Source organism: Lutjanus erythropterus, chromosome 15, assembly GCF_056507025.1.
Source record: "Lutjanus erythropterus isolate fLutEry1 chromosome 15, fLutEry1.hap2, whole genome shotgun sequence".
Lineage (NCBI taxonomy): Eukaryota > Metazoa > Chordata > Actinopteri > Lutjaniformes > Lutjanidae > Lutjanus > Lutjanus erythropterus.
Genome location: NC_139331.1, coordinates 20,084,960 through 20,373,317, shown reverse-complemented (window position 1 = coordinate 20,373,317; position 288,358 = coordinate 20,084,960). Strand labels below are relative to the sequence as shown.

Sequence of the window (288,358 nt, the reverse complement as noted above, 5' to 3'; positions counted from 1 at the left end):
CGCCCTCTGCAGCCAGCAGAAATGTGCAACACATGATCTCTGTGATCTTGCACATACTGTACATGTGCATTTTCATGAATGTAGCACAAGATACAAACAAAACAAGAACCCACCCAACATTTCTTCATACCACTACTGTTGGTTAAAATGTCCACAGAGTAAATGTAAGATGACCTCTTTCAACATTACCCTGCAAGCTTAGAAAGGACAGAACACACAGACAAATAAAGTTGAATACCAAATTTATCATTTCAGGCTGCTCAGTATATTTTAGTTATATCTATGTTGTAATTTATGTCCTTACTAACTTATTGTCTTGTACTGCTGTTAGTTGCTTCGGCTCATTGAAAGCCTTCAGAGGATGGGTGTGTTACATTCAGATGTTTTGGGAAGCAAAATATACATTTGGGCCTTTACTCAACATGTCTTGTCTCTCAGTTCAGATCTGTTGAAGCTATGTTCTCCAGGTTACTCCCGTACGTGTAGATAAAACGTACATGATTTACAGTCTCCCTGTGGCTATCACTACAGCCTCATCTCTAGCTGCCTGGAGGTCCATCTACAGAATGTAAATTCCAGGAACCAGGAGTCTATATGAGCTCCATATTGGTTTTTATTAGTACTAAAGCCTTTAACAGTCTTCCCAGACAGACCTCTGCTCTAGCAGATCCTCAACGCTATTTAAATCGGGAAATAAAATGGTAGACTGACAGTGGTAATATGCAGCATGATTCTGATAAGTTCGGAAATGTGTCTGGTTGGGTGCGACTCCGACATGCAGTGGCATGTGTCACATTATACTGACTGCCAAGCAACAAATATTACATGCCAGAGAGATGAAATTATGTTCATAAGGTAATTATTTTCAGTATGGGCCCTACTTTTGAATAACCACTGACAGAGACCAAGAAAATAACACCTAATGACTTAGTGGTAACTTTTGACAGCGTGTTATTGGGAACAATACTTCAGCCATGCTAGATTTCTGTGAAATGTTTCATACCTCGCATCACCAGTTTCTGGTTTTCACAACACCAGAGAGAATTGCACCTCACCCCTGCTAAGTCATCCTTCAACTCATTTATAAGTCAACATCAATATTTTTGGTCAGAAAGGGACACTGTATGCAGTTTAAGCCTGCCTCCTCTGCCCCACCCAGCCCCTCTCTGACACTGTTTTTCCTCTTACCTACAGTACCTCCTGTGTTCTCTGCCCTTTGAAGCACTATTTTGATGAGGAACGCTGTTTTCCGTGTGTTAAACGTTTCAAAGCCAGGGTGGCGAGGACGATCAAAGCGAGTTTGTGGGCACACAAGTCCCACTCCCTCCAATCTGCCTCCTCAGCCTCGTAAACCTGAGAGGAAGATGTTTTGGTCAGATGCTTAAGACCCTTCTTCCTCCTTGTTTTTCAGTGGCTGTGGCCTGATCCAATGTTGATGAGACAATGGTGATGACACTCACTCACCCTGCTGCTGTCTTTTGATAGTAAAGTCAGGGCTTTCCTGAGGAATCTGCCCAGGCAGGGCTCTCTATCCTCGTCTTTGAACATGCAGCAGGTTCCCATTAGGAAGACTTGTGGGGGGGGGTATGACTGTTGGGGGGGATGAGCCCTTAACTTTATGAGACCCACTCCTCACATCCTATTGTTTTAAGATAGAGACGAAAAGGAGCGGGGTATAATTTAGGAGATTCAGAGACAGAACAGATGCATGGAAATCCTCAAGCCTAAAGATGTTTGAGCTCTGACATGTGGAGGAAAGGGAATTGTGGGAAGAATTTATTACTCAGAGAGAGATACAGGGAGGATCTCTGCACGTGGCTATTGGAGTTAAGGAGGATCTCACATCATACATTCTCCACGGAGTTAAAGTATTCAAACCATTCAGTATTTATCTTCATCTGAATGTCCATAATGTCTCTTTATCCAGAAGTATGTGAAAGAAACACTGAGAGTGTGCTTAAACAAGTGTAAGACAAAGTTTTTCTCCAATCTCCAATCTTTTCGTGATGAAGATTTGTGCATGTATCCAGTTGTGTCAAGAGGCATTTTGGAAATCAAAATTTAACTGTAAGATTGCAGACTAATACGTATATTTTAAAACTGGTCTAGCAATACTAGAAAACAGCTGTCTGGCAGTCTGGGAACAAGAGACAATAATGTTGTGAATGTGTAAAACCAGACTGACAAGAAGAGAAAGGCTAAGTTACGTTTTGCTTATTACTCTTTTAAAAAGTAATAATATTACTTTGCTTATTGATATGATATCAAAAGTGATTAGTTACATTGCTTATAATATTACTATATTACTTTTGTACCTTGTTGGCAGCCTTGTTGCGCTCTACAGTTGAACTTGTGATACAGTGAACTGTTCATACCCATGAAATCTGAGTGTGGTCTTCAAATTAGATTCCATTGCCACATATTCTCTCTTGAGGAGCCAGACAAACTCAAAAGAAGGACAATACTTCTACGTGTTGAAAGTACGCCTCTCTCCATCTCCCTCATCTTCCATCCTTTGTTTAGCTTCATCCTTTGTTTTTCAGCTGATGTGACTTGTTCTGACCTGCTGCACGTCATCATAAGATAGCCTACCTAGGTCAAAAAGTAAGTCAGTGTCTCAGAGTTACTTGGAATAGTAACTGTAATCTAAAGATTCAGTGTGTTCAGCTTTCACGTGTCACCTTTGCCCCTGCAGGCGACATAAAAATGTGAGAAAGTCTGTTGGAAAACGCATCTTCCATCGACCATATCCCTCAAGGACGGGCAGAGAATGTTCTCCAAAAAATGAAAAAGCCTTCAGGACAACCAAAGTCTCCTCACACAAAAACACTTTTGAGTGTGAGAGTGAAAACAACTGGTGAAGTAAGGCTTAGCTTTGTCAGTCTGGCTGCATATGATAGAGGTTATCCACCGTTCCTCCCACAGCAATAATTACCATCAATAAGAAATTGATGAATAGACTCCAGATGTTGAATTAAACATTCCCAGCCTTCCCTTTGTGTTGATTCTCATGCAGGATTTGCCGTTTTGCAACCTCTCGTTGTCATCCCCATTCACCGTCTCCTCCCCACAGGGACCCCGGTGCTCCTGCTTAGTCATAACAGAAGATCAGATGATGCTGCGTGAAATGAACCGAGGAGTCTGAAATTTACTGAAATTAGATGCCGTGGTGACATCAACACATTGTCCTCTTACTGCCTGATCAGTCTCAGTTAGCCCCTTTCTTTTGTCATGGCGTGTCATTTTCTGTGTGATTGTCTCTGACGGTTGAGTCCTTGTGAGAATTGACCACTGAACAACAGGCATTTTGGGATGTCATTGTTAAACGCCATAATGCTGTCAGTCACAATGTGTGAAGCTGTCGTCGCAACAAGCACGTTAAGTTTGTGGACGGTCTCACACTCACTGAACTGAGCAGCTCAACAGAGAGACAGTCGCAGTTTTGTGACTTTCAGCTGGATCCCATGAGATCAAAATTGGTAAAGTTAGCGGTTCCCAACTTGGGGGCTGGAGTCTCAACTGGGTCCAGAAATAAATCTGAGGGGCTCTGAGATGAACAACAAGATGATGAATAGGAAAAAGACTTATGTAATCTTTGAGTTTTTATTGTGAAATACAGAATTGTTTACCACTTCTGGCCTCGAAAAAAAAAACAATTCAAAGGAACTAATCTAAGAAGCTGTTTATGGTTGAACTGTTCATAACTTGTAGACATACTGTTGGCTTTGGCTCAGGAGTGGGGCGCCCAATAGTAGCAATGCCCCGCTTCAAAATGCTGTTAAGAGTCACCTATATGCCAATCTCTAGCACAACAATGGCAAAAAAGTGGTTTTGTAAGTATTCTTGGCTATCCTTAATAGTATTCTAGAGTTTGTCACTTCCTGGAAAAAGATTTTTTAAAAAGTTGATGACTTTTGTGTCCAATGAAACACATCCTCTAATTCTTTCATATGATGGTGTTTCTGGGGGCTGAACCTCAATGTAAAACACAACCTTGTAAGTGTATTCATTGATCTGGGAGAAAGTGGATAATTTCTATGACAAAAATACTGCTTTTCTCTCTAAAGTCCTATGGCTGCGTGCTCTGCCTCAGCCCTCGGTGATTTGCAGAGTTTCCTGACGGACAGATAAAGTAGCAGACCTGCCAACACTGTTTTTCCCCATGATTCTCTCGGATTTCATGGCCATCTTCCAGCCCCCTACCGTTTTATTGTTTCTCCTGGGGAACTGCCATAATTTACAGGCCCCCAAACTGTATTATGAATAATCTCCATGAACAGATCCATAAGTTTTGTATGTTTGTCTGACACAGGCCCAGTTCAGGGTGCAAAAGCATGCATTGCACCTTCAGTTTTAAATTTGAATAGTGAGTTTCTCTAACTGTAGTTGACTCGGCCCTCGGGTGCCAGGAGCCAAACCCGGCAAGAAAATCACCTTGGTACTGTATTCCCTCTCATCAAACTGGCCTCAGCTGGTCTCCGAGGCAGTATTTGGTCCCAGTCCAGCTGTATTCAGTGTGAGCTCCCAGTCTGGGAAGAGTCTGCCAATAAACTTTTTCTTTAAAACACCATAGACCCTTATAGCTGCATGGCTGGGGTTGTAACATGCATTCATGCTATTGGCTACTGTAAATGCCATTCAGTATCTGCAACATGTTTCTCCCTAAATGCATATTTGTAAATGAAACACTTAAATATGCATAAGCAATAAGTACTCCAGTAGCTGTTTCATTGGAACTTTAAATGTCTTGTCTTGTCCGATCAACAGCCCAAAGCACAAATGTGATGCGATTTATCGATTATGAAAATAGTCCACTAATTGATTTATTAAGTAGTCATTCCTCTTTATAGTGTATAATGCTGCCCTTTAAAGGCTCAAAAGCCAAAAGGGTTCCCAAAAACAGCTTGGAACCACTGACTAAAATCACTGTCCTCATCTTGCATTAACAGAAGGCCATGAATGAAATGCGGTGAGCACTTGATGTATCGTCTTTGCTGGCTCATTCATCTGCAGCAGGCTATACAGTACCAATCCCAGACACTATATGTACACTTAAATTACTCCAAACCACCAGAGTGAAATTTACTAAGTCTGAAATGTGGCTTTTTTGTATTTAGCATCCTGTCGATAAGGACAGAACGAGCGTTGTGAGATGTGAAAACCCGCTTTGCAATCTTGACTGGAAATAGATGTTTACTTAAAAGAGTTGCCGAAGGTTAGCAAAATACTTTCCATGAGCTGCAGAGAGAGGGGCCTGTGCATCAGACTGGGAACTGGATTTACCTGCCCGACTTTCGGCCTGTGAAGGACAGACCTGATAGTGTGTGAATGAGTTTACTGCTGAATAACATCTTACAGACATCTCCCTCTGGTCATAGATGCTATTGAATAATGACGCATTCATACACGTACATTCCTGTGTACATTAATTAAGTCCAGGCAACAAGTAAAATTTGCTTTTTAAGTTTAAATGACTTCGGGATACATAGATAATACATGGGGATAATCCACAAAGAATTATGCAGCTATAAAACTAAATGCATGACATGGAGGCCAAAGGCAGGTTAGGTTCTACAGAGAACATGATTTTATATGACTGCTGCGTGGATTATCATACAGCACATATTATATTTTATTATTTATTATATTAGAGCAATCATATGTACCTTTATTGAACATTGTCAACCTTAGCATGGACGTTGCTTTGTTACTCAAAAGCTTAGTAACAATCAAAACGAGTAGCCCTCAAGTGATGAGTATTAATTTACAACAGTAATCTGAAAATAATGAATATCTTCCACCAAACAGAATCAAGGACTGAACACAGTGTACATGATGGACCCCAAAGCCTTCGATGTGCCTCAGGGAAACAACTGTCTGCCAACACTATATGATACTGTACAGTACATACATTGTTTTTAAGTTTTTATTACAATAGTGTCAGTCTTTGTTTGGTTAACCTCACCTGCTGTCATTAGTGTAAGAGTATCAGGGAGCTATAACTCTGACAGATGAATGATTCTGGCATCCTTCCATGTCACGTTCTGGGACTTTCCCAATTTGTGTAGGCAAAGTGTCTGCTTAGGGAGCTTGGAGAAACATCCCACAAAGGGGGTAAATAATGGGGTTTTGGGTTTGTTCTTTCTCTCAGTTACAGGCAGTTAGATACTGTCAGTTTTGGGAAAAGGACAAAAGAAACTAAGTGACAGCAGAGATAAGATGGACAGTCAAGCAATCACTGTATCTCTGATTTAATAATAGATCTTTTGGACCAATTTTTTTTTAGAAACTATGGAGCCACAAGAACTCAGGAACTAAACTAATCTGCCTAATCCAAAGCTGAAGAAGGGAATGGCATTTGTAATACTGAAAAATGGTAAAAGATTGAGACCTCTTAGTTTTCTCTTTGCCTGGCTCTGACAACCATCCACAAGTGTCAAAAAGTGTATTGTTCTACTTTTACCTATCGGTCTATATGTAGCAGCATGTTTGCCATCTCCGAGGTGGATCCTCAGATGTACAACCAGGTTAACGGACCCACCGACAAGCTAACAGGTCAGCTGCACTGGCAAGTTAAGAAGCAGCACTAACTACTAATACTCATGAGTTTCGAAGCAGTTTGGTCCGTGTGGTAAAAGTATTGCAGTTTATTGGCTTTGTGTGGACCAATCAGAAACATTTAGTATTTCAGAAAGTCCTACCCCTAGGGCACTGGCTATTTTGGGACCAGGAACTGTAGCTAAGGACATGAGACCTTGGTTTTGCTGTGTTGAAACGCAAGTAAAAGTCACATGACCAAATGGTGGAATTTTGGGTTTGTTCTATTCCTGTTTCAGACTGCTGTACTGTTGCTTTTTGACAAATGAAAACAGAGGGACCAAAAAGAAAATGATGAAGACAGAGAGAGACGGTAGGGAGAGTCAAGAAATGATTTATTTCATGAGAGAGCTGTCAGTTCAGCCTTTCGCTGAGTCGTGCCTCAGCCAGCAGAGCATGTTTGACTTCACACAAAGTATCTGTACAGCTGATAAATCAATTGCGCCCTTTCACATTCTCATTATGATACATTTCTGCTGTTTTCCTCTCCAGCTAAAGTGAGTGTGCAGTTTTTCTGTTGCAGCTCACCAAACTAAACACAACCTCCCTGTATTCAGGTTTCTTTGGCTGCGCAGCATCAACTCGGCGCCCACATCCAGCAGCAGTTCCTGTGCGCTCTGCCAGGAGTCGACAGCAAGAGGCATGTATTCGTACATACTGTAGGTCCGGACCTCCGGCTTGGGCCTCAAAACCCCTCTGTGTCAGGCCTTTAAGCCCCCCCAGAACCGGATCAGAACCTCTCTCTGGAGCTCTAAAGGTTAAGTCCGTGATGTTACCTGTGGGAGGTCTTCCTGGGTGTTGGATCGGTGCTGCAACACCGGAGAAACGGACGAATTAAATTTCCATATGGATATGTGAGGTTTGACCTGCTTCCTGAGAGCGGCCTCACAGAAGTTCCCATTCAACATTTTTGAGCTCCACATGACACTGAACTGTGGTAAACAAGTCTCTCGGCACAAACAGATTCATTCAACATGAGTCCTCCTGTCTCCTCTTGTTATCATCGCCTAATGCTAAACCAAATTGCCTCACACTTGTCTGAAAGCAGATCTCTTGCATTTTCATTGGCTGAAATTTGGTACGTTATGTTTAGAGTCTCTAGTCCTCTGCCATATTTTCTCCTGTCCTTTCTCTCTTCATTTCCTGCCTCCCATCGCGGTGGTTGTTTTCAAGGATAGCAGTCTTTTTTGTTTTTGTTTTTGGCTGTTTCATATTATTTCTTGCCACTGTGAAGGCAGCGGCCAGCTTTACAGACAACTGATGTGGTCTGTATCTACAGCTGGGGCATGCTGAAGCCATTGAGCAGTTTTCCTGTTAGGAAAATCGATAAAAGATGATAATGTTATGAGCGATGCAACCATTTGATCCTGTGGCTTCAAAAAGAACAAGTCACATGTCATGACACGTTAATGTTTTTAATGTGTGTTTGTGTCTTTATGAGTAATTCAACTCAAGTTCCAGTTGATTTGCAGTATTAAAACAAAAACACAGAACCATATGTATGAATGTATGTTCCATGCCAGAGAATTATGGGCAATATTTTACTCCAAGCATTACTGTATAAGCCACATCATTAGCACTCTAACCACAGGGGTTATAAATGACTCGTTTAAACATGCTACTATCTAAGGCTTGGCTATGATGCACTTTAGACATTATTGTTATATGCCACTGCATCCTGGGAAATCTTGCAGTCTGAACCAGGTGTGTAAGGAAGGACAGGTGTAGGACAAAAGTTGACCCTAGTTAACATTGACAAACACAGTGTTCATGATGCCTTAGCCAACTGATTAGAGGCACTCAGCTCCAAGTCTGTTCTTAATCAAGATGTAGACTAAATACTTTAAAATGGCTCACATGTGAGTTGTTTCATTTCATACTAAAAACAAATGCTGATTGCCAAAAAACAAATGCAACGTACTGTTTTTTGTTTTTTTTACTGAAAGCAGAGTTTAACATTGATCATGGCTTGATGGCCACAAAAAGTTGCAACCAAATATTTTATGTAGGAAGTTTCAAACCCTTTGTCAACACAACATTAGAGTTCCACATCCATCCTGATTCCTTCACACCTGTTAGATTAACGTTCCATGAAAACGAGGAACAGGGCCTCTGAAGTATAGGTTTACTAAGCCTACTCAAACTGCAAACATGATCCTTACAGAAGAACCAGAACCACGAAAAGAGGACTATGACAAAACGAAAAGGCAACAAAAATTTTGGAGTGAATGGAGGCAGGAGTTTAAGTGGCTAGAACATGACACAAATGAGGAAGTAATACTGCAGTTTGTGAAGCCAATTTCCTTGATTAGCTTGTTTCTTATCCAAAACAATGCCTTCAAGAAACACCACATGACAGTTCATTTGAAAACTGGAGAACACAAGTGTCAAGGGGGGCTGAGTTCTTATTTTGGCCACCAAAAATGTACTTTGGCTACCAAATTTAGGGGCTTGCTGGCCTGTGGGGCCAGTGCTTAAAAGTATTAGCGTCAGTTCATGCAAACAGTATTAAATACTGCATTTGTTGGGGACTTTATCCATCAAGTATACCCACTTGAAGCTCATGGTGGACTGGAGCCAGTTCAATCAGGTTTGAAACCCCCTGATAGAGTCGAGACATTGGATATGGTTCTGATGAGTTCAATCTGGGCCCTGGATATGAGGAACTAGAGGTGAATGGGATGGATGAGGGTCGCAACGATTCCGCACTTAAAAGACAGCTGACAGCAGAGAGGAGAAGAGATTTTAAAGTTTGATGGTACCGTCATGATTGGCTGACGAAGACAGCGGCTACTTCTGGTTGGTTAACTGAGAAGTAAAGTTGTGAATAAATGAGGCGTAAAGATCGTCCTCCTGACTGAACTAATGCTGAGTTTCATTTGATGGATTAATACCCGTTTGATGCTCTGAGGATGTATAGCAGCTGGACATTCTGTGTGGAAGTCGAAATAAACTGCAGTGCTAATGTTCATGGTCGTTAAGGAACATGTCACGGGGTATAACAATGTGCTTCACTGATGCATTTTTAATACTTTTTGGATAACCGTGAGGGTCTGTGGCACAGTGGAATGAGACAAATTTAAAATCTTTAAATGTGCAGCGCTTCTGCTGATTTTCAATCACTATCTTGTTACAAAAATGCAACTTTAGCCGCAAAGTGATTATTTCAGTGTTAGAATTCCCACAAGTCAGTAGACTAAACTGACAAATGTTGCCTGGAGAAAGAGACATATTGTCAATTTCCTCCACCATTTCCTGCACATTTTAGCTGTGAATTTATCATTCTAATTTCTTTCCAGGCCATTTGATCTGGATTATCGCCATCTCTACTGAAAGGGAAGCATCAAAACAGGAGATTCGAAATGTTGGACAGAGCTCTCTGTCACGATGCCCATCGACCTCCAGCAGGTTACAGAGTTTTGTTCCAAAACGGAAAAAATCCTGGAAAATCTGTTTTGTTTTGTTTTTTCTTCTTAACCTGGTAAAGTACTTGTTGAGTCACTGATCTTGATCAACAACCACATTAACCATCCACAGGAATATTATGGTCAATTTGAGTTATGGGGCTCTGAGACCTATTTTTCCTTCAAATAATCCCAAATTGAGTCAAATCACATGCAAAGTCACGCCCGTCAAAATTGTCTGTGCAAACTAAATAGCTGTAAAAAAGACATTTATGACATGTATGTATGTTTTAGTCATTCAAACTTCTATTCTATGAAGTGAAGAAGATTTGCAGCTGAGAGAAACAACTGACAGTGACTTCATGTTGGTCTTTGCCAGATCAAATAAATCATAATAATTTCAAACTTTGTTTTTGAAGCTCCTCTAATTTAGATGCATTGATCTCTGGAGGATGATTCTGGGAGGAGAGGCAGATTATTCTCCTGGAGTACTCTTCACCCAGCCAGCAGGATGTTATCTCTTTTTCAGTCTGAGAGCCAAACTTTAGGTCACATCACCATGAACACCAACCCCCGAGACACTTCTGGTAATCAATTGATACAGAAAATAAGAATTTGCCTACAACTCTGAGAGAGAAAAACAAGTAGAGGTCTTTTTGCGGTAACATCTTGGATTGACGCTTTATCGGGAAATGTGATTTAGTTGCAAATTGAGCAAATTGACTGTTTGGTTAGCCCGTAGTTACTGTTGCCTGTCAAGCTGTCTGTTCTCACAACTATTATGAAGGGCAGATTTTCAACTTGAAATTCTTGCTAATTTTCCAAACAATAAGCCTTTCATTTCAGGCATAGGTCAACAAAAGCAGACTTCTCAGTTTTAGTCAGCAACTTTTTTTTGTTTCCACCTGACTTGTTTAAGATGAGAATCTTAGAAGCAGAATCTAAAAAAAAAACATGTGATAGCTACATACATGAGATCGTGTTCAAAGCTGCATATCCCTGATAAAAAGTCAGCATCCTTGATGATTAATATAGAAAAGGAATAAAGAAAGGGTAGAGCTAGTTAGTCCAAGTATTACCACTAAATACTTTTGGAGTAAAGAGAAAACTATGAGACAAGACCTTTATTTCATTTTAACATACACTTAATTGGACAAGGAAGACAGAGTTGAGATTCATGCTTCTTTATTATTTCAAAAAGTTTCACTTCATGTGACGAAGAAAAAAATGTTATGAGGAAGAGGACTAGTGTGTTTGGTGAATGTACAACTATCTCAGATAATAAATTTGTCTGGGATTGCAGGAGTGTAAATTTCCCTAAATCCAATAAAGAGCATTATGCCTTGATTCTATGGCTCTATGACGTTTTGTTCTGTCCTCTAAGCGGATTACGTCACCACAAATGTTTCAGAAGTGGAGCACTGTGCCTTTGTCAATTTGGTCATTATTCCTTCATTTGTGTGCTTCTACTATGGATAAATAAGCATAATTTGAAATCCCATGAAAAGTAGTTAGCTAATGAGATTCTTGATTGCCTTTTAAGTAACACGTAGTTACTGCTGTAGTTAGTAGGCTGGTTAGCCTTGCATGTTAACATTTGTAGCTTACATCAGAGCCATTGGCTGTATAAAAAAAAATGAACAACATGACAGCTCCACAAAGGAGAAGCCAAAACATCTTGAGCATCCCCTGGTGGCAGGCTGCAGTATAGGTCATAAACTTCGCTCTTAGGACATGGGCAAAACTAAGAAAAACCATAAACATTGTATAGATTTTTCCCCAAAACGGTTTCTGTTAATTTAGGTAGCTCTTAACACACTGATATATGCTTAAGTTTTATTTTTCTTATCAGTTTGGTTTTAGTTATTGATGCCGTCAAAAGGGGTCGGCATCATGATTGACAGCTGAGCCCATCAGCTTGGTAGCTCAAGCCCTGATCACTACTGCACAGACTCTGGTGCATGTGGTCCAATTTACAGCAGTACCAGCCAGATGGCAGTGCTTGTATCTGGGATATTTTGACTTCATTTTTGTACAGTGGAAGTATGGCGTCCATCTTTATTTGCAGTCAGTGGTCAGAGCGGACAAAAACAATGTTTAATTTTGTCCTTACACTTTTGATCTTGTGTTTTTGGTTTTTGAAAAGCTAAAAAAGACACCGCCCTGAGAATGCTATGGTCCAATTTTAGCACTGTCCAATTTCACACCACTTCAACATGTGGAGAATATGATTGGACAATCACTGTTTGAAAGGGTTTTTAGCGAGCGGTCAGTTCACCTCATAAACTGACAGAGTGTTGTCCATCACTGAGCAGCACCTGGGTTTGAACATACAGTAGCTGCCCCTGTGTCCTGCAGTGAGGGGGAATACAGGTCCACTGTTGGGGGATGTTGACCCCAGACTCCTCCACCTACTTCCCCTGATGGACAGTATGTATCCTCTGCAGGTGTGCATCAACCTCATAAAGAGATGTCTGTGTGCGTCATGTTTGCCCTCTGCCCGTTTCATCATTAAGGTATCGGAATGAGAAAAAAAGTGCTGTGGTGGGGGGGAAGCAACTGGCCTTCTAGGTTTACCAATTTATGAAGCTGCTTTCATGAGTGAGGGGGCCCCCGCTGCAGTTCCTGTTGAACACACGGCTGACTGTTTGCGAAGGGAGCGCTCGCGGTTTGCCCGTGCTTGGCTTGTTGCCCCGTGTCCGTGCACTCCCCCCTTGCAACCCCTTATACATACCACTAACTGCACATTCACTCTTTTTTTGTCTCTCATGCTTCCCCACAGCCGTACAATCCCTTTAATTCTCCCTCATTCCCAATCTTTCGTCTGCCTTCACCCTCGCCTCGAATGTTTTTACACAGAGGGAAAATAAACTGCCATATACCAACGCCCGGCACTCAAATCTCCTCCATTCAGAGTGTGATTCAGGGCATTAGGGTCGAAGAGGAGAGGGGAGGACGAGTGCGCGGCAGCCGACATGCAATTGTAAACTTAGCTGCCTTGGAAATGTTTACCTGGACATCTAGTGTCATACTTTCCTTGGGTGTTGCTGTTTCTCTCTCTTTGAGTGCAGAATGGTGCCTTTGTGAGTGAGAGTTCAGCACTTTCCTGGCCCCTCGGCTAGTCTTTCAAGCAAATGCTTCATCATATGCCGGCACGAGAGGAATGGTTCTTACCTGGGCCCCCAAAAGTCCATGTGACGATCATCACCCCTGAAACTATTTGTCTTAACCCTGGGGAAACGTGTTTTTAAATCATGCTAATCCACTCCTCTCCTGGTGTGTTTTCGTGTGTTAAATTACGAGGAAGTGCATTTCAATTGCATTTACCTGCTCGGGCCACTCCATGTACATTTGCTTTGGCACCCACTGAGCTGGGTGTTTCTTTTTACAGGACTGGTTTTCGTGTGTTACATAAGGAAATGACAGATGAAGGAGTGAAAGTATAGTCAGAGATGGAAAAAGGATTTATCATTGCCAAAATCATTTCCACGCCATATCCATTGAGTTGAAGTTGCAAACTGTTCCAGAGGGGGTTTCAGTATTTTTGTCACAAGCCTTTGGCTGCACCACTCTTCTGTGGTTCATTTTGGATCCTTCCACATCTCTGTTCTGCTTCCAGTTCTTATACTGGCATTTATAAATGTACAACGTCAATGTAAATTTAGTAATGTTTTTTGTTTTACATGCATTTTTAACATGTAATCAGAAGGCAAAAAGGAAAATGTGCAAGCTTTTGGGTTTCTAGCAAAAGGTCATAGGGCATCTATAAAGAGGCCCAGTTGGGGAATTTCCACTGAGAAAGCTTCATTTGTCTAGTGGTATACTGTAGGACTAGTCCTCCAAATTGGAAAAGTTGTAGCGCTGATAAAGGACAAGATTTTGAAGAACTTGAGAGAAAAGTGTAAACTGTGTGCCCAAAACTAGAGCTGTGTGTTCAGGTGTATACTGAGGACATCTACATTTATTCTCATACCAGTAATTGTGTTGGATGATTGATTTAGCACAAATGGGTAAAACTCTCAGGTCTGGAATTACATCATTTTTAGGGCAAGGCAACTTTGGCCTTTGATAGATGCAAATTTTCAGGGACATTGTGGCCAAAATGTATGGCACCAAGGCCAAAACCAATGGTGTTATAACCATAAGTGATAATTACATTGTACGAAGACAAACAGTATTAGTACAACCAGCTGATAATTACCCTGATCAGCCACTGACAGTAATCAATACAAACCCTTTCTGAGTGTAAGCCATTAAACCAAGACCTACTAAAGCAAAGAAACGGGAAAGGGGAGTACTTGATGCCGTATTACCTGAGGGTCCTGCTGTCACTGAAATAAAGAAGAAACGTCTCGATATGAAAATAACTTCAGAGGAAAAAAATGACTCGCCACAGCCACGTTAAGGGGCGAATGATGACTGCAATGAGAGGAGAGGCTAAATGGGAAGTTTTCATCACGGAGACAGAGGACAGAATAAGTGTTGATGTTCGCCTGGACAAATACTTCATAAACCTGCATGTACAGATATATGGGCAATACACCTGACAACAGGTAGTAATAGATCATTGAATGAAGGATGAGAGGCTTTATATGTAAATGTATAATTATATTTTAATTTGAAATGTAGTCAAACAGAATAATATCAACATAATTATTAGGAGTAACTTGTAATTTATTTTTCAAACTTAAAATGTCTGCAAACTAATGAAATATACAGTCATTAGTGAAAAACTTTGGTTTGGATACCAGCAGCCTGACAGCACACGACTCTATGACTATAGGAGACACATTTCATGTTGCTTGTTTTTACATGCAGCTTTAAAGCTACTGCATGCAGAATGGGGGATGTAGCGTCTTTCATACTACTCTGATGGTTTCAGTTTTTGTTGTAGTAAGATGAGACAGTTCTGGTCATTAATTTGACCTCTAGTTCACATGTGACCACAGAGGTTTATGGCATCCCTGATGATGTGACAGAGAGAAAGAGAGAGAGACCCATAAAGTTACATAACAAGGAAACCCAACACACAGGAGACACCTCTGCCGGTGGGAATTCTGTGTGAATCGTTCAACTTGTCGAGAGCTTCTGATGGATATCAAACTCTGACTGATGCTGGGACCAGGGGCCTCAGGGACGATGAGGCTTCAGGGGCCTTCAGGGGCACCAAATGCCCCTTAGGCCGGGGCCAACTGGGGTCAGTTTACCATGCACTATAGACCCAAGGCCCATCAGATAAGATGTCCCAGGACATTCCTGAGTGGCGGGCCCCCTCCTCTAGGGCCCGAGCAGGGATTCCTCCTGAGCACTGGGGAAACGGCTCCCTCTGGAATGCTGGGATTTGATTGATCCATTGGGGGATCAGGCTAAACCTACAGAGGTTGATCCAGACTCTGGTCCAGCTAGTCCTACTCTCCAGATACACGGGCAAAACTAATATTATGAGGGATTAATTGTTCTGTGTTGTCAGCGCGATTACACCTAATAATGCCCTTTGTTTTTGTTCTAGCACTGGAGATTTGTTGGACATGCTCTGATTCATTATAAGCGTAGTATATCAGAGCTCTTGTTGGAAAAATTGTCAAACTATTGAACCATTGAATCAGATTTGGCTGTTAAATATGAAGATTTTACGACTCATTCCTATGTTTTTTTAATACTAAACTCCTATATCAGCCTCCTTGAGTCTTTTTTACCTCTATACACTTCTACATACACACAGCAGTATGAATAAATGGCATTAAACCGTGAATATTTCAGAGGCAAATCTTCTAGATAAGCTTCTAAGCTTCTAAATAAATCACACTGTGGCAAATAAGATGTAATCAACATCAAGTGAACATGACCTGGGGCTCCTTTTACTTAATAAATAGGAGAAAAAAAATAACATACCTGAGTACAGCCAATACAGAGAAAGACGACGGTGAGTTTCATTGCTCAGTTCAGGAGCTGAAACTGATCCATAGCCGTTTTAGGACGTATTTGAGGATTGCACCATGTTTGAAGCAGCAGAGAAGTGATTTCAGAGAGTTGATAGACCCGGAGCAGCAGCTATCCATAGATAAAATGTATTACATGATTTGTAAACAGTTCCAGCTGTGAGCGGTGCTCATTTGGTTCATTCATACTATGACAGCAGGGAGGTTGCCCAGTTGTAAGTTGTTACAGAGATGTTTTCCACACACTGTTGATGCTTAAAACTACTGTCACACTAAAGCTCACTGTCCATTCCTCTCCACATGTTATGGTTGAAATCACTGGGCTGCATGCATGAATGTTTTCTTACTTTTCTATTTGCTCTTAAACAAAGCAGTAGGAGGAAAATACGAAAGCCGTGCGTGGGATTCATGAAGCACACGCTGACAGCCAAATCTGTTCTTACCCACCTAAGTATATTGATGAATCATGTTTGATCTTAAATTGGATGTGCATGCCAGGAAGTGTGCAATTAGCATATGGAAATGTCCCAATAAAACCATATAAGGGCAGCAGAGTTAAGTGTTGTGTGTAAACCTCAAAGCAAAAAGTCTGTGACATTTGACAGGTGATGTTAAACTAAGAAAAATTAAGAAAAGTAAGGGACACAGCAGCCCCAGGCTGACAGCCTGCCAATAACAGCCATTCCCGCCACAAGGCGGTGCTTTTAAATATGACTTCCTCCTCACACATATCTCTCCTCTGTACACTGCTTCTGCTGCCGGCAAGCTTGCTGCCACCACAGCAGCCTCCACCTTTTTGATTTAAAGCCAGCGCTCAAAGTTCAGTGTTGTCAGTGTTACATAGGGCTCCCTCTAGTTTAGCCTGGGGGGGTTTGCATTGCGCCCCCCCATTTTGGATCAGCATGCTGCTTGGTCAATTCAGGGAGCATCCTAAGAGTGGAGCCATTAGCACCAAGCATAGCTGTATTTCCATTTGTTTCTATAGATGGTTAAACTTATGACGAGACTGTTCCTGACTGAATCTACCTTAAAAAAAGGGGGAAAAAAGTGAAATTTGAAGGAGCCACTGCATATAAATAAATATGTAGTTTTTGCAAATTTGCATGTGTTTATTCTGTTGTAGAAATCCTTTAAATGGATGGAATAATGTATTCAGTTATATTAGTGTTTTTTTGAAAACTTATTTGTTGTTGGAAAGTAGTAGTGTATAAACAGAAAGTAAAGGTTAAAGGGTTGGTGTGCTACTACCAGTCTGATACAAGACCAGAAAAAAGGGCCACTGCCACTGATCAGTTAACACCCTGAGCCAAATTACAATAAGAATAAAATTTATAAGAATAATAAATCAGCTCCAAGCTCATTGGATTCTTGTCTGTTCTTTGAAGCAGCCACAGCTTATATGCACATCTTCCCTGTGCCAAAGGATTTAAGCACCAGACAGCAGAAGTTTAAAACAACAAATGTAAAAGATGTCATGTGCTGGATATGAACTGTTATGTAATGAGTAAGAAAGAGTAAAGTTTCTATGAAAATGTCAGATTATTTCTGTAAACGTTAAGTGTCTGTGTCAGCAGCCAAAGACTCCACAGCGTACATCAGTTTTCCTGTGTTCTTGTAGCACCATGCTAGAATTCAGGTGCAACACATTCTGTGATAAAGGAACACTTGATGATGTCTGTGTTACCGGTGCACACTTGGATGTCTGTGCAGAGACGGGGCTCTTCCTCTGTCTGGATCAGCGGGTTCACGCCATGTCTGCTGTCTGGCCTCTCCCTCTCCCATGAGCCCTCGAGCTTACAGTCTGCATAAGAGTATCTTTGTGATAGCGGTGTGTGTGGAACAGACTGATACTGTGCTGCACTGGAGCTCCTGCAGACCCAGTTCTCTCCACCACCAACGTACTATTTGTCTATTTTTACGTTTCTTCCTTTTCCTCTCTTTTTATCCTCTCCTTCTCTCTGTCTCTATCTTCATTTTCTCATTTTTTTGTCTCTTTTGTCCTGTTTTTGCTGCAGAAAGACGACATAGGGCCTTTAATGCTCCCAGCAAACACACATATCACCCTCTCCAGCCGCAGAATTTGTGTGAAAGTGAGTGTGCTGGAAAGGATATTTTAGCTCAGCGCTGATGTGTGCTTCAACAGCTGAAATCCCAAAGGAGGTGATGGGCACGCAAATTTGTGTTTTTTCCATCACATTTACTGGAAAATCTATAATTACTGCAACAAAGTGGATGAATGTAAATATTAGTGCTACCAAAAGCAGCAACATCCAGCTCCATCCCTCCACAAATTGTCCCCTGCATGTCAGCGCACCCACAAACGCCTGGAGACTCTTTCTTTTTCTTTGTCCAGCACATGCCACAGTTAAAACAAAAGGGCACAAACGTCTAAATAAATCTCCATCATTTAGACCAAGCCTGTGGTTCAACCCCAGGCGGCTGTTTTTGGGTTCCAGATGCCAAGCCTGCGGCTGAGGGCTGTTACTGACCAGCATCAGGAATTAGCTTTAAGTAAAGCTTCGCTCAGACTAAATGAGTTTTAAAGTCCTACTTTTTAAATGGGTGGCATCAAACACAAGCACAAAGGAGGAACTTCACAGATGTTCTTCTCTCTAATATCTAACTTTACAGAACATTACGCTTATATATTATATATGTTTAGATGATCATTCATGAACTTCCCTTCTATCATGAGTGATAACATGAGTAATGATTATTCTCATTACTGATTATTCTTATTATTGATTGATTGATGACTCACAATTGTTAAAGTTGAGTTATCTGTCGATGCACCAGTTGATTAGTTGTTTTAGCAGAAATTTTGATGCTGCATATATGAGATCTGAACAGTACTTCAACACAAAACAAAACAAAACAAACTGATAAACCAGGACAGTCAAAGCTGCTGAGAAATATTTCTGAAAGCACTGAAAGTTCAAGGACCTCAAAAACTGCTTTGTTCACAACAGTCAGGAACTCTTAGCTGTTGAGGTTTTCAGAAAGCTCAATTTTTAGGCTCCAGCTGGTAGAAATCCTTTAATACTACACATAAGACTCAGTAAAAACCTGTCTGAGGTGGTTTATTTTCTTTGCCCACCAGTAAGTCCAAAACGCCTGTAGACATAAAGTTATTCTTTGTGTGTAAAGATTAGAATTCTTGCATAAGACAGCATTTAGTTAAATCACAGGTTATTTTAAGTCAAAGGAAGTGGTATTGTTTCTGGGGTTTTTTTTAAAGCAGTGAACACAGATGCTTGTGATATTTCAAGAAAGCCTCGCACTAACCTGAAACAGCCCGGCCCTGTGTGGTGAAGCTGTGTGGTATGAGCTGTGAAATTCAGATCAGCAACGTCTCACCACAAATTAACTTCACCTTGGATTTTAACCATGGCTGCGAGCACTTTATCTGTTTGTCCAAATACCCAGATTTACAATAAAATATTAACAAATGGAGCAAGTTTTTACCATTGTAAGTTAAAGCAGGCCCCAGATGGGCAGCAACATTGTTTGTTTGATTTTTGCAAAGACATAAATGGAATCAATAACGTAGGAAGCAAACAAAATTTGTACTTGTTTTGTTTGGTAGAAGTGAAGAAGAACTTGAGTCATTGCTGAAGAGTCCACTTTCTCTTCTGTTTGAGTTGACTCTTCTCTATGCCCCGCCCCTTAGTTAATGTTGCTATGCCTGTCAACTTTATTCATACAACACATTTTATATTGAGGGAAAATCCTAAGTAGGTAATCGACTGACAAAGCAGAGGGACATGAGGTCACCTTGTGCAGCCTGATGTTTATAATGTAGATCACTGACATTAGGTCAGGCAATACAAGTAATTTAGTGCTAAATCAAAACCTAGTCCACACATGTCCAATGAAATGATATTATAGGAGTGTCTAAGTTTGAATCTGATCCAAATCATACGCTTCCTAACCAAGTAAACCCCTCCCTATTAAGAAAAAGTGAACGATGAGCCATTTTATTTAACTGCCCTTCTATTTTTCACTTTCTGGCAATAACACCTGACACACCCGAAAGTTACAATTGGCCAACAGGGAAACGTTTTAGTTAGTGCCCCCGTAGGCAGGGAAGACAACATGTAGTTCACATAAAAATTCCTGTATTATTAGTTTTCAACTCACTGCTGTTCTCCAGCCTCCACTCCATCTTGCGCACCAGGTGCCAAATATTGCACAAGCATTGTGGCTTTTTATGCAACGTTAGTTTCATATTTGAATAAAACCATAACGAACATTTACATAATGAAGACCTAAGTCTGAATAACAAAAAAGCCATTACTTTAGCTTTGTCACGTATTCCATTTCTGAAAGGGGCTTATATAGCCTAAATGCAGAAGGTTTCCATCAGATATATCTCAATTTCTAAATCACTGTAGCTCCAATTGCTGACAAACCAACCCCTGATGTAAAAGATTTAGAATGGCAGCATCAACTTTAGTGTCTTATCGTCAGAGACAAATTTGCCCGGTCCTTGTTATGAGCTGCAGTTAAGACAGAGGACGGAGGGAGCATGATCTACTGTGTCTCCAACTTCAGAGACAGAGAAAGTGCCAAAAACACAGAGGCTGCCAAAATACTTGCTGGATGTCATCATAATCACTAATATCCATTCATGTGTTGGATGGTAGAACATTACTTTTAACAGACGCTGATATAATTTAAGAGCAAGTCCTTTCTCACTGTCCAACAGGGAAATGGGAAACTAGGCAGGCATAGCTAGCAATTACTTTGATGGAAGATTTTCCACATTAATGCAAATGATAGCGAATAGGACTGGATAGTGTAATTTGAGCACAGAGACCTTTTATATAAAACTGCAGGATGTCTTTGTGGATGGCTGCAAAAGGAGAATACATATATTTTCTCCAGCACCTGGAATCTCTGCAGTAAAATCTTGAAATCAAACGGTGTAGAAGTGAAGACAGAGCTTGGCATTCTCCTCAGGCCAAACATCCGTCTTTGCCAGTGACGTCTGGCCCTCATGCATCAACGGCAGCATTGTGCAGGAAGTGCGCTGCGGCCTGTGCGGCACAAGTAGGTGTTCCAGGTGACGTATGGTACTGTAGGACCTCCTGAGCTGTCTGTAAAAAGGTCAAAGTGCCTGTGAACAAGCTGAGCAATTGTCAAACAGCAGCAGCTGCTTGCAGAGCGACACGCCAGCGTCAGCTGAGGCCAAGTCTCAGAGGGGGTCACAGGGTGGACAGTTTTCTTTTAGATGTGTGAAAAAGCTAAGGGAGCCTTCTCTTTATTGGGAAGTTGATGTTTGACGTGTTGCAGGCCTCTGTCCTGGCTAATGAGCTGCTACAACCCAAACTTAATATAACTGACATTAGCCTTCACTTAAAGACTTTGACCTTTCGGCGTCTTATCCCTGTAAAATCATCAGCTACGTGCTCCCAGACATTAATGAGTGTTGAATAATACAGGTTACATGATGTAATCTCACACAACATTAACCAGTTAACACCTGGGAGACTGCTGAGTGCATGATGACAGTATTTATCATTTTAGTAGGTGTTAACTAGTACCACAACATTAACTACAATAGTTACATCACATGGAAGGCAATTCATTAATAATGTTTATATCACAGCTCCTGTTTGTTGACATTGGTCATTTCCTTGTTCAGTCTTTATGATGTGTTTTTTGCAAATGTGTTGATGTTGAGAAAAAAAAAAAGCACGAGAGTATTTCATGGTCATGCTGACACTTGAAACAACATGTCTGTCCACCGCAGCCCCTTTGGTCTATTAATGTAAGAACTATTTCTTTCTGAACATGGCCAATAATGAAATTTTAGATTGACATCATTGTTTGTTCATCTCGAAATTAAAAGTGGCAGGTAGCTGCATAACCTCTCAGGGGAAACAACTGCTGTTGGATATAAATGAAATATTGATAATTTGTTTAACTGATTAGTTTTTCTGATACCGACTTGTGAGGACAACATTTAATTGACCAGCAGACTAATTGTGCACATCCCTACTACATGACAGTATTTTCAAGTTTGGCCGTTTTGATGCCAACATGCTGTCAGAAAACCTTAATTATTTTTTAACACACAAAAAAAATCTAATTTTAATATTGAATTCTTTTATTTGAGTCATTGGTTTCTTGACACAGGCTGATACACTAGCCCAATATGATCATTTGAACATTCAAATAGTAATGAAATGTGCAAGAAAAGGAAGATTTCATTTACAGAATTATTTATAGTGCTGTGGCCAAAGAGGGATTTCTATCATACCAGCAGTGGGCCACATTGATTAATGGCCAAGACACAATTAATAATCAGCCCAGCAGCTATTTGAGCAGATTGCGAGATCAGTCTGACCCAGCATGTTCCTTGGACAAAGTGAATTTATTTTTGTTGTAATTAGTGAAATCCAGTCTCTGTTTTACCTCCTAGCCCAAACTGAAGAGAACCGTTTCATTTGATTTGAGTCGGGTCAGAGCAGATGATCGCATCCTAGTGGTGTGGCACCGACCCAGTCCTTCACATCCTCTTCCTGCGTTCGGCGTGAACGGCATATGAATTAGATTCTGTACTTGTGAGGCTTTCTGTGTTCGGATCTGTGTCGGCGGCATCGTTACTGTGGCTCATATCACTCTGCTGTATTTACTCGCTGGTACTGAGCCAGGGCTCGTGTACATACACTCTACAGGCCCTAAAATATACCCATACTCCCCTTCTCCATCCTCAGAGGGCCAGTGTCAAGTCTGGATCACTTGGTCTGTACGTCTGGCTCTGTAGAGCAAGGTACAGACACCACCAGGTCAAAGCTTACACCGAGTGGTATGTGTTATCTGATATAAATCAGCCGCAAATATTTGAGTCTTATTATCACAGCAGACGAAGCAGTGTCTGTGCCTCCTGAATGCTACAACACCCACTCCGCTCTGTACAGACACAGTCACTGAGTCGTTCATTCGCTCGCTCACACCCCGCGACTGTTTGGCAAACGTCCCTCTGCCCGCTGACAACCACAAGCCTGTCTCACAGCTCTCCCCCGCAGCCCTCTCCTCCTCCTCCTCCTCCTCCTCCTCCTCCCTCCAAATGTGTTGACTTTACCCACTTCGTTTGGGAAGGAGGAAAAGAGAGCAGTGGGCCAGGGGGCCTCCAGAGAGACAGGGAGTCACGACCCAGCCAAAGGCCTCAGTGAGGCAGTCTGAAGGCCAGCCTGTGTTCCCTGAACCCTCACCCTGACAGGAGAGGCACTGAGGGACAGTGGACAACAGAGGAGATGGAATTTAATGGAAAAATGTTCATTTAACTTTCCAGTGACGGGCACAAACACTGTTACTGTAACAGAGTAGCTTTTTATCTACTTTTTGAGTACCAGGGTATCACAAGTTGTAATTTAACCTAACCTGCATTAATTGTTTTTTGGTCACTTGGGGGCAGCACAAGCTGTAAACAAGACTTGGGCATACTACCACCTCATAAAGCTGATATGGCGAACGTGTTAGCAAACAGTTACTTAATTACACATTAGCATTCATTTAGAGTTGTGTTTGTTGTTGTTTGTTTCTCCTTTTAGCTCTGTTTTGGTCTCCACCAGCTCCTGAGGGAAATATCTGGCTTTTTAGCTGCTAAGGGCTCCATGTTGCGTGCTGTATGTACTTTTTGAGTGTCTGGTTAGGTATTCTCCCCTTGTAGTTTAATTTATGAATGACTGAATGTGCTCACCTGCTTTAGGAATTACATGTCCTGATATCTGTTGAAGCAGAAGCTAATTTCCTTTACCAAGTCTGTTCTGTTTGCTATCAGAACACCCACATGTATTATCACTCTTGTACCATGGGCACTTTTAATATAGTTAAAGACAAACTGTGTTTAAATCACCATCCATTTTTAATGTTTGTATTCAGGACTGCTTCACTCGTGTTAATTAACTGCTAATGAACCCAAAGGTGATGTTCTTGCTGCCATGGTTACCTGCCTTGGCCACTAAGTTTGAATGGTTGCTAAACTGTTGACTGAAACTGTTTGACATGTTCTGTTATCGAATGTTAACCATAGATATATTGTAAGGAACTACATCGTGAATGCAAAGATGAATCCCATTCAGGCCTGTGAGGGTTGCTGAAAAAGTTTTCTTGTTTCCAGGTTTACCTCCTGGTTATGTTGTCCACAGAATATGTGCAATAGTGTTTCCACCGTTGCCCCTGCTGTGAGTTCTTGCTCAGCCCATAGACTTTGTCTGTGACGATGTGACAGGTTTTCTAATACCTTTTTAAATAGGAAAGTTTTACAAATATAAAAACTCCATGGATCAAATATTCATCATAGAAAGAGTCATACTTGACTGTGTTTGCAGCTCAAGGTGTTCTTTCAACAGTTTCACCGACATCTCTTTTATAATCATGGCTTATGGAGGAAAATGCTTTTTGGCCGGTGGGGAATTTTTCGCTGCAATACCGCAAGTGGCTACTGGGAAAAATTGGCGGCAAAGTCCTGTCTAGTTCTATTAGACATCTATTGTGACACCTGCCAGCCAATGAAAGACGAGCATTTTTTATGACCACTGAGTCAAAATTGAGATGTTTCAACTTCATCGGTTAAAGTTTGCACTTTGACCAAAATTCCACACTATGCACTACATACCCAGTATGTGTTCTGTCATTTAACATACTTCTGTGTAAATATATAGTAGTATGTATTTCTTTCAAACATTTGTTGTGTATCACATCACTTCCTGAGAGCCCTTCAGCAGTTGGAAATGTGTAACCGTGGTAACCTGTGCCAACAATGAATTAATTAAAAAGTATATATTATGCCTAGCAAAATGAAACCTTGCTTACAATTGAATTGAAACATAATTGATGTTACATCAGAGCTGTGTTGGTCACTGCATTGCATTGTGGGATATTCATGCCAGTGAAGTGTCCACTGCTTGCATAGTGTAATATAAACAGGAATATATTCTAGACGATGATTAAATATTAAAGCCATGGCATATAGTTTTTGAAAATGGTGCCATCTACGGGTCGTAGTAAAAATGACACTGTTGCAGACGATTATGTGAACAGCTGCACATATGCATCACTCGATCAACTTTCAACAGTTTCATCTGTTTTTACTTATGGCAGTACTTTTTTATGAAAGGTGTGAAAACCACATTAAATTCCTCACATGATACCAAATAAAAACAAAAAATAATTTGTTCAAATTTACTCAACTTAGCATTACTTTTTCAGGTTTCCCAGCACTGATCCTTCATTGTGTAGAGTTCAGTGTTTGTGTCTGTCACATTTGTTTTTCTACCCTCTCAGACTGCCTCCATGCTGGCCACCTCCAAGGTTCTGTTTTCAGAGCTCCAGGGGCTGAGCACACATGTGACATATACACAGTAACACACACTGGAGGGGTCTGTTTTTGGAGGTGTAAATTAAGAGAGTACAGATGAGTGAAGTGAGGGGTCTTTACTGTGTCTGTATGCTGGACACCAGCTGGCTTTCCTTTTTTTTAATTTGACATTATTCAGCAGCTTATTGCACCATGGTGTAAGGCTGTCTCCTCTGTCTTTTACCATGAACATAAACAGTGCACATCAATACATGCCACACACTTCTTTAGCACAGAGCATACACACATCACAGCACGGAGTGTGATGCTTTGCCATTCAAAGCTGTTTACAATAAATATGCACAGTTGTATGTTAGATTTTACATGATAGTGACAACTATGGCTTCTTCACACAATGAGGTTTGCTCTTTTACCTTTTTTTGTGTCTATTTCAACAGCCACCATGGCTGAACAGACAAAGAGAAGAGAAGGAAGAAGATGAACGATATAAGGAATGAGTTCTTAGCTGTAAAGTTTAACAAGTTAAAAAAGTTCAAGTTAAAAAATCTTTGAGGACTAGTGTGATTTATTGGCATATAGTGGTGAGCATGCAGATTGCAAACATGTTGCCTCACCATCCCCTTCTAGGTGTGTAAAATTTTACAGTGCAAACTCACAACCTGTATCTAGAGCCTGTGTCTGGTTTGTCCATTAGGGGCTACTATAGAAAAATTTCAGTTTAACATGGCGGCCTCCATGGAAAAGGACCCACACCCTCTGTAGATATGAACGAGCCATTCTAAATTAACAAAAACACAATGATTCATATTTTCAGGTGATTATACACTAATGAAAATTAAATTCCTGCAGTATTCTGCTAATAAACCCTTGTTAATTTTACACACTTCACATCAGGACTTTTAAGCATTTTGGAAATTATTCTGAAGCAAAAATTTTCTCCTGCTGTTTATTTAAATTCCACTGAAGCAGGAAACACCCAGGAATCTCCACCTTTAGCCAAACATAGAAATGGCTGGATTTCTTCTGCACAAATTTAAATATGGGTCTACTCTCACCGTATCAAGTGCTTCATGTACATTCTTTAAAACATGAAAAAACACACAAAGCTCTCAAACATTGTTTGCCATTTTATGGTATCTTTGACGGTCTCACTGTGTGGAAGTGTGGGTAGGCTGCTCCTCACTGACTCGGGAGAGCTCTCTGCTGATTACAGCAACCCAGGGAACAGAGACCAGAACTAGCCAGACACACTATTATCAGTCAGTCTCTGCTCCATGGGTGAGACTGTCCTCAACCAAACAGGAAATCTGTCAACACTCAGAGAGGAGGAGAGAACTGGAGCAGAGAAAGATAAAACAGTAATATAACAGTGAGAGGAGCCAAGTGGAGAATACGTCTATTGGTATGATTCATAAGCTTGGATGTTTTGGGCACGGTTATCAAAGATAACTGCAATTAAACTGTGTGGAAAGTGTGTTTTGTTACAGTTAACATTTTAGTCAAGTGTAATAAAAATAACAATCAGACGGTTTGGGAATATCAGAATAGCATCTCTGCTTTTTGCAGATCTCTAAATTGCCCGTAGGTGTGAGTGTGAGTGGTTGTCTGTCCCTATGTCTCAGCCCTGTGATGAACTGGCGACTTGTCCAGGGTGAACCCCGCCTCTCACCCAATGTCATCTGGGATAGGCTCCAGCCCCCCACGACCCTTCGGGAATAAGCGGTTACAGAAAATGGATGGATGGATGGATAGATCTATGTTCCAGCTCTCACCTGTAGTCATGAGCTTTGGGTAGCAACCAAATGAGATTGTTGATACAAGCAGCTGAAATTAGTTTCCTCCATAGGATGACTGGTCTCAGCTTTACCCCTTGTCTAGAATCAAACATCACATCAGTATCACACTTGCATGATGACCTCTTCATGCCACACTGAAGCGTCTATCTATGTAGGATCCGTCTTATATCAATGCATCCTGCAGCAAATAAACGGCCAAATTTTCTGTGCAGTGTGCAGTTTTCGGTTAATATGTGTGAATATTCCTGATCTATATTTCCACCAACCTAATACATATGACTTTGGTATGAGCACAACAGTGTGCAAAAGAAAGAAAGAAAAAAGTGTTTGCACTCAGGACAGATAGGTGTTAGTGATCGGAGCAGAGGAATTAAAATTCAGTGTTGATGTTGTCAAATGGCAGTAAATGTACAGTTTGCCCGAATTTGAGTCTTAGATGAGATCTTGTTTCCTAGCTGCTAGGTAAAGTAAAGGAAGAATCTCTGGGATTACAGACCAGATCAGAGTTCACAGTTAAGTCTGACAGAAGCAGTTGAAGTGGAAGACACACGGTGCAGACAGCTGCATGGATTAAAATGAGAGTGATTAGGTTGCATGAGACATGTGCAAAACGCATCCAACTCGTTTGTGGCGGACACAGGGAGAGGAGGTTAGAAATAGGATGAGGAGTTTGGGCATCCGAAGTGAGCTAAGAATAGAGCCACTGCTTCTTCACGTTGAAAGGAGCCAGGTGAGGTGATTTGAGCATTGTTTCCCAGACATGTCCAACTGGGAGGGGACCCCGGGGTAGACCCAGAACTCACCTGAGGGATTACATATCCCATGTGGCATGTGAACACCTCGGGATCCCCCAGGTGGAGCTGGAAAGTGTCACTGGGGAGAGAGAGACATCTGGAATACCCTGGTTTACTGAGACTGGGAAGTCTGCATGACTATGAGTCAGTTGCCTTGACAAGTGTTGTGTTTGTATTGTGATATTTATTCTGAACTTCATAAATCTTGCCCTTTAAAAAAATATTATGGAAACAAATAAAAACTAGAGTAAAACTAAACAATTCTAAACAATTAAAAACTAAACTGATTCAAAACAAAAAATTAAAATAACATCTTATGAAAAATACAAAACTATAATAACTGTGGTTGTAGGAGAATATTTAGACACATATGAAAGTAGTGTGTGCTTGCCGTGTCTGTGTTGGTTTGTGCACATCTGTCATGGAGTGCTACAGAAGGTCACAGAGGCAGGTATGACAGGCCAGTACTCCTCCATCCTCAGCACAGCACTGCTCTGTCCGAAGCCAAACCCTAAAACCGCAGCCTCATTAAAAGTTACATAACTTCTCGACAGATGCTCACTGTGACAGTCCTTTTTACGGAGCTCTGCTGCTCCTCTAATAGACACTGATGGATGTCCCTGGAACGGCCTGATCACACGATCCCCTCATGATTGAGCACATGTTGGGAATCCACCGAAAACCTGGTGCATCACCCACGTCTCATGCTAACAAATGCTCTCTGTAGCTAGGGATTAAAATATCGTTAGTGTATACCTGAAATAATTATCAGATAGCATGCGAAATGATATCTGACACTGAGCAGCTGAGGTGTGTCCAACCCTGCCTGCCACATGAATGAAAATTAGCCTTTTAAGCATTGAACAGTAGCTTTGGATACCATCCCAGTCTGCAGCAAAAGCAAAAAAGTGGCAGGTAAAGAGGAATGATGGGAGCTCACTTGGTTTGCACACCTGCAGATATAATCCAGTGTTAGAGTAGTTGTTGTTGCCAACACCTTCATTGAAACCCTGTGTAAATACAGAGCCATATTAATGATGGAGCTAGAAACACTACCTACAGGTCTCTGTAAACAAACAGTCTCTTTCTCTTATGGCCACTTAATGCTGGTTAATGCTGGTTCTAAGAAGGTCAGACTGCACCATAAAGTCTTTCTTCAGATGTCTACTTAACTTCAACTAGAAGAGACCTTGCCACATCAATATACGATAAACATGATTTATTGAGGACATGGACTTTGTGACTGAGGCTGGTGCGCATCCTGGTGGAGCGCTCTGCACAAGGCTGCCTGAGCCTTGCCTGTGTGGCGGGGTGTCAAGCTTTCTGGTGGAAGTTGGACTAGAGTTGGACTAGTTCATGAAAAAGAAGAGGCACAATGAGATGTAGTGGGAGGTAGAAGGAGAGAACAGATGCAGAATCAGAGAGAAAGATGAGAATGAGCCTTCCTCAGTCTCTTTGTTGAACTGTCATTTCCTTTAGCGTGGCTGTGAGAATGTTGTGTACATGTTAAAGTCCAGTTTCTACAACTTGTAGTTGTATGGTGTCGCCACATACCCTACACCATATGTGATTAGTCAGCTTGGCAGCATTGCATTTCCTCCTATGTATCTTTGGCTGCTCATTAAACTTGACTCAATGACTCAATGAACATGGACCAAATGAATGAAAAATTGTGTTTTGGTGACGTTATCGCAGAGGAAGACCTTTTTTTTCCTCCTCAAATTTAGACCCCTGAGCTTCAAGATCACAGCAAGCGATGAAATACAATATAAAGTCAAGTTGTTTGGGATGACACTAAACTTGCACGTTGTGTCAACCTTATTAGTTAGATCTCTTCTGGAAAGTGTCTATCAGTTGCCCACTGTAGCAGTGTGAGAGCCTGTACAACCAGAGCTTGTGACATGTGTGTCCAAGTGAGCATGCATGTGCACTTCATGTGATTCCCTGCACCAAGCACAGGTGGATAATGTTCATTCTTGGAAGGATATAACTGTGTTTGCCAGAGCAGGAAAGGTAGATTTAACCACAAGGTCACCAGACGGGCCTTTTTCTCTGACGAGACCAAGTTCAGCTTGAAAAAAGAAATATGCAGAGGCCCGGGCCCCCCTGTTTCTGTAGCCCGGGAGCATATCTGGTGGTAAAGGGGGTGGTGACGGGGTATGTGAGGGAGTATCGGACCATAGCTGGCTGAGCGGTCCAGACAGAGAGGGGCATTGTATGAGTGGACTCACACAAACCCACACCACCCGAAACCCTCCTGCTCCCCCTCGTACTGTACCTCAACGTCTGGCTTCTCTTCATTACACAAGATAACATTAATTCAATATTAAATAAACTGGGAAATGAGGCCTCGTTTGAAGTGCTTTGCCGCCTTCCTTCTCCGTTTTCCTTCATATTCAACTCTGTCTCTTCAACAAACCCTCCTGCATCCTGTCTTTAACTTCACCCTTTACATTCCCCTTGTACACTCTTAGAATTATAAGTGCCAGCTAGAACCACAAAGGGTTCTTCACACTCAACTCTGTCTCTAAAAACAAACCTCCCTGCATCCTAGTTTTAAATTCACTCTTTACATTACCCTTGAAATAAAGGTGCTAAAAGCATAAAGGATTCTTTGGCTTGTCCCCAGAAAAGAACACTTTTTGGTTTCTAGTAGAATGTTTTGTAAATAGTAGAGGTAGAACTCTGTGAAAAGGTTCCAGGTCAGCATGTAAAAAAGGTTCTACTAGTAACCAAATTCCTTTTGGTTGCTAGCAGAAGCTTTTATAGAGTTCTACCTAACATAAAGGGTTAAACCTGAACCATCTGTGAAAGGTTTCACCCAGAACCTCCTATGAGAGGTTCTATAGGGGCCCCTCTATGGTATAATAGCTCCATCCAGAGCCCTCTCTGTGGGTTCTATCCAGAACCTTTCCACCTTTTAACGGTGCTAACAAGAACACACACAGGAGGTTCTACTAAGAATCCCTTTATATTCCAAGGGTTTGATCTAGAACCCACCCAATAGGTTCTGCCACAAACCCTTTTATATTCCAAAGGTCCTATCGAGGACCAACCCAGGGTGTTTACTTTTTTAGATTATGGAACAAAGATCCCTTGATGAAAGAGTTCTTCAAGAATTTCAGTAGTCCTTGAAGAACTTTGTTTCAAATGGGGTCTTTGGATGAAGAGGGTTCTTAATTAAACCCTTAAGGGGCCTTCACACGATAAGAAATTTATTCCCGACTCACCATGAGGTAGGACGCACAGAGGCAAAGCACAGCCCTACAACCACTACGTCCTGTCTGCCTCACATACAAACGGCTGAGCTACCTTTAGCTCTGGATGTAGCAAAGTTCATAAACTGTATGATTAACAGATCTTATAGCCTGACCTTGGCCTGACATTTCACCAGGCCTTATGTTTACTGGCGAGATCGTAGTCTGCTTTTAATGTTGTGTTATAGAGTTTGGGGAACCCTGAAACACTTCTCTTCTGTCGTATCTGGAAGGGAACCCTTGATTTGCAAAACTCGCACAAGATTTTTGTATGTTGTTGTTTGATTGTGACATTAAAATGATCACTCTCGTGAGATCTTCTGTGGGTCTGGGGTTCCCTTCAAGACTCGAACCATCAGGTTCTCCCTCCTCTGCTTGTGTCACTTCCACACACCTGTGGTCTCTTCTGCCTGTGTCGTAACAAGTTCAGCGGCAAACAAGGTTAGAGTTCAAATAATGTGAACTCTGAGTGCAGCGGTCAGCAGCAGATCCAAGCGGTGTGCCACACTGAGGGCAGTGGTGCCACTTGGTCGGGTGCAACCGCTCTCTCCATAGGAAAACAATGGGACAGCCAACGCAAAGCGTTTTTACCACTGATCATGTTTTGAGGCCTTTAGTCTTATGAATCCATAAAGAGCTTTTTCTTCAAAAAAGGGTTCTTCAGAAGCAAGTGGTTCTGGGTGGAACCTTAGCCCTTCAGGAAAATCCTTCTTTCTAAGAGTGTATCCCCCCTCACTGTGAGTCTCTCTGTATTACTTAACTCACTCTTCTCCTCCTTTTAAATAAACAGCTGCTTCCTCAGACCACTGACCTGACTGAGTGACACTCTGGTTTGACTGTAACTGATCACTTTAATTGGTTTTGGAAAGATTTCCTTTCCTGTTTTGGAACACCTGAGCGGTACAGGAGCGACCCACAGTTCAGACAGACTCCTCTGCAAGTGGAAGAAAACTGAGCACTTTACCTATTTGTTCATTTTCATCAGGGAGCCATCACTGAATTTGGACAGTTGAACTCTGATCCTTGGAAATTCAATATTTAGAATTTATGCAGCACTTTACAACCCTTGGGTTTAGACAGAGAGCCTTGCCTGTAGATTTTATATACAGAAGCTCCACTGCCAGATGATGCAAGATGGCGAATGCAAGCCAGTGACAAAACCGTCTGGCCGATCCCGGCAGGATTACATCACGTTGCCTGGCAATCTGTGGACCAGCTCGTGATGCTCGGGGAATCAGAGAGCAGTTACTTAAAATCTCATTGCAAAGCTCTGAGCCATGAGTTTGGCTTTCCTGATATAATTAGTTACTCAATTCAACCAATACTGAAATTATCACGGGAACTTGTCTGTTTTCCTCAACAGCTGTTAGTTGAAAACCTGCTGTCACTTGCATCTGGAAGTCTAAAAAAACACAATTCGACAGAAACCATACACATATGTGCAGAGTTAAAGGATATTTTCCCCTTTCATTCCAATGCAAATGAAATATTTTCCAACCTGTCACTGTGGTGAGCTTCTGGCAGATATGATTGAAAGACAAGATGTTTATCAAGAACCAGAAGTGACCTTTTTCTTCTCATCAATTTGCTTGTCCTCTCTCACACATTGCTTTTATTTTGCTTTGTTTTATTACCTGGTTTGCCAAAAAGAGCTTTTTGTTAAAGAAAGAAAGCAGAAATGATCAGAAACACATTTGATCTGGAAGGCAGGAATCCTGGAGACGGATGAGTTTCACTCTGGTCTCAGTTGGACGTCTGACTTTAGTCTGGTACACAGTAACGACACAAACTTTGAACAATAATTACTGTAGTGAGGTTGCAACATCAACATCCAGTGAGAAATTCCCTCAAAGATCCAAGAACAATTTTAGCCCATCTGAAACCACTCTGGAAAAGTTTGAGTTTTATAGATTTAATAATCAACTAAATACATAAATCTAATTGAGCTCATATAATAACTATGAATGCACTGACTATACATAGAACTACTGATCTATATTCATCCTTTTTGGGTGTTTCTGTCAACTGTAAACATTGTGGCCTGACCACCATGACTCAGCCCGGACAGTCAGCGCTCACATTTCCTCGTGGAAAAAAACGGACTGTGAACATCTTCTGTAAACTCTGGAGTAGATGGGGTGAAAATATGTCAGATTTTCCACAATATTCTCTTTCTCAGCTCGCTCTGGTGTGCCCTCAGACTGTTTCAGGGTGGGACTGAAACAAGCTGTAGGATTCAGAGAGGAGGAATGCTGAGGCCTTCCCAGCAGCCTCTCTGATGCCTTCCCATTTGCATAAAACAATATTTGAATTACAAATATCAGATGATGCACATGAATGATGCATGCTCATTCAGCATATATTGGCTATTTTTTTTAAAACAACATTATTGATTTATAACCAAACTTGCCTTTAGGAAGTCACATTAATTAATTCCGTCTAGTAGGAGAGCTAAGTAATGTGTGGTCACAGGAGGTGGCAAGGAATAACACATGCAGGTGTGTGCAATTTTTGATTAATATGTGAAAAATAAAACTTTACTGCTAAAAAGTAACAAGAAAAACATGAATACTGAAGGCTGCTTGTAGGGCAAAAGGTACAAAAATAACATCTTCACCTCAGCGGAACAAGGAAAAATACTAACTAAATAAAGTAGAAACTATATTTTGCACTCTTGGTTTTACAGCTCTGGATGAATGAGGACGACTTTCTTTTTCCTGCATCCAGAGGCGGATGACACATAATGTTGATTAGTTGTTTTCAGTGTTGGGAAATGTTACTTTTAAAAGTAACTCATTACATTACAAGGTTACTGCCAATAAAAAGTAACTTGTTACGTTACAGTGTTACCTTCTGAGAAAAGCAACTCTTTAGGGTAGTTTAGTGTCAGAAAAAATGAAAACCACTTAGCGATTCCTGATGCATGTTGATTATATTGTTTTGATGATCTAACAGCAAACCGGACAGAGACATAACAGCTGAAAACAATAAAACATGGCTCATTTAGCCGACAGTTCATCATGTTTCAACATGCAACTAATGACCCAGACTCTCAAAACACATGCCTGCATACAAACTATAACAGGCTTTTCAAATCACAAGGACTCATTCTCTGTGTTTTTGTCTTTTATAATACAGGAGAGGTTTTTCGAAATGTGCAGAAAGTCTGCCAAGGCTAAAATGCCTTTCCACAGATGCAGTAGTCTGGATGGTGTTGGAGTATTGAGTCGAAGAAAGATTTGATCGTGGCAAATTTGTTTAATACGTCCATCTCGAGAACCGACTTGAGGTACTCGATTTCAGTGTCACTGGCGCTGTAGGCTGCCAGTAGAGCCCCTTAAATCTTACACACTGGACCTTTAAACATGCAAACAGTGAAACACATGTAATACTAATAGCAAGTCTCAGTTCATGTTTGTCTCTTTGTTTATGTTCCTAAACCAGTGTGGTCAACAACAACAACAACGACATAATTTAATTTCAGTGCAGATTTTTTTCAACTTCATGAATGGATGCAGTCACTGGGGAGTTGTGCAAACCACTAAACAAGAATGTTTACACAAGGAAACCCCTTGAAAAGCATCATGTCTCCGTGATCATCCAGGAGTTTTAAGTGACTCTTTGATGAGGCGGTTGTGCAACTTGCCGATGCAGGTTGAATCTCTGATGGAAGGTAAACAGCAAAAGCTGGCGAATAAGGCAAAGCTTTGAGTTGATTTGGGTGCAGACAGAAAAGATTAGACCTACAGACAGACAGAGGTGAAGGAAGATGTCCTCTCAATAGACCTCTTCAGGCCCAGGCTCCTTCATGTGCTCCATATGAGCATCAGTCAATGTTTGGCTAAGAGGGTAACATGCTACTTTTAAACAAAGTGAGCCAAATGTTTTGGTGAATGTAATACTGTATGAAGGAGGAACTCCGCTAAAAACACTAAGTGTCTAACTTTTTTTTTTTTTTTTTTACCAGCAAGCAGATGTATGCAACTTACAAAAACAACACACAACACTGGAAATTCTTATTACAATTTTTACTAATGTTCCATTATGTAGGAGGACAACCAGAGTTAATTTTAACAGTAAATTTTGTTTTAGGTTTAGTTATAGTCTTTTGAATAAAATGTCGTTCAGTTTTAGTCATATTTTAGTCACCTTTATTGTTTTAGCTTTCGTCCAGTCATACTTGTAGTGGTGCTGGAGCACTCGGGAGCACACCGGAGTGATACTCCTTCACTTTTTTTTTTTTATCCAAGTGATAAAATATAATATTTGCAGTTCCAGTAATCCAGAGAGGCATCTTTTTCCAGTTGTTATCTATATTGATGAGAAAAGCGTGATGCAGTCCCCAGTAGGGGAAAAGAAAATTGAAAATTATTAGTCGAAGAAATTAGCGTAGGTCTAAAACAACATTCCCGTTCTTAATCCCACCCTAAACAGTGATTGATCAAGAAAACAGCGGTCAGTAGGCAGAACACCAAACCTATTGACATGCTAAACCAGTCAGAGAAGTGGATGGTGATTCAGAAGTTTTGACCAAGTTTGTGTGGGTAACAAACACCTGCCAGGTGTCTCCATCCACCATCTTCACATCTGCAGCATCACATGGCCTCCGGACTGTCGCCATCGTCACTTACATCATGTTTAATCATCAAAAAGGTCGACCTTTCATCAGCTTCTGGTCATGAGTTGATAACATGTACAGTATACGCCACATTCCTGTGGGCTTTACCTGGGTAATGTGATCCCCTGACTGCAAAGATCCCGGCTCCATGAATGTCACTGATTAAGTCACGTGTGTTTTCAACCCAAAGACCCATGGGGGCGAGAGTAACATGAGATCTGCCTCACTGATGAGAGCCACGATAACTCACTATGAGCCCATTCCCCAGTATTTTAAGAGCTTATCGGCAGAATGCTGTCGTCTTTATGAGCAGGATGGTAACTGTTATGCTCTAGTGCTGTTTTTTTTTGCTGTTAGTATTCATGAGTGACAACTGTGGTCTTGTATGTGCATGTACATGTGTTTTTCTTTGCACGTGCAAGTCTGCAGCATCTGGCTGAGGCAACAATAAGGAACTGTCATTGTGCACAATCATACTGTCAGTCAATCTTAGGCCAGTTAAATTATAATTGTTATAATTAAAGCATAGGCTCACAAGGATAGATGATTATACAGGGAGGAATTTGGAGGTTGTACACATAACTGGTGGCTAAAGAAACCAAAATATCACAATATCAGGTGTAATATGACGTGATTGTTGCCATATTTTCATAGAAAAACTCTAAACATGAAGTGAAACCACTAAAGCGGCCCTCTGATAGTCAAAGATTTGAATCATTCTCATTTTGACTGAGAGTCTTCCAGTTGACCATTTGTTTTGTTTTTCTTTGTTCCTCTCATTCATAACATTTCAATTAGAAATGATAAATAAGGGGCTCGTAAATATGTTTTTATATTAGCAGGTGCACTTGAAAAACATTCTTGTGACAACATGCACTGGTGGTTAACAAGTTTCAGCTCTTGTTTTTTAGCTGCGTCATTGTACACGGAGCAATACAAGAGCATGACAGGCTGTAAACTTGAAAAATCACCACAAAACTAACTCTGGTGAGACACTGCATCAGCCACTTCACCAGAGCAGGTGACTCTTGATTGTTTGCTTGTTTTTGCCGCTGACAGCCTCAGATTATTATTATAAGTGTCTGAGCACATTATGAAAAGGACCACTACTGTGAATGTTCTCATTTGTACAGGGTAAGATTATTCTGTTTAACCAGGAACAGCTGTGTCATGTCTCGCAAAAACTAGCCAGACTTCCCTTTGAAAAACCGCAATTATCATCAGCTTCATTCAAAAACACAATAAAACTCATGACAAATGTCTTGTTTTGCCTTTCTACTTTTCAACAATCGCCAACTCTGGTTTGGATTAAATGAGTCCGTAATTCATAGGCAGGTGACACTGGACAGTGGATCCTCCACAGGTAGGGATGCACCGATCGACCAGCCAGAGACCATGCAACGTGCCGCATACACTGACCATAATGTCACACCCAGAGAAGAGGGGAAAGAGAAAGAGAAGACAGACAGTCTACAACGAGACAGAACAGCTGATGGTGTCACCAAACAGTCATAAACTTTCGAGCTCTTCAGGCTAATGTTTGCCAACAGCAGACTGTTCACAGACTGACAGTTAAAATCTCACCTCTTGTTCTGGCTGAAAAACCTGCGTCTCCATTTTCTCATTCAGATGCGTTTAACTTCTGCTTCTGTTTTTCTCATTGCAAAGCTTTACTACAGCAAACTGTTGCACCGTGTTTGTTTACATCTGCTTCTACACAAGATCATGTGAAATCGCATCCCATGAAATGTTGCAAGATTGCATTCCCTCTAGTACATCATATTAATATAATCATATAAATAGGCTTGGCTGTAATCTGGACCACATTCGGAGAAAATCTTTAAGTTATTTAATAGTCAGTGAACATCCAATTTAGTTTTACAAGAAAAGTTGCGAAAGAGAAAGACTGAAAATCGGAATTGGCCAAAATCAGAATCGGCAGGTCAGACCCTTAAAACAATTGGAATTGGTGCATCTCTATCCAGGAGACACACAGACACTTACTGGTAAACATACTCACCTATAAGCTCATGCAGGAATTTAGTGTGGTTCACTGAACTGAAAAAAAAAGAACAAATCGTTGAATATGCATATAGGACGACAAAATCTGATTTGACTGAAAAAACTGTTATTTCTTCACATTCTGCTGATAATTTTTGATTCAGTTTTTAATGTTTCAGACTAACATATTGCACCTTTAACTGATATTTTATTTAATGACAGCCTGTAAACCACAGAGCAGGAACTGTAGCACTTCAACAAGCCCATGTGTCTGGACGTTCATTCTTCTCATGCTTGAGATAGCTCGGTAATTCACGGTATTAATGGACAGAACCTAACAGGGGGGACAGGGGGTCCAGAGGCCAGGAATTTGCTGGTGTTTAAGTCTCATGACCTGAGATACTCTTGCAATAATAACAGAGCAAAAGGCTTAGTGACTAATCAGGGCCAGGAGGAATGTAGGACAGCTAAAGTGTGAGGAGAAGGGAAAGTGTGGGCGAGTCCGCTGTCATACGAGAAGAAGTGAATATATTTTACTTCAAGATGGAGGCAGCTGTGGTGTAGAGGACAGCTCATGAATTCATTCTTTCAGCAGAATGTCTTCATCATCAAAATTAGAGCTGTGTGATCAATTTGTTGTTACAATCATAATTTTTAGCAGTTAATGGTGAACTGTCGCTGTTAGAAAAAGATTAGACAATTCAAAATTTCAAGGCAACTCAAGCTTTTAATGTTTGAAATTAAAATTTTTTTAAAAATGCCAGTTTAGTTTTTTTTATTTAAAAAAAACTTGAATTTTTGAGTTTCAGAAACTCAAACAAACAGTATTTTTTAATAGAAAATATTAAAATATTAACCATTATTCACTTTCACTTCAATAAGTTTACTCAATAATTCTTTAAAAAATACAGTTTTGGGGATTTCTAAAACCCAAAGATTCGAGTTTTTCTGTAGAAGAAAAGTACATTATTTCCTCAAAAAACTTTTTCAAAACTTAAGAGTTTGATTTGGACTTGAAGCTCAAAAATCTATTGCAGTAAGTTGCCTTGAAATTTTTAGTTTAGTTAAGATGATTGACTCATTAATGGGATGAAGTGTCTTAATTTTAACCCAGCAGCACTAATTTCCTGCAGACTCCTGTCCATTATCATGACTTTGAAAAAGAAGAATAAAAGGTCTTGAATGTAATATGACTGGAATCAGGAATCTAATCCGACCTGTCACAATCTGATTTTCAAAATATGCATAAAAAACATAATCAGCTCCTTCTGATGTATCTGTATCTGTTCTGTTCAAATTCACACTTTGTTTATTAAAGCAGTGTCAATTGACTTTTTGGCAACTTGCATGCATTCAGTTGCTTGTCTGTGTCTGCATGTCCAGCAGACACAGAGCAACATTAGCATATATTTCAGGCAATTTTTCTGTCCATCAGATGTAAGTCCCATATTTACTGTCCTTGTTGCTCTGTTTTGGCCTCCTATTCCTATATCTGTTCTAACCAGTGAGGATAACCCTCTACAAGTTCACATACTGACAAAACCACATATAGGTGGTCTGTTTTCCTCCTTGGGTTTCTGGTGCTTGGAGATTAACTTCAGCAACAGTTCAAAGAGTCAGATGTTTGTTATTCTATACTGGGTCACCAACAGTGTGAAAATATGCCCCAGTAACTGAGACATGACAGAGTCTTTAGCTGTCAGGACTGGAGGTCTTTCTGTTGGGTAATTAACTTTATGAAGCACTAGAATTCTGGCGTTTTAGCTGGCAGTTTCCCACCATCCACTACCTTAATTCCTGACATAAATAGTCCCTGTCAGGTTGAAAGTGTATGACATTTTTTCTGGTTCTCTTCTGTACAGTGCTGGACCAACACTGAAGCAGAAAACATTCAAATATGTTCACATATGCAGGAGCTGATGCTGCATAAAACCACCAGAATTTGTCCTTAACTGTTATGAGCCTGTTATCACTCAACATATTTTATGTGGAAGGATCCACACTCTGCATTGCAACTTCTGGGAGCAGCATGTGAGGCACACGGGCCCAAAAAGCATTTTTCCCATACACAATTATTGGAAAAAGAGAGGCTGTAAAATGGTAAATTTTCGGATTGTCCTGAAATGACTCCTTCTGTTATCAGAATTTCATCCATTCAGTCCAGTTCTATATGGAAAGTCTGAGAAAAGTGTGTGATTAAATAATTTCATCCCATTCATGAGTGCAGGGAGCCAACAGCAAGTCAGCTGCTTCAACCAGAGGAAGTCTGCTCGTGTGGGCAAGTTGTATGTGTCCAAAAACACAAACGCGTGAGGCAGGCCGCAGAGGCATTTTTGAGGTGTGTACCCAATGAGCAAGTTTCATACAAATGAATGAGATGGCATCTTTGAATGCAGTATTCAGTTTCCCTTAATATATGCTTTGTGTGCGGTTTTACTATCATGACTTCAGATCACATGATTGTGGTGTCTGTCCAGAAGAGAGACAGGCATCCATCTTAACACGTCTACAAACATCACGGACAAAGACAAATATGATGAAAGTACTCAAAGGACTTAATAAAACTGACAAATACCATAAAAAAACAAACACAATACACATGTACTGGCTTGGCTTGTCTCAGTTTGACTCTGCACGTCAGCCCTGTGTCTTTTAACTGAAGACAAGCTTAGCTCAGGTCGAGCAGCTGCAAAACAGCAAATAAACACTCCATTTCTTAGAAATTCTTCACAATAAAAGTCTTCGGTTATTTTGTTGTATTTTATTATGAAGAAGCAAAATCAGAAGCAGTAGCCTACTGACTCCTATAAAGCTGAAACAGATATCTCCAAGAACAAACGGGGACGCAAAAGAGAAAATAAACTTCAAACCACAGAGACTCTGTTAGAAGCTACAAAATACTGGGAGCTGAACAGATAGACACTTTTTAAAACATCTTCCTCTATGCTCCCCAGAGACGTGAGCTGACAGACATGAGTCTCACAACACATGCTTATTTGAGGGGGAGAAAGAGGGGGGTCATCACAGGTTGGCTGCATTTAGTAAGACACCATCGCAGCCTGTTTGGGGGCAGGAGCGGCACGCTTTGGCAAAGGAAACCTTTTGGAAAAGGTCCATTTCAGACATGATTTTGCACAGCTTGGCTGATTGAAATCAGTAATGGAAACACAAATCAGCATGGCATGGTTTAACTTATGGCCAAAAGTGACAATGGAAAAGCCCCAAAAGTGGATCTGGGGAATTATGTGTTGCTGGGAATGAATAGCATCAATGTCAGTTGCTTAAATTTTTTTTTACCATTGGGCTTAGGGGGAAGGTATCAAGATTTTTCAAGTCAAAAGGCTGAAGTCCAAGTGAAGTCAAGAGTAATTGGCGTTAAAGTCCAAGTCGAGTTGCAAGTCTTTTTTCATTTTGTCCAGCCAAGTCTAAAGTCATCAAATTAGTGACTTTGAATCTTTGGTCTGACCTGGGCTTGAAGGATAAAGGTTTAAAGGAACAGCCAGGTGCCTTTACTTTACCTCGTGGGACAGGAGCTCGGCATGCTGCAGAGAACGTGACCAGCAAGTATTTTCTTCTCCTTCACATGGCCATGTGTTGATGTGCAGAGTGTTATTCCAGCAGCACAGGGCGAGCCACGGGCGGGTTTCTCACATCTGCTCAGCATGTTGCTGTGTGTTCAGTTCCAGTAGGAGGCCGAGCTGACCAGTAGCTGGTGGTGACAGTGCACAGAGCAGAACCAGTGTAATGTGCTAGCGACCTGGTCAACTGGAGAGGACACGGGGTCGGCCCACACATGTTTAGACACTTGTACTTTCACCCACACGCTCAACATGGCTCAACAAGCCATCCTACCGAAGTACAGCTCCAGTCTGTTCCTGATGTTTCCTGATGTTTCCGTGTGGCTCATTGACAGAGCTGTTTAGTTCTGCATGGGCAGTTGTAGCGTTGTATTCACTGACAGTGTCCTCTCTCCCTTCAGCTGTTTATTCCCTTTATCTCTGCCTGTTGCTTCAAATCGTACTCAGATATTTTTTGGTTAAGTGGTCCGTGATTCATGCTTTCTCCAGGTGTGTCCAATTACTCCTCATTGAGAATTGAAGGGTGAATGAGAGCACAGTGGAAATCTTGTTATAGTCCAGCTGTGGCCGGGTGGTACAGTGGTAAGAGAGCGCAGCAGCGAGGAGGACGAGGAGGAGGAAGCAGGAGGCTGGAATGTTTGTGAGGCCGTCATCCATCAAACCAATTTGGAGACTCTAATCACAGACAGATACTATGCAGATGGTAAAAGTTACTGTAGGGACAGAATTTTGCCCTCTTTTCTTTTCATTTAGGTTGTTTTGGTAAGAACTACAGCTGAAACAATTAGCCAATTTAATTGATTCAACGGTTTAAATGATTACATTTTTCTGTGTTTTGTGTCATTTAAAACTGAGTGCAGTCAGACAAAACAAGTAATTAGAAGCTGTCACACTGGGCTCTGATGAAGTTATTTTTGAAATTATTATTAATTTTTTAGACTTAACAATTAGGTGATTAATAAGAACAAAATATTGCCTCAAAACTGACCAGTGATCAAAAGTGACCGGCCTTTTTTGACCAGTGTCAGTGTGAAATAGTGGGGTAAACACCGGTGTTACCGATGATATAACATTTTTGAATCCTTTCAAAATTCATTCATTTTTCTCTCTCTGTAAAACAAAATGACGCATGCTTATGTCAGCTATAACCAACCAGTTTCAACCAGTAACATCACGGCATCCGCCTGTCAATCAGTCTTCACCTTTCAGTGGTGAAAAGCCGCACAAAAGCCGATACAATTCGCTATTAGTTGGTGGTCGGTGTGTCTTCCAAGATGTTTGTTTTGGGGAAAGTGGTACCTGTGACAGCAGATTATGCACAAGTTATTTTACAGTGGACAGACAGCATTCTGATTTTCATTTCATGATGACTTTAAGGTTCAATTCAACAGGTCAGATTTTTCCTGAATTGGGTCACAAAGGTTTTTTTTTGTCAAGGCTACTTTAATTCATGAGCTGTAGGCATTATGGCATTAATTAATTATTATTATTATTAATTAAGCGGCTGATTCTATCAGAATTTGGGCTTCTTTCAGTACTTAATGGCATAGCGACAAATTAGCCAAAATGTTTTGTCTAAATGTTTAAATTGTGTCATTGATGTTCCATTGACACTGACTGTATGTTTCGGTTAGCTTCACTGTTTTTTGTTTTTCCAACAAACCATACAACACACATACAGGTAGATGAACTGTAACGGTTAGGTCAAGTTAAACTATCAGGTGTTAGGAGTGAGTTGTATGATGACTGACCTTTACTGACTTTTACTGATTGGTGTCTCCATCTTTTCTGCACTGGAGAAATGAGCAATAAAGCTATCATTAATGTTATTAAGAGATTTCTCCCCATTTAGTTCCATGGGGCCCCATTTTTATTGTTCAAATAAAGATGTTACACAAGACAATTGTGTAACATCACATCTTGAACATATAAAACATTTTGTGCATGTTCCCGCAATCCCCAAACAGCATCTTGCTCCTGAGCTGTGATGTAAGCCAATTAGAAATGACAGACTGTGATATGTGCGTGTGTTTTTCTTGTGTTGTGAAGCTATTTTCCATCAGGTTGAAGAGCTGACAGGACAGTATGGTATATGAGCCTTCCCCGGCTCTAGTTTGGACTGAAATGTTATGAATAGCCATGTAGTTTGAGACTGAACTCAGCCAAAGAGATTAGCACCTGCAGATGGTAGCTCCCTCCAGAGACCCAATGGAGCTGTCAGGCGAGGCACGTATCAGTACTGGGGAGGTATCCAGAAAGTAGCCAAATGGAAACGTTTTCCTACTGGCGTGCAATGTTTTGTGAGTGAAACATACACACGCACACTTAGACCACATGCAGAGGGGTGTAGTGTTTCAGGGAGGTAAGACCTCTGACGGGAGCAAGATCTGCTTAAAATGTCTCAAGCCGTTTAATCATGAATCTTCTTTATTGCTTTTACATACCTCCTCTGACAGCAATTTATCCAGCTATACAGGACTGTTAGCACATGAAATTCATACAGTATTTTGTTAACACAGTTAGACACAAATACATATTAGTACATGCATTTTTTTTTTAAGATAAGAATTGCATTTAAGTAATTGAGTTGTTTCTGTTTCTGTTTGTTGTAACTGAGCAGCTTATAGCTCTGTCTCCTTCGGGGCTGCAACAGCAATGACTGTCATCAATTTATCTGCAGATTATTTATTGATTACTTTATTTAGCACTTAATCTAAATGATAACATATTATATAATAAAATGTATCCCATCTTCTTTTGTCCAACCAACCAACCAAATGTACAAGAGCCAAATATACTCAATTTATTATCGTAAAAAGACAGAAATAAGCAAATATTTGCATTTAAGAAGCTGCGATTTCTGATTTTTTGTTTTTTTGTTTTATTTTGTTTTGTTTAGCGATTACTGTGTACAAGAACAGCAGATTTAGGTACACTGTGTGCAACATTTTCTTTTTTATTATCCTAAACCTAAATGCTTGTAATTCATGTATTTTTCCATTGACAGACAAGACTCTTCCCATGCTTTTTGCTACTTTATAAACAGCTTCATGAGTGTATATGTGTGCACGGTTGCATGCATGCATGAGTGCATACATCATCATCCAAAGCCACATTTTGAAAAGAGGAAAATGCTGACTGGTAAAATAACAATAATCATCAGTGTCACTCAGTCCAGGACCCTCTTCCTGTCCAAATTTTAAAATTAAAGACTGTTTAGTGTAGCCAGTGGTGCATATCACTCTTTTAGGAGACACTAGTAATGTTTATTCATCCGTACATACTGTCAGCTGTATATAGTTGTGGAATACTGACTTCATCTCTGAGTACTGGGAATGGGACAGCTAACCTCCTGTATGGGGCCACTCTTGCATGTCTCCTTTGGCATGTAGGTTAGGGAGCATGACAGGGACAGGGGTCCATGCGATTAAGGGTTAAAATGGAAATTGCACTGCTCTTGTCAGTTGCTATAGAGCCTAACACTCAGGCTTCACTGCCTGCTTGTACCCATGCATGACAAATACTTTGTTGAGCTTCAACTAACCATCATTTTTTAATATTGAATAATCTGGTATGCATTTTTTTTTTTTGATTAATTGATTAGTTCTTTGGTCCATAAAATGTCAGCAAATGGTGAAAAATATGTCTACTTATTCTTAGACAACAGATGGAGCAAACTGTTTTAGAGGATGGAGGATCGTAGTGGGAGCGCTGAGGTGTCAGGTGTGACTGTGCGGCAAGAGTAAATGGTTTACATGGCTCACGGGTCAGGCAGGAGGGCCCTTCAGCAGAATTTTGCTTTAGGCCCTGGAGAGGTCAGGACCAGCTGTGACGTTCCATATTAGTGGGAAGAGACTATCACTGCAGTGCTGTCAAGTCTCAGTCTGGTTGGGAGCCTCCTGCAGTGTAAACACTTGTGTCAAGTGACAGGTCAGTACTGAGGTCGAGGACAGAAGAGCCCCAGTGAACTAAATGTTTTATTGGCCTTCATTCATTCATGCATTAAACATTAGACGAAATTCAGCTGCGTCACCAAATTCTCTGACACACAAAGAAGCATGACATCTATCGCACCTGTCCTCTACATCTGGATCTATTTCAGATAGCCAGCCTTTAGAGAAGTGAACCCAGTGAACTGTCCGAGTGCCAGCCTAGAACATTTTAAGAACAAACCTGAGCTGGAATAAATCTGCTCGATGATAAATCCTGTTGTGCTTTAAAGACTAATAAAGCACAACATTTGCATGTATATTGCCGTCGTGAAAACAGTCAAACTCTTGAGGCTGGTGGATTTTACTTTGTATTTGAAAACTGGCATGGTCTGCCACCGATTGGCAAAAGTCTCCAAACCTCTTGATATATATATTCTGAAAGGCTGGAATGTAGAAGGTGAATCACAAATCAAATTACCTCATATTCTAAGAAAAAGTTCAGTTGGGTTTCAAAAATTAGTACAGCTGCAAGTTAGAGCCATAGACAGTATATTAAATGGGTTGAAATCCTATTTTGGGATGATAAGATGATTTATTTTGCACATGCAAACCCAAACAGACCTGGAAATGTACCACTCGAAACCCAAACAGACTTGTCTATTATTTCAAAGCTGGCTCCCATGCAGAACTGACAAATGTGGAACTGACTCAGCTGAGAGACAAACCTGATCAGCACCAGCTTCCCACCTGATTTATATGAACAAATGTATATAACATGATGTAATTCATTTACAATTTTTCTGTCGCTCCTCTCTTGCTGATTGAAACAACACGGCTAATCTACTCGTTATTTCAGCTTCAAAGTTCACTTGCCGTCATGGTGAGGGATGACGAACGCAACCCATTTATAATCAGCTGTGCAGTTTTGTTGCATCTGACATAAAGATAACTTTCACTGTTTGCCCTTTTGAACCATAATAACAATTGTTCATGAGCTGCTATTGTTAGCATTGCTAATTTGCTTTCGACTCCTTTCCATGTTGAGTTTGACCTCTGTCCTCTAATAACTCACCTCCTATGAAGGAACACACACATGATATGGCACCACCTTGTTGCCACAGATGGACCTTGCAGTTTGTTTGTGGTTGCTGAGCGTTGCATGCTACAATGCATGCACATTCACACAGCACTTTAATCATGATCAGAGCTGTAAAATTATGGATGGATGGATCTTCTTGGATCCATTCGGGTGTTATACATAATGTTAAACAGGCAAAAGACCTGCAGCAAAAACAGGAACTGTACTGGATCTGTTTGACTGTTTAACACCTGATTTTAACTCATACTGGTCCGGATCGAGTCTCGTGTCCTAGAGTTTGGGTGGAGCAATGAAACCCTCTAGCAAGTGATGTGGAGTTTTTTGGGGGGGGGGGGCTGAAACAGATAACAAAGATTCTAATTACAATAATTGCTCAGTGTCGGTCATGCAAGGAAGAGCAAACATTACTTCAACACTACAAATTTAATTGCTGATCTTAAGAGCCTTTATCCTGATCATTAAGACAAATTTGTGAAGAACAAAAAGAAATGGGCACTAGTGAAAAAAAAGACTGTCAGCAATACTTTTCTTGCTTTCCTCAGTGAATGTGTACATTTTGAAAAGCACTGTATTTTATGTCTACATCTGCCACCATGATAAGAGTAAGCATAAAAATATGTTAACACCACTACAGGAGAGACTTGATGTTCTCTGAAATTTGATGGAAAAAATATGTGTATATATTGGCATCTGCAATCCACCCGAATGAGTTGGAAAATATCAGAGTATTGGATATTGGCAAAAATCCAATATCATGCATCCCTAATTTTAACCCAAACCATTATCATCAAGTTGTTTCTTTTGGCTAAATCTAACCAAACTATGTCATAAAATGAACATACAGTGCAACATTGATTTGGAAGGCACAGAGAAAATATACTGTCCTGCCAACAGTGGCATCAGATCAGAAACTGCTAATGTGTGTTGTGTTAGAGGGCATGGACAAGCAACACATTTAGTCATTTATTTTTTTATTCAGTTCTATAGATTATGATAATAGTGCAATCACTAAAGTTGTTGTAATTGTGGAAAGCTACCATTTTTGCGGCAATAAAGCTGGTAGTATAAGTACATTAAGCATTTGAATCTAGAAGTTGGTCAGTACACTGTGATGGATGTTTACAAGGGACAGTTTAGGTAATGATTTTACCGTTCGCCTTCAATTTCTCTTACAAATAAATGTAACTAATCTGGAGTTTTGTTTAAAAATTGTGCGATCAACTCACTGCTTGTGTTTGTCACTCTGTACAACCTAATCTTAGTGATGTTGCAGAGGTCCAAGATCTCAGCAGTTACATTGGTCAGTGCATTCTTGTTGTAGTAATTAGAACCCATGATGAGTTATTAAAGTCATAGCCTAATAAATCTGATGACTTCTTTATGCCTACACAAACTGCATATGTGTCCTGCTAAACATACCACAGCCTCTCACCCAGGTCAATCTGTAGCACTGCTCAAAACATGTGTCCAAGCTGGAGGGTCAATCTGCAATACAAATAGACCTGGCCCTTCCAGACATTCCCGTCTGAGAGGTGCAGCACGTAGATGCATCTATTTCCTGTCAATTTCATGCTCTGTGCTCTGAACGACCAAAGTACAGAACATTTCCAAAGACTGCAAGCCAAGACACACACTCGACAAATTCAATCTATAAATCTCTGGCTGAAAAAATACAAATATAAGGAGAACCTCAGTACAACCATGTGTTCCATACATGCAAAGAAATGTGGTTTGCAGCCTTCAGCATGAGAGCACTTCATCATCGTTTAGTCTGTGTAAATGCCGCAAAGTTACACAAGTGTATTTGTACTGGCCAGGCACTCAAACAGTTGTTGTGACTAATGTAGGCATTTTATAATGCTGTACTCCCCACTAACACTCAGGCAAGAGCTCAAACTGAGATGTACTATCACAGAATAATAAGCAGACAGAGTGGAATGGCAGAGGAGGTTTCCACTTGTGGAAGGCTTGAGTCGGGTCAAAAGGTCAAAAATGAAGGGGGCAGCTGAGATTCAGGGTCACCATGCCTGTGATGGTTTGATGGAGGTTAGGCTCTGAGTTATCACCTGTCAAGATCTGCTCTCATGTTGGTTTCTGATGTGTTTTTGATTGTTGTGTTGTGGTATAATTGAATTACTGAAACCTTTACCCTTTGCACTGGTTGTAAATGATAATGGCAGACACTTGCATCCTGCAGCAGATTTCATGCATGCCTGGTTAATGGATTTTCGTTCATCCAGATTCTAAGAAGTAACAAAATGTAGCCATCAGTAGAATCACATCATTTCTGTGTTTTTATGCTCCGTTGCTCACAAGAGGAAATTGTTATAAAAGTGTTCAACATTAATTCTGCGTTTGATTATCAGCCAGAGTACTCAAACGTCCTTTTAAGTCTGTATTTCTGGTTGAGCACATGTTCTTAAAACCCAGCTTATGGCATGATGTCAAACATGGATTCCTGATTAGTCCTCTTCTCAGGACTGTGTGGGCGTGTGCAGACTTTTCTTGACTGACAGTTGAGTTATGCTAAAAAAGAAATGGATTGTATGACGCGTTGTGTAAAGTTGTTCTGAACGGACACGCTCGAAGATGAGTGACAGGCCAAACATTATAAAGAGGGGAGAGACATAATATTGTTTAAATATAGGCACACATTTTCAGACAGTCTCTCCCGTTAAGAGTTTTTAGTGTTGAGAGAGATGTTGAGACTTTAGCCCCTTGTCTGTACACAAGTGCTGGCTTGATTTGACTCAGTTTGACTCGGCGTGTCAGCCCAGCACGGCAAGGCTTTTCATCTTCATTACAACAAGACTACCTGTTTGAAGGTGTGTCTTTTAACTGATGACACACTTATTTTGAGTCGACTGGTTTAAAAACAGTAGATAAACACCTTTAATTTCTTGCAAATTATTCACGGTAAAAGATATATGGTTTACATTATGAAGCATTACAATTGGGAAACCACAGAGTTTCAGTTAGAAGCTACAAAAGTAGTGAGAACTGAACCAAGACACCAAAAACATCTTTCCTGCTGCTCTCCTGCATACCGCTTGGAGGCAGGTCGTGCACGCTTTGACCCTACTCTGGAGATGGTTCATCATGGGCATGGCTCGACACAGCTCGGTGTATTAAAAGCGGTAATGGAAATGCAAATCAGCGTGGCGTGATTTGGCTCAGCATGGCCAAAAGTGACAGTTGAAAATACAACCTTGACAACTTTTTTTGCCTCCACACACCTGGCCAATCACAGCACAGTAAAGAATTACTTCTTTAGCTGGAAAATGCTGAGCAGGTAGAGTACAGCAGAGCATTTTCACTGGAACTGTGGACTGAAAGAGAGTTGAGGGGAGCAGCAGAACCTCGTGGTGATTCCCTCAGTATTCATCACTACAAGCAACACCTTTGAAAATACACATATTAATTTGATCGATTGTTTATATAGAAATATTAAGATGCATACATGTTGTCAGACATAAGTTATACATGTTTATTACACTCTTCATATTTATATTTATCTTAAAAGCCACTCCACCTGCTGGTGACCTGCCACCATATGTGTCAAATGAACATCTTTTAAACAGGTTTCCTTGTCCTTTTTTTTATTAGTACACAGTGTTTGGTGACATCATTAAATTCATTGCATAACTCCCCCAGATGTCAACCTGAAACTAAACTCAAACTGAAAACAGGCAGGGCAGTCAGCTTTTAAAAACATTTGAATTTTAGTGTGAAATTCAGTTAAATTAAAACTCTTCTGTGTTCATGTGTTTCCCACCTTTGGTGGAGCTGGTAATATTGCATTTCATACTCTTGACAATCAAAGAATCAAAGAATGTAGTATTAGGCTTCTTATATATATATATATTTTTTTGTGTGTGTGTACTAAAGCCTGTTTAAAGAAAAGATATGTTTAAACCTCATAAAGAGTTTTAAGGGCCCATGAGAGAGCAAACCACACCACCTTTTTCCCTGCCATGTCTTGTGAAGCTTCTTCCTTCACTCTGCACACTGTGTGACTTTCTTTGCATAAGCTTTGTGGCTTCTTGCGGATAGAGACTTTGGCAGCCCTGTGACCGTGTAAAAATCTTTGTGAGACCATCCGAGGTGGACTCATCTGCTGGATCCCACAGCCGCTGGCAGCAAACCCCTTCTGTCTAGACACCCAGCCAGATGTCCAGAAGCTACAGACACACACTGCCATCTAGTGTAGGAATCGCAGAGGATACATACCATCAGCATCTGTTTGCTGTAAAGGGCCACCTACATGGACTCACTACAACAAAAGGGATCTCCCACTCATCCAAACTCGCCTCCCCAGCGGACGAGAGGCTCAAATAAATCAGCACTTCTGCCTGAAATTGCAAACAAACTTGGCAGAAAACAGACCCAGACAGGCTGGATGACGAGTCACTCATACAGCATGAAGTAAACATTCAACCTGCAACTTTGTGGCCTTATTGCGGATGTTTTGAAGCTGAGACACTCAATGCATGTGTTTGGCTTCTCTATGAATGATTGTGGTTGGTAGAAACCCTCAGTGCACAGCTGACCGTGGTGGTAAAATGACACATAAATTTGACTGTTTGTTTTTAACAAACAAATGCAAAAGCAATTTGTCCACTGAACAAATAAATCAAAGACAAACCCCAATCATATGAAGATTTGAGTGTGCAAACAATACAGTGCAGACTGTTTTTTCCCCAAACAATGGGCCTTGTGCAAGAACCACGTGTATGAATAGATCCATTCTTATGTGCACAATATGTAAATTCTGATACCAGTGGTCTCTTGCAATAATAAAAGACATAGTTTGACGACATTTTGAAGTAGCATGGGATCATGAGAGTTGTTATGTTCATTATTAATTAACCATCATCTGTCTATGATGAAAACCTGAAGTCATGTTCATGGATAAAGTAAAGTATTAAAGTTTTACTTATGTTACATTAGTCTCATGCACTGACTTCCTTCCTCAGTCTCTGATGTATCAGACATATTTCATGTTTTCCAAGGTTTCTTTTGTGTTTTCCAAAAAGTTATAGCAACTAGCAGCTAGCTTGGCTACCTCAAATAAATTTCAGATTTTTCTGTGTTTAAACATTATTTGAAGCATTTGGGATAATGTAAGAAAGCAAATCAACAACATATATAACATGGGTCTAGTTGTGAGATATTATAGCTCTAAGTGGTTTGCATTAGGAGAACTTGTTGCGTTCACCAATTTTCTTTTATTTCTAATTTTCTCTTAAATATGAACACAGTTTTGAGTGTTCCAGACCTGTCTGAGTCATGTGCATTTAGTCTAGTTCCAAAAAGGTCCACTGAAAAGCTGCAACTGAACCAAAACTCGACTGTCAGACTGCTAACAAAAACAAAGAAGAGAGAACATATCATTCCAGTCTTAGCCACATTGCACTGGCTCCCTGTGTCCACAAGAATTGATTTTTAAGTGCTTCCACTTGTTTACAAAGCTCTCAACGACTTAGGACCGTTCTGCATCACAGATTCCCCATTGTTTTATGTTCCCCCACGAACGCTTAGATACTCTACTGCTGGCTTTCTGGATACCAAAAACCCCACCAAAAAAAAAATTGGGAAGGAGAGAGAGTGGGGGAATAATATGCAGCAAATGGGCCCCTGCAGAGAACTCACAGCCTCAGTACATGGGGCAAACGCTCTACCAACTGAGCTACCTGACCACTTTCTTATGCTGTTTTCAGTTGGCTATTAAGACAAATGTATTCAGTCTTGTATGCAGTTTTTAGATGGCTGTTTATGTCTTAAAAGACCTTTAACACCTTCGGTTTTTCAAACATGTTGTGCACTCAGCTATGCACAGACGGATCATTACACACTTATCAGAAGTCAGGACCATTTGCTGAATTTGATGTGGCACGCTCGCACAAACCCACCGTGCAAAATTTGCTGTGAGGAAACTTAACTGTACTAAGAATGAAGTAATGCTTTAATGCTGGTTGAAATGTGTGAGATAAAATCTGAATTTAAACAACTTGAATCGCGTGATTCCTTGAAGTCTTTGATTATTTTGACAAAGTATGGGAACATTCCTACAGTTGGCTGTACAGCTGATGCGTGTTAGACATCATTACTTCAGTAAAATTACATCAGTATGTCTCCTGCCGGTCCTCTCTTGGGCCGCCTCATGAGAAGCGGTAGGACAGATCAAAGGATCTGTAGAAGATGAGGTAAATAAGACTTCTACAGAGGCTCTGCTGAGAGGTGCAGTTGTATTAGTTGGAGGGGTTATTAGACGATTCCCCAGGGAACTTCATCCCAGGACTGATGAGTCAAAACACTGGACCGGTTTGAGAGATCCTGGGCATCTGTCCCTGGATCATATGACAGGAATGTTCAAACTGCTGCCACCTCTCCCTTCCTGAGATCTCTGCCATCCCTTTGATTCCGTTTGGTCTGCGGTCTGTGGACGAGGACGCCGATTCATTCGTCGTGCCAGAGAGCCGCGAGGAGAACAGAGGTGCTGTGTGTGTGAAGCACCTCTCAAAACAGTCTTACATAATGTCAACACAATTACCCACATTAAGCTCCAGTGGCTACAAGTAAACTCAAGGGCAACAGGCCAGAGCCTCTTCATTCCCTGATCTGAGGGCTTTTGTGACGGGGTAGGGGCATGGGGGACAGGAAAAGACAGATTAGGGAGTAAAGTTGATTGGTCTTAGCAAGTTCAGTAGTGCGTCCTCTCCCTCTCCTGATAAAAGAAAGCAGCAGATTAGTTTCCTTGTTTGTTGTCGGCCCAGAGGGAACGCGCTCTGTGCTGAAACTTGTAAATGGTTTCCACTGTTTCACACTTTGTACTTCATGTTGACTTGAGATCATAGATCTGGCTGTAGGATGGACTTCACTTATAAATAGATTTATTTCTTATTCGTAAATCACAGCAGAGATCTGATTAATGAATGTCATTGTAGTTTAAATGGGCAACACAAGGAGTCTGTAGATCTGTCATTATACTGGCTTTACATTGAACCAAATAACATCATAACGCAGAATGCTGCCCCACTGAGAAGCAAAAGAGGCGTAACATGAAACAAAACAGCGTTGTGTCTTGTGTGATCTAAAACAAACACAATAACTATGGACTTTACTGTCCCTGTTGTTCTTGTCCTGTGGTCAGAGATTAAGGAGCTCCCAAACCTCGTTGTCTCCCAGTTTGCAGACATTTTCAGTTGCTCTTCCTCTTCTTTCAGTTAGCTGCTAATTGCTGCTAGCTGCTTTTGTACACTTCACATGTCCTAAAAATGTGACACAAATGTCTAGTGTTGTGCAAGTTCACACTTTACAAGAGCTAACTCAAAGTTCAGTTAACATAAATTAAAATGAACAAGTTTATATGATACTCAATGTTTTCGAAATGTTAGAGCTTCACCCTGCAAGGTAACACATTTAAGATATCATTTTGCATGTTGCTAATAATTAATAATCAATAATAATCACTATGTTTGATGTCATGCTAAATGTTGATGTTATGCTTAATCTTGCCAGAGGCTAAGTAAGTGCAGGTTTGGATGAAATAAACACACACCTCATATGTTTTACTGCTGACAGTGATGGTGATGATGAAATGTGCAGACAGAGAGAGACTTTTACTAACTAAGTATAAACTGTTGGTTACATTAACCGGTACTAGCTGAATAACACAGTTCCATTCATGGTTTTCATTTTTATCCATCCATTTTGTGCCATTACAAGCCACGCTTCTTAGCAATAAGTGCATCCTGTTAAAAGAGACTTATCCCTTCATAATTATGGAGAGAATTTTCAGCTCCAGCTTAAATTTTAAGACTCTAACAAATATTGTGTTTTTTATCTGCAGGAAACCTTGTCATATAAATCCTTCCTCTCTAATGTAAATCTCCTAATACTCTTACGGACTTTGTGGGTGGTTGCTTTTGTCTGAGAAAATCTGATTTAGCGGTCCATGTTTATCTCTAACTAATTTTTAGGAAGAAAATATGTTAACAAATAAGGGCCAGAGGACTGTAATAAACAGCCTATTTTAATTCTCTGTGTGAGCCGATATACTGTAGACAGTTGTCTCAGCTCATCAAGCACAATGCACGACGTAAAATATGTGCTCTAATTAACAGATTGACTAATTATCAGCAAAGAAATACATCTCTGACAGTCTGTGTGAACTCTAGTCATAAAACATATTACATATGCAGAGGGCTTGGGGCAGCAGTAAATATTTTAGCATTGCATCATTTTTTACAGCTTTGACATATGCATAAATAATCCATTTCAAATGGACCATAAAGTATGACTAATGTTTTTAATGTGCATATTAGAATTTGCCAGTGATCTTTTGATTTTAGACCCTTTATTACCTCGTGCTTGTACATAATATTTTCATTCTCTGCAATACAGAAGGCATGCCTGTCTAACTGGCTGAGGGTTAAACTGAGAAATTGCATTACTCCGTCAAGATAATTAAATCTGTCTCAGTCTGTAAGCTAAAACATCTGTATGCTAATTTGTTTCAAAGCAAAATGATGCACTCTGTAATGTCGAACATGTGCTGAGGAGACTGCCCTGCTGCTACATGATACTGAACCACCACAGTGAAGTATACAAGGGGTGGACATAATATCATAAACACCTGTACATCTAATGTAATGGTGGAGGACTTCTAATGCTGCGTTCTTATCATGTGTGAGATATTTTATGTTTAGAAGTTTATGACCTCTGAGAGTTTACATCATCAGGTTGCATTATTGCATTGTTGGTGTGGTGAAAGTTACAAATAAATACTGTACTTTGACCATATATACAGTAGCTATCTATGCAATTTGGATTTAATAACCTTGAATGATGCTGCTGTCAAGTCAAATCAAGCTGGGTCAAATTTTGAATGTGTGGCCCGATATCACAAATTACGATATGCCTCTGGAGAGTTTACAGTTTGGTACAATGTGAGACACCCTCTGTCCTGTACACTGAAAGAGTACAGGACAGACAGGGAAAAATGGAAGAAACTTGGATGTTGACATGAACAGAATTTATTATTATTTTATTTTATTATTATTTTTTTAGTCAGAAGCTTTTTGGACTGGTGTGGGCCAAGTGGGGCGTACACACCTAAACACACATTAATGTCCCAATTCTCTAATTACAGTCTTTTGTTTATTTTTTTTTATTTAAACCATGAATAGCAATTGCAACACAAAAAAGTGGCAACATAAACATTTTAAAGTTACCATACTTTATTCATTAAGTCCTCAAAAAGCAACTCGTAATCGTAACGCTTTTGTCAGGCTGCTAAATTCATCTTCAACAGTTCATCATAAAAAGTGCTTTTATTTTAATGATTTATTATTTAAGGTAATTGTAGTTGGTCCAAAATAAGGTCCTGCTCTCACTGGACAGATGGCCTGTCATACTTGAGGGTAATGCGGTAACTCTTGGGGTGGCCAGTCAGATTTCAGGAGTGGTCAGTGGCCCCGCTATTACTCGTGGCTCTAGAGATGGACATGTTTGTTGGTCAGCCACTTTAGGCTGGCACAAATTCAGCACAACAAACATGTTTTCCTCTGGATGTATTCGAATAACTTTGGCGATCCTTCGACCTTTCTTCTAGCGCCATCATCAGGTCAAGATTTTTATTATTACAGTATTAATGAAAAACTGTCTACAAAACTGTAATGACTTTCCCATCAGTCTCAGTTGTAGCTTATGTTTAGTGCAAATGTTAGTATTTTGACACACTAAACTAAGATGGTGAGCGTGGCGTTATATTTGCTTATAACATTCGTATGTTAGCATTGTCAATGTGAGCATTTTAGAATTTTAATATTAGCACTGAGCTTAAAATACCACTATGCCTTAATGCAGACTCACAAAGTTGCTAGCAGCAAGACATCTGATGAGATCTGAACTGTTGGCTAGCAGAACTGTTGTGCTGATCTGTATTTGACCTTTGTACTGCACAGCTAACCGTCTGAACATTTTGAACATGCTGTTTCAAATATCCACAACATTTCACAGTGACTTAAAAGTCATTTAATGTCTTTGCCACTGCACGACAACATTTACCAAAGATTTACCTAAATGAAATTATCCTTCCATCAAACGACTGGGACATTTTGTTTGGATATTGTTCATACACAGCAAGGGCACAACACTTTGAATTTCTCTTTCTTATGTTTATTTAGATTTGTATCTCCAAGAATTGATATGTTTGGGTTGGTGTGTGCAGCTGCACTCTGATTCGTAGACATGATAAACAGAAACCACCACCAGACATTTTAATTTCTGTGGCTGTCTGGGGAAAGAGACAGACAGGATTTTGAACAAAGATAACTACAGGTAGCTGCCAATATAAAGGAACATTAAGTCTTCTAAAGGAGTGGTGGACCACTATGAGCTCCTTTCTCTGGTGTAGCGTAGATTCCGCAAGTTTCAGAAATATAGTAACACCAATATACTCTTTGGGAAATCCTGTTTTCCCTATTATTCCTTGTAACTGTGGAACATGCTGCTTCTTTTGCCACCTCACAATGCTAAAATGACTTGAAAAGTGATGAAAGCACCGACCACAGTGAGTGATTCACATTGTTTTCATTTTCATCCGTCCTTTCAATGACTATTCTATCATCCCGAGGATGTTCCACTTCCACTGGGATAGAAATGTGTCACCACGAGGGGATAAAGCCAATTACTCAGAGTTGCTTTGTATTTCTTTTGGCATTTTTTGAGCTTCAATATGTGCCAGGAAATTGTCCTCCTTCACAGCATAATAGAGCTGTCAGAACTATTCACTCAGCTTTATGAAATCAAGGATATTGTGAAAGGGATCTTCAAGCGCACGATCATGGGTCTGCAACAGCTGTCTGTGGCGAGAGATGACATTCACTCCTTAAGGGGATACTTTGAATTATTTGAAGTGAGGTTGTATGAAATACTTTTCCATGTCAGTGTATTACCCAGAGAAGGAGCAGCAGGAGTAAAGGTGGAGGAAGCTACACAGCAGCAGCTGCTGCATGTACACCAGCAAAACCTATTTTGGCCACCTAAAATTTTCACTGCTTTACCTTGCAGCTTGTGCGACTTTTGTGTTTTAAAAGCATAGTTTGGATTCGCTGAAGCCACACAATGACACCAACTAATTGATCCAGGCAGCTGTAAACCAGCAACTCCTGTGGTCTGCGTGGTAAAAGCACTGATTTTGCCAGTGGAGACTGGTTGAGCAAGAGAGAGGGAAATCTGGCTTATGTAACGATGGTTTCCTGTCAGAAAGGCTGACTGATGGTAAGGTAAGGCAGTGAAAATATTCTCAATATAGCTTGTACTTAAACTGATTTTGATTTCTTTAGGTGGCTACAGTACCTTTTGTTGCTGACCCTGTCTACAGCAGTACACTGCTTAGCTTCTGTGCTAGTGCGCCTCCTGCTTCTCCAAACTGGGGACATCCCTGTCACCATCTACTGTAGGCAATACACTGACTATTGATAAGTACCTCATACAACTCCGCCTCAAATAATCTGAACTGTTTCTTTAAAGAACTTAATATATGACAGCCGTGTCCAAGGCAACGGACTGTGTTTGAGTCTTTTTAGCACTTAAAGCAATGAGCAGTAGTGTGACAGTTTTGGGGAAATAACCAATTACCTGCTTTCTTGTTGAGAATGAGGTGAGAAGATCTACACCACTCTCAGGTATATGGTGCTTATATAGCTGAAGCTAGCAGATGTATATCTTAGCTTTGCATAAAAACAAGAAATATGTGGATTAATCTTTTCTGGTTCAGATAAAACTCAGTAATTTATGCATCTTTATCTTTCCCCAAAATGACAATTCTCTTTTGTACAGGCTTTACGTGCAGAACTATTTCTTGGCACAGAGAAATAACTTCCAGTCATCCCTGCTGGTTGTCTGACACCTGCTCCAAAAGAAAGCAAATAATCTTGTATCTCAAATATCAATTATTCCTTTAAGAAATAATCATGCACATAATCTCTTGCTAGGGTAATGACCATATGAAAAAAGTCTTACATAATATGAATAATACTTTAATGTGACATTTCAACACTCTGTGGATCCCCTTTGGTGTCTTATTTTTATATTTTTAACCTTTCCATTGATCATGTAACACTCTCCATGACTGAAAAAGTTCCACAATCTCTATCAAACTGATAAGGATCTTTTCTACACAGATATTTCTGTGTGTGCTCATACTTCAGCATTGAGATTGTGACAGACTGACATAAGCAAAAATCTATTTGTAATCCATTTCTAGAGAGAGCTGCCGAGCAGGTGTGTCTTGTCAGGAGCCAGAAAGCTGTAAATAGACCTAACTAAATATTTCCAAAACAAAATACTGCCCACGGCAGACTGAGAAATGATGCTTAGACAGATTTGTAAACTCTAAACTGTCAGTATCTATCTGCTCAAGGCTCTGCTGTGAAGAAAATCAGAAACAATGTCCAGACTCAGAGTATAATTCACGAATAAGCAAAACAAAACACATTAAATTCACATTCAGAACACTAGAGAAAACTTAAGTGCAATATGGCTCAGATCTGTACTCTTTTTTTTATAGATAATAGACAGACTGATATACACGTGGAGCTCCATGTGCAGAATTTACAGATCGCCCTGCCTGTTGCAAAGAAAGCTAGAAAGAGTTTTTAAATCAGACCACATTGGAGGTGACAGGAAAACATTTTGTTGTCTAGACTTAATCGGCTCTTTTTCCTTCTTTAAGGAAAATTGCCGAGGGTGCTTTATTGTGATGAAAGGACAAGATGATTCAATTGAGAGACACAGAAACTGTATGGAAAAACTTTGTCAGCAGCAGAAATTCAATTCTGAGTGTGTATCACAATGAAAAGGTGAATGTAAGTGTACCATTGTGAAGGCAGCTGACCTCAGGCTTGTTAATGCAGCCTTATCATTCCAAGGTCATGCTATATCCCAGATTTAAAATGTGCCATAATATACAAAAGTAAAACTAAATGTTTTAATTGTTACCAAACCAGTTTAGAGGAATGGCATTTCTCCAACAGTTTTTTGGCATTCCTCTTTCTTTCCTGCTGCCACTCTTGTTTGAAGAGCTCTAAAAGCAGAAGCTGCAGGGTCAGGATGGTAACCTCACTTTTGTTTCCAACCATTGTGCTGCAAGCTCTTCTATCTCTATTCTCTTGCTTATTCGTGGTTTATTTCATATCAATTTTATACAACGTTTTGGCCTGAAATGACCTTCATGAAGAGATCAATAATGTCAACGCAATAAGCAACACAGCCTGGAGTTTAGAATATTATTTTATTGTATTTTATTACTTTTATTCAGGATCTGCTTGAATTGTGGAGTTCTGCCCTGTCAGTTATTCAGAAGTGTAAAAACATATGGTTATTTATCAGCACTTTGACACCAGCTGTCAATTAAAAGGAAGAAAAAAAGGGTAGAAAACAAAAAGGTTGCTGGTTACATAACGTTGGTGAATTCTGAAACATGTCGGTCTCCAATGGGAGCAACTATGGCCTTGAATCATATGATGCATTTGGCTTGTTTAGACAGAATTTTTAGTTATATAATATTTTTTATACTCCATCTACCTACTGAGTCTGACAGCTAAAGAATTTTCAGGGGAAAAATAACTTGTGTTAGCCGTGTGACTGGGGAGAAGAGGTCCCAGTTTCTTCTGTATTGTACAGACTGTGATGATCTGAGAGGCGCCACAAAACCATGAAATATCCAGGTGTGCATATATTCAGATAATTTATTAGTTGGTTAATTTTAATGAGTAAGAAGTTGATAACTTTGTCTCCCAAATGTGAAAAACAAGTCTTAATTAGCCTTAGCAGATTAAAATTCTATTAGTATTTAGCCATTTTTTTCTTTTATTCATTTGAGATGCCCACAGATGTGACTGTCTGATTGTGTGTGTGTGTGTGTGTGTGTGTGTGTGTGTGTGTGTGTGTGTGTGTGTGTGCGTTCCAGGCAAGGACTTGTCATTGATCTTATATATGTTTATTAGCAGGCCTATTTTAATATTTTCTATTAAAATATTTTAGATATATTTTTTTTTTTTTGTTGTATGTTATTTAAGATAATTAGAAAATGTGTAAAAGTGTAAGTGTAAAAAAAAAAAAAAAAGTAGGCTATGTCAAGTTATTCCAAGGGACACATATTTTCTTTAAGGGGTCCTCTGCATTACTGCCTACGTGGCACTGGGTGGCGCCATGGCACACTGGGGTTTAAACTAGTCTCTTAATGTCCAGCAGTCGTCGCTAAAACTCCAGTTTTTCTTTGCCAAAATCAATCCCACAATCCCCGCACACCGGCGGTGTATTCATTTGAATGGTAAACTGTGAAACGCTAGCGAACCTGCACACACAGTGAGGAGTTGCTGGAGTTCAACCAGTTTTTCACGTTTTGGATTTACACACCTGAGGAGACCTAATGACACTTCACAACATGAGTCGGTTGGTATTTAACTTTACTGTTTAAAAGGTGAAAGTAATCCCTGAACTGCCATATATGAAACATATGTTGCCTGAGTTGGGATGCTAACTAGCTAGCTGGCACTAGCGGCCCAGATAGAATACTTTCAACGTCTCCGTGTATCCTTGATAGTTGTGCTACAAGCTAACAGTTAAAGCTAACGGTAGCTAGTAACATGAGCTAACTTTTAGCTAAGGGACGTAACGAAATGCAGCGTTCCTCTCCTCCAAACATCGTCTGTCTTATTAGCAAGACAGAAAATATGCTATCTTAACTTCAATCAACGTATAGAGACATTTGCGACTTGTTGCAGCTAAGCAAGCTAACGCAGCAGCCAACGCCTTTGTAACTCATATGTAGCGTTTTTGTTTTGTTTATCTCATTTGAATGTTTGCTTATAGTCTATTTTTATTCACGCAGCTGCTTCTTAAACCACGTACTGTGTATGGGAAGCTAACCTTTAAGTTGTTGTTCCACAAAATCTGACTACAAGTCTTGCATCTTCTCTCCTTAAATTTAGAATTACTAATGATTGTTCTACAATTGTTTGTCCAACAGTGTCTCTTATTCTGGCAGCTGGTAAGCATGAGCTGGTTAGCATGTTTGGCAACGAGACGTCTTCAACCAGAATAAATCCAATGGCTTTCTGCAATCCTGCCTGCACCTTTCTGTTGAAAAGAACATGAAGCAGGTATGGAGACGTGTGGAATCAAATGTATATAGTTTATTGTGAATAATATATCCAGTGGTGACTGTGAAGTACAGTTCAGTGGTATTATAGTAGTAGTGGCCTCATCCCTTATCCTTTTGTTTTAGGTGGATATTATAAATAAGGAAGAATTAGATAAAGAAAGGTGAGTCTCTAATCCACATCTGTGGGGTTCATCTAATTATGATCACTCACTATCTGTTAGGGGTGTAACAGTATACAAAATTGAATGTATGTCTGTTTTACGGTCACCATTCAGTTCATTTTTAGCACAGCAGGGAAAACAAACAAAAAAGGTAGAAAATGAAATGAAGGCACATTGTCGCTCAGGATGCCGTGGTTAGTAAATTTTCCCACCGGTTAATAAACTCGATTACTGTTGAAACTGGACATGAAAAGATATGAGTGATAATGCTGTTAGAGGTCTTACTTAGATCTTTAATATTAGATTTTTAGAAGGCTAGTTCATAGAGTTGTAAAGTACACATTGGTTGTAATATTAGCTGCTTGTGAAGACTGGTTTAAACAAGTAAGCCTCAGTTTTAAACATGGTAGCACTAGTGATTGCCTTAATATTAATGTACTGAACAACTTAATACTTACTTTTATGTCAGCCTCTGTGATTAGGCAACAGTGCACCACAATGAAGTTTGTGAATGGCTGTCAAATACTCAGTATAAAATTAACTTAGCTGAGATCAACATCATTATGCTTAAAACCAGACTCCTGGTGCTCCTGTGCTATGACTCTGCTGCTGCTGTACTAGCATAATGGACAATAATCTGTGCAGTGCCAAAACATAGGTGAAACTCGCACTCCATAACTTCTCTTCCATGTCTGCAAGTAGTATATATAAATACACAACTTTGACAGTTGGGGTCTCAGGGTGTGCCAAACCAAGGAAGTCGCATACCGATCCTAACATCCTGTACTGAAAGGGTTTGGGAAGAACATATGTACTGTTACACCCCTACTATCTGTGTCCCACAGATCATCCCCCTCAGTCACTGGACCATTAAGGCACCTTTTCCATAACCATTATCACCGTGTCTGTGGCTTTGAATTGTGTGGTTTTCCAAACATAAGTAAGCTTTGCATCTGGTTGACTTTCCTCTCTGCAGATTTCAAGTCCATTACGGAGTACACAGCCCAGGCAAAGCAAAATTATCTCACAAGAGGAAGGGTTGTCCAGTGGCGGAGGTGGGCTTAAAGCTGCACCGCAAAACATCAGATGTAGCCCGTGTCCAGGACCGCGGCATGGCCAACAAAGAAAATGAGCTGACGTGCTCCGATGATGTGCGGGGCATGCACTACAATGACAACTGCGGGCTCCCTGTGAACTCTGCAGAGGCCTCCAAGATGGCAGGGGCCAGCAACAAGTATAGTGACTTTACTGAGGTCAGAGTCACACTTAAAGCTCTGTTGTGGTAAAAAATAATTGTTTCTCTGACTTTTCTTCACTTGGATTCACTGCTGCAGACTTGATTCCCTCTGTGTATTGTGTGTGTGATTACACAGCTATCAAAGGACCATGAAGCTATGACTCACGTCCTTTTTGGAAGGAATCTACGACTAAAAGTTGCCCAAACACTATGGCGAAGAAATGCCAGTGAATTAGTGGCTTACCTAATAAGGTAATAAGTAACAGCTAAAACTGCATTTTAGTAATTTGTTATTCCTCAATTAAATAACATGCTTCACCTAAATCATTTTTTGCTTTCCCAGAATTCAAGACACAGGGGTGCTGCTTGACTGCTTACCTGTCTTAACAAACGAGTGAGTCTCATCTGGGTGCTGGGTGCATTTTCGCTTCTTAATAATTCAGCTTCGTCTGTACTGACTGTACCGCTGAATACTGCAAATCTGTATCAAGCAAGTTTATGTAGAGTAATTGGTGCCTCAGCCAGGGCCCCAAATTATTTATTTTTCAACACCTGCCACCTGCAGGTCACTGAACATTTCTGCCAGCCACAAATTTTTTTTTGCCTGGCTGAAATGTACGTAGAAGGCATCAGAATTGTAAACACTGAGTCACTGGTTCCTGACAGTAGAACATGGAGTGTTTCATGTCGTCATGTCACCTTAATCCCTGACTATTCTTAACTTAAGTCAAATTGTATTTATGCAGCTCAAAATCAGAAATCACAAATTTCCCCAGTAGGCGTTACCATTCTTTTAAAAGATAATATTTATTGATATAATATATTAATATAAAATATAAGCGAAACTCTACCATGGTGGCAGGAACCTGAATTTCTTACCTGCTAGAGATTACATTTACCCTGTATTTGACAGGTGACAGATCATAATTTCATTCCCATGCTACAACTAATAATTTCTATTTTTTTTATTATTGTTATTAATTTCTATTATTAAGCCATCTGTTCTTTTTGCAGCAAATCTGAAAGTATAAAATGTCATTAAGTGGTGAAAAATATGCAGCATGGTTTCTCAGACCCCAAGATGACATTTTCACGCTTGTTGTATTGGATGACCAACTGTTGAAAACCTACAGATATTCAATTTACAACGATATAAAACAGAGAAAAGAAGCAACTGCACACCTCTAAAAAAAACTAGAACCACCAAATATTTGGCATTTTGCTTGATAATTTATTTCAACAGTTAACTGATTAACAAAAGTACTGTGTGCCAAATTTAGCAACTCTGAATTATCCTTTCTTCTCTTTTAATGTTCACACAGAAGACTTTAGCAGATACTTAATTTGTGTAGAGATTGTATGTATGTGAAATCTGTCATCGATTCAAACTAATTTCCCCCAAGTGCTAAAAAGCACAAGTTTCAAATTGACTGAACAGGAAGAATAACAAACAATCTTCTGTAACTCTCTGAGAGCTCATGTTGGGGTTTAATATTGTTAATATTTCTCCTCATTGTGATCCAGTGACCATCAGAGCAAGTGTTAGACTGAAGTTAAGAAATTTGAGTGCAGTTTTCCATTTATTTTTTCTGTGTTTGGCCACATGACTGCTAATCAGCTCACTTTCTTTCTCTCGTGTGTGTTTTCCTGTTTCAGCCTTCAAACCGAAGCACCATGTTTGTCACTTGGCTGCTGCGTTGACCTCCTGCCCCAAGTGAAAGTGATTCTTGCCAGCAAATACGAAGAGTAAGTGTCATTTATATATGTTTAATCGTCCATCTTATATCTAGAAGTACTGAGTTGAACGTGGTTAGCTGTTTTAGTTTTGAAGGCTGATCCAAGGAGCTTCAACCAGTCTGATGAATAACTAATGAACAGATGAAGCTTCTTGGATGAATGATGAAACATCTAGCACTTGTATCTAATGACCTGGGTGACACTTATGTTGTGACAAACTCTTCTGCTTTAACCGTCTGTTTTTTGTCTTTTACAGACACATAATGGTGGGTTTACACTGGGTTCAATCCGTCATCAGGAAATGGTGGCCAGAACTTTCAAAAAATGAGAAAAGACTGCGGGACAGTCGTTCAGAAGACAGGTGAGAACTGCATGCCTGAATGTAACCTAATAGTCCCTCCATGACTCAACCAAGACTTAAAGTGTAGCTACAGGTATTTTTACCTGTATTTTCCCAGGTTTCAAATTTTCTATTCAAATCTTAATTGTACAACCAATGAACAGTATTACAATAATGCTCCTTTATGGCAAACCGAACACTTGATAGGCATTTTAATTCCGTTGGCACGAGTCTGTTGCCTCCTTTCATTATCTTAAACATTTACCTGTGGATGTGGTCAAGCCAGATATGATTGTATGTTGGTTGTATTACGGCAGTTCATTTCCTGAACAGAGTTTATAATCAACCTTTAGTCACTTTGTTATATCTTTTCAATTATAGAAATTCAAAATGGGACTGAAGCTTTAGTTTATCAAATTTTTACAATGTCTTTAACTTCCTTTATTAGTTGTTTATGCTCTTCTGTCTTGTAATTTGCTGTTCACTTGCTTATAAACAAAGGAGGTATTTCAGCAAAATATTATGTTAGGGGTAATGTACAGTAAGTGCGTCATTATTGTAAAATAAACCATGATACAAAGCTTACAAAAGGACAATCATTTGACACAAATTCATTTAAAAATTATTTTATTTATTCAAAATTGATTTTATTGCTCCTGCTAAGTCATTCCGTGTCTATGATCAGAACTGTGTTTATAGCAACAGTCTGTTATTCATTGCAGCGTTCTTCTATTCACAAATAACAAACCACAGCATTCCATAACTGACCAATCAGAATCGAGTAAGCAGCAAATAATGTCTTTGAACATTGAATAGGTTGTTTATGTTCTCACATGTGGACTGAAATATTGATTCTGGTATCACAGTGGTCATAAGAAAATGCCATAAACACTGTGACTCATACAGTAACACGTCATCAATTCAGACATTTATCTCACACGCTTTTCTAGTTACAGCTGATTGTGTTGTGCTGCTGAGGTTACCATGGATGTTTTTGGAGTTTATAAATCAAATTTTGTAAAAAGTTGCATGAAAAAAACTGCCACATTTCTGACTAAAGTTGTGAACTTGTAGTGGGTAGGGGGCTCTGAGCAGGGATGGGGATTAAGGGTGTCGTGGGCTTTTTACAGTCACTGTCTGTGAGGTCCTGTGTTCACTCATAACATATTGAATCGTTGATGTCTGATGATGTTTATTGCAGGAATATTGAAGTCATGAAGCAGCGGCTTAAGGACTTGTGGAAGGAAGGAGCCCGGTTATGTTTGGTTCCAGGATCCTCGGGAGAACTGGCAAAGGTAAATGGCTGTAAAAGTTTGGTCAGTGCAGGGAAAATTACAGATTTCTTTTTGTAAATGGCAGTCCTTCAAAATATGTTCAGCACTCAGGTTTTTTTTCCTTCTGTTACAGACAAAACTACATTAAATGATTGCAATACAGCTGACTCAACACCTGCCTGTAAATGTTTTGAAATGAACATTGTGTCACACAGTCATAGATACAGGTGCTCCCTCTGTTTTTCCACCCTCTGTTGATTTTGGGTGGTCACAGCCAACCGCACCCATCTTAAAAATAAAACTCCAGGTCCACCAGTAGCGTTTGTAACCTGAGTTGAGAGTCTGCATTTGGTTTGTGGTTCATTTGTTTCCAACTTCACGTCCTGTTTCATGGTGAAAAAGCATCAGACCATTTCATTATTTGCTTCATAACTAAACAAGTGTACTGACGACATCCCTTTAACTATTGTTAACGACATTGTATATTGAAAACTATATTAAAAACAACTTAAATTATCAGAGACACTTGGGGACCTGTTGTACAAGAATATGGTTGAGTTTGCTAAATATAATTTCATAAGATTTTCTTAAATAGACTTTTGAAATCTACTCGTATACAAAAGATGAATGCGATATTGTTATGATGTAGGCCTATGCACGTCAACAAAGGAAAATAAGAAAACATGTAAACTTTCCCATTTTGAATATTTGTGAATGTATTTCTGAGTTTGTGGTGCATTTAAATTCACCACAAAGTCCTGTCTGTGTGTGTGTGTGTCTGTGTGTGTGTGTGTGTGTGTGTGTGTGTGTGTGTGTGTGTGTGTGTGTGTGTGTGTCTGTCTGTCTGTCTGTCTGTCTGTCTCTGTGTCAACCTTAAAACACAGCAGAGCAGAAGCAGTGAGCCTGTAAAGCCTGTAGAGCTGCAAAGATTAATCAATTGTTAATTGACTACTGAATTAATCAGCAACTGTTCTATACTCAATTCATTGTTTTGAGTCTTTTTTTTTTTTTTTTTTTTTTAAGGAAAAAAAATGTTCAAATTCTCTGATTCAGGCTCTTGAATGTGAATATTTTCTAGTTGCTCCAATAGTTTCTATACTTTCTGACAGTGAACTGAATAAATTTGGGTTTTTGACAAAACAATACATTTGAGGATTATCTTGGGCTTTGAGGAAACAGTATTTATCTTTTTTCACCATTTTCTGGACCCAACAACCAATCAAGAGAATCGACAGATTAATTGATTATGAAAAGAATTGTTAGTTGCAGCCCTACTCAGCTTAAGTTTTTATTACATGTTTGGCAGATGTTCATTTTGGACCCTGCCACTTCATTATCTGATCTGCTCTTTGGATCAGTGTTTATGGAGAATGCCGATCAAACTACAACAATCGTTGGCTGATTGATCAGAGCACTCTTGAAGTTTAATAAAAGAAATGTTTTGAACTGTTACGTTTATAATATGAAAAACAAATATTATTCTAATGTATGGAGACTGTTTCACTGGCTGTGATGACCACTAACGTGTTATCTCCGCTTCATGTTGCAGGCCATTGAGGCTTATCTCTCACAGCTGCCCTGACAGTTGACAATGTAGCACTCTGAGGATGTGACCACTACTGCCGGATCATGGCTGTGTTTTGAACTCATCATGATGAGAAACGGACTGGTTCATTCAGCCTCTTAAACTCAAACCTCTTACTGGGACTGAACTTGACAATTCAGACGACTCCCTCAGTGAGAACTGGAGACTCTTAAGGAGGGTTGAAGAGAGCCTTTCTGCAAGAAAAAAAAAAGAAAAAACACAGCAAATGACTGCTTCACATTGAAGTGGACCGTCTTGTGAAGGGGCATATTTAGTGGACCTCCATGAGACTGGGTGTACTGTCGCTCTATGAAGTGCCAAGCTCTTTGTCTCTCACTACACCACTCTTTGCCATTGAATTCAAATGCACTTGTGGATGTAATGAATGCTCCGCCGTTTTGATGTTTTGCGCCTGGGTCCACCGGAATCAGGAACTTGAATCTTGCAACAGTCTTAAATTATTAGAGCTCCTCTTGTTTTTGTTTTGCCTCTTCATATGACATTTGACTGTATAATGTAAAATGTAAAAACAAGTGATTCTTTTAATCTTCTTTTAAATAAATTTGATAAAAATCATACCTGTATTCTGTTCTTTTCATTGTTTGCATATAAGAAAGGGTACAATAACAATGAGCTGTTATATTGCAGGAGAAATAAGCTGTGACGTAGGCTCAGAGAATAAATCTTTTATATATTAGGACAAATATGGTATAACAAATATGTTTAAGTCAACATATAATTGTTTTCCCTCCTGTTCTTGCTTAATGAGTCATCCAAAGTGATCAAACAAGTTTTTCAACTTTTCTTGTTTGGAGATGGTGTGTGGAGTTTTTTTTTTTTTTTTTTTTTCCCATCAAAGCTTTATCTATCAAAATATTTTTCAGTTTTCTGTTTATCAGAACAATACCAAAAGTCAGAAGTAGAATTGATCAGAACAGAATCAAACAAGATAAATAGATTAAAAGGACAATAAACATTATCACAATAAAATAGATTTAAAACCTACAATAGTAATTAAAATGGAGTTAGATAAAAGCCAAACTAAAAACAAGATAAAAGACAGTAAATCTGACGATGAACAAAAAATAGTAATAATAAAGTGAAATAGAATACAATTTCACAAGACAAATAAGCAGAAATAATGAATAAAATTAAGGTAGTGTTAAGAAGGTAGAATTATGAAAGTAAAATAGACAAGAGTGGTAAAGGAGACAAAATAAAAATAATACAATAATACAAAAGTAGATTATGTAATCTAGTAGAATTTTAAAAATGCTATTGTAACATTTAATTATGAATATGTCTTTTCTAGATGTAACTTTGGAAAGTTAATCAAATATGTAATGACTTGAAGGAAATGAAAAAACATGGGAATTAGAAAAAACATTCCTGAATTAAAAGAAATCCAAATAAAATCACATTTTCAGAAAACTACTTTTATTTCTTAACATTCAAAATATAGTACTTTTTAACTAACAGCTTTAAATAGGGGTTTTCATGTTAATTTCCACAAAAGTACTTTACTGCAGAAATCAAGTAAGTTTGATTGCTGTTTTTGTTGTTTGTTTATAATTTTAGAAATAATATGTACATGAAAAGTGTGTACACAAACACTAGGGATAAATATACAAAGGTAGAGAGAGAAAGAAAAAAGAAAAAGCAATACAAATTCAAAGAAATGTATTATCAGTCCATTAGAAATTTATCAAACATATGAACATTTGTAACTTCTTATTCTCAAGGCCTCTTAATGTGGTGTCATATTGATGCTGTTCTTGATATTATAGTCAAAAATTGGGAGGAATTTCTGCAGAATTTCCCTTTTAATAAAGGTAACTGCATAAAAACCTTTATCCATATCATTACCTTTAAAACGTATAAAATCTCGCAATTCATTGTTAGCTCAGTTTTTCCTCTCATGTAAAGTTGAACCAACCCAAAATATTCTGGGAAACATAGCAATGATAAAATAAAATAAAATAAAAAATAAAATAAAATAAAAAACAGATTGTTTCTTCTTTCAGTTCACAGAAAATTCAAGAATATTCAATATCAATTCTAAATGTCGCTAATGTGTCTTATACTGGATAAGGAAACTTTATTACTAAGACAACAGTCGTAACCAACAAGCCAAGTTTCCTGTCAATTCATTTCTTCCTTTGGCAGAGTTACAGCTTGTATGGATTTCATGATAGATTTATTCAAGCGTGTACGCCTCAACTTCTCCCTGGAGTGTGATTGTCGATCGGTATAAATAAAGTTTTCGTATGTGTGACGTCATTTTCCGCAGAGACAGCTGATGTGCTGAGTCTTCCGCTCCGTCTCCAAACGGCTCCTGAATACATGTAGACGTACACACAGTAAGACAGTCAGATTTTAATTTAAAAGAAGGCAGCATGGTTCACAGAGACAGAATAGCGCTGCTGTGGCTGTTTCTGCAGGCCGGACTCGTCTTGGTGAGCTGTTTCACGGACATGGAGACGGGGCCTGGCGCAGGTGTATCCACACAGTCCAATGGAGATCGGTTCAAAATCGAAGGAAGAGCGATAGTTCCCGGGATTAAAACACAAGACTGGGTCTCCGCGGCCAGAATCCTGGTGGAAGGAGAAGAATACGTGGGATTTTTGAAGTAAGAAACAGTCACAGTTCTAACTGTTAGCCAGTTAGCCTGTTAGCGCGGCTAGTTAGCATTAGCTTAGCCAGATCGCTTAAACGGTTGGTTGACGGTAACCGCACATACGGCAGCTGCTGTTGGCAGATGGCAAGTCTTAACCTAACTGCTCTAACTCGTTTACGGCTTAATAATTGTCATGCCAACCGGAACCACAACATGGTTATTTAATTACTACTTAGCTGTCATTGAACTTTGTTGTTAATTTTATTATGACTTCAACCAGGGCAGGCCTTTCTGTAGCAGTACCTGTAACCAAAACAAACCTTGGCCACAAGAGATTGGTCTGTTGTTGCAGTTTTATAACCGCTTACTTCTTTCAGCCAAATCCCACACTAGAATTATTATGGATTTTTAATTTTGTATAGTTTTTAATTTTTGCTTTCAATACAGTGTAGTCTCAGTTAAGCTAGTTTCTAGAGTGGGCTTGCTAATTTCACTTGGGTTTTTTATTGTTTAAAAAATATATTATTTTAGTTGTCATTAGTTATAGTCTTTTTTTTAGTGTAATATAAATGGGTATTTATCTGGGGCAAGACTGAAGAAGTTCTGAATAAGTATTACAATACAAATCCTTTGTGAGAGCAGTTGAATGACTGTCATGTAGACATGCCAAGGTTTGTATTGATGACAAATGTTACCTGATTGACAAAGACTGAAACCTAAGACATTTCTAGTTAGTTTTGTAAGACACAATGTTAGTTAATCAGTGAGGGGTTTTTTTTTTATTTCAGTTACCTCACATGTTCTTTCACTCATAGTTTTAGTTTGTACTTCAATTTTAGTTGACTGTGTAAACCTGTGCCACAAAAATCACTAAAGTTTACTGTGTGTTACTCATTTGTGACTATATATACTATATGGTATGAATTTGTCTGTAGAGATGTTCTGATACTATTTTTTACTTCCCAATTGTGGGACATTCTGACAGACGGTTGATAGACAATATAACTATTATAGATGCAGATGGTCTACTTGAGTTACTTAACAGTGATTTTTTTTTTTTTTGGAGATGTCTGCTCTGCTTTCATAAGGCTGAGCCTCAACAGTTAACCTACATAAAACCACTCAGTTTCTAATTTATTCTGTACACATATCATAACTGTATACAGTTATACTGTTTTTGTTTCCTGAGAGATGTTTATAATATTTAGTCTGCCCTCATTGTTATAAATAGGGTGGATAAAATATATATGTAACAGTAGAATATAGAGCTGTCACAATGCCAGAATTCTAAACTGTGATACAATACTGTTACAAAAAATGATGTATGATACCTATTTCGGTACTATGGCAAAAAGAAAGTTCCAGGTACCCAAAATAGATCTCTTTTTTTCTTTCTGTATTTTTAACAACCCAGAGACTGAGCTGAGTTCTTGAGTGAGCACCTGCATTATTTTTGTTATAGCTTCAGTATTTATAATACCATAATTAATGGATATTTATATTTTAAATATGTGATATTGAGATATTGATCTGTTTGACAACCTAAACCCTCTATGAACTACAGCCAACAACATGTCCATAAAGTTGAATCAAGACCTCTGTCTCCCTGACACTACCATTCTTGACAACATCTAATTTTTGCTGCATTCTCGTTACAGAACTGATGGAAGTTTTGCCGTGAATGACGTCCCCTCAGGATCCTACGTTGTGGAAGTTGTCAGCCCTAGTTATAGATTTGAACCAGTACGTGTTGATATTACATCCAAAGGCAAAATGAGGTAAGATTTTACTTTTAGTGAGAAGACAAAAAAGGCATGCACAAATCTTTCATGTTGGTTGGTTGAGTCAACCTTAGCACACTCCCACTAAAGAAACTGTGTGTCATTTCCCAGGGCACGTCATGTGAACTACATCAAGACTTCCGAAGTAATTCGCCTGCCGTATCCTCTTCAAATAAGGTCTACTGGCCCTCACAGCTACTTCACGAAGAGAGAAACCTGGGGCTGGACAGACTTCCTCATGAACCCAATGGTAAACAAAAAAGATGTTGATGCATACACAGATATGTAATGTATACCCTTGTGGGGTAGTAGTTTCAATTGAGGCCATTTAGGCCAGGAAATGCCAGGATGGTTGGACAGAAATAGTCTTTGTGCTTCTGGCTCTCTTGTTCAAATGGATTGTCTTTGTTGCGTTTGCAGGTTATGATGATGGTTCTGCCCCTGCTGATCATTGTTCTACTGCCCAAGGTGGTCAACACCAATGACCCAGAGATGAGAAAGGTAAGGAAACTTTAATAACCTAAATTGTTATTTCGGATATATTGTGTGTACATTGAGTTTATCACAGTTTCTCTGAATTGTATTCAATATATTCTGATCAGTTAAAAATGAAATTATGATGACACCCACATCTGTGATGCATTGTAAACATATTTAACGATCAATCAAACTAAGGATTTTTTTTTTAATATTTGATTAATATAACAATTAATTTACCCAAAATAAATATCAACAACTTGTGTCACTAAGATTTCACAATTTTACTCAATAATCCAGAAAAATAGACACGAAAAGCATTTTCGAATAATGATAATAGTGACATATTTTAAAATTTGTCTAATTTCCACTCCATTTAATAGGCTTGTCAGATTCCTGATCAGAAATATACTGAACCACAAATTCATTAGACTTGCTGTGACAGATTTTAATCTAATCACTGTGGCAACACTCTTACCTGAACTGGACAGTCAGTATTTTTAAGTACTTGACTTGTCTATGAAGGTTCTCAGTCATCCAGGTCATAGTATGTGTAGCAAGAGTTGTCGTAGGCAACCAGACTTGATAGAGTTGTTGAAGACGTTTCGCCTCTCATCCAAGAAGCTTCTTGGATGATTTGTGGCACAAGTTTACACAGTCAACTAAAAGTGAAGTTATGGCAAAATGGCATTAAATGAATAGTAATTATGAAGTATTATGATATTTGGCCTTGTAAATCATTTGAAAAATGCTTTATAATAGGTTATTACTATGTTATAAAGCATTGTGAATATTTATGAGTGCTTAAAAATATAAATTTACATTGCTATGAGTAGAGAATAATGCATTATAAGTATGTTTATAATACGTTATAGATGTAGGCATCATAGAAAGTGTTGGTAAATTGGCACTTGACAGTCTAAGGTCCTGAAAGAACACAGTGTGTGTGTAATGTCAGTAGTCAAAGGAATACTTTAAATTTGTGATATCCTGTCCTTGTCTTGTGTTGTGTGAGAACATCATAACTGTGAGAAATGTCAGTAAAAATCAGTTTTCTGTTCAAGTCAGTGAGGATTTCCAGAGTGTGTCCCCAGCCTTTAATTCTCCATCTCCAACTATTTTCATCTCGCTTTTGTCTTTACAGGAAATTGAGCAGTCCATGAACATGCTGAGCCCCAACCCTGAGCTTCCAGACGTCTCTGAGCTTGTGACCAAGTTCTTCTCTGGCTCCAAGGGCTCCAGCAAGGCAGGCGGCAGCAGCAAGGGCACAAGGCCGGCTGCCAAGAGGAGGTAGTACTGTACGTGTCTCCTCAGTCTGCCTAACAAAGCTTGAGTTATGCCATGGAAGCAAGATTTTTAAGTGTCATTTTTCCTCTGGGTCTGTTGTACAGTTTTCTTTATTGATAGATGTTTTGAGCACATCATTATTTCTAATATGCTATTGGAAACTGAGAAAAAAAAGATTTTTTCATACTGCACTGATAGAAATTTCTTAAACCCTGCGAAAGCTGTTATCCTTAATTTTTTTTTGCTCTACACTTACTTCATGTGGCTCTACTACTCATCAATCTATTCTGTGCTAACTCTCCAGTGTGCATTTTTCCACTGCTGCTAATTCCACTACCTGAAAGAGAACATATATACAGAGATTTTCTTGTTTTTTCAATTTCAGTAATACGACTGTGAATGAAGATTAATTGAATTTTAAGACTGATAAATTCTTATTTAAAAGCCTAGATAAATAAATTGCAATGGTATATAACAACTGTGTTTTTATTTCAGACCATCTTATTGGTTTGAGAGTGAACACATGGCCTTTTCATTTTTTTGAATCATTATGTGGCGTACTGTATGGCCAGAATTCACATACTGTACATTACGTGCCTAAGGTGTATAAATTAAAATGGTTATCTTTGGCAGTTCAAAGGATGAAAGAGCTGTGTGGTTGCTTTCAAGATCTCTATAGTGTAACTGGCTTTACTTTTAATAAAGCGGACAGTCAAGTCCATATTAAAGTCATAATAAAATGTGTTTGTGATAAATGTCTTCAGTTCATGATAAGTCACTCATATTTGATCATGTGACAGGATGGCGAATGATTATTTAATATCATTTGTCAAAACAATTGGGTCAAGCTTTTTCCAGGGCTTTCAGACACTGACATGGTTTCTATCAGGGGAGGTGTTGTCATGGAGATGGGTCCATGGACATGCTGGCTTATAGTACCTGTAAAGATTTTCGAAATATGAAAGTACTACTGAGCTCACACATCAACAGATTAAGGCAAGATACTACAGGTGAAAAGGGTAAAAAAAACATAACAGACATACTATCAAACTTCCCTCTTTGATGACTTGCATCACAATTATTTATTTAGTTAGTTAGTTATACAGATTTTCTGAAATCTTATTTTTTTAAATGCAAATGAGGCATTATCTAATTAAATTTGCACTAATTTGCTCAAATTTCCAGAACAGAAGTCTGAACATATAATGGATAAAACTAGGTTAAACATTAGGTTCATTTTGTTACACACATTAGAGTCAAAAGATTTTACAGAGGGAATTTTTTATACCTATTTTAATCACTCCATAAATGTCAAAATTCTGTTAACAGCCATAAAAAATCTATATCTATCAAATTTTTAGTAATAAAATATTATATAAATCAGGCTATGATCAAACCTATCTTAAATGCCTTCATTTTTAATAATCTTGTTTACTGCAGGTGAACAGGGTAAAAAACATGAACTTAAAAAGACGTTTATCATCTGTAAACTCCTCAAGTTGATTACTTACATTACAATTCTTTTTTAACAGATTTTCTGTTTTTTGTTGAAGTATGCAAATGATGCCATGTCTAATTAAATACTTGCTAATTTTCATACATTTCAATGATGAGTCTAACCAGTGTTGAACACTGGAAAACAATACACTTTAGTTTACAGTACAGTTCTGTTATAATGTTTCCCGAATTAGACTACGGAGTCTAATAAGTGTTTGACTGTGGGAAATAATACATTTAAGTTTACAGCACATTGCTGTTCTAATGTGTCCCTTATTACCCTCAAAGTTAATAATACACTTCAGTTTACAGTGCACTTCTCTTGTAATGTTTTCCTAATTCCCCTCTAATAAAGTCTGCTAAGGGTCTAGAAAATGGTCTAATGCTGTCTAATAAAGAAAAAAAATTTTTTTTTTTTTTTGCTAATTTGATACGAAGTACAGCTTATTATTTTTTGTTAGTTTACTGAAAATTCAAGCGTGACCAAAAAACTGTATTTATTGTGGACTATTTTCCACTCTCGAGTTGGTGCACCAGTGGCAGCAGGACAGTGTATGTGGGATAGACTAAAAAGAAACTACAGTGCCAGTGTTCATTGTAATAAAGGGCCAAGTCACCCAGTGGAACTGTGCGGTTTATTCTTGAGTTTGTCGTAGTTTTTGGACAACAATGAAAGTTTGTGAGTTATATCAAAATTCAGCTACACAGACAATGCCTTGTAGTGGGATCAATCCATTCTTGGTTTTCGTCTTTTAATGGCTTGACAATAAAAAAATATAAAACATGGCGGGACTTATCCTTTAGTAATTAAACTGTATCAGATTGTTGTGATGCAGACTGTCTGCAATGACACGGACCAGATCTGTGAAGTCTGTTCGCTGTTCACCAACAGTCATGCTATTTGTACATATCATCTATGGCACGTTAAGTTTTATTACTCAACTGTTGGAGCAGGTAATGATTTGCATCATTTGTCAAAAAAAAAAAAGAATTTACAAATACAAACCAAATCAGACCAGATTCAACACATTTGATGCTGAAAACGCCCATGCTGACAGAACGTATAATTCTGCCTCTGACTTTGTATTTCACTGTTCATATCAGTACACACACAGACTCACTTTCACAGAATTGCACAGACAGACAAAGAGCACAGATTCATTCACAAAGCACTTTTGCCTCCGAGCAGAACAAAAGGCACACAGTTCAGGGAGATAACATTTGACATTACAGCATTAAAACACACATGTGTAATAATTTACAACAGCATCACTCGTCCCTCAGAGAGAAGTTGCTTGAAATATCACGTGTCCCAAGTTTTTCTTGAATATCAACAGAAATAGAGCGACAATCTCATATATCTTGTTACAACTGTGGAACTAATGCAGCTGTAAATGCACAGAAAATGTACAGATTAGCCCTTGAACACAAGGTCAAATATTGATTGCAAGAGCCAAGATAGAAAACAAAAAAGAAACATTCACTAAACACTGATATACACTAAGCAATTTACATTTACCATTTGTGAGGTGTAAGTGAAATATGCTCTTTGTACCATTAATTACTTTGAAATGTGTAAGCCTACAATATGTCCTTTATGTACAGTGCAAGTGAGCAATAGAATAAAGGAGGATTATATGAGGTTTAAAGGACAGGTTCAGAGTTTTTTACTCATGCTCATATGGTAAGTATGCTAATGTATGTTGTTACTAGTGCATGTAATAATTCCTCCTGCACACATTGGCCCTCAAGTGAATCCTTCATACAGTGACTTTAGTTTAAGAGATTGGGGACATCAAATTTCCTATGGAAAAATAGGAAAGCTAGAATTAAATTGGAAAAGAGAAGAGGGTTGCATTTATGTAGTTAAAAAAATTAAACCACTACTGGGCAGCACAACTTAGGGGTATAATTATGTGGATAATTAAAGAGACAGATGCAGTGTGGGTGGGAATGGAGCAAAGATCGTGGCAAAAAGTAACTTTGGAATCACTTTCATTCTCAGCTGAAACTGCATGGAAGAAACTCAAGACTGGTAGTGACTGAATAAGGAAGAGAACTAAGATAAGGTAGCTATGAAAATATGGTCAGTATTGCAAAAAAAAAAACCCTGAATTTGTCAGGCCACTAATTAGCAGCAAACCCAGAGTTGTTATCATCCATGATGGATGTAGGATGTAATAAAGTTAGATGGAAATTTCTTCTTCTGGTGTCTGTTCAGTGAGAAGATATCCTGAAATTTACAACACAGATGAAAGGTATAAAATAATTCAGTTGAAAATGTTACATACAGCTCATCTAAGAGCATGTAGATTGTAGAAAATTAACCAGATTTTATTGGCAATGTGCCGACATGGCTGTGATGAGTTTGGTGCACTCGTGCACATCTGAAGATCTTCTTGAAGGATGTAATTGATTATCTGTCCTCAGTGTTAAATATACAGATTCCCCACAGGCAGACCATGCGTGTACACGGAAAACAACCTGAAAATGTAAAGCAAAAGCAAACATGGTGCAAAATAGACGGTCATAATACACTGGAAATACAGAGAAGGGACTATAACAGGATGTTACAAAGTTCTATATACAAAGTTTTCACCCTCCTTGCAGATCATTTAAATGACTTTGTAGAGATCTGTTCTCACTTTGACATTAAAGGTATATTTCTATTGATGTTGAATGTCAAAGAGCCACAAGAAAAAAATCTACTTTGATTCAATACTGTAAAACAACTTCCAAAAGCACTGAGTTCTTTTTATAGGCAGTTTACTGTATAGACTTATTGGCAAAGCAGCTTGCAACTCGTGCCCTATAGTAGAATATCACTTGATGTTGGAAGAAGGACGTGACGTCTTTTCCTTCATGAAAAAATTACGGTAGGAAGGGATCACTTTACCACAAGTATGAGAGGAGGAATAATTATCGCAACCAGTAACGTATGTGAGTATTATCTGGAAAGAGTACTCTACTGATTTAGTATTACACACCTATTAGCATTGCTGGACTCACGATGAACAGTTTAAAAATGAATGCAGCAGAACCAGGGATGTTGTTTTTTACCCACAATGCAACCTGACCGTTGTCAGTTCAGTTAGAAATTGAGGTGTGTTATGCTAGTAGCTGCTAATGTAGTCTGGAGTTGCTAACCCTCAGTAGAGACAAGGAGCTAGATTATTTTTGTAGTCTTCAGCCCCAACTAATGCTGACTCAAGTGACACCACTTGAGTCAATTCATCAGACTTTGTGCTGCTTCATACAACTTTTTTCCTATCCAGTAGTAATCCTCACGACCTGTAAACAGACTCTGATGTGTGAAATTGCTGTTGAGTGCCCCCTTAAGACAGACCTGAAATAATCTGAACCCAGTTATTTGAAGTGGGGTTGTATGAGGTACTTTTCTACATTACCTACAGTAGATGGCAGTCGACATGCTCCCAGTTTGGAGCAGCAGCTGGAGTTCTGGTGTAGGAACATAAGTAATGTATTGCTGTGGACAGGGTCAGCAGCAAAACATATTTTAGACACCTATAAAGGCCCACCTCAAAAACTCAGTAGAACAGCAACACCTGTTTCCTTCAAGGTAAAATGACTGATTTTCTGAAAGGAGACTGATTGAGTGAAAAAGAGTGATATTTGGCTTATATAACAGTGATTTCCCAATGGAAAAGACTGTCTGATGGCATGGTAAAGTGGGGAAAATATTATAGTGTACCCATAAACTGATGTTTTTTTTAAAGATGTGCCTTTTTTAATTGACTACAAATATATTTTGCTGCTGACTCTGTCCACAGCAGGACATTGCTTAGCTTCCATCCTGGCACTTCTGCTGCTTCTCCAAACTGCAGGCATGCCGGCCAGCGACCGCCATCTATGGTGGGTAATACACTTAGTATTTATAAGAACCTCATATATCACCACATCAAATAATTCCAACTATCCCTTCAAGATAGACTTGAAACGATCTGAACCCATCCTTTAACTTTTAACCTTCACAAGGCTTCTTTTCTGTAAATCTGGAACAGCAGTTTAAATGCTGCGTCAGGTTCAGTTAATTTTCCACCAACATTTTGTACTTTAACACAAAAATCACATGCAGCACTTCATGCTGAGGATGACCACTGACTACAGAATATATCAAGAAACTCCACATGTGGGCAAAAGCAATGAGTGTACTGCTCTAATACTGTGGTGCCACATCAGGTCATCTTATTGTTAACATTTTGGTTTTGTCCACACCAGTACAGTTTGTCTTCGCCTCTCCGCCTCCTCCTCCACTGGCAGAGCAGCAGCATGCGGAAGGTCTTCTGGAAGGTCTTGTTGCAGAGGGCGTAGCACATGGGGTTGATGGTGCTGTTGACGTAGCATAGCCAGTAGCCCAGGTGCCACAGGGACGTGGGGATGCAGTCGGCACAGAAAGTGGAGATGAGCACCATGATGTTGTACGGCGTCCAGGTGAGGATGAAGGCCAGGAGGATGGCGCTTAGGGTCTGAGCCGCCTTCTTCTCCTTCACCAGCACGTTCCTCTTCCTCTTGGTGATCTGGTTCTTCAGTGCCGGGTCCATGGGTTTGGAGGTGGTGGATGAGGCAGGGGAGGCGTTTTTGGTGGGCTGCTCTGCTTCAGCTTCAGGTGGGCAGGGTATTGCAATTGTAGGGTTGCCGTTTTTACCCTTGGAGCCAGGTTTGAACTTATAAGAGATGTGCTTTTTACTATTCTTCTTCTTTGGAGTGGAAAAATACGGATCCTCTGTATAATCAGCAACCTGCCCATTCTTATTACTTTGTCCACTACTTTGCTCTTTGAAAGATCCCTGCGGTGTGTCTATTGAAACATGGTGCTCCTCCTCCTCAGATGAGGTGTAGCTGTTAAAGGAAGTGATCTGATCTGCTTTCACCCATGCATCCTCTGATCTCGTGGTTGTTTTAGTGGCGTTACTTTGGTTTGATGAGGACCAGGAGGCCTGACTACGGTCTCTCCTCTCTCTGGTGAAATGAAAGCAAGAATGAATGATAGTTTTCTGTGGTTTAGCCCCCTCTGGAGCATTTTCTGTAGCGAGCCCTTGCAGCTCTGCCAGATCTTTGGTCCGTTTCTGCGTCTCCTTGTAGATCCGACAGTAAAGGATAGTCATAACAGAGACAGGGATGTAGAAGGCAGCGATTGCTGTCCCGAATGTGATCACAGGCTCTGTTAAAAACTGGATCTGGCACTGGTCAGGAGGCACTTTTCGCTCTCCTACAAAGTGCTGCCAGCACAGAATAGGTGGCGCCCAGAGAATGAAAGACACCAGCCATGCAAGGCCTATCATGATGGCAGCTCTTTTTGGAGTCCTTTTAGCTCTGTAAGTCAGCGGCCTCGTGATGGAGAAGTACCTGTCAAAACTGATGACGAGTAAGTTCATAACTGAAGCGTTGCTGGCCACGTAATCCACTGCCAGCCAGAGATCACATGCGAGGTTTCCCAGGGACCAGTAGCCCATCAGGATGTATGTTGTGTATAAGTTCATGGACAACACTCCTATGATGAGGTCAGCGAAAGCCAAACTCAGCAGATAGTAGTTGTTCACAGTCTTTAGCTGACTGTTGACTTTGAAGGACAGCAACACCAGCACGTTACCAACAATAGTTATCAGGCTGACGATGGCCGACACTGTGGCGATGGTTATAGCCTCCCAAAGGCTGTGGGGAGCAACCTGGACTTGTGACGTGTTGGCAAAAGTGCTGTTTGAAGGATCTACACTCATGGTGCTGTGTTATCTGAGATAGAGTTGACAGGTTAGAGAGAGGTGCCCTTCTGTGGCTCCATTAAGAGTTTTCCTGAAATGAAAAGAAAAAATTAATGAGACACAAATACACATAACATTTTTTTTCTATTTTTTTTATTATAATAGGGTAAACCCCTGTAGATATATCCGGTTTTAAAGGGGCCACCAAACATGTTGTCATATACAGTCATAAACAGTACTATTAATACTGTAGTAGTAGTTTTTTTCAGCATATTTAATCATTTAAAGTCCTCAGTCAACTTGTTTGGAGGCCACAAAAGCTATTTAATGTTGCTTTAAAAAAAGATAAATCAAATGGATACACTTCATATGATAAAACTGCTAAAGAACTGATACTTAATTATTTGTGATATTTACATTATTTGCTGAATTTTGTAATTATCAGAACGAAATGACTTAAAACTGTATTGAATTTAAAATTTATTACAGTGCGATATCACAAAGTATGTCTCAAAGGGCTGTACATATAATAACATAATGAACAATTAGCAAATATTAGCAAATACAGTATATTAAAAACGTAACAGTGTGCTAAACTACATATCAGATATTCTAATAAAGTATTTACAAATTCATACAAATTGAGATAAAGAATGACAAAACCCAGTATGCATAATAATAAATAATAATAATAAAATATGCACATAGAATAATAAAATAATATGCACATAAAATAAGTCAGTACATTTAATATGATTTAATGCACAGGAGCAGCTCAAAACAATGATAAGAGTTTTATTTTTGTACCAAAACCCTGTGGCTGTAAATTAAGTTGTACAATGTACTTACTTTAATTTAATTAATTAATTTATTTATTTTCCTAACGGAATATGCGTGTCGTTCATATGTTCTGAATTGTTATATTGTTAAAACTTTTGTTTCTGTTGCAGTAAAATAATTAATTTGTAAATGTTGAAATTCAATTGTGAAATGCAGAGTCAACCTTGTTCCACGCAAGTAAGTATGACATGAATTGTTTTGGTCCAACTATGACCCGGAACCATCAGACGCCATATTGTCGAAGGACACCATTCAATGTAACACTCATTCCGTTCAACTCTGAGGTGTCACATGCTAAAGTGTCCGGTCACTGTTGACAGTAATGGAGGATAGACCGAGGAGAGGCAGAGGAGGCGGCTGGAAAAGAGGTGGCCGGGGTGGAAGCGAAGGCGATAGCTTCGGTGGTGAACACCGGGGCAGAGGGAGAGGAGGCCACCACCGCGGCCGGGGTAAAAGAGACCACCACCGCGGTGGACGTGGACGAGGGGGAAGCGCCCACGCAGCGGAGTTCCATCACCGGGTGAGACAGCAAGAAAGTTGGGTTCTAACTGGCGACCCCCTTTATCCCGCTCTACCAAACCCCATTGATAAAAATACTAATTTTGTTGCTGCGTCACTGAGAAAATGCACACAGCTCCGGGATATTGATGTAAAATTTAATAGCATCTTGTCTTCAACTCGGCTTAATTATCACTAGTTTAAACGTAGTGTCAGAAGAAAAATAATTTGCAGAGGCTGCTGCCGAAAACTTAAACATGCCGTCAAATAAAGTTGGATAGATTAGTGTTTCTCAATCCTGGTCCTCAGGGACTCCTGCCCTGCATGTTTTAGATGTTTCCCTGCTCCACCACACCTGATTCAAATGATCAGCTCATCATCAAGCCTCTGCAGAAGACTGATAGCAGCCTGATCATTTGAATCAGGTGTGGTGGAGCAGGGAAACATCTGAAACATGCAGGGCAGGGGTTGAGAAACACTGGGATAGATAACCTGGATAACCTCAGTGCCAAGTTAGACAAAGAAATATGGTATGAAGTCAATACGTTTGGCAGGTATGGGACGTTTTTCCCCTTAAATCAAAACAGATTCTCTGCAGCAGTTGTTGAGTTGTGCGTTTTCCTTAATATAAATAACCATAAAGCTGTTTACACCGGCTGCTTGATGGATATTAGAAAAGTGGGTTTGTGTCAAGCAAGGTTATTAACTCAAAACTCAAACTAAAACACTTTGCGTCTACATGGCTGTGTGTCAACTGCCCTCACACAATGTTGTGTGTTTCTGTGATAATACAGCTGCTAATTGATTGGTTCTCAGCTATTTTGGTTATTGATTAATTGGTTTTTAGTAACTTTGTAAGAAAAAAAAAGTAAAACTTATCTGATTCCAGCTTTTTAAATGTGAATATTTTCAGATTTTTTTTACCCCTGTGTGAGGATTTGACATTTGAGGATGTCATCTTGAGCCTTGCAAAGCACTCATCAACACTTTTCACCATTATCTGACATTTTATGGGCCAAATAATTAATCGATTAATCAACAAAATATTGGACAGATTAATCAACAATGAAAATAATTATTAGTTGCTGCTTTATGTTGTAATGCCTGTTCTGGACTTCTTAAATCCTTCCCCTGACAAATACCCCCATTATAGTGAAAAAACCTAAATTAATACTGACCTAACAATAAAGAAACTGAACTGAAACTAAACTGAACTGAACACAAAATTAATAATGAAATAGGCTTAAAAACTTTAATAAAGTATAATAACTCTGGTGTCAGCATGATCACAATCACATTCTCTACTGTACATCCACATAATGAGATCCTGTGAGAGAGGCGTTTTTGGTGTATCATCGCAGTGATCAAGCACTTGAATTGTCTTCTGCAGTGCTTTAAGTTTTTCATTGTATCATCTGGGCCTTAGTTATGACACCAGAGGGTTCATCTTTAATTTCCACCAGGATGTTCTGTCAGTTGATGCTCCCGCCATGGTAACTACAGAATTAGAAAAGAAACAATGGGGGCTCTGTGATTGCAATTATAGAAATCTCTTTTGGTATAAAGGGGCTCCTTGATTGCAATCATGAAAATCTCCTTTGGTGCATCCATAGCTACCATGGGGTCTTTAATGATTATATTGTGTGTTTGTGATTTTTGACAAGGTACCAGAAAAACTGAGCAAAGCCACATGTTGTCCGCTCATGCTGCACATTTCCATGACAGCATTATTAACGGTTTGTGTCTCTCTGTCACAAAGCAAGAAGAATTTGATGTCTCAGACAAATTTAATTAGTTCAGTTTTGGCATGGACGTCAGTTCTTTGTCATACAGTGCGATGTGCCATTTACCTTGACACTTTTGTTGGCCTTAGCTACCAGTCATGAATAAGAGCTATGTGTTATTGACCTCTTTACAAAATGCTTTTTGAATTGTGGATTGTTGGAGCACCGCAGAAGTTTAGTTAGTAAAAACTAAGTTTTGTATGAGCCAACTTTTTAACACAGTCTGCAAATTCTGCATGTGTTGTCATCTAAGATTAGATAAATGATACAAAATCATTTAATATCAAAATACTCTTTGTCTCTGGAAAGATTTCATGTTTCTAAGTAGAGCCGCAATGATTAGTCGATTATTCAATTAGTCGATCCCAAAAAAAAAATTAGTTGCCAAATGTTTTGATAACTGATTAATCATTTCAGAAATGTTTCAAACCAAAGTGTCAAACATTGTCTGGTTACAGCCTCTTAAATGTGAGGATTTGCTGCTTTGTCATTTATGACAGTGAAGAGCAAAAGACACAATTTAAATGTCAGTTTGATCTCTGGAAAACTGCGATGACCAATTGATTAATCATGAAAATAATAGGTAGATATATTGATGATAGACATAATGATTAGTTGCTGCCCTATTTCAAAGGTTACATCATGGCCTGCCAGTTAGTGCACGTACATTTTCCAACCAACAGTTCCAGGACAGATTTTTGAACAGTCTCCTTTGACACTTCATCATATGAAACCCGCTGTTTTAAAACTTCCAAGGTTGCATCTGTGGGAAGATGGTAGAGAAGAAAAAGATGCCATAAGTTGACCTCACATTGTCCCCTGGAACTGTGGAAGCTTTCTGTGGTCTCATTTTTATCCAAATATGGTCACACCCATGTAGAATAAAACAAGAACTGGGAGCTGCAGTGTCGTTTTTTGCAGATTAATGTAAATCACTACCTGCAAACATTTTTGGGATGGGTGTCGGCCTCCAGATAATTGCAAGGAGATACAGGCATATATTTGTTTCTAGTGTTCTAGGGCTGCAACCAACAAACCAACAATAATTTTCATTATCCATTAATCTGCCAATTATTTTCTTGATTATTGAGTATTCATTTTAATGTATCTGCCAGTTTTCCAGAGCTCAAGGTGGCGTCTTTAAATCACCAGTCTAAAGCCAAAAGATGTTCAATTTTAAGGGTGATGCAATTTCAATATTAATTGAATTGCATTGTCCGGAGCATGTCCAAAGAAAAAAAAAAAACATTACTTAAAAGACAACATAGTGTAGCTTACCGGCTGTTATATTACACATGATACAGACTGTCACTTTGAAAATAATTTGAAAATGTAAGTGACCGTTGTCAGGCCATTAAACCAATGATCTGTTGTTCTTTACAAATCAAAACTCGTAGTTTACCAATGACATAGCTGTCAGTGCAAAAAACAAGTTGAAATTGAAAACTGAATTGTGAACTTGGAAGTCAAGTTGAATTATGGATTTGAAGAATTGTGACATCCCTATTCAATTTACATTATATAGCTGTATGTTATAATATATAAAGCAGAGAATTGTATGAGATTCCCAAATTTAAGGAGCTGGTACCAGCAAATTCTGCTTGAAAGTGAACCAGACATTTATTTGATTAGCAAAATAGTGGCTGACTAATTTTCTGTTGCTCAAGTAATTGATAAATTAATATACTTTCTGCTCTACATTGTTAATCTCTTTTTGAACTTCAAAACATTTCCTAAAAGTCCCTCCTCTCTCTGTATCCCAACCATTGATTAAAGATGGATGACATGACAGCTCCCAAAAGTGAAGCCAAAGCGTCGTGATCGCCCCCTGGCGGCCGGCTGCAGTAGGTCCTTCCTTTCCATGTTTTCAGATGGGACATGGGGCAAACTAAAACATCAAAGTAGACATCAGATATATTTTTCCGAATTATGTTTTCTATCATTTTAAGGCAACTCTTATCACACTTATGTGTGAAGTGTTCATTTTTCTTATATTTGGTTTTAATTAGTTATTTTATGCCATAAATAAACTGAAGGAAATTGTTGAATTATGGGTGCAAGATATAAAATTCAGCTTAATTTTGTGTTTAAATATTCAGTTTTACTAACTAGTGCTTGACTTACTGAAGCTTCATGTAAAATGGTTAAATTAGGCTGCTGGAGTGAAGCAGATTCAAGATAAAGGTCAACAAAATTAAGTGCTTGTCAGACCATCTAACCCCTTGTTCAACGTCAGAATAAGCCAGGTTTGAACTTCTCTCTTTCAAGCTCTCTTTTTTCATTCCTCACCCAACTACTTCTGTCTATTTTATGGTGTATAATTGAGTGCAACACCATAAATGCCTTTTAGAGGAGACTGTCTGAGAGTGTGCGCTGTTTTTCTCATTTGTATGAGTCATTGTGTCTTGTCTCTTTCTATGATAGCTGGCTTTTCAGGCGGCCTTCCACTTAGGCCATTTAAAACAGGTATAAAGACTTTAGCCTTTAGTCTTGGCCTTGAAACATCACATGGGCCTAGCTTGTGCCATATGAAAAGCACCCCTGGTGTAATTTTAATGCATCTTAATTCACACATTCCTCCTTGTGTATCCCACCATGTTCTCTTTAAGGGCCAAGATGAAGCGGACAACTTTCAGGAGGAAGATGAGAGGATGGAGGTCTTCTCCAGGAGGAAACTGGAGTCAAACTGGGACCGCTATGCGGAGTCAGAGCGACAGGCACCGGATGATGACACACCCACTCAGAGAGGAGCAGACTACCACGTCCTGCTGGAGTCAGCAGGTAAGGTTTCTGCTCACAAAAAGCTGGAGAGAAGTCGGGCGTCTGAAAAACTGAAATACTCCTATAATGCTCAGTTTTTTGGCTTTAGATTTGAGCACATGAAGGAATTTCTTTCAAAGGAAGAATCATGTAAGTCAGCACAATAATGTGACACTGACAAATAAATGCGTAGGGGTTTGAATTTTTTAATGTCCTCAGTCAGTTTTTGCAATAGAAGCACAGTCAGCACAATAAAGAAATTAAGCCAATTTGCTCCCAAAGCTTGCTTTAGTTTTCACAAATAAACCTTGACTCATTTTTTAACAGGAATGATCAAACCCTCATTGGATTAAAGGAACAACACAGGAGAGATTGTGCTGTTGTGTTGGCTTTTAATTTGTGTATTAGACTTTCTGGGATAATGAATCCAGTTGTATTTTTATGGTTTTGACGCCGTTTCCTCATTAGTTGTAAAGGAATTAATCTTTTAATTGCTTTGCATGGATGCTGCTGTCAGATGGCTGCATGGAAGCTCCTTGTTTGTCTCTGTTAGCTAATTTCAGCCTCAGTCGTCAGTATTTCTCCTCCTGGGCTCATCCTTATTTCTGTTGAGATTTCTCTCCCCACAGGAACATGAGTAAGAAGCCCAGTGCTGTCTTATTAGAGCAGAGAGAGATTTCACATTAAAGACTGATTAAATTTGGGGAGTCAGATGTAGCTTGTTTAGCTAAAGGTAAAAAGAGCAGAGGATCAACCCCCCCCAAACAAAGTTTTGCCAGAATTTTAATCTTTTATTTGTTTTTTGTTTTTTTTTTAATTATTAATTGCAAGACAAAAGACAGAAGGTTGACAGGATGGTGCAGACCAAACAAAACAGTAAATACAGGACAGGACAGTTGGCCATGAAGCAAGAGAGCAAAACATCATTCGCAGTCTGGTGTTGTTTTGGTTTTGTGTGTGTGTGTGTGTGTGCATGCGTGAGGTGCATAGGGAAGGGGGTGGAGGAGGAAAGGGTGACTGTGGGGGGACAAAAATGATTGAATAAGGATAAAATAATGGTTGTAATTACTATAATAACAACTAATAGGGTGTTTTTTAAAACAATAAAGGGATGATTGACAAAACTTGTCCCCTTCACCTCACTCACTCATCTCTCCCCTCAGGTTGTTGATTTGTAATCTTAAGCAGACACTATAGTACCACACCACATCACGGCTGGAAGAAACTTTTTGTTGCCACTAGTTGGCAGTGTAAGTGGGATTATTAGATTAGGGTGAAGTAAAGTTGCTATTAGAGTTGGTTATGAGCAGGTGATTTCTGCAGATCAGTAGTAGAAACCATGTATCAGCAGCATCCTTAGTTCGCAGCAGGCTTTGTATAATGTGAATTATGAAGCTTTGTATTTCCTGGACTGATGGCAGTGAGTGAAACTTCCCTCTATTTGCCTCTTATTTTCATGAGCTTTATTTATGTCATCTATTTCCAAGCAACAAACATCCCTGGTGGTTTGGCAGGCAGAAGCCTTGTGTCTGTGTGTTACTGTCAGGCTGTATTTGTACTTCGTCTGTCAGCTGCACCAGAGGAACTTAATGGAAATGTCAACTGTGGTTAGTCAGTTTAGGCTGCTTATCTTTCATCCTTTATCTTATCTGATGCTTTTAGAGATTGTTTAGGTTCAGAAACTGTGGAGCAAGTTGAGTAAAGACTTAGTCATCTTTTTCTTTGTCAATTTGGAGTCATCACTTTTGTCTTTAAGAAACTGTCATGTAATTTTTCAGTTTCACCTAGCATCTTTTAAACTAAACAATAATTAAATTAGTAGCTAATAGAATTGTATTTGTGATATGGCTGCATTTTCAGTGCAGACCTTCCTTTATATGCACTATATCAGAAAGGAAATGGGGCTGCAGCCTCTACCAATTATTCCCTTGATTAATCGATTAGTTGTCTGGTCTGTAAAATGTCTAAAATTGGTGAAACATGTTGATTAGTGTTTTCATAAGCACAGATAACATCCTCAAACGTCTTGTTCTGTCCAGAACTCAAAAGATATTCTGTTTACTGTCATAAAGGACAAATGAAACCAAAAAATATTCAAAGTTAAGATGCAGGAATCAGAGAAATGGACTTTTATTTCTTTAAAAATTGCTCAAATCAGTGAATCAGATATCAAAATAGTAAATCTAGGTGACCTGGTAGAGCATTACAGTAATATGAAATAGAGAAAAGCAGAAAATCTTAATATTTGATATGTTGAAAAGGCAATTTTGTTTAAATTACTTAATGATTGGCCAATTATGAAAATAGTTGTTATAAGGAACAGTGTAGGTCAGTTTCTACGTGACACTCGTCATTATGACAGGAATGCTTAATGGATTTGATGTACAAATCTGGTGTCAACTTAGCGGCCACTTTCACCCAGATCCCTTCTCAGCCTGACTGAGTAGATTTAATAACATACTGTAGCACAAAGTGTATATCTCACTACATTAATGTGTTGTGGGTTAAAAGTCTAGAAACGTTTGGTTTCATATTATCGAGCGCTGGGTCATTTGAATTTTATAAATCAGCAGGATGTAATATGTGTATTAGGATGCCATTATTCAAAGTAGGGTTACACCAACACAATGGCCTTGTATTAATTAACTGACATCATCCCGTGTTTTTGTGTTCCACTGATGTGATTTAGTTTCCTTTTTTACCAAAAATGGCATATAAATGAACTGAAGATTTGACTTTTTTCATCATCCATTTATATTTTGGTAAATTAGTTCTTTTAAAGGCCTGTTGTGGGTGGAAGATGAGTTCCACCATGTGATAATGGTCTCAATATTTTAATCTGTACAAGGAGGCATCTGAAAGGTTTTTCTCATAGTGACAAACTCACAGGATTATCAGCTGATTCCGCTTTTCTCCTCAGCTCTATGAAGCATCTTAGTGTTTTCAGCTCTTTGTTTTGGTTTTGCAGTGATGGTGCTAGTAGGATGAGGTGATATATCAATAATATATCGGTATCTTGATATTTATCATCTTAGATTTTGAATGTTGTTGGATCATGATATGGTATAAATGTTGTGTTTTCCTGGTGCATTACTGTAAAGTGATAATTATTTGTCTACAAACTCATTGTGTTGATATTTTGTGAAAGCACCGATGTCCATATCACCCATTCCTAACTGCATTATATAATACTGGGTAGTTTAATCTACAGCAATGCATCCTATTATATAGAATGTTCCTATATTCATTTGTATTATTTGAAAATTTTTGGTATGTTATTTTAGAGAAAATGAGTATTTAGAGATATATATTGCATACAGCAGACCAGTCTAAAAATATTGGGATATTATTTATAAGCCATATCCTCAAGCACTAGTTGCAAGACACGTGTCCTGCGTCTCTGACGCATTAAAATATGAAATAACCCACTGAACTCAATATTGATGTATCCAGCTTTTTGCTTTTTTTTTTTGATAATGCTACTTTGTGAACAACAAATCCATGTTGAAATCATAGAAATAAAGTGGAGATGTACATTATTATCGGCACATCATTGGTGTCAGCAGAAAAAGGCTTTAAAATGAAACACTGGCAGTTCAAGCCAATGCTGACAGTCTGAAAACCATGACTTTAATTACATGCCAGTGCTGCAAATATGTCTTTGTTTGGAGTTTTTTTTGTCTCAAACCGTAAATCAAAGTTTCTGTTTGCGGTGATTGCTGATGCTGCATCAGTCATAGAAGGACCCAGATCACATTCCTTCAACACTATAAATTTAATTATCATCTTAAGGACTGTCATCCTGATCATTGCAAATAGAAAAAAACTATAGTTTTCTTATTCTGCCCAGTGAATGTGAACATTTTGGAAAAGCATTGTGTTTTACGTCTGCATCTGCCTGTGGGCCATCACAATAAGAGCAGGAATAACTTCATTCACTACAGGGGAGACTTGATTTTCTCTCCACTTACGTGGAAAAACTGCAGAATGGTATTGGCATCTGCCAAAATGATTAAGAAAATGTGAGCATATCAGATATCTGCAAAAATCCAATATCATCCTGTGTTCATAGTTTGAGTCATGCGACATCCTTCTTTTGCCACCACAAGACTAATACTCACCACACATTTCATTTCAACAATCAAGGCTGTATTTGGTGTTGATAAATAAAACCATGTGGCCACATTCAAGAACAATCAACTTTAATTGTTGATTTATTCGCTCATGTTGATGATGTGTTACTGTCCAGGTGACGCACCGTGTTAAAACCATAGAAATAAACCAAACAAATGTAGTTTTTCTCTTTCACCCAGCCACCATTTTCTTACCATTTCTGCATGCTTCTTGTGTACTTTGTTCCAGAAAGGAAAAGAAAAAAAGTTTCAAAATATCATTAAAGAAAAAGACCATGTTGTTTTGCTTTAGTTTTATAGACTTGTATGTCTTGTTTTGTAAAAAAAGTTTTCTGATTTGGGTACATTTTCAACATAACCATGAATACAACCATACAACAAACACAGATTTGTCCAAAAAAACAGAAGTTTTATTGGGCACCCATTCAGTTTCCCTGGGACCCACTCGACATCACTGGTTTTACAGCCCACAGCTTTACTGTTTCAGTTCATTCTCTCAGCTCTAGTCAGCATTATTTTCTGACGCAACAGACAGTTCTGACATTTTTTGATCAAGTCCTCTGTTACATGATATTGAATATCTTTCAAAAACAATCACTTTGGGAAGCAGTGATCAACATTTTTCACCATTTTCTCACATTTTATGGACCGACCAACTAATGAATTAATTAAAAAAAAAAGGTCGACAGATTAATTGGTCATGAAAATAAGTGTTATTTGCAGTTTTTTATAAGCCTGAATTAATACAAAGGATCAAATATACATAAAGTGGTGCCTATAAAGCTAAGAAATAAAACACGATCTGCATTATTTTCTCTTTGATAAAAGGTTTTCAGTGCTTCTCAGATGACATGTATGCTGATGCCATAGACTGATGTAGCTGTCATAGGAAAATATTGGGTTGATAATATCAGTTGACTGATATATTGGTTGTGTTCTACATGGTATCGACTGATACACAAAATTCAGGTATGGTAATCGGTATTAGGAAGGAAAAAATGGACCATTTCTGCCATCAGTGGATGCAGGTTTATGGAAACAATACTTTTCTGACTTACATTTTTGGCATTAAAATAAATTTACAAGATAAAAAAACATATCTAAAATAACACCTATCATTTATATCCTAGAATATCCATTTTATTTATGAAAACCTAGTTAGTTAAGCAATTATATAAGATTTGCTGATGGATGTGAAAAGTTAAATATGCTATATTTGGACCAAAACTCAAATTTTTTGAATTCAATATGCTATTAAATGCTTTCTGAGCAAGTGCTTTATGTTATTCAACAAAAAGTCTGATCAGATTTCTTTGACACTGACTGTCTGTGCGGGACTGTGTTTTGGGAGGAAGTTATAAGGCCATTTTTACCTCTGGATGAGTGTTTAAGCAGCTAACTGTTTTTATAGACCTGTTGTTTTTTTTCTCACGCCATTAGAGAGTTAGAGAGTGTTGCAGCAGCGTGTCTCTCTTCTCTTGTAGCGTAAATGCCAAAGGTTCTCCTGTGAGTTGTTTGACTCTCTCTGTATTTTGCCCACATTGTCAGATTAGTCATGCCGTACAGCAAGAGGCTGCCGCTCTCTAGAGGATACTTAATTGTACGTGGGAGGTGATGCTTTCAAGAGTCGTTTTTCTGGCCAATTAAGGTAGCTGTGAAATCAGGAATTTGCCACAGAAACCTCCCTTTACCTCTCAGCTAAAGGTATTATAGAATACTTCTTATTGTGGGGCTTATATCACCATCACTTATTGTATCCAAGGTGTTGAAGTGTTGCAGTTCTCTGTTTGTTTTGTTTGATTGGGCAGGATGTACAGGTCAGAAGTACGTGCAGATGTTATGTATTTCAGGATAGAAATGGCCTAGAGCAGCAATTCTTATGAGATTCAAAGTCCCAGAGCAGAAAGTCGAGAGCACAGAGCTTTACCTACAGCGTGTTGGAGGCGTTAGACACGAGTGAGACGACGACCCAATTTCACAACATTTTAATCTAATAGGTACAATGTTTATGCCACAAAGTCATTGTTATCTAACTACAAGGATGCTGGATGTCATAAGAAGACACTTTCTATCTAATAATGTTGCCGTCGAGTGTCGGCAGAGCCGAGCACATATGAACATCCTAAAACAAGACATAAATAAATATATATGTGAGTGGGTGGGGGTTGTTTTGTTTCTGACATTAAAGGGCAGGAAGCATTGAAGTTTTGTTATAGTGAGACCATGTAACTTTTAAAAGAAGATTTGAAACCACTAGTCCATTGATCAATTGATAGAAAATTAATCTGCAACGAGGGCTTCAACTGACATTCTTTTCATTGTCGATTAAACTGATGATTATTTTCTCGATTAGTCAATTAGTTTTTTGGTACGTAAAATGTCAGAAAATTATGAAAAATGTTGTCTCGTGGCTCAAAAGGTGACATCCATAGAAAACTTTTGGTTCGTCTTAAACTGGAGAATCTGCAGATTAATTCTATACCCAATCTGTTATGATCCACTAGAGTTAGGCACGATACGAGACGATGGCGATCTCTGTTATACCGATCTCTACCAATCGCCATATCGAAGCGTTAAAGGTCCTCCAGTAAACAAATGAAAGATGCGGACTTCATTACAAAACAACTGCAAGTCGCTTAATTGTCAGCTGATTTTCGTGAAAGTTGTTTTTTATAAACCTGAAAAACTGAACAAGTGATTACTTGTTTGAATTAAATTGTGTGCGATCTAATCAGCTATATGCCAAAACATTAACCTTGTGAATAACCACAACTTCCACTGGGACATGCAGACTTAGAAATAAAATGTTCTAAATAAATAACAAAATGTTCTGAAGAAATAACAATATTTAAATTGAGAAGTTTGAAGTTATTGTCCTGTTTATTGTTTCCTTATGAGGTTATTTTGGCGAGGCTCGATTACAATACCATTACACTATTCTATGCTTCTTAAAGAAAACTGAAACTGTTCTATACAAAAACACCTTATTAAAAACCTTGCATACATCTAATTAAGATCATTTGTTGTCTGACATTCTATGGAGTACAATCTTATGTTTACCTTGCTATTTACTTATTTATTAGATATCTTGCTTTTAATTGATTCTGCTATAACACAGCAAATTTCCACATGTGGGAATCATAAATGATTATTTTATCTTATCTCAATATGCCAAGTTGCACTTTGGGGAATTGGGATGCACATTTTCCACAATTATCTGGGATTTTATAGTTCAAATGATCAGTCGATGATGAAAATAGTCATTAGGTGCAGCCCCGAAGACTCTTCTGTTTAAATTAAAAGTTACATTCATAATCAATACAAAGCACCCTCGCTCAGTTTAATACATTCAGGGCTTTTTCTGCTACAGTCTCACTGTGTCTGTATGAACAGTAGCTTATGTTAGTTTAAGTTGGCAAACTTTAGATCGATATTGCAGTTTAACATTACAGAGTCGGTGCGCTGACTCTTCTCTACTTGAGCCTGAGGTAAGGGAAAAAAATTGATTCTTAGATACATCACAGTTCTCCCTTGAAAGATTTTAAATTGATACAGAAAAGTCAGTCACAAATTTAAAACATAGTTCTGCAACAATTTCTTAAGATTGGACTAGTTAGGGGTTAGTTAGTTGTAACCGAGTTTCATTGTTTATCTGGTCTGGCTGCACATGTGTGTTAGTCCAAGTGAGTCCCTCTTAGTCCTCCCAACGTCTGTTTTCATGGCGGCCCGGCGAGTAATTTCCTCATATTCGCCTTAGAGATGCAGTGATTAAGCATTTATTATGTTTTTATTAAAGTTTTTTTTTAAGAAAAAAGTCCAAATTCTCTGATTTCAGCTTCTTAAATGTGAATATTGTCTGGTTTCTGTACTCCTTTATAACAGTAACCTGAATATCTTCGAACTGGGGACAAATTTGAGACATCTGAGGATGTCATCAATGGACTCTGGGAAACACTGAAAGGCATTTTTGCAATTTTCTGACATTTTATGGACCATTGGTCTGAGATGCTGGTGCTGTGTTGCAACTTTAACTAGTATGGTAAAAGTTATTACCACACTGATTATTATTCCTTGGTAGATTCCTGTAAAAACATGAGACTGAGGGCTGGTGGCTCTTGGCAGTCAGTGTAAGTAAGTATAATATAATCTAATATTTAAAAAATCTTGTGTAGTAAAAAAACCCCCACTATTCTTAGCTCTTCTTCCTGTCCAGGAGAGTGAAAATACACCTGTCAACACTTTTAACATGAGCCTGGTTCAAGACCTGTGAGTCGCTGCCCACATCTCTGATTTTAAACTGTGAAAAAAGTGTTAAAATTGGAGTGGAGATTAACGGTCTTCTGTGACAGAGAGAAGATCTTCAAGTTCCCTTTTGACTGGCAAGAACTACTGTTGCTTCACAACTCCAGTGCCAGGCGCAACAGATGGAGAGAGGCAGTGATTTTCTGGCTTAACGTCAGGCCAGGAATAACTATAAACAAAGCTGTTATTCATCTAAATTCATGATTTCGTGTTCAACACTTTAATTTAAAAATTGTGATTCTAATAAAGAATTTAAAGTGTTTGCAAGAAGTCTTAACAGTGTTCCATAACAAGTAGTCAAACTTCCTCTCTAGATGAAGCTCATGTGGTATGATCGAAAGCCCCTGAACAGCTACTTACTGGAATTTGAGGTGAGATTGTTTTGTCAATATGAAATGAAATGAAATAAACCTAAATCAGGAAATATAGATAAATGTTACAGACTTTAACAGTTGAAATCTGTTGATCAACTTTGTACTTTACTTTGGCATTTCCATTTTCTGCCACTTCTACTATGAATACTTCGTTACGTCCATTGTACTTTTACTACACCACATCCATTTGGAAACTTTTGTTACTTTACAGATATGATAAATTATTATCAAGTAAGATAAGTCACAGTGAATATTACATGAGCCAGGAGATTTTTACTTCGATAATTTTATCTTTGATGTTATATTTTTTGATTATAATAGTGGAAACACAACTGCTTTGCTCCACAGTGGCCTCCAAAACCAACAAAATAGAAAAGTTACTTGTAGTAGCTTTAATGCATCAATAATCATAGTCCAATTATATATTGTACACAATGGTGAAATGTAACTAAGTAAATTTATTCAAGTAAATTTTGGGGGTGTTTTGAGTTTGCCATTCAATGCTTCTTTACAATTCTGCTCCACTATGTTTTAGAGGGATATACTGACTAATTACTTAATATATGTATATAAATATGATCTGATGTAGTTGTCTGATACAGTTTTACTTATCTACAGTTTAGTTACTATGTATACAGTGGTATCATAGTATGGTCTGACTGATACTGGACTTTTTGGGTCAGCGATGACAACGATATTAGGGAGTAAAAAAAATCTAAATTCTAATATAGCTTTACATTTTGCTGATGATAGAGTATTAATAGAGTATTTTTAGGCTGTGGTCTTTCTTTTATTTAAGAAAAAGGATTGAGTGCTTTTTCTGCCACTGACTATGCATTATTCCACAACGGGACACTCTCCATAGTGAGTACTTTGGATGATAATACTTTTACTTTACTCAATCATTTTTTCACTTTTACTTGTAACAGAATCTCCACTGTAGTGTTGGTAGTTTTTTACTAAAGTAAAAGACCTTAGTGCCTCATCCACACTGGCACTGTAATATACTATAAGAGCGGCCCATACATCCCACTCTTTTCATTTTTACAAATCTACCCAACATGTTCTAATGCAGAACCTGTCACTGTTGTTTATATAATCTCCATTTATATAACCTCGGTCTGTTTGACCAGTTCCTCTGTTTAATGTATCCAAATGCATTTGGTGCTCCAGTGAATGTAGTTTCCCACAAAGAGCATTAAAGGAATAGTTCGGATCGTTTGATGGTGGAGTTGTTACTTATCGATAATCAGTGTATCATCTACAGTAGATGGTCGTCAGCATGCCTCTAATTAGGAGACAAAGTAATCTTTTCTCAAGTAATCTTTTCTTCATTTATATAGTTATTCTTAATGCCTGCCACTGGATTGAAATCTCCTTTAATTCAGATTAAATGAACCTGTGTTTACATTTTTCCACGCAAATTTATAGTGAGTCGTGTGTCAGTCAGTTAAGAAGAAGCAGGCGGAGATTTTTAGTTTGATAATTTTATTTTTTATATTATATTTTGTGGTTATTATGGTGGAGACAGTATGGCTTTTTCTCCACAGGGGCCTTCAAAATCGACATTGTTCATGCATACAATAGAGATGAATGCATAAAACTTGAATTGGCAATTGGGAAATTAAAGCATAAGCACCGTAAAGAGTGTCACCTTTTCATTGAATTTGCCTTGCCAGTCTATTTAAAGATATATAATTGAGCTGGAAGCACATACAGTGACTGACTTTCTATTTGCAAAAGCTCTATTGAAAGCTCTACTGTACTGTACTGAGTGTGATTAGGAAAAATGGAGCCTGACAGGGAAATTATGTAAACAGACTGTTTGATTTGAATTGAAGGTCATAGTGTTTTCTGTTGTTTTCTGGCCTCCTGGTTGGCTATTATGAAGCTGGACCGCTTGTCCAAACATCCCAAGTGCTTTTAGCATTCATGTGTTTTGATTGACTCTTGATTACACGTTCTATTACATTCAGCGCTAAGAATTCAGCGTGTCCGGAAGTGAGGACTCAGTCGACCTTTTTCTGTGACGTCCAGACTTGAGGCTTCTTTTCAAAGATGAGACCTCACGGTTTTGATGCTAGAAATATTTGAGGACTAGCGCACTTAGAAACTGCTGTTGTGCATAAAGATTTTCATCACCTTGAAAATCTCAAAGCAAAGCAAAGAGGTGAATTTAGTGAATAAATGGCAGCTGCATTGATTGAATTAAAACAATTTGCCAGGAAGCCTTAAGGCATGAATTGCTGTCGACTACTTTGTAACCTGAAGGTGATTTTACTTTGTCAGGTCTTGTCTCAGTCTTTGCATTGTTGGGGGTTAATTGTGCTGTTGCTATGGGTAATGCACACATGGTGCAATTCTCTTCTTCTTTGTGTGTGCTTGTATGACTTGGGGGAATTGCTGGGCAGTTATTTACATCCTAACACGGTCATCTATCTGTACACATTAACACAGGGATCAATCCTCCTCCCCCGCAGCCGTAGTTTACCAAGGCCGCTAATGGGCACCTATCAAGGCTCAATCATAATGAGACAAAAGGAAATCGCATTAGAGCCTCAGTGATTCAGCTAACTAGATTGACAAACACAAGGACGTTTTCTTAACTGAGATGAATAGTCCCAATCATGCCATTAATTTATATGTTCCGGTGTCGTTATGGATACTTGATTAGCCATCCACGCTGGAAGAGACTGGCGTCAAAGCAGAGGAATGAGGCAAGTCGTGTACTGTCTGCTTGGCAAAAATAGGAAAAGGAAGTATTATAGGTGCTCGGTTTGTTTCCCTGCAGTTTCTGATCATGATGAAGCCAGTGGAGGATGGTGTAAGGTTAAATAAAGCAGCAGGTGGATCATAGACACTTCAAAGAGAGATCATCCCACAGAGCAGTCTACCCACTTTCATCTTTAAATACCTGTGCCATTGTTTTAGCGTCGATATGTTAACATGGGAGTCTTTATTATGTGTGTGTTTTCACTATCTGTTAAACTGCGGTGCAACTTCTTAATAACTCAGTTAATCATTAAGGTTTATAAAATGTCAGGAATTAGTAAAAGATGCCCATCACAGTTTCTCCGAGCCGGAGGTCATGTCTAGGGCTGCGACTAACAGTGGTTTTTCATTATTCTGTTACTTTGTTCATTTTCTCCATGAATCGATTAGTTGTTTGATCCATAAAATATCAGAAAATGTTACACCCAAAGAGCTGCACCCAACAGTTATCTCCATCATTGATTATTCTGCCTTATATTTCAGAAGATGCCCATCACAGTATCCCAGAGCCATAGTTCATGTCTTTATAGTGCTTGTTTTGACTGACTAACAAACCCCCAAACACCAAAATATTCAATTTATGATCATGGAAAAAAAGAGGAGAAATGCAGGAATATCAAAATCAGTGATCTCCATTATTGATTATTCTGCCATTTATTTTCTCAATTAAATAATTCAATGTTTGACCTAAATATTTCATAAAATAGTCAAAGATGCTTCTGGTAGTTTCCCAGAGCTGAGAATGTTGTTTTCATATTTCCTGTTTTGTCCAATTTGCTGTCCAAATCCAATAATATCCAGTTTTAGGGCACACAGTTAGCACCATGCACCAGTCAAATGCTGCTAAAATAAGGAAGTGACTTGTAGATTTACTTAATTCACCTGCCAAAAAACACCCAATGTAATCTATTGAGTGGCCGGTGGACAAAATAGTAAATTTTGCACCCTATCCAGTTCACTACATGGCTGCAACAATTGTTGAAATTAATGGGCAACTATTCAATGAATGAAGTAATTTTCAGGAAAAAAAAATTGGCTCCAACTTCCTCAGTGTGAAAACCGACTGCTTTTCTTGGTCATGGACATTTTTCACTGTTTTCTGATGTTATAAAAAATAATCATTAGTCTCAGCAGGTGCAGAAAATCATCAAGACTAATATTTATCTATCTAGACAGAACAAGTGAATTTTTAACATCATTAATCGTTTAATTGCTGTAACAATTTAACTGATACTCTAGAAATGGCAATATGTGCACCCAATTTGACACTGTTGTTCTGGTAGAGCCATTTATTTTATAAGGACACTTAAAATGAGAAAAAAATGTGAAAAATCAAGGGAAAAATTGGGGAAAAACATGCCTTTTGTATCCATTTAGCATTAATGATTAATCGATTGTTAGGGTTTCAGTCAGTTTAGGAAAATGCACAAAATTTGCAACCCTACTTGTACTTAAAATATTAATTTCATCCATTTTAACTAATTGCTGATTGTTTCATTTCTAGTTCATTTGTAAAACCTGTTTGGAAAAAGCTCTGTAGTGTTTATTTTTAACACAGTGGCACAAGTGTTGGGATGCCAGTCATATGACTTGACATCATCCCCATGGTTTTTAATGTTACCTTAAATCAAATCATCTCACTTGTTGTACCTCCTACTTTTTCCTGAGTAAAAAAAAAACACACAAACACTGAGCACCATTACACACCCATAATCAAACTTACTGAAGTGTATTTTAACCCGCAGGATCAATTTAATACCCTTTTCCAGATGTCAAAAGCTGCTCTTTTAAATCCATATTGTACAAAATGTTCTGTAGAGCTCAGGAGTCTGAACTATAAAAGCACTGCTGACAACTGATGAACCCCAGCACTTGTTCCATGATTCATTTAATATAGTTACTCAGGCTGCATTTACTGTTCAGCAATAAAAAATTTATAATGTTAGAATTTATTATTTTACTGAACACTCAGTAAGTTGACAGCAGCTGCTGTGAACTGCCTAATTTCTTGCCATAATAGGCAGATCAAACAGAATACATACTCACCCCTGTATGGCTCTGACAAAACACTATCCTCCAGCATTAAAGGGGCGTTTGGCAGGTCTTTGATACGCTGCTTTTTTCCTTTACTCCTTCTTCAGTCTGGCAGAGTTCTGTCAGTTTCTCCTCCCTGTGTCTTTCTCGGCTCTGCTCTGTTCGTCTTCTCCTCTGTTTCCCTCTCACAGCTTCACACCTTCCCTCGCTGGCTCACTCTTCCCCTCCCCTGTTCCCTCTCGCACTGACTTTTTTCCCTCTGTGCTCCGCTCTCCAACGAGGTGAAAAACACACTTGTCAAATACAGGTAGGTCATCACACTGTCTCTCATCCTCCTCAGTTGCTAAGTACAAGGCGCTTTGATGCAAACAAGTTTTTTCAGCATCGTGGTGTAGGACTGTATAGCTCCTAAACGGTCCGGTCTCTCTCTGAGATGGTGAATGCAACAGCTGTTCAGTGTCAATGTCCATGTGACAGAGCAGCTTAGGTGCCTCGTTGGTCCTGTTCTGACCTCTTTTCACAGAAGAGTGAATTACTGGAAACGGCTCCTGGTCCTCAGCAGTGATAATCAAGAGTAGATGTCATGAAAGCTTTCTATTTTTTTTCCCACTGAAGATAATCTCAGCATCTTCTGAGAAATCGATGAAAGCAGCAAAAGTGACAGTTTCTCATTCTTTGTGTAAAGTTTGAGCAACTCCAACTGGGAAGGAAAGCGGAGTAAAGCTTCTTCGATCCTCAAGGCTGCACAGATTGAATGACTTTTCGTCTCCTGCCAGGCTTCTGTTTGCTGCCTGTGATAGAGCTGCTTGGATGCACGACGCTCTCACGTCCTCACAAACATGCAGATTCAACCGTGAGCCACTATTAGGAGAAATTCCCACATGGCCGCGAGCCTCATCCTGTATCCGAGCACTGAGCAACATGTAAGAGGAGGGAGGAAGAGGTGAGGAGGTGGAGGAGTAGGATGAAGCAGAGGAGGGGGAGGAGCTGGAGGAGGAGTCGATGTGGGTGTCAGCAGCAGTTCAGACAAGGCCGACTGTTTGCCTTTGCATCTGCAGCACTTACAGCTGTGTGTCTTCATCAGAGAGGAAATGTATTCACACAACTGCTGGCTCCTCAAACAGCCTCACACGTCCCACTTCATGGTGACTTGGTTAATCCCTGATGTGTTTGACCGTGCGCCCTCTTTAAAGCGGGGTGAGTTACTGTGGGAGCAGTCAGTGGTGATTGGTAGAGTTTTTAAACTGCTTTCAGTCTGACAGGTAATCTCAACTGACCCTATTGGCCTCACGATTTTCACTGTCTGTTTCTTTTGGTTCAGATATGCTTCCTCCTCTTGATGTAACCAGGCCTGAGTATTGAACTTTTTATACTTTTCAATACTACAGAGTATTGAAACAACTGAGGAGTAAATCTCATCGTCACTGAGCAAATAAGCACACGGCATACTTCTACCATGATCTAATAAAGCTGGTGATTGGCTTTTGAATATTACACATAGCACAGACATGCAGGCAAAACACTACCTTACGACCAGGGACAGGGATCATTGTTTTGTTTTTTCACCACCTGGTCTTTGAACAGCCTCCTCCTTTAAAGTGAGTAATGTGATGTGATAAACCGTAACGTGCCATTTAATTTTCCTTTTGTTAAAATGAATTTGTTATCGAAAAAAAGCTATTGTTCAAGAATTGGTATTGGTACCACTGCTGCTACTGAAAATATTTTCCCCGCACTTTATGTAACTATGAAGTGAACAAACAATTTTTTTTAAATATTAAAAAAATACATTTTTATTTGTGGCTGAAATTAGGGCTGTGATGGTATATTTATTTATTTACATATTCATGGTACATTTATTTTTAAATATTCCAGTGGGATGCTAATTTACTGCGAATGCCTTAATAATTGCATTTTTAAAAACTTTACTGAAGAACACTGTCATGTGTAGTGTAGCTCCAGTGGCCAGTGCGGAAGTGTGTGCAGTGTGCAAATGAGGGAGAGGAAACAAGCTGCAGACTGAGAGAAACAGTGCTATAGTGGAGCAGAAAGTTAGCAGAAAGCTGCCAACCTGGCAGTAAATGTACAGTACATTGTGTCAGTTTATAAAAGCTGAAGCTTCTCAAGACCAAGAAAAGTCTTGTCTTTTGTTTCCCAACCTCTGAAAGAGTATCAGGGTTAGCTCACAAGAAAGCCGAGCAGGAAAGGCTAACGTTAAGCTAACGTTAAACTAGCATTGTACCTTTACAACATCAGCTTTAGTGTGATAGCATCCCACTCAGAAACTTTGCAATCCAGTCTTGAACTGCAGCAATACAATGATAAAATCTTACATTCAGAGTCTTCTGTGGAAATTTATCAATCTTCCCATCTTGAAAACCGTTGTTGTTGTTCTTGTTAGCTGCTCACTTTCCCATGATGCCTTGGGTTGAGTCTGTTAACCAGTGAGAGGCTGTGTTCTTGTCTTGTGTGTGACAGCGCTGACTCACAGATGTATAAATAGATTGATGCACTGATCTCAACATGAGATTGAACCTTCAAAATAAAATTTGCAGTGATGACGGTAATGACCTCCACCCCACAGTAGGCAGCACATGACACATGTGATACTGTAATAATACGGTAATCGTCACAGCCCTAGTTGAGCTGTAAATCCACTAAATAACAGCGGAAAGTGGTGCTCACTGATAAATTGTATTTTTATCATTTATTTTCGATATCAAGATGCCTGATAAAGACTGACTTACTCTTTTTCACTGTGTTTCAAACGCCATGCATTATTACAGTTGTCACATTTTACCTCAGTAACAACTGATAAACAAGATCTTAGTTTTTTGGGGTTTTTTTGTGGGCAGAGCTCAGGTGGAGGCCAAATAATTCCCAGTACCTGTTACATCACCTAACTTTAGCCAGCAAGTTTTGTTTGCTTGCTTAACAGAGGGTGAGGAAATTATGAGCTCTTCTGAATATGCAAGGTCACTCACTCTTCAGGACTGCAAGGTTAGGTCCCATTGGTTGATGTTCAACAATAGGACCATACTGGGCAAACTTTACATGCTCACTCAATGGCACAACCACTGAGCCGGAGGGCGAGTGGGAGGAAAACAGCCTGTAGATACAGAAAATTTTCACATCTAACGTGGTGAGAATTGGTGATTGTTATGACAGTGGAAACTGACTAAAATGGTTTTGATGAGTTTCATTTTGTTTCTGTCTTGTTGAGTTTAAATGAAATCTGTTTTACAGAGTTAACAAGGCAATTAAAGCTTGTTTTCATTTGATAAAAGAGAGAACCTGAATTCAGAAGGTGATAGGTATTTTTCTAATAAGCAAATAGATGTGAGAATATTTCCTTTATTGACATTTTGTGAGTGATATTGTGTCATAGCATCCCACTCAGAAGCTTGGCAATCCAATCTTGAACTGCAGCAATGCAATGATAAAATCTTACATTCACACTCTTCTGTGGAAATTCATCAATCTTCCCATCTTGAAAACAGTTGTTGTTGTTCTTGTTAGCATGTTGTTAGCTGCTCACTGGCATTCCCATGATGCCTTGGGTTGAGTCTGTTAATCACATTTTGTGAGTGACATTGTGGTAAATTGTGGAGCTCTTGTTAATCCTTTGCAACAAATAAAAAAATGTGTAACATATTCAGTAGTTAACATTTGCAAGAATTAATTTGCTGAAACAGGAAAACTAAACTTAAATCGTCTGTATTTCACATCTGTTGAGATCATGAATAAATCTGAATAGCAGTTATTTCGTTCCGTCAGTGGTATGTATTTGGTCTTTCTCATCTACACCCGCCACCAGCTGCACATTTGAGTCATTTAATCTATCTGTATAATGGAATTAATGTATCAAACATAACAATGTGACTACACAAAGGTCTGATAGAGTCATAGTTTCAGATCTAGTAACTCGCCCAGCCCTGCTCTAACAACCAAAATGCTATCCATCTTTTCTGGAGGCAGAATTACTTCTGTGACTTCCGCCTCCCCAGAGCCATGTGGCATCAGAAATCAGTTGGGAATGTGAGTATCGTTATAAGGATGAGGAGAAACATGAAAAAAGATCAATTGCAAGATATTGATCTATTATTGACAAGAACCCAGTTAAAGATAATAGCACTCTTAGCCCCAGCAAATTCTCAACATGCGTTGAAATCAATGCCTCTGGCTTTTTGTTGTGTTCGGTTCTTAAGAGCGCCTTTTACCCTCTTGTTGATGGAAATCAAGCTAACATTTTCATTCAGGATGTAATTTGACAAGATTACAAGGCCCAGCAGTTTAAAGAGCTCTCCTGTTTCCTGTTTGTTTCTGGGCTCACAAGCAGCTCTTCATATCCGTAGGCAGCGTCCACTCCAGTGGAGAACAGCTTGGTGACTGCTTTTGACGCAATGAGACTAACACATTGTCACATGTTGTGTAACATGGCATCAGCACACACCACCACACTTGTAATGACATGAAGCCTCACACAGGTGAGCAGCAATAATGATGTTGTTGATGTTGATGACATTTGTGCTTAAACTTACTGTACAGTTTTTAACTGGTTATGAAACACTCAATTTAATAATGGCACCTCTATAAGCAAATGAAACCCTCTGCAAGGCTCTATCTGTATAGTTAATGATCATGGCTGCCATTGAGTCGTGTGAAATCAGATGAAATTATTTATAGCATACAGATCAGAAGAGCCTATGTTTAAATTTTCCCTGGCAAAGTTACAGTAAGTGATATGTTAGCTGATTAAAAAGAAGCAGGAGGAGGTTTTTCTTTAGATAATTTCATGGCAGTGCTTTTGTCCACAGGGACAAATCAACACAAAATGAAAGCTCCTAATATCTGCTGTAAACTATAATTGATCATTGTTGTTGCTAAGTTGTCAGTGAGTTTGAGAATATCTTAGAAGACTGTTGTCAGCAGGATGTTGGAGCTCCAGATGGTGAACAAAGATAAAATATCTGTCAAACATAATTAAACCTAAAGCCATACACTTTCTTATGAGGCGAGAGGTTTACAGCAAAAATGGCAGAGTAGTTCTGAAATCATGCACGTAAACCTGGTGTTTATTTAAATACTCCAGCTGGCAAAGTCTGATGCTGCTGGGTTTGTGCCATTGAGTTTGGTGAATGAAACTCAATTGTGTGTGAAATGTGTCGTTTCCAATGCATTGGTTCGGTTTTTTAACATTTTACTGGCATTGTAAGCAGGGATGAGTTTGTCCCAACAAGTGGATGAACATTTTTTGTTTTAATAAAGTATGAAGGGCATCTCATGATGAACACCAGCCTTGATATATATTTTTTAGAGAAATAAATTTAACAAATACAATTTCTTTAATCTCCTTGAACACTACTATCAAAAAATGAGCTTTGTGAAATTAAAAGAAATTAATGTATTGACATATAAAAAAATAATCCTTCCCAATCATCACTTATGACCCACTAGGTTTGTGCAGAAACCCTGCCCTCTGCCTGTATTTTCTCATATTTGTCTGTGCTTCAGCCTGTTTGGCAGTGGGGTGCAGCCCCCACTTAATTAGAGGGTGCAGGTTTTGAGCTTGGGGCACTTTGCTGTCTCAGTCTGTTTCCTCTGCTCTCTGTCTGTGAGGGCTGCTGAAAGAGTTGTACACACATCCACGCGCACAGGCAGAGCGGACTGAGGACACAGCAGCAGGATGAAGGTTTTCCTTGGCTGTGTTCACACAGAATCTGGCATTGTGTGGAGGCGTGGGTGTATTTATTTGTGCTTTAGAATATAACCACTGTAAAACAATCAGAAAATGTTTCTCAGATTCACTGCTTCGTTCTCACTAACGCTGCTCCCTCATTTCATTTTTGTCAATAACTGACAAAACCTGCATGTTCTACTGTCAACATGTTTTTTATTCCCTAAATTATATAATTGAGTGCATTGTGAAACTTAATTTTGTGCATAAAATCAGTCTTTCCACTACAACAAAGGTATTGAAAATTCTTGCTGCTCCTTCAGTTATTATAATGGAGTATTTGGTGACAGTTTCTCATCATCTTCCCGCCCCAGCAGCCTATAGGAGGACCCATTGAAGCGCCGCCATTATTCAGGCTCCTTCAGAAATCACATCTTGGCTGAGCGTCCTTAAAGGACCACAGCTGTTTCATCCTCACTGTGATTGAACCGGCTGAGTAGAGTGTGTGCTGTGCGTTTCTTTGAAACAGTTTCCCTTTCATCTGAATATATCATGCATGTTCCCGTGGACCGCTAAGCCACAGGCGAGCTATTGATTATCAGGAGAATGCGGTACAAAGGATATGAGGCATGTCTAACGTATCCCTCAGGGAGTTCATGTAATGAGGCACACAGATATATGGTGATTGCTCGATTTCCGTAGATTTGGCACATCCACCTACACAGTTGACCCCAGTGACACCAGCAGTGTGTCACTATGCTGTTAACCACCTCTGTTATTATGAATAGAGGTTAGTTATTGTAGGCTTAAGTGACTAATTGGAGACAATACAGAAGGACATTAATTATTAGTTGTATTTATTAACATTTTAAGTATACAAGAGTCAAGGTCTTAAACAATGTGGATTTATTTTGAAATTGAAATGTCATTTGCATTTCATCAGCTGTTTTAATTTTTCAACAGAAGAATGGCTTGAAGAAAGAGAACTTGAAAGTAGCTTTTATTCTTTTTGCATGGATTCTTGTCAACTTATAGTTCAAGGTGGTGGGAAAAAAATCAATTCTTAGATGCATCGCAATTCTCTGTGGCAAGATCATGAGATCTATTCTACACCACATGAGCGCTTTCTCACTTTCTGTACATAAATTACTATTGCAGTAAACCAATCAGAACCAGGTTTGCATTTGCACTGCAGTTTGTAGTGATGCATTTAGTGACCCAACAGAAATAAACAAGAAACAAATAGTCAACCAGTGACTAAAAAAGTAATGAAAACTGATTATGTCCAAACACCTGGGGTGATTTTATTTCTTTTTATTTATTTCTATATATGTGCAGGGAACAATTAGCAGAACTTCCATAGTGGTCCAGAGTCAACAACAAGTGTTACTGACACTAAGTTATCAAACTATATTTATTATGTAGAATGTAAAAAGGACCTCAATTTGGGACAGTGGTTGTTTGAGACAGGTGAAAGTAGAATTCAGGACAGTTTTGGGACGCTGAGGGGGAAAAGTGATCTTCAAGCTTAAAGCTAGTCGCGAGCTTAAATGCTAGAGTATGGAGGCATTTTGGCTTCTACGATGGTAAAAGGAACCTGAACAAGAGCTACTCTTAATCTGTTGATTATTTTCTCAGTTAATCGATTAGTTGTTTTTTGACCAATGTCAAAAAAATGGTGAAATCACTTTTGATCACTGTTTCCCAAAACCCAAGATGACATCATTAAATGTCTTGTTTTGTCCACAATCCAAAGATAATTAATTTACTGTCTTAGACAAGTAACGAAATTTCAACATTTTTTCTAAAAAAAAAAAAAAAAATTGTCACAACTTAACCACTTTTGAGGGATCATTGCAAAAATTGTGTATCTAATAGTCACATTTAAGAAGCTGAAATCAGAAAAAATGACTCAAAACAATTAACCAATGATCAGTATAGCTAGCAATTTAACAGTGGATTAATAATCGATTAATTGATTACTTATTGCAGCTCTAGTGAGCTATGTGGAACCCTGCAACCTAATGTGTTAATGAGATATAGGTTATCCTTGTTATCTGTGCAAGCCTTTAAAGTTGTCTAAATATCGATATTGAGGGTGACCACTGATTTTTCTCCACAGATGATACATAATTATGTCAGAGCTGCATTGTCAAACAACCTATATTTCTCAAAAGCTGGGCCAATTATTTAGAAAGAGTGTGGTTTTGAAAGAAAAATCAAATTAGTCATTTAATGGTGTGATTCTGCACCTCAATTAAAGATAATTGCTTTGTGTGCTTCACACCTCCCACACTGTGCTGCTTGTCTTGCGGTAAATAACAATCGGGCAGCTGATGATAATGGCACATAAAGCTTTCCACCAGATGCATGGTTTCCAAAAGCCTTTGGTTGTCATCGCCCTGCTGCCTCAACATTTATGAATTTAATATGAACTCCGGCTGCTCATTAGCTCTGACCAACCAAACGTAACATTTGTTACCAGTCAAATGGATTTTATTCCAACAAACACCAAACCACCCTATTCTGTCCACAGGCATTGCCATTATTAGCAAACCAAGATGACCTTCACTTCAAGTAGCATCTGAATGGGTTTTTACAACTTCAGACCGCGGATGTAATGTTCTCGCCAGTGAAGATAACATAGGGATCAATAGCATTTGATAGACAGATTGGCTGTTCTGAATTGGCCCTGTTACTCACGTTGAGTGTCCGTAAGATTCTGCCCTTTAAATATGAATGCGACCTCAGTCTGCAAGTCGGGGAACCAAGATGAACGAGAGTCATTAAAAGCTCCGGCTGAGCACAAGCAGAGAGTTGACTGTTGGGCATTTTGTGCCTCACAGCATCTCACCAAGATGCTCTTGAGGAAAAAGGTCCTCTAATGGAAAGCGGTAGCAACTTAAATCTATTGATCACCTCGTGTGTGTGTGTTTTTTGTCCACTTTGTCTTATATCAGGAAAAAAAAGCATGGAAACTATAAAATCCGAGGAAGATATGGACACCTCACCTCCTAATTGCAGTTAAATCTGTCATTTATTCACTGAATCTTTTGACCATCCTATGGCTGCCCAGTGTCAGTGTGCACTTTGTGGACGACATAAACTCAATAGCTCATGAATACACTGATGCATCTAATGCTTCCATTAACATCAGTGTTGAATAGTTTTTAAACTATAAATTGAAGTCTTCTGTTTATGGTCTTCACATGGCATCTGTTAGCGATTAGTGATCATACCAGTGCAGCATGTAACCATGTGAGGCAGTTTTTTTTTTGTAAAATGACGTGCCTTCCTGTAGCCTGGGAACAGACGAACTGGCAAGCTCAGGCTTTATTTGCTGTGACGCATGCATCACCCTTTCAGATAGACTTTCAGCCAACCTGGATCTGGCCGTGCCAGTCACAATTGTTTATTGGAACAGTGTAAAAACTAACCAAGACAGTTTTGGTGTGTTTTAGTTTGTTTTTGTCAAGATTGTTTTACGATGATCTGCAAGATAAATTTACTGTTTTTATCCCTTTGCAATGACAACAGCTGCGGCCAGAGGCATTAAGTTTTTGGGTTGTCTGTCTGTCCCATTTTCATGAACCTGATATCTTAAGAACATTTTGATGGAATTTCGTCAAACAAATGTTCACTTGGACTCGAGGATGAACTGATTAGATTTTGGTGGTAAAAGGTCAAGGTCGCTGTGACCTCATGTCTGTCCCATTCTTGTGAACACGGTATCTCAGGAAGCTTTCTTGCGGTGCTTAATACAACTTAAATTGTCATTTCTCTTATATCTCAAATGTATTATCCACTGTAGCACAGTGGCTGACATTAGCGTATTGTACATATATTGGCATCTTAGTACATATCAGTCTCAAAGTAAAAAGAAACGACGGTACAGAAATTCCAAATGGGGGATTTATAAAGTAATGCATGGGCCTGTGTTCAGAGGGCGTGTGGCTTCAGGTACAGGTCAAACAAAGTGAACTAACAGAAACATGAGACTGAAGGCTTATCTGATGCCAAAACATGACATAGACGCCTTACTGGATGATGTTGTGTTGTGGTCTTGTGACACTTGATCAAATGACGGTTCTGTGTTTGTTTTGTTTGAGCTCTCTGCTTTTGCAACCCTGCTGTGTTAACAGAGGGATGCCGTGCAACTGTGATCAGTATATTATCCTCTAAAATCCAGAATTAGTCTGACTCTACTTTATTTATCGAGGCTAGTGTTTAAACAATTAGTCTGTTAATCAACAGATAATTAACACAAGAATTTCCATAATCAATAAAATCTTTTTAGTCATTTATTGAGAAAAATATGAATAGGTTTGAACCTCTTAAATATGAGCATTTGCTGATCTTCTTGCTTTGACAACAATCTAAATTAAATATCTTTATCCCTTTTTAGGGTTTGGACTTGGTGTTCATGTCATTACAGATCTAATCAACAGATTGATTGATTATAAAACAATTGTTACAGCCCTAATAAAGGCTAGAGCTCATCAAACTGAAGGCTTGCACACAATTTTTTGTTCATTCATTCATTACAAAGAAGCCTTACCGGTGAAAAGAGCTCTTCCGTGTTGTGTTTGTTCAGCCACGAGAACACAATGAGTGATCCTATAAAATGTATTTATCTCGTACTGTAAGTGTGTCTTTACAGAGTGCAGGTGGCGATGTGTGTTTTGTGTCTTTGAGACTGCAGCATCATGATTCAGTCAGACTCAGACAGTTATGAGTGTCCTCTGATGAATTCACCACGAGAACAGAGGAACTCTATTCACACTGGAGTGAATAGATCGACGGGGTGGCGGCTCTCCTCTGGATATCTTGTTTGGATTGTAGTTCTGTCATGTTTCATCTGCTCAAGTCTCGAAGGGACTGAAATATTCATGCTTTCTCACAGTTTGGTTGCTTATTTAAGGGGATTCACAGGTCTTTATTTAGCTGCCAGTGGGTGCGTTGTTCTTATCTTCCTGTGCACTTTGTGGCCTTTTTTGTGAAGAGAAAAAACACTGCAAATGCTTCGCCCGTGGAAAAAAAAAAACACTTTTATGTCCATCAATTTAACAAAATGCATCAGTTTGTCAGTAGTGTGGACAAAACTTTCTCACACATTGCAAGGTGAACGATGACAGCTAAAGCTAAAGCAGCTAAACATTTAAAATGTTCTGTATGTTGCTGAAGGATGCTGATGGATTTATGTTTACATTGTAGTCATCTTGTTTCACATTATTGATCTATATTTAGCTCAGTGTTGATTAGTATTAGCTGCTAACTTGTCTGCTCAGCTAACCTAATGGCTGAGGCTCCTTACATCTTTATAATGAGGGACCCAGATGCCCCCACACGCTCAGACCGAGGGTTATTTCATCCACCCTCTCACCTGATTTGTATTCTCACTGTTGTTTCTTTGTTAGAGCTAAACAATTTCAGACAGCATGAAGACAACAGCTTTTGTTTTTAAAAAAAGATGTTTGTTTGTTTGATCTGAAGGAAGTTATAATAGGCTGCCTAGCTCTGAAATTGATGTTTGTATTGATTATGCTGAATTTGCGGCACACCGGGGAGTCTTTGGTGAACACTGAGTCAGTCGGCGCTGTCATCTGTCAGTTTGTGTTTGTGTCTAATTATCACTTTATATACTTGTTACTGTTGTCATGTCAGGTTTGTTTCATGCCCAACAGCTGTCCAAATCATTGGAGTGTAAAGTTTTTTTTATTATGATGCACTAGACTGGCTGATGGACCAGATGTTTTGAATTGATGAAGTTATCGTTTTACAACCTTTAATCAAAGGTGATGTTACTTTAAGCCATGCTGGTACCGTGGTGCTAAAGATTTTGGTTGTCCAGACTGAAATATTAGGATTGCCATGAAATTCTGTGCAGACATTCATGAACTCCTGAGGATAAATCCTGGTGACTTTGTTGAATTGCTGACTTTTCCTCTAACGCCACCATGTGGTTGACCTTGGTTGTTATTAGTGTCTACTAGCTGCTGAATGGACTGCCATAAAATTTGGTACAGGCATTCATGTCCCTCTCAGGAACTGTAATAACCACCATCGGGTCAAATTTTTTAATTTGCCCAATAAATCCCATCCGTCTCAGCTGTAATTTGAATTCACTGCTGAAAACTAATATTAGCATGCTAACACACTAAACTAAGATGAAAGACAGTTCACCCCAAAATAAAAATACATATTTTTCATCTTACCTGTTGCACTATTTATTCATTCACATAGTTCTGGTGTGAGTTGCAGAGTTTTGGAGATATCGGCTATAGAGGTATCTGCCCTCTCTCAAATATTACTTGGTAGCACTTGACTTGTGGTGCTCAAAGTAAAGGCACTTTGAACACCACACTGAGAGTGCCATCTAGTTCCCTCATACTGGAGAGCATGCAGACATCTGTATGGCCGACATTTCCAAAACTCTGCAACTCACACCAAAACAATCTAGATGGATACATAAAATATGTATTTTTTTTATTTTGGGGTGAACTGTCCCATTAAAATCACACTTAAAAGGTGAAAATAAATCTATACACATCAATCTATATTAAGTACACATGTAAAACACAAAATAATTAAATGGCCAAGTATTCACTCCCTTTACTACCTACAACACATCGACAGTAAGTCATCACTGATGCAGACTGTTGCTTTTTGAAGTCGCATAATAAAATGAGTGTAATCAGGATGTGATTTTTAAGCTCCTAGTAAGAGCAGCCAAAATTACGCATGACTTCTTTTTATAACAGAGACAATTTATGCAGCCAAAATGCAGCCGCATTGCAAGCCCTCAGTTTCGCTTAGCAACGTCAGTATGCTGCCAGCCTGTGTGGGAAAACTGAAAATAATATGAGTATAAATTTATAATTATCTGTAGATTTCTGTTTGTGTGCCTTGTGTCTGTAACATTTTAAAATGTTTATCATTTTCCCTTTTGTCAATATTACTTTATACTTTGACAATGGTGATTTTGGCTTTTAGTTTCAAGTAATTCTCTGCATTATCCTCTAATACTATTGTATAGGAATCATATGACACGTCCCACACAAACGGCAACTGTACTAGTCTGATAAATATGTTCTTTATAACAGATCAGAAGTCTTTAGAAATCTAAGTGGGGCAAAGTTAGAAAAATATTGAAGTCAGAGATGAAACAATTTCCTATTGCACCCACGTTAAAAAAAACGATTTATGCATGTCTTCTGGTCTGATGTCCACACGCCATGTTTTAGCTGGTTACAGGAAAGTGACTGTGCAAAAGCAAATTCTTAACCCTTAGATGCATAAGTGGGTCAAAATGATCTAGCGGGTTTGTTTTCTTGCAATGTCTTTGTAATAAAAACAAGTGTTACTTAAAAGCAAGCATGTTTAATATTCATCATCCTTAGTGCCAGTTTGGCAGTCTCAAATATTTTGAAAGTAATATAAAAGTGTTATTTTAAGTGATATTTAAATAATTGAGTTGTAATCAATGGCAAAGTTTATATGGATTTATGCCTCTTTATGTTGCCTTGATTATAAATATCCTTAATTGGTGATATTGATTTAAATTATTATTTTAGGAAGCAAAAAAGCGTCAGCAGGGTATGGTTAAGACACACATTTAAACCACCACCTGGATATCTTAGATATGTCTTTATATGTTATAGAGGAGACTTTTATGAGCAATAAAAATTTGTCACATTTTCTGTTGCAATTTGTGTGAGGTTTAACCTTTTTTTTCTCACAAAAAGCCTGTTCTGAAAAAAAAAATAGTTAGTAGGATCACGTTAAGGTGATTTTCAAACTTTTTCCTTCATATGATTCTTTAACACTTTTTTTTTTAAGGACACAGTTTGTGTGAGGTTGACCAACACTTTTGGTTAAAATGCATGGATTGGATCACATCATCATATGAATGTATTGAAGTGACGACTACGCTGACATGGATTACAGTAGGATTCCCTGTGTGTGCTCCACTAGCAGTGTGATTTAATACACCACATATTTCTTCCTGACAGTATTGATCTCAGCCCTCCTTAAATTCTTATAAAACATGAAAAACACCACCCATTGTTAACTAATAACACCCAGCAAAGAGCTTAATTGGGAAATTAGCCTGGATGTCTAAATGACCTGATGGAATATGATGGATTAGATCCCAGGTAGGCATACAGAGCCTGAGCTGCAGCTTTTCCTCCAAACAAGTCAAAACACACGCCTAATGAGAGGAAGGCCTCGAGTGGATTGGAGCTCTTCTGATATGACTTTGACACACATAAACACGGCCTCACACAGCCACCATTAAAAGTTAAGAGTAAATAGCTTCAGCCCTCTTTATTGTCTCGCCTGGTTTGCTCAGGATTTTAATTGCAATTAGTGCAGACAGTGATTTATCGACGCGTAGTGGGTTTCAGCGCCGTGTCGTGTTAGGCTAATTGGTTTGGTTAAAAAGCCGTGACGGGGGGATGCTGGAGGGTAGCTCTCAGAAAGAGGATCAGATCGCAACAAGTTCAACTGAACGCTCTTTCCTGCATGTTGCGAGGCTGTTTCGAATTTTTCTTCCTTTTGTTGCTTTATTCTGGCCATCTTTTTGTCTTTTATCTTTCCCTCTGTCTTTTTCCAACACTTCCCATCCTTTCTCTCCTCTTAGTGCGACCAAACACATATCAGATGGGTTGTGTCACGGTAATAATAACACTCGATTGCTCTTCAGTTTTCTATGAGCCACCTTGCTCCATCCCCTCTCTTATCAAGCGAGGATCTGCCGCGACAGGCGGTTTAAAAGAAGTAATCATTCACTGATCGCACACCATTACTCTACTGGCAAATGGAGGAGGAAGACAGCGCGGGGAATGTGTGTATTCCTCGTCCAGTCAGATAAAATGTCAACATTTCAGCGCAGGTGTTAGTGGAGACTGAGCAGCGGCACTGTTGCTCCTTAAATGTCCCTCCTGTTCCTATTCAAGCCACCAGTGCTCCAAGAAAGAAGGATAATCAAGGTTCAGTCCAGGCTGCAGCCTTTTACAGGGAGGTGTATACTAAAGGTGTGGCCCAGTCAACATGGGTGTGTGTCTGTGATGTTTGCGGTGTGTGTGTGTGACTCTGTCTGCACCGCAGCCAACGGGGCAACAGCGTCATGCTCTGGCAAACAGGATGACAGTTCCTACAGGGACACACAACCCAGGACACTTTCAGGATTATATTTCTATGCATATTAAATGTAGGGCTGCGACTAATCATTATTTTCATTATAGACGAATCTGTTTACAATTTTCTCAATTAATTGATCACTTATTTGGATCAGAAGATTTCAGAAAATGGTGAAAAATGTTGACAAGTGTTTCATGAAGTCCAAGATGATGTCCTCAGATGTCTTGTTTTGTCTACAACCTAAAGATATTCAGTTTACTGCCATGGAGAACTAAAGAAACCAAAAAATATTCACATTTGTGAAGCTGGAATTTTGACATTTTTTCTTTAAAAATGACTCAAAATGATTGATTATCAGCCTTAGTTTTCATACTTATTTTCTACTCAGGCTCCAACTTTGTGATTGGTTAAAAAAGGAAATCAATGAGAGATGGAGGCCTTTAACTAAAGTAATCAATAATTTATTGAATTTAGGAGTGTAAGCATTGCTAATATGTTGTGCATGCAGTGGAAGATTCAGGGGATTTTTCATGCAAATTACTGCAAAAAAAGATTTTTAATTTTTGTGTGCCTAATGTGAAAAAAGGAAACATGATTAAGAGGCACAATTATTTTCCAAATATCATCTTCTAAAAATATGACAATTAATCAATGGTCTTAAAAAACAAGAGTGAAAATGCCTGTACATGAATATTCTGGAGCCCAAGGTGACATAATCAATTGTCTTGTTTTGTCTGACTAAGAAAACAAAGCAAATATTCAGTTAGCAGTAAATAAAAACCAAGACAAGAGTCCTGAACCATCAACTGTTTGGATTTTTTTTCTTTGAAATAGGACATAAATGATTAATTGACAGAATCAAAACAGTTGCAGATTAATTTTCTTTTGCTTGGTTAATCCATTAATTGATTAATTGACTCATTGTTGCAGCTAAATGCCCTCATAATTAGCTTTAAAGTTGGGGACAAAAATCCTTGCTGACAACAACACGTTTATATTCTGTATCTGCTCCCTCCAACCCTTGAGTGAAGTAGTGGATCAGGAGTGAGTAAATTATTAAAAGCCAAGATGCAAAACTTTTCATGCATCTTTTCACATACGCACAGACGTTATACACATGTCAAAATTCAGCCTGACATATTTGCTATCTTTGGAAACTTTGGCATCTTGACTAGAATTTAATATAAAGTTTCAGGGGTTGAACAAAGCTTTGAGTCATGTTTTAGTTATAATTGAGCCACAGGGGAGTGTGGATGGTTTGAAGATGTTAGCTTACACTCCCTTTGAGAAGTTATTGCAAGCTACAGGAAAGGGCTGCAACTGAACAAAAGGTTGATTTCAGTATTGATTAATGTGTAGATTAGTTTACTTCACGAAGTAGCAATTACTCAGATGCCAATGACTTAATAAACTTCTCCTCTACGTCCGGGCTGGGACCCAAGGCTGCAGTTATATGCTGAACTTTGTCTCATTCTTTGGCCTGTGCTTCTTCTCATGGACACATCTTTCTCAGCTCCGTCAGCACTGTCCTTCACACGTAGTGTTTGGGCTGCCTCTCTGCATATATTAGCACTCAGAGCCTAACAGAAGGACAGCCTTTAAGTTGCTGTTACAAAGCTTGATCTTAGTTTTGAGGCTCTGTTGTTTGACTTCCACATGTTTATGACCTCTGGTTTTGTTAAGATGGGTCTTGATGTCTTCGGGCGCTGTTTTCATTACTTTCCTGGTTGATGCGCACGCCAGCTCGCTTCTTGACAGCAACAGTCAGGGTCTCCTGGATTTCACAGTGATGGTCTGATGTTGTTTGATGCATCACTCATTCGATGGTAATCGGAAACAGGATTGAGTAGAGCCTCGTTTTGCTCCAGACTCCACATCAGAAATTTCAAGAACACTAACTTCACATTGCTTGTTTGGTCCAAGCAACAGTCCAAATCCCAAAGATATTCAATTTAAAATGTTGCAAAACAGAACCAACAAAACCTTGAACCACCAAAAGGTTGACATTTCTGTTTGAAAGATGACTATAATGATGCTTCTGCTCAAATACAGGACATATAAATGATACAAGTATTAATGTTGGTGGCATTAATACCACAATTAGGTGCATGTTGCTATTAAAAAGAAAACAGGTTATAACAGTCCTGTCTTGTCATCGGCTTATATGGATATCCTCGATCCTTCACCCTGTTCAAATAAAGCAGTACAGATCCAGCACGTCTTATCTTCTACCTGACTCAGAGCCAGTGCTCGACAGTCTCACAGAGCAGAACGAGGGGAGAGGGGTGAGGATGAACAGCGGCGGGATGAGAGCAGAGTGGAGTTGAGTGGAGCAGGAAAAGAGAGCAGAGCGGAACAGAAAGCCAGCGACGAGGCCACAACACATCCCAGATATAAAAGATGAGAGCGGGACGCAGCATTAGCAAGCCATAGATAGCTCAGTGAAGCCGGCATTGCAGGCAGAAAAGCCACATTTGTTAATGTGGGGTTCAGCCAGCAAGATGTCAAGAGACAGGATACCACATTATACAGGAGTTACACAATGCCAGTCGAGCCACTTAGCACACAGCATGAGTAATGCAGTGTTTATTCACTGTGGAATAATTCACAGAGGTTTGCCGGGCCGACTGACGCACTCAGACAATCATTTGAACTATGAATTGATCTTTAATCAGTTGTTTACAGTGAGGTCAGGAGCTTTACGGGTAGTTTTCACAGCAACAAAATTCCTACACCGGACAGGAAATGTTTTCAAAGCAAAGTTGATCTTTTCCAGGTTGAATTAGACGAATACACTCACACTAGAATACAGATCCCTGCCAGGCAACGGATGGTGAAGCACCTTCTGCAATGCCGCCAGAACTGGCAGATGAGATTCCAAGAGAGAGTCCTGCCATGACCCCCGCATAAGTCCTTATCTGAAACAAGATTTCAAACTGAAGCAGTTGTTGATCTCTTCAGAAGAGTGAGTAGTCAGCTGTCAATGGTCGAATAAAACGGAGCAGTCAAAAACTAAATGTGGAGCCGTAAAAAGAAACCGAACAACAAGGTTTTTCAAAAAAAATGTGAATCCCAGAGGTCTTCAGCATACAGTCATTTATGTGCACAAAACATTAGTCTGATCTGTCCAGTAGAATTAGAGATAAGCTCTGGACAAGATGCAGGTCTGTTGATCACAAACACACTCACTCACACACACGGAAGCGATGACATGATCCCTAGTTGAGATAATAATAATAATAATTAGAGAAAATGTCTGTAATATTAACAAAAATGCTGTTGCAGCTCAATAAACACATAACTTCATGCTGTGTGTAGCTGTGGATCTTCAGTCCACGTCTCCTGCTGACATTTGTGCTGAAAGTGTTGATGAATTCAATAGCTGACAGACAGAAAATGTTGGTATTTGATTAATCATTTCAGTCATTTCTCCAAGCTAAATGCCAAATATTTTCTGTTCTTCTGACTGTCTGTGGGTTTTGGACTGTCATTTGAACAAAACTGGCAAGTTTAAAAATTCATCTTGGGCTCTGAGTGTGATGCTGGAAATTTTTCACTGGTGGAAAATCTATCTGAACGGGAGGGTGGCCAGACGTATCTGCCAGAGCAAAGGAAACATGAGCTCACAGATTTGTGTGGTTCCTAAAAATGAGCCAAGATAAGTTTCATTGAAAAGTTGTGGTATAGCCTGTTCAAAGTGGCGCGCATTTCTTGATTAAAAACTTCTGATTTTCACTTGTTTGCAGCTTTGTTGTAATCTTTTCTGTACCATACATTTACTTGGCATTTTCTTTCTTTCCACTGTGAGATAACACTTGTGTTTTCATAATTGTTCCTTCAGTTCTCCAGATTTTTGCCTCAGTCATATGCGACCCCTTTACAAACCTCTGTAAGTCTCCAGTTTGAGAACCAGTGATCTAAAACAATAACTTTTAAGATTAACACTTAGATTAACTTTTAAGATTTTTTAAAGCCAAACCAACAGGCCAAAACCCAAAGATTTTCAGTGATAAAAACTGGAGGAAAGCAGCAAATCTTTACACTGGAGAAACCAAAACAAGTTTATGGTTGGTATTTTCCAAATAGCAGCTGATCAGGAGCCTGTACTGCAGAGCAAGTTCAACATACCCAGGATATATGTTTGTTATCTGCCTTCACTAAACCCAACAAAAAGAAACTGATATCATCGTGTGTCACAGTGGACATCATCATATGCCAATTTGGTGAACTAGCGGTAGTGTTCAGCAAGTTACCATGGTGATGAACCTGGTAAGAGGTGAACCACTGTTGTGGGACTGAAAGTACCGGTTTAAACCTGAAGTTACCTCGCTAACCCCATATCCTCCCTCATAGTTACAGGGCCCAGTTTTCAACTGATCGACTGATAGACTCATCACTTAAGCTCTCGTTCCAGCTACGATCTTCAGATCTCACCAAGATATCAGGGTCTTCCATATGAACTGAGCCCACGTACCAGAGTTTATTTAGTGGAGTACAGTTTGATTCAGAGTCATATCGGAAACAGCCTGTTTTTCACACAGCTCGGTGACACGTCTGAGGCTACAAGTCGAACTATGCACTTAAAACAGTGTCAGCCAAGAGCAGAGAGGGGATTTAAGTCTGTTTGGACGACAAGCAGGAATGAAGAATCTGCTTCGCTCTCTCTTTCATTTTTCTTCATTCCCTTCTTTCTTCTTATTCACACACACCCCTCCTCCTCCTCCTCCTCCTCCTCCTCCTCCTCCTCCTCCTCCTCCTCCTCCTCCTCCACCACCTCCTCCTCCTCTCTTTCCCTTTCTGTCTTCTGGTGGTTTGACACAAGTTTCGCTCATCCTCACTGGCAGCTGTTGCCATGGTTGTGTCAGCGCCTGCGAACTACCTGGGATGGTATTTCCATGGACACAGATCAGGATGGCACTGGGCTCTGAGGTGTAGGAGGGAGGCAGTTCACTGGTGTCAGCAGTTCTGTGTGTTGGAGACAGACTGACGGAGACAGAGCAGCAGCAGCAGCAGCAGGAGGAGGAGGAGGAGGAGGAGGAAGAAGAAGAAGAGGAGGAGGATTAGGGTCTGGGAAGATATTAAACAGAGAGGAGCAGGAGCCGGAAGAAGAGTGAACATGAGAGTGAGCAGTGTTTGACTGTAGCCACTGTTGAAGGGTGATTTCTAACTTTTAACACGGAGTCGTTCAGCTTAGATCCACGAACAACAACAACAAAACAAGAGGAATGAACCGAGGCACCCCGGGGAAGACACACACTAAATCCTGCAGCTGGTCCATTAACACTGAAGTGGACATGATAACATTTGAATGACGTGATTAGACAGGTTTTCCTGCACTTCACGATGAATCACAAATTATGGCCTAAATGAGAAAGTGACTGTTTAATGCATCATCCTGTTTTCATTGGTGCCCAGGAAGAACTGCAGTGTTTTCGGCTCATACTCACACTGATATTTGAGACTAATACAGACCCGACAACAGTGTATCAACTCTGAAATAAAATTATTAGAAATATTTTTTAACTGTAGCTGTAATTTGCTTCACTGCAGTTTAGTTTTCATCTGCCAACATACAGAATATACAGACGCCAATATGTCAGGCCAGATTATATATCAGTCAGGTTCTAGTTTATATTCTAAAATTAACAAAATAAAATCGTCGATGGCCGATGTATTCATCCGTGCGCCCAACCCAAATAGACGTTCTTGAGATCACAATTAGCGATAGATCAATTAATCGGTCGGCTGATGAGGTGGTATTTTGAGATAATCAGTATCAGTTGATCCCTGCGTTCGTGATGCTGATAAATAGTAAATGTCTGCAGAGACATCGGTGGGCAGATTTGTCAGCGTGGCAGCTGTGGGACGATGTTAGCGCTCCCCCCCTGTCATTTTTAATGCATTCTGCTGTAAACGTTGCTTAAATTTCCTCACCATCGTCTTTTCTGAATGTCAACGTGTTTCACCTGAATGACGGCAGATCGAATCTAAAACTATTTATGTTATAATGTACAGAATAATGCAGTTGAATGACATCACTTTACCTTGTTCTCCCATAAACAGCAGTCAGTGAAATTTACAGCATAACTCAGTATGAAATTCCATCAAAAACATGTTACTGGCTAAGATAATCATGTATATTGGATTTTATAATTATATATGACTCTTCTTTGTTGTGATATCAGCCATCAGCTTTTCGCTGTCGTAATCGGCTATTGAAAAACCCGTCTCAGTCGACCACCAATCACAATACTTCATCATATGACAGACCTGTTAACACTGCTTGTTCTTGGTAAAGAATGGCCGATCTCAATTAGAGGCCAAATCATTTCAGTTTATCATATTTTTTTCTGCTTTCATTTGTTTACTTTGCGTCTGTATTTAGCTTTCTATTTTGATTCAGCAGGTCTATTTATTTGTTCCTTTGCTTTTTCCTTGCCGTTTCTTTGTCTGGTCTGTTTCTTGTGCTGCACCAACTAATTAACCCCACTGGGTTCATTCAAGTGTTGTTTTATTATTGATTATTAGATTATAGACTGACTTCAATACAAGACTGAATCTCTGAAGTCATACAGATATAATATCTACAGTTTCTGATGGCAGTACATTGACAAAAATTCTTTACTTAACCTTTTCAGGGCTCCTTAAATTTATTTTTAAATAATTATCACCTAGATATGTGCTGACTGCGACAATTTACAGTTAATTAAACTCAGCCCAACCCCACCTGTTGCTTTGTGATGGTCAATTAAGTTTGGTTGAAGGTTGAATAGCTACAAAATACAAAATACAAATACAACAAGCTTTCACATTAAAGCATTTGTGTACTGATCAAAACTTCACAATGTATGCACAGAAATATGGATAAAGAGTTGTGAAATGTATCCATAATAACCTCAGGAACAGGATCTTCATGGGAAACAAGCTGACAAATGTTTTTTTCTGCAGGAGTCTAGAGAAGAAAACTTTCTTCGGGGTTAAATTGAGAGGTGACAACGCAAAAAGATTGGAAATCACTGCTTTAAAATATAGATATGCTTTAATTAGCTTTATGAAGACGTATTAGATAGATGGTAATGTTTCATAAATGACTGTGATGATTGTCAGCACATGTCAGGTGTTAGCTGAAAAGCATCATCATGTCCACCTGATTGGATCTTGATTCTTGTCACTAATGGTTCCCAGGTTTCTTATTCAGCAGTGAGCAGCTCAGGATATCAGTATCGTGTGATCTTTGTGAGATAACAGCAGTCTTGTGAGTTCGGTTAAAGATTTCGATTTCTCGTCCATCAAATCCAGGTTTTACTCGCCCTGATTGTTCCCTGTGAGGGTGAAAATCAGTCCATCTCACTGATAACAGACACCCATGTGGCCCAACATAAAGGCATCCACTCCCTCAGCCGTCACATAAAGCTGACATTCCCACTCCCCTCTCTTATCCGTCTGCCTCGCAGTCATTGTAACCTCTATAATGCTTCTATTCATAAATCATCTTTTCTCTGCCTGTTTGACAGCGGGGATTTGGCCTGCAGACTAAAAGCCCTCCTGCTGCCTCTCCTTCTTGACCCCCGTCACTTCCCGTACACCCAAGCAATCAAGGACAACTGCAGATGGCGCTGAGCGTCCCGCCTGAAGGGCAGAGTGTCTTTAATTTAATGTGCAGGGACCAGAGGAACAAAACGAGAGGCTGCGACTGGCTGTCAGGGCTCCTGCTGACCGTCCATCTGTGTGTGACACACTGACAGTCTGCTCTGTTTGTGACTCTGCACCTTAAAAAAGTCACACTGTGCAGCATCAGTTTGCTTTGATTTAAACAAGTGCAAATAAGGTGTCCGTAAATACTGCATCAGTTGTTAACCTTGTTGGTTATTAATTAGTTTTCTTTTAACAGTATTTTCCTCCACGGTTGGCTGTGTGGTCACTGTGAAGCTTCAGGCTGCAAACTCATCAGTTTTCTGACTAAGGCCCTGTCCCCACCCACATGAGTATTTTTAAAAACAGCTTTTTTTTTTAAGCGTTTCTATGCGTTTGAGCCTTTTGTCCACACACAAACAGCATTTAAGGTCACTAAGAAAGAGCTTTTTGAAAAAGTGAAGATGGTTTAAAAACTCCCTTTTTAGCGTTGTAGATGGGGAAATCGTTTTTATTCTCGTAACGTCCAAGTGTCTGTCATTGTCTCCTTTGTTTGACATAAATGTGCTGTTATCTCCATGGTTACTCTGTTCACAAGAGGGGATGTTTTGTCAAAGACGAGGAATGAAGAGAAAACTTCATGGAAGTTGTTGTCCATAATGGTTTCATTCTTAGGAATCAAATTTTGCCGTATTATTTAGCGTTAGCCTCACCAGCTAAATTACTGTCTTTGTGTTAGCGTTTGTTAGCGTTTAGTTGTGCTGCTTGATACAAACATAATGTAAGAATACAAATTCACATGCAGTTTAAAGAGCAGCCCAACTAAAAAGACTACCTGTGTGTGAAGGCTGTAGGCATTAACTCAGAGTTTGTGTTATGATACTGTGAAATATTTGAGATCAATGTTGTATTGTCTAACATAAAATTAGAAAGACACAAAAAAGCTTTGACAGTACAATAATGGAAAAGATCCACAAAACCAGGCCTGCGACTACTCAGCCTGTTTTTAGACCAAATGTGCGTAAAGAATCATATGAGCCTGTAGGAGACTCTTTCATACTTTATGTGCATTATTGAAATTCAGTATTTAACAGTAAATATGAAGCTGCAGCTTGGAAGAGTTAAGTATTGTAGAAAATAAATATTTGGGGCATTTTTGCATGTATTTGACAGGTGATAGTAGAGACCTTGGACTGCAGCCGTGTCTACAGCCACCGGGAAGCCCACAAAAAACAATTTAACAAGTAGTGGGAGTTTCAGTCCTAATTGTAAAATTCACTGACCTTTTCAAGGCTTTGTTGCCCCAGGCCTGTGTTAATAATTCAGTACAGTGTTGCCATAATTCAGTTTATTTATGCAATTCTGTCATCATTTTGAGCTCAGACCTGTGTCTCTTTTGTAGATGCATGACACCAGTCTGCATCCAACCAGAAAATTTGTTTCCAGGGGAGGAAAAATATAATTAAATAAAATGAGAGGAAAAATAAATAGCTTGTGCTTTCAGGGGAACTTATTTGCTGTAAGTGTTGACAAACAATAGTGAATTCATTTGCTGAGTTCTTTTGTGCAGTTTCTATGTTGGTTACCTGGCAACCTGTCGGTGACGTCAGAATTCCTCCCAGCAACAAACACATGTATCGATCAATCAAGGTCAGTGATTTGTCACTTCACAGCAGTCTTGCAAAATAAAATGTAAGCTGGATCCCTTTCGTGTTGCACACAGAACAAATATACAAAGGACTGCACATATTTTTTTACATACTTTTTAAGTTTTTAAATAGTTTCTCCTAATTGCTCTATGCAATGTATTTTTCTATTCTTGAATGTGAGTATCTGTAATGTGAACCATTTCTCCTCGGGGATCAATGAAGTATTACTGATTCTTAGGTTGCTGCTAGACATTAACACAGACGCCTCTGTCTGTGTGCAACAAGCAGGAGAGCAAATAGTTTTGACCGCAGTAAAAATTTTGTTTTTGAAAGGTTAAAAGCCAACAAATATGTATTGAAGCCAAATATTTTGTTATATAAAACATATTGTGAATTTTGGAGATGATTAGATTTATACTAAATAAATTTTGAGTTCTGGACTCTAACAACACTCCATAGTTATAGGAAATATTGGGATCATACAGGTGTGAAACAGTCCATCCATGCAGCGACCACAAGAATATCACACAACAAATAGTAGAATACTGATAATATTAGTATAGCTTAATCTTTATCTGCAACTGTGCAGCAATACCAGGTTTAAACAGAATAAATAGGCATGCACATGCAAAAAAAAAAAAAAAAGCTGTGCAGCACTTTAGATTTTGAATGTCAGTGTTGTGAATGAAGGCATGGAGGCACTGCGAGGGGGAGGCAATGGGGCAAATATGATTTCTGTAGGGGAAATAAACAAGAGTTTCCTGATGCTGTCATTGTTGACCTTTATTTCACTAAAACTCAGCTTGAATCCTTTTTATCAGTTGCTTCCTCAATTATAGTCAATGACTGATTAAAAAATGTGGGGCGGTGTAAACTTTTTTTTGGCTACTTGATGGGAGGATGTTAGAAAAATCTTGGGAACCACTGAGTTAATGTTGTGTTAATGTTCATGTTAATGTTAGCAAGATGTTAACCAACTATCTTGTTACTCTGCATCAATCATTAGCCAGCTAGTTGTCTACTTAAGCTAACATTAGCTACCTTAAGAAAGTTGACCGAGGTACCAGGTTTTCTCAACTGTTATTGGTGCACAAAGCAAAAAGCAGCGGGACATAAGAAGGGTCAATTCTCCTCCCTTGTTAGCTCTAAGAAAGGACCGGCTAACTGTTAGCGTCATGTATTATATATCAACCATTTCTTCCCGCTGTGTTTGAACAAAGATAACCTCTCTCCACTTCATCTAAAATTATTCACAACCACCCTGTTATTCCACCCAAAATGACACACTCCTGCTATGTTGTGGTGAAAACCACATCCACAACATGAGGAGTTTTAATAGTGGTGCTTCACACCTGACACTGTGCGGCCGTGCTGAGTGGTTGTATTGGATGTTGTGTTTTGACTCAGCGCTCCTCATACAGAGTCTCCCCTCTGTGCCTCACTCATACTACACAAGTTTCATCTGGACATTTTCTCATTTTCTTCATAATAACAGCTAACAGCTCTGCTAACTTTCTTTACCTGATGGTGTGTGTGTGTGTGTGTGTGTGTGTGTGTGTGTGTGTGTGTGTGTGTGTGTGTGTGTGTGTGTGTGTGTGTGTGTGTGGCACTGCCGCTGTTTGTGCTTATTTATAATACAACCTCAGTTCCTTTGTCGTTACAAGAGCCCTCAGCCACTTGATGTTTTGGAAGCAGAGTGGCATCACATGCTCGCCCTGCTTTAGCTCTCATACCGATCAACAGTTTACACAAAGCGATTGACCGCTTTCCAAAGAAACGCCGGTTTAGCATCTCAGACATTTTAGGTGTGAATTCCGCTCGCTTGGCTGCTACATGAGTGTCGCAGCCGTTTCAATCACACACAGCCTGGAGTTGTCTTTGTATATGAGAGGAATAAGAGGATAAGTGTTGTTTTGAGTTGAACTAAAACAGACTGTCTGGTTTCCAGCAGCAGTCCTGTAGGGAGTTGACTGAAGCAGTTATATGTCAAACTCTGTCTCTGTCTCTCTCTCTCTCAGGAGATTCCTTCACTCAATTCCGGTTTTCAGAAGAAAAAGACTGGGGGATGGACTCATTTGCAGCAAGTCAGGTAAATCCATATTTTACTCGTTCTCCCACTCTGCATCGCTTCTGTCTTTATGGATCCGTGAAGTAGACATTACATCTGGACTGAAAATGCACAGCAGTTAGAAAGCAGAGAGAGCTGATGATCTGTATTACTGTTTCAGACTTTCATTATCCTTAAAACCATTGTTGATTATTGCGCTTTGAAAAACTCAAGGCAAATATAACTACAGGGTTTGTTTTATTTGAGTGAACACACTGACATCAACAAGGACGTGATGCCATTTCAAATTGTTGTAAGGTTTTCAATATAAGACTTGGTGAAATTATTTCATTTTGTGTATCAGTACTTTTTGAACATTTCCAGCACTTTTTTAACAAAATCTAATAATACTGATAATACTGGTCAATATAATCTTAATGTTAAATTTTCACACTGTTTCATCTTTGACAGTTTGATCCAAACCAAACGTACAGATGTGAAACCTCCCCCAGACCACAGTTGGGACCAAACAGCTGACCCTCGGTCCAATGAAAAAAGAGGTCTTGGTCTGGATCAAAGTGAACCATGGTTTGGTTGGTTCGGTGTGAAAAAATGGGAAAAAATGCAACAGAAAAGAGACACAAAATTAAAACTAGTCGCAATTTAAGTTGGTGCTGTCGGTAGTACTATGGTGCTCATACTATTATAGTGACAACAAAATTAATCTGTCTACATTCATTCAAACTGTGATCCATTTGCCTCTACTATCACATAAATTGTTTAGCTGAACCTGGTGTTATCTGTGTGGAAGAGTTTAAATAAAATGAAGCAGCAGTATCGTATAACTTAGTCATGTAGACTATTTGTTTCAGTTTGAATGTGATGTTTTTTTAGATGGATGAGTTTAGCAAAGTGTATCCATTAACAGATAGTAATACATTAAAGGTATTAAAAGCGGGATTGAGCTTCTCTGACTGTGACAGAAGGCTACCTGCTGAATTAAGAACACACCACACATCAGGAGCACATCTGTCTCCCTGTAATTGCAGTTATAGGGAGCTGTAGCTCACATAGGTGGTGATAAGACATAGTGTGTAGTTCTTTAATGTGTTCATATAAGTACAATGTGAAACCACAACTAACCAGATCAAATTTATACTCGGTTCGGACGTTCAGGTATGAAAAGGACCTTCGTTATCTTTCATCATGTCTGTTGGTTGCTGGGTCCAGCACTTTGGTCCAGATTCAATAATTATTAACGGCCATTTACACCGAGCAAGAGAACGATAACTGTAATGACAATATGAGCATCCACACTGCTGAATGATAAAGTTGTGTAAACCGCAGCACCAAGCACACGCTTCATGCTCCAGCTGTGTCAGCGACTGAGGAAAATGGATATTGATGACCTGTTACTGCTGTTTGTTGCTCAGACAAACAACAACAAAACAAGAAGGATATGGATTCACAAAGTTCTTCAAAGACGAGAGGAGTAAAGAGACTCTAACACTCTGTTATGAGAGCTGTTGTCTTTTAAAGACACATTTAATTCAGTTTATCAGTAGGGACCAAACAAACCGAACCAGGGCGCAACATTAATTTATTTGTCCCTCAGCCAAATGGCTGATGAATGTTCACATTTTACCAACCATTTCTTTACCATTGTCTTTTTGGTTGGTGCTGATTTTGGTGTCTGATCAGCTTCAAAGACCTTTTGGCAAAATGACATTTTCCAGTGAGTAATTTGTAGCCTAATAATATGTTATACAAACATTTAATCAAACATTTAAGTTGTAGGCTATAACCTGTAAATTCAGGTGCCTTTTGATTGGCTGTCAGTGTTTCTTTATCAAATCACTCTGACAGCGATCCATACAATATTGTACGCCACTGTCATTGTCGTTCTAGTTGTGGTGTGAACAGCGTTTAGATGTGTGTACTTTAAGGGTTTGATACTTGCATATCATATTTACTATGGAATTGACCACCATAGAAGTAGCACTGACCTTCCTGACGAGATGATTGCAAAGATGTGGTACTTGATCATTTTGTCATAAACTTCTCTATAATCTTGAAATTGATAGTAGCCTTTAAATGTGTCATCATGACTCTGTGAGCACTCGTCTGTGGATATAAAGCAGTTGCATCAAACAGATTATATAACAGCCTTGAACTCTTTCTACTTCTTGTGTACAGTCAGAGCTGCAATGTGTTGTTTCACTTGTGTGCAAGTACAAAAGAGTACTGACCTCCACTAGCAGGCTACTTAGAACGATTACAAAAGATTTAACATGTTGTACTCAAGACTTTGACGAGGAGTTTTCACAACCTGGGATGCAGAATAGATCTCCCAGTGCCTCAGTTATATTTTGAATTATATCCTGATGAAGGTTTCTCTAAATTCTGGGTATTATTTTCAGTTCTGAAAACACGCACATTTAGATTGTGGCTACAGACACTTTTAGGATTTGTTTTCCTGTTTTCCTCTCTAGATGTCTGCAGTGTTTGTGGACCTCCCCGCGCTCGCCCAGAGCCTCCAACAAGTGCCGCTCCACCAGAGACTCAACCTGGAGGCTGAGCTGGTTCAGGTAGGCTGTTTGACTGCAGGATTTGAATGTTTATAATCTCGCTGTGAGCCATGTTGGAGTCATTTTTCCACTTTCCGCTTCAGGTGTCGACACCAGTAGAGCTGCCTGCTGTGACCCTCGCACCTAAACAGGAGACGCCCAAAGCGGCCACATTCACTCCTCCGCCTGCGGCTTTGAAAGTCGTCAGCACCAACCAGAAAGTCCCTGTGGCTGCAAACCCCGTGTTGGCGTCAGACTCGAAGGTTTCCTCGAGCGCCGCGGAGCCATCGGTGGAAGATGATGGTGGTGATGATGATGAGCTGGACCAGCTGCTCAGTTTGCAGAAACCAGTCTCGGGTGTCACGGACGAGGACAGCGTGGTTCCAGACAAATGTGAGTTCGAGCTCACTCTTATATTTCTCACCAATTTAAAAGAGTAGTGCAACATTTTTAGAAATACGCTTTAGTTTTTTGTTGAAGAGTTAGCTGTAGCTTCATGTAGGGTTGTTATTTTCATTTGTCAATTAATCTGTTCACGATTTCCTTGAATAATTGATTAGTTGTTTGGTCTATAAAATGTCATAAAAATTGTCAGTCAAAGTTTCCAAAATCCCAAGATGACGTCCTTAAATGTCTTCATTTGTACACAAACCAGATAAATTCAGTTTACTGTCATGAGGTAAAGAAACAATGAAATATTCACTTTTAAGAGGATGAAATTAGAGAATTTACTTAAAAAAAAAATATATATATATATATATATATTCATAATCAATTAATCATTGCAGAATTAGCTTCATGTTTGCCACTCAGATACGTAACTATTCCTTTGACTAACAGCTGCTTATCATAAAGACTGGAAATAAGGGGAAGAAGCTAGCCAAACAATCTGCCTACCAGCTCATCAAAATTAACTCTATAACATATTGTATTCATTTGTTTAATTTGTACTAGTGCTTAAAATAATTGCCCTCTGTTTTGAGTCATTTTTTGAGAGAAAATGTCCAATTTATCTGATTTCAGCTTCTCAAATGTTAATATTTTCTGTTTTCTTGAGTCCTGTCTGACAGTAAACTGAATATACTTGGGTTTTGGACGCAACAAGGACATCGCTTTGGCCTTTAGGAAACACTAATTGACATTTTTCACAATTTCCTGACATTTTATGGACCAAAAACTATCTATCAATCATGAAAATCATCAACAGATTTCTTGGCTCTGAGCTGTTGCCAGGTAACCAGTGGAGACCCTACAAGTTATTGAGCCTGGCCAAGAAACAGAAAAGCTCTTTTAACATTTAATCAGCAGGGGAAATTAGTAACAGTTTAGTTAACATTAGTGTAAATAACATTTGGACATACAGAAATGTCAATTCAAGATATGTGTAAAAAAAAAATTAGGTTACAAAATCTATTTTCACTGATATCTTTGATTTCTCGTAGGTATAAGTAATTAATTTTTCACTAATGACCACTGAAGATTTGAAAAACTACTGTGACCAGTGGAAATGTAATTTCACATTTCAGATGTGACAGAGTAAAATTTTTTCTGTAGATCAACGGATGCATCAGGTGCATAAGAGAAGACCATGAGTCGACAACAGAAAGCAAAATGACTCCTGTACTGTCCTCTGCGCTGGCAATCAAAGATTTAACAACAACGGTTCGGTACAACGGCTTCATCGGATGATTTAATTATTTTTTATTTATGAAAAATAACCTGATTATGTCGATGTACCGAACCGTTGTTATTAAATATTTGATTGCAAGCACAAAAGACAGTGTGCGGTCGACCTTCTACTTTCCATTGACGATACTACAACAACAGTCTGTAATTTAAAATTTAATTCTGACTAATTATAAAAGGAATTATAGGTGGTACAAATTTCACTAGTTACACTTGGATTCTAATTCTAGATATCTGATATTACATTCTTACTTGTACAATTTCAAACCAACATTAGTTAAGAATTAAATTGCTGTTAAGAATTAACATTTTGATTAGTCAGAATGAGTTCTAGATATCAAAATGCACCAAATATAAGCAGGTTCCAAACTTACAACGGAAAGAGTCAAAGTTTTTTCCTGTTATGTGTTCTTTTAATCTGCAGTGTGTGAGGAAGTGAAGGAGGAGGTACCAGAGGTGACAGAGGAGAAGATGGAGGAGTTGAAAGACAAAGACTTCAAACTTCCCAAGTCTGCCTCCATTAAGAAGGAAGTGACAGAGGAGGACCTGGAGGACTGGCTGGACAGCATGATCTCCTGACCTCCAAGGACGGACTTAAAGACAGGAGAGACGTGCAACGGAAACTGGACTTCAGTTTCAAAATCTCTACTTCAGCTTGCGTCTTTTTAAAAAAAAAGGTATCAAACTTAAAACTTTAAAAGTCAATTATGAAGTTTACATGCTGGACAGACATTGTAAAGGACTGATAGTTGTAATTTTTCCTCCACTTCTTCCCTTTCAAAAAGTGGTGGTCAGGTTACGTGTCTACCTGGTTTCTGGGGTTGAATGAGACGGGACAGTACATCTTGAACGTTTGTGAGAATGTGTCATGATGTTCTCTCTGTACTCCGTGTTCTTTGCGAGACTGTGAAAGTTACACACCACAGGGAGTGTCACCGCTGAGCTGCCAAAGGGACGGACAAGACGTTTGGTTTATTGCGTCAATTACTTTATTCATTTCCTCCCCCTCATCAAAAGAAATGCGGTTTACCAAAGCTACTACATACATACAAATGGCCATACAATAGCAGTTTAACCATTTTGTCGTCAATAAATCCTTGAACCAAGTCATGATTTTTCATTTTGTTGTGGGGCTCTTCTACTGTGGACAGAAGTGCAGGCGGGCAGGACACCACAGCTTCAGAAACAAAACCAAACTAAGCAACATTTACACAAGGATCATCTAGATTTTATACAACAAATGTTTTCTGTTTTTTTTTTTTTAAATGTACTTAAAAGCCACAAAACTAGCTTGAGCTAAATCTGCTTGTAACTAATCCAGAACTAGAACGCACTGCTTGTGTCAGGAGGAACAAAAATGATTAATTTTTTTTTTTTTTTGCATAGTTTCTCATAAGGCACGTTGGCACTTGATAAACAACTAAAGTGAGTCGTCTCTGGAAGAACCATCTTCTGTAACTCTTGGTTTCATTCGACAGATTTGAAAGGCAGATCAGGTCTCACTCATGTCATGTGATGTTGAACTGGATCGATACTAGCAGCACACATCCATTCAGTTGGTTTGGTAAGAAGTGACACTAACATCCCGGCATTAATCTAGAAATTGTGCATATTCAGACATTCAGTTGTCATGCTGTAACCCTTCACGTGTATCAAATGTCTACACACAACAAATTGTGCAACAGGTTGGGGTTAAGCAAGTGAAAAGGCAATGTGAATCAGAATCAAAAGAAGGATTTGCATAAAAGAGGCGTCGTGGCAACAAGTGACTATTTTCAGTAACAAGGAAGAGGACTTGGATGCACAAACCCGAAACGTCCAATCGTCCGTCTTAAAATCGTTTTCTTGATGTTTTGTGTATCGGAATTCAAAATGAATGATTTTTGTTTTTGTTTTGTTTTTCTTCACATTTTTCGACACCATGGCAGCAGAGAAAGTCCAGCAGAGTGTTCAGGTTCTGTTAACAGTTTGGTGAAGTCAAAGTTCAGAGTCTCTTTCAGATAGACGGAAAGTAGAGAGGGGTGTTTGGGGGTGTAGACGAGGAGGCTGTCCTCTCTAACCCAACTGGTCCTCATATTGCTTACGGAAGCAGTCTCCAGTAGGGAAGAAGTCCCAGCATCTCTCCTGGTACATCTTCCACACATAGGACTCCTGGAGAGGAAAAAAAAACCCACATCATGTAGAGCAGTTTATTAATTAATTTTACACATAAGATCAGTTTACTAGTTATGGGGAGTACCACTTGTGTCGCAGTTGTAATTATGCTATTACTTAAGAGTACCTCACCAATTAAGGATTGGCCTTTTATAACATTAATAATAGTATGATGTATCAACTATTAAAATTTATGCAGAAGCTCAGAGATTTGGAGCTGTGGTTGTGTCCGAGAACCTAATTAATTGCAAAATAACATAATGCCTTTAGTTGTACACATGGTGGGTTTGTATTTCCATTTCCTGTGACAACTGAGTGATATTTAAGAATGGTGGAATAAAATAGAAATCAGGAGCCTTTTCACAAAAGCAATTTGTGAGGACTGCTGCCCTGCAGATCCCAGCGTTACATTTAACAAATGATTTTTGAAATTACAGATAAAGCTGTAAGTCTTACATGCTCATGCATGCGTCACACGCATGGCATTTGTTTTGAATAATGAAACATGTCACACTGAGCGACAGAAAATAATTTCATGATGCAAATTGCAGGTTGCATGGTACAAATTTGGAACAAGCCTCAGGGTTTTAAAGTAAAGGGTAGATATGAACTGTGTAATACTGTATGAACCCCAGATACTTCACTAAGTTAAGACAGAAGTACACTTCATTTGGATTCAGAACTTAAATTAATGATCAATAAAGCCTGTCTGTGTTCCCTGCAGAAACACGAGAGAGTTAATTGTGATTAAAACATTACAGCTTTGGGACATTTTCTCTACAAGTATCTCCATTTGATTCTTTTTGTAGCCTGGAGGAGCTGCAACAAAGTCTTTGTGCTAAATGTGTGACAGAAAAACAGTGCATGCACATCAAATAAAAACAACTTGCATCTCAGGTGCTCGACAATAACAAGTTAATATCAAAAAAAGTCAAAGTGAACCCACGCATTGCTTCTTCCTCCTGCTACGCTGCACTTATGCAACATAACAAGTGGGTTGAAATGTTGCACAAGTAAAACCTACTGAAGTTTCTGTAACCTTTCTTTGCTGTCTTGAGATTGATCAGACGAGAATCTCACAGAACAAAGTGTCGAGGAGAAGAACTGAGGTACGTACCTGACCCGTGTGTTCAGTCTCGTCCTTGTTAATCAGGTACATCAGGAAGAACCTGTACACAGGATGACATAAAGGTGTCATCAGAAATAATCAGAAATTCTTCACAATTTGGTCATTTTCTGTTTGTCACTGCACTCACAGGTAGTTAGCTAGGTTGTGCTCTTGTAAGGTGTGGGTTTCAAACCCGTGAGGCGTCCGGTCAAAGTAGTCATTCCCAATGCCACAGATGAAGCATTTGGTCTGAAAGAAGAATAATTACATTTTAATTCAGCTTGTACATCACACTCTTACTCCTGCTGTATTTCAGTGACTGTAGTTTAGTTCTTTTGCCCTTCGGCCTGAAACAGTTTTGAGGTTTTCAAGTGAAGCTTTGAATGTCTGTCAGCATATTTTATGAAATTATTACCCTAGAAAGTCCTTGAACAAAATCCTCAATTTGAACAGTCATTCAATTATTGAATGAGTTTTTCTTTTCATTAAATTAATTATGTTTAATGAATATAACTAAATGAACAGATGCTGCGCAGCATTTGAATGTTAATTTAGACTGTGAATGTCAACACTATGAAGGATTCTCTGAACCCAGTTTTTACAAACAAACCCAGAGCTGGAAGCATAAAGTGTTAAAATGACACATAACTCATTGATTGGACAGTTTTGGTGATCGTCATCCTGCATTATAACCACGTTGAACCACGTGGAGAAGCCAAATTAGCCTCACGTTCAGCGCTCTCACCGGTGGTGTCTGATGTAGATGGTATGTCAAGAGTCTCTCACACGAGTCATTGTGGTTCACGAGAGTGTCTGTACACTTGGGCTAATAATACAGTGTATTGGCCAGTAATGTGTAGTTAAGTACTTTGCAGTTGTGGATAGGTGTCGCAAATTAATGACTTAGGATACATGTGTAGGCTTTTTGGTAATTTTGTATAAATTACGGTTGGTTTGTTATGGTTTCTATGTCGTTATTTTTTAAACAAATGGACTGATTAATCTTTTCTAATTATTTGTTTCAGGCGGTCACAGAGCTTTAGTTTAGTCTGCACGAGTTTTACACCTGACCACACAAACTGCACTAACCAGGAAACGCACCAGAGTTGGATTGTTTGAATCAAACAGGTTAGCCGTTAAAACACCCTTAATATCAATAATTAGCCTCCATATGCTTGCCTCAGCTTATGACTAAAGGAAAATGTTTCCTCCTGATTTACAGTTTTGGAACCGTGTCTCACCTCCATGTCCTCCTTCACCTGCTCCTGCTGGTCTCTCAGCTCACCAAAGGCATCAATGATCAAACCTGAAGGACGGAGAAACAGTTTGTCATAAAATGAGTTATAACACATCTATTTGACTGATATGAATACATGACAAGACTTTGGTGCATGGCTAGAAATGTTTTTTTTTTTTTTCAGTTGCTTTTACGCTTCAGGATGCAGAACACAGACAAATGTGATCTGTGTTACATGTCACCCAAAATAAATGAAATGAAAAAGTGATGATAGTGTACCCTGGATAATGGCCAGCAGGATGACAATGACAAAGAAGAAGAAGGTGATGTCAAACAGGATGCGGTAGAGCTCATAGGGGTCTCCAGCTGGGTCTTCCAACTCGTCTCCAATACCACCTCCAGCTCTCACGCCCACGTACATGTGGAACAAATAGCACTGCCAAGAGAAAAAGCGGAAACCAACTAAGACCTTCATATCTCACGTTTTTAAGCTGAATGATGAGTACAGTATTCTGCGGTATCTAGGGGACGGAAAATGAAAAACTAAATTTAATTTTCAGCTTTCGTTTTAGACAAAAAAAACTAAATTAAGTGTACTTAAAACTGGAAACAAAAAGTATGAAGCCTGAAGAAGTAAAACATGTCTAATAAAAAGTTAAAAAAAAAAAGGACTGTACTTTAAAAACTGTTGTAAATAGCTTGAAAAGGATTAATTTTCAAAACCATAATCATTCCCAACTTGTGCCAATGAAAAAAATCACACAGTTCATGAATGAAAAATACTTTGTGCCCAGAAGTCATTTACTGCATTCATTCATTCATACCCTGATGAAGGACAGTAAGCCAATATGTTCCAGTCAACTATTCAAAATAAAATCCTTTGCAGTCTTTTTTAACTCCAAATATTTGCCCTTGCTGAGGGCTGCAGGCTTTTTCTTACACAAAAGGACGCTATTTTCAATTTTCACCAATTTTTCACAAATTAATAGATGCCTGAGGTGGTTTGACTTACCGTCATCATGTCATCACACTTCATGTCAGGCTCATCTTCATCCTCACTCTTATTGTAGAACTTCCTGAAGAAGTTGAAGGCCACCACGGTGTAGAGATACACAACCACGGCCAGCAGACCCACAGTCAGCACAAGCTGGAAGAGAAGACAGTTAATTAAAATATGGTACTAGCATGCGCTGAAACATTTTATTTGACCTTTATTTGTTGCCGGTGACAGTTTGAGATGAGAGTCGAGGGGGCAGCAGCCTCCTTGGCAGCACAAATGACTGCAGCTTTCCTTGTTTAAATGTAGATTTTGTGGGAAACGCTTGTAGCTTTTGTCAGAGAACTGGATCCACATGTCAGTGAAGGTTTTAATGTAGAAAATGGAGCAAAAAAGCACTACAACATTTTCAGGACCTCTACAGTTGAAATGAGGGTTTACTAGCTTGTTATTCTGCATTTTAAATATACAAACTGCATACTATTAGTTAATTTAAACTAATTTTACTGGATGTTATTTAACAGTATTCATTATTAGTAATTAGTATGCAACTAAACTGCAAATGCAATAATTTATTCACAATCAGCATCAAGAGTGAGAAAAAAAGAAAAATCTCACTCATCTTTCATTTGAGTGATAAACAAGGAAAGAAACTAGATTCAAGTTAGTTAAACCTATTTTTTTTTCCCTTGGTGAATGACCCCAAATTCAAATAAGGCAAAAGAAATGAAAATGCTTTCATAAGTGGTGAAACACCCTCAAGAATAAAACACTAAATTCTGTTGCTTTTGACTTTTTCCATTTAACTCCTTTAATCTGTTTCTCATGATCTTTATTTCTTGACATCCAGTGAAGTGTAGGACTGTGAATCTTCACAAACAAGCAGTTTCTATTTCAAAGCTCTCTTTTTTTTTTTTTCCAGAGGATAATTTCTTGATTTGATTATGTTCAGTATGAATCACAATGCTGTTATTCTCTCCCTATTATCTATCACAGGGATAATGTAGATGCAGATTAGATTAACAAGTATTTCAATGTGAGATGAGGACCTAAACTAACAGTAGCACAATATATCTCCACATTTTTCTAAATGTGTAACAATTCAAAACCACCTAAATACTTTCCTTAATTTTCATTTGAAGGCCTTCTGGTAGACTAGAAGCTCGGAAAAAGGAGTAGCTGCTCTGCCATAAGATGTTGAGTGAATTTTGATAACCTCCTTATATGTACTCTGCCTCCCTCTGCTGGTTAAATTACTTACCTGCTTGCCATTGTGAGTGACAGAGGACAGGATGGTACGAAGGGTCTTGAAGCCCATGGCGATGTCCAACAGATGGGCAGCAAAGAAGAAGTTGTTGAAGTGTCCAAAGATGGACATGGTGGTGTACCAGATCAGATACAGGAAGTTCTGCAGGAAAAGAAAAGGAACTTATTAGTAACAAATAAAAATGCCTCAAATGTTTATATATATTTGCCCTTGAGCTTGTACAGTTTTATTGCATAGTTTGCAATACTATAATGACATATGTAGATGTTACAGTTTCATAAACTGAACCCTAATCCTTAAGCCAATATACACACAATTTTTAATTCTGTATTCTTTATATTTCTTTTTTCTGGTTCTTATTTCTACTCTTACATTAATTTATATTATTAATGGTTGACTGGACTCTCAGCACAGCGTTAAAAGTATCCCAGCCTGCATTTCACAACACATACTTGTGCACATGAAAAATAAAACCACTGAATCCTATGACAAATAACATCCAAGTTGTTTGCTGGGTTTCTCTATCAGAGCACTAAAGTTGTGGTAAAGGTTAATGATGCACTGATTTTGCTACAATTCAAGTCCATTTAGAAAATTGTTACACAAGTTACAGAATAACCCTATCGACTAAAAACCAGCTTAATTATGTTTTTTTCACTTGATTGAATACTAAGTGCTTTTTGTACACATTTAAATAAACTTACATTGTCAGTCAGAACGACTCCCAGTTTCCAGATGTGGTACTTTGTGTCAATGGAGCTCAGCCTGTCAGTGAGGAAACAAAATGTTAAATCACAGCAGTAAAATATCAACTGTTCCTATGTATCTATCATTCCATCTATGTCATGGCAATTGTCGATAAAATGTGGGAACTGACTTTAATACCTGAATCCAGGCTATAGTCAGTCCCTAATTCAAAAACCCTTTGAATTTTTAAGTAACCTTTAATAGAAGTAATAAATAACATCTGTCTATTTTCAGTGGTTGTCAATAGGGATGCTGGTCAGTACCAATAAGTCAGTGATTGCTTCATTTAGAGGTAAACTCTTTTTTTAGCCTAGTCTCTTGGAATATTAAAGGAGGAGGAAAGAGAAAACAAGGGTTGAGTTCTCACCAGGAGACCAGGGAAGCTTCCTTCTCTACAGTCTCCACTGTGGGGTCAAAGTCCAGAGCACTCTTATCCAGGCCTAAGAGCTCAGCGATGCGTTCAGCTCCATACAGGTCACCGTATTTGTTGATCACCTACACATTACAGAGGGAGGACAGCAGAGATCAGCTTAGTCACTCAACATCAGACTGTGAGAAACAAGTCTAGTCAGTTTAAGAGACGATGTAGCAACAGAGAAGAGCTATAACGTTTGAGAAGGCTAATACATACTTAAGGGTGTCCCCTGCAAAATTAGTATAATTTTACAATAATTTCCCTGCTCAGGGATGTGCCAATCAAATACTCAGTGTCGTATCAGTCCAATACTGGCCAAAATCACTGAATCAGATGACAGAAAAAAAAAAACAAAAGTGTAAGAAAATACTTGAGTATTGCGATATGTTTTGTGACACTGTCGATTGTCAACAAAAACTGTCATGATATTGTGATGCATGCCAAGATTCATGGCAGTGGTTCATTCTGCGTTGTGTTTAAACCCCCAACCACTAGATAGCAGTGTTGTTATCTATCGTGTCTGTTCTAACTGCACGAAAAAGTAAACTGTTTTAACTCAGATTTTATGCATATGAAGGTTTGTTCTTTACACTCGCTATTACACAATCTTAGAAAAGAAGAAAAACTATAATCTGATATGAGCCAGTAGCCTAAACTATTACACAGAAGTTTAGGTCTAACTAAACTTTAAATGACCTGCTGTACAGGGCAAAGTGTCACAAATAACACAGATGAAATTCATTTGAATTTTGAATGTTTGAATGGTGACAACCAATCAGAAATGTTGCAAAAAGTTCTGTGTGTGGAAAAAAAAAAATCTTATTTAAATTCTTACCTTTACATAACATCAACCAAACAACTGAAATCTGCATTATAAAAGCAATACTCAAATCTGTAACAAAATCTTGTAACTCAGATAACTCGAAATCAGAATCGACAGTTACAATATTGCTACATATTTATTTACATCTTGATTTTTACATCTGATAAATTACTGATTGACTAGCTTTCATTATTTTGCTTAATGACACACATAAGTAAATCATTTCAGATCAAAGTTACATTACTGTGCAGACTCACCTTGCGCTTGATAAACTTGTCCCAGTAGTTGTTGGGGAAAGACCTGTAATGTAAAGTAGAATTGAGACTCTGCTCAGCTCTGATAATAAAAATAGTTTGATCAAATGCATCTATTAGAGAAGCTTTAATAGAATTCCCTTCCCAAGTCCAATATATACAGAATGTTACTGTGTCCAAATTGTGTTAAGTTGGGATGATCAAGAATTCTTTTGGCTTCATCAACAACAGTTTAAATAGATTGTGTTTCATAGTGTACAGGTGCTAATCAAGATTGATGTCATCACTACTTTTATTACTGTTTCATCTATCTTTCTTCTTCCCTTTTTGAATAATTTCACTGAACAATGTAAAGAATTTTAATGTGACACTATTTATTCTGATAGTAATTTTTCTTTTACTAAAAATGAGAACATCCAGGTTTTTAACTGATGCAGTTTGTTCAATCTCCTCATTCTGTAGTCAAATAATTGTTTATTTGATAAAATGTCAGAAAATAAGGACACATGTCTCCTACAGCTCCCCTCAGCCAGTGCTTATTTAGTCCAAACAAAAAGGGCAGTGTGCAGTAGTTCTGGATATTTTTTCTGTCCAAACAACAGTTAAAAACCCAAAACAGACTCAATTTATTATGATACAACTTTCACACTGGAGACATTAGCAATACAAAGTGATTAATACATACAAATTGCTTCACATAATACTTTTAATGATTAACAAACTAATCATTCCCCCGAGTCTCTGCTCTGAACTTTTTTATGACTCACGGGGTGTTGATGACGAGTCGATCCCACTGGCCCTTGATGTCATCGTCAGACGGCTGTTCAGTGATGTAGAGACCGTCGAATTCAAGCTTCCTGGCAATCTCTTTCTCCCTCTTGAACACCACCAAAGGAACCTCGAGGTAAAATATTAAGACGAGTAACTAAAACTGCAACTTACACAACAGTATCATCTGCAAAGATATTTTGTGTCAGCTCATTGAGGAAGTCACAGTATCATGGATACAGCTACCTTCAGACAGTAGTAGCCCAACAGACAGAGGAGTGAGATGACGGTGTGGAATACGGCCAAAAAGCGCAGGGCTGGTAACATGTAGCCTGTGCTCTCCTGCAGGACAAACTCATCCATGTCGAAGAGTGTGTCTTCATCGTCCTCCTCATCGGCACCCCAGCGATTTTCATCAGGTACTTCTTCATCAGCTTCACCAGTGACCTGAAGACAATACCACATACAAAATGAATGAATTTCCAGTATTCTTTCTTACATTTGTTTCTAGTTTTAGCTTTACTCTTTGCCCTTCACTTTCCCTAAAATGCTTGATCATGATCATCACACTGAAATCGAGACCCACCAATATAAGTTTCAGGTTGCTTAAGCACCACACAGGCTGAACTTGTATATGTAATTTTTATATGGGATGAGGTTGGCATGGAATATCTGGTCTTGAAACTTCTTCAGTATGTTTGGCCAATTTGGATCACACTCTTGTACAGATGCTTGTGTTATTATTATTATTAAAGAAGTCTTTTGTTAAATTTGTAGAGTTTATACTCTTAATGAGAAATTGAAATGATCATGACTGAAAATAACAGACAAAGTTTTCACCTATCCACCTGTTTTTACATGACTTCCAGTTTGAGTGGATCTGAGCTGAAACATCAGACATTTGTAAAGTCAGAATGCCACAAAAAGGTTTGTATTCTTGGCTAGGCTAGAAAATTTGGATGTGAATCTTCACTGCCCTCACGATCTGATCTGATTATGAGTTACCTGGTAATGATTCCAATGTGCGATAGCTCATCCTCAAATTTTTATATTCATTTCATCAGTTAACACAAGCAGTCAGATAAATCTTAAGTCTCTTCTTATTTAGAAAGTGCCTTCAAAATCACAACAACAAGAGTCTATGATACTCCATAAAAAGCAGCATCTTTTCAGTCCCAGTATCTGCCACAGATTGGGTGATTCTCTTCCCTCTCTCAGAGTTGGATGGCAAAGTTCAAAGCGCCTCCTCTTTTCTTGGCTGCAGTTTGTGCTTCCAAGTAAGTTAATAAAATCCAAAATGTGCCCAGATGGTGGCTTTTAAAATACTGGGTGTATTTTTTAATCACTCACTGCTGATTTCTGCCTCCCATAGGTCCCAACAAATAAATTTTACATTAGACTTATATTCACCCACCTTTCAATAGAACAGCCTGAGCCGAAACATGTGGGCTGTAAACTCCTGATTATGTTACGTCACTGCATTGATGCAGAATTCTCTCTGTCTGCATCACGGTTCATCATAGAACCCTCTATAACCCTCTTCTTTAGCAGTAGTTAAATGGCACCCACTGCGGAGTTAGTGCCACCAACTATTTCTCTCAATGCATCCAACTTATATTAATATTCAAATAACAGTGGTAGAAGGAAATGTGCATCTCTTCAAATTTCTGTTAAAATTGGCACTTGGACAGAAACTTGACTTGAGTTACCTTATAGAAGAGAAGAATGAAGTTGATGGCAAAACACACAAACAGAGCCAGGAAACGCAGGTTGTAGAAGTTGCGAGCCAGATAGTTCTGTAGTGAACATTGAAAACAATATATATGAGTGCTGAATACAGGAGTGTTGAACCAAACAATATTGAAAAAAAACGAGGGCTCACCAGCATCTTGGTCACGTAGACGTCCAGAAGAGCAAAGATACTGGACATGAAGGCGGGCGCTGCCTCTTTAGGCTGACTCGATCTGGTCTTGGGCTTCTCCTCCACCACTGGCTCCTTGGCCTCCTCTTCCTTTGGCTTATCCTCCTTCTCCTGGTTCTCTGTGCTGTATTCAAACACAGTTCATTTTATTTTGTATGATGAAAATTAATTTTCCTCTCACTTAATTTTACTCACTCTGCTTTCTCTGGTTCACTCTCTGGGGTTTCAACAGGCTTGGCAGCAGCTTTCTGAAAAATGAGGAGGAATACATTTTCTGAGAGACTGAATGGAGGTGATAATGAAAAGTAGACATCTACTGGGTTTAAAGGGGTAGTTTGGATTTCTGAAGTGGAGTTGTATAGCAACAAATGACATGAAAACAAAACAAAAAAACAATGTATAGACTCGACATAATCCCTTTCAATCCCTTATGACCTACTAGAAGTGTGTGATTGTTATGTCTGCAGAGAGCCGATCCTTTGTCTGTATTTCTCATTATTTTGCTGTGATTGGAAAACTTTACCAACCCAGCTTGCAAAAATACAGCTTTCCGTTGGAAAAGGTGGCCTGACAGGAAGGTAAAGTAGTGAAAATATTTTGAATAAACTGATACTGATTTTTTTGGCTGGACCTTTTTTGAAGTCTCTAAAATACATTTTGCTGCGGACCCTGTCCACAGCAGTTCATTGATGATTGCCATCTGCTGCAGCTAACTGACTATCAATAAGTACTGATCCCACTTCAGATAATCCAAACTATCTCTCTGAAGTCTTTAGCCACACAGAAAAAGTTATTAGAATTCGACTGCAAACCTTCTTTTGATCGGTTGTGGAGGTCTCTGCACTCAACTCAGAAACATCACCCAGGCCCGGCTCCACATGTTTTCCTCCTTCCTTTTTCACTGGTGCTGTCAGCATCTCTAGCATCATGTCAACCTCTGCGATGTCGCCTGTTGGGGTCATGGCTATATCTAAGCTTCCCGATGACTCTATGGCCTCCACTTTCTCCCCTTCAACCGCATCTCCGTGGATGCCAAACTGGGTTGGATCAGGCATGTTTCCAAGGATGTCCGTCACCTTCATGTTCTTGGCTCCTTCAACCAGGCCACCGCCAAACATGGAGGACCAGATGAGGTGGAAGAACCCAAATATGACGCCATAGATGCCCTTAAAGAAACCGGTGAAGAGCATCCAGAAGAACGAGAAGAAGCCTGTGATGATCTCCTTTATACTCAGTTTCTTGATTTTCTTGAACTGCTTGCGTGCATTTTTAAGAGAAAACATTTCCCGGACAGAGGTGATCTTCCTCTTAACTGAGCAGCATGCGGTGGTGAAGGCTGATGCAGACTCCAGGGCGGCCTCTTCCTCTCCAGATAGGTCATCCAGGATGCTGTGCCCGTCTTCCTCTTCCTCCTCCTCAGGTTGTTCAACCGCATCTGGTTCAGAGATCTGAGAGGCCAGCTGCATTTCAAAAATGGTGTCCTCACAGAAGTTCACAAACATCTCCATCTTCTCACTTTCTCCGCCCTCGTTGACCACGTCAAAGATGAACTGACGCTTGGACTCTTTGACCTGCGGCTTCTCCCACTGCTCGCGGCTTGACTCACTGATCTCAAAGTACACCCTCTCGATCCGCTTGGCGCTGCCCATGATTTCAATACGACCCAGATATGGCTCAAAGTAGCTGAGCACACTCTCCGCCAGGTCTAAGAAGGTGGCGAGCCTGGAGTCGTGCGGCATGTGTTCTGACAGGTTGGTCAGCAGCACGGCCACATTGAAGCCGATATCTTTGGCTGGCTCATGGAATCTCTCCACAAACTCTTTGTAGTTGAACATGTCGTTCTCGTCGGCCTCTGCACACGAGAGCAGGAATTCGATCTCAGATTGGCTGTACTGCTTCTGGCTTTCCATCGACTTCTGGAACTCCTTCTTTGAAATAATGCCTTTGAATTCAGGGTCGTACTCCTTGAAGTTGTCGGAGGTTGTCAGGTCCTTCAATTTGAGGAACATATCGAAGAATTTGAGGATCATCTCCACATTGTTAGAAGATTCCACCAGGGTGTCAACCATCTGTTTTCCAATTGTTCCATTCACAACGTTACCTAGAGGTGGAGCACATGCATTTGAGTAATTATATTCCTCACTTCCGCTGCACAACACGGCTTGACTTGCTTGCAACCTTTCTGTTTTTTAAGGGTATTCCCAGGGTTCTCCAAGTTAAATTTAAGACTTTTTAAAATCTATTTAAAACTACTTAGAACTAAATTTAAAACAAACTTCACAGTCATACTGGTAAAAGTATTTAAGATATAATGTAAAATCAATTATAATTTTTAAGCCTTAGAAAATAATTATCATTATTATGCTCACATTCACATTGCCTGGAATAGGCTGAAACCCACTCATTTTGGATTTTGCTCCCACTGAAGGTTTAAACAACACTTGTCAGGAAAGAAAACAAAGACGTCTCTCAATGAACAACTGACTGATTTGCGCTATAATGCACGCACACTCCACAGTCAAGAGTGTTAATACACTCATGTAAACAGTTCCTCTACTGTCAAAACATCCAAGTCACCCCAGAGTTGATTTTTACACACATAAAACATTTTACATTTATTTGGCCTTTTTTGCCTTGATTTCAATAGGGGCACCTGCAGAGATGACAGGAAAGGGAGCAGCAAATGGGCCGCAGGCGGGAGTCGAACCAGCCTCACTACATGGGGTGCAGACTCTATCAACTGAGCTACAGGGGTGCCCCATTTACAATTATTTATGACGTTACTGCATTTATTTAATCCTATGAAAGGGCAAGTAATAAATATCAGACCTCTGAAAATTAAATTCAATTTTAAGGCCTTATTTTGAAAATAATAAATTCAATGCTTTTTAAAATTACATTTAAGACCCTGTGGGGACCCTGTTGTTGGTTTTTCAAAAGATGGAACCTTGTACCCTGTACTTTATTTGGTATAACTTCAGTCATGATCCACGTGAGCTGAGCCAATACTGAAAGGTGAAATGAAAACACTGCAGATACTGATTGGCCAGAGAGAATCGGTACTTGAGTTGTCACTTGCACAACACAGAGAAGCCAGTCGTCTTATCTGCGCTGTGATGTAGGATTTCTCTCCTGTTTCTTTAAGCAGTCTTTTGTTTTGCCACCCTCAGCTTTTTCTGAAACACTGTCTCCAGGCTGTGACAAACAGCCACATACCAAAGCAAGAACACATGACTACTACAGACAAGGACTAGAACTGTGTCAACATGTTTGTGTTTTTTGTCATTTCTTTGAGAAAATGACAGCCTCAGGGTCTTACCCTCTAGCAGAGACAGCATCATAACAACCATGTCCTTCTGTAAATCCATCAGTTCCTTCAGCAGCTCAATCTGACTGGCATCCTACAAGGAAATCAGATCATTTTATTAATGCTTTGCTCTAAGAGAATTTCTCTTAAACAATCTGTTTCTTTTCTCTTCCCTTTGTTTTTTCGTTGTGAAATACTAACACTTTCACCTCTTCAGGCCTCTAAAACAAACCTTAAATTTAAAAAAGATTTGCAGGATCCTAATTCCAATGCAGTCTTCTGATACTTACTTACTCCATTCTCCTTCATTGCATTTAAACAGTTCACTTAGATTTTTGTAGATCGTTTGGCTAAATAATTTTCCAGTTTGGTCATTATGAGTCACTGTACCTTTTGTGTGTATCCATGACAATACCACTGAACATGCTCAGGTTCAATCTAGTTCACTGTCACCTAAGAGGACTTGCTTAATGTCCAGTATGTTCACATTGTGATCATTCTTAATAAACGGTTATTCCAAGACAGTGAGATCACTGACTCACACACAAAAGAATTAATTTCTAGTTTTCATCCCATGAAAAGTTTTGAAGATTTTTTTTTTTTTTGAACACCTGCCAGGCCTACGGGATGGCAATGCCAATGAAGTCCTCTAGTCACAACACAAAAAGGCTGGGAACAACCTGCCATAATGTGTTAATCTACAGAGATAAATCTGGATCATCATACTGGATTACTACATGCTATTCAAATTATGGTTATCAAATCATAAATATAAATGCAGATTTCTTATTTTAACACATACTGTCTTGCCGTCTTTGTAGGTTATTAATTGATGCACTTCTAGACATCTTATTTGCTTGTTTTAGTTATAGCCGACCTCATTTGTATTGTCAAAAGAAGATAGTTTATAAGGAGAAGAATGGCAAGGTTTATTGTACCTGAGACAGCTTCATCTGCATGTTGGCAAATACATGCAAGAAACCCACAACTGCATCCCACAGTCTGCTGTGAGCTAAACTCTGCTGATTCCCAATACACGGGCCCTGAAGGAAAGACAGATGATGAAAAAATTAAATATGTGATGAAAGTAATTTGCATCTTTAGATTGCAGAATTAACAGTACTGACTGAGAGATCATCTCGTTACCTGAATATACTCAGTCAGTGAATTGAATATCTGCTTGGCAACAGATAAAGCTTTGGAGAAGTTGACTTTTCCAGTGTCATCAATGACATCTTTTCCAGAGTAGTACCAGTAGAAGTCACTGATAGATTCCTAAAGATCAAGGAAACAGTGGATGACAATGAAGATGGCAGAGTGTGTGTACATTTTGCAGCTTTATATATGTGCCTTACACACCTGAAGACGGAGCAGATAGTCCACAGTGCTAATAATAATGTTGACTGTGGTTGTGTTGCCAGTTTGTGTTCTCAGGAAGTTCTGGAAATCTAGCAGAAGGAAATATTCTCATTCTTATTATACCCCATGTTCTTCCCTCCTCTTATGAATCACTGTGTCGTCATGGAACAGCAAAAAACAGCTTATACAAACAAAACAACGCTCCAGTTGTCACTGACGAGACACTTGAGTGCACCTCACCTCCATTGTGGCCCTCGCACAGAAGTTGCAAAAACCGGAACAGATCTTTAGTAAACTCATCATTCTGCAGCACCTTGGAACCTTAGAAAAAAAGACATGTTGGTGAATAAAACTGTGACCCTACACAAAGGAATTTAAAAGGTAACTTCTGTATTTTTCAACCTGGACTCTATTTCCAAATGTTTTTGTGTCTAAGTGACTAAAGGGGGATGTATTTTTTTTTAATTGATTCAGTATTGAAGGAGACCATTGCAGCTGTCAACATGCTACAACGTAATCATTGTGGACAATTCAAAAATGTCACAATACGTCCAGTAAAAGTGCTTGTTTTGACCCTAACAGGCTCAGATTGTTATTGTTTGTGTCTGTCGAGGTTTATCTTTGTAGGGATCCTGTCCAACCAGAAACAGCTCTTTTATTGTTCTTGCCAAACATATCATCTTTACAGAAACAGTAATTTTAACAAGACAAACTTTATTTAAGCTCAACATAAACAAAATAAAGCTCGCCAAAAATAATCCTGGTTCACTTTTCCACTGTTCCAACAATCACCACCTCTGGTTTGGTTATAATAAACTGTTAATTCACCACATTAGATGTGAAAATATTCTGGCTTTACATTCCCTTTTCCCCTGTTGCTTCTCTGATGTCTAGCATCAGCAGCTCTTCGGAATGGGAACATTCACATCTCATGTGGTGAATTTAGGGTTTATTTAGACCAAACAATGATCAATGGAGCGGTGGACACAAAAACCAGGACAGTTTGAGTGAGTTGTATTTTGTTTCCGTCCAATTTGAATGAATTCAATCTTTAATAAAAAGCAATGCTCTACATAATGTTGTCAGATACTTAGAATAACAATTTCAGTGGCAAGAACAAGCAATTTTAGTGGAAATACTTTCATGTTTCGTAATTGCCCATGAGGCAGCAGTCTCGCTCAATACTTAACCAAGTTTTAAAAACTGTTGTCATGATCATGGATGCTTTATGAGAACTGAATTGGACTGAAGTTCTATGAACTATGAAAGCTGCTGCTGAGGCCAACAAATCTTGACCAATTTTCCACATATGCTTCCGTCGTGCAACTCATAGAGCATGCACACTAGAGACTTTTGCCAGCTGACCTGTAGTGGCTAGTACTTCACTAACCAGGGGAATATGGTCCTCTTTGACTTTCCAAATGTTATCGCATTAAATGAATCAAATCCTGACAGCGAAACTAGTCATTTTGCGGGGGTTTGAATGCTCAAAAACTGTATTCACCGCTTTACAGCCGCTTCTTTCATAATGTAAGCATCTTTTTGGACCACTGTACATCATGTGACTACATGGTTTGGTCATGATGTCAAATTTACTTCAAAGCCCTGCGCTCCATCTGGGGGTTTGATCCCCAATAGCCACTTAAGACACAAAAACATGGGAAACAGGGTTCAGCTTGAAGAATACCGAAGGTACCCTTTAAGTCTTTATTTTCTTAAAATAAAGAAGTCTAATAATATGTGAAACTTCCCTTTAGAAGCAATTAATATGAGGCAAGCAGGACACGTTTCATGTTCAAAACATTTTGAAGTCCACGGCCTTTAGATTGCAGGTTCAAAACTGAATCCAAAGTGTTTGGATTTTGTTGTAAAAATGCTCTTACGTTAAAAAACAGTGAAACACTAGGACATTTCCATAAGCTGGAGGAAGCCTGATAACTTTCACATGCAGGCCGTGTTTGGGCCTGATGAAGGGTGTCATTTCAGAAAACCGCAGCGGACAGACGTTCTATTTAAAAATTTACCAGATAATCCAGTCAACAGAGCTAAAAGAAATGAAAAAAAAATACGTTTCTGTGTGCAGATAAAACCATGTGAAAGTTAGACATCTGTATGGAAACCAGCTTTGTGAAATAGGCCCAAAGTCCAAAGCAAGACAAAGCTTTGCTTAGGCTGTGGACAAGTCCACAAACCTTCAGTCAAACTCTTGGGAGGTGGCACTGATAGCCTTAGAACAGTTTGGAGCATCAGTAATAGGATTTGCATTAGTAAATGTTATCGTGAAGGGAATGGGAACAAATAACACACAAGAAAAGACAGGCAATGGATTCTGATGATCCACTTTCTGTGTACATTCTAACAGTCTGCATGCACTGTGTGGCCCTACAGACATCTGTGGGAAGGAGAGGCTGGGTACCAAATAAAGCAGGGAGTATGGACCACAGATATGGAGAAGACATTCAGGGTGGAAGCATAGCCATATCAGGATGATCTAAATTTGCTATTTACCCCGCTGAGTGTGGACTGCCATCGATGGGTTTTTAAAATGACAGGAAGGAGACAAACAATACACGAAGACATAAGCAAAAAGAGAGGACATTGAGTTACAATACCAAGAGATATGAATATATTGGCTACGAGTGAAAAATAAAGTCATGCAGTTAAAAAGAATAAGTTTTAGACGAGGGAGGGAAATCATAGGCCTGGGTTGTGTCTATGCTGCATCTAATGAGATGAAATAAGAATTCAGTCATGGTGAAAAATTCATAACAGTAACGGAGACACGAGTAGTAACAGTGAATTGTTAAACACAGAACTCAGTGGAAATGTTTAGCAGAGGACTGAATGATGAAAAGACGGACATAGTTTGATGTGAAAAGCATTAAGTGAAGAGTGTTTGTATTTATCATTGGTCGGAGATGGAAGTTTTAATGCTGGACCATGTCCTCTAAGACAAGTTCTGCACCATTAACAGCCACTCACAGACCATTCCTCTGAAAAAGATGACACTATACATAGCTACCTACCTCAATATCATCACAAAGGTTAACAGAAAGTTAGTTTATACTTATACTAAATCTAATGCTGTGAATTAAAGGAACAGTTCTGTTTTTTTTTTTTAGGGTTTGGGGGTTTGAGGTAATTATCGATAGTGTATTACTTACAGTAGATGGTGGTCGGTGTCCATGGTTTTGAAAATATTTTAGGCCTTTAAAAACATTTTTTGTAATGGTTAAAACATGTTTTGCTACTGACCCTGTCCACAGCAGTACATTGTTTAGCTTCCTATATCAATACTCCTGCTGCTTCTTCAAACTGAGACTGTGCCGACCGCGATCTACTGTAGGCAAATACACCAACTATGAATAAGTACCTCATCACTTCAAAAAAAGTCAAACTATCCCTTTAACAGTCTCATACTATACTCAAAACTCCCATCTGCTTTTTTTCCTCCTTACTGTAAAAGACGACATTAAAGACACCACACCAACGACTTCAGTGACTTCAAGACTGTAGCGCAAGCAGCAAACTATTTGAATTAATCAAAATTCACATTGATAGCAATGCAATTTTGATCAATCGTTTGATCATGTCATCTACAACGGCCAGACAGCAACTACCAATTAGAAACTACCATTTATCAACAGCTTTGACTGGACATTGAGGGTATTAAGTTGTCATGGTTCAGCATTACAGAGGCTTAGTGAAGGGAAAAGGATCTTTTGTTGTTGTTTTGTAAGACTGAGGTAAAAAAGAAAAATATGTAAAGGCTTGAAAGACTAAGGAAGGGAACTTGGGTAGAATAGCAAATATCCCATCTAATAAGATATCTCTTTACTTACTTGAACCCTCCTCTGTCACCATGCCAAGTCCTTCTGCTTTGTTCTGCCTCTCAAATGCATTCAAGTCCAGGACACTAGGGAAAGAAACTCAGAAGTCAAATACAAGCATTCAGTGTCTGCACAGAAGTTCCTTTTACAGTATAGATAATATAACAGTACCTGCAAGACTGCATCAGTCCTGAGAGACTCTTGAAAAAGCCTGCATCTCTTTTCTCTTTCAGGTAATCAAGCATTTTCTGAGACAAGAGACAAGGAAGGCATCAAATATCCCACTGTCAAAAACAAATGCTCAGGATGTGGAAATATAGTTTGGTGTGATGTTGAAGCTGAAAGTATTGTGCATTAGGCTTTCCAGATGTAAAGATGCCTGTAAACTACTGGTTCCCTGGACTCCCACTTTTTATTTCACCTACTTTTGTTTTGTTTGGTTGTCTGAGCATTATGTTGATTAATTTTGTCTGTCTATAGTCATTTATTCTGCTTTGGAAAAATTAGCTTGAATACACATGCAAGAATAAGAATACCACACAGATTATGATTTAAAAAAATGAAAACAAATGTTGAATATATGAGCTATATAATCTGACCTGCTGAACTTGCACGTTGCCTCCATTTAAGATGGAGATTCCCAGTTTGAGGGTGCAGGTCACCATGGGGCCCAGACGACCTGATGAAAAAACAAATAATGTAAGAATGTCTGCCTGTCCATTGATTTTCTCAACAATACTTCATCCTATTAACACTTCACACTTGGTGGTGTATTGCTTATCACCCAAGGAAGCGCAGTGTCAGTGGCAAGCTCTTGAGATCCTCAGGACTTATTTACTAGGAGTGTGTTACTACTACCAGAGGTACACACTATGTAGAGCTTTGAGAGGAGACCCATATTAACTGTTACAATGTTGAACTGCATGCTGGGTACAGCCATTTCTCCCTACATTCAACAACAGATGAAGAAAGAGAGACTGGCAATGTTACACTGTAGCAAAGTCTTTTAAGTTACTATTTTTTTCACTACATTCAAACATTTCAAGCATCAGTGATGTAACCCTCAGAATTAATGCTTTTGTTCCCAGAAGCGGCCTGCTTCCAAATGACACATATACTCTAGCACTGCTAGAAGACGTTAACTATGTCATGTCGGGTGTATTGCTCAGGACCCAAGGAAACACAGCGTGAAGTTGTTTGGATGAGTGGTCCTCGAGAAAGCTGCAAGAGTAATGTTGAAGGCCAAGCAATCAGTCTGTTCCGATATGTTTTGAACTGGCAATGCACCAGTTTCCTTTAAACTGCTCAGAAGATTTATAGCTAAGAAACAATCAGCTCATTGTTACCTTTACTGGCGCTGATCATCTGCAGCACCATCTCAGCGGCCCCACGGGCGTGCAGCCTCGCTTGCTGATACAGAATCTTTTGCTTTTCCATCTCTTTTTCCTGAGACACACACAGAGCAGTCATCATCAGTGAACATTTTATTTTACCTGTTCTGAATTTTTTGCAAAAAGTTACTGGCAAAAGGAACATTATTTTAATAGTCTGAGAGCCTTCTGACTGAATGAGAGCGTACCTCAAAAGTCTTTTCTTTCCCTTCCTCCTCTTCTTCCTCCTCATCCTCTGCACAGCTCTGAAGACAAAGGTCAAAAATTCATGTCTCATTTTTCATGTTTTTAACACAAGCCTTACTGAAGATATTTGTACATAAAAAGAACGTTAAGGCCACTACCTTTGCCATCATGTCTGCATACGCAATATACAAAGGATCTTCTTCCAAGTGACTGAAAAGAAATTAAGTCACAGTTACCGTGTGTGAGCAAGTCAACAAATGCCAAAAATAGAAGTTGGACTACTGTAAAAAGAGCATAATGCAAATCTCCTTGTGAAATATACTCAAATATACTAAAAATACTCTATCCTCATTGACATCAAAACTCAACACAAAACATCTCTACTAAACAATTTAATTGAATCACTGTTGAGTAAGATACCTGATACAATACAACAAATTCTTTTCACAAGCTTACTGTAACATAGACTCACTCCCATGTTCTCACCTTCTCTCTGTCAGAGCGTTGTGGCTGAAGTGAAGGATAAGTTGGTGGAGAGGGTCTGGCTGGATCTCAGCCACCTCCTCTTCCTCCTCCTCCACTATTTTCATTGGGGTTTTCTGCAGGTCCACAGGTGTGAAATGTTAGCTCTGTCCAGGTCCCATATGATCACTAATCATCTCTCTCATGAAACATCATTCCACCACAGCTTCAATCAATCCATCAACATTTTCTTTTTTGTATCTCCACAAACTCACTGACAAATTGTGCCCATTCACACATTTGTCAAAAACACTGAAATGAGTTAGTAACATTCAACTAGCACCGGCATGCATATGAGCTTTTGTCATGTCCCGGTGATCCGTGGAAAGGACAGGACGAGGAGAATTAAGAGTGGGTGATGAACAGCGCTGGAACCAGTTTTCAAACCCATGCATGTTACAGCAAACAGATGCAAGCAGTAAGCCATTTGGTGGTATGACTTTGAACATGAAGAATGATCCTGACTGCACAGGAGCCTGACAAAGAGGGACTATCACAACTACACAAATCTTCAAACTAAACTCACAGATTTGTAGAAGAAAACTGAGGATAAAAATAATCTTCACCAACAAGAACAGCAGAGAATAATCTGTTTTTTGAGCTACTGTATCTAAGGCTGTACCTTCATTTTACTCAATGGCACAGTTTCAGTGTCTTGATGAATTTGCTGCACATCTGCATACAGAGATCTAATATGAAATGTGATCTTCACATGACTACGCGAGCATGCCACTGACGTCACGGCCACAGAACGCACTGTAACGTCACCTTCACACTCACACTACAGACTTACAGAGTACAGCGAAAAGACAACTGATGGGTTGGATCCAGATCTGACAGCCAAACAGCTAGTGACTCCTAGTGAGAGGCCCTCCTTACCACTGCCGTCAGAAAGGCATAGCCTGCTTTTCTAGAGCTGTGAGCGCCGGAGCTGGCCCTGTGTCTCCTGAGTTGGTCATGCAGCCTCTGACCCCTGACGGATCTCTGTTTGAAGGGTTTTGCACGCCTAGAGCGGGGGCCCCTAGGCGCTTTGGGCGAGGTCCCCACCCGGGCGCGCTCCCAAGGCTCGACGGGAGCGGAGCTAAAGAAGCATTCGGCAGACAGGACTGGCAGAGGGGTGCCAACGCAGGGCACGTGGGGCAAGGGCAAGGCGAGCCCAGTACTTACTGCCAGATCCTGAACTAGCTTCTCCTCAAAGGAGTACTCCTCTGCCTCTATCCAAAGTCTCTCATAGGCCGGGATGAAGAAGTTGATAGCGCGATGCCTGGGGAGGGGGGAGGTGAGGGGAGGTGGGGAGGAATGGAGGGGAGTGGGGAGGGAGGTACAGTGGCATTAGGGTGGGTTCTGGTGAGTTTTTGGAGGAGACAGGAAGGAGAGATGTAGGGGGGAGGAAGGGGTTACAGGAAGTGCATTTCAGGCAGGGTGGTGATTGGTCAATGTGGGACCCACTGGCTCTTCTGACTGGTCACGTTTGGTTTCTAAAACTGCAGTTACTTCCATCAGGTTGGAAAAATCATTAGAGGGACATGCACTTTAGGGGAGATATGCAGTTTTCCAACAAATCAGTGGATCAACAACTTCTTTTCTTGCAATTATTAGACTTACATAACATATTTCTTAGGGCTGTACCAAATAGTTTGAAGCTTCGTTCATCATGTTGACATTTGAATTCTGAATCACCATTTGAATATTGCATTTCTATATATTCTGTTAAAACTCAGGATTTCTGCACAACTCCAGATAAAGATTAGGCTACACTAATATTATTAGTACTATATAGTGCTACTCAACAAAATCTGCATAAATTGCAACACAGTTTTCATTTTCTAAGCTATTAAATTCATGGGGATGTTACGTTTGTTGTGATCTGTGCTAAAATACATCTTTTCTTATATCTAGAGAATGAAATTTGTAGGCTGGGACATATCTGCAGCACCACAGTAGTACATTACAATACATTATAATACATATATCACATATTTTCCTGTATCAAAAATTGCAGCTTGTGCAATTTGGATGTTGCACTTGCCCATATTGCAGTTTTGATATTATTTTTGATTAACTGTGCAATCCTAGAGTTGTACTATTTGGTGAGTTAGATTGCACCGGTGGCTGTGTAGGATTATATCAGAATCGTGTGATCCAAATATTTACAATAACTACAGCAATGTAAAGTCTAAGAAAATATTCTGCTTTAATCCATATTTGTTGGTGTTTAACTCTTCAAAAACATTTTCACCGCAGTTAAAACTGCGTGGTTTGTTCTCCCGCTTGTCAAACACAAAAGGAGACACTCACCTGTATTAATGAGGCAGTCTAGCAGGGTATCATGATTTAAATTCTAAATCTAAAATCAGTTAAGCTCAAAAGCAATATTGGAGAGTCTCCCAATATTTATGGTTAAGGAGTGTTTCTCTCAACTCACTAACAAACTAATTCACTACCTAACAGGACCATTTTAAACAAGAATTTAAAAATATAAATGACAATTGCCAGGGAATAAAACCAATAATCTGTTCATTTTTACAAATCAAGAAGCTTCTAATGCAAAAAAAGAGATTTGGAACAGCCCTAATATTTTTCTTACCAAAGACACACAGATGTGTTGTAAAACTGCACAGCCTTTGGCAAAATGTCAAATGAAAAACAAATATTTAAATCATCATAAGAGCAGGAAGCAAAATAACATGAAACAACTTTTATACTGTATATTATTACTGTAACCAAGCATACTTTTGTAAACCAGGTAGCCGACTAATGAAAGTCAAAATTGGATTAAATAATTTCTTTCTTTCTTTCTTTCTTTCTTTCTGTCTGTCTTCTTTCCTTTCTTCATTCCTTCCTTCAGGGTTCGCCTGAAATGAGACAAAGGCCTGCAGCTTGCTGTGTGTGTTTCCATTTTCCAAATAAGTTTGTTTCAGTCAAATCTTGGGCTCATTCTAGCTGACCAATCAGAATCAACAGTGCAGAAACAATTGGTTGCTAGGCAGAGATCGGTCCACAGCCTGGTGGATGAAGGAGGGGTTGAACAGATGAAGCATTCGCCCCGTAGTTTCACTTTACCGTCAGCAGGGAGAACAGGCGGTCAAAGCTGGAGGCTTTGAACGCCCTTTCCAGCCAAACCTCCCGATAGCCATTCAGGAAGTAATTATTATTTTTGTATCTGAGGGAGGATGAGGTAGTGTTATGCAGGAAAACAACACAGAGGAGAGAATGTCATTAGGGAGGTGAAGAGGGATTTACATGGGCACACAATCAAGAAGAAAAATGCCCCACACCCCCATGACTACTTGGTGATTGATTGTTACGTATGGTTAGATTGAGACAAAACAATGTCTTAATTGGGTTTTAAATAGTTCATGTCAATATTTAATTGACATTTCAAATCTATTCCATATATGTGACAAGTATGAAAGTGACTCACCTGGGTAGATTGTAGAGTGGAGCCATACGGAAACAAGCCACTACGGCACGCTTACGTTGTTTGGACAGCAGCTTATGCCACACACACTTCTTATTCCTCAGAGGCTGCTCCACCTGAGGGACAGGAAAATGACCAGTGTATGGTGGGGAACAATTCTGTACAATAAAAATGCTATGTGTTGCATTTCATCTAGACAATACCTTGTTGATTTTTATAATGTGCTAAAGCTGAGTTGCACCAACAATGATTTATTTTTAAACATGGTTAAATCATGGTTTAACTTAAAATTATGCAGCATCAAACAAATCAAAATTAATTCAGTTTCACCAAAACTTTGAACTCCAATTTTTAACTGTGATCCAGTATTAACTTTACACTTAGACTTGCCTTTCAAAATGGCTGCCCTTTCGGGATAGATTGAGGAGAAAAATCAGATTCATTGAAGAAAGTTAAGGAAGGGACTCAACCCAGTTAAGTTTTATGATGCATCTCTCCTTTACTCCAGCTGACCTGTTAAAACAGTTAACCAGTTGCTGCCAGGCAGTCTCTTTCTTTCTTACTGTGCTGTTGTCCGTTTTTCAGTCTTCTAGTATTTGACTTCTGTTATTGTTCAATTCAGGCAACAAGTTTTTTTTTGTTTTTTTGTTTTTTATTAGAGCTTCTCTGCCATCATGTGTAGGCTAACTAGGCTAACTATCAGGTTGTTACTGTATTATGAAAAAGGTCTACAAACCATTATACTCATTAGCAAGTAATCTGGTTACTTTTTTGATTAAATGTTTAGTTGTCAAATCAAACAAAAAATGGCCATCACAATTCACCACAGCCCAAACTGACTTATCAAATTGCTTGTTATGTCTGTCCAAAAGTTCCAGAGACAAAAATATCATATTTAAAATGAAAAACAGCAAATTCTTTCCTGCGTCACATTTTATGGGCAACTCCATTATTTGAAAAAAGGCTGCTTTTCATGCCCTGGAAGCTTTTCTAACAGTGTATTGCTTGGGCAAATATATCTGTCCTTTATTTCTAATTCTCAAGAGCAGTAACATCTATGCTTATTTTTTATTTTGTGACGTATTGTTGACATGTGGGTTTAAATGAAGATCAGAACTGTGTGTTTTTACCTGCTCCAGGTGGAAGACTGCTGCTGAGATGCTCTGCACTCGGTCCACTGTGTGGTCTGGGTTTGCGGGTTCCTCGCTTTTCACCACCACGTCCTTGTACAGGTTCAGCTGCCACTGGACCGCGGGGTCATCACTCTGTAACATAATAACAATTAAATCAATAAATAAACAACATCATACTAAATGGTAGTAATAGATCAATATTACTTAAATTGCTCTTCCTGCTCAAGTTATAACCAAACAGAACATTATCTTACCTTGTCCTGGAGATGGAGATTCTGACGCAAGTGCTCCTTGACCTCATCATCTGTGTCTTTCTATGAAGTGAAAATTGCAAATGTACTGTTAATACACTATTGTTATACATTAAAAGTAAATACTCTTGTACTTGTACTTGTTCAACAACACAGTCTACATTTCAAACATATTTATAAAACTATAAATACTGTACATCTACAGCATCAAAGAAGGAATTTGAAAATTCTTCAAGTTCCATCAGGACAATATTCTGTCTTTAATGTTTTTAACTCTTTCTGGATACTGACTTTCTGCAATGCTGTGAGTTACAGCCACAGTTACATAAGTCTAGCCAAGAGGCAACACTCTGGCTTATAGTATATATAATAATATACAGTCATGCAGCATCTCTGACAGAAGATTTACAAAGTTGAATATTAGGAACTTTAGCTTTGTTTGAGGCCCAGCTTCATTAAAATTATCTAAGAGTGAATCAGACCAAAAATTATTTGGCATCTGAATATAAGCACAACATAATAAGACAAAGAGCACATGTTGGACCTAGAGCACAGAAAAAAAAGTAACCCTAAAAAGTCTATTTCATTTTTTGTATTTAGGTGGTCTAAAATTCTTTGCACCATTTCCTGTTTTTGTCAGCTTACCAGACTGTAACGTATCTTGGCAAGGGAGATGAGCTCCTGGTCTCCTGGGGTGCACATGTTGAGGCCGATGGGCAGCATCTTCTTCAAGGCGGCTACAATCAGAGAGGTCTGGATGGAGTAGTACTCGCCACGACGGCGCTTGTGTTTCCTCTCCTGGTCCCCCCCTGACTAAAGACAGAAAGGAGACAAAATAACTCTATGATCATGAATTTCTGATACTAAAAACTCAATTTTCTATTTAGATCTATTCTCCATTTGCATCAGACTGATGCTTTCATGTAATGTAGGTTTTCCAGCAACTACCAGGCGACATTTGAGAACTTACCTCTTAACTAACTGAAATATTTTCAATTTATTGCTTAAATCAAATTTAGTCACCGAATCTAAGATTAAGTTTCCAGTGCTATTGCTGTCAATGCACAGAAAGTGTGTTTCACCTTCAAACCATTGATTAAGATGAATCACAGACTGTGGAACCAAAGTGCTTCAACATAAATCAGTAAAATCCTCCAGGATCAGGGGCTGAAGAGCTTTTCTTCACTGTGAGCAATCGTGTCAAAACACCCAAGGAGTGCAAACAAATAAACTGTCCAGCTCTGCCAAAACAAATAAACAACAAACTCTCACAGTGACAGCGGGTTGAGCCGCCCTGTCAACATCCAGATATATGACCCAACTTTATTGCGACAAATATCCGAGTGAAATGTCATATGTCGTAAACCCTCAGTGTAGAGGCGAATCTAGAGCTGTGAACTCATATAGTTGATTTGTAGTACGTCTCACATCTACATATTCAGTATGTTCAGCATGTCAGGGGATCCATTAAAAACACAGGGAAAGTGCTTATAAAGTCTTTCCCTTTCATTAACAAAGAAATACAATAGCAAGAACTGGAGCACAAGGGGGCTCCCGTCAGGAGAAGAATTCAGGCTGAGCTTTTCTAAAGTGCTGACAGAGTGAAGGAGAAAGCAGAGAGGAGCGAGATAAGCCCAAATTAAACCCAGAGAGGACTAAGATGTACTCTCCTCCATCTCTTGGGTTCATGAGAGCAGGACGGGTGTTACAGAATGAAGACATCCATTTCTAAAGAACAGAGTTATGCTTGGAAGGCCTGTGAGTCGCCGTCATACTGTCTGATAACCCAAACTTTAAGAACAGTGCTAATAACTTCAGGATTTCTTGGCTGGATAGTGATGTCTCCGATTTACAGTGTACAATTTCTGACCTTACTGTGTTACCTAATAAAACTCAAGGAAAGAAATTACTCAATGCTTGTTTCATTTATCTGATGCTTTAAAAGATAAGACAGGCCCTTTTCTCTTTTTTTTCCTTCAACAAATCCTGGGAAACCACCAAAATAGTGATATACCAGTCACACAATACTTTTGAACTCATACGTTTGTGTTACTCAAGATTACCCATACTATTCATTCCTACTCAATATAAATATAAAATACAATTTTGGTGGTGGGCCAGTGGGACAAAAGCAAACACCAGTATTGTGTTTAGTTTAAAAATGGTGCCAAGATCCCAAGTTCCCTTAATTACCAGACTTTCTGCGTAAAGTGTCACTCTGCCTGCCATGCTCAGATTATGAAAAATAATTAATTTTTAAGGATTCCACATATTTGAAGAACATTTACCTCATAAAAATAAAACAGCATGAGCAGCATTTTCTTGCACTAGAAGTATCTGGTGGGCCAAATCAAACCCCACTTTCTGTATCAAGCAAATCATGTATTCATCCATATCATTTGTAATATCACATATATTTACCTTGGACATCTTAGTCTTGCCCTCTCCAGTCAGGAAGCCCAAATTGTTGATCTCATTCTGAACAACAAAGTTTTGCTCCTCACGCTTAAAGTTCTGGGTTCAGAGGACAAAGGCATTAAATCAGGAAACACATCCTCAAGACCAACATTCTGGTGTCCAGCATCATTACTGTGATAGTACAGCTGGACAGAAAGGAGAGACTTACATGGGACTTGCACCAGAGGATGAAGATCTCAGCCACCATCCTGAAGAGCTCAGTGGAGCCCGCATCTGGCTCTTTCAGCCACCTGGACCTGGAGGTGAAAACGACAAGAACCAAGGACTTTTTATATTACTTTACATTAAACATACCACAAGGAGTTTAACTGGTTATGAAACAGTTTAATAACAATGCCTCTGTATGACCTGCATAAGGAAATGAAACGTCAGATTCACTGTTTCTATACAGTTGCTTAATGCCTGCCACCGGGTTGTATTCAGATTTTCCCAGGAGTAGTGCTTTAACCACTAACAAAGAAGCAGGAGATTTATCTCTAGATAATTTAATTTTGATGTTGCAGTGGAAACACTGACACTTTTGTCCACAGGGGCCTCAAAAACCAACACAATATGAAAGTTCTTTGTAACTCTTTTAAGCTGTGGTGCAAAAATAAGATAAATTTATAAAGCAGTAAAGCAATGTATATAGAAAAAAATAGAAAGAAGAATTTATAAAAAAATAAAAAATAAAAAAATAGAATTATGAAGAAATGTGCTTCACACTAGAATATATAACAATGTAAATAATAATGCTGTATGTATGGCACAGTCGAGTCATTGCACAGAATACAGGACAAATATAGAAATACTGAAGAAATCCAATTAATATTATAAATCTAATGAATATTGCAAAAATATAGGTGGATAAAACTAAGAGAATACAAGAAAAAACTAAACCCAATGCCCTGTAAAATCCTTTAATATAAACTAATCTTTTATGCTTATATTGTACCTGTTGTTATCCACATAACGGATGAGCATGGGGTAGAAGGCATAGAGGTCTCTGCAGAGCACAGCAAACTCATCCAGGATGAGCAGCTCGGCCTCCTGGTTGTCACCTTTACTGTCGGCCTTCAGCAACTCCTCTTCAGCGACCACCTACGTTGGAAGCACATCAACAACTCATCTCTGGCAATCAATTCATTAGTATAAATGTCCTCACATGACCTCGTCCAACTCAGTGGTAATAACCTCGTCCCTGTGTCCTCTCACAGTAAGTGACAGGAGTATTTTTATTCTCAGTAGGGGATGTGAATGAACATAGTTTTCTTGGACTAGCCCCTCTTGACCCATGACAGCTCTGTATATACAATACAGGCTTCAGCAGCTTAGAATGAAATCAGCAAAAAAAAAAAACTACTTTAACCACAGGTACTACTGAACAGTGGATACAATTAGCTGCTGTAATACCACATACAGTATATTCTCCTCTCACCTTCACTGTCTTCTTCCTCAGTTTGTCCAGTGTGGGCAGGAAGTGGGTTCTCAGCAGATCTGCTCCAGCCTTGCAGATGATTGGCTGAGAGTAGACTGGGGACAGAGACAGTGGGAAATGTATTCTGGACATGTGCAACTGAGGAACTGATGCTGTCAAGAATAAGATGGGTTTCTGGAAGGATTTGCACTTGTTTTGATTACACTGAAATCAAAATCTCTCCTCAGTCCCTGGAGATCACTGGCTCTGGTGTCACAATTGTCAAACTATATGTAGCACTTCGTTTTAGAACAACTACAAGATTTTAAGTTACATCAGCAATTTCACTTTTTACCCTTGTCTCTCAAAATACAAAAAAATGAAATATTGGTCAATGAACTTACTACTTACTTTTAGAAAAGTGAAGGGGAAAAAAGACAATCTGACCAAAGGGAAATCTTTTCATATCCTGTTCTTTCTATAATAACAGCCTGACAATTACCTGCAATCCTCTTCATCCACGGGGCATCATCAATGCCTAGGTTGCTGTTGAGGATCTTGAGGATGTTTCCCAGGATGATGCTGAGGTGTTCAGAGGTCACCATAGTGCAGCACTGGGCATCTGGAGGGGAGTTCTCTGGACCTTTCTCCCACCAGTAGGACAGATAGTTACACAGCATGGGGAGGATCACCTCAATGACCTGTGGGAGACGATACAAAGGTGAAACAAGTGCACGACAGAAGGTATGATGACAGAAGAGGCCATCAGGATCAGTGTGTTGTGTTTGAAACCAAAGGTTCCAAGTAACATTCAGGAAGACATACCATAGCTTCCAAAGTCATGTACGTCTCAATTATGCAACACAGTTAAAATCACATTTCAGTTGAACAGCAGAGGCTGTTTAGGTGTGAGATCCACTTGCTAAATCTACAAATAAATTTACAATGGAGTTTTGTATTCCGGCTATGATACTTTCAAACTTCATGAACACAAATGAAAAGATAAACTGTGTCTCTCAACTGTAATATAATTATTTTAAACCATGGATGTCACTTCCAAATGTTCTCCATCATTTACACAAGATTGTATTATGATCCTCAGCACTCACTGTAAAATTAATGATATCTTCTTAAATTATTTAGCTCTTTTTAAGAAAAAAAAACTGTAATAAACAAAGTAAATAAACCATTCATTAAAGGGGGAATCTCACAGCTTAGTATTGCACTTGCAATAACTTGAGCATCTTCTTATAAAAATATGGTCAGTCCACTCCTCAGTTTGTAACTCAACTAATAAATTCCTGAAGGTGTGGTAACTTTTCCTGAGATCCTGACTTCCAGCACCCTCCTGTACTAATCCAAGGATGAAGTATCCTTTTGGAATTGGGTATTGTAGATAGAGCTACTGGGGTAAGTGGGAAATTTGGATAAGTGGATTATTTATTATGTATGTGCTCTACAAAAGTTTTTTTTTAAGCCTTTTCCCTATCCTTTTTACACATGATGCAACACAGTGGCATACAAGTAGTCACCATAGTGTTTTGGGACCAAATGCTTCAAAAATTTAGATGTTTGTATACATTCAAATATCCCATCAGCCCTCCAGACCTGTGGCATGTCACTGTAGCGAGCACCAGACTCTGAGACATCATTGACGTCCTTAAGCAGTCTGTCGAGACGAGGCATCTCTGGACACATCTCCTCAACTGTGTCGGGCATACTGAGGACTAGAAAAGAAAAACACAAAGACAACATAAAAATTAAAAAAAAAAGTAAGTATAAGTATGTCATAGCTAACTCCAAATTATATGCACTGCATTTTCAGAACCGTAGGAAGGATCAGTTGGACACTCACTGGCTCTCTCTCGGGGAGTCTTGGTGTTGAAGACAGACAGCGGGTTGTAGGCGTTCAGGTCAGGTTCCAGGAACGCCACAGGCATGGCTCCCACCAGGGTCGCCAGGCTCTCCCCCAGTGCTGGAAGATGCCTGCAGATCAACATGTAAATTTATATAAAACTACGAAAAAAAAGTACACCAAAAATAAATTGTTGTAACATTCAACATGGCTACAAACACTTGTGTTTGGAAAGAGTCCACACACACAGCCTTCCTAGAGCACCACATGCAATCAGGACTAATTCGTAACAGCTGAGGTAAGGTTGTGGTCAAACATTGTCACTGCTATTTTACAGCTAGAGGTGGTTCAAGGTGGGAAACTGACTTTTCCACAACAGCTTTCGGAGGATTTATTGGCGTGAAACAGCCAGTGAGGGAATGATGCCACAGAATTGCGGTTTTAATGAAGGACATTTCACAGCACAGTGTGTTTCTGTCGTGTCCTCTCCCTCTGGGCCATGAAATCTTTTTTCTTTTAATAGATAAAATATGATCGTTATTCTGCCTGGCCAACGTCCAAACATCTGTCTTCATGTTGTAACACATACTGTGTCACAAAAACTGTGGCATATGTGTCATAGATTTTTTTAATAAGAGCACATAAGGTACCATACATCATCCCTCAAGTCCTGAATGCATTTTTCACAAACTACAGAGTTAACCAAAAAGCTCTGCAGCCACATCCTATTTGTCAGTGACAAGCATTATGTTGTTTAGGAATTGTTTAGGAATTATTGCGAGCAGTCAGCAAGAAATCTTAAACTTAATGATCAAATATACAGCTCTGCTCATGTGTTGTAGAACCAGAAGACATTTTACATCCTGCTGCCTGCTTTAAGAAAAGTTACCTCTCCACAAAGATGTTCTTTCCTGTTCCCAGAGAGTAGAAACAGGTCAAGATTCTGTAGCAGGACAGCTGCACATCATCCACTGGAACAAACAAAAACGTCCATAAAGCACACATCTATTTTTAAATCAACAGCAATCTTTGTACTTATGTAAACACATGAAGGTTTCGTTTTATTGCAATTCATTTTATTCTGTTCTATTTTCTTTTAGAAACTATGTAGTGTGACCACGGCATGAAGACAAGAAGAAAATGTATTTCATATTTCATTTCATTCATATTTGTTGTGTTTGTATGAGAGGCAAGAGGTCTTATATATCAATATTTATGCACTTGTGTATCATCTCTGGTGACCAAATTTGCTCTGTTATTTTATTGTATCTATTGAGTTTTTTGTATTTTTTATGTTACAGCATATTTCCTTTAAATAGTGACCAGGGCCTTTACTTACCTCAACTGCAGAAGGTAACAGGAATTTATTTTATGAAATCTTGTATTAGAAGTAGGCCTTTGTTTCTTATTCCCTCTGTTTTATAAGTATAACTGTCATATTTTAGAACAAAGCAACACATGCTCAACTAGGCAAGTGGGTCAGAAATGATCAAATTAATAAAAAACGACATAGACTTAAGTGTTTGTCATGTTTCATCTAAGGCTACAACACATATAAAATGTAAAAAAAAAAGTGAAAAATGTCCATCCAAGTTTTTCAGAGTCCAAGGTGATGTCTTTAAATGTTTGGTTTTGTCAATCCAAAACCCAAATATGTTCAGATTAATATGATAATAAACTGAGAAAAGCATGAAATCTCCATATCAGCATGATTAATTGATTGATCAATTATTGAAACGCTTTTGTTCTTTTTCTTATGGTTTAATTTTTAATGGTTTAATTCTTTAATTATTATTTTTTTTTACCATGCTCGGTGGAGCAAGTGACTTACTAGATTTACTTGCCAGATATGGCATTTCACTTCCCCCAGGCATGCAGGCCATCCTTCCTGGGGAATCTTGTTAACAAGGCTTTTATAGTGAAACATTTGCAGAAACATGTCATGGAAAACTCACTGACTTGCAAAGTTTCCATACACTACTTGAAATGTTGCTACTGCCACCTTTTGGCGCTTGTATGTTACACACACACACCCACAGTGACTGGAATCGGACAATAAGGCTTTAAATATGTAATCCAGAATGGCAAGGTGTTGAAAATAGTGATTATATTTTTGAATTCATCATATTAAAGCAATGAAAATACACATTATGCCTAGTTGGCATTAGGGATAATAATGACTAACCAATCAAATCTGATAGATCATGAAAATTTGATAAATCTACTATCAAATTAAGATCTGAAATAGAGCGATTATAGATTATTTTTTATAAGCATGCTCCATATGATAGCTGTTATTCAATGTGTTTAATATGTAAGCTGTCTTTATACACTTCTTAGACCAATGCTGTCAGGGAATATGTGATCTATGTATGGAAATAAAGCTTTAACTGAGGGCAAAAAATGCATTTGATATTGTTTGGTATAAGCAAAAATTTAATGATTTTTTATGGCGGGGATGCACATAAAATGACAGCCATGAAGAGTTTATCCACTCTTGTTTTTTTCCCTGGCTTGTATGTGGAACCCCGCTTATATTTGTTCATGGTTAATACGCACCAAGCCATGATCAGAGACCTGGCTTTTATTTGATGACGGTATTCACGTTTTTTCACATTGTTTGTTTTTGTTTTTTTTTTCAACAATACAAGCAACATAAATTAAGTTAAAAAAAAATCCGAAATTGGAGGATATGGAAACAAACTCACACAGCAGATCAACTCCAAATTCATATGTCCTGATGTGCTCAAACAGAGCAGTGAGGATGGGCAGCAGCGCAACAGTCACATAATTGATGCTCTGGCTGACGCTCTTCATTTGGGCGCGAGACTGCATGAACTTTCCCAGTTTTAGCATCTCCAGCAGCTTCTCCAGGTCCTCCGATGCACTCTCAAAGAATGACCGAAACCCGGCTTTGACCAGCTCTGAGCCAGACTTCATCACCGTTCTGCAAGAGGAGAGGGAACACAAGGCCTGATGTGAATGTACAAGACTTTCTACTTGATGGATAACTATGCACATACAGACGACAATGTGAGCTTACCTGGTGTCGAGTGAGTGAGTGAGGATGTGCAGACAGCTCACCATGATTGCAGAGTCACTTCCTATAAGAGAAACATTTAGTGTACACGTTGAAAGAGACTCAAAGCAAAGAGGCACAAGAGCATACAGACAGCCAGAGGCAGTCAAACCTTACCAAAGAGAGAAATCCTGTGTCTGACAAGAGCTGCCAGCTTACAGAACAGGCTGGAAAAGAAAGACAGTAAGGGAAAAAACGCTTCAGAGAGAACAAAGAAGAGCCGAAGAAAGCAAAGTAAGCAAGGAAATAAGAAAAGGTTTAATGAAAATATGAAAGACAAATTCTGCTCTCTTTCAACTGAGATAAAAGGGAGGGCTTCACATAGGGCAAAAACATGATGAGAAAAAACTTTTTTTTTTTTTTTTACAAACATTGCTTCTGCACAGTACCTGGTGACCATCTCCTTCTCTTTGTTGGAGGCACAACCACAGCTGCTCAGGTTCTTGCTGGGCGTGGACAGGAAGTAGAGACAATGGTTCTTAAAGGTTTGATCTGTCAGAGGAAGCAACACCTGGGGAGAAGAAATGCAGCTATGAGACTAAAACCTCAACAAAGTGAGGTAAACTCATCAATATTTCAGTGGTTCACTTGCAAAAGGTGTTACTGGACTTCCAGACCTTGGCAAAGAACTTAATTTCCTGGTCATGGGGTGATTTGTCCGTCTTCCCACTGGTGGCCATGGCCTCTGGATTAACAACAAAAAGGTCAGAGTCATGAAGAAGATCTCAAATTTTTTAGTAGTCATTGTATTGGTGTTTCAAGTGCCACACACTCACCAAGATGAGCGATAAACTCCTGGGCAGAGTCGACGTACTTCAGCATCCTTTTGAGGAACTTGTAGGCAAAACGCTTCTCCATGGATGATGAGTCCTGCTCCATGTCCTTCAGACCTCTGTCAGATGAAAAGGATCACAAATGACATAAACCACTCTTTTTCCCCGTTACATTTTAATGAAAGCAAAGTCTGTCAACGCTGATAAGGATTTAAACTAGAACAACCTCATTAAGTTTAAGGAAATACTGTAACTAGAAAGATAAAAACGTGAAGCCAAATTGCAATGTTAATCTGGGCCTAATATTGAGGGAGCTACAAGAATTCAGAAAGGACTCCAGTCATCAACTAAAGAGAGAGGATATTAATAAAATCTACATAAGAGTGGATAAAATGCAGGTGCAAATTAACACAGCAGAGGCCTGAATCTAGTCAGTGGAGGAGTTGAAACTTCACTTCACAGCTGAAGCTTCATAAATTCACTATTATGGAGGGACATTTGAGATGTTGACAATGTCAGAATACACAGTATGGTCTGAAGAAAGCACAACATTAGAGATCACTTTCAGGAAAGATTTGCTATTGAAAGGTATTGAGCTGCTTTCTTCTAAAATCTAAATATCAAGAGAGCGCACCAGGCACCTGCTCTGAAACACCTGACCAAAGCCCCGCCACGATCAATTGTGGTCAAGATTTCAAGCTACAGAATGAAGGAGGTTGTGCTCAGAGGAGCTTGGCAGAAAAAAAGGATTCGATTTCCAAGGGAAAAGAGTACAGAAGCAGAAGAAATACTGAGAAGGCGGAGCTAGTATGCAGAAGCAAAAGCTGTGCTCAAGGAAAGAAATGTAAGATTCCAGACTGTTCTCAGCCAGACTGAGAGTGTTTTAAAAGAAAGGTATGATGATTTATAGCTTGGCAGAGGAGGTAACAGCAGACATGCCAGAGAGGGGGATACCAGTGATGGTTCTGAAAAAAACAATTTTCCTATTGGATCAGATCAACCAGCTGACTCCGTACAAAGCGAGGAAACCAAGAGAAGACAAGCTATAAGCAAAACCTTGAGGAAAAGTTCTGAGCATTCTGGCATCAGGACACTTAATAAGATTTGATAAGTACTGTTTCTATGGCAAAAATACAGAAAGAAAGATGAATTGAAAGTGGGAGGAGGTTAACCTTGTGATGATATAGCCACTGATCTGCAGAAACTTGAAGAGCTCCTGGGCCTTCTCTCGGTCTCTGTACTTCTCTTTAGCTGTCAGGGTGTCATAGGGAACCAGCAGCGGGTGGGTCCCTCCTCCTGGTAAGTCAAATCAAATTAAAACAAATGAAATTTCAGATGCATTTCACTCAAATCACCAGACAGAATTACTGCAGCTCAAATTATTTACCCTTCCAGGATCCACCTTAAATTGAATCAGGTCATGCCTGGTACATATTCATAAGGAGTGTACATCAATGACGGTTTTGTACAAGTCTATTTTTTAACCGTACATTTACACACCTTTGCTAATGAGTTCAGTTTTCTTCTTCTTGGCCCAGATGTTGTGGTAATTTTCTGCAACCACCTCCACCATGCCCTGCAGAATCAGTAAAATGCAAATGTCATTAAATCTGAACAAAGACAATTCCCACACTTCACTAAATATGTAAAAACGTACTACAACAATTATTATATTATTTATTACCACAAAAGTGATAAAGAGTCAAATACATACAAACCTGTAACTCTCTAGACAAAGTGACATTGTGCAAGTCCATTGGAGTCGGACTGAATCCAGTGACCTATAAAGTCAGAAAGAGTCAATATGAGCACAAAACCATATTTGAATGTTAAAATAACAATATAATATATAATATATATAATAATATAATAACAATAAATGCATCATGTATTCCACAATATTTCCACTTAATTCAATATATAGTTTACAACATTTTGGCAGTTGACATAGTCCAGCTGCAATTTAACTGATATCTATTTATATGATAAATTAATTATAACATTAAAGGGAAACCATTATTGATACAAGCCATTAGCTTTGTTGCTTTGCTGCGTCTGAGGAAGTGATCCTCCCATTTAATCTTTTAATGGGGCCCTAATATAAATTACCTCTGCTACACGCAGTGCAAAAACACCACAGCAAAAGCTGAGGCTGCTTAATGACAACAACACAGACAGCTTTAAGAAAGGTGAATCTTCTCTCTAAAACTGTGATGAAAAGTATTATGACATTAAGAAGATAATACATCAGGCTGTCTCACTTGAGAGTCTGAGATCTTTCGTTGTTTTTCGCTTTCTCGTTGTTGGAACATGGCTTCTCCCTCCTTGGTCCTCTCAATGTTCCAGCCCATAGACAGCATGCTCTTCAATGACTCTCTCACTGGCCAGCGGTATGTTTCTCTCTCCTGCAGATTGAAAACACACAGTCAGTCTGTCAGTCAGTATTTGGCTTAACATTTGACACAGAACTGTGTCACCATCAGATGTTTTTACAAGTTAGACTCACATCTGATCTGGAAATTTAACAACTTCATTAATTTTCCAAAGGATGTTTATTTCTAGGTTGTTTTCCTACTAGAGTGTGATGTTAATAAATAGTTTGGCACAGGACAGGCAAAATGTGCACTTTTTATTTGTGAGCAAAAAATTAAAACCATGGATTTTTATGTTTGATCAGTTTTCAAGTTGGTAAACATTAATTTGTAGAGATCCACTGAATGCAAGTTTCTTCAGATTCTTGTTTTCTGATTTCCAAATCTCCCGTTTCAGATTTTGGGTGATTCAGATTTGAAGTACAATTGACTGCTAAACATTTTTCTAACTTTTCTTCATTATGTTCATAATAAAACATTGACTATTAAATAACTTACATTTTCTCTAAAACTGCTCTAGGTTACTGCCAAGCCTTATCCTCTTTTCTCCCTCCCTCTCCACCTTTTCAAACCTTTCTTTTTCGCCTCCAGTCTTCTCTCACATTTTTTCATAATCTGACCGGCAGAGAATCAGATATATCTGACACTGATTCCAGTTGCTGGCTGATCGATCGCTGCACTGAACACTGGCTTTGCCATTAATGCAACCAACACAATTATTTAACGTACCTTCTCACTCAGAGCTTTGTAAGGCTTCAGCAGTGGATGGGATTTAGCCTGCTCATCCACACTGTCTCCATGTTTCCAGCCTGCTGACACCTGCAACAACAGGTCATAGTAGGCCATGTAGCATTCTGCATTTCAGAGATATACTGTGAATAACTGCTGGTCAGGCATGTTATTGTAACAGACAATGTAGAAAGTTTTTCTTCAGCAGTTTGTACTGAGCCTTTCATTTGTATCTACATAGTTTATTTGAGAGAGGACATTAATTAAATGTCAGTAAAAGGGGGGTAGACACTGAAACCACATAGATGGGGACTAACCTTCTCTGAGGACCACTTGTCATGGGAATGCTCTGCATATTTGTTGGCAATGTACTCAAGTTTTTCAGGAAGGGAGATACTAGAAAGGAGAAAGTTAAAATATTTATTGTTATTTCAATGTCAGTTTTACTTGAGCAGGTAAAAGCTTTGTTGTATAAACAAACACTCCAGGAAAACACACAGATTTGAAATAAAAGCTAACACTGGCAAAACAATTCATAAGTTTTAGATGTTAGATTAATTTCAACATCCTGCCTCTTATGCTACTTGACTAAAAAAAAATATCAAAATTGTCAGATCACTCACTTGACAGTGTTGATGGGTTTGGGATCAAAGTTGCCCTGTGCATCCACGGATGCCTGTTTCTCCAGTGTTGCTCCAAGACTGGCATCCACGAAGTCAGGAGGCAGCGCTCCAGCGATGGCACACAGGCATGACTTGGCCATTTTGAAAAGTTCAGCATCATACTTCTGCAGAGCAGACAGACACAGCAGGCAGGGGGGTTACAGACTGGGTTTCTCATCATTTACTCTGCAATGAGGACATGTCTGCCTAGCTATTAGATGGACAGACTGAGCAGAGCAAGCCGAGGAAAGGAAAAAAAGTAGGAGGCAGAAAACTGGAGAAGTCTGCACCAAGCGATGGCCTGTCACAAACTGATAAATGATTCATCTGTTTTGGTTTTGCCTCAGCTGCACTGCTCGCACTTCAGCATTTCATTAAGCTTTCACTTCACTACCTCTGACAACCAAGAACTTTTCTCTTGTGAGAACCACACTTAGGTGTTAAAAACTCAAGATTTTCTGAAAACAGAATATGAAAAAAACAGGAGCAAACAGAGGAAAGCTTTATGAGGGAAAACAACACCAGACTGCTAAACATTTTGTTATGTAACAAATAGGGATGTAAGGAAAATATTGTCTTGTCTCCTGAAACTTTTAATCTATTCTCAGAGATCAAAAATGAGCAAGAGGAAGAATACATTAAAAAAAAAAAACACACACAGTGTGTTTCTGGATGTACCTTGTGAGAAAGGGAGTCAAAGATTCCCCAGAAGAGTTTCTTGGTTAGGAGGAGCTCCTCCTCAGAGGCTGTGCCAAAGGTGCCCATACCAGAGGGCAAGCAGTAGTACTTCCAGTTCTGCTCATAGTGGTTGGTCAGAAGCTAGAGATCGGAAATACAAGAAAACATAACAATTTGAGAGTGAGGTTTTTACTGCTTCATAGCCCAAAATCAACATTATAGTGTACCTGTAGGCCTGTCACAATTATCACATAATCAACTGATCATGATTATTTGAGCTGACTGCAATAATCTTCCATAATCGTTAGAATAATTTTAATTCACCTGTATGAAAACAGCTGGATGAAACTAAAAGTAAAGAGCAGAATATTCTCATATTCTCATCACTAATTCCATGTTGTTTGAGGTTTAATGGGAACCCTTCTAATCATTTTGTTTCCCCCACAAACAATGTTGAAATACATGATGCTTGTTGCTTTACACTGTATGTCTGGATGTTCAACACTAATCAAACGAGATAAATGGTGCCTCTGATTGCTTGTTATAATTATCCCATAACTCTTTCAGTTAATAAATCAAGCACAAGAAACTGAGTCCAGTGTCTCACCCGGAGAGGTATCTTGCAGTATTCACTGAGCACAGGAACGTCAAACACCAGCCGTCTGAGCAGCTGCTGCATCATTGAGGGACGCAGATGCCTGTGAAATGTGAGGATTACATTATTTAAACATATAAATACAGAAGCAGTGGGTAGACAGTCCCATGATATTGAAAGTTTGTTTTTTTTTAAAAAAAAACCTGCAGAATAATTACATACATATGCGCATATCAGATATAATTCCCTCACGTGCAATTAAACAAGGCTGAGCACCTGAACAAAAATATTCATGTACTCATATCTAAGAATAAATTTAGGTGAAGAGGTTCCACGGTATGAAGGGGAACATCATATAATGCGACTTTTAGTATGTAGCACAAACATGACCCGCTGCTGATCAGCTGGAATAGTGTCGTGTTGTTTCCCATTTACAGAGCAAGGGCTGTGTAGGAACACCAGATTTTCTTTCCACACAAAAACAACAGACAGCTAGAGGACTGTGAGAAATCCTAGAAAATAAGTTTACCTGCTTTCACTGGGTAAACGTAACAAAGCTAAAAACACAGTACATTATTTGAGCCTACAAGTGCAAAAAAGCTTGGTTAAATCAGCCCTCTCATACTATTGCCCTAAATCTATTGTACTGTTATTGATTCCTGCAATTTGTGATTTATGGTGAATAGACCTACTGTAGTAGAACAGAGGGACTAACAATAAAGCCCGGGACAAGTTTGACACTGTTTGACAGTAGCATTGTTTGAAAAATAACAAGGTGCAGTCTTTGTAAATCCCCAGTTTCCCTTCAATATTTTCACTCAGCTGAGTCTGAACAAAGCTCTGCAGGCCTTACTTGCAGACAGCCAGGAGGCACTCCTCAATGGCGTCCCTTTGGGCTTTGGTGAGTGAGCGGCCTTTGGACAGCCGGTAGATAGTCTGCAGTGTGGAGTCAATCAGCTGTGCGTAGTGCTCCGTGCCAGCAAAGAGAGCGGCACAGCGGGTCAGCAGAGGCAGCACGGCCGAACCGATGTACCTGTTCATGGCCAGTGCCGTCTCAGTGGTGCTCAATGCCTCCTGTGGGTCAGCGAACAATACATGTAGCATCAGGATTAACAGAAAGTTGGAATATGTGCTCCTAACAACAGCAAAAGAAATATGATAAGGTCATCGGGTGAGGAAAACAGTTAAGAAAAAGTAGAGCTGAAAAAAATGTAATTTTCCCTGATGCCACAGTTGGGAATCATTTTAATCATTCAACAAGGTTTGAAAAGGGCATAGACTCAATAGAGATAGTCTTTTTTTAAATTCTGTGTGCTCTTACATGTAAATTTTCGACTTTTTGTGGGTGAAGGGTGGTGGGGTGGTGCTGCAGTTTACTATATGTATGCAAATTAAGTTGCATAGGTAAACAAGGTTTAACATTTTATTAGCATTTTGGACTTTACTGCTCTATGTTTGCTCTGCAAACACCACACAATGATAGCAGAAAATGTAATGTTTTTCTAAAGTTTTTTTAAGAGTAGTACACATGAGATGCACGCATGAGAAGCGCTTTTACCATCCATTTCGATAAGTTCTAATTTGATATTAAGAGCTGTAATAGCCCACATGAATCATTTTGAGCTTCTTTTTATTATTATATGCTACATGTAACTGTGTTTATGTGGTACTGAAACAGAGAAATATCTCCAGTAATACGATTTCTGTCTACCAACAGCTCTGTCTACTATGCTGCACTACTAGAAATTGTTTTAACAAGGAAGATTAGGTGTCTGATAATTGTTTTCTGATGGACTGGGAGATGAATACAAGACAGTCCATTGCTGATCCTTTGTTTCACTGCAAAAGCCCGCCTTTAAAAAGGCAATGCCATCAAGCTACCCATCTAGCCACCATATCTCGCCTGCTTCGTCTGGACTAAAAGCAAGATGGAGCTGGCCTCTGGGAAGGCCAATGGTATTAATTTTTGGTCCCACCCAACCCCCACACCCATCACTTTTTTCACCTGTTCTCAAGTCACAAACACAGGAGAGAAATCCATTTAGATTAGATGTCGAAAATGTCACCACATTTTTTTTCTCACTTGTCTCTCATGGCTTCCGTAAAAATATGATCATTTGAATACCAATCAGTCTCATGAGGATGAGCAGATGTTTATTGTCTCCAGCCTGCTAAGTTTACCAGTAATTATGTTGATGTTTCTGCAAACCCAAAGGCAGTCATGACAAAGCTTTGTTCTGATTATAAAACTGAGCAATCCGTGCTCATGTTTGCTTAGATTATCTCCCTCTGTCACACATCTAATGAGCAAACTGGAAATACAAATTTAACATGTGTTCTGAAATTATCACTAAATGACAGAAACATCATTTCAGTTTGAAATGTAATAGGAACAGATATAGAGACAATGATCAATATGTAGCAAGTGCTTTTACTTTTACGGGTTAAAAAGACAAAAACAAAACAGAGACACGTTTCAATAACAAAATGGGAGTTCGAAGGTAAAGGTTTCCTGTTGATATGTGGTGAAAGTTGTTTGGGTTTACAGTCACTCACTGTGTCCAAAGACGCTGAGGCTCGGAGGTCAGGCAGAAAGCCGACCTCCAACATGTGGAGCAGGAAGCTCTGGTCCTCAATGCCATACACTCGCTCCAGGAAGAGCACCATGGAGGCCTTATGGTCCGGACAGAAACAGGCTGACATATCGGGCTCCGTCACTGTGCCATCTGAGAGTTGAACACATTTCAAGTGGGAAATTTTCAGGTTAAAGTATACACTTTAAAAATATTGTATATGTTATTTCTATTTAATCTGATACTTTTCTAGTATTCTAGACTATTGAAGTGTATTTAGAAAGGCATTAAACATTTTGTTAGGAGGAGCAGAAGAAAAAATATGCTTAAAATAAAAGGATGCTGGGGAGTAAATACAGAATTCAGGAGGGAGAGGAAAAATAGGGACATAGAGAAACAAAAGAACCTAACAAACAAAGAATCTTTTAATACACTATCGAATGATGCATACATATTTATGACCAAAATATATAGAAAGAAAAAAGATTAACAGTGGGAGTGAGTGTCACGGGTATATTTAGAGTAATTCCAGTAATGATGATCCTGGCCTGTGGAAACTTATTACAAGAGCAAAATACCATGAATTCTGTCACTTAAGACACAGATTGCTTTTTTATTAGAAAATGTCACAGAGAAAAGCTGGATATGAAGTTATTTTTCTGGTGAGATTGTTGCTGTTGAGGACAGCATTTTTTTTAAGGATTTTTTTTAATAAAAATGCACTAACTGCAAAGATGCAAGACACATTTTGTGAGCACAAATTTCCCCCACAGTAGAAACACAGAGAAAGAAGTGAACGGATATTCACTCCCGAATGAAGCCTGGCTGGTGGGACAGAGTCATTTACATGATATATGTCCTGCAGGCAGAGCTGAGATGATTTTGTGCAGAGATATGAAATTATTTCAGTTGCCTTGGCAGCATGACTTACTGTACATACCAGTCAAATCAACCTTTTTTCAGATTTCTAGACAGTAAAGTAATATGACATGTCAGTTCAGCAGGCAGCAGAAAAAATGCAATTCTGATGTATTGCAGCTTGTGTGTGTATTCACAGCACTCTGATAAAACAATTTAATTTAAATTGTGAGACCAGTTTCTGACCAGTCTCAGCCTTGAATCCATTCCAAAGACCATTTTTCTGCTTCAGCTGGATGCTTTTCTGTCACTTTTGGCTACTAATACAATTTCCTTCCTCCATTACATTTTAAAACTTAACACTGCTTGTTTTTGTTGCTCTTTTGGGTTCATTTTTTTCTTTTTCAACTATCACCCTCTCCATGCATGATTTCATATACCACCAAACTAATAAAACAACAGCCACAGAGACCAACATACCTTTATTAACCACAGGCATTTTGAGGGGGATGCTAATGACGCCCACCAGGTCTGTAGTAGGAACCAGAGAGCGCAGGATGGCCCGGATACGCAGTGCCTCACCTTTACCTGCATTGATAAGCTGGAAGAGACAAAAAAAAAAAAAGAAAAAGAAAAAGAAAACCAATCAGAATCAAGTTTACTGCCAAATAGGTTTTCACATACAAGGAACTGCCTTGATGTTAAACAGAGAAAGATGGATAAAAAGCAAGCACTGCAAGTCAAAAGTATGTGTAAGAAATTGGCAATAAAATATGAAAAAATAATATAAAGATATGTACAATATGTTATAAGGAGAGCAGTACAGACCGAGTACGGGTATGTATTCACCAGGGACAGTGCAACAGCTCACAGTATGAAGTATAAGAATATTTGAAATTTGCAAGATAGCAATCTAAAGAAAAATGTGTGTCAATGCATCACATTTATTGATATGACACGACAAAACAATGTGTACCAACACACCAAAGCAGCCATCTGTAGCGCCATCTTGCTTCAAATGGGAAATATTCACTTTTAACTTTTAATTTTCCAAATCGGATGATATTGTAAAGCTACTCTACTTGATTTGACCCCCCATATTGTAAGTTACTGGCCACTATACGGTTTGTTCTTCATATTGTGGGGAGCCTCACATGCATCTCTGGAGCACAACGTCCCAGCAAGTCAATAAGAGCTGAGTAGAAGGACATGATGGCATTGCCCATGTGAATAACTTCTCCTTCTTCCTCACCAGACCTGAAACACACAAACATAAACACATACCACTCAGTCACTGTGACATACTATTTTGGGAGACTGCAAACCTCCCTAGGAAATCAGGAACCATAAACTCAAGGCAGGAATATTACATGAGCTCCTTATAGGCCACTATATTTGACATATTGATTCTGACCTGCTTCCCAATCCTTCTCCTCACTTCATGCAATAATAACTTTCCCCATTAAAATGCAGCCAGAGTATTACAGCTTTTGCATACTGATGTGAGCTGGCAGGCACCAACACTTACTACAAATTGGCCACAGCTTTGATCACTTTCAAGGCTACTACACTGTTTTCTCAAGTATCTCTGTATGAAATATCTGTCTTTATATTAAAATAAATCAATTATTCCAAAACTTACTTAAAATCTGAAGTAAATGCATGAGTAATAACCACCACCACAAGTTAAAATAATAAAATATTTCTAAAATATTCTTGACATAATTTGATTTGCACTGGAAACATTAATTAGGACAGTTTCTCTAAGATCAACTTGAATCTCAGTTAAATGTGTGCAGCTGTGAGCGTGATGTTTGTGACCTTGCATCTAGTTTGGAAGCCAATCATGGTCAAATGCAACTTAAACAAGTGTGATGTCGAAACTTGAAATCTCTAGAGCACACATACTGACAAAAGCCTTTCAGTTAAGTAGGAGACCACTTTCATACAGCTACTAAAGTTTTGAAATGACTCACATTTGCAAATTGTGTATAAAGGAGACTGAGATTTGCTATTGAGAAATTTGTTGTTTGTTTTTTTTATTGAGGATGTATTACTATATGGTTTTTACATTTTAAACATGTCAGGAGAAGAACATTAATCTCAATTAAAGTACAAGGTATGTTGGACAGGGGTGAAACAAAGAGAGTCTGTGATGAATTTCCTGTTTTGGAAGATCCTTTAGTGAAGAAATTCAATGGGATGATAAAACTTAACATTCAAACTGAGAGCAAAAAACTCTTTTCCTTACAGTTCCTTTGTGCCGGCTGACACAAAGAGGTAAATTTCATTTACTTCTCTGTGAGGTGAATGAACAATATATAAAATTGAGAGTAAGAATAATGCTGGTTTAGCAGAGCTCAGAAACACACGGGCGAAACTAATTAAATGTAACAATTCACCACAAAGACACAGATAATGGGAGACTTTATCGCTGGAGGCTGCTTTCGAGACATTCAGTGGGTTTTTAAAAGTCTCTCATAATTTAAATTCACAGGCTTTTCAAACCAAAGTAGAGCAAAGAAAGAAATCAGTATGGATTCCTACCCAGTAGTGACTCCAACAGGGGTCTTGGGGAGGTCCAGGGCAGGATCGTCTGAGATCTTGATGGCTTCATTCATGGCAGCCAGCAGACCCTGACCTCCCTCTCCCCTCAGGGCAGGGCCAAAACACTCTGGACGTCTGATCAACAGCTTCACCACCACATTGGCATTTTCCTCCACACTCTCACCTGGTAGACAAATACAGCAGGGCAATGGACGGGTGATGATTCGAATCAGATTTATTCAACCTCAATAGCTAGTGGGCCACAGACAAAACTGGGGGGTTCTGGGCCACAGAGAATACTTTCACAAATACCACAAATTAAGTATAATGGTCCCTAGAAGGTCAGATTCACTCTGTCTCCTGGAAGGAACTTCATTTCCAGGGAAAGCTGACTAATATTTCCACTTAAGCACTTCTCCAGTCCTGGGTATAAGACAAAAGTTAGAGGTAGAGCAGGTTAGGGTTAATGAAGGGGGAAATGCTGCTAAGATGCCTTCTTCTGCCAAAATTTTCAGGACGACTCTGTGATTCTTGCCAATATTGTTTCATTTTTTTACCTGTAACTTCAGTAAGTGTCACAATATCATCTATTATGCCATGCAAACACAAAGCGTGTGTACAGACCACTCACAAAGATGAGTTTTAAACAGACAATGTTTCTTCACAATTAACGTTTTGTAGTGCTGAACATGTTCCTGTCTTGTGCCACAAAGGCCCCTTTAGGTCAAATGTAGAAAATGTAATCTATCTGTTTTTTGTTGATCGCAATTTCTTAACATTTATCATCATTTATTGATATTAAAATGTACCCTTAAAGTTGTAAAGTATTTACAGTGTGCGAACACATTTTTTTTTACTTTCAATTCTACTTGCCAAAACAAGCAGTATCTTTCCTTAAAGACTGATAAACATTGGTTAGTCAATTACTAGATTTAATTGCCAAATATTTTGATAATGGATTAATCAGTTCAGTCATTTTACGGGCGAAAATGTCATGACATTTGCTGGTTCTAGCCTCTTAAAAGTTGTGATTTGTTGCCTGTTTCTGTCATTTATGAGAGAAAATGATGTAAATGCATTCTGAATGTCACCTGCACAAAATAAGCAATGTGAAGATGTCACTTGGGGCTCTGAAAAATTGCAATGAATGCAAATGCTTGTGGTATTACTTCTCATCTTTATTGCTGCATTGCTACCTATGCACATTGCCACCACCTCTGCTGTAGAACATGGACCTGCAGCGTATTGTTGTTCTGAAGACAAAGTCCACAGGGTATCTTTAAAAGGCAGCAGTTACTGTATTCATTGTATAAGCCATGTATGAAAGTGGACATACCATTGCAGAAGACGGCGAACCTCAGGAAGGACAGGTAGCGTTCTCCCTCTATAGGGTTCCAGCCGAGGTCAGGGTAACCCTTAGCAACCAGCATGGCACAACTCTGAAGACCACAACCTGCCAGGTATGTCACCACCTACACAGACACACACTTTGGTTTCACCTATAATGGCACACACTGTCTTTTTGACTGTTGGTGTCAGTGACAGCTTGAAAGCATTTGCTGAGCTAGCTTGTTCAAACAGGACAAAGTTGTACTTAATTCTTTAAGAAAACTTGGGTGGCACAAGGTTTCTATTTAAATCTGACTTACTGTCACCATAAGTCAGCAGTGAGCCTTTATAAATCTCAATGTACTCTTACTACAGAAGTATCTGGTTCTCTTACCTCAGCATATTTAATTTAATTTGATTCCAATTCACAGTTTTACAGTGTCTGAAATAGTATTTAACACTAAAATAAGTCAAAGACAAATCCATGTGCTACAGCAACAAATACCTTGAGGTCATACTGAACAGAATAAACACTGCTTAGTCATCTAATCAGTCTTCGACCACTGTGCCCAGCTGAGGAACAGCCATGATGTGTCTATCTAAATATGTTTTCTGGGTTAATTTCTACCCACAATTGTACTATCAGCCCCGGTCATTTAGATGTAGTCAAATATGCACTATGGGGCCGTAGTAACCAACCTTCTCAAGATCGGGTTCCTCCAGGGCCAGAGCCAGGCCATTGTTGTCCATCACCGAAGATGCTGCAACATCCAGAGGAGTGGAGCCCCGCATTGCTTCAGAGGCTGCACACAAACACACAGATCCACACACACAGAGCGTTAGCAGTGAAGGAAACATTTGTTCTTTACTAAACAACAGGGGGCAGTCTATCTGCATGTGCTATTGTGATGTTCTCTTGTCTCTCTCTTACAATTCCAAAGAGCAGGTAATATTTAAATGTTACTGATATCAACTGAATCTGACCTTTAAATAAAGGCTGATTTCTTATTACATGTTACACACTGATTTATACTGATAATTATTGTTAAAGGAAAACAAAAAGACATATTTTCTTACTTTTACACTCTCTTGTTAATCTCAGCAGAATATCATTCACATTTAGTAAAAGGACCTATTTTTTTTAGAAAATTACCAGCTCTGAACTTAAGAGTTGCAAACATAATGAAAATTGTCAGAAAAACATTAGGTTGTGTCGGCAATGCATCGATACATATATTGTGTGAGAATAGAACAACATTTCATATAATGCTCTATGGTTTATTTTGTTGTGCCACAGATCAAACCCTTTACAGAAATATTCTTCATCATTTGGTTAACAGTTTGTGTTCTTCTGCATGGCATGGATGAAGGCGAGATTTAAAATGAGCACAGGGAAACGGGATCCCCAGGAATATCTATTTAAACAGTTTCTCGGGAATAGAATTAGAACCTATGGGAAAATATTTAGAAAATATTTAGGCCTAGTTTACTTTCTTTAAAACATATTCTACAGCTCAAATACAAACAAAATTAAGCTAAATATGTGGTCATTTTATATGAACCATTTAGCCTTATAATTAAAAAAAAAAATGTGCACACTGTTGCAGGGCAATTCAGATAAAAATATATATCAATAATTGGTTTATAATTATAACAATGTCCTTCATGAAGGCAAACATGTCATTTGGGAAAATAAGTTTTTAAATGGACAAACATACAAGAAAACACAAGAATGTCTTCCAGCACCTTACAATGATGCAAGTGATTTATGAGTAAGCATATCAAATGTTTCATGTTCAGCATAACAAACCGTCGTGTTTGCATTCGCCTGTCCTCTCCACACCATGTGAACCTCTCCTCTTTCAAAGGCAGTTGCTTTAGTTTAAGAGTAGCAGCAGCCACAGCCCAGTGACTCATCAGTCCTGCCCCGCATGCCTAAATAACCCTCGTTTTCCTGCCTCCCTCTCTGCCATTCTTCTCCCTCCATCAGCTTCTCTGCCCCTCTCACTCTCAAGCTGATACCCTGCAATAATGTGGGCGCTAAGTTTGTGTCACACTCCAATTAGCTGAAAAACTCTTCTCGCGAGTGGCACCTACTGCTTTCAGTGAACATTGTGCATCATTTTGGAAGCAGCAGATGGCCAATTTTTCAGTTCCTACAGCGTGGTAAATACTTGAAGAAATTCAAAATGTAAAAGAATCTCTTAAACTCAATATTTCTCTTTTCTGCTTTTCATTTTCTCTCAGAATCTCAACACACAAAATCTTGCCTCTTTTTCTTCAATACCTTCTGCTCACCCTTTTTATGTACATTTCTAAACCTCTATCTTCTTCTCTCAGAGTGATATACACTCAGCCGTAATAGAGAATGCTGCAAGGCAACTGTCAGCAGATAAGAGGAGAGTAGACGGTCTCATTTTATAAAGTCAACCAATACTTACCCAGCCCGACACTGCTGTTCTCCAGCAGGTAGCTCAGGTGGTCAAACATGGCTTTTTGGTTCTGGCGGCTAATGCGACAGAAGTAGCACAAGAAACGACAACAGCTGGCCACCATCTTTGGGAAGGCGATCTCCTGTGGACAAAAATTAAAACAAAATGTATAGATGTACATAAGTCAAAGCAGACCCTCATTTTTTTTTTACTTTAATATTCATTTTGCCGAAAACCACAAGTATGTGAGTAGTCGTGAGTATCTTTTTTAGCAATCTGTTTCCAATACGACAAAATTAAAGGGCAAGCCCCAAAATATGGAAAACTTTAAATCAAATTTTGGCCCAGAAATCATCCTGTTTCTGATAACCCCTTTGAAAAACTTCAAATTTTGGAATTAAAAAATATCATATGATCTTCTTCCACTGGAACTTTCTCCAGGACCCCTAGCTGGTAGCCTGGTTTGTTCATCTGACCAAGCCTCATTCCTTCTTCCAGTTCTGTTTGACGCAGACAGTAGTGTAGGTTCTTGGGGTTTCAGACCCACAAGTTTTGATGTAAATCTGAAACGGTGTAATATTCTCTACCGTATGAGTCATGCTGATGTTAGGAGAGACAAGAAAACATTTTTGATGATGATACTTAGCCTTTCCCCAAAGAAATTACAGCAGCAACTCAGACAAATTTTAATTTATTTTGATATGTCTGGAGGTCTTATATGTTTGGCTCTGATAAAAGCTTAAAGTGCAGTCAATAAATAAAATTTATTTTCTGTTTCAAAACAGAACATTTGGAGAATCATTTCACCTTCAAGCCCTTCTGCATTTAATGCTGTTACCTCTGTGTCATCCTCATTTTTGTAAGCAGGGTTCAGTCTCAGTTCAGTTGGAATATAAAATCTAAAAGTGAAGTAATTTTTGTCCACACCAGAGATGAAAGTAAACATCCAGAGGAATGGATAGACACTAGAGGGAAATTGTCATCTTACCTTGCAAACATTACACTCTGTAAATATGCACAGCACAGAAACTCAGACTCATCAGACAAGATGCCTTTAACTGTTAAACTTTCAATCATGCCAAATTCTTTCACTAGGAGCAGATTTACTATGGTTTTTGATAGCTAAAGCCAGTTAATCTTTTTAATGTGTCCAAACCTCACGCCTTGTTACTCAGTACTAATGTTACCTGTGTGGTAATGCTGTGCATGATTGGGAATCATTTTTTATTAAAATAGAAAACCTAGCTTCCCTTCTTATTTTTTAAATCTGTTCAGAAGAATGATTTGGGATTCAACATGACAAAAGACCAGTGGGAGGACACCTTGGAAAGTGTAGATTTAGCTGAACAGGCACTAGGTATGGGCCAATACAGTTTAAAGTACTATATTGTCTTCATTATTCCAAAGTAAAACTTCCCATAATATATCTTAATACAGGCTTCTTTTGTATCCAGGGAGAGGTTGCCCCTTTTAGAGGACCTAATTACAATTGCAACTTCTATAAAGCTTATACCACACAGACTAATTCTCCTAAACTGGTAAAACCCTAGATGTAATATAAATCTCTAGACAGGGCATTGCTGGCCAGCCTTGCTTCCAATTTTCTCCACTGGTCCAAAAGCATTTTCTGCTTAACCCATCGTTATAAAAGACAGATCTCTCAAACTGTTCACTGAACACCTCAAACTGCAAACAAGCTATTATAACTTTTTCTGTGATGAATTTTCTGTGATGTTATGTAAAGTCTATGGGCCAAGTGAGAGCTCGCGCGGGGAAACAAAGAGGGAAAGACTACTGTGTATACTCTGTGGGCCACATATCCAAGAATTAAACCCAGACGCTAGACAACTTTTTTGACATAAGTGCCAGGCAGGCAATTTTCATTGTACTGAATGGGCACCATCTTTGCACAGACTATCTAGCTTATGGGAACAACCCACAGCCTCCCAGTCATATTTTATGGTTAAGATATTTCATATAGCACTTAAAACTAGAGGTGTACGAAAATATCAATATACTTAAGTATCACAGATTTGTGGCAGTGATTTGTTTTGTATTGTGTTTAAACCCCCAACTGCTAGATAGCAGTACTGTGTATTGCACCACTAGATTCTTGCAATACACAGCCCTACTTAAAACTAATAATAACAGTGGCCCAGTGACTTAGTTGGTAGAGCGTGCACCCCATGTGCTGGGGCTGTGGGTTCAGCTCCCCCTGTGTCCCCTTGGATGTCATCCCCCTACTCCCTTCCTGTCCTCACTTCAGCTGTCCTATCTATATTATAGAGGTAAAGTTGTTGTTTTTTTTAACAAAACAAAAACTGATAATATCAGTGGATTACATTTATATTGCCCTTTATCTTGGTGCCCAAAGTGCTTTACAGTGAAGGGGGTTACTCTCTGTAACCACCACCAATTTGTAGCACCCATCTAAGTGATGCACTGAGGGCCATTTTGTACCAGAACACTCACCACACATCAGCTTGAGGTGGGTGGGGAGGGAAACACTGAGCCAGTTACACTGGGGGATGATTAGGTGGCCAGATGGAGAAGGACAGTTTGGGACTTCAACAGAGAAATGCAGGTTTATATTTGTCCTGCTGACAATTTCCTTGACTACCTTCAAGTTAAGCTTTAAAATCTCCTCATGCAACCTGCAGACCAAGAGTCACTGTTTTGGACACACTGCAGCAATTAATCTTTTCATATTAAATCCTTAAGTGACTTGAACCCATTTTTTTTTTTTTGGTTTGTTTTTTAACCTCTGCCAGGCATTTATTCTTTTTTTTTTTTGTCTGTTTCATTCTTTTGATGGCAAAAACACAAAAATGTTATTTGCACTGAATTCCTGATCTGTAAAACAGAAAACCTATTCTTAAACTTTTTATTGTAAACTTTATGCCTTAATTATGTTCTATGCTATTTTTGTTCTTGATTTTGTGAGTAAAGATTTGAGTATAAAAATCCATTCCCCAACTAAATCATGGTTTGATGTTATACCATGCCACGATTTAAACAACATGTGAGATAATCCAGGAGTAAATATTGCAAACCTGATAAACACTTACAAGCTGTGGTGCTGCCACTTTATATGGCCACAGTAAGTGAAGGGCACATATCAAGTGGCAGTAAACTGGTCTGGAATTTATGTCTAAGACTGCGTGATCAGACTGCCAGAGTCAGATGTGAAGGCCTGAATGTTTCCCTGAGGTCTTTATGTCTGAGGTTCAATTCATGCTTGGCACCGGCTGTGGCATTAAATCACAACCGTCCCTTCCAGCTTCTGTCAGCACTGCCCAAAAAGGACAAACTTGAGAGGCCTCCTTCTCACCCCTCTCATGCCCTCCCAGGCTGAGTTTACGCATTTGCCCTCTGCACTACCCTCGTGGTTTTTCTAGGTAGTACGTTGTTGATCTTGGCTTACTTCACCTTCTTAGGGTTAAATTTGTTTTCCTGAGATCACCATACAAGCTATTAAGCATAAAAAGTAAGCAGCTGAAAAATAAAGGCAATGAGGAAGTGCCAAAAACTGCAATTCCTCAAACAGCCACTTGAGGCTACCTCCAAAATGGAGTCAATCCCCATAGACTCCCAGTAAAATGCCCAACTTTACAGCAGAAACAAACATGTTTACAGTCTGGTACAAAAAACACAGTTTTGGTCTCTATAGCGATTTTCCCAGTTCTTGACAACTGCACAGGGGATTACTTTTATACAACTGACTTATTTAAATTATATTAAGGCTCAGAGTTATGCATAATTAAGGGCATGACTGCTTTTAGATGACAGGTTGGTGCTGTCACAGATGACTAGCTGCTTCATTCGCCCACCTCAGCTCCACTTCCTTGCCCATTTTTGGATTAGTCAGGAGTTAATGGGAGTCAGGCACTGCCAAGATGATGACGGCCGGAGCCACGCCCTGTGAGCTTCACAATAGCTCTTCAGAAACCTATGGGTGATGTCACAGAGGCTACGTCCAAGTTTTCTCCAGTCAATGATAAAAAGCCTCCGACAGGGCTTTTTAATTAAATGGTCCGAGGTTCAAAACTCTGGCTCACTTCCTCTCACATCTACTAATAATAAATTTCATAGTGACATAGTGACAAGATTTGCTTGAAATTTGTGCAGTGCAGTAACAATGAGGCTTGGTGCTACGGTACCAAGGTCCCACCCAAACACCCAGCTGACTAACTATTTACTATCATGAAAGCAACAGCTTGACAGCGCTGGACGGTACAGATCACAGCCAATACAGAAAGTTGTTGTGAGTCTGAAAATGTCAATATAGATCATGTCTTCATACCTGTGACTTGTCTCCTCCCAGCACGTTTACCATGACCTCCATGACGGTCTCGTGCATGCCCAGCACTCTCATCAGGTTGGGATGTTGGTAGAAAACCTTGTTGTTCATGATGTCACTGGAAGAACAAGAAGGTCATGATATATTTTACATGCTAACTTTTTGCGGCAATATAAAGCACATTTGAGATACTGCGTGGTTGTGGAAAACTAAGTGAGTAGAAATGTGGAAAAAGGAACAAATGTGTAATAATAATGATTATCTACATGTCACTGTGTTTATGGTGACAAATTTTCGTACCCGAGTCCATCAATCATGAGTTTCTCCTCCTCCTTGCCCATGCGTACTGACAGAAGAGACCTGATCTGACCCAGAGATGCTAACAGGTTAATAGCATCCTGCACCGAGGCGGCACTGATGGTGTAGGATTTCTTCATGGCCCGGAGCAGCTCGCCAATGCCGTCATACTGCCTTCTTAACAGGCTGAACATGACTCTGACCAGCTCGGGGTCCTGGATGTGAGACTCCTGAGCCCAGCTGGTGATGGTCTGTGAGATCAGCTCCTTCAGGTTGGCTGGAGAGGTGAGAATTCAACACCCACAAAGTGAATAATCATGTAGAGGTAGTAAAGTCAGTGCTAATGGTGCCACCACACTTTATCACCACTAAATGAATAGTGTGATCTTATTACAGGTTGGGTACAACTTCTAAAGAGTGCAGCAACATAGGTAGCAAAGGGAGCAACGTGACAGAAACAGGTGAATCACCAGCAACATATTGGAAAGAGAATCTTTCCTCATCTGATGATAACTCAAAGGACACAACACACAAAACTAAAGACTACAACACAAACTTCTAATTTCTAATTGAACAGCTGGTGCACTGTGTGAATCAACCAGATCTCACCAGTGTGATGGATTACATTTTCTGTCTTTCATGCCCCTTGATATTCGTTGGTATAAAACAACCAGTCAGGATAATTAAACAGATTTATGTAGCCTGTTTGGGGCAGTGGAAACAAGCTGCTAACACAAGATTGATATACAATAATTTTCTAAGTTAATATGGCAAATTTGTTGGCAAAAAATTGGGTATTTTCAGTCACATTTCCAACCACCTGGTGGATGTGAGTCATATGCACTCTTCTTTTAGCTCTTGTTTTGGTCCCTACCAACTCCTGAGAGATACGGCTGGATCTTTAGTTGCTAAATTTCCAGCTAGTTGCTAACTTTGTCTGCTGTGTTGTGCTGCAATCAATAGTTTTAGTCTGATTTCAATTTGTGAAAAATGCTTATCACAATTTCACAGAGCCCAAAATGATGTTTTCTTTTGTCCAATTAACAGTCCAAAACCCAAAGACTCTTCATTTACTATCAAAAATGACAACGAAATGCAGCAAATCCTTAGACTCAAGAAGTTGGAATAGGCAAACATTTGATATATTTGCAAAAATGATAGGAATGATGAATCAGTTATCAAAATAGTTTGCAATTTACATTCGTTCAATCAACTAATCAATTAATCAACTAATTGTTGCAGCTATGACAGTGGTGAATGTGAACCAAAAAAGTAAAGTTGCAGCCAGACAGCTAAACAATGAGCTGAAACTCATTGTAAAGCTCTGTAAAGTCAAGGAGGGACAGAAGTTTCAGGTGATAATTCTTCTTAAGTTCATAACTAAGGTTTCATGCTGTCATTTGACATGTCATCATAAAAAATATTAATTATAGCTGCTTTAATAAGTGCAACAACAAATGATTTAACTCTCACTTTTCAGTGTCACTTGGAAATTCTGACATGGAAAGGTGAAAATGAAGCTTAAAAAACCCAATGCCTGCAGATAATGCAGCAACAATTAACAGCATCATCCTGCCATTTCTAACAAACTGGAACTAATTGGAGCTTTGTGGGGTATAAAAAAGTGCCAACACAGACAGCACCTGCAGCTATAGTCAATTGTTCTCTATACCTCTGCCCTTACAGTGTCTTACAATAACATGCTGTGCAGAAATGTACCAGATTTATAACAGGTGTCCAGTGGTACGAGCACAGTGGAGTAATGCGTTTGGGCTTGCAGTCCTATTGTGTATATATGCTTACTGTTGATAAATTAAGGTTCTGTAGTCGGGTTGGTATTTTATCCTCTTTATGAATCAAGGGAGTACAGAGATACAAACACACACACACACACACACACACACACACACACACACATATATAAGAAAAACAATTTCGAAAGGCTATAAAGGGGTAAAACCTGTCTATATGGAATGACTGTGTGGAACAACAGCGTCTGGATTTAAACACCACACAAGCTGATTTAAACTTGTCTCGCACCTAGAAAATGCATTATTTTTGTGTATGAAAACAAAATGCTGAGGCAGCTCTGCTCCAGGCCCCACCATGTGCTGCATCAGGAAGACCATTTTACACCTTCAAACAATGGTTCACATAATTTTAGCATTCTTAAAAAGAAAAAAATATATTATTCATACCATAATTCAGAAACAATACCAGCTCAAGCCTATGTATGCATTTTATTTTAGTATTCAGTGCGATTTTAAAGCTTTTTGGTACAATGGTTGTGACTGCCTATTTCTGGTAGCTGTTTTTTTTTTTCAACTGAGTATACTCTTACCTGTTCAGAGGTGAAAAGTAATTGTTTTTGAGTAAAATTAAAGTCATAATGACCCAGACACTCTCAGCATGAAATCAAACCTGGATGATCAGAAGCATCAGGGTTGGCTGTAACCAGTGCTGTGATTTTAACATTTACATTCAGCAAACAGCACAATTTGAAATTATGTGTATAATGTGTGTGAAAGGTGGATGAAGCTGAAATGTATGCATCATTCGCTTGAAGAGTATCCAATAAAGAGATCGAGAGGTACTGTATGACAGCAGTTCAGGATGGAAGAATAATTCAAACATTTTGTGAGATCCAGGAGGATTTTGTATAATCAGCAAGAAAAATCCCCAACCAAGCAAAAAGCACTCAGTTCAGAAATAGAGTCAGGCAGAAGTACAGTGTATGTATTTCTTAAATCGTGTCACAAGAAAATCAGGATCCGAGTTGAATATATGTGATCTGTCACTTTAGAAAGCATGAGTACAGTTACTAAAATAACTCACAAATCCAATTTAATGTACCCACAAATGAGCAGTAGGAGAATGATAATTGAAGCATTTTTACATGCAGTGACCATATATTAATCTAGGATTTTTGGTTGTTATGCGTTCAATGAGGCTGTAAATCTCAAGCATTTTACTTATATTCACTCTGAACATGTTAACAAGCTAATTATTTGTATTGCTCCCTTGTCCCAGCCTCTTCCAAACAATGCAAAACACAATGCAGTCACTAATACTCCTGCACTGCCCTGCCTCATCAAGACTTGTCAACACTGATTACATTCATTTATCATTGAGGAAACTTTGCCTATAAATGTTAGAGGATTAGAAGACAATGTTTTTTTAAGCAAAATGCAGCTACTGAAATAGCTTCTACTACCCTCAACATTCTTCCTCTGGCACTAAGTCGACTTATAAAAGGTTATGGTATCATTGAAATTTGTTTGTCTTTCAAACTTTTGTCTCCAGACAGTACATTTGGAAGAAAATGTCTAAAAGTGTTTCCAAGGACTGCTGTGGGCTCTGCTCCCCAGACACTTCAAAAAGGTTTTCCATTTAAAAAAGGAATTGCATGGGTCTGCCTCATGCATTTCATCCACATTTGTAGTAAATACAAGATCGATATACAGAAACAGATACAAGAAACAGATGAAAATTAAACTGTATCCCAGGAGGGGAGGTTTTGAAGGGGTAAAGCCTGGGTGATCCTTTGAAACTTAATTTTAAGGTCCCATCAAACTTTAATCTAACAGACAAGCAACAACAAAATAGGCCACAACAACAGACGAACTCAGTGACCTGTAGTGATGAATGTAGAGGCTGTAGCTAAATGCTGCACCTGTCAAAATGATAACATTATTATTCCAAAGCTATCGCTGAACTTTGAGTGTTTAAGTCAAACAGCCAAACATCTGTAGCAAACAAAGGGTCAGTTTCAAGCAGAATCCCAATGAGAAACGAGACAGATACAAAGAGGAAGAGGGAGGGAGCCAGCTGCCCTGAAGGTGAGCGTTTCACAGATTCACATCTGCTCCACATCGTCTCAAACAGTGGCTCACATGGGACTCATCACAAACACAAAAGAACTACTCTGTCTGCAAGCTAATTTGCAATGACTACACACAGTCAGTGTTGGGTCTTTTAGTAAAGGAAGGAAAGATCAGGAAACGAGAATTACGTATGTAACTGCGGTCCTATGAATTCTGGATGACCACCACAGGCAGTGCTTCACACTGAAGGATATCTGTCTCGCGCTTGCACAGGTCGAGAATTTAATGTCAACAAAGTCACAGGTGACCTGGGATAACATCAGTTGTAGCGTATATAAGCCCACGTCATCATGAGAACGATCCTGCAGAATCTTCTGCGGCAACCCCCGTAGCCCTGCCCAGGAGGTGGAGACACTCCTGGTGGAATGGCCCCGAACATGAAGAGACAAGGACAGCCCCTTTGACCTGTATGCTTCCTCAATGACCTCAACAATCCACTTGGAGAGCCTCTGTTTGGACAGGGAATGCCCTTTCCTATGGCCTCCATGGCAGACAAACAGACTATCAGAGCGGCGAAAGCCTGCCGTTGCCTGTATGTAATGCCTCAAAGCCCTCACTGGACAGAGCAGCTCCACTGAACCAGTCCTCCCCACCCTGTAGGTACGAGGGGTCATAGGTGGCCAGCTCTGCTCTGCCCACTCCCGGGACGGAACACAGATCAGCCAGTCATCTAAATACGGGAGTATCTGCATGCCCTTGGCCTGCAAATTTGTTAACATCTGGAATTGAAATAGTTCACATAAGCAACTCATACATGGAGCTCCTCCACTGACAATGAACAGCATTGATTCAGAGGATGTTTTATTTTTCCACAGTTCATAAAGCTCTATTTTGTGAACTTTATTGAGATAATATTGGTTCTTTTTCTAGATTTAGGAATGAGTCAATCAGTTTTGTAATACTGAGTCATGAATTTACAGTGATTATGTTATCATGTACACCAATTTTCCACTCTAATTCCAAATTTGATACAGTTCATGCCATGTAAACAGCATCTTCTCTTTGGATATACCTAATTAAGCCGCATTCTGAACCCAGCACTTTCTGGTATTATTCAGGTATTAGGAACATTCTCTGGACATGTTTACAGCACATTCAGTATATGCGTCTCAACTGGGGTTTTTAGCCAAGTTTACAAAACACTGGATCTGTGCTTTGCAAACAAATCAACTAGCCAACAGTTTGAAGGCTGGGGTAGAGATACAGTCACAAAAGAAAAGCCAAACTATCTATTTAGAAGGTGAAATACACCTACTTTTAAACATTAGGAACTGTGAATATCAACAGGTTTTGGATAAGTTTGGTATGCTCTGGATATCATATATAATAGGGCGCAGGGCGTATGTCATTACGATCAATGGCTGTGTATAATAGGAATAATAGAAGAATATTTAGTTTCATAAGTCATGTAAACAGCTTAGTAAGAATATTGTCATTAGACTAAGGGCAAAAACCTGAATATTTTGTGGATGTAAACTTAGTCAGTAATAATTTAAATCCCAAAGCCTTAAGTGATTTGACTGATTTTTGCAGTTATTAGGATTATACACCAAGCTGCATAATACTAAATTTAAAGATCAGAAAAAGTAAGTGTAGAATAGACTGGAAGCAGCTTGTTTTATTGCCCATCACTGAATATGTCTACTTCAGTGTGTGCGCAATATGACATACTGTCGAAAAGGTATAGTAGGTCTATCAGAATCACATTGAATCACATCATCTGTCCACTTATGAAGCTTTTCAATAATGTAGGCTGGGTGTGGGAGGCTGGAGTGAGGCATTAAAATTTATAGCACAGAGTCTTTCAGTGGCTGTCCATTAGTCCTCTATTATTTGAAACAGAACATAACCATGCTTTCAGCAAAGGGCAGGAGAAAAGAATATTGAATCCACTGCCACCAGGTTGAAACAAAGAACCTGTAGCTGCAGCTAAAAACTAGTAGATGAACATTGTCTTATGTTCTTAAATATACCATTATCATATGCCAATGTTTTTGACTTAATAGTTCAGAGCTTAATCTGTTTTTTAATCTGATCCTTTTTTGGAGAATTTGGTACAATTAAGCGTGAATTTCTTGATCTTTTAGATCACTAGTGCATTTGAATAGGTTACAATTTCTCACAAATCACTGTGCTATGATGTGTTCAGAGGCTTACCACACTTTCAGGTTACTAGGCCATTTTTCACTTTGCTGTTCAAAGTTACTTACTGGGGGCAGCCTGCTCCTTTTCAGTGGGTTCCTCCTCTGTCTTCTGAGGTGGACCTTTGATTTTGTAGAGTAAAGCAAGGAGACGGCCTTTTATTGAAGTATCCTGCTCTTCTTCTTCCTCCTCCACGGGAATTCCTGCAAGGAGAAACACATTTCTGTAAGAAATAGTTCATACTAAGTCCTTAAATGTTCACAAGTTAGAAGTACTGTAATCCATGTATGCCAAGTTTGTTGGTGTTGTATTATTTCTGATACCAGAGGGTTGTACTACAACGCAAACTCGACGTAGCCAGGCTTTCTTTAGGTTAGCTGACACGACAAAACCTAAATCCCCAGTCAGGGTATCATGATGGTGGCTATCAACTTTCTTTGTTCACCCGGTTTCCTTCATTAGGCTCAGTGCGTGTTCACATAAAAGGGAGCATTTGGTGTGTCATTTGACTATTCTTCCACACAAAATGGACCAATGATGTGCTGCATTCTTCGGTCAAAAGGAACAGGTTGTAATTATAGAGAGTTATGACAAAGAAGAAAAAAATATTATAGCAAAAAGCAACACTGTTGCTGCAACACTTGCTGCAAAATATATTTTACTACTCAATGCCTGCTGTTAATTTCTAATGTGAGTGCATTTTATAGAGCTTATAAATTGATACATGACACCATCCCAAAAGTAAGGATATCTGGAAATCACTTTAGTTTTTGGCCAAAGCAAAGCGAAATTAATTTTAAATACCAACTGATACCAATAAATACCAATAAATAAACACCATAAAAACATCATCCAAGCTTGTATGTAGTTGCAGTGCTTTCATAATTTTTTCAGTGTATGAATCATCTGCTGTGTAAAATTTTAACTGTTAATATCCTCCTATGACCTGGCAAGTCATAACTGTCCTCTATGGAGGACATGACACTGAGGCCTTTATTTCAAACACCATGCAATGAGTTCATTTGAGTCATAATGCTCTCTAAAAAGCATATGCTGGAATTTCTAGTAATACAACACACTTGGGGATGTGGTCAACAGAGCACATCTTCTGTCTTTTTAAAATGGCAAGAACATCAGCTAAGATTGTTTCTGGTAGTAATGGAGTAAAGTGATCAAATTTATAAAAATATATTGTTCTGGTCTTCAAAAGGATGATGTTTTTATTTATTTACTTAGGCAATAAGTAAATAAAGGACTCACTTCTGCTCATTTTCAACAATTTCCTATAGAAAACAAAGAGCCTCCTTTGTGACATGGAAAAGTTTAGGCTTTAGGTTCAACATACGTCATTAACCCATTAATCTCGCTTCAAACTGCACCCTTGTGTCCCTCAAGCCAAGGCCAAGGTAAGTGGTAGCCTCCATTTCACACCAGACCTGTGATAAAGTGCTTATGAGTTTACAATGATACCCCAAATAACTGCTGCTTTGTTTTATGTCAGTTTGTGTGAGAAAATACCTTCACTGACCCTTCACTGAGTATAAACATCTATGAACCACAATCAACAATAAATAAATATAAGAACTGAGGGAGCAGTTGGACTCTACCACAGTGCAGCCGCAATTCTTCATGGAAAGAGGTGAGTTCATCTTGGATCTCCTCGGGACAGGGACAGTCCTCCCCTGCACTGAAATTCAACAGGATATTGATCTGTGGGAAAAAGACAAACAGAACAACATGGTTAGAAAAGCTGAGAGCGAAGAGAATGATATTAAGACAGCAGGAGTAGCAAGGAGAAGGAGGGAGAAATAAGCAAACAAGCACACAATCATGTAAAAGAATACAGAGAGGACAGCACCATTATTATTCTAGTCACACTCAACAGCAGAATTACTTATGTAGTCCCCTGCATTGAGTGCTCACATTGGCTTTTCAGATAGCATCTGCCTGATCCATGAAGAGAAATAGTCAGATAAAGTGAAAATTAAAAAAATCTTGATCATATAACTATAGCTTTGATTATAAATTATTCCAAACAGCTATAAAGCTGCTGTGTTTGCTGTGTGTCACAAGCTAACTATAAACCAGACTGAATATACATGAGGTACTACTTCATGCAAATGCAGAGCAAATGCAGAGTCCAGTTTAGGCGATTCTGATGTCTATTTTTGGAAGAGCTTTTTAATAAACCATGGGAGGAACATACAGCAATCTTGGAGAGTTGAGTGTACACCTGCTGCTGACCACTACACTCACTTACTTTTCAGGGATCAGAGGGTAGCTCTGAGGCTGTGCTTATCTGCAAGGTTTAGCAGCTCAGAGGAAATGTAATTAAACATCCTGAAAAGAGAAAGCTTTGCAGTCGTGCAGATCTTAAGTTTTGGCTCACTCTTTGAGGTGCTGCTGTGCTGTATGCAAGAATTCTACTTGGCACAAAAGCAAGTGATCTGAAACAAAAAACAAAACGACTGGGACTTTGTGGCTACTGGGCAGAGAGAATAACGTTGTACCTCTCTCTTCCTTTCTACTCTGGCTCAGAGACATAATGAAAGAAACGGATGTTAACTCATTAGACCTGAGCCCCTGGTGCTTCAGTGTGCTGACGCAGTTATTACACACAAAGCTGAAAAACACTGAAAGCATGTGGAGTCAGAGACAGCACAGATGAGATCCATGAATATGTTTTTGCTTGTGTTACAGTGAGACACAAAGCAGCTAGATCCAATCCTTAATCATAGGGTCTCAACAGTAGATAGAAGTAAACCAAGAGTCTTAAAATGAGCAATAATAAAGTGTAAATAACTGTACGATCGTCCAGCACTTAAACCTGGGGTAGGCAGATTATTTTTGGCATCCTGGGCAAAAATTCCATAATAACGTCAAAATGTAATTCAAACGGTCTGACAGAAAACTAGTCACATGCTCTTCCTCTTGGCTTGATTTTCAGGATCTAGAAAATCTAACCCATGTCTTGAGACTTCAGTTAATCACAGGTCACGAGATAGTTGATCTCTTCTCAAAATATCAGTATTCGACAACCTGGAAATAATAAAATCAACTATTTTTCTCCAAAATTAATCACTGCACCTTTTAAGTGATAACGTGAATGCAAGCTGATCTAGTAATTACCTGTATGTCTCGTATTTACAGTTCATACACATAACAAAATAGCAGTGCTAGTCCAATATCTCAGCCGATATTAGTTTATTGATTATCGTAGGCATTGCCATTCAGTCCCAATTATGCACCTTATGAAGACTAGCTGTTACTGGAGCAACATCTAATTTAGAACCAAATAAACAATAAGGGTTACACAGTCCAGTCTGGCCCCCTGACTGACTGTTGCCCTGATGGCAGCAAAACCTGAAATTTGACCTCTCAAAAGTTAAAACTGCTGATTGCTTCAACATCTGTCGTGAGACTGATTAAACCCTAAGGAGGATATTTTGGTCTGAATGGTTCAGATGGCACAGATTGCTGTGTCTGCTGCTTTGATTTAGGTTTCCAAGTAGCACCTATGTGCTGGTCAAACAGGCATTTTTGTAAATCCGTCTATTATTTATGGCACATAGTGAAAAGTGCATAGTGCAAATGCAAGTAAGGCGTGTCCAACTCCACTTTTACTAGTTAAACTGCATGTAATCTGCGTACAAAGTAAGATGCAAGGTGCAAAGGGGTTGCATTTAGTTTTTAATTAACCATAAGTGTGTTTTGGGTGTAACATGAATTAAACCAATCAAAGTTCCCTTTAAATGCCAGGTTTGCCAGCATCTTGTGCATTGCTATTCAAATGGCACATTTGGCAGGTTGGAGAAGCAAAAGTTTTCTGCTGAGGAAACAAATCTGCTCATGCGTGAGCCCAGGGGATGCTGGAATGACCAACTTGCAAAGAAATGCAAGACAGCAGTGACTTTGACAGCAACAGTGAGTGTATATGTACAACTGACATTAGTCCCCAAATCATCTGACAGAAAATTACAGCAGCCTGTTCTAGCCTGGTGAAACAGAGAAGTTTACAGCAGTATTTGTCACTGCTGAGGGGCAGGTACCCTCTGCCTCTGCTGTCTCCCAATCCACTTTTCGAGTAATAACTCCATCAGACTGTACATGAAGAAATGCACCAATGTTTAACTGAGGAGGGTCAGCACTGCTGTGCATCCCTGTGTTTGTAAACCTGTTGTGAACCCTTATGAACTCTTTGTAGGCACATCTTAGAATCTGAATAATGCACCTTTTAAACAGCAGGAAAAGCCTCAAGATAATTTGCCTGGCCACATGCCAAGGCAGCACTGATGGACACAAGTTCATTTGCTACCTACACAACGCAGGCGCTGGATGTGAAAATGACAACTGCATCGCGCCTAAACCAGCAATGGCAGCTGCATTGTCCTGTGTGCTACATTACACTAAGATATGGCCCTCTGTTTTTTAACAACCTGCACTGAACCTTGCAAACAATCTTAAGGGTGACTTGTAAGTTAGTGGGCTGCTGATGTCTCAGTCTTTTACAGTTCATCCTGATCTATAAACTTAGTTGAAATTCCAAAAACTTTAACACAGTATGACGTAAATTCTCCCTTTGGGACTAATAAAAATGTTCTACTCCTAAATGTCAGCTGTTTAACTCTCAATGCACTGTTACTCACTGAAGTTCATTTTAGCCTCACATATGGTGCAATTAGGCCTTTGGGAATAGCAGCTGAAAATAATGTTCAGAATCAGCCAAAAATAAAAGGCACTTCAAGAACTACACCAGCCCAGGTCATTGATTTTTCACCCCAAGGCTCAGGTGATCATTCAGTTTTTTTTGTTCAGATATGATACCTCAAAGAACCTTGAACATAAATTACTTCTCAAGCAGGACGTAAACAATTTCTCATTCGCTGTTTGGTTCACCGCGGTACTGTACCTGCTCCTGTGGAGGGGAACGAAACTCTTTAGTCTTCTTGGCGGTGACGGCGGCAGACATGTTGAGCGCCAGCATTAGCTCATTGTAACGGAATTTCTGGTTGTACTGCAGCTTGGAGACAAAGCTGTCAGAGAAGGAGACTATGGACTCAATGCGGTGCTTAAGCTCACAGTCACAGAAGTAGTGCAGCAGCTCACACATCTGAAAAAAAAAAACAAAATGTATTAATGCAGCAGGAACAGCAATCTAGACAACATTAAGAAGTAAAAGTTTCTCTTTCTTACTGTGTCTGTATTGTTTGCTTTGATTTTTGAATACGATAATTTTCATATCAACTGATTCTTTTATGTTAATTAAACAGAGAAGAACCTTGTAATTGCCATTTCCAAGAGATCACCCGCCTCCATCTCCATAAGACAGAGATTAAAACTGTGTTTCTTAAGTTGTGAGTGCTAACATGACTGTGGACTTTTTGTTATTCATAGCAGCATTAGTATTCAACCATTTCCTTCCTTTGCACTCATGCACAGACTTCTCAGTAGGAGATAAATCATAAAAGCTCCTAACTGCTGACAAATGAGGAATTAGTGTACCAAATCGGATGACGGCAAATAAAATGGGTAAAATTAAAATTTAATTAAAATCTTGACATATAAATTGATGGACTTCAGTTCCTGCAACTATTTTCAATCTCACATTTAATCACTGAAATGTGTGTGCATGTTTTTATGATCATTTTCATCACCTGGCGTTTGACGGACTCAGGCAGTGACTTCTCCAGCAGACCTTTAACCGGCGGTTTACTCTCCTTCATCTCCTCTTCTCCCGCCTCCACAGCCTTCTCCTCGTTCTTGCTCACCTCCTCCTTCTCCCCCGCTACGGCCACCTCATCCCCCTTGACCTCCTCGCCTTCCTTGGCCTCTCCAAACACATTGGGGTCAATCAGGAGGAGGATCAGTCTCACCTCATCACTAGTTAGGACTCCCATGATCAACAGTGTTCCAATCAGCTTCAGGATGGGGACGAACTGGAACTCCACGCTGCCACCTACTGGGTCTCGGATATGAAGGCCTCCACCCTGCACGGCCTCAGTGAGCATGCTGATGGCTTTCTCTTTCAGGATGCCCAAGGGGATCTGCGGGCTGTGGAGGTACTGGTGGCGCTTCGTGTTGATGATGCAGACGGGGGAGAAGTTGACCCGAGGTTTGAGAGACGTGCTCAGGCCCACGCCAGGCAGCGAGTGCCGCTTGGACTCGTCAGGGAACAGCTTGATGGAGCGAGTCTCATCCGTCACGGGGATGATGAACTCGTTGTTCATCATTAGGCGAGCTTCCTTCGCTGTCTCAAGATGGATGCTGGCAATGAGAAGAAGAACCAGTTCAATCATTGCACACCTGGAGGCACTGGCCATTACGCTTATCAGGAAATTACCATTCAGTAATCTAGGTCTGGGTTTAAAAATATCCTTCCCTAAGTGATATAAATGCGCAGCTGGTAAAATTTCTGCAGCCCCCCAGCAGCACAGAATTACCATAATATATCTGTGGGAGATGACAGGGTTGTTGATCAATACCAGTGACTCAGCAGTTACCTGACGAGCTGCTGGGAAGTTGAATTCTTGAACTCACTTTGTGGCCCATACTCACAGTTCACTGGGTTGCAGGAAGATACACTAAATCTAAGATTAGTTCTAATCAGAGTTTAGCAAAACTAGTTTTAAAATGACTAAATCCAGCTTTATAATTAAACAACAATTAAAAATCCATGTGTGTGCTTTGGCAATACTGTACTTAATTATGCTCATACCAATAGAGCCTCTTTGAATTGAATTGTTTATTGATGTAAAACAAAATTCTGGCTTACCAACATTCAAATGAAAAAAAAAAGGTGCCATCAGAAACTTCTAAGTATGACAGAGAGGGGAAAATCAACAGCTGTTCTATATTCCTTAAAAAAACTTTCAGTTGTTTTCTAGCTATCTAAGAAGTTAACGAATCATTATATTGTTTGCAAGCAAGCTACAAAATTATCAAAACATTACATTGTTTGCTGGATAACTAAGAAGATAGTTAGCCTACTCAAGTTGGCTCAGCAGAGAAGCTCTAATTTCCCCTTTGGAAACAATTTCTTGGCCAAATTAATGGAGCACTATAGCCAAATAAGATTAATTTAGAAAACAGCACAGTTTGAAAAAATAAATACATAAAAGATCCTGGTAGACTGTTTCACCAAATTAACTGGATTGTAAGAAAGACAATGGTCATCAAAAGTTAATTAGCATGAGTCTGGTACTTAACTAAGTAAGTTTAAAGTTAATACTGAATCTAAATTTGAGTTGAAAGATTTGTTGCAACTGCAACAACTTTTATCTGAGTTTAGAGAAAAAAAACAAACTGAGCTTTAAATGTAATCTTTTTTAATTTTAAGGTAGTTAAAAAGTTTGGTGCAACATGATTTACGGTTAAATCTTGATTTATTCAGGTATAAAACTAATCCTTGTTGGTGCAGCCCAGCCTATGTCTTGAAAGTAGCAGGTGAAATTCATAGTGTATGATTTATCCCAGTTATGTCTGTCTGTTTGGTTGAGCTGATAATTTATTGATGTTACCTGATGAAAAGAGAGATTCAATTACACTCGATGTGCAAAGGCTACACAAATACATCACAGAGACATTATTAAGATTTATTATGACAAATTTACTTTGTGGTCTTCTGTGCTGCTCCATCACTTTGACAGTTAATGGTGCTGCAGTTGATGTTACTATCATTCTATCATGGATCATCATCAGATTCCCTGATGAGTAGAAACAGTGCTAACATTTTTTCTTTTCTGTGCATGAAGGTTGAGGTTGTTAAATTTTAACACTTGCAGCATTGTACAATATAATAATTGTAATAATAATAAAGACATTTTACCAAACTGCAGGAAGGCAAAGATGAATTGAAAAAATGAAACAAAATCAGCAATTACAATTATACAGAAATAATCTGTTACCACACCTGATGAGGACATCATAGAAGCCCTCTCTCAGCATGCCAGAGAGGTACTGGTTGTCAATGGTATAAAGGAGCTGTGATTGGTCTAAGTGGCTACAGAGGGCGTGAGCAACACGGGTGTTTCCCAGGGCACAGAGGGCACAGTACAGCTTCAGTGTATGGTAGTGGAACTTTCTTAAGTCCTCATGCTCAGATAACTCCAAGATGTCCAAACACCTAGAGGTCGGCAGGAAAAGAATAAGGTGATTAAGAACCAAGGGATGATTGATGATGCAGCAGTACTGGGTTATACACTAGACATTCATTGTTTTTAACCAAAGGAAGTAGGCGATATGACAATATGTGCCACCAGATAATATAAATTTGTCTACTCTAGAGATGATGCCACAGCGTTTACACCATGACAGCAATCCTTATTACCACTCATATTCCGAAGGAACCATATACAGTTCCACAGAATACTCTTTAAAACTGAATAATATTGGCATATGACAAATGTCTTAATTGGAAAATGCTTCTTTGCGGAATGAGGCCTAATTAGGAATATTCCTTTCTGGCTATGAATACAATGGAGTGGAAGTGCTGCTGGGTCTTTCTGTTGGTCACAATACAGGTGTTTTTTGGATACTTCAGGTATTTTGCACTTGTTCTTCAGGTGAAGGGCTCATTGCATGGGTCAAACAGTCTCAGTAAAAAATAAAAAAATGCAAGGCTCCTTCAAAAACACCAATAGCCCTTCTGGCTATCTAGTCATGAACAGTTGACAAAACAATCTCAACTGAAGGTCTACTTACTTTTTCATAAAAGTACATATTTAAGGATAAAGGACTTTATCCATATCGCCCAGAGCAAACAGAAAAAAGTCGCATTTTCTCCACTTTTTGCACCAAAATCAATAGTTATACTTAAATTATTACCACATTAACACTAAGACAACAGGGAACCTTAAGTACAACATCACACTAATTTCGGTGAGATGGGTCAGATTTCACATTTGCAACCGAAAGCAAAGTGTTTATGTGATCTCAATACTCTTACACTAACAATCCCAAATATGTGTGAGGTACAAACTATTAATCCTCTCAACTATGGTGCTGCATAATGTGATTACCAAAGTATTAAATCAACTGCTTTTTATAAGTAATGCGCATGGGATGTCCTAATTGCTTGTTAATTAAAATTAAAGCAGCAACAAAGCACCTGTAATGGCTGTCATCTGACTGAGCTCTGACTAAGTTTCTGTTTCTAGATGATGTAAACTGTCATATAGTGCAAGTCAAGGTGATTATAGTATCTCGTTCTAAACTTACTTTACTGCCTTCATCACATCCTTATTACAGACCTGTTCTCCTCAGGTATATGTACGGCCATCATCTGCAGTGGCTCCAGACACTGGACCACCCAGCCGTGCCTCTCACTGACCCGGGCTGTCTCCACATTGAGGAAGGTGTTCGGCATCCGGCTCCACAGCACGGCCACAATGGTCTGCACGTCCAGTCGTGGCGGGCACTGCGGCACCGGGTTCCTATGCTCGCTCTTAAATATGGCAGACGAGAGTGGCATTGCATCCTGGAAGCAGTGGGGGGAGACATTAAGTAATATGAAAGAGGAAAATAATATTAATTGAAGAAAAACAATTTTATCTAATGAATGGAGCATGCACAACTTTTGGTTTTAATATTACTCTTTCTTGAACAAACATTTTGATTCTAGAAACACTTAACAGATTTAAATATGTGGTACCTAAGGGATCCTTGAGCAAAATAAAGATGTTTCACTTACACTGCCTGGCCAAAAAAAGTCACACTCTAATATTTTGTTGAACCGCCTTTAGCATTGATTACAGCATGCATTCACCATAGCATTGTTTCGATAATCTTATGTAGTGTCACAACATTTATTTTTGTCCAGAGTTTCATTAATTTTTCACCAAGATCTTGTATTGATGATGGGAGAGTCGGATTGCTGCAGTAAGTCCTAAAGATTCTCAGTGGGGCGAAGGTCTGGATTCTGTGGCAGCCAATCCATGTGTGAAAATGATGTCTCATGCTCCCTGAACCACTCTTTCACAATTTGAGCCCGATGAGTCCTGGCATTGTCATCTTGGAATATCCCCGTGCCATCAGGTAAGAAAAAATCAACTCATGGAAAAACCTGGAAGGAACCCCAGATCATAACACTGCCCCCACAGGCTTGTACAGCAGGCACTAGACATGATGGGTGCATCACTTCATCGACCTCTCTTCTTATCTTGATGCCCCCATCACTCTGGAACAGGGTAAATCTGGATTCATCAGACCACATAACCTTTTTCCATTGCTCCAGAGTCCAATCTTTATGCTCCCTAGAAAACTGAAGCCTTTTTTTCCCCAATTAGCCCCAATTATCCTCTATTTAAACTATTATACATAGCTGTGAGTTCTACTGTTGATTTTTTATGATTTGATTTCACCAAATGTTTAAGTGATCTCTGATCGTGATCATTCAAGATTTTTTTTGGATCACATTTCTTACTCGAAGATGATGGTTTTCAAAGGTGCTATATAAATAAAGTTATTATGAGTCATTTCAGCAATCTCCTTAGTTTTTTTCTTTGCTTGATACGGGCCAATAATTTGACGCTTCTGAAACAGAGTTACAACTTTTCCAAAACCACAGGATATGTCTTCCGACATGGCTGATTAAGAAATGAGAAGCTACTCACTGAATCAGTTAGGGTTAAATAACTTGTTGATAGGTGAAACACATTAATCACTGCAGTAATTATCCAATGGAAGGCTCATACCTATTTGCTTAGTTAAATCCAAGTGGCCTTTTATGGCCAGGCAGTGTTTATTTCATCTCTAATTTTTATACTTAGACCATCCCAAGCACTGAAAATACATATGAAGTCTATTTTTGATTCTTTGTGTTTTTTTTAATCACAGTTTAATACTTACAGGTGTTACAGGTTTTTGCAAGACAATCTCTGAATTTCCTTTACACAGTCTTAAGACATTTTAAGTCTAGACTTTTTAAGACTTTAAGGACCCATGGAAACCCTGTACTTAATTATTGACAGCAAAAACTTCCAATATGGGTCACAGAGCCACAATTTAGGTCTGTTGGCCAGCATGTAACTATTTGAGGATGAGTAACATTAAAAATTAAAGAGGATCCATGCAAAATTGTGCTACATATCATGGTGATCCATTAATTGTTATAAAAGAGGTTAGGTGTACTATGATAGCAGTTAGTGAGCAGGATTAAAATAATTATCCTGATAATACATCTACTCTTACATACCACATGATTTTCATTGCATATTGTTAGATTTGAAAAGAGACAAACCTTTATCTTGACAAATTCAAACTGGAAGAGGTTTGCACTGGTGGGGCGTACAAACACTGCTGGGAACAGCTTGGTATTCGGCTCCACCTGAAAGTAAACACAGCTTCATCATTGACTTCATAGATAGGATAGGATTTAGCAATGCACCAAAAGGAAAGAAAATGTGGGTAAGAACACACTGCATTAAAAAAAATACTGATATGATTTTAAAAAAAAAACAAAAAAAAAACACGTGATATGAAAATTTTGTCATATCGCCCAGCCCTATCTAACACCATAGATAATTCTTATTGTGTTCTTCTGTTCTGGTGGCAAATTAAACAAACTTCAGAAGGCTTTTGACCTCTAAGCCTGGGGATTAGCCAGCGTTATAAATCACCTCAATGAGTATCAGTTGGTGTATTGATGACAGACACAAAAGTTAAACACAAAGAGAGGAAAACAACCACAGCTCTGAAGCTGTAACAGGACAAAAAGCTTTTCATCAGGTTGAAAGCCTCTTGATTCCCTCAGAAAGTTCCCCCCCTTTTAAAAATGCCAATAAAAAACGACAGACTGAAACAGAGATAAAGATGAGAACAAGACTTGAGTGCTAAAGGTTTCTCAGGCATCGTTTCAACATCTAGTCAGGTACTCAATATGATGCGTTAAAAACCTGAGATCAGCGAGGCGAGACAAGGATTACTGAGCAGATGTCTGTCTTTGTTAAGACTCTGGTATTGAAAACAGATGAGAATTCAGCTGTATAATTTCCTAACTCTCTTACTGCAGGTCTAATTTACCGCAGTGAAAATTTATTTTACGTTACCTGAAGGGGGAAAGAGAATGGGAAGATCTTTACAGTGTGTGTGGGCAATACAAATATGCCTGATTACCATCATCCTAAAGATTTATTACATTTATTTATCACTCATAAGTTCTCAATGTCTGAATATGATGGTTATGTAGCTGACTGTTGAGGAGTAGTGCCTCAAAATACTGCATATTTACCACAGGAGGAATACATAATGATGCAGCATATACATGCTGAATTTGATGAGGCAGCCTGTCCTTGTGCGTTAGTCCTCTGAACCCCTCTACTGTGCTATTATTTCTTATTTACCTGATATGTTGTGGACAGCTCCTTGCCATTGGCAGTAAAAGAGACGAGGCCAGTGGTGAGGTCAATCAGACAGCCGATCTCCAGGTCAGAGTTGGAGCGGCTGGCGGAAGACGGGCCAACTGCGTCTGCTCCACACACCATGTAGCAGTTACTTCTCTGGACACTATGGCAACAAAAAGCCGATAATGAGCTTGGCAGGCATGACACCATGTGAATGCTGTGAACACCCACAGAGCAACAAAGACAAGTAAAAAATAAAGAACGTGTACTGAATATGTTTTCATTAGGAGACACATTCATTGATCTGTGTTGACTTGCGACTCTTTACTCATTTATATTCATTCTGTTTCACACAAAAGCTCTCGTCCTCATTTGCTCCCCTGAATACTGAAGGAGGGAAAAAGGTTTATAAAAGTCAATATGTCTTAGACCATTCTAAAGTCAAATTCTGGTCTGAGTAAGCTTAAAATGCTGTTTAAAATGTGTTGGTAATTTATACAGGGTTGATTATGAAATACTTTCATGAATGTGATAAAGATATTGTGTTTGTCTTTCTTCTAATGTCAAATACATAATCTAAACTTAAAGGGTAACTTTGATATTGCTGATTCTCATGTTTTTGTTTCTAGGTGACTACTGGGAACAACAATTTTTGAAACTGTTCCAGTATTGAGAGAGACTGCTGCAGCCATCACCTGCAAATGGGCTGCAATGTAATCCTCATGGGCTATTGTGCCTGTCAGTGGCAAACCACTTTCTGTGGATATACTCTGACAGTCTCAGAATGTTATTCAGTGGCAACATTGTAGAAATTATTGAAATGGTCCTTTTAAAAAAAAAAAGGAAACAAAAAAGACGAAGATCCTTTTCTTTAAAAACAGATACAGCTGATTTATTGCGTTCCCTAAAGCCACCAGACTCCATTACCAGAAACAGTAAAAACACTTCATTCAAACCTGACAGAAACAAAATAAAACTCACCAAAAATGTCTTGCTTCATCTTTGCACTGCTCCATCCATCACCAACCATGGTGGTTTGGTTGAAGTACCCTTAATTCAACAAGATCGGTGTGCATGTCTGCTTAAAAAGTATTAGCAATTAACTATAAAAAAAACTTGTTGGCAGCTAATTTTCTTTCAATTGACTAATTGTTGCAGCTATATTGGCTCTACATGCCCTTTCTTCCTGCTGCCTTTCTGATGGCTGACTTTCCTGTCACGCGCTTAGACACAAAAACATGGGAAAACAGAGGCCAGGTTCAAAAATACCAAAGTTACTCTTAAACACTGCAAATCAATTCTTGCATGAGCATCTCACCTAATGTGCAATGTGACATAATTTAGTGTAAGTTAGTGTGTTGATAGGATGACTTCATTAATCAGCCTAAATTAACTTGTTTCAGTTGTTACGATTGTCAGAACTTGTTTTGTTCATTGCCAGTTGCAGTGCCGTGATATACCATCATAGGAGTTAATGATTAAAAAATACTTTTGCCTTCTTGCAAGCACCATAGCCAGGTCATAGTTCACAAAATGTAACTATGTGAAATCTATTATATGACTGGTGACTTTGAGCCGAATGGTTGTTAGTAGTGACAGCAGCTGTTAAAAACACTCATTTGTATTTAACATTCACGCTAAACATTTGAGCAAGTTAAGAGACTCATTCACCTCTTGTAATGTTCTTTGAATGTGGGAAACAAACTGTAGCCTAAAGTTTTTCAAACAGTTATCCCCTGTCAACCTGGATAAGCTAGTAGCTAGTACCTCTGCTAATACTAGCAGTGCAGTAGTGCCCTTGCCTTATGAAAATTGGAGTTAACTTTTAAAACGGGCCTTGTAGATCTAATGAGTGAAGATATCAGCAACTGGATTGCTTATTTCTCTCCACAGATTATTTCTGAAACAGATTTTGGTGGACTGCTAAGGTGTAATACATGAAAGTTTATGTAGCCTATTGGCTCACAGAACTGCAACCTCAGGAGCAAGGACTGCAGTTGGATTCTTCTCTTTTCTAATAATATCTTTTGGGTTTCTGTACACCCAGAACTGCATTTCCTCACAATAGTATTTCATTCCCATTAATACATTTTTCATCTTCTACCATTCCCTTGCAACACCCACACTAGCCATCTATAATGGATCAACTTAATGAATCTTACTTCAAACTTGGCCTATAGCATACCAACAACATTTTGTTGGTATGCTAAAGGCCAAGTTTGAAGTAAGATTCAAGAGAAGTGTTGTGGGAAAGCAAAAAGTACAATGTATTGAATGGAGAAGCTATTGTAAGAAAACAGAAAAGTATCACAAGGAAATGAATTTCTGGAAACACATTTTACACAGTGTCCTCAGGGACTCTGACAACAGGATTCACACTGTGGCCCTTAAACAATATTGTATGACCTTCCCTAAATTACTGTTGAAAATTCCAGATACAGCCTCATTTCCTCAGAGAGCCCAGCAAATCTGCTGACTCTTCCAGTCTACATTACATCTCTCTATGTTTCAAGCTCTCCTACAAACTCTGGATATTAAAAAAAAGTAGGGTGCCTTGCCTCTCATGGACGCGGCCCCTCTCGTCTCCCAGGGTGACGGTGACTGTTCGCGTCTTGCTGAGGCTGAAGTTCTTGCTGTGGTAGTGATAGTCCGGTGTGACCCAGCCCACCCACACCGATGCAGGGTCCTGTCCAGCGAACACTCTCACTGAGTGGTAGTACTGCCATAAAAAACAACACAGCACAACAGGTTACGCTCAGTGAACAGAGAGCATAATAATATATTGCATATGCGCATCTCTGTAAATGTGTGCTGATTTACAGTTGTGATGCTTCCATAATCAACAGTTCCATCTTCTTTTGGAGGATGGCTGCAGAGACAAAAACACAGCTGCAGGTTAAAAGAGCAACAAAATTATCTTAGAAAAACACTACAACAATTCCACTACTGTTCCTTCATGATCATACGTTTATTTCTATCACAATAATGCTCTTCACTACAGTTCCAATATCTAACCTGAGTTTCAGTGATTCATCCAGCAACTTGTCTGCAGAGTGGAACTCTACAGGCATGCTCAGTCTACAGTAAACCATGTCATTGTTGCTGTTCTGTGTACCAAACGTTTTGTGGGCAACTTTGAGGCAGGGAGGACTGTCTACTGTGCCGTCGATCCTTGTCACCTGAGGAGTCAAAACCCAAAAAAGGAAAATCAATACACAGCACAGGGCAGGGCAATCAATCAACTGTTATTTTCAATTATTTTTTTGGGCTTTTGAACAGTATGAAAACAAGATGACCAATACAAAAATTATTATTGTTTTGCGATGATGCTCTCATTTTGTATTATGTTATAAATACAGCACATCCCTTTTACAGTGGTGTGCTTTCATCACTCTCTAAAAGCCAAAACTGACTCTCAGCCAAGCTGTGGCATGTTTAATTCAGCTCAAAAGTGAGGTGAGGGTCAAGCCAGCTGCCACTTGGATTTTCATGCTTGTCTCTCTGTACTGTTACAGTACCAGGGCTTGGAGAGCTCCAGAAAGACACGAGAGTCCCATTTCAACAATCTTTTCTAACACTGTATGTACCAAACAAATTATAAAATATATTTTATTAAAAAAAAGCTTTATATTTATTATTATAATTTATTATTAATGACATTTATTTTTTAAATTTGTATTTCAGTTGAATTATATTTAAAGTTGAGGGAAATCCACTGTTAAAAAGTTTTTTTCCACCATGTTCAATAATTGCATGATGTTTACAAACTCAGATTTTGTGCTAAATAATCATGATCTCAACACTGACCAAAATAATCATTATTATGATATTTGCCATAATTAAGTGTCCCTCACACAACATCAATGTATCCATTAAGACCAGCAGAATTATTATTATAACTGTTTGTATGCATAGAAAAGGTCAGAAAGTTAGTCTTATTCTGATTATTTTTGCAACACTCAGCTTTGATAACCAGTGACAGAGAATCCTTCTTACCATTAACATAACATCAACAATAATGGCATCAGCAATAATGATAATAATAATAATAATAATAACAATAATAATAATAATAATGAAAATTCCTCTTTACCTCAACATGTATGTGGTCCTCGGGTACATTGACAAAGGTAGGAAGGCGCTTGCTGAACCACATGGTGATCTCTCTGTTCATGTTGACACCGAAGGGCTCGAAGCCTTCCTGGAGACCACACATGGTGTAGTACTTGAAAGTGCTGGCGTCCTTGCCCAAGTTCATTCGTCCGATCTGAGACATCCCCAGACTGCACACAGGGATGAAACCTGGAGGAGGGTTGAGCGACATTGGTAGGCTTGCTGAGCTAACATTGGTCTTTTTCTTAAAGTGTGAAATATCATCCAGTCATGTTGCAATGTGAGAGTTTCCTCCCTGAACAAAGTTTGAGAACCTTTCTTTGCAGACTTAATTAAAAAGTAACTCCACTTCCACTAACGATGTGATCTGTCTCCCTGCCCTCAAGAGCTATATTTAATTAGTCTGGCGACTTAATAACCTTGGTAAAAAAAAAAAAATCTCTGGACATACAAAGTTAGGACTGTGTTATGTATTAATAAAAATGATGAAACTTAACTCTACCACACACTATTTTATTCAAATGTGTATCTTTTTAGCCTGAGTGTACGACATGTATGCAAACACAGTTTGCAAACTGTCAACACAGCAGAATCCATCACACATAAGGTACAACTATTAATTTTAATCATTTTACTGTATTCCACTGAGACTCTCCTGTGTTGTGCTGAAGGATGGTTCATTTGCAGAGTAATAAGACAATGCCACAATGGACTTCATTAAATTGCAACATCATTAGCATTTTGTACTGTTTTTGATTTTTGTTTGCCTCACGCTAACCGCATAACGAACCCAGTCATACCTCTAGAGATACTGTGGAGGAAACACTCACAGGATAAATTAATTGATTAACACAAAAGTTCACTGGAGACAATGGAGTTCTCACCGTCCTCTGTCTCAAAGTCAGCGAAGCAAAGCTCAGAGCCCTTGTTGGTGATCAAGAGCTCTCCATTCAGGGTGAAAATCATAGATTTGTCCTCCATGTTGATCATGCAACCGACCACATCACCCTTTTTCCAAGGATGTCCAAAGTAGCGGCTGCCTGCATGCATACGTCGACCCTTAAGAAAAAAGACAAAAAGGTCAGGCTTTTGCAGAATATATTAGTGACACTGCAAATAAATATGTTATAATGAAAGTAATCCTACTATACTATCCTACAGTTTTGCCAAAATATCTTGGAATCAATCAATGGTAATAGCTTAAATGTTCTATTAAAGATATTTTCTCCAAGGGAGCAAAAACATTAATAGATCTTGGTGGAGAAAATGAATTTGTTCCATATTATACTGATTCATAATATTGCACCGTCCACAGAATTTCAAAACAAATCAAAACTGTAATTGTGTCCTTTAAAATCTCCAAAGTGTCAAATAACTTAACTGTACAGCCATAAGGCAACAAGGATGGAAAGATGATGGCTGCTGTTGAGGTGAAATAGTACAATATGTGCAACAGAGCTGGTTTACCCTGTATCCATCAAAGACAAAGGCCTGGTCATCCGTTCCAAGCTCCACATCAGGCCTGCAGCCTGGTCTGGCCCAGCCAACCCTCATATCACCTCCACTCAGGGCCTCGAACTCAAAGTACCACTTTCCCGTCTTAACTGCATACGTCTGCTCCACACGGAACAGACGGATGGTCTCGAGGCTCTGATCATCCACCACATGGGGAGCTAGGGATGAGGAGGCATGAAAGATTGATGTCTGCGAACATGATATTTAAATAAAATATGTAGCTAATTTTAGGCATAATTTTCACTATCAAATTATACAACAACAGGTCAACTGATTAAATCAAATATGAAAGTACACTATCGTATGATAATAACTTGTGCATGCAATATTGCAACCATTAGCTGGATGAAGATTAATTTTGATTTTTTTTGAGAAACTGGACAACATACAGTGCATACCTGTGAATAATTAATATGAATAATATTAATTCACGACAGTGTCCTGCTCTAAGGAGGTGACATAGGAGCTGCAAGTTATTTAGTATGTGGGGTTAACTCTGCATAGCAACACTCCTAAAATGCTGAGTGGACTACAGTCATGCTCAGTCTGCTCCTATATTTCCAACTTGGCCAAAAACAGAAGTAAACCAAAAGTTTAGTGTGGCTACTGTGGCAGCTACAGGTCCTCACCTTCCTGGTCTGGGGGGTCAATGTCGTATCCATATCCAACCATGGTCCTGATGGCCTCTCTCAGACTGTCTCTGTTTGATTTCTTAGTTCGCTCATCCAGTAAAGCATATGGCACCAGGCGAGGATTACGCCTGCTCTTCAAATCCTGACACAAACAAGAAAAATACACCAATTCAATAGAGGGAACACGCAAGTAGAATGTTGAAGAGCAAATGATACAAATAAAAGAAAATGAACAAGGTTAACAATTTGTGTAGCTTAAATTTTTACACTACCTGAAGAAAGGGTATGTGGACACAAGTGTCAGATAAAATATCTGATTATTATCAACTGTGCTCAAATTTAAAGACGAGACCAGTGTACTGCCAGTTCCTTCCCGAATGGAAAGAATAATGACTCTTACCTGCTGGATGCCATAGGTCCATCCTTGTTTAATTCTGTCTTTGGCCCAAACGTTGTGTGCGTTCTCGGCCAGTTTATCAACTAGAACCTCCTGACCTGCAGTCAGTTTCACGTCAGAGAGGTCCAGTGGCGCAGGCTTGTAACCATTAGACATCACATAGCTGCAGATGAAAGAACAAAAGTTAGCTACCGATATGTCCGGGCTACTGAAGTATATGTTTACTAAGCCTACTCAAACTGTTCACGTAATCCTTACAGTAGAACCAGAAACACAGAAGGTGTTCTATGAAAAAATTAAATGGCAACAGAATTTAAGAGCGAAAGGAAGCAGGAGTTTAAATAGCTGGAATATGACACATCTAATGATGTACTGCAATGCAGTGTGTGCCGACAGTGTCTTTAACTAGCCAAGAGCCTGTTTTACATCTAAAACAATGCCTGCAGGTAACACCAGATCACAACTAATGGGAAAAGTTGACATCAGAAGAGTAACAGTTAAGGAAGGCTTCAACGGGATCATTTTAGGTGATATAGTAAAATGCACTGTATTTGTGTGTTGCTGTTTTTTTTTAATTAGTTGTTGCTTTTTCACGTAACAAACATCATATATAAAGATGTGCCCCCACCACCCAAAAAGTAAATAAATACATAAACAAAACAAAAGACTAAAAAAGGACCAAATGCAAGAACCTTCAACACTGCAAGCTCACACTCTCAACCTCACTACAACAACAACTTCAGTGTGATCAATGGAACTCAAACTGGAAAAAAAACAGGAAATGTGTATGTGTTTCTTGATAATCAAAAAGAAGCTGTGAGTAAGAAAATAAAACTACTAACTTACTCCTTGGGAAGCTTGATTTTCTTCAGATCGTCCTCAGCATGAACATTGACTTGAGCAACGTGACATCCAAGAGCCAACAAGGTCCTGAGAAAGAAAGAGAAATTTAAAACAGAAGGAGACATAAAGACCATAAGTAAAATCAATACTCAAGCCCCATTACACTTTGTTAGATGAGTATGATTCAGCCTTACATCAGCAGAATCCATTGAGAGGCTGCTACATTTTTAACACAGCTCATTAGACTTTTATAAATCTTAGTAGATCAATAGTTACACTGCGTGTAGTTGGCTGTGTGGATACATGGCAGTTGGGGCCCTGACAGTATGTAACTGACATAAGTGACTGAAGCTGCCTGTAACAGGAGATCGCTTTTTTGGGTCAAGCCAAATGTTTTCACAATGAGATGACTCAGTAGCTGGCTCAGATAAGCTTTGGACCCACGATTTCTTAAAAATCAATACTGGAATTCACTCAGGAGATGCAAGTCATTACAAGCACTGCTTTAATCTGACCCTTAATCTGCTCTTGCACAGCATTCAGCAGGGAGCAAGAGGCAGTTGCATGCATAGGTAATTGGATTATTTAGCAGACCGTCCTTTCTTACTTAAGTGTTTCACTGGACATCTGCACGTTGTAGTTCCTTTCAGTTTCAGGTAGCTTGGCAAAATCCACAAGGCAAGGGTGCTGTCTCTTGTTGTCATCGCGAATCTGGGGAGAAGCAGTCAGGTGTCACTAGTCATGTCACAACAATAAACGTGGATTATTTTTCTTTCTGCTTATTTTGGACTACGAGCCTATCTATCCATAACTGCAAAAAAACACCCTAAAGGGAAAATAAGCTTTGCTCAGTATCCAGAAAAAATAAAAAAGAACTGGACTGCAGTGGAACGTATCTGCAGTGGACATTGGCAAATGCATTGTTGTTTGTTTTCCACTTGGACTAATTCAAGCCCCAGGTGTTGATTTTTTAATGAAGCAGAGATAAGCCTGAATCAGCTCAGAGAAGAGAGGCTCAGCTGTCTGAGAGAGAGTCGACTGAGGGAAATTTACTCTCAGTAGGATGCTGCCAGTGACTCTTTCTCTGATAGTTGTCTGTTGACAAAGATTAAACAAAACTGAGGTGCACGAAATATAGAAGCAATACAGAGTAAGGCCAAGCACTCTGATACAAAACAATGAAGCCCTATCCAAGTTTATTATCATCCTGGCTGCCAAGTATCTGCCTCTGTCTTGGATTCAGTGCAATGTCACTTTGAGATCATTGAAGCTTGTTACAGCAAAATTAAATACCAAGCAGCTGTTTGGACCTAAATGTTGTCCTTAATAAACTGCAAGACCTGGGTTACCCCCCTGAGTGGAGCTTTCTCCCAGTCTTAATTAATGTGGATGTCATACTCTCGGAAGGTGAGACACTCATTAAGTTTGTTAAACGGCCGTTGTGGCGACGGCCTCAGAGGGAAATGATTCTGTGATAACCACTACAGAACAAAAGAGGCAGCGTGTGCGATCAGATTTCTAACAGACTGTTCTGCAGTGAAAAGGAAGAGTGACTGACAGTCAAATGATGGGAGAGAGACAGAGAAAAACTGGGGAGATGCTAGAAAGGCCAACTGAAGTTACCCACTTCACCTAAAAAAAACATGTTTGAGCGTCCAACTGAAAAACACACATACTTATCTTAAACAGCCAGAATGCACCAGCTAGATCTGTCATCAACAGGATGCCAGGATGATACAGTAGTCACTTAGTGGAGGTGACATGATGTCATGCAACATCACTGATCTAATTCCTCCTCATAATGAGCAATTAGTATTTCAATTAAAATATTTGAGAAGATAATGTTAAGTTAAATGATTTGATACTTTCTCCAGCTCAGATCATGCTGTTTTTCTGTAGCTGTGTGTACTAACAGGCCTATATCAGTTAACTATAGCTGTATAATTCAGAAGGACTGAGATATTACTATTAACATACATTTTACTGGAGAGGGCCTGAGTTGACCTTGTGTGTTCATCTAAACAGACCCAGGGTGCTTGTGTGTGTGAAATGTGATGACAGATAGCAGCTTTACCTTGCCATAGGTCCAGCCCAGTTCGATCTTGTTCATCCCCCACAGTTCATGGATGTTTTCTGCCAGCTTGTCCCGGACGTTGTCCAGGTGAGGGGGAAGAACAATCTGCAGAGAGAGAGAAAAGGAACAGATGGTACAGTCAGATGATAAAAAGATGCCGAAGGGCCAACAAATGAAAACCGTTCTCATCTTTTTTTCTCCTGACCATGCAATTGTTAGATTCCCCGGAATTGTAGAAAGGTTCACATTATTTTGGGTTTTTTTTACACTGAAGTAGCAAATCTGCACTTATTCAGCATGTGTGCTTCAGGCCCAATGCAGAACTGAATATGTGTGCAACAAAGACTAAAATGATCTCATATAAGAGATTCTTTCTGGAGGCTTTAAAAACATTTATTTATTTTCTTTCAAAACAATCCTTAAAAAAGGAGCAGCAGGTCAACAATGTGGAATTAATAATTAAGTTGACTGTTGTTGGTAAACATTTCAGATGCTTTTGAATTTATTATCTAGAGTAGCAAAATCCATATTTGGTACAATATAATAACTTAAATTTCTTCAGGGTGGTAGCTCAAACTCAATTCAGGAAGTGGAATTGTTTCAAAATTCAAACAATAAAATTCAAGTCATTTTTCTCTATGATCTCAACTATATGCAAAATAGAATAAACAATATAAAATATAAATATGTGAAACACAAAAATATTTGTCTGTTATATTCATACTTTCTTGTTATACAGTACAATGTATTTACATATTTTTCTTATTGCGGCAGTTAGCATACAGAATATTCATTCATTTTTTTTGCTGTATCTTGAATTTGTTGATAGTACTGTGCAGTGCTATCCCAGGTCTGTACAGCGTGACATCTACGCTGCATGTGCAACAAAAAAAATCAGTGCAATACAGCTTTGCAGTGTGTGTTTAATTAAGCAGAATTGAAATTAAAAAAATCAAATATTACACATCAAATATTAAATGAATCTGATGCATTCAAAAAAAATCTTCTGTATTCTAGTTTTTAGTTGTTACACCACTTCCCATGTTTGTTTGTGTAAATCACTGATCACAGAATAAAAACACTTCATATGTATTTTTTAAACGATTCACATTTTATGATTAATATTAATTTAATACAAATAATCTTGTATGCATGATGATATAATTTTACTGAAATGTTTTGTACTGCTCATTTAAAATATAATGCATGTTTTTTATTGCAAGGGGTGTTATGTCCCCGCAATTTACCATCATGGACAAATAAAAACAATATTTGGATTTGTGTGGCCTGTACACCACATTAATGTCCATTGACAGTCACATGCATGTTTAAGTGATGAACTGTATAATTGTGGAGGATTTTGGAGGTGTTAACAAACATTTTATAATTGTGCTACTTACAGCCCTGCTATCCTCACCTGGCTGGTGTCAACAGGAGTGGGGATGAAGGAGGCCTGTGAGAGGAACTGGGTGGTTCCCAGCAGGTCACGGACCCCCTCATGGTCCCGCTTGTACTCCTTCACAGGCTCCACATGCATCTTCTCTTTGGGCAGCAGCGCCTCGTAGCACGGAGAGTAACCAGCGGGTGGCAGGAACTTGAAATCTCCGTGGCGTCCGCCCAGCAGGAAACGGACCCTGAGATGAGACCTTACTTAACACTGTGTGACGTTATGTAACAAAATTAAAGCTCTTACCTTCACCATGGGTATTCTAAGTGTTTCTTTTCATTTTTTTCATTTACTTTTCAAACCTGCAATTTTCTACTCTAATTCAGCACGTCTTCCACTACCTACAGGGCTGCAGTGGAGAGTAAAGCAACCCAAAGGCAGGGATTATCTACCTTCTCATGAATCGTTCTGCTGCAAATTCATTTTATATTTAGTAATACCTGATATCAGTATAATTAGAGTTAAGAAGATTGCAGCTTTGAAGCAAAGACATTAGTATTTTTTTTTCCTCAATCTCTGACAGGAGATCCAGTCAGTAAACTTTGTAACTACAACACTGCTTTAGAGCCGTGGTAAGCTGAAAAGCTACACAGTAATTGCATCAAAAGAAATGAAAACAAGCTCATCTATTGGGAATGCCTTATCATCTCATTTCCCAATTATAAATGCAGAGCCTTACTTGACACCTGCAGAGAAGCTGACGACAGGAAAGAAGAATCCATCTGTGTTGAAGTCCTCGAACATGCCCTGGACAGGCTGCCCGTTGATCCTGAAGGACATGCTGGGAGCGCCCAAATCCAGACAGCAGCTGACCACGTCGTCTGAGTTCAGCAGGTGCTGGTTAATGGAGGCCACGGCCCTCGGGATTCGGCCTAGACAACACCGGGCGGAGACAGAGAGGATGGATGGCAGTTACGGCTGCAAAGTCATTGCAAATGTAGGGCAGGATGATGGGCGAGGAGAAGAGAGGGGAGCAGAGAGGTGGAGAGATGGCTGATGAGTGCTTTAAAAGGGATGACATGAAATGGATGAGAGGAGGTGATGGGTCTTTTAGTAGATTTGGAAGGGAAGAGAGGTGAAATAGGTGTTATGGTTTTAGGATGAGAGCAGAGCAGAGGGAGCATTCAAAGGACTCAAAGCCCTCAAGCGCCCAGCTCACAGTTGGAAATATGAACAGAGACTAGTGACTACTTATTTCCCGTTACGCAATAAGAGAACATACCTGCATATCTGCAATCAGCTGGCCTTCAGCTATGGCTTGAAGATGTGAGGAATATATATCAAAGTCCTTAGGAAATGTCTAAGGTGGCGGTTGTGTTGTGGAAATTTATATCACTGTTGGTGCTATGACTTTGTGCTTTACAAAGTGGAAAATGAAAAGAACAGCCTAGAGAGTGGACAGCAGGCTCCTGCATTATTCACAGTAAGTTCTGTTGACTCAGAGTCCTTCCAAGCCCACAAAACTTTTTCTTTTTGTACTTTACACAATAATTTACTTCTTTTCAATGGTGTAAACTAGTATAGAAAAGTTTTACCAGTTTATACCGGGAACAATCATTTTTGCAAATTGAATATCACATTTGAAAAAAAAAAATCACAGTGATGTGACATTTGTTGGGGTCTGTACCAAACCAAACAAGTTTTTTTTTTTTTTTTTTTTTTTACAGTTCATGGTTTAAGGCCCTTAAAAAGTTTATTTTAAAACTTCCATATTCCATATTCCTCTGGAGTATTAGGTTTGGGGAAAAACAGCTCTTTAACCATGTCTCAAGTGTTTAACATTAAAAAGGTAATCTGCCTTGTCATGACTGTTTAGGTGTGGTTTGATCAAATTTGATTGACAGTATTGGTTTCAGAAAAACAAAACAGCCCAACAACTGTCACATCACAGGCTGATGTTCTGAATTATTAGATACCATTCTTGTCTAACTGAGCTCCACTACTTCAAACCAGTAAGAAAAACAGAAACATGGTGTGTTCATACAACACCTCATTGCTTATAGCAAAAAGCTGTGTTAAAAAACATCTGTCGGGTCTTTATGTTGTGTTAAACCAAAAATTTGGATCATCATTTGGCAGAGTTTAAGGCTTAACTATGACATGACATATGAATTAATTTTCCTAATTAAAATAGAACTGGAGAGAGCTATGCACATACTCATAAAACTGGAGTTACATCCAGTAAGTGCTTTCTTTTTGCTAGACTGGTCTGTTCAGTTCAGATGTTGTGTGCAGGGCTGTTTTACCCCACCCCCTCTCTCTTCCTGCGAAGCTGGACCCAGAATGTGTTTGCACACTCTGGCTGTGGGAAGGAGTGTGACTTCTGTGATTCCCTCACTGTTGATGGCATGCATGATGTCGAAAAGATAATGCAATTCAATTCACCAAAGCCATTTGAAATGCAGGGGAGAGGCCTAAATGTGTTTTATGTCAGGAGGTGCTCAGTGTTTAGAGTGTAAAAATGCAGAAACTGAACAGATATCTCCAAACTAAGACATTTCAGCATTGAGGCAAGTAAAAAGTTTTTTTTTTCCTCTGCAGAGAAGAGACTTTGAAGTGAGAGCGTTTTGACAGTGGGAAATAAGTATGTCGTGTGGTCTGCTGTGTTCTTTATCATAAGTTTAGAAATGTTTATTGTGTATTCTTGTAAGATTTAGTCTGGAAATACACCAAATTTCTTATCTGAGTCTCAAGGTGAAAAGTTTGGGAAGCCCTTCACTATTCTAATTTGACACCAGGTGAACAGTGGGATATCTATGTGTCCAAACAAGTTTCCAATCTCAATCATCGTCACATAAGACTAGCCAGTAGATCTAGTCTTATATGAGGGTCCTCTAAGATGCCTACCTGACCAGAGATGAAGTCCATCAAAGCTGTAAGAGTACAGGTCATCCCCAACACCGTTGCCACCCCATCCCTCTCCTCCACCAGGGTACGGAGCGTAGCCTTTAGTGTTGGCCCAGCCGACCCTCAGGTGGGTTGGCTCTCCGGTTACAAAGTGGTCCACCTGGTCAATTACCAGCTCAAAATACCACTTTTTATATTGAGCTGAGCCTTCAGCCATGCCCAGGAAGATGTTCGGCCTTATACTAGAGGAGATAAGAGAGGAAGAAACTTTCATGTCAAAAAGCATGTTTAATAATCAAACAGTAGTTAATCTGAGAGTAAAAATCATTGAAGTACATTGTATTGAAAAAGCAACACTAAAGCATCAAGCTGTCGGCCTAAATTTTCTCCCATGAACACATACAGAACATCACCTGGCTTCAGGGAGAATATTTTCACATTTCAGCAAAATAAGACACAAACATCTATATTTCATTTCAACCAACTATGATGACACCTTAGAGGCTCTCTCTCTTTCTCTTACCTCTGAACATCATTGACCAATCGAGTCTGAAGCAGCAGGTCCCTCTTGGGGAGCAGGTTGTCACAAATCAGATTCTGATTGGCTCTCACTGCAACCCCATTACAGACACAGAGGGAACACAGGACATCCAGGATCTGAAGGAAAGAAAAAAAATGGAGATAACTCTAATGCCAGGTATTTGTATTGCTCCCTTTGTTGAATAAATGTGTTGTGCACACACCCCAAGATGAAAACCTACACATTAGTTCTCAATTAAATGATCAGCTGTTCAGACAGATTCTCTTCTAGCTGCTGTAACTGTAGCATGTGCACACTGTATAAAGAGGCCACAAGTCGACCTTAGACTTCAACCTGCCACTCATGATCAACAGCTGTCGTTTATGGGGATGCCCTTTCACGCCTGGTCCAATTTATAGGGTAAATACTAACACACTGAGGCATTTGAACACTGCATGCAAAACACATGTTTGGAATGTCATAAAAACACAAGAATGTCATTTGATATGAGGCCTCAATCACAGTTACGACAAAGACTTTCTTAAACTTTTTCCTTCTGTTATAAACTGACATGTACACAATTTCTCAATTTATTTTTCGCTGGTGGACCATAAGCAGGTTGTAGTTGGAACTTCAAAATGCAAAAAGAAGAAATGACAGGATTGCTGAGCTGTACAAACAATGCCTCTCACAACGTGCCATTACTGGTTTGACATTTTAAACTTCTGAAAAGATCCTGAGGGCTGTGGGACAAAACATCTCGTGGTAGACCCAAAAAAAATTTTCACCTGCGCTGAGCCGGTGGATCCGACAGGCTGTCCATGAAGACAAAGGCTGATCCTCGACCCAAATTAAGGCCCTTACTGATGCTGACTGCAGCCCAAAAACCATAATATGGCTTAAAGAACAAAAAACATCTTCAAAGGCCACGTCTCCTCTCATACCATAAACTTGCCTGTTTGGATTTTGCAAGGGAGCACCAAACATGGAACATTGAAAGGTGGAAGAAATTTTTATTCTCTGATGAGATAAAAATTAACCTGGACAGTCCTGATGGCTTCCAACGTTACTGGCATGACAAGGAGATCCCACGGGGAGATGTTTTCTACATGACACAGTGGAGGAGACTCCATCATGATCTGGGGAGCTTCAGGTTGTGCAGGGGCATCAAACAGCAGCTGGCTATGTGGAGATGTTGCACCGAGCATCTCTCTTGACTGAGGGCCCTCGTCTGTGTGGTGATGACTGGGTCTTTCAACAGGACAACATTGCAGTTCACAATGCCCACCTGACGAAGGACTTCTTCCAGGAGAATAACGTTGCTCTTTTAGACCATCCTGTGTGTTCCCCTGATCTAAATCCCATTGAAAACGTTTGGGGATGGATGGCAAGGGAAGTTTACAACAATGGACATCAGTTCCAGACTGTGGATGCCCTTCGTGAAGCCATCTTCACCACATGGAGCAACATTCCCACCAGCCTCCTGGAAACACTTGCATCAAGCATGCCTAGACAAATTTTTGAAGTGATCAATGAGAACAGTGGGGCTACTCACTACTGAGCCTTTTTTTGACACTTTAAGTTCTGCTTTGGGTTTTTTTTGGGCTATGGGCTTAATTTTTTTGATCAGCTGATGAACAGCCTGTTTGAGTTAAAATCCAGTTTTAAAAAAATTGCCTACTCTCTATTTTTTGTTTATTGCTCCTGTTTCTTCTTTTTGTAATTTGAATCTCTACATACAACCTGGTTACGATCCACCAGCGCGAAATGTGAATACTTGTAATTTTTCCTCCCGGTCTTAAGATTTTGTTCAGAAGTGTATAAACATTCTGTTGTTGTCAAAATACACATTAATATAGTAATTATAGGCATATTAATATAATAACATTAATATTAAACTCAAAGCCCAGCAGAGACTAATGAAAGCTGAGCTTAATGTGAGAACACTTTCATGCCAAAATCAGCGTTTTAAATTATTACCACTAGAGTTGTAAAACTGTCTCCATTTGTTATATTCTGTTTTTTTTTAGCACATGAAGTCAAGGCTCAAATCGGGAGTCAAAGCCAATCACCATTCAGCCTAAAAAACCCTCTTAGCTAATATTTAGGCTACTGAGCTAATATTTCTACCCACCTTATGGTTGCGTCCATGCTTGTAGAGCAGAGAGATTATGGATTTGATATGAGCTCTCTGAATGATATTCAGAGCCTCCGGACTTTCTATCAAGATACAGTGGAGGACTTCCAGGATCCCTGAGAGGCCGGACAACAACATTTGTCATTATCAAAACAACGGTGGAGCCATATTTCTGACACTCACTGTAATGACATAAAGGTTTGCTTTAAATTTTCAACAGAGGACCCATAAAAGGTGGTTCCTACAATACCTGATGAAGATTCCAGTCTCTCAAGTTTACTGACCAACCAGTCCAATTTGCGGGAAAACTGGGTGCAGTTGTTCCTGTTCCCACGAATCAGTGCGGCTGAACAAAGGACAAAGCAATCACAAAGCTTAATGAAAATACACAGGTTTAGTAAAGACATGAATAATATATGTAATATATCATAGTACATATGTAAAATAAGATCCAAGCAGCCAACTTTTAAATGAGTGGATGTTGCAAACAGTCTAACTTTTAATGAAAAATAGTCCACCTTTTTCTTGTGAACAGAAAGTGGTTGTCTGACATCTTCAGTCCACAGGTACAGACATTAAAATTCATTAAATCTCTGACACCACCTGAAACCTGCTATTATGAAGTCTTTCTGATGGAAAATACATGGGAAAGATTTTGAAGTGGCTGTTGAGTTAGACACTCTATGCTCTCTAAAAAGTTGAGGTGCCTTCCCTTGTGCCCTTTCTCTGCCACCATGGTGACATTAAGAAGTCTCCTTATTACTTTACTGTCTCATTTTTCACCATTAGGATTCAGGGACACTGGACTGATAATGCCTGTGAAACAATTTAACAGCACTTTCTGCCAAAGGAATACTGATGGGTGTCTAATCTCTTTTAATTCTGCCTTTGCAGGAAAGCTATCGCTCAATACGAACACATGGACAGAGCCACACCACAAGGCAAGGGCGAGGATGTTCACTGTGAATGATGTGAATGTGAAATTAGAAGTCAGAGACCAAGGGGAGGAACCCCTAGGCTACACAGACTACAGACTTCATATAATGATTTCATTAGCATACACAATATTAAGTAATATAGACAGCAATGACTATTAAATGAAGTAGGAAAGACTGAGCTTTTAGTAATAATAATAGTGGAAACATTTCAATTAACATCTCCAACTCCAGGGGGATACCAACATCTGCAGCTGACATTACTGTCTTCCAGTACATATTGGTATCATATGAAGTAGAAAACCTAAGGAATCCAGTGGTACCAACCAGGTCATGATAGCTTGTCAGGCAAGGCGCAAAATAACGCTGTAAAATTAGGCTAAATTTTGGCCAATGAAAAACTGGCATGGGATTATCAAAGGAGGCCTGTGACAAGGGTGTGCATACACCTCTCACTTCAAGATAGCTGAATGAAAATTGGTTCTATGGTGACCCAAGAGTACTAGTTTTGGGCAAAAAGCCAGCAGCTTATTGTTATTTTTGCATATTCTAGTTGAATATTCCTGCATACTGGCATCCATAAACAGTATTGTAATTGCATAAACTGGATATGACTGGAAAGCTGAGAGTTTTGTGGATTCAATGAGCCCAACTGTATTCATCTGTGCTGCTGTTAGTCCCCAAAGGAGCCATTTCATTGTAGGGAGGCCAGTTTTTGAAACTTGAGCTCACTGTATAAAATAATCTATAGTGACCTCTAGGTTAATCACAGCCTCATGAAACTTCACAACCACAAACCAGAGACCTGGGGCATTCAGAGAATGGAAGGCTTTTTTTCCTACACAGGTGCTCAGCATCCAATAGCCGATAAAATACTATTCTTACAGAACTCTCCAAATTTCAAAAGTTTTGGATACCAAATCACAACACAACTTTTTCCATGATGGTCCTCAAGGTTTTGGAGAATAACTGTGGTGTTTTGGAGGGATTTCTGACCATTTTTATGAATTTTTGAGTGGTCAAAAATGGATACATTTTGCACCAAATGTGTGTGACAAATGGTATGAACCCCAAAATGGTTGTAACAACTTATGAGACAAAATAGACCATAGGAACAGCCATCATATACTTGTTCTGAGCCCTAAAATATTCAAAACCTCCTAAATTGAATAGGTGCCTAAAGAAAAGGCAATGTTTGTTACAGATTTATGACTACAAAAATCTTAAGCTTCCCAGCTTTCAGATGATGTATACCACTTTTATATGGAATATACTGCTGACCTTGTGTCTCTCCTTAAAGATCCCCTGTCCTCCCCCAAATAATGACAAAAATGGGTCTATGGTAGAGAGGGCGGAGTGGAAAAAGTTAAGAGAAACAATTGTGAAAGAAATTGTTTGTTGACTCATCTACTTTTTTGTCTATGTTCTCTACTTCCTTTAATAATTTACCCCGAGGGATGAATTTGATGCCCTCTTCATTAAACAGGTAGGCTGACCACCTGGACAGTTAACTTACACTAATAACTAGGTGTATTCTGACAGTGTTACTATGAAAAGGAGAGGAGGTCAGAAAAAACAAGGTTGCTGCACAATTCATCATGCAAAACCTGCTTCACCAGACTGCCATCGCATCCTTGGGGGTGACCCCTCTGTGGGCAAGGCAGGAGTGTATTCAGTGGAGTGTATTTGTGGGTTTTGAGCGTGTGTGTTTCATGTGTGTATGTGGGAGTACATGCTGGGGAGGTGATGATGAATATAAGGGCAGTCAAGGTGAGCGGAGGGGAAGCTGTTGACGGGAAAGCTCCAATGACAGCAAAACAAACTACCCAAGAAAAAAGTTGTGCAAAATAAAACTTTTCAGGGTCATAGCTTTAGCATTCATGATTCAATGGGGGCCCCAAGAGAGCAGGATAATGCCAACACCTGTGACAGCTGGCATTTTGTTAATGACACCATCATTTCATCAAATATGCAGCTGAATGCCTCGTAATGTGCCCACACTGATCTTAGAGAAGGATGTGACCGAAATGGAAGGCCAGGCAGGTTGTCAAAGATGAATACAAGAGACATTCTCTCTTTGCTTCTCTCTGCACTACCTTGTCACAAATAATTACTTATAAATATCACAGAAAAACTACCACCAGCTGTGAAGTCCAGATGTAGCATAGAGGAAAACAAAGAGTAGGGTGGGGCGAGTTTATGGAGGTCAAAGAAAGAAAGGGGGATAAGAAGTGTAGAGTGTGAAGATGACTTTTGGTGAAGACACTGGGGGAAGATAAATACTGCATGTCTAACCAGGGTCAACAGCTGACAGAGCTGACAGAAGATGTGGATATTTCATATGATCCATCACTCAGGCCTGCTCACCCAAGAGTTCATAGAGGAGATTGAGAATGTCCTTCCACGCCGCGCCCGCCTCCTCCCCAGCCATTTCTCCAAAGTGGGCAGCACTGTTGTACAAGTTCATACGGTCAATGCATTTGGACAGGAGGGTCAGCATGCCCTGGGAAAAAAGACAAGAAGAGTATGTGATTACTCATTACACAGAAACTATATTCTGGTTTGATACAAATGGTTTGCCTTCAAATGTATTTTTTCGCCAGTCAATCAAATTGTCTGATTTCAATTTATTGCCTGATTTTAGATTACTGTATTTCCTGTTTTCATTCCTTTTTAATGAACTGTAAATTATTTTGAGCTATAAATTTTATATGAAAGGTGCTATAAAAATATTTTTTTTTACTATTAAATATCATTGTTTTTATTTATCCATTTATGCAAGTCTCAAGTTCTTGTGTATATGTGTGAAAAAAATAAAAAACATCTTTCCATTACTTAATGGAAGTGAATTTGCTATTTTTGATGTCATGTGACTCATTATATTCTAAGACACTGGAAACAAGCTCAAATAACTCATCCTTATGTAAGAAACAAACATTTTAAGGAATGAAAGTTGTACAATTGGCTCCAGGTTTATTACCTGCACTCTTGCTGGCCCTAAAAAAACACATAACTTTAATAATGAGAAAATGCCTATTTGTCCCCCCCAACGTGCAGTAGAGAATATATTGAATATGTCATCTTTTTATAGCTCTCACAATGGATGTGTCTTTTCCTTTTCCTTTTTATGTTCAATTTATTTCTGTTGGTTAAGGAAAACATACGTTTGTGACCTGCCTCTCCCAATTGTACACTTGTTTGCAGATGAATAATATTGACCATTAGTAGTGTGAAAGTCAGACCCCTCCAATGTCTGACTGATGGTTATGTCCTTGCTCTAGAAACACAGGATAAAAGGTGCTATACATAGACAGTCGGTCAATTCTGCATCAATAGAATCAATAAAGATAAACTGAACTCATGTACAAACATGTACAATCATGTCACCTTTCAATTCTACCAGTCTCTGTTGGTTTTCTGAACTATTTTGGTGGGAGAAGACTGTGGGAATGAAGATTTCTCCCTAAAATAAGTGCGGGTTGGTGGACCAGATACACTCATAACACTGTTAATTCATCATCGGTCATATGTGTGTTAAGGTATTTGAGGAGTTTTTTTTTTATTTGACAGTTACCAAACTACCCAGTTTATTGTGTCCTAGTTGGTGTCTTCTCTGGTGATTTGTTTGTCATGGCTGCATAGATTTTGCCTTGGCGTAGCTGAAATGTTTAAAAATACCAAAGTTATATAACCAAAAGGTGGGGATGCAAAAACACATTTGCTCTAATAGGGGGGTGCAGCTGCTCCATTGCTCAGGCACCTATTGTCTTAACTGTCATCTTGATATATCTAAACTGAAGCTGCTCCAGTGGATAAAAGAAGTATCTTTTGGTTTACCAAGCAGTTAATTATACACTCATATCAACTTCTCAATCAGCTTGTTGTTTGAGCTTCTTACTCATCCACTCACCTCCTCTTTGAAGAGGTCTTGACGTTTGATGAGTGAACGGAGAAGACACTGTTTCTTCTCATGCTCCAGCTCTGAATCGGGCTGTTTGAAGTACTCGATCAGGTCGTTGAGCGTCTGCAGTACCTCTTCAACATACCCAGCCACTGCCGTGGACTCACCCTCCGCAGTGCTGTCCAAAGCCCTGAGGGGAAAGATGGGGAAGACAGAGAAACTCAATCAAGCTGTGAAACTTGAGATAGACCCAGCAGGAACAATTACTGTGTGGGTGTTTTGTCATGTTGTGCAAGTGTGACAGAGAAGACAGATAAAAGTGTATGTGAATAATCCCGTGTCATTACTTGATAAAGTTGGTGAAGAGGAAAGTGGTGTTGCGGATGATGCGAGCAGCTCGAGACTCCTCATGCTGACAACGCTGCAGGGTAAGCCCATCGTCCATGTGGCCCTCAGAATGCAGGCAGGCCTAGACCAGTACAGACATATATAAATATACATTTATGTATATACATACAACGGGACCCACACCATCAAATGTATTTTCTTGCACTGTCAGACTTCTGAAAATGGATCTGTATATCATAAGAAAAGATTTTGTTCAATATAGTATGGATGACAAAATGTGTACAACTTCAGCAGGTACTAAAGTAAATGAAAGATGCATAAATACACAATCATGGCCTTATCTCAACAGTGTTCTCTGATTATTCTCAGATATAACTTCAAAGTTGGGGCAGATATTGATCCAGAAGCTATAAGAAAAGCAATTTAAGTATGTAATAGGTCAATGTGAAGGGAGCATCTCCTTCAGCTACTACAGCTCAATGTAATCTGGCTCGCTGTATTCAACAGTATAATCAAGAAGAGGCGAGAGGGGAGGGGGGGTCTAAGTGTAGACTGACCATCACCTCCAACATATCAGGTGCATTGGCATGCTGCCAAGGCTGCAGGGACTGCCTGGCGCCAGCACAAGCAAGCGTTTGATGTCCCTGGAGGTGTGCCCAGCAACGAACAGCGTTCATGTGCCGCCCTAATCCCCCCCGTCTCACCCAAAACTAACTGTCACCCTCCGCATGGCCCATTATCACATTTAAATGGGTTGCTACATCAAGTGTGCAGGACGAGCGGGTGTCAGAGGACTGGAGTTGTGTCATGAGTTTCCAGGGTGGACAATGTTTTTAAGCAGAGTGGAAAGTAAATATTTGCCTGGGTGTGGCAGGTGTTTAAACAGCTATACAAGCCACTGGTTTGATTGGGTGTGATTTTCTACTGTGTACATGGGGTTGGAAGTGTTGCAGACAAGCTATGGCAGACATTCAGGATCTTACTGTAAACACATAAGTAGACAGATGCCAGATACTATATACAGCTGTTTGTATCGCTATGCAGCTGTGCAATGATTGGTTCGTAATTATACAAAAAAAATAGACAAATGTAAGTCAAATATAAACAACCAGACTCATTTTGCAAAAACAGCAATTTCACCTCACAGAACACAGGACTGCTGGTCTACCGATGTCTCAATTCATTAGTTTGTTTGTGTCACTGTGTGACTTTGGTGTACTGGAACAACCTTTTAAAACACCAAAGTAGCACAATAACACTAGTAAATTAAATGATTGAGACAGTGGTAGACCAGCAACTCCTGTGTTCTGTGAGGTAAAATGACTGATTTTACCAATGGAGTCTGGTTGGTTTGGGGAGATTGATATTTGGCTTATATAAAGCAGAAAATATTAAGTATAGTGTACATTTAAACTAATGTTTCAGGCTTTTTTTAGGGGGCTGAAGTATGTTGGTTTTGAGGTGTGCGCGCTGCCATCTACTGTAGATAACCTACGGTCGATAACTAACCCTTTAAGTTAGACAGTCAACTGACATTCTGATATGATCATTTCATCATGATACAATTACACTGAAAATCCATCAACAATAATCTGGAATTGCAACCCAATGTTTCTACTGTTGCTTCAACAGTGCGTTATCGGTGTTCAAGGAAAATATGTGCATTAGTCTATAGCTCTTACTGCAGGTTAACTACAAAATAAAGAACTATCTGAGCACAAAAACTACTTCTACTTAGGTACCAGTTTTCATTTTAATTACTACACAGACATATACTGTACATCTTTCATAAACTGTCTTCTCTCTAAAATAACATTGCTTTTGATGGCTGAATTGAAAGTCTTTCTGATGTGTTTATGATAGCTCAGTCAAGTTCAGAAATGATTTGTTATAATGTGACCTCTGGAATAATTCAGTAAAATGAAAGTTGTGGAAGAAAAGTTTTCTCCTCTTTACCCTTCTTTTCAGGGGTCCTAGGCGAGACGATTTGGCATCAGGCGCCAAGTACGACAGCCAGAGTCCGGTCGCCACATGCATAATGAAGCAGACAGAGTCGCCGTACTTGATCTCTGGCACTCCCATGCCGTCGATGTCCCTCTTCGGGCCAAAGTCGCCCTTTTCCTGTTGTGTTGACATTGAGAGGCGCATACCCACATTACCAAACATTGTGTGAGAAAAACAGCACACACACACACACCAAAACAGAAACCCACAGACATTGAAATATGACAAACAAAGATATATTATGATTAGATGTAATCAAAGAGGCAGGTTGAGGAGAGTGCATTCATTGCCCTGCCAGGAGGTGGCTGCTGGCCTCATTAGCTCTGCTACAATTCTGCCTCAGCAGAGATGGAGCGATGCAGCTGATTGTAGTCGACAGCACGTAGCGGGGAACATATTAATGCCAATGTTCAACATGGCAAAGCATTGACCTTTTTACATACAGGAGCTGACTGGCACTAGGTGGTGTGTACAATGGGTAGAGGGAGAGAAGGACAAGAAGTATATACAAAACAAGAGAGTTTCTGTCTTTATTTATTCTTCCAAAGAAGCATGAATCTCGTGTAATCCCCAAAAGCCTGCAGGTCCTGCAGGAATAATGATTACTGAGGGCAATTACACTATGTTGTCAGGACAGGGAAAATTAAAGCCTCTGAAGTGGACAACTCTCAGGAGGATTTCATGTTGTACCTATTGTAGATAAAAGGATATCCACAGGGACACAATGGTACTCTGTGAAGGTGACTCATGTCAATGTGCTGTTTATGTGGCAGATGCCATCTCAACACAGGATAATTAAGTAAGAAAAATTACGCAACAGACAGTAAATCCAGGAAATCAGCTATAGATATTCGGACAATGCAATTATTGCTTTAGTTAGCTTTAAAACAGGATTGGAATCAAAGTGTTTGGATCACAGTGGGACAGCAAGAAATAAAACTGCTGACAATGAGATAATCTTCCTCTGGTGTCAACTTCTTCATCCAAAACTGCAGAATTTACAAGCAAATAACACATCTGAGCAAAGCTGAACAAACATCACTGAAAACCTGCTATCAGTTTGAATTTCAAGTAAGCCATGTGCTCTATTATCTGGGTTATTTTTGGCAGGAGGACTATTTTTGGAGCTCACGTTATTAAAACAAAAGAACTGAAGAGCCTTCAGATTCAGAGAGAGTTCAAAACAAAGTATGGGATAAAATCGGGTGGGTAATTGAAGGATAGAAATAAGCCAAGGCATATAAAAGAATACAAATTAGGTACCCTGAAAATCCTCTCAATGCAACACAGTGAATCTTCATATACCGTAGTGCTACATTTCTTTTGTCTTAGTCACTGAAAATAGCAACATCCCGGAAGCCAGTGGACAACATGAATGTTTGCTCCAACATTTACAGTGCTGTCTACTCAGCAACTGCGAAAAGGTCAATTTCTTGTGGCGAGCCATGAGCTCATTAAGAGCTTACAGACCAATCTCGGGAGCCTTTGATGAGGGAGTCAGGGAAAGATATTTTGAGGCCTCTTTTAATGAGGTACGTTGACTGAGAACATTTATTTACATCAACACCCAAGGCAGCTTTCACATGGTGTAGCTGCCTTGCTCAAGGGGCGCATCAGAGCTAGTTGTAAAAATAGAATAAATAAATTATGCTTATGTAGGGATAGTGAGCACTGACCTTGGAGGGCCTGAAGCAGAAGGCAGTGGCCATGGTGTCAGACTTCTGTCTGTCTTGCAGGACCAGTCCACGGTCCTCAGTCAGGGCCAGGTAATGACCAGTAGAGAGGTGGCGTAGTCGGAAGGCCTGACCCCAGCGAATGTGGCTACCGCTCCAGCTAAACACAGAGAACCGGTGTCACAAACTATGAATTCAACACTGGAAACCTCACATGGCTTATTTTTTTTTTACCTTTATTTTGCAATTGACAGGTGCTGGGTACACTGACAATAATATCAGACTTTTCTGGCTTTTTAATAAGTCCCACCCCTTTTGCTATGTACTCCAATAACAAATGAGAAAGCTTGGACATGGTGGAACCTTGGCCAGCTTCCTCCTTTCCTGTTTTCTGTACATAATTTTTTTTCCCCCCAGAATGGCAGAGATATGTTCCACCCTACTCTGCCTCTGACTGACCTACTCTGATCGTCTTAACCTACCCAATCACACTCCTCATGCCTAAACCTACCCTAAATTACTGAACTCAAATGACCCAAACCATTGAAGGCAACAAGCACTAATCAATCAGAGTCAGAGTAGCGTAGTAGAGCCAGAGTAAGGTAATGATTTTGCCATCCTGGGAAAAAACATTTTGCTTCCTGTACTTTGATATGTTATGTGCTAGGCTCACAAATGTTAAACAGAAAACCCCATTTTGAACATCGTAAAAGATGTTGCTGGAGAATATATGTGTGTGTGTGTGTGTGTGCGCGTGTGTGTGTGTGTGTGTGCACATACATACATATATATATATATATATATATATATACATATATATATATATATATATATATATATATATATATATATATATATATATATATATATATATATACATATATATATATATATATATATATATATATATATATATATATATATATATATATATATATACACACACACACATATGTATATATATTAGGGCTGTGAAAATTAATGCATTAATAACGTTGCACAATTAATGCATGTTCTGTTATATTGGCCTGACCATTAGTTTGAGTCAGAAGCAAGTTTCTGTCACCCGACAATGTAAGGGCTTGTCTGTTCAGGCACAGACAAGCCTACACATTGCCGGTACAGAAGGACATGAAGAAGAGAGTGCTGATCAAGCTGGAGCTCCATTTGAGAGGGAGAAAATATGCGAATATGGACAGATGTGTTGACTTGATACAAAAACTTTTTATGATCATGAATCACACTTCTGTGGTGCGTATTTTTTTTTACTCCAAGACCGATTTGTGTACTTTTAAATATTTAATGACTTCCTGATAATTGATCACAACTGCACAGGAGTAGTGACAAGCTGCAGAGAGGAGGGAGGGAGAGGAACAAGTGTGTGAAGTGCCAACCGTTATAAAAATTGATGATGAATGCTGTTGTTACTGTACAGTTCTGTGGTTTAAACACTACAGATTAAAATACCTCTCACTGTAAAGGCCAAAACAGATGCTTGTCTCCTCCATAAAACATTTGTCACTGTGCTGCATTACTGTAAGTCATGATGAAGAGTCCAGACTCTGTCTCTCTTCTTCATCTTCTCTGTGTGTCGGTGTTCCGTTTGCTGTCTGCTGTTGTCTAAAACATCCCCACTGATGTAAACTGTCAGAGTGACACTGATGTGAATGATCCTGCTGCCTTAATACAAAAACATCAATATCGCACACTGTTTCATCATTATATAGACTGAGCTGCATAAAGGTGAGGATTTTTCTGCTCAGAAGACAATATATTAATAAATACATAAACTATTATTAAAAATAATAATACTAATGAAACAAATATGCACATAAATAGTAATCTTTTCCTAAAATTCTGCTGGTTCTGCAGTGCTGGAATTTTAAATCTGAAGTCTGCAGTTCTAAAGAAGATTCAATTGACTTCTCTATTGTAATATAATGTATCTATGTTAACTAAACTTTCAAAGCCATGAATGCTGACTTAAGACACCAATGATATATACTTATTTACGTGTTGACCAGAATTCCATTTTTTCTATTTAAAGTAAAATAGACTGCACTATTTCACTTTGCTTTGCAGATTAAATCACCAAATAACAATTTTCTAAATGTTTGTAAAACCAGTCTGCAAGTGGAATGAGAATGTCAACAGAGAAAGAGATACAGTTGAACTTTCAATACTGTCAGTGGAGCTTAACTTTCTCTATATGGACGATACAGTGTGGAACACACTGTTCAAAATTCCTCCCTATGCTGAGAGGAGAACATATGCCTTAATAGATGCACCTGCGCCATTTCAAAGTGTACAGACTCTGACAGGCAGTCCCAGTGAGAGCAGCCAGACGATGTGACTGGAGGAAAATTGCGTGGGTGGCCCGTTAAAGAAAGGAAAGAGAGGAAGAGGAAGGAGGGTGATAGACAGTGAAAGAGACATAGATTGAAAGGGATGGTAAACAGAACCTCACCTTCTGAAGGACTTTGCCAACTAATTGGTGGTGACAGTTCAGAGTAGAGGGAGGTGAAGTTTATTTATAACCTACAGAATCTGTAGTAGCTGTGACATTTGTTCATAAAGCACCAATTCTTTCTATTCTTCATAAAAAAGATGCAGCTCAAATAAAACAACTCCTCTATGTTTTTCTGAGAGAAATCTGAGTCAGGGTTTGGTTTATTCACAGTGTGTGTATTTGGGTCTTGTCTCACCTGATCCTGAGAGGCTCCAGTCTCCAAAGTGAGCGGGCCTTTGATGCTCCCTTACCCGCCTCATAGTTGACTATCCTAAGGGCACACAGACACAAGTGGTGACTTCTGTTATTTCTGAGTCTTCCAAGTCACACTGGGAATAAAAAAACTGAAGAGTTTCGGCTACTGTTAAACATACATACACAGGGAATACCATTAATGTTAATTATGTCTTGCTACTCAAGCATCTGAACAAACAATTCTTCCAAGTGATATAATATTTCACAAATCAATAGATATAAATCTATTTTTAAATTCTGCATGTGATATGCTGAAGCTACTTGTTCCAGCCAAGCATCCACTAGCAATAACCTGATAATAATGAGGTCATATAGGTTGATGTTTTCACAATATTTTAGGCAACTATCAGTGAAATAGCTTAAAAATCACATTAAAATTCTTGGACAAAATTACCACATTAGAATGCTGAAATTCATCCTTCCTTAGGTTCCAAATATTCCCTCTTGTTTCGAGGTAATAGTGCACAAATTTTATGTTTAAAGCTGTGACTTGTTATTTGGAAACACGTGTCGTAGTTTCTGTGCATTAACTATACATCAGGGCTGCAAAATGCTAAATGACCTGTTTCTATTTTATTTCATGGTAATATGAGATTGAACCAAACAACAAGAGACATTATTGAGCACTAGTGTAAAGTATTACCCTCAGATTTCACCTAGAATTATCCCAGAAAAGGACACCTAAAACTGAGTGGAAACTAAAACGGTTCTGAATCACAATTCACACACAATACAAAAAGGGGAAACTTGAATACCAATTCAACTGGAATGAAGGACAAGAAAGATTTTTCTTACTGTGCGGGTATCTCGAGGTGCATAACTACACAATTTCTTTGTTTCACATTGTTATACACATTCATATGCATGATCTCAAAATTTTATTTTGCTGGCAAACAAGCACTTTGATCAAACAGCCCCAAATAACTATCGCAGAAAAGTGTTAAAGGGCCATTGATCAAATTTCTTCATCATCATCCTCGAAAACTACTTTTTCAATTGGCTTCAAAGATTTTATACATTCTGTGGTCACAAGACAACTTGGACATTCACTAAGTTTACTTAAATTACTGAGCTACTAACCTCTGCTCCTCCTCACTCTTGTCTGCTCCCGGGATGGTCAAGCTCTCATCATGACCATGACAAAGACGCATCACATGTCCACCAATCAAATACCCTAACAATCACAAAAACAACAAGATTGAAGATGTCATGGAAACAGTTAAAGACTTCAACATCAAAAACCCTTGTGCAAATATCATAATGTGAATAATATTAAACTTTGATTAATTTTTCCTCATTGACTTCAGACTGAACTTGTCCACAAGAGTATTAGACACAAGACAGACATACTATATGTAATGTAATGTATTTAACTGTCTTTGGAAAAGCGGCCACTGTTTTTGTGGTTGCTGGGATTGTGAACTTGCCTACAGCCATGTTGCCTGAAGAGCAGGTAGGCTGGATATTCCACAGGGTCTGCATAAAGGAGGCGTCCACCTGGCTGTTGCCATTAGCAATAGAGAGATGCTGCAAGAGAGAAGCAGGTTATACAGGTAACATAGCTGACCATAAGATATTTGACCAGCTAGAGAAGTGGGTGGGACTCTGCCACTGTGCTAAATTTTTTTAAACGTTATTTACAAGACAGGGATTAATTAGTGTCAAATTGGTAATTATGAATCTGAGTGAAGAAAAATCTTGTGTTCCTCAAGTGGTCAATTCTTGGGCCTCTTCTATTAAACATCTACATGCTTTTTCTTGCTCAGATTATAGAATATTATAACATCTCCTACCATACTTATGCAGATGATACACAACTCTACCTAACAGTGTCACCACATGATTATAGTCCCCTATATTTTGCTGAATAAGTGCACTGAAGAAATCAATAAGTGGATGTGCCATACTTTTCTATACCTGAAAAAAAAAAATCAGTGCTCACCTTGAAACCATGACACTAAAATATACAAATCAAGCCAGAAATATTGGTGTAATGATAGACAATTCAACAGTCACAAAGAGACAATTACTAAATCAAGCTACTACCACCTTAAAACATAGCAAGAATTAAAGGATTTCTGTCTAAACAAGACACAGAAAAACTTGTCCATGCTTTTATTTTCATTAGGCTGGACTATTGTAATGGTGTCTTCACAGGTCTTGCTACAAAAAAAGAAAATCAAACAGCTCCAGCTCGTCCAGAACTCTGCTGCCAGAGTCCTCACTAACTCCAAGAAAGGGAAGCACATTACACCAGCGCATAAATCACTGCTCTGGCTTCCTGTGTGTCAAAAGATAGATTTTTAAAATCCTATTACTAGTTTATAAAGCACTAAAGGGTCTCAGACCTAAATGCATTTCCGATTTTCTTTCACATTACTAGGCATCCAGACCGCTCAGGTCATCTGGAAAAGGTTTACTCAGTGTTCCCAGGATCTAAACCAAGCAAGGTGAAGCAGCTTTTAGTTTATATGCTCCCCACCTGTGAAACAAACTTCCTGAATACCTGAGGTCTGCTGAAACTGTCAGTTCATTTAAATCAGGGCTTAAAATATTATTGTTTACTGCAGCTTTTCAATAAAGTAGATACATAACTTCCTGTCCAAGTAATCTGTAGCTATTGTTTTGTTTTTTTATTTGGTTGCTTTAGTTCTTTGTTTATTTTGTCTTTTAAAAAGATTTCCTGTAATGTTTTAACTATTTACTGGGTTGCTTTTGCCTTTTGTTTTTATGGTCTTTTAAGTGCAATTTTAATGTTCTCTTAATGTTTTATTTTAATATTTTGATGCTCCTGTAAAGCCCTTTGAATTGCCTTGTATCTGAACGGTGTTATAAAAATAAGTTTTCCTTGCCTTGCCTATACTTGGCTTTGCTTTAGACAGAAGAAGAGTGCCAGTAAGTAGCTGTGTTATCAAGAGGGAAACATAGACAAACACTGAGATTCAGCAGTACTGCACAGAGGGTGGAGATGCCCCAGTGTTGGGATTGAAAAGGCTAAAACTACTTTGTCTCTCCCCTCTGGAGGTGCCAAACAGTGTAATAACGCTGTGGGCTAAAGAGCAGTGCTGCATCAGTGTTTCTCTATGCAGCAATGTCCAGATAATCCTCTACAATAATTCCTTCCAGTAGAAACACTTGGAGTGGCTCCCATTTCCCTAAAGGCAGGATTCAGAGGAGAGTGAAGGCTTGAAATGATCCTAGCCTTCAGCTACATCCTCCTAGCCACATGTAAATGTGGTACATCGAGTTCTCTCTCACTGAACTCCCCTGGAAATTATGTATTTCTCTGCTCTTACATTACAGTTTGGTCAGTAACCCAGACGTGCATCCCTCTTCAACCAATTTATTTTAGAAGTAGAACTAGAAGCTAGTTTTTTATTTTCACAAGCCTATAATTGATTGACCACAACTGACCATTTTGAGACAAAAAAATCAGGAGAAGTCGTGAGTTTTGTTGCATTGTTTATGTTCAGTACCTCCAACATGGCCAACCTCCAGATGACATGCTGTGAAATCACTCTATATAACATCCACATAGTGTTTTAATTAGTCTGTCTTGGTGTTTCCAAAATGTACCTTGTACCCAGTATTTCAGTGCAACCCTCCCTATGTGCTGACTGACGATATGGATAGATGGAGTCCCTTGCATAAAAATATTGCATACCAGTGTATTGATTCTGTCAATCTTCCTGCACTAGCTCTCCCTAACATGATTTTTTTTTTATTGTCCTGACATTTGGGCACCAGGATTGAACACCAGATGCAGAGCAAAGGGAAATCACTGAAACAATTCAGCCTAACTGGACACTAAGTCACACAGCAAAACCTACATCCTAAAAAGACTTCGTCACAACCTCTATGATTGTTCACAGTAATGGGGCACTGGTTGCTTTTTGCCTGAATTTCTGATGTGTGTCATTCTTCACAAGCTGAGGTTCTGTCAGGCTGAATCAGGTGAAGATTTCCCATCGGAGGAGATGAAAGTCTGGGCCTTTGCCAGTTTTGCTTTAATTGCACATTTCCCTCCCTAAAGGATTGAAGCAGCCACTAGAAGCCAGTGCTGCTCATTCTCCTATGCGTGGCACGTCGCTGTCCCTCCTTTCCATTTCTCTCTCTGCCTCATCCTCTCTCTCTCAGTCTCCATCTCAAAACCTCCCTCTCTTCTCTCTTTACCTGGTAAGTTAATTGAGGTCGGGTGTATAGCTCTGCATGAGTTAGACAGCATTAACTCTGAGCTCATCAATTAGACGAATGCCTTCCAAAAAAATTATTTTTAAAAAGAAATGCACAGGAGGGCTTTACAAGTAATCAGATTTCCATTACAGATAGTGGTGTAGAGTTTAAAGGTTTCCCCTTGAATTGCCTTGTCACTCTGAAGTTGGCTGGAGTGAGACGGGTATCAGAGCTATCCGACGGCTATGAAACTTTCCAAAGTGCCTTTTTGGGACAGACAGTGAACCAAAGCAGATAACTCCAGCTATGTGGGGTGCATAATCTCCAAAATGTGGTGCATTGTCTGCCTCTAAACTCTTGCTAGTTCAGAGGCAGACAATTCTGTTCTGACATAAAAACATTTGGCAGAGAAATAAGCAAGCCCCCAAAACAACAGCAGAGAAAATATGAATGAACTGAGATCTGACAAACAAACCAGACAGAGGAAAATGGGATGATACAGCATGCATCAGAAACATGAGACTCTATCTGATGTATAGAGACTGTCTGAAATATTGTAAATATTCATGACAGAAAAACCTCTTATCTGGAGATGAGAAACTGAGCAGAGGCCTGCTAATCTGATGAGAATAGTTAGAGATACAATTAGCCAATCGTCTTTTAAAACCGCATCTTCTTTCTAGTGCGTGATGACGTTTTTAATATGATTCTCTATTGATAATACTCAACTGTAACACTGTCTCCCACTTGAAGAACAGTATTTGGTTAATGGTACAAACATCAATAAATGCTAACTGACTAAGGCCGGTCTTTATGTACATCATATTTAGGATTTAACATAAAATTAATATAATTTTAAATAATTAGTAGTAGAAGTAACAATAAGCACTGGCAACTTTTTTCTGAATTTTTTATGAGGCTTCATTACTTTTTGTGAGTGTTTGTTTTTAGATATTTTTGGATATTGATATTATTTATGTACGTTTTAATTATAGCTCATTTTAATTCCAATTTTTTCCCCCCATTTTTTTAACCTTTGATTGTTTTAGCTTCACGATTAACAGTGGGGTCCTCTGCTACTTTTTGTTGGTGCATTTAATGACCTGGTAAGCAAACTAATGCTGCAGTTGCATGGGTAAATGAAGTCTTATGTAGTTGAAGTAAGTGAATTCTACCAAAATTAAGAATCCAAGCATCTTCTATTCAAAAAAGTACATTTATCTATTTGTGCTAAACCTCTATGGCTCGTTATCCAGTGACTCCAATTAAAAAAAGGTTTCTTTAAAGGTGCACTGTGGAGTTTTTGACTACTAGTGTGGGTGATGGGTTATATTTTTATGAGGGGGGGGTCACTGTTTATTTGTTCTTGAGCGTGCACAGAAGCACACAGGTGATGCTATACACATTCCTGCCAATGATTTCCTACTATTCCACTGACTGATTACTAGGTTATAAAATTGTCCAAATTTAAATTTTGCAAATGATTTATGAAGGAGAAGGATATACATATTTAGTTCTGATGACTACTACTGAACATCTAAACAGAAAATTAATTCACAAAAGAAAACTCTACAGGGCACCTTTAAGTTTCTCATTTTCTTCTCAGTTACAGGTGGATTGGAGATTCTGGACTTGACCTACCAGGTATCTCTCTGTCGACACGCTGACAAGGATCAGGTCATCTCCGATCCGGACTTTCTCCCCCTCAGATCTCTGCTTGGATGCAGGATGGATGGTCCACCAGCAGGCCTCTCCTATTGACACAAACACACAAAAACATGAGTCACATATTGATGATAAAGTGGAATACGTACAAACATACATTTGGGCAGGTCTATTGTCACAGTCATACACGTGCTATTAGATAATCCTGACTCCTCTGATTGTCTACTTTGAGTGGTGAAAATCATTAAAATAAGGAGGAAGAATGAAGTAGCCACTGAAATATCGTTTCCACTTGATAAATGGCCTGAAGCATTTCTGTAGTTCATGTGTCAAATGTAGCAGAGAACACAGTTACAGAATTTCTCCCATGGCTATTGATTCAATGTCAAGGTTAGGTCGACCTGAAATGGCTACTCAGGAGGACTGAATTCCATTAAAAAAGCAGTAAAAAGCCAAGTGAACTCTGTAAAGAGCCTGTTAGTCATATTGTACCTATTGAATCTTCTTGCAGTCCCACATCAAATGACAGCTTGTCCGTCAGAGACCTTGATGTCTTCAAACAGGTCAGGTACTGGCGAGTGAAAAATGAATTAGGTCAAAGAAAACACCAAGACAAGCTGACAGTGAAAATCAGCTTTTGTTCAAATGTCTAATAAAAATGATAACATTGTTTATTTGTGAATTAAAAAATAAAAACTTTAGGACTTAGACATATATATAATGTATAAAACAAATAGTTTTTTTTTTGATTAGTCAATAGGAGTGGGTACCAAAACGATGTGCTGATGTGGCACTGTTTTTTTAAGACTACTATCTACTGGCCCAAATCCCAACGAAGATTTCACTGCCTCGTTTCCAGAACAGAAGCATCACATATGTGCCTTCATATGTTAACATTTTTGTCTGGAACACCAGGATGTGCAGCCAATGTTCAAAGCTTTTTTTGTTTTGAATATTGGGTCAAGGCACCATTTTGCTACCAGTGCCATTTTAAAAGAATCATGTTAGCACCAGTACCAGAAAAAAAACCTATTAGCCAATTGAGAAAATTAATAAGCAACAATTTATTCACTAATCTTGTCATGTTGTCAGATACCAAACAGTTAGCAGTTAGATTTTTTGGCTTCTCAAATGTGAAGAGCTATAGGGGTTTTTTGTTTCATCTAGTTGTAAATTGAATTCCTCTGTTTTTTTTTAACTGTTATTCTGACAAATAAATGTCATCCAGAGGTGGGGCAAAGTCACTGATTTGCAAGTCACAAGTCTCAAGTCTTTGCACTCAAGTCCCAAGCCGATACAGGTAATAAGTCAAGTCCCAAGTCCTAAACTTTGAGGTTGGTGGTATCAAGTATTTTCGACTCAAAAGGCTTAAGTCCAAATTAAATAATGTGTCATTGATGTAAAAAGTCTAAACAAGTCGCAAGTCTTTTTTGATTTTGTCAAGTTGAGTTGGACAATCATTGCTGGCACTCACCATATCACTGAAAGAGTGACGAAGGAGGATGGCGTGACCATAGAGCAGGGTCCGGTGTCCACCCCCCTGACCCGCCTGCCAGGAAATACACAAGTTTCAGATTATCATCATGTCATCATATAGCATCCTTGACCTCTGGATGCAGTCAGGTTTGACAAATCACATCTACAGTGTAAGTTAGTAAACTATATTTCAGATATTAAGTTAACAGTTTCTTCTGCTTTTAACCCTGTGTGGGATTGAATGGATAAAATATCTTCAACTCTGGACCTCCATTCCAAGTGCAGGCAGGAAACAGACAAAGAGAGAGAAGGGGGAACACACAAAACTACACACAGTCAAACAAACCAACAAACACAAACATGTACAGTACCACACTCATTAGACAGCTTGCCCATTCTTGTGACAGACAAGAATAATTGTGATACACTGTACAGTAGCACAATGGCTGAGGAAATGTGAGGAAACAGTTGAGCAAAAAAGAATAAAGATATGATTTCTTCTCCACCACTGGGGTGAATAAAGAAAAATGTACTTACCTTTTTAATCAACCTCTAGCGGCAGAAGAAAAAAAGAGAAGGTGCCATAAGAGACGACATCTTTGTATAAACTATTCTGATCAGGTTTAAGCATTGCAAGCTGGATAAACATTAAAAAATTTAGAACAGGCCTAGAGCAGTAAGGAATCAGTTCATACATTTCAATACATTTCTGACAAGATTGTTTTTTTTTTATTCAGTTTAAACTTTGGATTAATGGTAAAAATTCAAGGGCAGTTCGAGTTGTACCTATTTTTCATACATATTTCTCATCGTCTCAGTGGAAATTTCTACTATTTAGGCTTTGCAGACACTCTATTCTCACCTACAGTTAATTTAAGAGTGTCCAGTCTTTTGACAGGGTTTCTGCAGGTTTCAACAAGTTATATTTAAGACATTTTATGACCTTTTTAAGACCTTTATGAATGCCATTTCAAGATCTACTTCACTTCTATACTGGCAAAAAAAAAAGAAAAAAAATAGAAGAGAAGAATAATCAGGGTCCATGCTGGTTTCGTTTTGTAGTTGCTACACTGAGATATGATTTCATATTGATCAAAGACATTTTAAGACAGTTTAAGGCTTAAAACTCAGATAACTGGATTTAAGATTTTCTTTTAGATTTTTTTTTTGAAGACTTGCAGAAACCCTGTCTGAGGTGGCAAATGATATCTTATCTCTTCATATAAACAGCTGGGACCAAGTCCAGGGCTGGGACTGAGACTGTACTAACTAGTGTGATGCACACTACAGTGTTTATCCAACAAGCAATACAGGGAAGCGATCCTCTTTCTTGTCCAGTTGTCAGTGTTAATTTGTGTGTTTGCTCGTGGGGTCACATTTACACTGACCTGCAGGGAACTCCCAACTGTCCCCTGAATACGACCCCGAGCTAATTCTCTTTTGGCTACCAAGTCTCTCCCAGATGACAGACAAAAAAGGAAACAGGGTTCGATCAAAAGAAAAATGGGAAGAGTATCCAGCAACAGCTGGGAGTTAGGGAGGGGGTACAGAGAGAGAGAGCCAGCCTGTATTTCAGGCCTGCTGTCGTGCTGACACATCACTGCCAGGAACTGTGACCTTTGGTTTGCTGCCCCTTTCAGTTTTAAATACTGTATGTTAAACAGCCTTCTACTGGGAGTGCATTTGAGTTAGAAACAAAGACAGAGATGTTTATGTGGGTGTGTTGGCAAGCACGTTGTGTATGAATGGAGAGTAAATTGTGTTTTAAATTAGAGTTGGGGAATTATATCTATATTGTGACATAAGACCAGATATCGTCTTCGGACAGCATTACATCATTATATGGCATAAGTGTCTTTTCCTGGTTTTAAAGGCTTCAGAGGCTTAACAGACTTTCCTACCTGTTATATTCGTCTTGAATATGAATAATACGAATATTACTTATCAAAAATATTATTGTGTTAATATTTTGCTGAAGAACCAATAGCCATTCATACAATATTGTTGTGATATTAAGGTATCTGTTCAATAACATTACAATATTTGATTTAGTTCGTAATTGCTCATCCAACTGTTGGGCAATTTAGCCTACAGCAATGTAGCATATTTTATAAGATCATCAATGTCTACATTATGTTATTCTAGATAAAATGTGCATATCAAGATATAGACTATACTGTATATTGTGGCATATTCATATCAAGATAATTAAATAAATATTGCATTATATATTTTGCAGTTTAATGGCTCACAGGTCAACATCTCATGTCATGAAGACATCACTACACACTATGGCTGAACAATTCATCGTAATTTCATTTAAATCACAACATGGCCTACAGCAATTTTAAATCACAGGAGACAATATTTTTTTTAAAGGCAGAATGTACGTCAGAATTCTGTTTTAAATTAAATACTGTTGTGGTGCAAAGATGTCCTGGCCTATCATCATATTCTACAGACTTAGGTTTTTCAATGAAAATGAGAAGAATGATGTAAATGTTATATTTCCCTCTGAACACTGCAACTCATATCACAATTGCAATTTCAGTCAAAATAGCAATCACAATCTGATCTTTTTTAATAATCTGTCAGCCCTACTAGACACCAAAGTCATCAGTCGTTCCATTAATTGCTGTCTCTGACATGCCAGGCCAACAGATTTATCTTTAGATTTAGCCCTGGTGAGGATATATAGCTGTAGTGGATAGCTTTGCTTTAAAATACACCCATCATATATGCAAAGGTTGAGAAAACAAAACCACCAGAAGACAGTAAAATTACTGTAAACGTCTCTGCAACAATTAATGACAATTTAATGATGGCTGAATCCCACACTGTTGCCAGCTAGGTGTAAGAAACACCTAGCTAAAAATAGGTGTAACACTACCTAATAAACTTTCTGTCCACTTCTTCATTGCCTCAGCACAGAGCAATATAACTCAACAGCACCACAAACAGCCTCAGAAATCACCAGAAAGTTGAACCAACACCTCCCTAGAACAAAACTTTAACGTTACAATGAAATTAGACTTAATTTCAGGGGTGTTGTAAACAGTTTAACAGTAAGAGGCTAGCTAGCTATTCGTTGCAACATACCGAACTGGCACGGCGGCGCAAACGGGGCCTGAATAGCACTCCAGTAGGGTTAACGTCGGTTAAGCTAGCTAGGTGAGCTACGACGTCAATGATTCGTCATCTTCGGTTTCCTTGTTGGTTGGAGTTTACCTGTAACTTGTCGCGTTTTTATGACATCGACGTGAACACCGCTGTTTGGAGTACTGAGAAGCTGAGCTGCTCTTCGGTAAGTTAGCACAGACGACCACTGACCGTTTCATTCAAAAGTAGCTAACGTTCGCCCTCAGGGGTAGCGTCGATCGTTTACCGTTAACGTTCATATTGAGTTTGCAACATTTATAGCAACATCTGTGACCTCATCAGCCATCCTGGATTGGCTTCTTCTTCGCTGAATGACCGTTACGATCAGCAGCGGTGGAGTTATTAGCTATTCCGATCTTTCATCACATTGTAGAAATACTATGTTACAAGTAAAAAGTAATGCATTCATGTTTTTTTTTTTTTACTTAAGTACAAAAGTATTAGAAAAGAAATATACTTACATATCAACAGTAGAGCGAATAGCCCATTTCAAAATTATGTAAATTACTGGATTATAATTACTGATGCAGTCACGTGAACATCACTTAAATAATAAATATTACAGCTGGCAAAGGTGGGGCGAATTTTAATTACTCGCCTACAATGATACATCATAAAGCATTTGTTGATCATATTTTGTAAAATAAGTGTCAATTCCAGTGTGTAAGATTTAGGGGGACCTATTGGCAGCATACAAGCAGCAAATGTTTGATGCTTTTTCTCCATAAATAACGTAACCAGTTCTAATCCATTATCCTTAATTAGTTTTATGTTTATTACTTTAGAACAAGTGTAATGAGCCAGTGTAAAATGCAAACAGCTTAAAACAGACGATTTTAGTGCCCGATCTTTAATATTCCTGCCTGCTTGGCTTTACAAGAATGAAACGGTGTCTGCTTTCTTTTTGATGAAGCCTCAGAGCCATTACACCAAACCATGACTAAGTAATTCACCTAAATGTTCACTTCATATCAATAGCTTAGCTTGTCTTATAAAAAAAAAAACAGCCTGGGCATGAGAAATAGCAGACTAATCAATTTTTCAAGGCTGTGGAGAGGGGAGTCATGCCACACTCATTTGCTAAAGTACCATCTAATATATTGATTTTCATGTACATATTCAATGCCCTGTCCTTCAAATCATCTGGATAATGAGACATAGATTGTTCACCATTTGCTTTATTTACTTCATAACAGTCCATCAAAATATGATATACACCATGATGTGTAATATGTAACAGTTAGGAGAAAAAATTAAAAACAAAGAAACACCTCCATCCAGCCATGTTATTCTAAAAATCAAAACCTAAAAGAGAAGGATAGAGATAGGTATCAAGAACCGCAAATGCAAAGCTGAGGGTAAAACATTCTAAAGTTTGGGCTAAGGTTGAGCATTGAGCACCGCTCCCAAATAAGAATGGATTCCAAAATTATATTGAATGAGACTGATTTAATTTTGATTCTGCTTATCAATTCCTGCACAAATTTTGTGAGCACTTGTTTCAAATTAAACTGTTCACTGCAAACATCTACCGGATATTGATCTGGCTATCTTTCTGTGCCACAGACATGTGAGTTGAATACATGCATGTCTTCCTGTCTCCATTTGTTTGAGTCAAGAGTTATTCTCAGTTAACCAATTCAGCTATTGTTAAAATGCTTGACTAGCATAAACTGTGCAAGTCTTGTAACAGTCCCCTTAATTTAGCAAATATTATGCTACTCTACAAGGACAGGATATTCTCTGTCGTTACAGTAAAGTAGCCTAAGCAAACACCAAATACTCCAGAAACCATAAACAAGACCACTGTCTTCACAGGAATCAAGAAAATGTTAGCTTAGCTCTTTTTTATTATTATTACTATTACTTTATTGCAATGATTAGAAGTTCACCATATCAGACAATTGTTTCTTTGGAATACATTAAACACTTTTTGATTTTTTTGTATAAGTTAACTCAATAAATAAAAAGAAGGAAATTAAATGATGCAAACTAAACCGCCTGCAAAAAAGGAAAAGTTCAGCTCAGTTTTACCACTGGTAAAATGTATCCATAGTAATTAGCATTTCACACAACTCTGCTGTGAAGAATGCAAATAAAAAGTAAAATAAATTATAAAAAAAATAAATTAAATTCTCTGTTTCACTTCTCTTAACCCTTCATTCATCTCTTTATTTTTGGCATCAGGTTATGGCAAGTAGTGCAAAAAAAATAAGTGCATTTTGATAAGTAGTTGTATCAATAAGCAGTATCAATATTGGTATCAATAAAATTCTAACAATACCCATCCCTAGTGAATGTAAAAAGAAAAAAAAAGTAGGGTACTGTCAGTCTAGTGTGTTGTGTGAGTTACATGAGGAAAAGATAAATAATCGTTGAATCATCTACAACAGCTTTGCTCAACAGTAGTGCATATCAACACTCTGAAATCAAAACTGATTTCAGGACATTTCCTCGTGTCAATACCCTTCAAATTAATCGATGTTAGAGACCAAACCCAGAGAAAACAGAGCAGCACACCCAAACCACAAAGTGAGTTTTCTATCGAGTGGGTTTCAGATCCTTTCACTTAGATTCAGCAAATCAGATAAAATATGAGAACTCATTACTACCTTTTAGGAAGCAACATTTAATAATAATATATGTATCTTTTAAGTGCACAGCAAATTTTAAGCTATACACTGATTGCACTGAAAGCAAAAAATGTATAATGAATATCTCAAGCAAATGACAAGCAGACACCATCACTTAAATGCATTTGCACACTTGCATACAAAGTCGTCAGAGGCAAAACATTTGACTCATGTGCACGAGGTGACAGCACAGAGGGATGTCTATTTCAAGATTGCCATAATTTAAAGTTCAGAGATGTCTGTAGGAGGCTAATTGATTGTCTCCAGACTAGCTGAGGGAAAGAGAATATGTTGAGCCGCGGTGAGGTGAAAGTCTAATTTACTACCCAGAGGGAGTCTACACAGAAATAAATGTATTTTTTAATATCCATTTGCACTAAATGTGGTGAGGTGGAAAAAATAAAATCTATTACCATTAGCTTAATATTTCCCTACAATGCAGTACCTGTCATGGACTTCTAAACTAAATGCTGTACACGCTGTAAATGCAGCTTTTATGGCAATCAAGAAATGGGCGTCACTTCAAATGAAAGTGCCGGAAAGTTCAACCCTTTCGTTTGGCGGTCTGTCATGCACAATGACAACATGATGGATGAACGAACTGATGGACCTACCCATTTTTCATGGTCAGCACTCTAGTAACACACAAATACAAATGAAAAGAATGTGTTATTGGGGTGTATGGCAGTCAATTACACAAATCTGAGAGCAACAATAGAGGAAAAAATGGGCCCTTTGCAGTGAAAAAGGAAGAGGCGGGTGATTTATTAGCCTTGCTACCAGAGAGTTTGTATTCTAGCCAACATCATGTTGTCTTGCCAAACAAGGCCAGCCAACAATGTTGCACTGTTGAGCACAAAACAAATCTGCTACCCAGGCTAATAATTATGCGGGCCTGAATCACCAGTGGAGAGGACCCAAGCAGTATACAACATAAGACACTTAAGGAACCAATCTCTGCCAGAAGGCTATGTTGTGCATGAAAAGTACAGATGTAGCCAGAGACATCCAGAGACACAGCACACAGTTTGGGGTGTCTTGCAATAGTATTGTGGGATTTTGTACTAAATTCATCTCACAAATTGCATCGTAATGCTGTGTCGTGCTCAGGGTTCTCTTGCTGCTGCAGCTGTACTGCACAATGATTCATGCTACCATAGCTTTGTCATCTCTGTTCCTAGATATCAGTGTCTGTCAAGTATTGACTGACAACAGTAATAATAATAATAATAACAAAAATAGTAACAATAGCAATGATAACAGCCCATCAATCAAGGAATGCTTTTAAAATCACCACAGACCATGTGTATCCAATAGGAACAGTGATGAAAAAACACAACCACTAAAAAGCAATTTCTTATATTTAGTAGTTTGCTGTTCTAATTTTAGGTCTAAATTTCAACCTGGACTCTATTTTCCTATATTTCGGTGTCCTGCAGTATTGAGGGAGAGCACTGCAGCTGGCAGAAGCGAACTAAGCTACAACATAATCCCTCCTGTCAAAGTAAGCCCTCTAAAAGTTGTTGTTTTTGTCCCTGACAGTCTAAAGATTGTTATTATAAGTATCTGAGAACATTATGGAAGAGCTTTATGAAGAGGATTGCTGCAGAGAGACACCCTTTTTAAAGAGTAAGATGTGTTTTGTTTAACCAGAAACAGCTGGTTTATTGCCAAGCTAACCAGACTCCCTTTGCAAAACCGTCACAGCTTCATTCAGACTTGACAGAAACAAATGAAAATCAATAAACATGTCTTCATTGGCCTTTTTCTTCTCTTCCCACAATCACCAATTGGTTTGGTCAAAATAAACTCTTTATTCACGGCATGTTGGAATGGTGGAATGATGAGGAGGAAAATTTTCCCACTAGTTCAAAAACTTGTGACCACACCTGGTATTACAGATTATAACAGTCTAGAAAACATGCATATGATGATGTTCGTTAGAGTGAGTACTTTGATCTTTAAAGTTAGATCTTTATCTACCACTACTTTATAGTTTGAACAAAAAAATGTTGAGATGGCTGGTTGATTATTGAGTTTCAAGTTGTCAGGTGAGCTTTATTTTGTTTCTTTCGAGTTTGAATGAAGATGATGATGTTAAACTTACAGTTTCTGCAACAGGAGTCTGGTTAGTTGAGAGCAATAAAACAGCTGTTAAACAAGATGTATCTTACTCCTTAAAAAAAAATTCCATCTCAGTAACGATTCTCTCCATAATGTCAGACATTTAGAATAACAATCTGAGTCTGTCGGTGGCAAAAACAAGCACTTATAGTGAATGTACTGTCTGCAGTTCCCCATGGGGAATTACTTTGTAGCTTAATTTCACATCTGTCAACTGCCATTCTCACTCAGTGCTGGACCAATTTCAAAAACTGTTGTCCCCATTAGTCATTTAGTCACAAAAAACAGGGGAAAATAGGGTCCAGTTTGAAAAACACCAAAGTTACCTTTTACTGCTACAATCTATTCATTATATAAGCACTGTTTTCTCTTAGTTTTTCCCCAGAACATATTAGAAGGAAAGGGCTAAACATTTCATCCAAACATGGGTGCTGCCTTCCTGTCCCATGTCTTGACCGCCCCCTCTGGATGTAGAAGTGCTGGGTGATGAGATTAAATGACACATGAAATGACTGTTAGAGCGCAGCAGCATGAGTGAACATGAGCATCTGACAGCAATTTACAGACCACACGTAGCCCACCGCCAGAGTGGCTTCATAGCTGTCGATGACAACCCCATGGCACCACAGAGTGTCTGCCTGATCAAAGATTACTTACCTGCTCTAATAAACATGCCAAGTGAGCTGGAGCGGAGCCGGGGAGGAAGGGGGCTCACACTGTTTAGCGTAAATCAAGAGAGTGGAGGTTGAGGGGAAAGGAGGCTGTGGATGCAGCAGAGCACTCACAGATAATTTCCCTCCTTTCTTTGACCCCCGGTGGCCTTTCATTATCAGAGCCTTCTGATCTCTTTTCGCAAAAACAGGAATGTGTTACAGGGAATGAGAAGAGACAGCTCCTATTTAGAATTCAATTGCAGTTCTTGGTGTTAAAGTAGATCAGACTATTCCTAGGTGTGGTCTGTCTGCTTGCGCTAAATGCTGTTGGGATTTGATCCAACCTACTTGTTGATTTTTTTTATATATTTACTTATCAAAGTCAAAATTTACTGCTTAAATAGAGTAACTAACCATTTATTGTTTAGATATCTTAGGTCTGGCAACCTTAATTAGTGCAATGTTTTAAGGGAGCCTGTTTCTGGTTGTTAAAGTCTTCCATTCACACACATCACTTAGTGCTTGGCCATTACAGTTATTACAGTAAGTAAAAAAGTACACTTGTACTGTATAGATGTATTTATATTGACAAGTCCTAAAATGCTTTGGCTTTTACCCTTTGTCTTTGTAATTTAGGAAATCTGATTCATAACTTTAAAGCTACAGTAGGCAATTTGAACATGCACAACCTTCCAGCTCTCTCTCTGCTGACTCATACCACTGTGCTAAGCTCCTCCCACCAAATAACACAGCGGAGTCTCTGGGGTATACTGGCAATGGAAAAAGATCAATAGATCAATTGCCTATTGTTTGCAAGTTCACCTGCCCTTTAAAAACCCCCACACATATGCAGTACTTTTAGTGTAAAAACAGTACAACTAGCAAACAAATGTCTGTTCTCAGCTAAATATATAAATACCAAAATATGTAAAACCCAGATGACCTTTGTATGTACAGAGTTGCTATGACTGGCTAGTTACAAGCTGGCTAACCCTGATTGATTGTTTGGTTCAGACTGGATTCCAGTTTAAAAAAAATACAGAAATAAATACACTCAAAGATACACATTTGTAAGGAACCCTTCAGTTAAATACTGTTAATGACATGCAGTCTTTTATGAATTTATAATACATCCAATAATTTCTACCAAGATTATAATGAAATAATATTGCCTACTGCAGCTTTTAAGTACTCAAAAGTTAATTTTTTTCAGATTTTTTTCAGTGTTTAAATTAAAAGTGTTGACTTGAATCATCTATTTTTGCAGGTTCATAACACATTCAGGTGTACATAAAATGAACTTTGTGGGCAAATGAGACATCCAACATGGCCAAGATCCTGCTCGCCAGAGCCAACAGGTACTTGCTGGTTTTCAGCATCAAATTCTGGTAGATGTAACACTTAACTTGTTTAAATAATAAATATTAAATCTCACTTTACTACTCCACAAATTTGAGCTATATTTGATTCCCATTTTGACAGTAAAAGAGGTTTGAAAAACTGCCTCCTCCTGTAAATCTGACAGAATTTGAATGCATCATTTTGGAAAGAACAGCAAAAGCATCATGGCTGGACTTGGCCTTGATTGGGTGGCCTCAAAAAATCTCTGAAGTGTTTCCAATCAGGCCAGTTTTGAGTATTTGAACTGAGAGGCCTCCATGAAGCAGACCCTCTAACCACATCCAGTGCAGTTATATTGCTAGTAGTATTTGTGCTGCGCCAGTGAGGGATTTCTTTTCAACATCACTCAATAAATATCCCTTTAGCTAAATTATTTTAACTGGAAACAGTTGTGAAGAGCGTTATTCAGTTACACTCATCTTTGGCCACAGCTGTACACATAAAAAGCAATATCACAGAAATAGAGTATGAGACATCTAACTGAAACTTGTACTGTAAAAGACCTCAAGGGCATTTTGTGCTCCTGTTAGACTACAAATTGATTTGTGTACGTGAGTGTGCATGTATGTGCTTGTGTATGCAAGCGTTGAGTGTGTTTGGGTGCATGAGACACAGTGAGCGGTGGAGTATCAGTGAGGAGGAGGAGGGGAGTACTCACCCCTTCGCTGTTCTGCCCAGTGTTAGCCAGCATCTCCTGCAGGGCCCGCACTGACAGGGACTGCTCCAACACAAAGGTACAAATACACAGGTCTGGAGGAACATACTGCAGGATGGAAGGAGAAAAAGACAAGTAAGTAAAGAGGGAGAGAGGGCAGCAAGGAGAGGAGGACGAAGAGAAAGAAACATTAGTTGAAGAGGCAATGACAAGGTGTTTCGAACAAAGCAGGCTCCTCTCCTGGGTACAAAAACAATGTGCCAGGAGTTTATTCTCCTTGAAATTCCTTGGCTCTGTATTTGCCCTTTGTGGCCTTAAAGATACACTGCTGCACCCAACCTCCCTGATCTAAAAAAAAAAACTTGGCAGATTGTAAGACTTAACCTACCAAAAACTTGAGACAAACTTGCTAAGCTTCTTTAAAAATCTGAAACTAAAAACCTCAAAGGAATTTTAAAAATCTGTCATTTTATCAACATTTGTGATGATTCATATTGACAAAGTTGACATGGGTCATATCTAACCAATGTGATGGACTGTGACATACAGGCAGTGACCTAAAAAATGAATTAATAAATGAATGAATTAAAAAAAATTGCAGTGCCAGTCTAAAATAGCTCCCAACTGGAGTCTGTTATGACCCAACAAATAAATATATTATTTTTGGAAACAACTTCTTGAACTGACATCAGACAGATATTTCTGATTTACTAAATCAAGTGGGCTGTTGACAACTAGACATTGCTTCAAATTTAATTTTAGTGCTGATACACTGTATATATTATGCATTTTTCTCACATTTTTCTACTCCGTAGCACATCTGCTGGTACATCAGACAGTAATGCTGCATATACAAATTCTTATTTATGCTTTTCTGTTTATCTTTGTGCATCTTGAAGAAATTAATTGATTTAAAGGATATTTCAGATGCTTTAAGGTGGGGTTGTATGAGGTACTTATCTATAGTCAGTTGTATTACCTACAGTAGATGGTGGTCAGCATGTCCTTAATTTGGAAAAGCAGCAGTGTAAGTAGCTGGCAATGTACTGCGATGGACAGGGTCAGCAGCAACGCATATTTTAGCCATTTAAAAAAAGAGCCTCCTAAAAAAATCTGTATCAGTTTAAGTGTACACTATATTTAGAATATTTTTGCCATTTCCCCTTGCCGTCGGACGGACTTTTTCGATGGGAAACCCCTGATATGTAAGCTATACACAATTTTGCTCTCTCTGAAGACTCCATTAGCAAAAACAGTAATTTTACTTAAAAGAACACAGGAGTTACTGGTCTACCACTGCCTCACTCTGTTAGTTTGGTTGCGTTATTGTGTGATTTTGCAGAGCATACACATAAACTGATATTGAATTTCTTTGGTGGACCATTTTTTAAGTGGTTTAAATATGTTAAACTGCTGACCCTGTCCACAGCAGTACATTACTTAGTTTCCTACACTGGTGCTCCTGCTGGTTCTCCACAGTAGGGGTGTGATGACCCCCATTTACTGTGGGTAATACACTGACTATGGATAACAAACTCACTTAAAATAATACAAACTCCAACTATTTTGTCTACATTCTAATACTTTCTAAATATATTAATAACACAGCAATAATTGGTGACTAAATTAATTGCATCTGAGACAAGGGACCCACTGAAATGATTAAACTGCTCAGTGAGGACTGGTGCTCATAAATAATTCTGATGACTTGTAACTTCTCTGCCATTCGGGTGTGTTGCTAACGAGTGGCTGGGGATTACGAGAAGGGCTGTCAAAAAGGTGCGCAGCCCGCGGCTGCAGTGACCAGTAATTGGTTTGGCTAGGCCTCATTCCTAAGCACACACAGGGTTGTTTGGCTCTCCTCTATAACAGGCTTCAGATCTGGCTTTGACTCTCAAGAAATTGCTGAAGTTTGTCTTTAAACTTTCAATTCATGGCTGCTAGGACTCAATAAACTCAGTAATAACTGATGATCATAAATTATTCAGTTATCAGAAGTTGTCCACTGCTAAAGGGTGTATGTTACTGAGATGAAAAAAAAACAACAACTCAGAAGCCAGTGCAAAGAGAAGATACTGAAGCCTTGCACGACGCTGGTAAATTATTGCCAATGCAAAAGCAGGTCAGAGGCAGACCTAGGGGCCCGTTCATTACTTGCATCTGCTTGTCACATTATGAAAAATTAATTCACTTTGCTACGTGATAGATGGCACTGTTGATTAACATTACACCGCTGAGATAATGTGTAAACAACAACATTTAAACAAACAAATTAGCAATAGCCCAATAACTTCCACAACAACATATCAGTTCAGATCTGACTTTATATCCTTGACTGATTCTTTAATACATTCCTAATGTTTATGTGTATTTAATAACAATAGTCATATTCACATGACATGCACTGCTACCATCGCTCCCAAACACAGCACAGGACTCATTTAAGGTGTTGGGAGCCTGCCCCGACTTAGTAACACAACCGGCTGACCCCTGAACTCTGCAGTGAAGTGAGAAATGTGAGCAGAGGGGAGGGCTGCAGGGTGATAATGAGCCTGGTGCTGCCCTGTAACTCATCACAAACATTCATGGGAATCTCCAACACCACAGTGCTGCTGCAACCTACAACCTGAACACAAATGTTGTCTAGTCAGATATTCAACATTTATTTGCATGAACACCCAGATACAATGTCTCTATTCAAGAAATATAATAGGAAAAGACAGTTAAAAGCGGTTAGCCACCCCAAAATCTACTTATTTAACTTTTAGACAGATGAATATTTACTTTTGCCTGCTAGAGGAGGAAAGATGACATGACACAGCTTCACCTGAGATGTCACACGACCTTCTTCTGTGATAATTCGCAACCTGCTGCAGACCTTACACTTCTTATGAATTATTCACCACCAATTTTCCAATTATCATACTTCTTCCAGGGTTGGGCAGACATACTGAACATTCTCCCTTGTCTGGAAATAGAAAAAGACTGTCTCAGTGTACACACTGACCTTTAGAAAGTGTAATTTTTTTCCATTCTCTATAGGGGGGCTTGATTCAATACAATAATATAAGCTGGAAAAAATGGTAAAATGATCCTTCAAAAGATCAAACAGTATTATTTGACAGTCTAGAGTATTACATCATATGCAAGCTATTCATAAGAGATCAAAGACGGCTAAATAAAATTAATTATTCCATCTTCTCAAGGTCGTCCACTGTTGTAAATCCCATTGACTTCCTCTTGTTCCCCAACATAATGCATGTGAAATGAAAAGTTTCTTTTAAAATGTTTAATAGCACATTATTAGAAATATCTTTATTTTTGTTACTGTCAATAAATGCTGTGTAAAAGATCAAAACTGGCAATGAATGGATCCTACTTACAAGTATCTTCTACTGCCTTTCTTATCAATATAATCAACTCTGTTCACTCAATGGAGAAAATGACTTTCACTGTTCAACTTCAAAAGGAGAAGGCGAATAATACTGGAAAAATGGGACGTCATAATCATCTAATCTTTTAACAAGTTCTCTTTTTTGTCTGAACCCTTTTATGTGTATTATGAACTGTAGCCCTTTTCCTCCTTTTCACTAACTGCTACATTTTCACAGACCTCATCTGTTCTATGATCATATAAAAACTAAATAAATTAAAGTATTGAAAAAGAAGTATATTCAATCCTTCATAGTTATCCAGGAACTAAAAACACACTGGTCAATTAGCCACGATACACCGTGTCGCACTGTTTATCTCTGTCATTTTTTTTAAAACATTCACATGAAAATGTGTATTCATGATGTTTTTACAGATTTGTGTCTTCAGCAAGTGGAAAAGTTAGAAAGTATAGAGACTAACCAACACATTGATGGTTTTGGTCTTTTCTTTAGAATAAAAAGATCATAAATCATCACCAGGCTTATCCTTTTATTATAATCAAAACATCAGCAAAAACAATCAATATTAATAGATTTAAACAGTTATGATACCAAGGGTATGAATTAAATTAACCAAGCAGCATTACACTTTCAAAATAAATGCACAAAAAAAAGTTAGTACTTACTTAGATTTACCTAACAAACCTACTTGGTTAGGTTTAGGGAATGATCATAGTTTGGTTTACATTAAGAAGCTTTACATAAGTTTACGTATGATAACAAATTAATTTCATTTAAGCCCCCTTTACGTACAAAATAGATAGGTCTGGTTCAAACAATATAACAGACATGACCCACATAACTGTCATGCATCCTTTACATTGCAAATCCACTAGGCAGCACTGCTCAGAGTCAAAAGTTACCCCAAAGAAGAAAGAGTGAAAAGTTTCTGACAACAACAAACAAGGCGACACTGGAGGAAGTTGTGATAACGAATCTCTTGGGAAAGAGACAAAAGCTGAGGCAGTGTTGTATAGACAGTGCTGGTCTGTGCAGCCATTTAATACTTCATAACACGTGGACAAAATTCTTTGCACCTTACTAATTGACGATGAACATCTACGATACTTTTGAATTTTTAAAGCTTCATAGTGTCGAGCTTTAACTACTGGCTACACCACCAACACTAACCCCACAACTACCAGAGGTACTGCTCCGTTTCGTTTGTATCCGTAACGGTAAATTTAGACTACTGGCAACAAACACCAGACTTCAAGTCATTTTCAATGGAAGTCAGTGATACGAAGCCACAAGAGAGAGAGCTGACACTTGTCACTGCATGTCAGTGTGAGGTGCTGCAAATCAAAGTTGAGTTGACCTCAACTTTTTTAAGCACTCCAATGATGCGGTGACATGTCAACCAATCATATGTTTGATTTGTTTTAGCTACTTCCACTTCCCCACAATTCCTGTGCCATAAGAAAAACATATTCTTGTCATTAACCAGTTTCCAGTTTAACCAGATGCAGACTTTCTTGTTCTTTATCCTATGTCACTGACTAGAGGGATACCTACAATACCTACAGTATCACAGTTAGAAGCAGAGAGGCACTGACCAAGATGCTATATTTGACATGTGTTAACGGATTAGTACTGTATGTACGTCATGCTATTTGCTTTCATATACACTTCAGTGGCATTAATGAACTTCATATATTACGAGGTGATTAGAGAAGAGGATTTCAGGAGTTCATTTATTTCTAAGATGGTATTTTTCCTCCTGAATATTCAGATTTATGACTGAATGCCACTGTAATGACCCAAGCTTACAACATGTCATGGAAGTATATGTGTGGAGCAATGTCATATGTAAAACACTGTCCCAGAACTCGTCTTTAATCGGACGTTATGTCTCACTCCAGCCTTATTTCTCTGTACCAGCAGCGGCAGCCTGCCAGGCTTCGTTAGAGTCTGGGAAATGAGGTGTCAACACCTGAGATCAGCCAGCAGATGACAGCCCCTCCCCTCGTGCCAAACCACAGCCGTCACCCTCGACACTCAGCCGCTTTTCACACCCAAGGAGGTCCAAAGCATTGTCACCTGCACAGAGCTCTGCAGAGGTGAGTCAACAGAAACAAGCCCTCACATCCCCAGATTTTATTGAAAATCCTACTGCTCAGTGGTCTTATTAAATCAGCCTTTACTTGATATGCGCAGCTCATAAAAACATTGTGTTGGAGAGGCTTTTTAGAATTCTGATCATGTAATTATCACTCCGACACTTTAAATAAGTGTTAAGCCAAAAATAACACAGTAAGAACATCATCAGTATACATGTGAAGGCTGCATTGTCCATCCCACGCACATCTGCATTACTGGCAGACAACAAATTCGGTCTCCCTATTGAAATGTCTCAGAAATATCACTGAAAATGTTGTGACTAATGATGCACATAATGATATACAACAATTATGTTCCTATTAAACAGCATATTCTCCAGAGCCAACACGATCTGCTTCATTTCGACATGTCTTTTTGAAGACCATGCAGCACATCTTGTCAAAAAGAAAGATTAATGAGACGCATAACAGAGGACTGACAGTTCTGTTGTGTTGCTACAACACCACAGGCACCAAAATGCTAATTTTCAACACACAGTTACAGTGAGAAACTTCACTCCTTACCAACAAAAGTGATCAAAACCATATTAAAATTTTGGTTAATCACAGTATAAAAACTGTTGAAGACTTATGTAGCTAAGACTTCCCACATATTCCATCAGAATCCCTGTTTGAAAATCAGCTGCTTAGTAAAGGTCTGTTCTATTCTGTTTATTCTATTTTAAACAGAAATGGTCAAAATCATCCTCTATACATCATATTTTTTGTTGTTTCTTCTCCACGGGCCCCATGGCAACCACTGGGATGCACCAGTGCAGAAACAAGTACATGATCCATAACCTGGCCCATGAAAACTGTCAGTTTGTTGGGGTTCTGGCCAAGTTGGAAGCACTACAGCCGGGAACTGAACCTGCAACGCTGCAGAGGTGGTGGTGGGAGGGGGTGTTTTTCCTCTGCACCACCAAGACACCCATTTTGAGATTGTTTCTACTAAGTAGTTGTACTTTGCACCATAGGCCCTGAGCAGAATGTGCACTTTTTAATTCATCCCCATTATTTGACAGGAAAGCTCATCTCAATAAGAGCAGGTGGGAGGGAATGCAAGGATAAACAGATGGGTTTCAGGGAAAGAAATCAGTGATTCTTTGATTTACGCTCAATCAGCAAAAGAGCCTGCCAAGGAAAAAAAACTGGACTGCAGACTTTTTTTTAATGTAAAATTATTTTGTGCATGCTATGCAGGCGAATACATTCTTTCAAAGGGGGATAGGTCCAAATTTAATTGTTCAAGGATCCAATTACTGGAAGATGTAATTAATTTCTCGAGAGGCGACACAAACATGACAGGAAAACAGATACCAGCAGCTCTAACTTTTTTTCTGTTGTCATGCTTCATCAGAATTAACATCGTCCTCCACATTAAAGAAACCCTACTGATCTTATCTGCTGTTATTTGGGTATTTTTTTTAGCAAAATTAAATGAATATTCATATCTGGGCCCATTTCAAGATGTTGAGTAAAGCTGCACTCAGTTAATTAAATTTCAGGAATGTCCCTGCTGAATATTAGATTTAGTATCCTCATTCTCATAATCCTGGTCCTGTCTTTTCATCAAGAAAGCAGCTTAAGTCCATCAACGTGCTAGGGGTCCACTAACAGTGACCCAAACCGAGGCGTACTTAAACCTCAGTGGGTACTTGTGCAAATGCCAAAGTGTATGGAAAGATTGCAGAGAAGCCCTGGATTCATTTAACGCTGGATACCAGATGCAAAGGTGGTGTCTATTCAGTCCAATTGGTGCATATGCCAATAAGCTTTTCTAGCTTCCGGGTTTACTTCTCAGCTATGTGGCCCACTGAATATGCAGAGTAGTGTGTCTGCCACTCCCAGTCTGCAAATTCCCAATCAGTCCGTAGACTTTACATTGTGATGACATCACAGGTTTTTAAATTGCTTTTCTCAGCTTGAGGAAGGTTTTACAAACACAAAACCTTACCGAGTCCTAATTTATGTTTTTGGTTCGATGTGTCCTGTCAACAGTTTTATAGATGTCTCTTTTATTATGGTAGCTTATAAGGGAAAATGCTTTTTGAGCCGCTGGGGAATTCTTAGCTGCAATACCATGAGTGGCCATCAGGAAAAATAGGAAGTAAAGCCTAACTGTGCTGGGGGACTAGTTGACTCAGAAACTTAGCAGAGAAGTTGAAATACTGTACTTGTATGAAATAGTCAGCTAAAAGTATGAGATGTTCAAATAGTTAGATAAAAGAGATGGATAAATAGTTGAAATAACTCAAAGGAAGCTACTGAAATAATTAATAAAAAGTAAGGTTGACAAGTAATGGGTAAATGGTTGAAATAGTTAGCTAAACATGACAAGTCGTAGCTAAAAGAATTGGCCTGTTAAACAGTTGAAATAGTTACCTTAAAGTAATGCATGACCAGCTGAAATAGTTTGCTAAAACTATTGGATAAATGGTTGAAAAAGTTAGATAAAAGTAACTGATAAATCATTGAAAGAGCTCAACGTAAATTATTGAAATAGTTAAAAGTTGTACAATAAATTGTTGAAATGTGCCACTCCAAGTGCAATATGAAAACCACAGCCAAATTGACAGATAGTATGGAAATAATTATAATAACCTTATATTCCATAGTCTTAAATAACATCTACATCAAAATAAGTTCAAATGAACACAGTTAACACATATACATAAAAATTAAAAAAAAAGAAAAATCAATTATATTTTCAGCTTTAAAGGCAGTGGTCAGAACTAGTTCTCTTCAGAGTACTTCCCCAACTTAAAGGTCATTATTTTGTAGCTGTTGTAGCTGTCATGCCAAACACCCACCCACTTGCAATTTTTTTCACGATATCTACAGCTGGCAAATTTTAAATTTAAACAAAGCTGTGTGCCCTCCTCACCTTTGCTTCAGATGTGGGTTCCAGGTAACACAGACGGTTTCCGAGTCCCTCGGCGGCCAGGCAGAACTTGCGATGCTCCTTCTGGATGGTGGCCACACACTGGAGCACCACCTCGTCATCCTGCCAGAGGAGAGAGGAGCGTTAAAGCCAAAAATGTTTGACAGTGACCTATCCAAAATAAACAAGACCAGACAGGAAGGAAATAATCTATATTGGCTCAGTTTTGCTGCTTCTCGTGCCACCCTCACTTGGAATCAAAATATACTACAGACACCCAGGTATCACACTCGCCAACCTTGAGACCTCAACAGTAGGAAGGATTTCGAAACCAGAACTTTGAGTTTCAGAGACTTTGTTTCCTCCATTTTGGTGACTTTTACAGAATGAAAATCACAATCACAATTTTCATTTTACTTTTAATTCTCAGGAAAGAACAGTTTCCCCAGCTCTTTTATACATACTAGGTCCCAACACTTCTCAAATTATTTTTTTATTTATGTATTCAGTTATTTTAATTTGGATAAACAAGCAGCTTCATACTGTTTAAACTCTTTAATTTCAGTTTCCATCAATAAACTTGGATTTACTAAACAGAGATTCATTTTTAATTGTGCAGCAGAGCTCTGCTTAATTTTAAGTCTGGATTTACTCATTTTAAACCTAGTTTTGATCAACTCTGATTACAATAATCTTAGATTTAATTAATGCAACTCAGTCCCAGAGTTACACGATAACCACATGGAGAGAGCATTTTTATTTTAAGGAGACTGTGAGGAAATAAGTTAAATGGAAACAAGGAAATATCTTGTTATCAAATTAGAACAATCAACCATTTCAGCAGCAGAAAAGAAAAGAACAAAAACTGTATTAATCAATAGCGGCAGCAGCAGAGCTGTTTTTGAGTAATATCATTTCTAAACCTTTTACGCATCCTTTGGTATCTCTGTGGGAGAGAGGAAAACCTCGATTCAATCAGTGCAACCAATAAATGAACATCTGTATCTGTCAGGGTCGAGAGGGTCGGGCTCTATTTTGCAACACACACACACAGATATCGATTTGTTTGTGTACTGCATGCGTATGTGTGTGTGAGTGTGTGCATGTCTCCTGCCAGCTCACGTCCCACACTAATCTGAGCTGATGGTTGCCATGGTTCTGGCTCCCACCTCCTTCACAGCAGTATTAATTCAATAGATTTAGATACAGGCTGCACAGCACCCACAGACTCGGGAGGCGAGATAACAGACCCTGACAGTATTTCAAACAATGGCACTCTGGACCCAAAACTAGAAAATTTACTGCGATTGCAAAGTCCCTGCCTGGTCACACTCTTTTGTGAAGAAAATAATTTCGGTTTTTGAATGCAACCCCATTATAATGTCAGACGTTTCTTCTGCATTAGAAAGCCCCCTGTATCCAACAATAATGAAAAAGCTGTGTTTCTAATTTGTAATTTCACACTGCTGCACAAATGGAAATGAAATGGAAACGGGAGAAAAGGTGTCAAGCAAAATCCAGATCCATTTTCTCAGAATTAAGACAGGTTTTGCTGCTCTTTCAGCAGATGTAAAAGTTCAAACAGACATTGTAGGAGGCCTTAAGTTAATCAGTTTGTTTCATATTTAGTATGAGCTGTTGGCACTCCACCACAAATTAGATCCTCGGTCTATGTTTATTTATGTGGGAGGTGTTCATAATCAAAAAGGTACTGACTGGACTGTCTTCTCCCTTAACTATAACACATTTTGAATTAATTAACCAGGCAGTACAAAGCTATTCGTGTGAAAGGTGTAAGCCTTGGGGAGACCGTGTGTGTGTGTGTGTGTGTGTGTGTGTGTGTGTGTGTGTGTGTGTGTGTGTGTGTGTGTGTGTGTGTGTGTGTGTGTGACCACTGGGTCTGGAGCTACTGTCCACAGCTAATCTGGCATACAACTGGACCCATCTGCCTAATGTTTTTTGTGCACATTTATGGCCGTATACCTCAAGGACCCTTGTGGTTGTGGTGGGTCACAATACTTGAAAACCCTTTACAAACCCATTTTATTGACTGCTCTGTTTTTTACCGACTGCTGACGCCTTCCTTCTCTTAACAGGCCAGTAGGGGTGACAAGTCATTAACAAGTGCTAGGCTAAAAACAACAGCAGAAGCAGAGAGCTTACCTCCTAGTCTGGTCGCTTGTAATTTTCTAAATAAAACTAAATTTGGACTTATCGTCCCATTTATTGTTTCTGTATAAGGTTTATACACTTATTCTATTATGTTATTCTATGCATCTTAAAGAAAACTGAAACAATATTATACAAAAACACTATTTAAAACTTAACATGATAATAAACAAAAAACGTGATTCAAAACATTGCAAATCTCTACTGGTTGCATCTGGCATTTGTGTAAAACACTGCCTCAAGAGAAAAATGTGACCAAAACTGATGAACAAACAAATTATGGTCAAAGGGGCATGTCATGATTTATACAGCAGCTAACTGGAACACAAGCTAATTAGAGCACGTCCAACAAAAAGGCAAAGATTGATTAACAGCCCTGTTTAAGATACACTTTGATCAGTTTATGCTGCAGGGCAATAAAAATCTACCTTGAAGCAGTTTTAATGGATAAAGTGAAGTACAGTGGAGTTAAATGTCACAGTGAAGTGAATGAGCGGCTGAGCTGGCACAGCAGCAGTCCATACCGGCAGCGTTTTAAATACCCCACAACTTGACTTTAGGCTTCAGGGAGGTGATTACTGATGGCAGAAAGCATCAGTGATGGCTCTGAATAACTGCTGCAGCTCTTCCGGGCAGTTGTGTGACGGAGGAAAGGAAACACAGCTTGTTGTTTCAGGCAACAGACCGGGAAACTCAATATGGCCACGGGATGACTTAAGACTTGTCACCTCTTTAAAATCAAGTAAATGCTCCTCTTTCTTTTCAGCTGTTTGGCATTCTGGTGGTCTTATGAAACCAGCGGGGCCTGGCACCATTGGTGACATACTAGAACTACATTTGTATGTAGCATGTCTTTTTTAAGGCTTATGAAACAGTCAACAGGTGATTTTTAGTGCCAGATGTCCCTCTCTCCAAACCAACCAGACGCCATTGGCAACATCAGTCATTTTACCTTGCAGAACACAGGACGGCTGCCTCGATCGGTTAGTTTGTGTTATTATGACACTTCTGTATTTTAAAGAGTCAGTTCAGATCCACTGAAGTCACACAATAACACAAACTAACAGGTAGTGGTAGACCAGAAACTTCTGTGTTCTGCAAAGTAAAAAGGTTTGTTTTTGCCAAAGGAGTCTGGTTTCAGGGAGGTGATTAATGATTGCAGAAAGCAGCAGTCGGCTCACTGCTGCAGTTTTCTGGGTAGTTGTGTGATGGAGTAAAGTAAACACAGCTTGTTGTTTCAGGCAACAGACAGGGAAACTCAATATGGCTATGGGGTGATGGAAGACTTGTCACCTCTTTAAAATGGAGTAAATGCTCCTCTTTCTTTTCAGCTGTTTGAGATTCTGGTGGTCTTGTGAAACCGCCAGCGTCTAGTGTTGTACTAAAACTACTTTTTAAAGCTTACAATTGTGTAAATGTGACCAATTTCATGATATGTTTCGTCAGGGTGGAAAATCCTCAAGAGCTGCAATTACACTCAACAAATATAACAATATAAACACAAAGCTTTTGTTTTTGCTCCTATTTTTCATGTGTTGAATTAATAAATCAAAGACTTGTACTATAAGGTTTATTTCTCTCAAATGTTGTTCACAAAACAGTTGAAGTCCGTGTTAGTGAACACTTCTCCTTTACCAAGATATTCCATCTACCTGATAGGTGTGGCATATAGAGATTGTGATTAAACGGGCCACTCTAACATGTTCAACTTCATCTTGAAAAAAGACATTTATTAGGCACTAAACTATGGCTATTTCACATAGGACTGCAGATACCATTTTTTTACCCCCAGGGGGGCAAAGTCATGACCCGCCCTATCTGCCACTGCCACAACAACCAACAAAGGCAACAAGTACTAGCCAATCAGAGGCAGAGTAGGGCGGGTCATAAATGCATCTGTAGTATAGCTCAGTAAAAAATGGCTTTTCAAAATAAAAGATTTTAGCATCTCTATGAGTCACACCTCTCAGGTGGAGGGGTGATCTTGGTAAAGGAAAAGTGCTAACTAACATGGATTTGAATAAATCTATGAACAAAATGTTGGATAAATAAACCACAGCAGAGGTTTCTCACCTTTTACTTGAACTCCTGAAAATTTAGTGAAAACAAAAGTGCTTATATTTTTTGTCGAGCATAGATCCAACACTATAATGCTACACAGGCAATGATACATATTCATGCATGTTTGACTTTGTTCAAAATTGACAGTGAAAGGCTCAGATGCACAAAAAATGATTTTTGCTCCCTTTGATGGTGCAGCTTCAAAACCAGAAGTGGTCAGAGTTGCACTGAGATCAAAACGCCACATAGACTGGATGCAATCCAGTCATTTGAGCAGTGTGAAGCAATAAGAGGAAGAGCAGAATGGATGATAACGCCAACTTCGTTCTAAATAAATACAACCACAGGAGACACTGGGTTTAATGACAAGAATGGATACACAGTGGCGTTCTCTCATAAAAATCCAATCGCTATGATAAGATCTCAAAAACTAATGAAATCGCCATGTGTTCCCACAGCCAAGACGCTTTCCCAAGACACTTTCTGTCTTTCTCTGCACCCCTGACTTGATCCCAGGCCAGAGAATCTGGTGAATCTGAGGCAAAGTGATCCTCGCAGCAGCAGTGTGACCATCTGCTAGACAGCTAAAGAGCAGCATCAGTACTATGTATAGGGCCCTGGCCTGCAGCGGGAGGAGGCAAGCGAGGGGTTGGGTGGCTGTTTTACCCAGCTTCCAAGTGTAGAGCGGGAACTTGACCCTGCCCTCTCCCAACCCGACCCCACCCGTCCTCAATATCCCTGTGAATCCTGCAGATCCGACACTTTTCCAAACAGTGTTTGTCACGGTTAGATTTTCAGTTGAAAGACCACTGGCACTGCGGGATGTGACTGCACTCTTCAGCAGAACCTCAGTGTTTCCCACTCTCCCCTTTTCTTTTTTCTTCCACTACTTCATTCACCAAGCAGCCAGCCTCTGTGTGCCTTAACAGACAGCAACAGGTGTGTGTAAGTGTGTGTGTGTGTGCACGCGCGCATGGCTCGATGCATCCACCAACCGAAACCCGAGAACTACAGATGCTCCGGAGAGCCAAATAAACTCCCACAACTCACACGGCGCTGCCACCAATGTGAACTTGAGAAAAGGTGAATCTGTTCAATCCCTCAGCGCTGCTATTTTGACACACATGCTTTGCACATGCTCAGTGGAGATCAACAGGCAGACTTGGAGAAGAGGGAAAAAAGGTAGATGGCGGTTTAAAAACTGAAGGCAAATAAATAAACTTCCAGCACGTTTGTCTCCTTGTTCACACTGTCTCACTGTGTAGTCTGTCTAAATTGCTCTGACCACTCGGGCGTCGTGTTTCTCATAAATGTCAGGCAGGGTGCTAAGTGCAGGTTGAGCTACGTGTTTTAGTGAAGCTTAGCTAACAACATGGAGACCAAAGCAGATACAGTGTAGATGTGTGAGAAGTACAACTTGATAAGCTGGATAAGGGCTGATGTTGGTGACTATCAGAGCACTGGTTTCTTTTATTTTGTTTACTTCTTTTTATTGTGTTTTTTTTAATACAGTTACATATCTTATATCCACATATTTACCCATTTATAAGTGCAAAGAGGAAAGAAAAAAACAACATGCATGTCAACAAAAAGGCATGTCAGATAGTACTGTGCATAACAGCTGTGTTATCAATTGATGCTTCGCTAAGCCCCTCCTCCAAACTGCAACTGTCCTATCGTAGATTAGCAACCGTAACTAGGCTACTGCAGGCCTGTCAATCTTTTTTTCACTAAACGTTGAAGCGGTGTGCGTGGGGCTCCAAGAAGAGCGATTCTCAGTGTCTCATTAGTTTTGAGGGTGGTGTCTTTTTTTTTTGTAGTCTTTCAAAAACATAAAACACAAGCGCACACGAGGAGAATGGATTAAACTTAATTAAGTTGTGAACGTTAGCATATCTGGCTAACTAGCTTGCCACCAGCAGTAACATTACCTCCCTGTGAAGTTGACTTAGATATCGCTGCACTTGCCAAACTCATGGCTTATTCCCAGGGGTTAAATTGGGATTTGTTATGGGGGGTTTGAAAAGGAAGATGTGGACTGGTGCTGAATTAAAATGGGCCGACAATAACGCATCCCTCTCTCAGAATCGCCGTCCGGCTGGTCTGGCTAGGTGACCATCTTACGACCCATTTGCCAAACCCAGCTTGGCACCTCATTCTATGTCATCTGCCAAAGCTGGCTATGAATTTAAGCTATATAATGTGAAAGAAAAAAAATAATAAAATCCTGCGTTTCAGAAGTATGTGTTCATTACTAACTACATTTCTCAGTCTATGCTGATTGTTATCCTCCCACTGAGGGCGTCTAGATGCTAATGTCGGTAGGACTATACTATAAATAGTGCCTAAATATCATTTAAGCATGTCCAGCAGTAGCTGGGGTGAGTGGCTGTAGTCAGTAACATTAATAGCAGCGGCCAAGCAAAATGTCCAAGACAAGAAAAGTCGAAGCAGATGGAAGTTTAATGAGAGATGAGAAAGCAAATACATGTTCCTACTTAATGGAGAAAAGCTGTTCTAAGCTTAAAGCTGCAATTTAAAAGCTGTGAAGCTGTTAAGTTGAGTTTGACAACCCTAATTTGATCCCTGCGCTTCCTCTTTCTGACATTAATGAGTGTATTTCTGTCATCTATTGTTTACATAAATGTTTTGTATAACACCGCAAGACCAAGCTAGCTTTAACCTCCGTCTTTCAGCATTAATGTTATATCATGTACAGAACTATTTAATGACTAAATGGAGTCATTGAAAGCCAGCTGCAGTTGTACCTCTCAGCTGATGTAAGGAGTTCACGCATTAGCCTAAGATTACATAAAATAGCTTAACTTCATTCAATCTGCGAGCAAGAGCTATTATTTTCCCCAACAAAATCCACAGTATTCGATTCTACAGAAAAATACATAAAAGCAGCTTTTCATTTCTAGCTGACCGCTGAGTGTTTCAAAAATTACTGCCAATTTCAATGCAGTGGGAGAATGAAAAACGTGACAGACGTAGCAACAGTAACTAAGGAGTGTGGGACTTAGAGAAGGACCAGTTCACCCTTCCTCTCAGAGAAAATTTAATGTTTTTAACTAACTTTTTCTAACTTTTCTGTTTCTAATAAACAACAAAATAAGTTTTCGTGTTCAGTGTCAGAAAACATATATTAATGATTTGACAGCTATATCATAGCTGCTTTCACTCCAAACACAGAATTTTGCTTCTGTAAAACCTCGGTTGGAGTTTGGAATACTTCGGTCAGCAGTTCTAAACTATGTGCTCAAGCAGTGTTTCTTAAAGTGGGATTCAAATGTTAGATACAAAATCCATGAATTTCCATAAAGCTTGCATGCAAAAAATTATGAAAGTTACTTTTTTGTATCCCAGGCTGTGAAAGTATCACAGCTAACACAGATCTAAAGAATCCCTGCACTCACGAGTGATCTGTCAACCACAAGCACCTGAATATAAATAATTAAGTTATTATTCAGAATGTTCCAACCTTGCTTAAATTTTTAAAACCTTGTAGAGCCGTAGGAAATGGGAGGAACAGTGACAGTGTGGAAAAATGATTAAAGGCAGGAGACAACCTGACAAAGTGCAGTGGCAGTGAAAAATAGAACAAAACAGAAACTGATGAGGATGTAAACATGAAACTGAGAGAAAGACACAGAGAGGAGGACTCAGGAATTAGCTTTTTAGCTCAACAGTCACATTTTCTAAAGCCTCAGTATTTCTTGTTCAAGCTGTAGCAGCTTTGGTCCCTGTCTGTCACTGCTGCGTCTGTAGACCTTTTATACAGCAGCCATTTTGACATGAAATTATAGGGTATATACATGTGTTACCAATTATACTAATTAAGGATCCATTGCATTCCAGGGTGCTCCTACTGTGCATGCTGGCTCACTGTAAAGGCTCTGCTACACTAAATGGAATGGGACCTTAATTGGTATCATTAGTAACACCTGTGTTTGCCCCACTATTTCAGTGCATTTCAATATGGCCACTGTGAAAAAGGCCAGTTAATCCAATCTGATACAAAATCAATACAGTCAGCAACACTGGTTGCACCTGCAGCTACTTCATACAACCCAAACAGAAACAGGGATGAAACTAATTTTTATTTACATGCTCACTGGTCCCATAAACTCTGTAATCTTAGAGGTTAAACAATGGCTCTAGCTAAAAACATTAGATTTCAGCTTATCAGATGGTTATTTTAGCTTTTTTTTTTTTATTACCGAGAGAGGAGAAGAAACTCAATATTGTCCATCTATTAGTGCCCCTTCTCCTAACTGCTTTGATCCCACTGAATGGCCAGGAGTGAAATACGGATATTTTCAACAATTTGATTAAATCAGCAGGTAAGATAATCATTTAACCTGACGAAGATCAGAACCAGTTTTTTTTATAGATTAGATAGCATCAACTTCTACAGTTTGGACAAATTATCTGGCCAAAATAGCAACTGTAACTTGGGCATGTGTCAGGATCCCACAGTTATTCCATTTATCCTGCTGACGCCTCACATCTTACTGTCTGTATCCACTTTTATCTTCTTAAAAGGCTCAGCTTTTGGTTCAGCAGCATTTTCCAAAGAGTGTTTTTCCCCCACACAGCAGCATGTAGACATTGTTGTGTTGGTTGCTAGCAGACGGAAATGACAAAGAGGTACCTTCATGCAACATAAAGTCATTGGAGAGGGATGAATTGTTTTTCTCTCCAGTGTGGGTAGGACTTAATTGTGCTCTGTTCTATATCAGCCTTTATGATGGTGCTCCTCATCTTTGACTGACAGGCAGTGGACATTGAGTCAACATTCCTGTAACTTCCTTGAAAAAAAATTCTTCTCATCCATCTCATAAGCAGTATTTATTCCAGTTGTCTCAGTGACTGTTTAATGTGGTCTTACATAAATCAGTGAAATGACAGGATTCTTTAAATGTGGTAAACGAATAAATGCCACGGACACCTTACAGGTTCAAAAAATTAATTTTTCAAGGCACAAAAAGTAAACAAAAGGAAACTGAAATGTGGAAATCTTCCACTGTTACTGTTTTGTCAGCTGATTAAAAGTAGGAACTTCAATGTCACGCAAAAATTTAGCCCTATTACTACCAGAAGTTGGTCTTCCCAATAAAACTTTGCCAGTTGGCCATTAATTTGTACTCAAATGCGTTTGTCTTTGGAGAAGGGACAGAGATGGGAGGAAAATCAGTGACAGTTCCACTGGGCTGTATTTCCAGCCATTTTCTAGAGAAGCCACACTGCTTTCCTTCATAACTGATTTATGAGATGTTTAAATGAACCACGTCTCTTAACCAAACAGCCATTCAGTTCCTGAGTACAAACAAAATGAAGCTACCATTTTGTGTAAAATATTAATTTCATATTATTTTATATTAACAAACCACTTTACAGAGCACTCATACATTAATGTGTGTTTTTCCTGGATGCAAATGAGACACATTAGTTCACCACTCAGTGAACACAGGACATTATTTCAGAGATGGTAAAGCCACATCAGCAGGATTTTTGCAAGATAGATTTAAAGTTTGTAGACATGTACATGCCCATAAAAGAAAACAAAAATTCTGTGGGATCACTGCATTGCTTTGATAACTTGTTCAAGGACAGACTTACTTGCCAGTCATTAGACTATTGAGTAAACCGGTCAAATGAGGGCAATGGATGCCAGAGCTCAGCGAGCAGGCAACGTAACTAGGCTCAGCAATATCTATGACCGTCATGGCAGAGGTGAAGACAATGAAGGGGACACTGACAGAGGAAGCTAAGAAGAGAAAAAGAGAGTGCGACCAAGCAGTGGACAAAAATTAATCTTGGACTGGTTTTTAGTCATTGTTGAGAGCTTTGCTGAATAAAAGGCTGCTGATGGTGAGCTGGCCTTCTCGTTGTTGACTAGTCAGTAATATTAGATAGCTTGCCGTGTCTTGTGTTGTTGAACTTGCTTCATGTTTGGCTGCTTTAGTAAAGTTGTTAACTCACTTTTTGTGTACTGTCTATATTTACGACAATAGAGTAGAAGTGAATTGAAACTGTGCAAAATCACAAACCATACCAGTTTTTGCATAATGTTGCTTTAACTTTACTTAAAAACAGTATTATTTGCTGCCATTCGTGGAAAACATGCATTCATATCATGTGTATACCAATATTTCCAGTTATTTTGTCATGTTTTCATATCTTGACCTCCAAAAAAGCATCACAATACTGAACTTTCTGCAAGTGATCACAGCCTCAGAGAATCCACAAAGATATTCTGACAAAGATCTACACATAAAAAATATCTGAATATATTCTTCTTTCTGACCTCAGGAGTTAGAGATTTTGATAGAGAGAGAGAGAGGTATTTGTCACCGAAGATGCATTTAAACGTTATACTATCACTGTCACACATCATGTGCAGACATATGAGCATGCTGACTGCGTGTAGGTGTTTATATGCAAGTGTGTGTGTGTGTGTGTGTGTGTGTGTGTGTGCATGTTTTGAGAGGACATCATCGGTCAAAATGAATAATGCGACATACATCTGAGCGCTATATATTTTTAAAAAAAATGAAATAAAATTCTGCAGTCAAGCAAGCTTTGCCTCACAGTACCCTGCCATGGATCACAGACTCCAAGATTTATATGGTGTTCCTATAACAAATTGGATTTTCTTGGCTTAGTTTGTATGCATATTGCTTTAGAGCGGCTTCAAATAATAGAGGCCCCCATGCGTGCAAGGCCAAGGCGTCCACCTCAGCAGAAGCGCTGAGAAATGTTGGGCCTCAGTCAGGGACGAAGCTGGAGCCTCTCTAAAGTCCATCATCCTGTCTGATGAGACAGAGCGGACACAGGCAAAAATGTGTGTCTGTGTGCCTGTGTGTGTGTGTGTGTGTGCCTGTAGCTGTGAAGTGAAAAACAGACTGAGAAAGAAGTGAAGACATCAGGTGAAGTGAGGACAATCTCTTCAAGCCAACTTTTCACCCTCCAGCTCTCAACTACTGACCAACCAAGGCTTGCAGCTGCATCACCCTCCATCCTGTCTGTCAAATCTGATGCAAACTTTCAATGATTTTAGCTCTAATGAAGCTTCAGAAGACTGCAACGTGATACAACAAGCACTTTTTCTTCAGAATAGATTTCACAAAGGTCAGATTTCCATTCCTCAGACAGATTGAATAGCTATGGGTCAATAGAGGAAGTGAGATGACATAAATTCAATGAGCATTAAAGTGTTTTACAATATATCACTACAGTCTGTGACAAAGTAAACCTTCCTCCATACATGGGCTGGAAATGGTTTCCAAATCCATCAAGCAACATGATGTCATTTCTAAACTGCAGCAGCCATGGTTGGATGGACATGGCAAATAGAAAATGGTGTTTTCTTGGATGTTGGTGCACTTACTGAAAAACTAAACATGAGTTAATTATTAACAAAATGACAAATGAGTCATGTTTTCCTCCAGTGGAACACCCTTAAGTCCTATCTTGTCAAGAAAAAAAAGTTAAATGGGATCAGTTATTCAAACTTAGTGGCAGTCATTAAAAAGTGGGTTTGTCATTAAGTTGCCCTTGAGCAAGCTCTGAAAATTCAGAGAATTATCATCCAAATCTGCAGCTACCTTCAGTTTTCAGCTTGCACCTTACATTTTTGGTTCACTTTCACCACTCTCAAAGCATCACTTTCAGCAAAAAAAACTGACTGTACACTACCTGCTTGGCACCAGACAGGAGCCAGACAGAGTAAGCGGCCAGCTGGTGAACACAGTGGAGCATTTAGCAGTTGAAGATATAAAAAGATATAACATGGTTGAGACGAGTTGTTCCTCCCCGCCCCCCTGCAGGCTGCAGAGACACTGAACAAGAGCGCAAGATGAACGTAACGTTATACTTCAACAATGACAAGCGACCACAAGTCCTAGACTGTAAGTTGATCAGCTGTTTATAACAGTCATTCGCCTTTTAATGTTTAAAGTTAAGCCTGTTATCCTGGAAACAAAAGTCCAGTGCTCCAAAACAAACACTCTGGAGTTGGGGCTCAGTGACTGGCTGCCTTAATATCTGCCAGACTCCATTAACATATTGCTCCATTATAAACATCTACTCCTTCTTAAAGATTATTAATGATTTCTTATGATTCATAAACACATACTCATTCAGCAAACATTCTGCATTCATTTCTGCTTCATGTTAAATGAATAAATGTGAAAAGGGCAGAGTGTGGAATCAAAAATGGATATTCTGCACTTAAATGGACATTTCAAAGGAGAACATGCTGACTGTAATGCTGTTGTCAGAGAAGCTGGTATTTTAACTTAGTGTGTTTCTTTAATCTTTGATGGTATATCATGTTCACTTTATGATTTAGTACAGTAAATGCATTACATATTCCTCTTTTAAGTATTTGTGACTAAATAAGCAACTATCTAAGTTTTAAACTCAAAAAGTCAACTTATATGCGTCAGGGCTGTGTGGGTGTGATTTGATTGACAATGACCAAACAACCCACCAACTGTCATCAGATACTAATTTAAATGTTGCTTAATCTCTATAAACACTTATCAATATGTAAATGCAGTATCTGCGGGCAAAAGGACAAGATTTTGGTTGCAGAAGCATTCTGGTTTGTATTTGTGGTCAGTTTATAGTCCAAGCAGTATGATGTATAAGGGGGCTTTGCGTGCATGCTGGTAAACAGTGTGGTGAGAAAAAGAGGGAACCCACTGGCTTAAATGCAGTCTCAGAATCCATCAGCTATCATCTGACAACTTCTTTTAAATGTATCTACATTCATATTTGTGGAACCATCTGGTCATAGACATTGTCTTTCAACTCCACTGTGTGTCTCAAGTTGTTAATTGGCCTATAAAAAATGACCACTGTCTTGGCGTGGGCATCAGTTATGTGCATATCTGCTAGACTGCAGGCCCAGAAACATTGGCCGCTGTCGCCAGAGGGTAAATCGCTGTCATGTGATACTTGATGGGTTGCGAGACTACACTTAAGCCCCGCCCACTTAAAACTGGCAAAGAGACCACCAAGAAAAAAAGAGATACAGACATTTCTCAAAGGAGACAACCAAGATGGCTCTAACTTTGGCAGAAAATAGTGTCCATGTAGGATCCAATTATACTCAGTAAGACGCTGATTAAGAAAAGACATTATCAGGGCCCCAAAGGTGGATTAATAAAGGCTACAAACAATGCTTAAGAAGAAAACCATTATGCCCACAGAGCTGACAACAAACTGAACCATGCTGCCATTAAATGAAAATGAACCAAGTGACCTAAGGGACACTCAAAACGGTAAGAGTCTGCACCTTTTTCAGCCCTCAGTTGATTAATGAAGGTAATTATTTGGGTTGAGAGTCTACTCACGCTGCTCCTGCTGCTCCTACTGGGATTCTACTGTTAACTCTGCTTGGACCAACACAGAAACACACTGCACAATCACTCCTAAAGACACTGAAATATCAATATCAAGTCAAATTTATTTGTATTTTTGTTATGGTATGAAACTTGATGCACACAGTATGAAATGTTATTGTTGAGTAGGTGCATTTAGAGCCAATCATTCAAATCAGGTATTGATTTTGATTGTATAATGTTTGCTAATTACATCAGTTTCATTCTGTCGATGTGTGAGAAAACAGGCCACGTGCAAAGGTAATATAATTCATTGGCCAAATAGAAAAATGTGCAATAGTAGGTCATTTATACACTTAACATTGCAGGCTAATAAATTATTTTGCAGTTAATGAGTTTAAACATATTGATATGGAGTATTTTAGGAACATTTACGTAAGGCCTGCAGGTGAAGACAAACCTGAGGCCACATGCTGGCTGAAATGACAAAGAGCCCTGTCTCACCTCTTTCATAATTTATGGGTGTTTCATAAGCTTCACAACACTAGTTCAAGGTGGAAGTCATAGAATAATGCAAAGATAAGACAGCCTTCTTTCTGGAAAACAAAAGAGCACTGAATGATTTCCACCCTTTACTCCATGCAAGAGCAGCCAGAGATAAAGAAAACTGTGTTAATTCATTCATCATTCAGTTTCTACTTCATGCTGATTTTGGGCAATTATTTAATTGTTCAGCATTTACTCACAAGTTCTTAAAGTAATAGTTTCCATTATTTGAAGTGGGCTTGTTTGAGGTCTTCAGTTTGGAGAAGCAGCATGAATAGATGTAGGAAGCTAAGCAATGTGCTGCTGCGAACAGGGTCAACAGCAAAATATAGTTTAGCCACCCAAAGAAAAAGAAAATTAGTGTAAGTGTACACTACATTTAGAATACTTTTACCTCACATGGTTAGTTTCTTTGAGTTATTGTGCATCTCCGTTGTGTTAAAAGGTTAGTTCCAATTCTGTAAAATGACTGATGTCAGTAATTTCAGTGGTTGAGCAAGAAAGAGCGATATTTGGCTCAGGTAACAAGAGCTTTTTTCCATCGGAAAATAATTATCTGATGACGAGGTAAGGTGGTGAAAATATTCTAAATATAACATGCACTTCAGCTGATACAGATTTTTTTTTTTAGATGGGTCTTTTTTCCATTGGCTAAAACACATTTTTCTGCTGACTCTGTCCACAACGGTACATTGCTTAGCTTCTGTGCTGGTACCCCTGCTGCTTCTGGAAACCGGCGGTGTGTCAACTAGCATCCAGTGTAGGTAATACACTAACTATCCGTACGTTCCTTACACAACCCCACTTTCCCTTCCACTTCACTAACCCATTAATCTTCTGAACTGACATCATAAAGCTAGTTTTCACAAATACTCAATACTCCAAAGGAGCTCATCATGAAAAATTTAAATACATAATGTCAGAAATGTCTGCTTAATGATCAATAAGTGTGTTCTTTAAGTAAACAGGGCCACGCTAGCCAAACTCATCACATCTCATTAACAAATTAAAAGCAAGGAGGGGGAGTTGATGACGTAAGGTCCTGCCACCTTTACATCAAGGTTGTGTAAATGATGGGCATGGCAGCCACAGCAGGCTCGCTGTCCTTCAGTACTGATGACTGGAGAGAGACCGAGCTGCCAAAGAACATATTGTTGCTTTGCCATCGCAGCCTGCTCAATCAATAGAGAGGAAATCCTTCTCATTCAATTTGAATCAAGCTGCAGGAGGTTCACCTGAGGCCGCAGGACAACGCTGCCTCTCTCTGTCTCTTGTTGAAGAGACAAACTTTGCAAGGGCATCAACATAAATGCTGCATTCTGTACTGGAATGATGACTTGATGACTCTGAGATATAGATTTTCTTTTCACAAAGAAATAACAAGTCCATAGTGATTCTCCCTTCCCATTATTTCAGGATGTGTCTGCATAAAGTCAGCACAGTTGAGCTGACAGTCAGAACAAGTCAAGTGATGATATTTATTTAACTTCCACAGGAAATTATTCTCCTCAGATTTGATGTTAGACTATTTTTTGTAGGTTTTGAGAGACTTACGACCAATGTGATTTTTTTTAATCATACTCAACATGATCACCAAAAACTGGTTATTGAATTTCATGTGATATAATCAAAAGCCCCCAGAACAGTTACTAAAAGGACCTTGATGTAAGACATTTTGCCATATGCCCTTTCCAAGGTCAAGAATGAACTTAAAAGAACCAGTGTGCAGGATTTAGTGGACCAAGAAAAGCTACAAAATGGACTTTGAGGTGAGAATGTTTTGGCAATTTTGACAATGTTTTTTTCTTAAATATTATAGTGTAAACTAAACATGACTATGTTTTGCCAAATACACTGTTAACTCATCCCTTAAAGTGGCAGGGAATAGTATTGCCAATTTGTAGCGTAGGCCATTGAAATAATTTGTAGGAGACAGGATTGTCCACAGAGAAAATGATCATTTATTTATTATTTCATTGTCATATTTCATTATACGCTGCATCCAGAACATCACCTAACATTTGCAGAGAGAAAATGAAGACTCCTCAGGAAGATAATTTATATATATATATATATATATATATATATATATATATATATATATATATATATATATATATATATATATATATATATATATATTAAAAAAAATAATACACTGCCACAGAAACTAGCAGCTGTTAGATGTGACAGTTAATATTAAGATAGATCTGACACCCCTCCTCATTTTGGACATTTGACTCCACTCTTGTCATAGCGCAATAACTCTTCAACAAATTGCATCACACATAAACTCTTCATCTTGGCATTGGTTTCCAAAACCTATATGTTCACTTTGAACCATTTGAAAAAAATTCTCAACCATTCAACTACAGATAACTACAATTAAATATCCCTAAAATGCCCTTCTCTGACCATCAACTGTATGTGATCAACAATAATGCCATTTGTTAACCTGAGCAAATGCATTCAACCAGCATAAAAATCTATTCAAAATTTAACTTGAAAAGCAAATTGAATACATCTGTTGTTCACATCTGTCGGTGCAGAGCACACCAGAAATCTTCCAGGTTGTATAACAAGCAACACGCAACAAGCATAGATTTATTGCAACCCCAGTGCACACTATTATGACACCCCCAATGGCACGTTAGTTACTAGTTCTGAAGCATGCACACACTCACATACACCAATTAACATTATTTTAGAGTCAAATTAGTTACTTTGGCTATTGTATTAAGAAAGTAGAGCGGTCAAAGAGAAAGCTCTCAGAACAATTGATAGATGGTCAAAGTAGTCATATGATCAAATAGAGACTTTGGACAACATCAACATGACTTACCCAAAATCATTATTGCATATCTCTATATGGAACACATACCAAAGAAAATAAGAAATTATTGATTTAATTGAATAGTTTATATTTTATGTATAGTTATTATAGTTCGGGTAGAATAATAATTTATAATGTTGTTACAGATTGCTACTGACTATTTTACAAACAATCCCATGAGTGGAATACACTCTGGGAGATGTGTTAGCCTTTTTGAGGCCATATATAGCATCATGGCACCATTTTTAATTTGACACTAGATCTCATTTGAACACAGGTGTATTTCCAAGGTGGTCTGAATCACCCGCAACCATTCTCTATGTATTCCGCACTGCACTGTCTATATTTACACCCTGGGGTGCAACACTTGCTGTGCTCTTCAAAGCTCAGTGACACTGTCCATTACTTTGACATATTAAGCTTTACAAAATGCTGTATATGACTGTGTGGTATCAAGCCTTTCATTTCTAAATGCTACTTTATCCCTATAAAAATGGTGTTAAAGTGTCACTGGTCTAGTGCTGCCCCTGACTCAAGCACTGGCCGTGGTGTGGTTAAGTGCCAGGGCAGCAGAGTGTATGTGCTGTGGAAGCATCATCTTTAAAAAGGCTAAATTTAAACCCCTAGAGTCCTCACCTTGGTATGCAGAGGGCTTCCAGATAAACATAACCTCCAAATAAGCCCAGAGGAGCTTCTCGGTGACTGCAAGCAACGATCACCTGGTTTTAAAGGTATAACAGTAGCTCACCTGGACAACTAAATTTAAATTAGGCTTATACACCTTGCAGGTTAGCTCAGGTAAAAAAGAAAATGAGCCTCGATTGACACCTAGCTAAAAATTTACCATACAGAATTCACACTGATTTTTGAAATAATAAGTCTTTGATTCCAGACCCTGGTAAACAAAAGCAGACTCATTTCTACCTAGCTATGGTCGAGTTTTGTCGACTGAAATGACAGCAGTCTCTGGCAGATTTTATCAGCTGTAGCTAGCTAGTTAATTTAGCGAACATTAGCTTCATTAGTTGTTGGTTTGTTTGTTTTTTTTAATGTTTCCAACTAAGTCTACTCTTGCTACAAGAAAGGGGGAAAATATATAACAGTCTTTAATATGCATTTCATTACCACATACATGATATTATGCTAAAAGACGCACAGAAGCTAAAGCTAACATGTCATGAAAAGTGGCATCTCTGTTTGGGTGTTAAGCAACTTGTTCATGCTTTACAAGTGCATTGTAACTTTAAATGTTACAAAGGGCTTTTGGGATGAGGAGTAATCAGTGTGTTTGACAAGCATAACACAAGAGTAACGGTACAGAAATTGCTGGAATGTACATTTCCTCAAATCTGGTAAAGGGCAGGACAGAGCTGCACCCTAGATTGTGGTAGCATCCAGGACTGTATTTCACCCTGTGGGGAAAAACAACATACACAGCAGACGTCCAAGTCGTAAAACAGGCACTTATTAAATGTAATCCGTTACCCCACAAACTATTTACATATTTGATGATATGCTAAATCTGAGCTTCGAAAGTAAGGCTCTGTTACTACTGGAGGCTAAGTTAGTTAGCAGGACATGCTAATGTTGCATGCTAAAACAACAACAGATATTTTGAGTGGAATACACACTGTGGGAAAACACTGCATCACAGATATGCAAGTCATGAACAGGGACGTTTAAAATTTAATCTGTAACCCTAAAAAATAATGTAGTTGTTGACTTTTGCTTCAGTAAAACTTGCTACTAATGGTAGCAAGTTAGTTAGCTAGACAGGCTAACATTGTGGCTTACATTAAAGCAGATGCACTCCTTATTTGTAGGCTGGAACCTACAAATCAACGTCATTATTATATGGAAATCTTGTCAACAAACTAATTACAAAAAAGCAGATATATATGTGTATTACACATTTTTTTCTTTTTTTCATTCTAAATAAAAACTGTATGATGACAAGGGTGGGGACATCCTTTTTTCACCTTTCTTAGGGACACAGAACCATTAGTGATGATACAGTGTCCCTAACACTTCCTCTGTAATACTCTGAGCCAATTATTCAATATTTAAAAATAAAATTCAAATCCTGACAAACCTAGCATGCCTAGTTATGGTTGCTAAGCTTTAATTGGAGCAGCCATTTTTTGCTACACCCCATATAAATGCTACAGTTTCCTCTGAATCATGCATGACATTCACCTGGTTACAAGATATTCACCTGACACTGTCAATGTACTCTAGTGTCATCTCTGCAAAGTAGCAAGTTGGTACCTCTTCTTTGTTTAATATAATGCCATTGCTTCACACAGCAACACAATCAATGAATAACGATACAACAATAAAATGGGTGACTGAGCTTCATTATCTGATGGCACACTAATTATCACAAAGTGTTCTTATAACACAGCATTTAGCAGACTGAGCAAATGACTTGCAGATTTTCTGATTTGTGCATAAATTAAAGCCAAAACAATGTTGTTTAGATCTCCAGGAGTGCAAGCCAAAGGATCATTTACTGAAGATAAACCCCAAGATAAATCCTGTTTTGTTATCCTTTGCATGCGTGTACTGAAGGATGACAACAAACAACATTTTTATTCAGAATTAAAATTCCTAGTCATTGAGGGGTTTTTTTTGCTGTTAATTTAAATAGTTCTATCTTCAGTGTGGGTCCCTAAAGTTAAAGACAAGACTGTTGTTTTTAATCTTGCAGAAGGAAGTGTAACATTTTGCTTTTCTCAGTTGCTTTTCACAGCTGTTGCCTTTGACAGAGAAACTCTCATGGCTGCCAGCTTTCCCAACATTACACATCAACAGCAAGGTGAGACTGCATCCCAGCTGAAATTAAATCACAATGTCTGGACCTCTGTCACCACCTGATAGTTGTATCCAATGACAGGATACTTTGCACTTTTGACCACTTAAATTCTTAAACAATTTCTTAAATATATCTGATTTCAGAACATAATTATACAACCACAAAGCTGTTAATTCCACATTTTGTCCTGAACTGACACAAAAACAGCGCAACAAATGCAGCTGCCGACTCCCCCCTCCCATCCAGAGAAGATACGGCAGCTGTACACAGGCTTATACCATAATGTTCAACAGATTGTAATGCAGTGTGTTTCAATTAGCACTCTTATTTTAGGGCTTCCAGTGAGCACACGTTTCTCTCACCAGTGAGGTTTGATAACAAGGGTCTGCGGACCCCTGGGAAAGCCCCCCACCCCTCTCAAATCGCTGTTGTCATCAAATAACCAGGATGCCATTGTGACAGTAGAATCTGAGAGGCATGGGTCAGCATATCACTGGCATCACAAATAGTAGGAGCTGTTAAGTGCAGGGTCTCGCCCGCCTGCCACCAACAACAAGCCAAGCCTTCAGGGGATTGCATATAGATGAATAATACTGTGACTACCAACATCCTCAATACGTGACACGTTAGACTTCAGACGAGCCAAATGGACATCAATGTAAAACCAAAACAAATACAATGTCACAGATGAACTGAAATTGCCTTATTAACCCTTTTAGATCATATTCCCAGTCATATTGTGCACTTATTTGACAATATATACAAAAACAGTTTCTTTCTTTGTATAAAAATCTCATTATGTTTTCTATCTGTAAAACAAAATATGAGGTGTCCTTACGTGGTCTCGAACAAACCAGTTTCAACCAATGATATCATGACATCCACCCTCAATAAATCTTCAACGACAAGCTCACTTTTCAACACTCAAGTCAAATTCCTCCCAACATTATGTCCCACCTGCCTATCCTGTCATGACATGGATGCTAGATACTCTCTAAATGTTGTTTTATCTGGACTTCAACTGAATATTGATTTTTAAAAAAGGACCATACCAGCATTATTGCAAGTTTTTGTTCCTTTAATTATCACTTCACCCATTTCATAAATCGGGGTTATGTCAGCTTGGGCTTCAATTTTTTTAACACAAATCTGCATTTTACAAGCTAGCTTTGTGGACTTTCAGGGCAAGAGGTCTAATGACCTTCTGGACCTCAGCCTCTGTAACAAGAGAAAATTTAAGAGACTTCTTCTACTGGAGAGTTCATGAACTTTTGGGAACATTTGTACAAGGTGGAATCTTAGAGGCCAAGTTGCCTCGTAACCTTATGGTCAATTTCTTGAGGCTCACTCATGGGACCATGAACTGTCTTAAATCTGATGGTAGTTTAGTGGATTTTCCATTTGCCTAAGCCATATTGTTTTTATATTTGGTCAATTTGGTATTAATTATTTTTTTGTCAATGGTATGTTTAGTCTACACATAAGTCAATACAGCAGAAGTTATCCAGGAATGAGTTGATATACAGTGAGATTTAGAGGAGACAATGGGAAAAGATTCCTGGAAAAGATCCTTTATAACTTTGTGATATAATATCAGAAAATGGGAGAAGCTATCAAGTTGCATAATGGGAAATTTAGACTCAGGGTTCCGGGCATATGACTCATGCTAGGAGTTTAAAGTTGAGACATTGCTCAAAAGACCCCCAACTTTATGGAAGTGTTACTGACTTCAATTTATAGTAAATTGCTAGAGTACCCCCACAGTATAGTTCTATGCAGCCATTGATTTCCATTTTTTTCTGTGCAGCATAAAAACCTATTAGGTTCTATCACCATGAGTTATCAAATTCACCACAGTTGGAGCAGGTGTTTGTTGACATTTTTGGTCAGTGTTATCATAGGTTTATCGTAGTTTATCGTGGTAATGTGGCTACAGTATAGAACAAGTCTGCAGTGCATGACCTCACTGCAACAAAGCATGTTAACTGTGACAGATTATAGCTGTACTTGAGTTGTGTAACTATTAGTCATTAAGGACATCACAGTGGGCTTTGGGAAAAACTGATGAACATTTTCAGATTTTTTGCAACTGTACGGACCAAACAACTAAAGACTTAATTGAGAAAGTAACTGACAAATTAATCGACAATGAACATAATCGTTGCCTTAACTCAAGCCAGTTCCAAGTGTGAACTTGTAGATTTCTTTTATTGTACAGAAATGAACAGAAGCCAATGGTTGGTTACATACTGTAAATCCACATTTTAAATGGTTGCAACATTGTTTGCAAAATTGCTTTTTGTGCTGTAAAGAATGTGTGATTTGTAGAAAAGGCTAAAATATACATAACCATTAGTACAATCCCTGTAAGACTCAATGTCACCACTAGTGCTGCAATAATTAGTCAATTAATCACTTAGATAATTGAAAGAAAATTTGTTTTTTATAATTCGTAAATCATTTCAGTCATTTTTCAGGCAAAAATGTCAAACATTAGCAGGTTCCAGCTTCTTAAATGTAGGGATTTGCTGCTTTTCTTTGTCATATCTGACAATAAATGAAGAGTCTTTGGTTTTTGGACAGCTGGTTGGACAAAAATGCAATTTGAAGACTTTACTTTGGACTTTAAGAAATAATGATGAGCATTTTTCACAATTTTTTGACATTAAATAGACTAAATGATTAATCATGAAAATTACCGATAGATTAATCGGTGATGAAAATAATCATTGCAGTACTAAACTCAAGCATGTTCTGAATGTGGACAAGTGCATTTCTCTGATTGTACAAAAATGAATGGAAACCAATGGTTGTCTGAGTAAAATACTTTAAATCACAGCAGCATTGTGTGCAAAATAGTTATCTGGGATGTAAAGGATGAGTGATTTTTTTAGACACCTACACAGATTTCAATTGACAATTAGGCTATAATCAAAACAAACAGCTATGACATGAAAAAGTGGTGTTTTATACATTAATGGTGGCTGAAAGTGAGGGTCCAGACAACTCCAGCAGCCTTGGACAAGGTTCAGTGTTTTCAATAATGCCAGAAATTATATCAATTACAGCATATTTGGATTCAAACCAAAGGGGTACACATCTGCACAGTTAAAACCGTCAAGAATATACCAGACTAACGACTCTCAGGATAAAAATAAAAGTCTTAAGGCATGAAACCAGGTAGACATCCCCACTGAGCATGTTGCCTGAGTCATAACTGAATCTTTACTGCTCTTCATGCAACACCTGGGTCACAAAGCTTCATGAGGCAAGAGAAGAGAAGCCACCGCCATAGATATTCCCACCACACCAACATACAAGCTGTCATATCGTTTACAAGGATAAGTGCTGTGCATAACCACACAGAGAGAGCAGGGACACCGTAAGCAATCTGCGTCAAACAACTAAAATAGTCATCGCAGAGGCTGGCTGGCTGGCTGGTTTGCATGTGTGAGCAACTTACTGAAACTCTTCTTCTCCCCAAGGAGGAGAATAATACACCCATAAAAAGTAAAAAAAAAAAAAAAAAAAAAAAAAATCAGTGATTGACCGTTTAATGATGATGCTTTTGCACACAAGGCGTTGTCGTGAAAACAGTCTGATCAAAAAGCGATGAAGGGTGGAAAATGAGAGACAAGTCATTTTTGCCCTTGCACCAGCAGACGGGAGTCTCATTGAGATTCCCCACATCAAGAGTCCTGTCGACAGGTGCGTGCAACCTGCGGCAACTTCCGAAAAAAAAAACACCATTCATGCACGAGCAAAGCCGAAATCAACCAGTTTTCCCCTCCAAACTTGCACAATAATCCAACTTGGCTCGGCGACTGAGTTAATTGACCGCCTGCTGCTGCCTCTGAAAGCGTTAATTGGCGACAGAAGTGCTCGCTATGAAGAGGCTCGGCTCGCTAAGAAATTTTCTTTACTTACAGTTCTCAAGAACTGGATCTCATCTTCCCCTTCTCCGCCCTCAGCCATGGCTGTGAAGGAGCCTGCTCAGACTCTGGAAGCCACTGACTGCCGCCGGCAGAAACGCGATGCTGTGCCTCTCAAGCCGATATTAGCATAGAGCTCATCCACAGCCATATAGGGCAGCCCGGCCGAGCCCCCCTCCTCCTCCTCTCCTCTCTCTGCTCCTCTCTTCTCCCACCTACCTACCCCCTCATCCACCCTTCCTCCTCACTCCTCCCCCTCCTCCCCAGCAGCAGCAGTGCGGAGCGGAGCGGAGCTGCAGACGGATGGACGGAGCCGGGGCATCAGAGGGCGAGCTGAGCTGCCCGACGGTGTACCGCTGACGATGATGATGATGATGATGATGATCAAGAAGATAAAATACTTTTAAAAATGCATTTTGCCAGTGGAGTTAATTCTAAAGGCTTCCTGTCTGACAATGACGCATAGTGGTCAGAAGGTAGACCTGAATGGCAGCAAGTGAGGCTGAATGTAAAGTTATGAATGGCTCTGTCTCTCTGTTTGCACACACACCTCACCCTCCCTCACCGATGCACACATATAGACCTGTGCCCTGCTGCGTAAACCACCTCGAGTCTCAGACTTAAGTTTGTCCCTTAAGCAAAATATTATGTTAGTATGTGATAAATTGCAAGTGTCGCTTGCATGCGAATTATCACATGCCTACCATGAAATTTGTGGGCTATTTTTTAAAGAAATTTCAATTATATTGTTCGGTAACTACCACCTATTTACCATTAAATTATTGGAACTGGAAATCGAAGCATTGACAATATTTCCCTAAACTGAGGGGCTCATTTCGTTGCATAAAGCCTCGTAAGTTTTCTCCTGGCCTAAGTGCTTAGACTAGCTTTCATGGCAGTTGTCATAACCATGGTTTGGTTACCATGGTTACGCTTAGCTCACATCATCTCATCAGTCCTTAGCTATCTTAGATAACGCACTTAAGTTAGCCTGCGTTAGCTAACTTCTCCAAAATGGACAACAAAAAGAAATCAACTAGATAAACAAGATGAGAATCCCCTTTTCATCGAAGATTATGGAAAGCACAAGCATAATCCAAAGTAAATGTATCCCAGCAGCCATGACGTATACGCACAGATGTGGAAAGAAGTAAGCTAGCCTTAACTGACAAAATAAAAGTTGAGAACTTTTACAGTGAAACGAACTGCAGATGAAGTCATTAAGAAATATAAAATATTACTGTGACAGCAAGAAAGGAGACAAATGTCGACATAAGTAGACAAAAAACAGCTTAGTTTCAATAAAACAATAGCTAACGTAAATAAATGAGACAGACTTAGTTTTTGGCTAGCTACAAAGTTGATAGTGCTAATCTCAAATCTACTTGCTAATTATAAGCATTCCCAGTAATTACTTGCTCATAGTGTCCAGTTGGTTTTCTGAGAAATGTGTCTTGGTATATCCTCCTCTTCTCTTTGTCCTCTTCAGCCATATTCTTTTGTTCCACAAAATATTTCACTTTCCCTACAATATCAGATGAAAATTTAAGGGAAATCCAACCACTTCAGTATTCAGATCATTTGAGTAAAAGTAACAATAGAACAAAGTAAAAAAAAATACTTGGTCACAAAGAAGAGTCCTTCATGGAAAATTCCACTTTAGTTAAAGTACGCTACCTAAGTATTATCAACAAAATGTAGCTTAAGTATTCAAGTAAACGTATGGTTTGTTCCTTCTGACTGCTATATTATTATATATAGCAGCATTAGATTATTAATACTGAAGTATCAATTAGCATCACTAATATTTTTTTCATAATTTTCATGAATGATGTCAATTGTGTTACTTTTGTGTCTCTGTTGTTTTTTGTCTCTTTGTGATTGTATGACTGACTATTGCAAAGAAATGTCAATAGCCACTTCAAACAATATAATATACTACATATAATAGTAAAAAAAAAAATCACAGGGGTAATTTTTCAGCATGATTTTATGTTTGATACTTTCAAGTACAATTTGCTGTTATTACCTTGGCACTTACAAACTTTTACTTGTAATGAAGTATTTTCACAGTCTGGTGTTGCTACTTTTACTTAAGTAAATAATTAATAATCATTAATTTAGTTTATTTGATTCACAATTAGATCAAATATCTCTATGTCATTTGGGGTTATCAACAAGAACTGCCAGCAGCTCTCTTGTTAACCAGAAAGCTCTGTGTTGCTGAGAAAGAGGTACATTTATTTAACTTTATTAAAAAAACAAAACAAAAAAAAAACAAAAAAACAAATCAGTCAGGTCAAGTGTCCATATGTACACTTAATGGAGTCTCAGTAACTGATATAGGGACGCATGAGACAAATCTGCTCCAGATCATGGCAAGACAAGACATCACTGACATCTAGTGGTCCTCTACTGAACTTCCAGGGTAACATAATGTACTTTACATTGTATGATCTAAAGGACGACATGTGTAGTTTGTATCCCTCAACAGTTGTGTGTGTCAAACTTAAAAAAAAAACCACCAAAAAACATTTACAAAATCAGTCAGTGAGGCACACATAATAACAGATAACTGATTTTTCCTGTTTTGTAACATAAACTGCACAATACATCAGGCTTGTTATTCTGGTCATTGTCCTTCTAACTATACGTGAGCACATATTTTTGTTGTTTTTTCAAAGCCTCAAACTGTTGTGAAGTTTCAAATGTAGTATATAGTAAACCACACTGTAAAACTAATTGTGAAGAGTAGTGAATAATAAAAATTGGTTTAGAAGTTCTTCTAACTTAAAAAATATTGAGTACCACCAGAATTCTCTTTCTTTTGTGTTTATTAAACTCATACTTTTTGATTAACTGTACTGAAATTCTGAGTTGTATTAGCTGAGGTAGTTTAATCAATTATTTTTTAAATTTAACTGAAATCAAAGAGTACATGTAACAAGTACTCTGATGGCAGATGTCATTTTCCTGTATACAGTAAATAGCATTGATGGTATGTAATCAGACATTTGGAGATTTTAATAATTTCACAGACTACTGTGATGCATACTGTAATCTCCATTTGACTACATAGTGTTGCAGCCTTTTTTCAGCAAAACAAGGCATAATCATCCATCTTCTTTTTTCTAAACCCTGTAAAGCTGCCATTGCTGTGGTGTCAGTGACATTAACAGCTGTTTGTTTTCTTTAAACTTCTGTAATCCATCAAAGACAGCTGGCCAGTAGGTGAGATTAGCCCACTGCACGCACTGAGCGGTGTGCCGCCCAGCATGGTGCACAGATGACCTAAATAGAGTCCACGGTCAGTAGGTGGCAGGAGGGCAGATGTGACTTTCATGTTTCAGAGAGATTATACTTGAATCCAGTCTTAACTCACAAGGAGAAACATTATTTCTCAGCATATTGTAATTAAAGTGGGTGTCATAACATGTTCATTCTGCTTACACAGCAGTGATGAAGGAAGTATTCGGATCCTTTACTTAAGCAAAAGTACTAATACCCCTGTCAGAATAGTCCTTTACAAGTTAACATCCTGCATCGAAAATTTTATGGTAAAATGATGTAGGTTTAATCAGGAAAATGTACTTAAAGTATTAAAAGTAAAAGTACTCAGGCTGTCTGAGGGGCAGGGGTGAAAAAAGGGCACCAGCTGTATGTGGCTGGGCATCAACACGCTGAAAACAATGATGCATTTATGGTCAAGCAGCTACAATCCCTGGTTTAGATTAAAACAGACTTAAAGCACAGAAACTACATCAAATCTGTAATAAAAAACACTCAAGGAACTATACACCATTTAACATTTTAGTAGCACACAGAGACAAATTTTCTAGCATGCAGGACAGCTGACATGGCCCTGAAGAGGACACTTTTATAATTTTCAAACATGAGGGCACCTGGATCAGTGACCTCCCCCACCAGTGTACTAAATGCAGAAAAATGTCTCCTGTGACTTATACTATTAGATATTCTATCCTTAGATTATTATTACTTTACTCACTCATTAATGTAAAAGCAAGCTTGATTTGTAGTTGGCTAATGTGGAGCTGCTAATAATTATTTTCAGTGTGGATTAATCTGGTGATTGTTTTCTTGAATAAATGGTTGTAAAAAAACAAACAAAAAACAATTAATATGAGAAAGGCCATCACAGTTACCTGTTTTGTTTTTTTGTTTTTTGTTTTTTTGTCCAACAAACAAACCTCAAACCCCCCAAAAAAGAAAGAAAAAAAATTTAAACTATTAAAAGGAGCATTAAGTTTTGACATTGAGTGAAAACTATTTTTGTATCAGTTGCCAATTAATTTTCTGTCAATCAATTAGTCAACTATCATATAACTAATGATTAAAGCTTTGAGGTAGAGCAGAAAGTACAAGCATCTCAAAGTTATACTTAAGTACAGATCTTGAGTAGTTACGTCCCACAACTGTCAGTCAGTAATAATGACAACACAATACTGTAATACTTATGATTTTAAAGTTGAGAGGCATCATCTGCTGTTTTTATTTATTTATTTATTTTTTTTAGTATTGTTTACTTTACAAAGTCAGAGTATTTAATTCACCACCGACACACAGGTAATTTTTCTAACATAA

At 38.9% G+C, this 288,358-nt stretch overlaps 5 protein-coding genes across 6 annotated transcripts; 3 read left to right on the top strand and 2 right to left on the bottom strand.

The window, feature by feature from the left end:
• Nucleotides 1-60,647: 60,647 nt before the first annotated feature.
• katnbl1 (katanin p80 subunit B-like 1) lies at nt 60,648-68,428 on the top strand. Its single transcript, XM_084738008.1, has 10 exons — nt 60,648-60,806; nt 61,384-61,516; nt 61,642-61,679; nt 62,656-62,932; nt 63,053-63,168; nt 63,260-63,310; nt 64,573-64,662; nt 64,910-65,014; nt 66,195-66,288; nt 67,817-68,428. Exons 2-10 carry the CDS (start codon nt 61,508-61,510, stop codon nt 67,847-67,849), a joined length of 813 nt encoding a protein of 270 aa, XP_084594134.1. The 5' UTR covers nt 60,648-60,806; nt 61,384-61,507; the 3' UTR covers nt 67,850-68,428.
• A 1,685-nt stretch (nt 68,429-70,113) lies between these two features.
• On the top strand, nt 70,114-74,754 carry emc7b (ER membrane protein complex subunit 7b). The gene is made up of 5 exons (XM_084737931.1): nt 70,114-70,481; nt 72,128-72,247; nt 72,362-72,500; nt 72,671-72,751; nt 73,872-74,754. The coding sequence occupies exons 1-5, from the start codon at nt 70,249-70,251 to the stop codon at nt 74,019-74,021; spliced, it is 723 nt and encodes a 240-aa protein (XP_084594057.1). The 5' UTR covers nt 70,114-70,248; the 3' UTR covers nt 74,022-74,754.
• Nucleotides 74,755-79,323: 4,569 nt separating this feature from the next.
• Nucleotides 79,324-81,386, bottom strand: chrm5b (cholinergic receptor, muscarinic 5b). The gene has a single exon (XM_084738173.1). It carries the CDS (start codon nt 81,247-81,249, stop codon nt 79,708-79,710), a length of 1,542 nt encoding a protein of 513 aa, XP_084594299.1. The 5' UTR covers nt 81,250-81,386; the 3' UTR covers nt 79,324-79,707.
• A 970-nt stretch (nt 81,387-82,356) lies between these two features.
• aven (apoptosis, caspase activation inhibitor) lies at nt 82,357-132,067 on the top strand. Its single transcript, XM_084738174.1, has 6 exons — nt 82,357-82,591; nt 86,963-87,134; nt 126,849-126,919; nt 129,370-129,465; nt 129,549-129,837; nt 131,555-132,067. The coding sequence occupies exons 1-6, from the start codon at nt 82,394-82,396 to the stop codon at nt 131,707-131,709; spliced, it is 981 nt and encodes a 326-aa protein (XP_084594300.1). The 5' UTR covers nt 82,357-82,393; the 3' UTR covers nt 131,710-132,067.
• A 29-nt stretch (nt 132,068-132,096) lies between these two features.
• Nucleotides 132,097-283,769, bottom strand: ryr3 (ryanodine receptor 3). Of its 2 annotated transcripts, none has more exons than XM_084738176.1 (107): nt 283,752-283,769; nt 260,048-260,167; nt 251,631-251,735; nt 247,409-247,429; nt 241,001-241,075; nt 240,019-240,097; nt 239,503-239,615; nt 235,116-235,215; nt 234,769-234,862; nt 233,630-233,704; nt 230,928-231,084; nt 229,204-229,368; nt 227,247-227,368; nt 226,909-227,089; nt 225,366-225,501; nt 222,314-222,409; nt 222,061-222,179; nt 219,930-220,063; nt 219,407-219,648; nt 217,239-217,431; nt 216,530-216,746; nt 215,113-215,217; nt 213,646-213,749; nt 213,042-213,125; nt 212,199-212,358; nt 211,796-211,940; nt 211,119-211,324; nt 210,536-210,710; nt 209,632-209,840; nt 208,554-208,717; nt 208,359-208,407; nt 208,097-208,257; nt 205,539-205,701; nt 204,437-204,523; nt 202,449-202,675; nt 201,110-201,322; nt 198,855-199,464; nt 198,110-198,310; nt 194,808-194,910; nt 193,269-193,403; nt 187,178-187,451; nt 186,881-186,995; nt 182,587-182,719; nt 180,845-180,948; nt 180,153-180,288; nt 178,817-179,000; nt 177,424-177,526; nt 176,750-176,870; nt 175,395-175,564; nt 173,692-173,912; nt 172,851-172,941; nt 172,244-172,384; nt 171,527-171,690; nt 171,221-171,299; nt 170,904-170,993; nt 170,064-170,207; nt 169,521-169,583; nt 169,303-169,378; nt 168,975-169,098; nt 167,806-167,921; nt 167,647-167,714; nt 167,419-167,540; nt 167,147-167,196; nt 166,994-167,054; nt 166,659-166,897; nt 164,840-164,921; nt 163,951-164,081; nt 163,704-163,822; nt 162,598-162,796; nt 162,117-162,211; nt 161,634-161,779; nt 160,848-160,935; nt 160,643-160,735; nt 158,867-159,034; nt 158,225-158,284; nt 157,968-158,102; nt 156,841-156,953; nt 156,480-156,579; nt 153,381-153,493; nt 153,053-153,104; nt 152,897-152,953; nt 152,664-152,763; nt 151,917-151,996; nt 151,489-151,565; nt 151,330-151,403; nt 149,996-150,010; nt 147,728-147,808; nt 147,488-147,576; nt 147,275-147,403; nt 147,067-147,171; nt 146,141-146,222; nt 143,634-144,922; nt 143,017-143,069; nt 142,783-142,945; nt 142,610-142,696; nt 141,147-141,347; nt 140,900-141,030; nt 140,136-140,178; nt 139,008-139,135; nt 138,598-138,658; nt 137,888-138,034; nt 136,642-136,776; nt 135,909-136,065; nt 135,634-135,698; nt 134,541-134,641; nt 134,402-134,453; nt 132,097-133,281 (listed from the first exon to the last, which is right to left on the bottom strand). In XM_084738176.1, the coding sequence occupies exons 3-107, from the start codon at nt 251,661-251,663 to the stop codon at nt 133,186-133,188; spliced, it is 14,334 nt and encodes a 4,777-aa protein (XP_084594302.1). In that variant the 5' UTR covers nt 251,664-251,735; nt 260,048-260,167; nt 283,752-283,769; the 3' UTR covers nt 132,097-133,185. The 2 variants fall into 2 exon arrangements, with proteins under 2 accessions (XP_084594302.1, XP_084594303.1); XM_084738177.1 differs by lacking the exon at nt 156,480-156,579 and adding an exon at nt 154,584-154,680.
• Between the last annotated feature and the right edge of the window lie 4,589 nt (nt 283,770-288,358).

What these genes read in the sequence shown, in the direction of transcription:
- katnbl1 (XM_084738008.1), top strand. An exon ending in TTACCTGTCTTAACAAACGA is followed by an intron (nt 63,311 to 64,572) that starts GTGAGTCTCATC and finishes TTCCTGTTTCAG; the next exon opens with CCTTCAAACCGAAGCACCAT. An exon ending in GACAGTCGTTCAGAAGACAG is followed by an intron (nt 65,015 to 66,194) that starts GTGAGAACTGCA and finishes TGTTTATTGCAG; the next exon opens with GAATATTGAAGTCATGAAGC.
- aven (XM_084738174.1), top strand. Translation starts at nt 82,394, where the DNA reads ATGGAGGATAGACCGAGGAGAGGCAGAGGAGGCGGCTGGAAAAGAGGT. An exon ending in CAGCGGAGTTCCATCACCGG is followed by an intron (nt 82,592 to 86,962) that starts GTGAGACAGCAA and finishes GTTCTCTTTAAG; the next exon opens with GGCCAAGATGAAGCGGACAA. An exon ending in ACTCATTTGCAGCAAGTCAG is followed by an intron (nt 126,920 to 129,369) that starts GTAAATCCATAT and finishes TTTCCTCTCTAG; the next exon opens with ATGTCTGCAGTGTTTGTGGA.
- chrm5b (XM_084738173.1), bottom strand. Translation starts at nt 81,249, where the DNA reads ATGAGTGTAGATCCTTCAAACAGCACTTTTGCCAACACGTCACAAGTC.
- emc7b (XM_084737931.1), top strand. Translation starts at nt 70,249, where the DNA reads ATGGTTCACAGAGACAGAATAGCGCTGCTGTGGCTGTTTCTGCAGGCC. An exon ending in ACATCCAAAGGCAAAATGAG is followed by an intron (nt 72,248 to 72,361) that starts GTAAGATTTTAC and finishes GTCATTTCCCAG; the next exon opens with GGCACGTCATGTGAACTACA. An exon ending in ATGACCCAGAGATGAGAAAG is followed by an intron (nt 72,752 to 73,871) that starts GTAAGGAAACTT and finishes TTGTCTTTACAG; the next exon opens with GAAATTGAGCAGTCCATGAA.
- ryr3 (XM_084738176.1), bottom strand. Translation starts at nt 251,663, where the DNA reads ATGCTGGCTAACACTGGGCAGAACAGCGAAGGG. An exon ending in AAGAGTGAGGAGGAGCAGAG is followed by an intron (nt 233,705 to 234,768) that starts GTTAGTAGCTCA and finishes GTGTGCCCTTAG; the next exon opens with GATAGTCAACTATGAGGCGG. An exon ending in AGCTTCTCTGCAGGTGTCAA is followed by an intron (nt 216,747 to 217,238) that starts GTAAGGCTCTGC and finishes GTCTCATCTCAG; the next exon opens with GGTCCGTTTCCTGCTGGGCG.